The sequence below is a fragment of the Alosa sapidissima genome, chromosome 3 (genome assembly GCF_018492685.1).
Source record: "Alosa sapidissima isolate fAloSap1 chromosome 3, fAloSap1.pri, whole genome shotgun sequence".
NCBI classification, from domain to species: domain Eukaryota; kingdom Metazoa; phylum Chordata; class Actinopteri; order Clupeiformes; family Clupeidae; genus Alosa; species Alosa sapidissima.
The window spans coordinates 30948086-31198853 of NC_055959.1; the positions used below are offsets into that span (position 1 = coordinate 30948086).

Genomic DNA, 250768 nt, shown 5'->3' on the forward strand with positions numbered 1-250768 from the left:
TACAACACAAACTTAATTGAAAATGTAAATTGTATGCCACACTGCAATGTAATTTTGAGTCAGGATAATTGCATACCTTGAAGGAGCTGACCATTAGTTGAGGCAAGCATTCTCAGAAATCTCCTCTCTGTCTCCTCACAGATTCTAACGACACTCCTTGTTGGTTTGAACAACCCTCCTCTGTCCTTTAGTTTGAGAAATGGCAATGTTGCAGCAAGCGAAGTTGAGCCTAAAGCCTGACAGCATCTATCGCACATGATCTGGCCAGCTACCATCCTTCCCACATACCCAGCAATGTATAATATTGCAGCCGCTTTGTATTCGGATAGATCAGCCATGTTTGGTGAGTCACTGTAATCATGGTCCCTATCTTGGGGTTATCTCTCACACAGATCATATTTCCTGATGATGGCGACATTGGAAATGCTCACATCCTCGTTAGCGACTCTGCAAGTGTCGTCAAAAACTGAAAGAAGGTCTGTTGGATCTTGACGCTGGCAATTTCGAACCCCGCCACCGATGCTGCTCCTCAACAACAGCCGATTGTAGGCAGGTGTGAACTGTTGAACGTTGGGGTTGTTGTTGAAACCCCCAGCCGAACGTACAGCACCAAAGAACAACTCCAGGTGGTCCTGGCTCAGCTTGTATGTTAACAGGTATTTCAGTGGAGCCTGGTCTTTCTCCACCCACTCCTGGAAGATGCCCTTGGTGCTTTCGATCCCGGCCAAAAATCCCAGAAATCCTGTCTTTTGTCGGCTTTGGTACATCAACTCTCCACCTGGGGTTTTGAGGCCAGAGATGTACTTGAAGGCCTCAGTCAGAAATGGAGCCCAGCCCTCTTTATTAGAGACCCGAAGAGCAGACTTGTACCCCTTGGCAAAGGGATTCCTTGAGTTTAGAATGTCAAATAGATGGTCAAACATTCTGATGAATCGCACTGTTGGTGCAGATCCTGTGAACTGCTTGAGTTTAAGGACATTAGTGCAGAACTCTATAGCATCTGCCACACTTGAACTTAATGTCTGGGCAGCAAGATACACCTTCATTTTTTGCTGCTTCCACTGTATGTGTGCCCCTTTCATTTTATTGCCCAGCCTCAGCCCTTCCTTGTCCTGTAGCTTGTGTAGCTCCTCGATGAAGTGCCAATAGATCTTACTTCCATCTTGGTCCACCAGGATGCCTCCCTCAGCGAGGGTGTTTCTTACCAATTTCAACATGTGACAAATATCAAGTAGGACATACACCCTCTTGGTTGGATTGAGTGGGTGTGGAAAGGATGTTGGGTGGTTGGAGACGGGCACCAAGAGTCTCCATCATGGATAGGTGGCAGGAGGGGCCGTCACAGGTGAGAGAGATGACCTCTACACCAACATCTGTTAGTTTTTTTAATGCAGATGTTGACAAGATTTGCCTGTTCGGCACCACTTGAAGAAGTAGGCACATGGTACCTTCCAGGAGCCATTCACAGACACCACCATCAACACCAAAGCCTCTTTTGCTACCGGGGAAGAGTCATCGTCATCTGCTCCATTCCCAAAGTCTACAAAGCCACGGTAGCGAGTCCCATCCCAGGACACATGTGCCTTGATAGCCATCTCATCTAACATAAGCGAGCAAATAACTTTACTTCCCAAATGTTCTTCTTCCTTCACTTTGGCAGCAAGGGCTATGCAGGCTGGCTCTGTAAAATCAGGTTCTGCTGGAATTTTGCTGTACCAGCGCCTAATTTGGGATTGATGTGGAAGGGCCAGATAAAAGGTTTTCCTTACAAATTCATATGCTTTTGATGAGTAAAACTAGTGTTAAAGCAAATGATTTTAAATTTGGGTGGTATTTTTTTCCTTTTTGAGTTTTTGTTGAGACGCGCTTCACCAGCTCCAGTGACGCGTCAGTGAATGAATTTGTAATCATCTCGTCACACTTTGTTGAAATAAGCTCTTTCTTACGAAGGTGCTTCACCACTATGTAGTGATTTTACTTTAGCATTTAATCGTCGATTTCTTTGTTGGTAGTTTTTGATTTGTTTCTCCAGTTTTTTTACACTCTGTTTGGTCTGGTCTAGTTCTGCCTTCAGCTCTTTTACAGACTGGGAGATGTGGTACTGGTGGTCAATAAGGACATTGGTGTAGCTGCTGGTACTCGCTACAGGACCGCTCATGGGATGGACATCATCAGGAGCTGACGGTTCATGGCTGGTAACTCTAGCAGTTGGGGCTTTACGTTCTTTTGTTGTCTAGAAAAGGGAGTAGTACAGTAAACTAGATATACATATTTGTGCCCCTAAGTTTTCCTAATCTCTTAATAAAGGACTTGAAATAGAAGGCTTTACAACCCAACCACCTCCCAACGAAACAATCACTTTTGAAATGCATCATGTCCACTTGATTTGCCTGTAAGCTATATAGGTATATGTATTGTGCCTGGTATGGAGGAAGATGGGACCTGTCTAATTGTATGATATCACATTCTTCTAATCTTTGCACTCCTTTCTATTAACCTTGTGAATTCCTTTCTAATGTTATCAGGTCAACAAGATGTTTTCAAGTACCCAATACATTCTGCAGTGAAGAAGCTGAGATCATGGTGAGTAGGATTTCCCTGTTTTGATTTTGCTTTTTTTTTTTCATCATTACGTTATTTCCCTATTTGTTTAATCCCTCCATTTTCCAAGCAACAACTATCTTAAATGGCTGGCTTGGTGAATTCAAATCCTGCAGATATTCTTCTGTGCCATGGTAATGTGGCTTTGGTGTGGTAGGGACAAATTTGGGTATGGCATTGCACCCATGTAATTGACCATCTGGCCAGTACTACACTGTATTTGACTGTTTTTGCCTCATTAAATCTTTGGCAACCCATTTATTCTTGAGTGTCTCTTATTTGTTCGGCATGTATGTATTCTATAATATAAATGCATCTATCTACAGTTGCCATGTGTAATACCTTCCTGAGGTGTTTGGGGAACTGCTTAAATCGGGTTGGAATTGCACCACTTCTCAATGTAACTTTCTGCCCGGTCCTGTCCATGTCCATCTCTTTGAAATGATCAGAGCAGATCCTGGAATGGACACTTGGAGTCCAGTTTTGTCTGTGAAGCTTTGCCAGCCACTTTGCTTTGTTTTCAAGATGAGTTGGGAATCTAAATGTGATATTTGCAGGGAACAGGTTGAGCAAATGTCAATGTGGAGATAACAAGGTAGGTGTGAAATAACTGAATGCCAATATAATGCCAGTAGCCTACACAGTAAGTACTTGATTAGTGGGGCTTGTTCACAAGTTGCTGTTATCTTTACACGTTTGATACAGGGCAAGCAGGGCTTCACATAATACAAAATAAGTGGTAGACTACTGTATGCTAACGGCTAATTCCAGGTACTTACGAGTGAAAAGTACGGGGAAATTTACTTTTTATTCCCGACTCTTCATCCTCACTGCCGCCACTATCTCTCCTATGCCCTTTAAGTGATTTGCGTTTTTTACGCTTATTACAGCCAAAGGCACAACACTGCGTCCCATTCACCATCCAGCAGCAGTGTGTGATGTTTAGCCTAGGCTGAGTGTAATCTTAGGTAAGGTCATGTCATGTATGAGAATTAATATTGCCTGGCAATACTACATTGAAATGGCTTTGGCCATGTCTCCAGGCATTTTGGTGTTAACGTTAGTTTGCTTTGCATGTGAACATGACGTGACTTGCGATGTATGACACGAAGCAGTAGCCTAACATTCCCTTGCACTAAAATTAGTATTACAAATAATTTAGATATTAAAATCATTTAGCAAATTATAGCCTAATGATATATAAAAAAAAAAAGTCGAGTCCTTGACGAGTCATCTCGAGTGCGAATGCACGAGTCAGAGTCCAAGTTCAAGTCATTCAGTGCTCAAGTCCAAATCAAGTCACGAGTCTCTAAATTTAGCTAATCGGACTCGAGTACTACAACACTGCTAGGCATGGTCTAGGTTGGTTCGTCCCGTTAATGCGGACTGAACCATAACCATAAAAACCCTAGCCAACCACCATCAACCTAGGCACAGTCCGCCACAACCACAAAACAAATGAGCCAGTTAGCTTACCTTAGCTTACGCACCATGTTGCCACCATATTACCACAATAAAATATCCAAATACTCTTAACCAACCTAGGCATAGTCTACAACAGAGCAGTCTTTATGGGCAAGTAGGCTTCTTTAACAAGTGCTTATGCCCCGTTGATGCGGAATAAGCAAAGCCAGTAGCCTGAATGCCCAACCAAAGAGTAAAAAAAGCAACAAACATCAGCTAAATCCATGCCCAGTTGATGTAGGCTCTAGGTATGTCAGGATCCTGCCTGGATGGAGAGACTTTGTGCCACCCTGGTGGCCATTTTGTCTAGTGTCCTGTGTGTGCCTGGTTCCCCATGTGCTTTGTGTTTACCTGCCTGTCACCTGTGTTTGTCTCCGCTCCATCTCCTTATTTGGTCTGTGCTTCCTGTCTTGTTAGTTTTCCCTCAGTTTCTGCTTCCACACCTGTTCCTCGTTATTGTCTCATTGGTCTCGTCCAGTCCTCTGTCTTTCTGTTAATTGGTCTGTGTATTTTTACCCCCGTTTCTGTCCTTTGTTGGATTGTCTCTCTGTTCAGCATGTCAAAGTCCTGTCTGCCTGTAAGGTTGTAATTGTAAGTTCGTAATTAGCAAATAAATGTGTTTGCTTGACGATTCCGCCTGTACTGAGTCCTGCGCTTGGGTCCTATTTTGAAAATCCTGACAGTACGATCCGGCCATGAATGGACCCAGCAGACTCTGATTTCTCTAATGGAGTGCAAGGTACGGAAGCTACTGAAGGTCCGCCGTCGGGGCTGTGACCTCCAGTATTTAGTCGACTGGGAGGGCTATGGTCCTGAGAAAAGGTGCTGGGTTTTTTACTTAAGGCATTAAGATCAATTTCCAAAAGATGATTTAGTCAACTTTAGCAGAGTTGCTAATAATTCTGGAGGGTACTGTATGTTATTGCATTGCATGTACATGCAATGGACTGTTATCCCTGTGCTTCTTTGTCTTATTACAGTGCATGGAAATTCACTGTTCTGTTATCCGAAGTCTTTTTATTAGTACAGTGCATGAAAATGCACTGTTGTGTTCTTCTTTTTTTTATTATTATTCTCCTAACCAAAATTTCTGCGTCTAATTCAGCTTCAACTGTTTAACATAGAAACTTTGTTCAAACTTGTAATGTAAAAACACCTAAGAAATTAATTTTTTGTTTTTTGTAAACTTTATACTTTTTATGATATTAAAGGTGCCCTGCCACACAACCATTTTTACTTGTATTGTATGTATGTTAGGTCCATATGTGTTTGTGCTATGTCGTAAATGTGAAAATAAACCGCTACCTCCTCTGTCAGCTCTAGCCACTGAAAAGAAATAAGCAGAGAAATTAGGCCAATTGCAAAAGCTCTTCAGATTGACTTGGAATTGATGAGCTCATTACTATTCATGAGCTTGCCCAGTTGAGACCGTGTCCACAAAATTTGTTTAGCTCTGTGACAGTTTTTGTAGGCCTATGCAAGGATGGCTAAATGTCAACGGACTTGTGCGCTATGCACGAATAGAACTTCAACAATGCATTTTGCCTAAGAACCCAGACTTGAGGTTCAATTGGCTTCAGTTTTTCTTTGCAAAAAGGTTGCTGTTGAAGCCTGGAGCAGTAGGCTACCATTGCAGCAGTCTACGACCAGTGCCCGTAAGTAAAATGTTATTGTCAACTCAAGGAAGTGCTATGTTTTACAGGTTTAATGAACTCGCTAGCCTAGCAGGTTTTATTTACAGTATGCACATTTGGACAATGCTAGCCAAGCTAAGTTCATACCATGAAGCTGAAATTAGTTGATAACGGCTGTCATGTTATGGACGAAACCTACAAGCTGTTAGCCAATCAGTCAAGCAGCTTAGCTCGTTGAATATTAATGAGAACTGGCGCAAATCGAGCTGAGTCTTCATGCAGGCTTTTAATACCACGCTAGAATGGCTTGAAACAACCGTGTTTTCCACAAAAAATGTTAGAGTCCAGAGAGAACTTCAGACATTACCACAAAGAAATATGTGTGGCAGGGCATCTTTAACATAAAACTAGAAAAGCATTTCCTAAAGGAAATACAGTGCATGCGAAGTTGGTTGCTAAGTTGACATTTTGGAAGCAGTTGCTAGGTTGTTGCTAAGATCCCTAAAATTATTGTTAAGATGTTGCTAGGGTAAACATACACAACACTATGCTATAAAAAGTGCTTGCTAGGGTAATCATGCTGGTTACTAAGTTGGTTGTTAGGTTGACATTTTGGAAGCAGTTGTTAGGTTGTTGCTAGGGTACTTGAGGTGGTTGCCAGGGTGTTGCTAGGGTAATTATAGTTGTTACTATGCTATAAAAAGTGGTTGCTAGGGCAATCATGTTGGTTGCTAGGGTGTCATCATGGCAGTGGTTGCTAGGTTTTTGCTAGGGTACTTAAGGTGGTTGCTAGGGTAATTATAGTGTTTACTATGCAATAACAAGTGGTTGCTAGGTTGGTTGCTAGGGTACTTGATATGGTTGCTAGGGAAATTATAGTGGTTGCTATGCTATAAAAAGTGTTATTTTAAAAATAGTTAAAGTTATTGAAATTGACCGAAATAGAGAGAGGAAGTAAGAGAAAGAAAAAGAAGTGAAATAAAGTGGGGATGAGAAGTGAGCTATCCAGTTCAATGGAGAGAGACAAAATCTCTTACACCAATATGAACCAGATGCTGGTTCTGGGCTGGTGCTTATGCCAGTTCGGTGCTGGTTCCATTCGTCAGATTATCTAAGAACCAGTCGATTTGCCACAGGCTGTGAGCCAGCGTAGGGCTACGTCTTGTAAGTCACTGTATGCACCTCCGTTGTCTTATGGCTCCTACACACAGTTGCGTTATTTATTTATTTATTTATTTATTTTTTATTTAAAGAGGAATGCCTCTTGAGATGTGGCATCTCATTTTCGAGAGGGTCCTCAATGACTTCATTCCGTCAACGCATGCCAGTGGGTGTTCCCGACGGTAGCTATGCAAATGACTTGAAGTATAACCGTAATTTGATTGGTTGGTGCCGTCTGTCAGCACCAGCTGAACTTCTCAACGCGAGCTACGGGAGAAACGCGACGCAACGGACCCACAATTCAGTTCGGCAATGGATGGCGTGAGCCCATGTAAAGTGAATGGGATGCGTCTCCAGCAACGCAACACACGCAGCTGTGTGTAGGAGCCGTTAGCAACGCGTCATGAAGTCATCAATCATAATAAACAATGGAGGACTACATACCAATACTTTTGCTCCTGGCTTTACAAATTCATACCGGAATTCGGAGACGCGCTTTGACAACTCTTCGTGACCACTATGGACAGCGAATACGTTCAAGAAGAAAGGTTATTTATCTTGCATGTTTTGACTGTTATTATTATAACATAGTGGTGGGACACAGTTGTGCCGGCTTTCACCCCTACACAGTTTGTTCGAAACTTTCGAGTGTCCCGGGAGTCATTTCAATACATATGCCATCAGGTCAGGCATCTCATGGTTAAAATGAACACCAATTACCGTATGTCTGTTCCAGTGAGAAAACGTGTAGCAATTGCTCTCTGGAAGCTGGCTACCGCTGGCATTGAGTATAGGTCCATTGACCACCTTTTTGGGGTAGGTATAAGCACAGTGTTTAACTGTGTTCAGGATTTCTGTGACTCTGTTATAAGGGTCTTGCTCACTAAACATATCACCACTCCAGATGCTGCTAAGCTGGTTGAAATGGCCACCTTCTTCAATAACCGCTGGAGAATGCCACAGTGTGTTGGTGCAATAGATGGAAGCCACATCCCAATCATTGCACCCGAGGAGTATCCCCGTGACTATTTTAACAGGAAAGGGTGGCACTCGATTATATTGCAAGGAGTTGTGGACGGCAGAAGACTGTTTTTGGATGTGTGTGTGGGATATGTGGGAGTGTGCAAGAGTGCTAAGACAATCACATTTGTGGGGGCACGCTTAGGGAATTACTTGGACAAAACAAAAAGATAATCTCTGGCATTAATGTTGGACACTACCTCATCGGTGACCCCGCTTTCCCAATGCAGAATTGGCTTATGAAGCACTTCTCCGACACTGGAAGACTGTCACCTGAACAACGCACCTACAATTACAGATTGAGCAGTGCGCGTTCGGCTGTAGAGATGGCTTTTGGAAGGTTAAAGGGGCGTTGGAGATGTCTCCTCAAAAAAAACGACTGCAAGCTGGAGCTCAGCAAGAAAATGACCTTGACCTGCTGTGTGCTTCATAATATTTGTGAAGAGCATGGTGACAGATACATTGAGGATCGCAGAGACAGGCAGCCTTGGCCTACTGGTTAGCGCTTCTGACTTTTTACCGGAGGGTTGCCACGGCTGAAGTGCCCTTGACAGTCCCTCCAGGAATTTGCGATGTTGCGATTGCAACAATTAACGCAAATTCAGCAAATCCTCGTGAATTCTGGGCGACCTTGCAATTTTGTCCAAACACCGCAACTTTTTCGCAAATTTGACCAATCATGGTTTCCCCGTGAAATTTCACCTACCACGCGCAGAATATTGAGTCAGATGCCATGCCACACTCACCTCTGCAGACACCTGAGACTGCCCTATAACTTGTTTGTTCACTCCTCTGCTGTTTTGATGACAATAAATAGAAGGCTAATGTTAATGATCTGCTTTACTTGAATCTCTCAACTAACCTACCTAGACTATGAAAGTAAGTTAATTAAGGCCTACTTGGTTTACCGACATTTCAGTAGGCTACAGTATGCAACCCATTTGGCAAACGTTTACACCTGTCCTTTTAGCTCGTGTCATGTTTGCTAGCTTGTGGGCTCAGTTTGTGTAGTGCTACCAAAATCATAGAAATTAATAACATTTCAAGACATTTACCTCTTCTGTGATCCAAGAATGATTTCATTCACAGTTATTTTTTTAACATTTATTTTAAATAATGACATAGACAACATCCCGAATTCCATCCACTTATCGTAATGCACTATGCAAAAAGTTCCACTCGTAGCCGAACACAGTGAGATGCAAGCCTTCCAATCCACTTAGAAATGTAATTACGCTACTCTCTCGTCCTTAAAGTGGCAGGCGGTCAATTAGACTTACACACCACCAATGTAGCCTAATAACATTAAAGAAAAGTGTAGTCTAATAGTTTAAATCAATATGAAATTACTAGGTACTTAGTTGGCTATTAGTAATTATGCAAGTCACAGAATATGAATTATTAAAAATATATGAACTTAATATGAATTACAACATATATGAATGTATTTAAAAACATGACATGATGCCATCTCTTTAGGAGGCTGTCTTTTTTGGACAGTTCTACGAAAGGTTACTGCTTTGTAGTCTAGTCGTGATCCCCATAGGCCCAATAGTAAACCCAGAAATGTTGAGTACCCTAAAGTTTTATTGCAGAAATGTCATCTATAGGCCTAGTGGGTGGAATTCAACTTGGTTGCCTAAAGTTGCACTTTGGGCAATTAAGGCGAGCCAGTACAGGTGAATAGGGTAAAAAAAAATAATAGAGATCACCATGAAACTTTCTGAGTTGATTACTTATGTTAGGATGAGAAAAAAATGTATTGCATGTTTTTTATATTTTAATGTTTACATATGCAAATGAGGCCCTATCTCATTAAAAATGCTCTAATTTGCATACACACAAAAGCAGATAGTGTGATAAAGCCAGGCTCAAAATTGTTTTTCCAAGGTAAACACCTATACAATTATTGTACACATAATAATTTATGTGTACAATTACTTGGGTCATGTTAACCCATTCCATATGCACACATGTGCATAAACAGATACACATGCACACACATACATTCACAGTAATCAAACGTATGACCAGGGCTCTACAGTGCGCCCATTTCACTCGCACATGCGAGTAAAAATGATGCCGTGCGAGTGCAAAAAAATATTTAGGCGCACTGGTGCGAATGACTTCTAACCATGTCAGTGTTTGTCTGGTGCAAACCATAGAAGAAAGTTTGAAGAAATTAGTGCTTCTATCCACCGAATTCATCGGATATAGGAGGAACAGGATGAGATTCTGAGAATGCAGTGACGTATTGGCTGCAATATGCCAAATATAGCTGTAGCGAACTGGCACAAAAGTAGCCTCGCGTAAAACTCCCATTTTATTCAAAGGTAGAACGCTACTGACAACTCCAGGCTTCCATGCATGCTTGTTTGTTTACACCGAATACAAGCTGAAGTGCAAAACGAAAGTAGGCCTAACGTTTGCCTACTGCCCCCATCAATGCAGATATTTCAAATAAAAAATAAAAGGAAAAAAAAAAATATACATCCTTGATAGCCCATGTTGGGTTTTGTGGAAGAGAAAATGGACTGTTTTAGTAGTAGTATTAGGCAGTATGCAGTCAGATAGGTCACCATGGGCATATTTGGCATATTAGCTACAGATGGATTCACAAATAAATAAATTAGCCTACATTTGGCAGGATACTTGATATACAGGCTAAATGCAAATATGGCAATGTATTATAATATTTTACATTAACAAAATGTAGGAAAATAGAACAGACTGAAAATAAAGTAGGCACTGATCTTTAAAATCCTGTTTCCTGTAGCCTAAATGTTGTCAGTCATTCTTAATATTTGCAATTGGTGCACTGGCATGTTTAACTGTTAGCTGTAGTGTAATGTTAGATTATGTGTAAGTTAAGTACAGAACTGACTCACAAGTGCTTCTGGAAAAAAATGTTAGTGTAGAGCCCTGCGTATGACACATACTCACACAGTGGACATATGTACGCATGCATGCACGTGCACACACGCAGGCGCACGCACACACACACACACACACATAAACATGTACACGCACACATGCACACAATTCAAGAATTTCTCAGAATTATGAACAGGCAAGATAGGGGTGGGGCTGTATAAAATGTATTTTACATGTGAAATCTATGAACTTATCATGTTTTGGTACTTGTTGTCTAGCAGATACCAGTGAGAATTGAGTGTGCATAATGCAATTCAGTGAGACAGTTAGAATCATATATGGCTTTCAGCGTGACTTATTTTTGTGGAAAAAATGTGCTGGACTGGCCGGCGGTCATACATCTAGTTTAGTCTTCTTTCTCTCGACTTTAGGCTAGCGCATGCATTATCATGGCCCTATAATGGGGCAAAGACAGGCGGGATATCCGACGCTCCTTTTACAGTAAACCACTTCACAACAAACGTTCAAATAACCCCCAGAGTTCAGTGTCCATCAGTCCCAACATTAAGAAACATAATCGAAAAGTCCAAGCGTGAATTGTGTGTGTTTTGGTTTTGAAAGAGACTGGAGAAGGGCCGTATGTCTCACAGCAACTGCGATAACCTTGGCTATCCTTACCTCCAAATATCCACATCTAATGAGGGTCGGCGACTATCCAATACCCAATACTTTTTGCAAAACCCTCGATATACATATTGTTGGAAAACTTAGTTTATGGCCGTTCGTGTGAGTACAATAACTTAATTTTGTACATTTTACCAAAACGACTGGTTTCGCCTTGCAGGGTCACATTTCATTCGTTGTCTTCATCTTTTTTTTTCATTCAAAACAATTTGTAGGTATCCATACTCAAGTCTAATTACCACCAGAGACAAATAATCATCCCCTAGGTTAAATCCTCTCTCTTTCTCCAAAATCTCTTCCTCTGAGATGCACACGCTATAGGCTATAATTTAGGCTACCTTAGGCTAATCCTGTTGCCCCTGCTATTTATCAATGTAGCCTTTTATTGTTTTTTTGCCATGAATCGTCTGAGCTGTGATGAAATCGTGTGTTGTTTAAAGTTGGGACGATTACTGTAGGCCTATAGGCTACTGCCCATATTGGAATAAAAAAAAATAAAGGCCCACCCTAGGCCTAGGCTAGTTTAAAATCCTGGCTACGCGACTGTTAATGACCTCATGTCGGAATGGCAGGACGTTTGAAAAAAAGGTCAAGTGTCGCTACACCGACAATGGAAAAAAAATTTGTTGCAGTAGTGGGACGCTTGAAAATTAATGTTAATGCCGCCACTTCGACAATTAGACACCAATGTCTAAGTAGCGGCATGTCGGAATAGCAGCATGTAACCCTGTAGTTCGATGGAATGAGACATAAGAAACTACAAATTTGACTTGCATCTGATATCGCAATACATCGTACTTTCATAAATCGTGCAACATATTCTACCTTGTCTGTGGACATCGTTATTTGCAAAGCCGGTGCTGGATAAACAAATAGCGTGCGTGCGACAGAGGGAAAGTTCTTTGGTTTTGCTTTAACCAATAAAAAAGAAATGCACGGACCACCTACACTCTAAAAAATACTGGGTTATTTTCTCAACCCAAACACTGGGTTGAGGTGGTTAGGTGAGTTTGTGGGGTTGTTTTTACTCATGTTGGGTTATTTTCTGTAACCCAGCTTGTTGAGTTGATAGTGCCCCTTCTCTCCCCCACCTGACGTGGAGTACACAACACTACTGCATAGTTATTTGAGAGTTCGAAAAAAAATCGTTATTCTTCCAACCATCCAGTCCAGCAGCTGTCAACATGCAATGGAAATCAGGCGATTTCGGAAGGTATGTATCTGCTTTTAACCTTTTTTTAATGTTTTTTTTGTCTATACTCATTTTAAAAGTCCACCCAGAGACATATCTTTCGTGATATGAATGGATATTCTGCCTGTCAATTTCGTTCAGCCTCAAGCAGGTTAACAATTGTTTCATTCATGCTAACTAACGTTAGCTAACATTGACTTCCCGACAAACACAGGACGTCCCCCGGACCTTATGCCGACATTCACGACGTCCCCGATTGGTCCCGAACGTCATGTTCTCTAGCGGACGTTCCGGTGACCTTATTGACGTCTGGTTTGGTTATTGCGTGACGTCACACATGGCAGCGGAGTTGAGAGTGCGACAAGCCGAGATGGGCTATGAGACATACGTTCACACTCGGTATCATGTTTCAATACACTTTAGGTCAATATCACACCGGAATTCTCATTTAATTCTGCCTGCTGGTAAAGGCATGTGCAATGAACTCCTTGAGGAGGCTGCAGCTAAAAAAATAGCTCAGGTACCGCTTTCTGCAAGCACTGTCCATAGGCGAATTGATGATATCTCAGAGGATATTGAGGCACAGTTGTTAGAGAGGGTGAATGGGTCACTGTGGTACGCTATCCAAGTTGGTTGGTTGCAGGTCACTGGCCAGAGTGTTTGAGTTGCGAGAGCCGCTGCAGAGATTTCTTACAGAAAAAAAGTCACCGTTAGCTGCATATTTTAGTGATGAGGGCTGGGTGTCAAAACTCGCTTACCTGTGTGACATATTCGGGTTGCTTAATGACCTCAACCTGTCACTGCAGGGGAGAATGACGACTGTCTTTAAACTGGCAGATAAAGTCGCTGCATTTAAAGCCAAGCTTGATTTGTGGGTACGACGAGTGGATCGGGGTGTATTTAATATGTTCCAATTAAAACGTCCCATAGATATGCCCATTAAAACGTTGTATTAGTTTATTAAGAAAATGACACTGTAGATGTGAAAGCAGCACATCCTAGCCCGGTATAAATGTCCATGTCTACTCATCATTAGTGTAATGCATTTGGAGGACGTGATTTCATACATGCGTGAAAATATGAGGTGAGTGAAGTTGATTGTGTAGTTGTAGATCAAGTCTAGCCTGGCTAGCACCACCACTTCTCAATGAGACGTGGTCTGGGAACCAAACGTTAATTTTCTCGTATTTGAAAAAAATGCCCAGATCCGTTTATTGGGTGCCACGGATGTCTATCAAATGCGTCTGTGCATAGCTCATCATCGTCTTGCTTTCCCCTTTGTTCTGTGATTGGTCCCCTATCTCAGGCGAAAATTTGCTCCATGGTCTCCAGGTTGCCAAATAATCCATTAATCTGGACAGACAAATTTATTTACAGCAACAGCAAAACGATGGCCAAATAAGTAAACATAGCAGATGAATAGGCTAGGCTAGTATTCTCCTGGTACAGTGGCCATTGAACCACAACCTGATAAACAATTAGTTGAAATAATAAAATAAACACATAGGCTACTCACCAGTTCAGAAGTTAACTTTCAGTTCCCCGGTCCCATACTAAGCGGGGAACATAGGTACGCTCCCACGGTAATCCACCCAAACATTCCGAGCCTCCAGGTGTAGGCTAACTTCTCCGGGTTACCGGTATCGTTGACATTGCTTTGACACAGCTGTGCGCACCGGTTTCACGCGGGTCATCATTGCCCTTGGACATTTTCAGCTGGTTGGAAATTGGACTAATTTAACATAATTTTTTATTCCTTTTTAAGTGTATTATTATTATTGGTTTATTTGTTTTATTGTGTCTTGGTGTCACGGGTACGTTGGCGACTACGCCGTAGTCGGCAAGATCCGTCCGGCATCTTCATTTTTTAAGCGACCTTGGGTGTCTTGAAAGGCACTTTATAAAAAATTATATAAATAATTAAAATATTAATAAAAAGTATTATTATTATTAGATGTCAACAAGCAGGGAGATAATGAAGATCAGTAGTTCTACTCAAACTACTTGTGCACGTAGGCTATGGAAGATTGTTAATTAGGGATGCACAATATATCGGCGGCCGATATATTATTAGCCGATAAGTGAAAAAATGAAAATATTATTATCGGTCTGATAACAGAATTCTGGCCGATAATTTGCGCTGATATTTTTTAAGATTTAAATTTAGGCCTACGTAAGGTCCGTCTGGCTACACTGAGCTAGCCTACTTGAGCTTGGTTGGCTATACTTTTTCCTCAATATAATGTCAGCGGTGTGAATGTATTTCACCACTCTAACAAAATCTGTGCATCTCAAAATCCTCTCATGAATGATCCGCCATTTAACCTTAACAGAGCGGAGCTCAGGCCTATCTAGAGCCGTCTTGTGCTGGGGCCTGTACTACGAAGGGAGCTTAACCTACCCAGATGTAACCCAGGGTTACTTTGTTAAACCAGGGTTGACAAAACCTGGTTATCTTAAGTGGTGTTAATCGGTACTACGACGCTGATTATGAAGTTGATTTGTTGAGCCGGGGTTAACCTAATTGGAGTTTGTGCGCGTTCACATAAAAGGGGCGGGTTGCAGTGCAAGACACCACTTTCAATGATGACGCGATCACCTTATTTTACGGATGAGGAATGCACAATTATTATGCCAAGTTATGAGGAATTAAAACCCACTCTACGACAAAAATCAAATACGTTGGCAGTGAACAAAGCAAGGCTGTTGGCAACGTATTGCAGATCGGGTAGCCTAAATGCCTAAAAGTAAAGTTTTATTCCCACATGTTCTTCAAATATGTGTTACGGAGGATTAGTAGCTTATTTTGAGTTCATAGAAAGGCCTACAGATGCAACCCAATTCAGACGTGGGCATATAGATTACAGTAATAAGGATAATTGAATGTTTAAGTGGCCCCCATTGACTGATTTAGTGTATGCCTAATCCTGTGAACATTTCAGATGCAACACCATTGCCAAACGCATATGGCAGCAGGTGAAAATGAAACACAAAAACATTATTCAGAATAGTAGGTTTATATAGTTATAGCTAGCATTAATATTTCTTAATGGAGGAAGGCCGATTATGGAGGGGGTTGAGGGAGTCATTCGGTCGGATTCTGGTGCTGTGGAAATGTGTAGCCTTTATGTGCAGGGTACAGTAATATGACATTCAATTCAACAAGTTTGTTAAAATGATGATTTTTATTTATTAGGCCTACTGTAGGCTATGTCCGATTTATTTTAGGCTATTCTTGCTCAGATGTTCAGCACACTGTAGGCCTATGTCTGATTTATTTTCGGACATACAGTATTCTTGCATCACCGATTAAATACATGAATGTCCACGTACGGGCATTGCTATGAGACGTCTTCCTAGATCATCTGACAAAGATAACGAATTCCCTCGGCTGACAATCTATATCTTCATAGAGAATATCGTCCGGGTAGGCTATATATATTTTCTGGCGGTCTCTAAAACCCCTCGTCCTGCGAAGAGAGTCCCTCACGATTTGCGCTCCAGTGTCGTATGGATCATCCAGGTACGCCGACATGTCTCGGGAGAAATCGTTAGTGGAGGGGTGGTACTTATAAAGGGTGTGGTTAACGGAAACCTCGGGTTAACAAAGAACATAACCTGGTCGGAGCAGGTTTGAGATGCAGCATAAATTGCCATGGCAGCATACATCGGTTAAAACCTATCCACCTTTCGTAGTACGGGTTAATCGGGAAGTTACACCACACGTGATCAAGTTACTCTCGAAGTTACCCAGATAAGCCAGAAACCCCGCTTCGTAGTACAGACCCCAGGTTGTGCGCAACAGAGTAGACGGACATAGGATACAGTCTGAGGAGTTGCAGCTTTATTCAGTTACCCGCAGTTGAAACTAAACATAAGTTTCCCTCACAAACTCTGATTTGGTCGCTATACTGTAGCTCAGTGGTCCCCAAACTTCTTCTTCCGAGGGCCAGCTCACTATGCCTGGCTCCAAGAGAGGGCCAGAGACTCGGAGTAGTTCTATATCAGTAACCATAAATAGCTTAGTGCTGTGAACAGCAGTCTACCTTAGTTGAATATTCTATTACATTTAGTCATAGGCTATTGCAATTTAATACCATTGTTAGCTGTGTTTATATTGTCATCATGCCATATTAGTGTAAAATTAAATAATACTAATAAAAAAACGTTTGCATTCCCAAAAGTAGTTTTAAGTTTTATTAAAAAATGTATGAACTCTGAATTCTGTGTCTTTGCATACACAGCTCAAGTTGTGAATATCCTACAAATAATTTAAAGTTCTCAAACTATGAGAATTTTATGAAGTGCTGAAGTTGTCTGAAATGACCACCATTCTAACTTTCAGTCACCTGATGAGAACTTTGTGAACTCTTTGTATGAACATTTGAACGAGTGAATAAAAAATAGAAATAATTATCCCAGAAAGTCCCAGAAATATGACTTGAATAGAAGTTAGTTAGTTATTAACAATTAATTGATAATTTTTAAAAATACTTTGAGCACTGATGCAGTCAGCATAGGCCTCTTACATTGTTTGCAGGTAGGCCTACATTTCATTCCGTTTTCGATGGCAAACGCAAAACAGCGCCAAAACAACCACCAGTGGACAAAAAGAGTATTACATGTGTACTGTTAAAGGGGTGGTTCAGGATTTTGGACATAGGACCTCATTTCCAAGTAAGCAAGTGTGAGATTTATCAGTGACCGTTTTCAACACGTTTCATCCAGTCCTTCTAATTGCAGAGTTCGCAGGTGCTAGGCTAGCGCAAGTCAACGGTATGTGCTAGCCTGCCACTAAAAACAGTCTTACCCACTCCAAAGTACACCCAAGGCAAATAAATTATAACGCCAGACTATCGATGTAAATGTCTGTATTGATAGTTTTATTTCTAACATTATTCTATCCTTGCATTTCAACGATCGCATTACATTTTGAGGGACTAGTGTCTTAGCAGCGGCGGAATTATACTTGCTCCAGTTAGTAGTACTGCGCCAAAAAGTAAACAGTAAAGCGCACTCCAATGGGGATACCTAGTAGTAGCCTTGGTAATATCAGTCCTCCGCTGAGATGCAAAATGACTACTACCAACTTCAGGGAACAAAGTATAACTATTGCAACGCGATGCGAGGGTAGTTGTATTTCTTACACTATTCTATCAACACAGACATTTACATCGATTGTCTGGAATTTGCCTCGAGTGTCCTTTGGAGTAGGTAAGACTGTTTTTAGTGGCAGGCTAGCACATACCGTTGACTTGCGCTAGCCTAGCACCTGCGAACTCTGCAATTAGAAGGACTGGATGAAACGTGTTGAAAACGGTCTCCACTGATAAATATCACACTTGCTTACTTGGAAATGAGGTCCTATGTCCAAAATCCTGAACCACCCCTTTAAGACTCGCCATAGAGAATGAATGGGGGAAATTGCGGAGGTTTTAGTTTGACGATGTTGTACTCCCGTGCGGGCCGGATGATATATACTACGGACATGTTTTGGGGGGCCACCCAAAATGAGGTGGCGGGCCGTATCCGACCCGCGGGCCGTAGTTTGGGGACCACTGCTGTATCTTATTCCAAGCTGAGCCGTTTATGAGCGTTTAGTCCTAAATGAAAACGATTCAAACTCTCTAGCCACTCACTCGCAATTCACTGACGTCAGGTTCACTTAAAGGAGCCACACATAATGTAGGGCTAGGCTACTATTATGTTGTTGACTGCCGTACTATTGAGGACTATTATGAGTTCTGTCCATCATTTGGTGGTAGGTAAAATTACTGCAATAAAATTATTCTTATTAAATGCTTTCCCCAAATCACTTTTCACAATTTTTTTTCAAGAGTAATATTTTCGGTTATCGTATCGGTATCGGCCACAACAAACCAATAAATATCAGTTATCGTTATCGACCCTAAAATTCCATATCGGTGCATCTCTATTATATTGGTTTTGTCACATCATTTGAAACAAGTGAAATCAATTTTGAGTGGTTGTGTTTAATCAATGACATGTGTATGTCTATTTCTTTTTCATTTTTGCCACTTGTGTTTACCTGGATGAATGTGCATTAGAGTGCAGAATGTGTTTTGAGAATGAGAATGTGTTCAAAGTTTTGCAAAAAATTGTAAGTGAGATCTGCAAATTGTGTTTTAGGCTACCATGTGACATGGTTTAAGGTATTGACAACAGACTGACCAATTAGCTTAATGAGTTCAAGCAACTGAGAACTTTCTTCAGCCAATGGGTTTTAGTGTTTTAGCAAATGAGAAAAACTGTAAATGATAAGTCGAACACCTTAAGTAGCCTAAAATAAAAGGCCTATAATTTACAGCATTTTTGTGTGTTGTGTGTAGAAACATTTTCTAAAGAAATGCTGTTTGAGCTATAAATGGTGCATTGACACTAGAGCATTGAGTCTTTACTTTTTCATAATTCCCTTTTGCCAGCTCTTTTACAAGCCTTGTTTGTTTGAGCTACATTGATAGCACAATATTAACAATAATAAGCACAATATTAAGTTGTTATATGCAGCTTACATTGCTTTGGAAATTGAAGTGTGTGACATGTTGCTTTACATTTCTGTTTACAGTTAAGTGAATTATGAGCCTGGTAACAAGCTATCTGAATAGAATGAGTTTCAGTCGGCTTGGCATATCGTGCTTTATGTAAATGGTTGGAAAACGAATTATTGAAGATTCACCAATTCCATTCCACAAAGGCAAAGTAGAAGACTAGTCCTTATATTCTTGTCCACGTTCCAAATCACATTGATTGCAGCCTATGTTAAAGAACCCTCTCATCGAGTGGTGTAAAAGTGTCATTAGTGCAGTAGGCTTCCTCGCAAATCGCAACCTCCTGTTGCCTCCTCTTTGTTGTCTTCATGGTTTTCTTTTAAAAGTTTATTTTATTGAAAGGAAGATACACAATGACAAGCCAGCTGGAATCTGTCACCCTAGTCTCCCTCCTGCGCGCGCAAGATGCGTTCCCAATTAAGTGAAGTAGCCTAATCTGCTACTACGTGGTGGAAAATGAGAGAACCCAAAAAGTATCATCCTTGCTGTAACATGGGGTTAGTGCATTTTGACATAAACGTTACCGAGGAAGAGTGAAACGCACTTTGCCGTAAAGCTACTATGTATTGGCTAATTTGGGTGCCCCTTCTGTCCTTTGGTGCCCTAGGCTACGTGATGCACGTGGTAGGAGCGGCGGCACTGTTTATTAATCATGGTCAAAATGTGCATTAAAAAGATGGATGGAAATCTTTCTGTGAAGCCGACCGTTACATGTAGCTACCATTAACGCAGAACCATCACGACTGTGAAGCTTGTGCATGCAGCTATGTCTGGGAGGAGTTTGGTCAACATGTGGGAGTTCCATGTTCCTATATCCAATCTCTATATCAAAACCTTCAGTATTTCACCGGGCTGCAGGGTATCGCAAGGACTCGGGGGATTTCGGGTAAGTTAGACTTGACGCTGTCTAAAGTCCTGATGTTTTATATCGAGCATAAAACATTTGGGATCTCTTAATGAAAGTTATAGACTATGTTTGCAGATTAAAATGGAACAAACGACGAAAATGTAAAATATTTTTGATATCTTGTTCACTGTAACGAAAAACGTTTTATCGGCTAAGCATTGGGATAAAACAATATTCTTTTCCCAGTGCACTTGATATTTTTTTCTGAGAAACTCCTAATAGCCTATCTTGAGTTAGTCTCGCATCCATGGAGGTCCAAATTTCAGTGAGAACTGAAGTCCTGTAGTAGTCTAAAGTAATGTAGTAGTCTTTTTTTTAACTAGTTTTCCGTAAATTAAATTATTAGGTTGATATGTTGCATCAATAGCATAGATAGTCAAGGCCTATAGGCCTAAGAAGTAGGATTTTATCAGTAGGCTATAGCCTAACCATGTTCAAGACGTGTGAATGAATCATTGCTCAATTGCTATTCAATTGAATTGTGATATCTCTGGTGATTCCCACCTAAATTGTTGTTTCACCAATGGAACAGCTGTGTTTGATAGGCCTGCAGTAGGGTAGATTTTTAAAGTATAAGTGCAGTATATTTAGAAAGCCTAACACACACCCTTCTTGCCCTGTAATTTTACAGGCATAGACCCTCTTCATGTGGTTTGCCCACTAGGGTGTGTCCAACGCTAGTGATTTTAAGAAGTAGGCCTCGGCTAAATGTGCATCTCTACAGCATGACCTGGTAGAAGTGTTTCCATATGGGCTGTAACCTATTCCAAAAGCATTTAAAGTTCTTCATGATTTGCATTTCTGTATCTGTGTTGTAGGTGTTTCTATCAAAATAACTTTACACAGCATGTTTACACATCATTTATTTTTTTATGTTCATGTATGTTCCAATCAGTTAATGTTAACATTGGCTGAGACACATTTTACTTCTTTCAAAAAAGGTAGTTCCACCACGCTTCTGGTGAACCTTCTCCCTCTCCACATTTTACTTTTTTTTTTAATTTGTGCTCACAATTCAGAATAAGTTTAACATAAGGACACACATTTGACAGGTGCAATAATTGCTCAGACAAGATTCAGTTATGTGACTGTTGACTATAACAAAGCAACAGCACAACAGATGTTATAGATACACACAACACCTCCTGCAAATGTGATGACTTCCAATAATGGATGAAATTACCCGCACACACACACACACACACACACACACACACACACAAAGAGAGAGAGAAAGATCCTCTGTCTCCAGTGATTTCAAAACATTGTGGCGTAGAATTCTCCCAGATTTAGATCTATCAGTACTTCTTTTAGCCTAAAGATTCTTTGTGAATACAGGCCCTGCTCACTGATAGATTGTTTTCTTATCGAGTTAAAATATTTGCCTGATTTGATTTGAAGACACTCAATAGCAATGAATTATCTGTTGGTTACCTTTTGAAGAGCATAAAGACTTAAGTTAGGTCTATGTTTAATGTGACCTAACTCTTTTTCTTCCATGCCAGTTGAGGTGTGGCAGGTTTTAGTGTGGTTAGTTGTATTTTTAAACTATCTTAAACTCTGTATTTTAAGTTTCTGTGAGGAAAATAACACTACCATTTCCAGTAATATGTCATTAGGAGTATGCAGAACTGTGCATGCTAACAGCACCACATCATTTGCTTTTGCTTTTTGATTATGAAGGATCTGAGTGGGTTTTAAATAGCAGACAGGGCAAAAGAGATGTTTTAGCTGGTACAAGACCAGCCATGGGAATGTTTGCTTCACAGTAAAAACACCTCAAAATAGAAATACTTTCATAGCATTCAAATCCCATGACTTTAATTTATATTAGTGGTTGAGATTAGTGGACAGGCTAAGGCAGAAAATTAAAACAGGAATCCACACATTAAGCAAAAATGTATGTAAACAAATATTTACCTCTATATAATAACCCCCCATATGGACTATTCCTAAATCACTACTGTTTGTGGAGGTATAGGAGTCCAACAACAATTATTGTACCCTCACAATGACCTAGCCATTGAATGTTCACTTTTGTATCTGGTTTACTGTATGGGTATATTGGTGTTTTGATGTCATATTTCCTTCATCAGAATGGTTAATATATACTATGCTTAAAGCAGATGCTTTTGTCCAAATCGATAAACTGTATACTGTCATACAACCATTGATTTCCAAAGGTGTTAGGTACCCATCTAGTTGTAAAATGATAGTGGCTAGACTAACACGTGCGCCCCAAATGTCTTGAGTTAAAAAACAAGAGAAGGCACTATACATAATGATAAACTTGCCAAAAATAATGGGGCACCTCTAGTGCAGGCCGCTTACCGGGGCCTAATAACAAACATGCTAAAACATTAGGGATTTCGCACCTTGCTCAGGCTGTAAATGTTTAGGCTACATTTTTATTTTTGGAACTAATGTTTTTTGGTATGAATTAGGCCACATATGACTCTGACGCAGCAGAAAACATTTGCAAATGAATCTGATGCCCCAGGCTCAGCTGTAGGGCACTGTGTCATGGTGTTAATCAGGGCCGGTTCTGGAGGGGTAGCAATGGGAGCAACCACACCAGGCCCGGTCAGGAGGGGGGCCCAGAAAATAATTAAATAAACGCTTTCTGTGCTGATTATGCATTAAGTGCATTCATTGCTAATTGTGTCTCACTTACCAGCGTAAAGAGTTGTTGTTTGTTGCTTCTGGCAGTTTCCCTATTGGCTGATAATGATTTCTAAAAAATGTATCAAAAGTTCCCCTTCCCCCGTGGGGAGTAGTAGGCTAGGTCTATGTTAGCCCATCTGCAATATCAAGATGTGAGATCAAGAGATTCTGTTCTTGGTAGGCTCTTGTGGAAAAATGTCTGTAAACAAATTTGGTAGCCAGAAAAAAAAGAAGAGAGTTGGAATGCAAAGTGTTGGTGATGAGGGGGGCCCGGTGCGCAATGTTGCTCCACGGCCCAAAATACCGTACACAGCAAATTTGAAATCGGAATTTTAACACTGATAGATTTAAATCTAACACTATATGGGTGTATATATGGGGACCACCACAAAAGTGTTAAATTAACACTTCTGTAAGTGTCAGAAGTTACAACACTAACAAGGTGTTACCATTTTACACTGAGAGAGTTACACAGAAACACCAGGTTGGAGTATTTTTAACACCAGAGGACTGTTAATTCCTTCTTGAAAACAACTCCAAAAGTGTTGCTATTTAACTTAAGCCCAGTGTTAAACTGACACTAGTATAGTGATGATTGCATGTTTATTACTTTATTGCCAAATAATGATTCTTGTTTTAATCTCTAGAAGAGTAAAGGAGGTGTTGTATACAGTTATATACACACAATAGGTTTTAGAATTGCTGTTAAACTGAATAAAAAAACAACATTCAGATGCACTTAATGTAAAAATGTACTACATTTATTTATTAAACAGCAAAACATTCTTCAGTTCATTACAAAATGCAACAGTCAGGCACTATATAAAACGACAAAATCACAGCTGTATGATATCTAAAGTTCAAACGGTTTGTAATGCTGCAAATCATCTTTTTTAACAATATAAAAATGATGAAGTTCTTTAAACCTCAAAAGCGTAAAGATGCTCGACATAAACAGTCTCCATATCCATGAGAATAAAATGTATGTTGTGTTTTTGTAGAATTATTGGCACCAGTTATTGCCATGCAGTGTCCCATAAACGTAACACCTATGCATCATTCATCAACTTTGCTTGCAATGCCTTTACTTTTGGGCTCTCTTTGGTGGTCTGCAGGAATGTAAAAAAGTTGCTTAGAGATTTGTTGCAACTCAAACTGAAAACAAAATGAACCTTGAAAAGCTTGTCGAATGCTGCCAGAGAGGTGTTTCCTTGGCATGGAATGGGCTTCTTATCCATGGCTATGTAGAAACTGTTGATGGCTCGCTTGGAGGTTCCCAAAGCTAGCAGATATGGCTGCCGATGTTCATCTTCATTCAAGTGCTCATCAAGACTCTGGCATGACTGGAGGAAACATAAGAGAAAGGATTATAATCGAGTCCTCATCTTTCTACCAGATGACAGGTGACAGGATGTGCATCAGCAGGAGTAAAGTGGATATATCACTGTCCCAGCCTGGGTTAGGATGGGGTTTGGAGGAGAGTCATAAAATAACTATTTAATTATTCAGATTGAATAGTCATGCATAAAAAAGGTATTTTGACAACTTAACTTCAAATTAATATCCAGAAATACCGGTAATTTCCTAAAATGGCAACTAAAATGTTAAACTCCATTACTCCATACAATTACCTTGTAAGTTGTCTACAGACAAGTCCATTTGTCCCTGGCAGACTGCAATAGGTGTTGCAGCAATGGTGTTGGTAGCTTGTAGTGCAGGTCTTTCTTTTATCAGCTTGGGTTTGTATGAGGGCCATCTTTCCAGATGTCTTGCAGATGTTTCAGATCCAACGAGAAGGCTGAAGTCTTGAAGAACCTGAAACATTAAAGAACACACAGTACAACTTAAAATGGGGCGAAAAGCAGAACACTGTTGAAATTGACAACCTTGTCAGCAATTACACACACACACACACACACACACACACATCCGTTAGGCTAGATTAAATCTCAGGGATAGGCGACTCTAGCAAAGAGGGAAAATGCAACACATTCATGTACATTTGCAAAAATAAACAAAAGCTCCACAATTTCTTCTGTGCCTTTGCAAGGCAACCGTATAAAACCCCAAACCAAGCAAAATACCTTTATCAGAATCATGGATGACTAAGCACATGTCCTTGGTAACCAGATCTGGAAACACATCAGCATCCACTTCCGTTCCTCAGTCACTGTCAAGGTTTTGTCTTCATTTATGGAGAACTTTGCCCAGACTACAAGATAAATAAATAAATATATTAGTATTATCCAAAATATACTGTGGTAGAGCACATACTACATAGAAATCAGCATTGACATTTCTCTGCCCAACTCCAATATTGTTTGCCTAGAAGCATTTACAACAAACACTATCAATTTAAAAAAAGTCAATGTTAGTACACATATAAATACCATACGATGCAAATCATTTTGTGATTCAATGGAACACTAATGTGAAAATTTTAAAATGAATGGACGTCGTTGTCGTTCTTTCCGCATGGATGGATGGATTCTGCATAAAGTTACATTTATGAACAAACAGACGGCGAAATTGGGAAATGAAAAACGGCTGTCTTTTCCCCCTTTTAAGGAGCTGTGCAGACACTCGCTCACATTCTGTTTTTGTAGAGACAGTCGTGAAACGTAGCCTACTATGCTGCACATCTAGGACAGTAACGTTAGATAATTTCAGCTAACATCATCCCCTTCAGTCAACCATTTCACTTTAAATCATGTTGTCACCTCGTAGTCGTATGATAACGTTTGCCTACCTGAGGCTTACTCGCTAGTAGGCTAGCATGGTACTATCAGAGAATGTCTAATAAACGTAAACGGGCTCTGGTAACGTTACTATCAAACTTACCCCATGATGAATATTATCCAAGCGGCTCACATATCCTGACAATCATCGCATCCACTTAAATATCTGTTGATGGAAAAGGCAAACAATCACATTCTTCATTTTAGGTAACTTTGTTCGCTAGCTAAATTATCTATCTTAGCTACTAGCAACTACGTCGGTAACGTTGACGTTAGCTGACTGACCATGTGAATGTCATTTCAATGAATGAATGTAACTGGTTAGCTAACGTTACCTAGTTTAGCACACCATAACGTTACAGCTAATAACGTTAGCAGCCTGTAAGCTTAACCAACAAGGATAGTGATGTAGATGTATTAGATTAAACGTAGGTAGACATCGCAAAATCAAATAAATAAATAAAACAAGGACAACACATTACACCACACTAAGTCAAACACACATAATGTAATTTAGTGTTATCAGCTAAAAGTTTGGACAATGTCTCACTCAATGCTAAGGTAGCTATACAGTACGTTGACAACGGGCGGGAAAGCAACTTCTAAGTCTACAGTTTCATAAAGAAGGTCTGAGAGTGCAACACAACGTCTAATATACATATTTTATCAACGAATGCCAAAAATAGATTAATTTAATAACTTACCACACAGAATTGTCCACAGCTTGAAGAGAAGTCTGCTATCCTGCAGGGGGGTTTGAGAAATGGCGGACTGCGCTGGAAGTTTGAGCAATTTGCAAAATATCCCGGATGGAACTTGTTACACCCAATTGGTGTTTATTAATCGGAACGCCGCAAATTAACACTGGCTTTTGTATCATATCTACACCAAAAGTGTTGAGAGTTTAACATCTATCACTGCAACAGTGTTTATTTGTCATAACACCAGAAATATAACACCCGTGAATTTGCTGTGTAGGACAGGCCCTGGTCTGAAACCACCTGGCCAAGCAAATGTGTCAGAAATTGACTGTCTCACACACACACACATACACATACACACAATAACATTGACCTGCCTGTACATTGCAAACATAGGAAAGATCTGCACACACACACAAGCATGCGCGCACACACACAGATACACAGGCTGAATTTACACAGCATTTACATACCTCGCTAGCCTGGCCGGCCATCCTATATCATTGAAATGTATAGTCTGGAATCGAACCATTCACCTCGCTTAATCCAAGGGGCGGGCAGAGAATTGTCTTTCAAACTGCCTAGGCATGCAATAGGCCAGCGCTACGAACATATCCGTATCCGGTCGGCAAAACGGCAAATACATCCTTCTTCGAAAGGAATGACTTAAGTGCATTGTGTTGCTCAACTTTCAAAGAAAAGCACAAGTCCAACTCCTCCAAAGTTGACGCCAACGCCGATTCAAACAACCGCTCTTCGTTCGCCATAGCCACCTTCCTTGTTGTTCACCGTTGCAGGACTGTCGTTATCCTGTTAAGCCCGCCTTAAGACTCTCTAACAAAATAGAGCGCTGTGATTGGATGACGTCGACGGCGTCAGCCAATAGAAATCCCTATGGTTTGATACTAGACGTACAGGCTGAGCAAATTAATTTGCCGCCGCTAGGGTGCGTCTAGATTTCTAGGCTAATACCTCGCCATATAAACAGGAAATGTGTGATAAATTTGTCATGCATTGATTGACATGGGTCAAACCTCACAGATTGTTCATTATGTAAGAACCAGCGTTTTTGCATTGTGACATATTGTTCCCTCGTTTGTTGCTTTAAAGTGTACTGACAGAAGTACACCATCTGAGACACAGTGTCGGTCTTGACTCGGTCTCGGCTGCATTTAAAAATCAATGGTCTCGGTCGCGACTTGGTCATGACCCTTTAAAGACTTGGTCTCGACTCGGTCTTGACCTATGCGGTCTTGTCATAAGCGGGGGGGGGGGGGGAGTGCGGTCGCTCTGGGCCCACGGCTGTCACGACCACAAAGGGGGCCCACCTTTGGCCAAATTTATCTTGCTGAATTGTTGTATTTAACTATGCTTATTTGTCCGGATTTCTGGGGAAAATTAAAAAAAGAAATGCTACTAAAGATGCTGCTGGTCCGTAGCCATGGGTGCACAATGGGTCATGCCCTATACGCTGCAAATTAAACAGCCCGCAACAGGCACTCTCCCTCTCACGCTACACTGTTGCGTTTTAAAAGCGAAAGTTATGATAGCCTACGCTATGTTGTAAACACACGAAACACCACTTAATAGAGACAAGAAGATAGGCTAGGTCGACAGGACATAGCCTACCTCTGTCACAAACACTGTTAGTGTCAGCGGAGTTACTGCCTCGGTGTGTTGCCAAAATCTTGTAAAAAAAAAAAAAAGAAAGCCTAGCATGCATGAACAGTCTTCTTTCAATCCGTCCCCATCACTACTGTCTACCACAGCCACTTTTGATTTCGAAACTATAGCATCATCCCCTCTCATCGCTGATTGGCCTGACCTTTTTGGGGTCAGAGGGAAAAGTGAATTATGGTGTTCCAGACTAGTATCTCCCTGAAAGGAGATATTGGTGGGTGTGGCCAGGCTAGTATTTTCATTACTATCACTTGAATCACTCCATCTCTTTAGTTTTCTAATTATAATCAGTTATGTCAAATAAGTGGCACCCCTGTAGGCCTACTATTTTTAATCTTAGCAGAAACATATCAGACACACTTTTGCATACAAATTCATAACAAATATAAATTTACACAATACAAATGCTGATTGAGCAAATATGTTTAAGTATCTTATTTAATTGTGAAAATGAGGGTAGAAACCTTTTGCAACCCACTGTATGAATACAAAGAAAGAATGTGTAACAGTTTTGAAAGGAATTGAAAGGTGAAAGTTGTGGCATTTTACAGGAAATCCAGTAACCCACACTGCTGCTGAGAAGGGCTATACTGAAGAAGTCAAGCAGGATACCGTTAATATGATACCTGACAAAGACCTAATTAACAATGATGCCAGTCACAGGAGCAAGTCAGGCTGTCCTGTTCACACACCTTCAGTGACTGGCAATGGGAAATGTACAACACATGGAAAACATGGAGATGACACCAAGGTCAAGATGCCTGAAGGGAAGTGCAAACCACTACCTCTAGAGTGGTGGAAGACTTTTATTGCACTCACCTATGCTGTGTTCAACCTGGTTTTAACCACTGTCATGATCACAATTGTGCATGAGAGGGTCCCTTCCAAAGAGAGCAGCCCCCCTTTACCAGACAAATTTTTTGACTATATTGACCGTGTGAAGTGGGCCTTTATGGTGACAGAAGTGAATGGGATCATTCTTACATGTATTTGGTTTGTACAGTTGACATTTCATAAATACAGGTAGGTGTCTTCTCTTTGGCTTCATATTTTTAATACTTTTTTAAATAGTTGAATAAGGATTCCTGACCCACATTTATTTTCTCTTTTATACAGGGCCATTGTGGCCAGGAGGTTTTTCTTCATCATGGGCACTTTGTATTTGTACCGCTGCATTACCATGTACATCACTACCTTGCCTGTACCAGGAATGCATATGACCTGTGCTCCTAAGGTACTGCAAATGTGTGTTGCTGTGTTCGTCATACTGTGTCTATTCAATTATATTGCCTCTCTGTTGAGGAATATTTGATGTTCTTTAGAAGCTGTAAATGTGTTTTCACATTTGTCTTTATACAGTAGCTCAGCATAGCCATATTTCAGTCAAAATGTGCTATTTTTGTTTCCAGTATTGTGAAGACATGATCTTAAACATTGGTTGATGTAACCACTCAACTTTGTTGTGCAGAAATGCAGAAAACACTTACTAATTTCTTTTCTACCCAAGCTACATGATGACTCCCAGGCGAAGTTGCAGCGCATTCTACAACTTATTTCTGGGGGTGGCCTGTCACTCACTGGTTCACACCTCTTGTGTGGGGATTTTCTCTACAGTGGCCACACAGTCATGCTTACTCTGAGCTACCTTTTTATCAAGGAGTGTAAGTCAAAATTTGGTTCATTTGGTTTTGTTCTAAAACCCTTACAGTATCACTACAGTCATCTTTTGGTGTACTGCTGTAGTCTGAAGTTGGAATCATAAAATCTAATTGCTGTTTTCCAATCCATATATGCCAGATATTTGGTCAGATACAAAATTCTCATTCATAGCAGCAGTATCAAATCATAGTCATGTAATATTGCACTAAAGTTGTAACAACTACCATTGTTGAAAAAACCTACTTTTCTCACTCTAGACTCACCACGTTCCTTCTGGTGGTACCACCTGATGTGTTGGCTTCTGAGTGCTGTGGGTGTGGTGTGTATACTTGTAGCTCATGAACACTACAGTGTGGACGTGGTTGTAGCATACTTCATCACTTCCCGGCTTTTCTACTGGTACCATACTATGGCCAATGTACAGGTATCATTTCCTCCTGTTTCTAACATTGATATTTTCACCCACCCAGTTTAGCAAGTTTAGAAGCAGACCATCATGCCTTTCATTTAATTTCAATGCAATGGATCCACAGAAACAGCAGGGGAAATGGCATTTAATACCTATATATGTATCTAACCACACATGGAAACTCCTATACAGTGCATGCATTGCAAAGTGCGTTGTTCAATTTTTTGTAATGCAACACAAGCACAAGTGCCATGTCATGTGTTTTCGATGGGGGCGAAGGTGTGGCCAGTTATGATTTTATTGCCTTTATCTTCTCTAGTCAAGGTCCAATCATATTCTAACTTAGCACACACTATTAGCACCACATTGTTTGGAAGCCTTGAACGTTTGTGAATCTGAAAAAAAAAAATCAGAATTGTATGGAATTTCTTTTTGAGAAAAATATTGCATACAATTCTTATTAACATGTTTCCATTATTTCGCCACCACTTCTGTCGATATCCTATGCAGGGGCGCCTGCAGGAATTAATGCTATGGTACGCACACCCATCACCCCCCCGCAAAAAACAATCACACGTGGACAATATTTGTCCGTTTTAGCCCCGTGCATTGGTCAGCAAAAAAGTAGCCTACATAGCATAACAACATCCAACATCCATATGCAATAATACAACAACGTCTACAATTACCTATTCATTTGGACAACTTGATACAGGCTAAAATTACCTTGTTTTGTTCTAGCGTACCATGACGTCTGGCTTTAAACAGCTGTAATGCAGTCTAACATTCTGACAAGCACACCAATTGCCTACCTTGTTCTTGCCCATCTGGAATAACTCCTCTAGCTTTGCTGCCTCCATACTTTCTGTTTTTGTTGTTTGAACTTGTGATATCCATGATGAGTATTGAGTGAGTGAATTAGCTCAACATTGTGTGCTGATAACCATATCTAGATAGCCGAGTTAAAGAAAACAACAAGTAGCCTAGTTGCGTGCCTGCGTGCGTATTCTGTCTCCTGCTAAAACAAAATGTGTGTGCGTTAATTTCAATAACGTTTTCACTAAGTTACGTAATAGAAAATTGTAAATAGCCTGATGGCATGCAGCTAATGGGATACTGTGCATAGTTGGGAAGGTATGGTGGGCCAATTGGGTGTAAATACACATTACACACACACACACAAGGGAAATTTTCTATCGTTGTTGAGTAGCTTGATGGTACGCACAGTCCGTACGGACGTACACCTGCAGGCGCGCCTGATCCTATGCATATGCTTGATTTACGTGGGTAGAACTAAATGGCCAGCATGATTTCTGCGTGTTTCCCGCGTGTAGTGTTTGTTGCCCAAATATTTAATTTAACATATTGATGAATAAACCAACAGGCTCATGGTAACGAGTTTAACTTGTTTAGGAAAATCTAGAAGTTTATTTCAGCTCTGTTTTATGCAAAACACAAACATGCAAAATGGAATCGGCCTACCACATCTGTCATAAGACCAAAAATAAAAGAAAACTGCGACAAGGTATCGATCTTAACCAAGGTGTGGGATAACCTGACTCTCGCCAGATGAATTTCGTTCCGCCTAGCTCCACTCATCCATCTGGGATCAATCCATTGAAGTGTTGCTTCAGAAGGCTGGGCCTAATCAAAAAATGCTTGCATATGATTGGATAAGCCACTTGTCTGTCATCTATTGACGTGCTACTTCAACCACTCACATCGAAGCCAACCCGTGACGCTGATAACAGTCTCACAGACGCTTCTACGCTATGTCACATCTATGAAACTCCCGCCCTGCGTCCTGATTGGCTCTACCATAAAATCTGGTGCAGAAATCACTCTCAACGGAAGAGGTCCCAGATGGATGTGAGTGAAGCTAGGCGGAGCTAAGCGGAACGAAATTCATCTGGCAGGAGTCAGGTTAGGTGTGGGAACCCTAGGAAGCAAATACAATTAGGTGGAAGTCTGTCCAAAAAAACAAAACAAAGAAAGAGGTCTATAGCGAAAGGCACATTAAATTCACAGCTGAAGATGCACTGTCACGAGATGTAAGCAGCAACTCCTCTGCAGGATAAATATCCTTAGGATTTTTATTCAGTCATTCAAACATTTTTGGAGTAAGTGTTGCTTTTTTTAGGCTATGTTTTCGATGGTAACACCTTGTCAGTCAACAGTGAAAGTAATTAACTGTTTTGTTGTCGTTTTGTTGCTGTTTTGTTGACTATGAGACCAAGGTGAAGTAAGTTTCACTTTGCCTATGAGTTCAAATAATAGACGAGTGCAGATGCATGTATGCTATACTCTGCTGGTCACAAACAGGTTTTAGTAAAGCAAGGTTTAGTGGAATCCCTGTTTCATACAGTCTTGCGTGCAAGCAGATTGTTTCAAATGCACCACCGATGTACTGTTTGAAGTTGCGCTGCTTGCTGTTAAAGCGAATGACAGATGTCATGCTCACACCCATGACTGATTAAGAAACATTAGAACAGCCCTTTTGGGCACAGCACCCGGCATTTGATCACCTAATTGCGCCATTTAAAATAGCATAGCCTGGAAAAAAAGAAATCTTACCCAAATAGTGTTCGAATGACTGAATAAAAATCCTAAGGATAGTTATTCATCCTGAAAATGAGTCGTTGCCTGAGTCGTTAGGGCTGCTTGCGTCTTGTGACAGTGCGTCTTCACCGTTTTTATTGGTCAGTGGCGTAATGATTTTTAGTGGGTGTAAGATAGCGATTTTTAGATCAAGCGCCAGACCACGATATGAATAAGACTTTGCGCCACGTTGCCCCAGGTGCACGATAAGCCCGAATTGTGGTATACTTATACCTGCCATTATTTGTCATTTCCCACTCAAGGTACCATTCACAAAAACAGCAATTCTAACAGCCATTTTCTTAATTCGGCCCTGTTATTCATTTAAGAAAAAAGGTAAAATCAAAATTTACTGCAGGAACCATTGCTTGAGATGACCTGAAGTGTTAGGCCTACCCGTAATGTACTGTTATCCTTTTTACCTGTTTTCGTTTGTCATGTTGTGTAAACAATATTTCTGTTTGATTTCTGCATCCTTGTTCTTTCACCTTCAGATATAATTATTTTCTTTGCCATTTCTAGGCTCTGAGGTCTTCACCAAACAACTATCTCACCCACACATGGTGGAATCCGGTGTTTAACTTTTTTGAGAGGAATGTGCAGACCCAAGTGCCTTGTTGCTTCTGTTCTCCCATCACCTGTCCTCCTACTTGTTTAAACAATCATTGTAAGAAGTATTCTGCAGTCCAGAGTATCTCTGAGGATTGAACAACCCATGTGAACAGCATGACATTTACATACAAAATTAAGTTAACATTGACAAATGTCCTTTTCTGACAAAAGCCTTTCTGACAAAAGTACCTTAGCTGTGGTTACCATCTGGCTTTCATCAATCATTGATTGCAAAAGAAATAATGCAAAAGTCTAGGATTTATCTTGGCCTCAAGCAGGTTAGTGATATAATTTTATCACTATACAGCTTGAAGGAAACTAATAAACAAAACAAAATATCAATTAAACAGACAGTAGGTCTATGTATTAGATAAACTACTAAATTTCAGTTTTATAGTTTAAGTAGCTTTCATGCTTTGTTTTCAACCCAATTAACATATTGGTAGACCTATTTGCCCAATAATAATATCTCGTTTGCTTATCACTTGTTATTACAAAAGTATGGTATCTAAAAAACAATCCTTACTCTGTACCTAATAAAATATACATGTAATTTTAATTCTTAAACATATTGTTCCGGTCTTTGATTATGATTGCCTAAACCACATTTGAAGTTGTTGTAACACACTCTGCAAACTTACACCTGCGACAGCATTCCATTAGTGTTACAGGCAGGCTACACCAGGCATGAATCATTCCATTTGTGGAGCGTATGCTGCAACAATTAGCTTCCTCTATAATCAATAGAACTGGCTATTGGCTGATGTTTTATCCTGCGTCTCACATATGTCTTGGGGGTCAGTGGTGCCTTGCTCATGGGCACAATGGTGGCAGCCAGTACTTGAACCCACAACTTGTCTGGCTACGGCATATTAGCCCAGTTCCTTAGCCACTACACTACCACCAACCTTTTTTTATTTTATTTTTATGCTCTGTTACTATGCCAAACAAAACTCAAGCGCTGCTCCTGTGTTGTTAGGCAACCATTATTGCTGAAGACCTACTTTGTTTGGCATAAGAATGGTGATTTATATCAATAAATTTTTACATTTTTGATTCTGCATTTTATGAGGTTTATGTAGTTAGTATATGTAAGTAATCTTTTTTGAAAAGCCAAGCCTGGCGAGGCTGTAGGTTAGTAATTTTAGAACAAATTAACAGTTTAGAACAAGCGTCATGCATAAAATCACTGTGCTTATTGCTTAAAATCTACTTATTTAGAAACCATTTGTAATATTCAGATAGAAATGCACAATCAATTACTGTATTTCGTAGATGTCTTTCAGGTCTGATTTTGTATTTTGTTATAATTCTGTTTTGATTCTGTGAATTTAAATATCTCTGTCATACTGTCCTTCTGTATACCTGAAATGTTCCAAGTAAATGCTATATACAATGACTACCTGACAAGCAGTCAAAATGACTTTAATTGTTCATATTTTAATATGCACAATACAGAGGTCCTTTACCATTGGAATGGAGTAGTTAATCAGCCAGTAATCTATTTATATGTACTTGTGCATAGTTTGGTTCACTGTGACCTGTGTTTATCATGTAATCACTGAATATTATTTTTGTATTTTAAAAAGTGGTACACATGAAATAATGGCGTTGTCAGCTATTTTTTAGGCTGTGTCTATTCATACAATCCCAATTCCAAAAAAGTTGGGACACTGTGTAAAATGCGCATAAAAACAGAATGTGATTATCTGCAAATCTTGTAAACCCATATTTAGCTGCAAAAAGGATATAGACAACATATTAAATGAAAGTGACAAATTTGACAATTTCATGGATAATATCTTTTTGAATATCAGCAACACATTTCAAAAAATTTGGGATGGGGCATCTACAGACGGGAAATCTTGTGTAATGATGAAAACAACAAAAGGAAGAAAATGTCTCAACTAATTGTGTTAACTAGCACCATGATTGGATATAGAAAAGCATCTCAGAGGCAGAGTCTCTCAGAAGTGTAGATGCCAAGGCATTCATCATTTGTGAACCTGTGTAGGCAAACATAAGACAAATACTCCTCAACGTGAAATTACGAAGAACATGGGGATTTCATTATATAGTGCATAACATCATTAGCCTGGATGCCAGCCGAATTTAGCTCCGCCCACAACATTTGAGGTCAGAAGTTCGGTCTGGACTTGTTCCATTGTGGAGCAACTATTCTTGAACCAGAGCTGTTCAGACCAATCAAATTGGGGTTTGTACGATGATGGACAGATGAGCAACAGTGCCTCGTCTGTTACGTTATCTGAGCACGCTTCGGTTGATTCTGTTTGCAACAAAAATCACTGTGGCTAGAAGCTAGACAGATGGCTTCTAAGACCCCGTTTACACATACAGTGGGAGAAATGCATATATTTCCATGCAGTTTGGCCTTTCATTTACACAAATACAGAGGTTTTATTACTGAAAACTATTATTTCTGAACTCCGGCCAGTGGATAGGCCTATGTGGGAAAACTCCAGTTTCACTTTTGCATGTAGGCCTAATCAAGGGAAAACAACATTTTTTGCATTGTGACATGTTATGTTGCATTGTTCCCTCGTTTGTTTGAAATCTCTGATTGGCCACCTGTTTGTTTGAGGGATTTGCGACACCCTTCCCCAGCTGTTTTTAGCATCGGTGTGAACGGAATTATTTTTAAAAACGAAGGAGGGGAAACATCAGTTTTCTACCATGTTACATATTTCGTGGTCATAGATTTTTCTACCGGGTGTTGACAGCGCAATAACTAAAAACAAAAATGACAGAAAATAATGTTATTTGTTAAGGCAATGTTAAGGCAAGAAGGATGGTTCGGGTGTTCTTCCTACAGCTCACGGTAAGCTATTTCGTTGCTCTGATTGTAGGTCTATCCAATTGAGCGCAGAGGCATTTCCCCCCCTGTATCCGTTGAAACACACCCCATAATCTCGTCCCAATGGAGCAGTATCAGACTCAAATTCTGAGAAATTCTGGCTATAACAACATTAAAATAGTCAGAGAATCCAGAGAAATCTTTGAAAACAAGGAAAAGGGCTGAAAAGCAATATGGCCATGGTATTTTAGGTCTAAGATGGCACTTCGTTGAAACCAGACCTGTTTCTGTAAAGAAAATCATTGTATGGGCTCAGAGAAATTTCCAGTAACCACTGTCTATGAACACAGTTTAATGCTCCATCCACAAATGCTAGTTAAAAGCATACAAATCATATTCAGACATGATACAGATATGCCACCATCTTATCTGGGCCCAAACTCATTTAAGATGGACCGATGTAAAGTGGAAAACGGCCCTGTGGTTAGACCAATCAAAATGTGTAATTCTTTTTTGTAAATCATGGACTCTCCATTCTCAGGGCTAAAGAGGAGAGGGGCTATCCAATTAGTGCACAGTTCAAAAGCTAGCGTGATGGTATGGTGGTGCATTAGTGCCTATGGCCAGAGACTTTCTTATGAGGAGACAGCACTCAAAAAATCCTAGAAATGTCAGTTGTCTATCACACCCGTTCTGCAGCAAAACGTCGACATGTGAATACCTTGAGCCAATCATGTGCTGTGTTGTGAAGACATCGTGCCAATCATGTGTTGTGATCTCAGCGCTGGAGCAAGATTGGTGTCGTGAAGCCTTGCACGCGCGCATTTCTGCCGAAATGATGGAGGGACTTGCCTAAAAGGACTTTGCTATGGCATGGGCATCTTGCTAATCTGGCACATCATGATGTATACAGGTTTTGAGCAACATATATTGCCATCCAGACAATGTCTTCTTCAGGAAGACCCTGAATATTTCAGGAAAACAAACTTAATTCTGCATACAGTGCATCCGGAAAGTTTTCAGACCCTTTAAAGTTTTCCACATTTTGTTATGTCTCAGACATCTCATCTTAAAATGGATTCAATTATTTTTTTTCCTCATCCCAGGTATTTGGAGTGTTTTGTAAATTTATAAAAAATAAAAGACTGAAATATTCCATTTACATAAGTATTCAGACCCTTTGTTATGACACTTGCCATTGAGCTCTGGTGCATCCTACTTCTATCAATGGTCCTTGAGATGATTCTACAGCTTGATTGGAGTCCACCTGTGCCTAAATGAATTCACTGGACATTATTAAGGCACATATCTCTTTATATAAAGTCTACAAGTACAAACTGCCAAAAAAAAAAAAACTCACAGAAAAAGAAGGGTTCATGGTCTGCCAGAGTAACCTTTGTCTTCTTCTTCATCAGTGAGTTTTTTTTGCCATTTTGCAAACGGAGTGCATTAATTTACCACCATCTGCTGGACTGACCTGTGATGGCAAGTGTAACCTGTACCCTCATTCTAGCTGCCGGGTGAATAAGATGAATTGGAGTGAAACTCCAATTTTTAAAAAACAATAACATGATTAAAATCCATGAAATTCCGGTTATATACATATCTTGCGGTAACTAGTTTGAGGTTAGGATGTGGAGCTACAGTAAGCCACAAAATTATGGGAAATGTCAAGTATGTTATCGTCAATTCTGTGTTAATTCTGTATTAATTCTGCATAGATTAATGAGAACAGAGTTGGCAATGACTAACAGTTATATGTGTATAGTGTTATCTCTGTTTGTTTACGATTTTGCTCTTAAAATGATGACTAAATATGTATTTTTGTTTTAAATGTATATCAGAAGTTGTGTTACAGCTAATATTTTGTGTATTATATATATTGTAAAATTGATATAGGTTAAAGCTACCTTTTTCTAAAGAAAATTTGCACCTCTTGAAAACTTGCCAGTGGAATGTGTTGTTTTTTTATTTCAGGACAAAAAGGTGCAATCAAGGCCGTAGCCAGGATCCCCCCCCCCCCCCCCCCCATTTTGCCAACAACCATATATTTGTTCAAATTATAACATGTTTTGTTTATAACTTGAACCAACACACTTTTCCACAATATTATTATTTTTAGATGCACCTGTATATCTGAGCCTTTTCCCAAATTGGCTTTGGATATTTATACTGGACCCTGCTCCATCTGTTATTAAGAATGAGCTGCTTCTCCTCATCAGAGTAGCAAATGTTGCATAATTTGCAGGGTCATAGGCTGCAGATCTTGTAGGCTATCTGACACAGTGAGCGTCACATCTTGACTCTCACTTAGAGGGCTCTTCCTATCATTTCCCTCTTCTCTTTCTTCTCAACTGCCTGATTTCTATCCCCCGTCTCCTGTGTTGGATTTCTTAAAACAACAAGTCTCTAAATTACTGAACAATAATATAATTGTGCCATGAGATAATATCCTTCACAACATTATCCATCCTATATAACATTGATATAGCTTCGTTTTCAATGCAGGTTAGCTAACTGCATCTCCACTGAATTTCAACGACATTTTCATTATTTAGCATCTCATTGGTAGCCCTATTCGCCTTATTCACCCGGCGGCCAGAACGAGGCTAAAGGGTACACTTGCCATTACACCTCAGTCCAGCAGATGGTGCTAATGCACTCCGTTTGCAAACTGGCAAAAAAAAGCTCACTGATTAAAGAAGAAGGGTTCACTGGCCTGTTCTTCTTCTTCAGTGAACAATTAGGATGATGAGGCACACCTACCCGCTAAGCTCCACCCCCTAAAAGACAGACATGAAAGCGAAGCAGACAGGCACAGGCAGATTGTGGTGGTAATGCACTCCATTTGTAAACTGCCAAAAAAAACTCACTGATAAAGAACAACAGGCCAGTGAACCCTTCTTCTTTTCCTGTGAGCTTTTTTTGGCAGTTTGCAAACGGAGTGCATTACCACCACCATCTGCTGGACTGAGGTGTAATGGCAAGTGTACCCTTTAGCCTCGTTCTGGCCGCCGGGTTGAATAAGGCCTAATGAATCTCTACCTTTCTTATATAGTGTGCTGAAACAGACAAGAACTGCCAGAGAGACCTCTGCTGTAGTCAATGCTGAAGGTGTAAAATGGTGTTTCCACTGTCTGATTGAATTGGTGTTATTTTAATGGCCAAAAAATGAGCTTTTCCTTCAAAAAAAGGAAATTTCTAAATGTCCCTAAACTTTTGAACAGTAGTGGAGGCTTTATATATATGGTCAACATTCATAAAAGAAAAAATAATTCTCAGGTCTTTTGGAGCCTTGATGATTTTATTCTTGATTGATTGAACTATGTAAATAACTCTATATTTTTAAAATTATGGAAAGTCGTCACTCTTAGTTCAGAAAGAATGTTTGGCACAAGGGCACTCATATGCATTTGCCAAACAGCACTTCAGCACCACTGTAGTTAGATTTGTTCTCAAGCACAAAATGACAAAATCCACCAATCCTCTAGATGGCATCACTACCTTACTTTTTAAAAGTTAAAAGTCATGTTTATGGCAGCAATGGGGTAATACAAGGAAGACACTGAGAAAGGAGATACTGAGAAAATACATGAATTAGAATAAGTTCTAAAACTTAGAAAGGTTAAGTTACTCTTGGATGCTTAATTAACTCTTTGCAAAAACATGGTCAGTGTCAAATGAATCTGTCAGAAAACCTAATTCTGTCAAATTTAGTCTATAACCCTCTCATATGCAATGGCACAAATTATATATGAACTACCTCAACTATTATTTTGGGTAACTTTATATTACTGGGCTTACTGAGGTCTAAATATTGGAAAGTAAAGACAGATATAAACATAACAGTGCCTAATATGAAGTGCTTTGCCCCCCCCCCCCCCCCCAACAGGCATACACCCCCCCTTCCCCCCAACACACACCCTCATACCACTACATCATACCCCCCAAACACGCACACCATATATACCCACACAACCACCCCCCACCCTGCCATACACACACACACCATTGTATCACCCCCCCCCCCCCCCTCCACCCCCAAACACACAACATACCCACTCCCCACACACACAGGTAGCCCCCCCCCCCCCCCCACTATTTCATCACCCCCCCCACACACACACAAACCATACTCTCCCATACACACACACAATATACCTTTTCAATTAGCCTACTATTACTACTTTTAATTTATTATTTAAAGTTGAGCTGGCTCTTAATCACAATCATTTAATTACTTATAATTCCTTTTATGACTACATGACAATAAACTACTTGAACTTGAACTTGAGCTTTACCGGTGAAGACAAAATGCATTCCAAAAACCCAGATAGAGGCCAGTGGACCACTATCGGCCCATTTGGGGCAGGTCTGGAGGCCCACTAACATTTTGTGCATCAGTTTACAAGCGGTCCAATGGATTTGCCCACCTTTTTGCCACTTGCTGTCAATACACTTAATTATTTATTCATTTATACACCTACATTGATTTGAATAGCATTTAGTTTATTCTCTAAATATAGGTTATATTCCCTAGCCTGGATGCCAGCTGAACTTAGCCCCGCCCACAACATTTGAGGTCGGGAAGTTCGGTCTGGACTTGTTCCGTTGTGGAGCAACTATGTCCGAACCAGAGCGTTTCGGATCAGAAGAACTCTTGAACGGTTTTGTTCAGAGCTGAAAATTTAACCGTGTTTGACAGAGGACAGATGTAGGTTGCTAGTGACAAAATATTAGCTTTCAGTATGGTATGATGTCTTTGTAGGCCTAAATGACGTTTAATTACAAAGTGTTTAATTCATCCCGGTTCTCCCTAACAAAAACGCTGCTAGAACATAGACATTTTTAGATTTCACCATCGCGTCTATTGTAGAAGATATTGACAGTGCAATAACTTTAAAAAAACGACCAGAAAACAATGTTAAGGCAATTGTGGAGAAGGATGGTTTGGGGGTTCTTCCTACAGGATTCACTCTGTATCGGTTGAAACATGCCCCATAATCACATCCCAATGGAGCAGTATCTTATACTTATATCTTATACTTATATTCTGACTAGAATTTGAGTATGACGACATCAGGCTAGCAATTCACCAGTTAGACCCAGAGAAAGTGACATTGTGCATGAGTGTAAACTCTCACAGGACACTCGCATGCGATGGGAATAGATGGAATAGTGCACAACAGGAGAGGTATAGAAAATACATTATTATGATTGTTTTTAGTCCAATTCCATACACAATTACTTTTGAGGGCATGGTGAAAGGTAATGGTTACAAACAACTCATAAATCCCACTCATGAAAAGCAACAATTAATAATTCATTTGCTGCAGATTTGCAATGAGATTTAATATTAGGCTAGGCCCAGGCCTACTGTTCATTTGCTGCAAATTTGCCACTTGATTGATGTGTGGAGAGAAGAACTTTAAATAAAGCCTGGGCTACTAAGTTGCGTTATCGTCTTGCTACAGCTTAGCCTAATAAAAACAAAAAATCATCAGATAGGTAACTGGTATAGCTAATATAGAATTTTCTTTTGTAGGCTGAACCCTTCTGTAGCCTATTTCTGCGTTCCTTGGTTAAATATGACATTTTGCATCAGGAGCTGTTATTAAGATCGTACACACTTTACATCAAACTCAAGGGAGGGATCAGCCAGAGAGAGTATGTGGTTTGCCGAAGGATGAACGTCAGTTTTCTTTAGTTTAGGGCAGGTTCGGACCGTTTGTCCAACCCCTCTCTCTTTTGTTCCTGAACAGTCAAGTGGTTCAGGCGTTTGATGAAGTTCATTACAAAAACGGCAACTGAAGAAACGTGTATTCGTGTGCGTGTGTATACAGGCCTTTATTAATGGCCCATTCGAGCACCGAACAACTTTGAAACAAGGAACCGAACTGTCCCCTCACGAAGATGCGAATGGATTTGTCAAGGTGGTCCACCAGGTGGAGAACGAAAAGATGGTGTTTACATCCTACTGCAACCACTATCATTTTTCTTCTGCACGCCTCAATAGTGACAGCAGGTAAGATGTGTCAAATAACTATTAGACGTGCTTTGTTCGTATCCTATCTTTACCGTTTTTTGTAGGCTATGTCACTTCTCTACGACAGCAGGCTTACCTCTATCTGTACGCTACTGACAACAAACGATGGTTACTTTTCACGTTGTCTTCCAGTTTGTCCAGGGCAAGCTGCTCTGCGAGTGATAGCCTACTGATTGCAGCTTTTTGCCTCTGAACGCAACAATAGAATAAAACACGTGCCACCTTGCACTGAAACTCTCTGTTTCAGTCTCACATAGCCTACTAAATGAATGAGCAGACAATGAGTAGTAGATAGCGATCAACAGTCCCCTCCCAGCCCTATAAAATAATGTCAGTGTGCGATTGTCCGAGACAGCTGAAAATATAGCCAATAGGCTAATTAATTAGGTTTCCAACTTCTTGCTATCTGATTCAACCAAACGAAATTCTTTCATCCTGCCCTCACTGCGAAATAACCTCGTTATAAAAATCGCATAGCAATTAAAGGGGCATGTGTAGCCTATGGATTCGAGTTATTACCAAAAAAAAAATCTAATCAATCAATTCTAAAACTAAGGCAACCAATGGAGGGCCTTAAGAACCAGTGTGATGGGCCCTCATTCTGGTCTGCATTTTGTATCTGGAAATTATGCTGAACAAAAATACATTCGTTTTCACTCCCATTTCTTGTGGGTTTAAGTAAAAGATCTAAGACTTCCTTTAAGCACATTAAAGGTCTTCACAAATGTGGTTGGCTATTAAGGACAGTAGGCCTACCTGTAGTCACAACCGCTCTGGTGGATATCCCTGCAGTCAGCATGCCGGTTGCATGCAAAACTGCTTCAAAACACTGTGGCACAACTCTTGGGTGATAACACTGCACATTTTAGAGTAGTGTTTTATTGTGACTATTCCAAAAGACATTGATTCATAAATTAATTAAAAAAATAACAACGGAAAGAAAGTGTTTAAAAGGCTATTAGAGCTTTCTTTGTATAACTACTGGTCAGGAGGCCCAAAAAGTTTTAGTTTTGTTCCGTTGCTCCATAGAATTAACTGCCAAACCTATTGTCACTCATTTATATGGTTCAGTATTCTGTTCATGCTTATAGAACAGTAGTATGTTTGGATGAGGCAGAATGAAGAATACCCTGAAAGGTGCACCATGTTTAAAGTGAAGCATGGCCATGGTCAGGTGATGCTCTAGGTCTATCCGAGAGCAAAGCACATTCACGGTGGGAAAAACAACGTAATCACGGGGGCGGTCCTTGTTATTCCCAGGTGGCATGAACGGACCATTATCTTAGGAGCTGTCATTTTTCCTTAGTAAGAGTAGGTCTGAGAGGCTTTGTGAATAAGTTTTAAGAGAAAACTCCTAGCTAAAATCTTTTATAGTGCGATTTAGGAGTAGGCTACTCCTAGTGGTAAGATAAAATGCTTTGTGAATACGGTAGATCCAGTAAGTGTCCTATAGGCCACTGTAGGAAGCCAATGAAGAGTTACTAAGAGAGGAGTTATATGTGTCCGGTGGTTGATTAAAGACCAGGGGCCGTATTGACAAAGAATTTTAAGGCTAAAAGTAGCTCTTAACTGGTGAATTAAGGAGAAACTCCTAAAAATAATGGGCATGACACTAACTCTAGGACTCCTATTTTTTTTTGACTAAGGGTAATTCAGGAAGCATTTTTTTAAAAGTATATTTCTTTGGGCTTGTTATGCCTTTAATCAGACAGGATAGTGGAGAATGACAGGAAGTGAGTGGGAGAGAGTCGGGGTGGGATCCGGAAAAGACCACAGGGCGGGAATCGAACCTGGGTCGCCGGCGTAGGGTGCAGGTGCCCCAGCCAGTCGCGCCACAGCTGGGGCCACGGAGCATTTTAGCCCTAAAAGTAGCACCAAAGTCTGGGACAGCTTAGAAGAAGTCGAGAGGACTCCTAACTCACTAAGACCTATTCACAAACAATCCTAAGCTGCTTTTTGTGGCATTTCACGTCGCAATGTTTTGAATGCAGCTACAAGAGCTCTCATTTTCATTGTAAATCAAATTAAATTTGTTTTTCCTCTTTGCAACCATTTCGTTCGAAAATACTAAATTCTTTAATACTTCAAAATAACATTTGATAAATTAACCTTACATTTTTTTGTAGCCATAGGTGTGTAGATTTTAACAAAATATAGTTTGGTTCTTACCGGGGCTTTTACTGCCTGAAATATCCATGTATCCGGAATTGTGTACCATGCTCAGAGTTTAGTGCTGGGCTTGTGGGTGCCTATTCCCAACCTTTCTCACAGCACATCAACGGTTAGCCCGAGAATTCTCGTCGCAATTCAAAATTCCACTGGAGCTCCAAGCGGATGCCGGACGGAGCGGCGTAGTCGCCAGCGTACCCGTGACACCAAGACATACAAGACAGACAACAAACAAATTAATAAATAAAATAAATAAAAATTAAAAAATAAAACTAGATGTACCGCATAGCGGTACAAAATATGACCGCCGCTCATTCCTGTACATCCGTTCCGCGAAAATAAATCACACTTCAATTTGTCTCCATATTTTACTCCATCCCCCACTCTTGAAACTTTTGTGTATGCTTGTTTGGCATGCCTGAGTGTGTGTGTGTGCGGCTGCACAGAAAGTAGCCTACTGGTACTGAAAAGGTGAATAGATTGTAGAATAGCCAAAGAAGATGTAGCATTGTTAAAAAACCTTTAAAATCTCTAAACAATCACAAGTAGGGCAGTTCATCACAGTTCATCCATTGCAACGGGATTGATGAAAGGTCACTTACACTTGTAGGCTACATTGTATTTGGGAAAAGCAAAAGGTATCAGCATAATGTTATTTATTTATTTATTTATAAACAAAAACATCTCTGTCAGTTCCATGCCGTTTTTAACAGCTATCAAAAACAAAGGTAATTTTTGGATGGATGGAGTTTTTGTGAATGTTTCTTCTTCTACATAAGATTTTAGTCATCTTTAGTTCATGTAATACTTTATTGTCAATGCACAAATTAAGTAACAGTAGTCTGAAACGTTATTGTTAATGCACAAATTAAGTAACAGTAGTCTGAAACGAAATGCTGTTTTACATCTAACCAGTGGTGCAAATAACTGACATGTCCAAATGGGCCTTGATGAAATGCGTCGCTAGACTGTTCATACACATTTTAACGGGCCAAAGTTGAAGAGCTGTTGTCCGTTATTGTTCGTGCAAATATAGGCTGATTCATGTTCCCTTGCATTGTGTAACTGAGGTCCATGGCTAGTCTGGCTTTCACCAGACCAAGCTCAATCTTTTAAGAAATCAAAAAATAAATAGCGGGCAGATCAGGCTGCCTAGTCCATAGACACCCGATATTGTTTAATTTTCCGATTGAGATATCCACGCTCTGGCTATTCTAAATGCAAAAATGCATCAGGGAGTTATGACAAAACTGTAACTAACAAACTAGATCCTAATAGAAAGCTGTTAGCCTCCCTAAGCTACAGGTAGGCTTATAAGGAGGGCCTATTTACAACATAAATTGTCAATAGGCTATGCTGGCGACACAAATAAAATCTCCTTTGGAAACCAATGGCTTACGCCTTACAGTATCAAGCGGACTTAAACTGCCATATCGTGGCGAAAAGTTGTAATAAAATTCACGCAGCTCGGAATCATTCGCGCTTTCCTTGAGTCAAGGAAAGCGCGAATGAAGTAGCCACTTCTAAATGGGACCCACTACACAGTAGCTTAAGGTGTGTTGCTAAAGCAGCCATAATGAAATGAAGGTGTCATTGTTTGGATACTTCACACACACGTGCTTTTTAATTTCACAGACTACAACTACCAAGCTGGAATCAAAGCACATCGATTCCCCTCTCACACCCTGCACGCACTTAAAACAAAATAAACAGGCGTCTTAGTCTCACGCATGTATAGGCAAAACTGTATCAGACCGGTATAACGTTGGTAAATCTTCCATTGCACAGAATGATTTTTGTAGCACGTGCAACAAATGACAGTCGAAAGATACAATTACAGTGCTGCTATCAATTTGCTTGGTATAACCGCATTTATAGTTTTCTACAAATGCAATCAATCAAATTGGCCTCCATCACTCAACCAACGCTAACGGTAACATTACCTAGGTCCTTATTGATATTATAAGATTAACGTACCTGCAGTAAAAACCAAGCATGTCCGATAAACATCCTCAGATTTATTTCGGCTTCAAGAAGAAATGGGAATTACATTTCATGTGAACATAGTCCTATCCTTATTAGACATTCTCTGCGGTAAACTACAGTCCTTGTAGGAAACGTCCATTGTTTTTCCAACCCACTTTTAACTTCCAACAAAATTACGTCTCACTGCAACGATGCGCCATCTAGTGGACAAACGACTACTTATCGCCAATACTGGAAATGCAGCCATGATGATGATGATGAATATTTATTTTGGCTTTCTTTTAATCCTACTGAATTTGTAATTATGTATCGGCCGTTCTAATACCGATAGTATGTGGGTGCCTGTGTGTGTGAGCATGTATGTGTGCACCGCCATCTACAGGCCAATGAGTGTACAGTCACTAAATGTACACATACCTAATTTTTTTAGACCCCCCCCCCCATGGATGAAATTCTATGAAACTTGGCATACCCCCAGAGAATGCCAGGTCAATCATACACATAAAATTTGGTGCAGTTCTGAACATCTTAACTGAAGATAGGGGCGATTAAAGCAGAACAATATTGCATTTTCATTTTTTACTGGGGGGGTGCAAATCACAAATGAGTGATTATGGGCCAGGTTGATGTGGGCCCTTGAGACCAACATACCATAAAAAATTCTTCATCCTCAGTGCCACGGTTCAGGTAGTTATTTAGGAAAAACTGCTTTTTTTGCGGTTCGGGGGGCCCAGCACGGGGGGGGGAGTGGCCCCTGGGGACGAAACTAAATTTTTCCGTAAAAGTCTAGTGGGGCTACATACCCACCAAATTTCATGTGCCCCGGTGGTTCGGTGTCCCGGGTATCGTTGACCAAAAATTCAGGAAGTAGATGAGGGAAAAAAAAAAAAAAAAAAAACTTTGACAATCCCTATATGACCGCTTTGCTGGCGGCGGTCATAATTAGTCCAATTTCCAACCGGCTGAAAATGTCCAAGGGCAATGATGACTCGCGTGAAACTACGCACAGCTGTGTCTCCACAACCGATGCATGCAACGCCAACAAAGTTCTTTACACTCACTGGCAGTCTGGAGATAACGTGAACGTTAGGCCTTGTTATAGTCTGGATATCACTGGAAGCATAACAATCCGAAGTCATGGGCGATCTTGTAGATCAACAACTCGGTGGACTTTTAACAGCGACCATTTGTTGGTCCACAATGCAGAGTTCTTCAACGTTAACGTTAACGTTAGTCTGCTCAATCCAGACTCCAGGCAGTTGGCATGGCAGCTCACTGGTCAGAAACAGCTCAGCGGCCTCAGCAGATCTTTCTCAGAGTAGCTCCAGCTGCTGTCCCGAGAAAATCCCCTCGACCAGACAGTGAAGTGCAGCACCGGCTCACAGATGGATGGGAAGGATGTAAGAGGCCCAGGGCAAAAGCTAGCCATAGCAAGCTCCCAATGGACAGACGTTAACAACATCAGCCGACTTGAAAGCAGTAAAAAGGACTAAGAGAATAACACGAAAACTATACTCAAAAATAACGTAAATAAAGAGAGAAAACATTTAACTAGACAAATCAATACAAAAAATAAACGTGACATTACATAAAATTACGAACATTACATAAAAACAAACAAAAACATGATGCCAGACGGAGCGGCGTGTCTCGCCAGCGTCCCCGTAACCTAGCAACCTAGTGACTTTGTCTTACTCTTTATTCATTTAGGCTATTTCATCATCTTCCTTCCTTCGCAGTACTTGTGTAGCGCACACATTCTCACCAGCAAAGACCTGTCATCTGTCACCCATCATCGTAGGGGAGGTTTTTGGCATCATTCCCGCGTTATAATCATCAGCCAATCAAGGTGGTTACTTCAATCAAGCTTGTGCATGAGTAATGACGTCAATCATAGCAAAGGAGCTCTTGTCATCTTATCTTAGGAGTTGTCATTTTTCCTTACTAAGAGTAGGTCTGAGCGGCTTTGTGAATATGTTTTAAGATAAAACTCCTAGCTAAAAACTTTAAGTGTGATTTAGGAGTAGCCCAGGCTACTCCTAGTGATAAAATGCTTTAATACAGGCCCAGAAGTGACTCAATTGTAATGATCTCACTACACAAGCAGGCAGGCCACCTAAAAGTGAATTACAACAGTCCAGTTTGGAGATGGCCTGTACAAGAAGTTGTGTGGGGTCTTGTGTCAGATAAGGTCTGATCTTCCTAATGTTGTATAGGACAAACGACATGAGTCCTCAGGTGGGAAAATTGAGTATCGTCCGCACAGTAGTGAAATCCATGATCTCGCCCAAAAAGTGGCGTAAACAGAGAAAAGTAGGTGAGGTCATGTTCACATTCATGGCACAATTCAAACGGGACTAGAAAATAATTATTTTCTTACATTCACTTGCATTGCCGATTTTGCCGAGTGGCGTAAACAGAGAAAAGTAGGTGAGGTCATGTTCACATTCATGGCACAATTCAAACGGGACTAGAAAATAATTATTTTCTTACATTCACTTGCATTGACGATTTTTCAATCTAGAGGTCCACTGGGGGTTTAGCGGATGGGCGGGACTTACCAGCTCTATAGAGTGTCCCAGTGACGACACTTCCGTTTGCCTCCATGGGACCTATCTTTCAAAAAATTTTGAACACCAGTCTATGGCGAAAAATAAATTATTTTCTGGTCCCGGTTGACTTGTGCCTTGAATTACCCATATGATGTTTGTCAATTTTAAAGACAAATTTTCATGTAAAGACATTTGCAGTTTGTTTCGTAACTATTGAATTACAACATTGTGAAAGATCGTAATTCCGACGACTACAAACCCATCAGTCGCGCTAGTGACGTTAGCTCATTCACAGCCACACTAGATTGTACAAGCATACCAGCAACTGGTCTTAATTGGGCTTTCCTTGCCGATGAAAATACCATGAGTCAGAGGATTAAACACATCAGGTAAGTTGTATTCGTCCATAGACTGTACATTAGATACTGTTAAGTGACATAGCAGGCAGCAAGATGCAACCGTTAACTAGCATAACAGCTAATCTTATCGTTTCATTACGTTGGTGACGTACATCGTTCTAGACGAGAGATGTAGTCCACTGAGCGGATTCGCACAAAACCAACATAACTTTTGAAGTCTATCGAACAACAGTACTTTCTTGACGTGAAAAATTATCTTTTAAATTCACACACATCATATGTGAAATTCGTGGCACAATTCAAACTGGACCAAAAAATAATTGTTATCTCTCCATTAACTCCCGTTCATATTTTTTTGAAAGATAGGTCCCTTGTAGCGGAAGTAAAACGGAAGTCACTGGGACACTCTATAATGTTGAAAAAGTGAACTAATCAATCAATCAAACGCTGCCCGCCGACGTCACTGCTAAACTTTGACAAGCGCGACAGCGCAATGGGTTTTAGGAGGGTTTAGGACCGTCAATGCTAGGCCTATATCATATTATACATAAGCCTAACATGTGAAGTAAGCTACTTTTCTATGCTGATTGCTGGCAGTTGGCTAGGCCTACTTAATGTTGTTAGCCTACGGCTGTAACGTATGGAACAGGGACGTGTTTAAGAGGGAGGGAGAAAGAGAGGTGCTTATTTTAGGTTACATTTTCGCTATATATCAAGATTAAACTTAGACAAGAAAATGTTTCACTTTGCCATTTCACACATTTTAACCTAATATGGCGTTAACTAAAAAGCATAATAGATTCAAAGCCAACTCTTAACATGCCTCAAATTTGACGTTAGGTTTCTAACACGACTAACTTCTGACGGATGAACATTAACGTGGTGGTGGTTATGTCGCTATTTTGCACACTTGCAGACTGCTGTTCATTTATCCTTTGAGTTGTCAGATACATCATCTGTGAAGCCAAACATTATTTGGTTTTGGTATAAATGTAGAGCCTTCCATATTTGCAAGTTGGCCTACCTCAGTCTGTCTCATTTGATCTGGCACTCGCTGTCGGTCTGTCGCGTTACTTGGTAACAATGTCAGGTTCGCTCGCGTGACGCATGCAACAGCACCTAAGCAGATTTTCTAAAATCGTAACGTTAACTCCTTAATATCTATGAAAAAAATAAAAAGTCAAGTCATTTCAAGTCATTTGTCTCAAGTCTAAGTCAAGTCTCAAGTCATGAATAGCAAGTCAAAGTCAAGTCGAGTCTTTTATACATGTTGATCAAGCAAGTCTCAAGTCCTAAAAAATGTGACTCGAGTCTGCCCGCCGGCCCACAGTTGCAAGGGTGGTTTTTCCGCTCACAGGCGCTAGGGGGAAGCGAGACGGCCACCATTTAACCCGAAAAAAGTCATATAACCATTCCAATGACTCTGAAGCGGTTAAATGAAGGTAAATGAAGCAAAAAAACTTGCATATTAAGCTAAAAAACCTGCATAATGTGCCTTTAAAGGGATATTCCACCATTTGGGGAATTAAACTCATTTTCCACCTCCACTTGAGTTAAACAATTGATTTTTACCTTTCTCAAGTTCATCCAGCCGTTCTCTCAGTCTGGCGATACTACTTTTACTACTGCTCCAGCCTAGCATAGACCATTGAATCGGATTAGACCATTAGCATCTTGCCTGCTAGCACCACGTTTAAAAGTGACTAAGATTTCCGGTAATTTTTCTATTTAAAACTTGTCTCTTCTCAAGTTAGAAAGTGTATTAAGACTAATAGAAAATGAAACGTGGAGATTTTCTAGGCTGATTTGACATGGAACTATACTCTCATTCAGGTGTAATCACAGACCAAGTACTGTGTTCATTTTAGGACATACTCAAATCTCAGACTCATGTGTCAGACTCAAACAAAAGATGAAAAGGCATCACGTCACAGGCGTGCATCAGCGTCGGAGTAGCCTAAAAGTCACTCAGTCTCAGAAAAACCTCAGACAAACTGTATTACGTCTCGGAAAAAATGGCCTCGGACCAAAAGTCGTCAGCCTCAGAAAATCCTCTGCCAACTCTATGAAAGTCAAGTGTCAGACCAAAAAGTGTCATGTCTCGGAAAATCTCCGTCAGCTGAAACTGCTTCAAACCAAATGGCCTCGGCAACAGAAAAACCGCTGTCAGCATCAGACAAAACTTTGTCAGAAAAAAAGTTGTCCGAAAAAAAGTGATAAAAAAGAGATAACGTTGCCCAGATGAGGGAGCTGTTGACTAGCTTTCTGAATTAGCTAAAGTAGATAGCTAATTATGCTAAAGTTTATTTTAAGGCATATAGTGATCATGTGGGAAAAAAATCCATTTTGTTTTATTATAGTGTTACATTTTCCATCCCATAAAATGGTTATACCTGTCCTATAGCATCTATGATTAAATGTTTTAAGACAATGAAGCTAATTAAAATATGTAATACCTCATGAGTTTACCTTAGGGTGACCAGATTTGTCGGAACTAAAACCGGGACACTTTGTGCGTGACCGCGTTTAACGTGAACATGCGGCAGCTCAAACAGACACAGACATGTTTTCTTTAAGGCCTTTAAGGCCAGACATGTTTTCTTTAAGGCCAGGGGGTTCGGTGGTGTCACCCCCGAGAAAATTTATTAAATATTGTTATGTAAACGCACAAGTTCTGCGCACTTTCAGTGAGAGAAAAAGGACCTGTACTATGCCGAAACACAAGTGCAAAGTCATTTGTTTGTCTCCTAAACATTGCTCACACGTTATCCAGACATGCATGAAAACATTTAACTCAACGTCATTTTGAGAATGATGACTTGGTCTTCAACATTGTCATAGCGTAGCCTGACCGCAAAAACGAGACAGATATGAAGAGGCATTGCAAGAATGCTTATGGATACATTGTAACGTTGGTTGCAAAGATTATACAGACTGCTATTGACTGACACACGCACGCACACACACATTATCGAAATCATACGCCGGACGCTTTAGTCTTTCTACATGGGTTTAGTTAATGATCGGGCTATAATAAGACCATGTCGGATATGTAAACTCTGACAACCGGGACACTTTAATAGTGGTTGGTGTAAACTGGGACATTTTAGCGTCCCGACAGGCTTTTGTCAGGACTCGGGACACGCATCTCAAAATCGGGACTGTCCTGACATTGTCCCTGGGTTCGTTTGTATTCACATAGCAGCATTTAGATCAAAAGAAATGATATAACAATCCCATGTGAGATTAAACTTTTGTCAATAAACAACCCCACGCATGATTAAATTGTTCCCTGATTGGTCACATTTGACAGCTGAGGACACCATCCCGAAGTCGCCTAACACTTAACAAAATGTAACTTATTATAAGAGCTCCATATGTCCGTGCATGTCCAAAGTCAAAGGCTACTCTCCCACTCTCCCACTCTCCCGTTCTCGCACGTAACACCGCTAAAGTTAGCCTTAGACGAACATTAGACGATTCGCTTGAAATTCAAAACATAGGCTAGCTAGATCTCTACTGTGTTAAAAGTCAAATAAACTTGTAATCTTGTAGTTGTCCCGTAGTTCCGATTCAACTAGCCAGGTGTGAAAACAACCTAAGTCTTGTTACGCGGTTTCTAAGCTAGACATTTTTTTGTCACATACCTCAAACACAACAACAATCTGCTAGCTGTCTGTCCTTAAATACGCTGTAAAAAAACGGTGGTCCCTGTGGACAAGAACTACAACAGCCTGAACAAAAACAGCCTGGTCCAGCCTGGACCATGAAACATAAGAAATTGTTCCAGCCAATCACTGACAAGATGATAGTTTCAGTTGCATGGGAGGAAGGGGCAAGGTTCAATAGCTCTCTTGTTTTGTTTGAAGTATCAACAGAAGGGATGTCACCCAACTGTGCTTAGAGAACCTTTAATAACTAGGTTAAATCAATTTGCTCATTTAACACAATGGGTAAGACCGGAGCTACAGTATGTGGAATTCTGTTTGATTTGAGTGGTTCTGAATACAGCCACACAGCACTTTTCCACTTACTTGCACTGTATTTAATACCGCAGCCACACGTGGTACAATTTGGTTTTACAAGAGCTGGGCTGGCACTAGCTGGTTTGCATGCTGACTTCAGTGGATATCTGTACAACATAATGTCAAAACGGTTGTTTCTTTGTATTCTTTCAAGATCAATCCTGGAAGATCCTTTATATGCAAATATTGCACCTTTAAACACCTGTAAAGGCATTGATGAGTCTGCTCAATATTCCCACATACAATACAAGAGCTTAGCTTGTTGACAAACTTTGCATTTTGCCCACCCTTAAAAATAGGGCCCAATGTCTCAAAAGCATCATGATAAAGAGATGAAAGCCACGTCAATCTAACATTGCAGCAAAAAGCAGAGGAATTATAAACTTTGGCAGAATCTGGCAAGAGTTTGGTAGTCTGGCATTTTGGCAGAAACAATCCTCTGTGCGTCTCAGTTGAACAGTTGGGGGAGATCAGCCTGCCACTGAAGGTGTTCTTCAGCTCAACAAGCCTATCAGTTAGAGTAGAAGTGTTGTTTAGAATACTCAGCTTGTCAAGCATTCACCTTTCTGCCATCGCCTCATTTTAATCCAGCTAAATTGCACCTCAAATGACAGAATTGGCTTTCCTATCAAACTTGTTCAGTCAGCTCAAGCTCAAGTACTTTAATTGCAATTTGTCCAAGTGCAAGTGCATTGGAATTCTTGGGGGGGGGGTCTCACACTCACATAATATAAAAGAACAATATAAAAACACAGTATAAAACAATATAATATAAAAGAACAATATAAAAACACAGTATAAAACAATATAATATAAAAGATTTTCATGATAGCATAATAAAATACAAAGAGGGTAATAGCGTAATAGACTAATAGCGGAGTAACGTGCAATCATAGTGCACAATGAAAGGCTTCAGATTATAGGTAATGTAGATATAACATATGGAACATTGTGTGTGTGTGGGAGGGTGCTGTCTGTGATCACTCTGTCAGGGATTTTAGACTGGGAAATGTGTACCTCACTCCAGCCTGGATGTCCTCGGCCAGCTGTCTGACAGCTGTTGGGGAAAAAAACTGTTGTGGAACCTCTTTCTATTGGTTCTGATGCTCTCTGGTTAGTAGTGCCTTCGTTGGTGTTTAGGGAGCGAGTATCTGGGGTGATGTTGCTCTTTTAGAATGGCCTGCAGTTTGTTCCTGCTGCACAGTGTGAAGAGAGTGTCTATGGAGGGGAGCTGTGTGCCAATAATCCTCTGTGCCATTTTAATAATCTGCTAAAGGGCCTTTTTATCCTTCACTGTAGTGTTTACGTATCATACAGTGATGTCTCTGGTGAGGATACTCTCCACTAGACCTCTGTAGGCCTGTCCAAGAAGCCGTCAACTCAAGCCAGCTTTCTTTAGTGACCAGGGGCCTCATGTACAAAGACTTGCATTGAATTCCTACTAAAACATCACGTGCGCGAAAATCTGGAAAGTAGCGGATGCACAAAAAAATTCAGATGTATGAAACTGTGCGTACGCAGCAATCTGCACAACTTTTCTTTGTACATCCCAATTAACATGAAATTAAGGCCTGACATAAACGAGCATTACACTCCACCCTCCCTCCTCCGTCAATCACACTCATTTTAATGTGCTAACTAGAAGGCCACTCGAGAGCACAGACCTCCGCGAAGACAAAATGGCCTATCCCGCAATATTAATAAGAATGAAAACTCATTTGTGGATCCATCCGTACTCGAACCTGCTCCAAAATGTAATAATTGAAATCATCAAATTAAAAAAAAAGTTTATTTCCAGCGAATGTGAGGTAGAAGTGCTCTTAGCCAACGAAATGGCAAGAATCTTACGTCTTTATCATCTGTAATTAATAACAAAAAAACAGTAGTGGCAGAGCGTGGCAGTGGCTACTAGGTTCAGAGACCGTGACAGATTCATTGGTCAGTCTGCAAGTAGGTGAGAGGGTTTGCATAACAGGGTTTGGTGGCCATTTGGACCATTACAAAAGAACTGCATTCATTAATAAAGTCATTAAATCAAGATAGATTGAGAAAATTCAAGATACTTTATTGATCCCCAAGGGGAAATTCAATCGTGTCCAAATAAGAGACCACACATCGCGCACCCAAAGTAAAATAAACAAAGTTGATCCAGGCCACCTTGACAACATTACGATTTCTTGATCATATTCCTATAATTTGCACAAGTGTGACAACAATAATGTGAATGCTTACTCGAGGAAAGTCAAAGTAGCCCATGCAGTCAATTACACAGGCTATAGCAGTGGTGTAGTCTACGTGATACGCAGGACTACACAGTATTCACCTTATTCAGCCCCGCCCATTTTTGTTAATTCCACGTTGTCTTTAAACTTCCGGTCGGCTAGCTACGTCTAGTTAGCTTCATTGGGATAACACGGCAGAAGAGGATAGAGAGGCTAACTTACAGAACAGCCGCTTCAAAGTCAGTTTTTTCCTAACTTCAGATAGGAAAGCTGTATAACAGAAATGTCTTAAGTCACCAAAATCCTAAATAAACGTTCCTAACTTTAGGATGACCCATAATATATGATGCCAGTCATCTCGATAGAGCTCTGCTATCTCAATGTATCGCAATGGATGTACTGCTCAATCGGAAGTTCGGAGACAATGTGGGCAAAGCTAGCGCCCCCATGTTTGCGCGCAGAATAAGGTGAATACCCACTTAAAAAGCATCACCATCTCAGTATCCTCACTTAAAATAGGCAAGGATAGGTATTAACATTTGGGGTTGATCACAGTATACCCACTACAGTTAACTATACTACATATCAGTATACCCACTACAGCTAACTACACTACACCACTGGGCTATAGCTATTCACTTGGATGATCCTTTCCCATATATGTATATTTTTGAATGAAAACTATTGGAGATATGAAGTGAAAACACCTGGCCAATGGCATGGGCAAATGCGTGACGCTGACCCCATTCATCACAGGTTTCGAGGAAAGCTTTTCAAAATCTGAAATGTTTGATAAGCCATTCATCAACAATTGTGGAACTAAATATAAGGCTGTTTCTACATAGGTTTCACATTCACTTTTAATTCTTGAAATCCTCTGATAAGACTACAGTTGACATTATAGCTGTAGGCTGTTGCATAGCTTAGTAGTATTTGCACATGTTGCATGCCCATTTATCTAGAAACATAGGCCTACTTCGAATAAGTGTGTGTGCAAATAAAGGCCTAGACTCGTGATCAACTAATGTTGTTGCGCTGCCTTGCCTCTACGTGTCGCCAACTGGCGATACACATTGGAAATGTGCATACACCACACATATAGTTGGCGTGGAGAAACCCGGGAGGAACCCGCATTCTCATGCTCATTTACTCTTGATACATCCGACCGAGAGCTGGCGTACACAACATTTTTGTGCGTACGGAAGCTTTGTACATGAGTCCCCTGATGAAGTAGAGTGGTTGCAAAGCCTTCTTGACAGTGGTTGATGGTTTGCTGATCAGTGCAGGTTGTTGGAGATATCAACACGGTCCACTTCCTTGCCCTTAATCCACAGAGGTTGCAGAGGGGTAGCTAGGATTAGCTCCGTGATCTTATCAATGTTAAGGATCAGGCTGATGTTTAAGGGCTGTGTGGAGACAGAGGTCCACAACACCACCTACCAATCTCGGTAATCAAAGGTGTAATGGAGTGCATTGTGGCAAGTGGTATAGGTTTTTAAGGCCTTCACCTGTACACAGAAGCTGACTAAGCTGCACCCAACTTGCACCCAAAGACATAGTTCACACATCAATAACCTTAACCCAATAAGGCACTCAGGCTCGTAAACTAAAACAGTAGGAGACATGGTTCCATAAAAGAAATCAAGCTTTTATTAACACCATGTACACAGACAATATATACACACACGTCAAACTAACACATGTACATGTACACACGCACATGTGTGTGCACAAGTACACTAAGACAGGAGAGAAAGGGGGATAGGGTACAGGGCTGAGGCTTACTGGTGAGAGTTCAGCGAGTCTCCAGGGGGTCACTCACTCACACATGCTTTATCACTCATCAACACAACGGCAAAACAAACTCACAGCCAGTGAAAGGAAGTAGACATGGTACACAAGGGGTATCTCACCACTACAAGGGTCACTGCACCTCCACCTTGGGCCCTCAGCTCCTAAGAAACTGAGGAAGGAGACACTGGGTTAGTGGGGCCACACTCACACACAGATGCAGCCAAAATGGTAACAAACACAAAATACAGTACTTGCTGGCCCCAGCACTAGATATCAATAGCTATAAAAAGGATTCTGGCTATTTCAATTTCAATTTAATTGTACTTATAGAGCGCCAAATCATTACACATGTCTCATGGCGCTTTACAGAGTGTTAGACAATCAGAGAAAAAAAAAGAAAAGAAAAGAAGGCTCATGGGTAAGAGGGGCGAGGAAAAACTCCCTAGAAATGGAGATACTGTACATATAGGAGAAAACCTCGAGCAGATCCACGACTCAAGGGCCTGACCCATCTGCCTAGGGTCAGATACAGGACAGTAAGGTCTGTATACATGACAAATGCATACGTTAGTCAGGTGTGGAGAATAGGACATGGTGTTTAAAGCCACCTGAGGTGAATGTTACAAGAGGTGGGATGGTTACATATCCGATATGATAATGCATTAATCCTAATTTAGTGTCAGAAAGAAATGGAATTGTCCAGGGGATTAGGATTTGTCATATGGCAAGTGGTGGGCCGGCAGTACGGGCCAGGAATCCGGGCAAAGTTGTCATAGCGCAGGTGGTGGGTCGCTAGGCTGTACGGACCAGGAATCCAGGTAGGGGGACAGTAATAGGCGATGATAGGGCAGTCGTAGGGATTGGACTTCAGGTGAGATGAGGGCCAAGCACACGGATGGCTGATGACTGGTGATGGTATACCTCACAAGTGAGGTAAGGGGGAAGAAAGAGAAATGTAGAGTGGGTTAGTATTACTGAAAATCAAAATGGCTAATGTCAATAAGTAAATCAGTGGTACTATATATTGTTGCAGTATACCATAGTGAGAATAGGCAAGAGAGGGAGAGTTGAGAGAGAGAGAGAAGGGGAGAGAAGAGAGGGGGGGGGGTTGTATGGCGTGACACATGAAAAGTCAATGACAGCACTATGCTATAGCAGCATAACTAAGGCATGGTGAAGGGTAGTCAACACCAGCGCAGGTATGGTCAGTGACCACCATCGCACGCAACCATCACCACTACCACGACCACCATCGTGCCAGTCACATGAGGACACAGCAGGGTGGTCCATTCCAAAAATCCCTGAGGTGGGTGAAGTTGCACCATACCTAACTATGGGAGGCAGTAAAGAGGTGTTTTAAATCTAAACTTAAAAATAGGGAGGGTGTCTGCTAATCGAATTGAGGGAGAGAGATTATTCCAGAGGAGGGGTGCGCGATAGCAGAAAGCTCTGCCTCCTACTGTAGTTTTTGAGATTCTTGGAATAACAAGAAGTATTCTGTGATTGTAGCGGTCTGGATGGGTTATATGGGACTAGGAGATCTTTAATATATTCTGGTGCCCGGCCATTTATGGCTTTGTATGTTAGAAGTAATATTTTGAAGTCAATGCGACTTTTAACAGGCATCCAGTGTAGGGATGGGTCATACAAAAGCATAGAGCAAACAGAAAATACAATAACATTAACCAATATTCTCACGGCAGGGCTGCAAACACTGATTAGGGCCTCCTGTCAGTGGTACAATGAAAGCAAATGTAAATACAAATTAAACAATAACAAAATCAATTGCAATGGGCCAAACACTGTCACACTGGGGATCTGCAGCACATTTTATTATAACACACTTTACATTGACAAGGAATCTATTAGTGCTACAGAATGAAAAAATAATGCAGTTAAAACAATAAAAGAAAAGAAAAACACATTTGGAAGATAAATGATGCGGTGGTAGTGTAGCTGGGCTAGCGTGCAGTAGCCTGAAAGTTGTCGGTTCAATAATATAGTTGACATACATACAGTATGTAAGTCACGTTGGGCTACAGTGTCTGCTAAATGAATAAATATAAATTTAAATTTAAAAAATATTTTTAAAAAAGGCAGCGGTGAAAATCAGAAGCTGGTCAAAATAATTAAAAATCATCATAAAAAAAGTTTTAAGACCACATTTTAACCCTTAAACAGGCAAGAGTGAAAAAATAGTAGTAAAAAATAATTTTATGTTACATTCTGTCTCATTTGCAAGGAAAACATTTCCACATTCATTTTTGAAATATTTTGGATATTTTGGATTTTATGAGTTGTATCTCCTGGGATACGTTGCCCTATTAAGGTACAAAAAAAACAAAATAGTGAACTTTTCCATTTCTCATTTGATACATATAACTGATAAAATCTTGCTTTCCTTGATCATTTATGTCATAAATACTATTTTTTAAATGGATTTCATATTATTTTTATCAAATTCTACTATATAGTATGGAGATGACATCTCATTGGATGTTCTGAATTTACGGGCTTTTGCTGTTGACGGGTGCTTAAGTACACACAAAGTTATTAAATGAGATAACTTGACAATTTGTCAGTATTTGTGTACATTCATCTGGCTTTTCTTTTTGATCTACCAAAATGGCAGCAAAATAAAGCCTGTACATACTCAAACAGTGTTATGCTATGTGTATAACAAGGGAACTTTGCAGGGAGCCATCCAGACCTTAACAGTCACAGCCCACTGAGGTTCCGGAAGTAACAATCTAATTCACATTCTCCTTTGAGAACTGGATTATAAGTCATACAAGTGTAACCATCCAATGTAGACTTAAAACCTTTTTTATACAGTCTAAGGTTAAAATCAGCTACGGCATGATCAACCAATTATATTATATAGAACTTCACAGGTCTATGTGTGGCCATCCAGTGAAATCTGTTTTGCTTACCTTGAAGTGGAAATGGCTTAATGTAAACTGTGGATTAAGTCATCTTGTCTTACAGTCAAAATTAAGTGTTTAAAACTATCATTAGGTTGGCAAACATTGGAAAATGCATTATTCGCAATAGCTGATCATGGGATTAGTAGTTCCTTCGATTGGAAATTAAATGTATACATACTGTATACATATGTATAATATAATGTATTTTTGTTGTTTTTCCATTAGTTTTTGTTTTGCACAAAATTAAATGTTGCACGATCACGATGGGGAATGGGGAACTTATATCCAGTACCTGACTCCTTAGGGAGGTAGGTGGTGACTGTTGAGTTCTATAAGGGACTGCTCATTGGTTAAGCGGGTTGGCCTGCTCACTTCAGTAAATATGGCCAAATGTCCCTCAATTTAAACACTGTCACCTAAATTTCTTTGCTTTTTTAGTTTGATATGGATTTCAAAGGTGAGATGGTGGTCAAATCTAACACCAAGATTGGTGATTGATGGGGAAAGGGGAAATGTTGTGACCAGAGAAGGTACTGCTGGCACTGTCAATGTTTTTGAGGTGGTAAAAAGCTGATTTAGTTATTGCTTTCATGTGACTGTTGATATTTAGATCACTGTCAATTAATACACCAAAAGATTTTTAACAGTATCCTGTTGAGCCCTTTTGTGTCAAGGAGAGTGGCAAGTCTTTCCTTCTTTTTTTACCAAATTAAACTACTTCAGTTTTTTCTTTTTTCAGCTGAAGAAAATTTTGAGACATCAAGTTGTTGATTTGGTGTTCAGGATGCAGATGACTTGGGGAAAGAAACTCCTTCTCAACTACTCCTCTTTTCTAATTTAGCCATGTGTGAACATATTGGTTTAAACCAGTGGTCCCCAAACTACGGCCCGCAACCTCATTTTGGGTGGCCCCCCAAAACATGTCCGTGGTATATAGCATAGGAGTACGACATCGTCAAACTATAACCTCCGTAATTTCCCCCATTCATTCTCTATGGCGTGTCTTAACAGTACACATGTAATACTCTTTTTGTCCACTGCTAGTTGTTTTGGCGCTGTTTCGCGTTTGCCATAGAAAACGGAATGAAGTAGGCCTACCTGCAAACAATGCAAGAGGCCTATGCTGACTGCAGAAGTATTCTAAAAGTTTATCAATTAATTGTTAATAACTAACTTAATTCTATTCAAGTCATATTTCTGGGATAATTATTTCTATTTTTTATTCACTCGTTCAAATGTTCATACAGAGTTCACAAAGTTCTCATCAGGTTCACAAAGTTCTCACCAGCACTTCATAAAACTCTCATAGTTTGAGAACTTTAAATTATTTGTAGGATATTGCTTGTTCACAACTTGAGCTGTGTATGCAAAGACACAGAGTTCAGAGTTCAAAATATACTTTTGGGACTCCCTGCTAACACTTTTGGGAATGCTAAAGTCTTTTTATTAGTATTATTTCATTTGAGCTACATTTTACACTGATTATAGCATGATTGGTAAGGTAGACTGCTGTTCTTCACAGCACTAAGCTATTTATGGTTACTGATGTACTCCGAGTCTCTGGCCCTCTCTTAGAGCCAGTCATAGTGAGCTGGCCCTCGGAAGAAAAAGTTTGGGGACCACTGGTTTAAACAGTCCACAATCAAGGGTGTTCTCCGAGTTTACATGTAGCACTGACTGACCTTAGGCCTTAGTCAGCCATACTTTCTGATTTGGAAAGACATGGGTAGGTTTCCTCTTCTCCCTTCCCTTTAGTTTTGCGCATTTATGTGAGAGTATCCCAATTCTCTTTTGGATCTCTTTTTTGCTAAGGGGAAGCTGTTGTTCTTGATTATTTAATGAAATAGAGGTCGGGATTGTGTCGTAAAATCGCTAAGAATTGTGGGAATCACGGTAATGGCGGCTACTGTACAGATCAATGGGGTAGGTACTGTACAAGTCAATGGGGTAGGTAAGACTTATGTCAAATAGACCTCTTTAACATGTAATCACACATGTTGTCCAACATGGAAATGATCTCTATGGATATATAACTATGTCTGTTTTACCCAGTGGATGTAAAACAACTTAATACGAGTGTTTGCACGGGCAGTAGTAAGTTACAGCTTCAGATAGCATAGCTGTGTGTGTGTGGAATGTTAGTAAACCCCAATTACTCCCCAATGCCTCACGAGCAGTACTGGCATGAAAGCTAGCAGCCTGGGCTCCCAATCCGAGGTGCTGCTGTTTCTGGGAATGAAAACATTCTACTCATTACTGCGACTTGCAGTTACAAGTAAATTGATCATGACTTCTGAACCAAAGGTGATAAATTGATTTTGTTTTTTTCTCAAAGGAAAACACAAAGTTGTCTATCTCTCATACACTATATCTGTAATATAAATTAGGTAAATAATAAGATTTATCTTGACAAAAAGATATTTTTGTGGTACAGTTTTGTTTAAAAACAAGGTGTGTTACACTCAAACTTATTAACTATGATGTATAACATTTTAAAGGACTAGTTCTCCTGATTACAATGGTATATTATCTCTGCCATGTAGCATGGCCACACAATAATCCTTTTGTGTCACGAGGGCACGGAATGTTTTGTGTGGTTTGCAAAGGGGTAATAAATGTATCATAACAAAACAAACAAAACAACAAAAGGTGACTTATTTTTTAAAAAATGATGTGTGTTTTCCCTAAACTTATTAATTATATTTATGCCATTTGTAAGGGCTGTCTCCTGATTAGAATGGTGGGTATATTGTATCTCTGTCATGTAGCATAACCACACAATAAGCCTTTTTGTGCCATAACGGTAGGTTTCCACACAGCGAAACACTGTGTGAATTTCAGCCAGTAAAATGTTGCCTCAGGGGTGTGGACGGCCAAAACCGTTAACCGTTTGACTGCAGTGTCTAGCCAGTGGTGGCAAGCGAGCTAATTGGGCTATCAGCTAGTTCAAAAGTTTAAGTATTTAATGAAGATATACAGGGGACTTTATGCCTCGGTTAAGTTGATGTTGCCTATAAACAATTCATGTTCATAGAAACAACAATGTCACTAAGACATAATATACCTGTGTTGCAGCATGTAGCCTAGCTGCCTGGCTAGGCTTACAATGAAATGCAATGTCCGGAAATGCTAGCGATTGGCCTGTCGGCTACCTGAAAAGTTTGAGTGTTTAAACTAACATTTACAGTGACAGAAATTTACATTTACAGAAATACCCAACATACACTGCTCACCACGGAAAAACAAGCACACTGAGAGACTCATTAATGAAAAACTTTGCCATTAATAAGGATTCTAAAATTAAAAATGATAATTGTTTTATGTTGCATTCACTCTTGTGGCCATATATTGAAGGTCCTATTTTTCACAGGGAAGTTTTCAAAAATCGCTATTTTGGAAAAGTTAACAGCATATCATTATGGCCGATTTGTATGAAAGTCACGCATTTTACATATTACCATGTCTGATGCCCCGCGAAATGGCAGCGTACCATGTCCAAAATGTAATTTATGTCCAGCTTATTATTCGCTTAACTTTTTTTACCACTCGTCTGATATCAATGCTTCATACAGGCTACTGCTGTTGACTCCTCGCATCTACTACAGGTAGCGATTAGGCTACTTCTGATGTCAAGTAACGACCATTTAGGATATGTTGTAAAATATCGAAGTTGTGGGACATTTACATAGCTTAAAGTGTATGTTTATTTTGTCGCCCTAAAGACCTCCATGTTGGTTTCGGAAATCAGTCCTACAGTTCAGCTAATGCATTATCAGACCACTTTTGGTCTTGACCCTGGTCAGTTCAGCATTGAGCTTCTTGATGTGGGTAGCAATACTGTAATTTCCTGTCTATTACCCAAGTGACTTACATGTCAACTATAGGGATTACATTGTCCCTGGAGCAACTTGGGGTTAACTGCCTTGCTCAAGGGAACAACTGTGAAAGCCAGGATTTGAACCCACAACTTTCAGGCTACTGTCCGCTAGCCCACTACACTACCAGCTATGACGTTACACAACGGCGTGAGGTTGGATGGGTGATAGCTGTTTGGAGTTAGGAACTAGGTTGGGAAAACTAAATATAAAATAAGTAAAAAAAATATGTGTACATGTTTTGGTATTCAGTAGGTCTAAATGACAAGGCTAAATGCAGTGGTAAGGATGACAATGTTTTGACAAATGTTAAAGACAATTATGTACTAACAAATGGTGTCCTATATTCCCACAGCTGGACCAGTGGATGTGCTCAAGTTGTTTGACTTTCACAACACTCCAGATGGAGTGACAAAAGTACCAGGGTTTTGCACCCTCCGAAGAGGATCCAAACCAGACATTGCTTTCAGAGTGGACAAAGAGGCCCAGCTCAGCACTCCCACCAAGCACTTTTTCCCAGGTGATAATCCTTCAACACATACATATTAGACTAACGTTTTTCTCAAATATACATTTTACGCATTAGTCAAACTCCTTGATATAACATTTTATTTACATTTATCAATTTATCAGACCCTTTTATCCAAAGCGACTTACATATGTCAATTATATTACAGTATAAGGGCCAAGTATTCTTGTGTATTGATGTACTTCCCTAGCCTGGGAAAACCAAGGTGAACCTATCACCTTGCAAATTTGAATTTGCTCTGCAGGTCAGTCTGGCAAGGAGGCCATTGACACCCATTTCCAATGTTCCAAAAACCCAGGCCCCAATCACAATCACTTATCCAGCATTGTCAGGCTTTACTGTATATGACCGATAGAGCAGTGCATTCAACACAACCAGTGGCTGCACTGATGGCGACAGGGTAAAACCGATATGGATGTGTATTTTCTTTTGTAATTAAGTAAACAATTATATTTAAATCCCTAATTTATAAAAAAGATTTGATTGCAGCACTTCTCAAACAATTTGGTGAGAGTTAAATTCACCAATTTAAGTTTCATTTCACTGCTGATTATGCCCCTGGAAGTTGTAAGTCAATGAAGCCTTTCCAGACCCACTGTCAATCTCAACCGAGATATGCAGTCTGATGTCCTGTGAAAGAGAGAGTGAGGAATTTATCTAAATAAATTTTAAGTGGATATGAAGAAAAAGATTGAATGTGTTTTTTTAAAATGTATTATGTCTTGTGTTATAGCCCTAAATTGTGATACGTTGTGCATATCTTTCAGGAGAGGAGTTTCCCCAGGACTTCTCCATTCTCATGACCATCAAGCCTAATGCTGGGGTGCAGTCTTTCTTGCTCTCAATTTACAATGAACATGGCATTCAGCAGATGGGTGTGGAAGTTGGGCGCTCCCCAGTTTTCCTGTATGAAGACCAGCATGGGAAACCTGCAGCTGAGGATTACCCCTTATTCCGTGGAATCAACTTGGCTGATGGAAAGTAAGTAGTGCTACATATTTTTTTTATTAGATTGATTATTTATGGATATCATTTAAATCAAATGACTGAATTGTTCAACTTATGTATATCCAAAAAAAAACCTTTTTGATGAAATGTCAAAAATGCCTATGCTGTGTGTTGTGCAGATATCCACTAAAGTTAGTATACAAACCAGCTAGCGTCACTCTCTTGTAAAACCATGTTGGATCAGGTGTGCTGCTGTGTTAAATACAATGCAAGGTAATGGAAGAGTGCCATGTGGCTGTGCTCAAGACAACTCAAATCCTGTAGATTTCCTCATAGCTTCTTTTTTTACGTGCAGGATTGGAACCAATAGCAATACCAAATCCAGAATTGAAATTGTTAAAGGGACTTTAAAGGGGAATTCTGACAATTTCAAATTGATCTCCGTTTCTCGAGGTCACCCAGTACTGTCGGTACGAAAAAAAATGAAAACACCTGGTTTAACCTAGCTCAATTGCTGCATCCAACAGCTAAAGCTGCCAGGTGGACGATGTGCTCTAGTTCGTAATTTGTTTCGCACTCTGGCCTGTTTTCCTCGATGTTCCTTCCTCCAGCATCTCCGTGATTGCTCGTTGTTTGGATTCAAATCCGGGAGAATCTCTCTCGGCCAACTTGAACAATCAGGTAAAATCACAGGAAGATGGTATAAAGTGTTGGATTTCGATGTTAAGAAGTACACTGAAGTCGTAGGTTATAGATCCATATGTTTGAGAAATAAAAGCGCACAAAAGTCCAGTATAAATAAGTATAATGCACAGTCTATGTGGAACGGTCACAAACAAAGATTCATTTGGCAACTTCGAACCCACAGGTGGCGTTATGAAAGGATCGTTGTTCGGTCTTATCTTTGCAAGTCAGCACTATTGCTGCCAAGGGTACAAACCTTTCACTGTAACACAAGTTCAGAGGTTTACACCGTTCCGATGACGTCTTTATCTCGGCAGCTGCCAGGCCAAGCATGCTTTTTTCAAACAGGCTTTGCCCATCTACAGTAAGACACAAAGCAACAAAGAGAGACATAGGGATACAGAGCGCACATTGGGGGAATTCTGGTAGAATAGCTTCAGTATATATATAAGTTAAACTTGTTATTTAAAATGTTATAAAAGTATGTTAGTTAGGAATAACTTCAGTGTGTTACTTGAATATGGTTGAGGTAATATAAATACATGCTTTACAGTTTCAAACTCGTTCTTTCCTCATGATGTCTACAAACCATAGTGATAAATTTATACCACACCGCGATGAAAAATTTGGGTGCACCTAAATTTTGTGCTGGTGCACCTATATAAAAAAGTTAGGCTGGAGCCCTGCAAGTTTGTTGTTCTAAGAATGACATTTGTTTAACTTTTTTTTTTGCAATATTCATGTTTAATGTGAACTAAAGACCACTTCGTTTTTAACCATATCCTTTCAGATGGCACCGTGTAGCCCTCAGTGTGGAGAAGAATATTGTGACCATGATTGTAGACTGCAAAAAGAAGATATCCAAAGCCCTGGACAGAAGTGACCATGCCATTATCAGTACAGATGGAATTGTGGTGTTCGGCACCAGAATCCTTGATGACAATGTGTATGAGGTAAGAGAGATTAAGACACTTATTGGGCTCTATTTTAGATATCGGAAACGCTTGGTCAGAGACACAAAGTTTAGGGCATCCGTTGCCTACTGGTTAGGGAATCGGACTTGTGACCAAAGGGTGGCCGGTTCAATCCCTGACATCCGAAACAGCTCTCCCACATCCACATCCACATCCACGGATGAGGTGCCCTTGAGCAAGGCACCTAACCCCCAACTGCTCCCCGGGTTCCATATTAAGGGCTGCCCACTGCTCCGGATGTGTAGGTGTACTCCTACTGTGTGTGGGATCCCAGCCCACTGCTCCCGGATGTGTAGGTGTACTCCTACTGTGTGTGGGATCCCAGCTCACTGCTCCGGATGTGTAGGTGTACTCCTACTGTGTGTGGGATCCCAGCTCACAGTGTGTGTGTGTATGAATTGGGTAAAATGCAGAGAACAAATTTCAACAACCCCCCCCCCCCCCTTTCTTAATCAGTCATGGGTGTGTTTTAAGCGTAACATTTTGTATACTAATGAGAGTGACATCTGTCCTTTTAACAGCAAGCAACATGCATCTGTATTTTGACAGTCAGTGCATTTGAAGGAATCTGCTTGTACACGACATTGTGTATACAACCAGTGCTCGAAGTGGGCCGGAACAGTACCTGCACTAGGATTTTGTGCTCTTGAAAAGCATATTTATCTAAAAGTAATTGTGAAAGATATTACTATTTATTTGTTCTTTTATGTTAAACATGTGTTCCTTTTCATGGTTTTGACATGAAAATCAAAAAATATATATATTGTTAGGAAACTTTTAAAATATGCTGTTCTGTAACTCCGTTACCGTAACTACGTTACCATGAAAGGCAGTATTTTTCCCCTCCCTCCCTGGCATTAAGCCCAAAAATTAATTTCCAAAAAGAAAGCGTTTCGGTCAATTGATTTAGTATTTCGTTTGCTGGACTTAGTAATGATGACAGTGATAGTGAAGGAGTCAATAGTGGTGAAATAGGAGAGCTGAGGGCCCAGAGAAGAAGAGAGAGAGATAGCATTGGGGTTGAAGGAGTGGTAAATTTGGCTAATTTTGTCTTCAAAGAAGTGTAAGAAGACCTGGCACTGCTCAGGGGCCTTAGTGACAGGCAGTGACAGGGGGTTTGAGGAGTTTGTCCACAGTCCTAAATAGGGTTTTTTGGCCTGGACATGGAGGAGGTTATGAGTGATGAGTAGTACATTTGTAAGGCCAGTTTTCTTATATAGCCGTTCAAGACAGTGGCCAGCGGCCTTTAGTTGCCTGAGCTCAGGGGTGAACCAGGGGCATGTACGGTTTGCTGGTACAAGCCTAGTCCTGACAGGGGCAAAGCTATCAAGCAGGCTGGTTAGGGTGCCATTGTACATAGCAACCAAGTTATCCGTGGACAAGAGCTCGTCAAGGTCAAATAGTGAAGCATGTAAACTGCATTGTTTGTTTATTCAGAATAAAATGGATCGCAAATGGATCTAAATGAAGAAGCGTAAGCCACTTACAACGTAGGCTAAAATGGCCTTATGTCTCTGCAGCAAAAATCAACGCATTTCTCTGTGAGGGCTTGCCTCGCCCTCAGGGGTAGCCTATGCTTGGAGAAGTAACAAAATAGGACATTGAAGGCTGACTATCATCCCTTCTGCCATGGCAAGCCTGCTTCATGTGTCTGTTCATCGCCGAAGTCTCGTTTTTTAGCTGTCAAAGGCAAGCAGCATGCCGCACTTAATGCACTCGACAAAGCCGACACATGTTGTCACTGCCCACGACTTGTTTAAAATGGTTCCATACCTTCGAGTTTCCTCCAAACAAGTTAATTCTCCTGTTTTTATTTTTTTCATTACATCTTCAAGCTCCATGTTGCACGTAAGCTACACAATACAGCACAGCTGGCCCGGTGTGATGCGTGCGAGTGGAGGGGATGCTGTGCATGACACGTGTTGCATTTTGTAACTTTGTAGCCTAACTTGTGCAACTTTGTACACATTTGTTACTTAGGCCTACTTTGCTAAAATATATAATATTTCTGATTATGGCATAGCTTTCTACTCACCCAATTAGGCTAATAAAGTAATGATTAAAATAAAAAAATAAAAAAACACAAATGCTTGATCAAGGGCCCGGCCCGAGGACAGTGGTGGGAAATATCGGCCTCGGGAAGAGAATCTCTATCTTGAAACCAGACTGGTTTGGATCAAGAAGGTTGTTCTGTGAGAGGATCGGGCAGATAATCTAAACCCGATGCTTTACTAAAACCTAGCAGAGTATAGCCTACACACATTTGCAGTCGTCTGTTATTTGAACTCATTGGCAAAGTGAAACTAACTTCACCGTGGTGTCAGTCAACGACAAAACAGTTATACACAGTTAATTACTTTCCCTATTGACTGACAATGGGTTACCTTTGAAAACATAGCCTGGAAAAAGCCACATTTACCCCAAAAATGTTCGAATGACTGAATAAAAAACATTTATCCTGCAGAGGAGTTGCTGCTTACATCTCATGACAGTGCGTCTTCAGCTGTGCTTCATATTTGCCTCTCGCCCCTCGCCTAATCACTTTTATCCGTCATTACCAATTTGCAAATGATGGTGAATAACTACTCATTGTGAGATGTATTTTGTAATATCTTTATTCTAACTAGAAATGCAATTCCGAGGAATTGCACGAGGGGATGCAATCTGCTGGTTAGGGTGTTGGTGGGGCTGTTAAGCTTGATGCTAGCTGGTTGGTAGGGTAATTGTGATACCTGCAAAGGTGCTTTTGGAGTAACCAAATTTGAATCTTGTGTGACATGACATTCTTGAGATATCACACTCAAGGTGTTTTTGACCTTGACATTTGACCTTCAACCTCCAACATCAACTCACTTCATCTTTGTCCATAAAAACACTCGTACCAAATTTGAAGCATGTACGTCAAGCCGTTCTGGAGATATAATGCTGAATGCATGAGATATGGCTGGGACTTTTATTTTAACAGGATGTGTAGTTCAGGTAGAGCTAGATTGTATGCTTAGAAGCTGAGACAGTTGGAGTCCTCACAGGTGACACCTGTGCCAGTGTTCTGATTAGCCTGGGAACTGCTCTGAGAACTACTTAACGAGCGCAGCTGGCTCTATTATGACATAACAGCCCCCATTTAAGTCTATGGGGGAAAAAATACACTTTTAATTACAAATATCTCAAAAAGTATAAACTTCTCAAAAATGAAAAACGGATAGGACGGTAAGGCCTTGGAAGATCTACGAAACGGTGATGCATCCCCTCTAATTATGTTTCCCATTGTAATTGTGTAATTTGTAATGTTTTGCATGGATGTGCGCTGGTGCGCGATGTGGATGTGGATGAGAGAAGCAGGGTGCGTTGTGGACCCACCCATACACACCTGGGGGGCGTTCGTACAACCTAGGGGGGGGGGGGGGGGGGGGGGGTGGCGCTGGGAACGTGAGTTTTCTTTATTTATTTTTTTATTTTAAACTTTCATGGTTTTCACATATTTTTGGTGCAAAAATAGGCTACCTGAAATAAATAGGCTATTTTCATTCATGGGTTTCTAACCCCTCTACCGTCCCAGCTACATTTTACTGTTTATCTATGCTCAGTGGTCATACAGTGCAGTTCGGGCCTGCACACGCCCGGACTCACGTTCCCCAGCCCCAGCTATCGTCATCTATATAGTAACGCCGATAAACATAACCCAAGTTTGCGGCTTAACAGTTCAATAACCAATAAAAATGTACACAATTCACTGTGACGTCTTCATCTTTAATAAAACAACACAAACGAACATGGCGGATAGCAAGAAAAAGTGCCGACAGTACAATGCAAATTACATCAATTTTTACATGTTTTTTTTTACCCAACCAGTCTCCTATTGCTTCTAACAGTGGGCTAAATCTGCTTATAATAAAATAGGCTCATAGGGACATTTTCTTATAATTCCAGAAGAAACCAAAACAGCACAGAAATGGGCTCGTTTTTTTATTTAAGCAATATAGCATGAGTGTGAGTGGCCTATAGCCTACCCAGGGGTGCTGTTTTTTAAAACAAATTTTTATTGTGTGTGTGTGTGTGTGTGTGTGTGTGTGTGTGGGGGGGGGGGGGGGGGGGGGGGGGGGCGCCAGAGGATTAAAGTAAGGTCAGGGGGGCGTTTGCTCAAAAAAGGTTGAGAACCACTGGCCTAAGGCATGGTCTAAAACTCTTTTTAACTGAGTTGATGGTGGTGGATCCTAAGCCACTGCTCAGGAAGGTTGGAGATCTTCTCCTGGACGTGGATGGCTGTTCTATTGCCCCATCCCCTGAAGTCTGCAACCTGGGCGTCATCCTGAACCCTACCCTGTCTTTCCAATCCCAAACTAAAAACATCACAAAATCTGCATTCTATCACTTGATAATCTCAAGACTACGATCCTCACTATCCGACTCGATAACCGAAACCCTCATCCACTGCTTCATCTCCACCCATCTGGACTACTGCAATGCCATACTCACAGGTCTCCCCTCCAAGGCCCTGGACAGGCTGCAATATGTACAGACCATAGCTGCCAGGGTCTTAACCGTTTGACCAAAACCTGATTGACGCAAAGTGCGTCAAAAAACACACCCTTTCTTCTCTGGTACATTGCTTCGGAACTGTTCATTGCAGCAAGATGACACCGTTATTGCGTGACAGAGCAGAAGTGGGGCTTTCCAATGAGACTACGCACTTGTCTGTACGATCAAGTATGAAAATAAATTTTAAAAATCATGAAATTAAATGAAATTGAATCATATTTACAGTCTCTCTGCGTTCACCTGCGCACCCATTACTCTCGTCTGAATTACTTGCGAACCCGTGATCGCATAGATATGGCAAGCATGTCAGATAAAAGAGGAGACACGGCGCTATCCATTGGTACCAAGTATATCGATCCTTCTGGGTTATAAAGACAGACGAAGTGACTGCAAAATAATAACGTCATGTCTAAAAACCAACGCTGCACACCCATTACTCCACGCATGTCAGATGAAAGAGGAGACACAGAGCTATCATTTGATACCAAGTAGATCTTTCTGGGTTATAAAACAGACGAAGTGACAGCAAAATAATAACTTCATATAGCTCGACTTACCCTACGTTTTTGTGTGTTTTTGTGGCAAAGCACATTTATAATCCAACGCTATCATGTGTTTCTCTATGGCAAAGCATGTTCATAATCCGGTTTTGAGATCCTAACAAATTCCTGCATGGCATTCAATTCAAGGCTCACATTGCATCCCAATTTGTTCAACAAAGAAACACCTTTTTTGCCTTTACTTTGTTCATGGCACTGCAGTAAAAAGTTGTTGTAGAGAATCATCATGAGTGCACACACAGGCTAACATGCAAACTCAGGTCAAGTCAGGTCAGATCAGTTCGTGTCACAGATATGGAGCGCAGAAAGGTCATCGGGCTAAACAGATGACGACAGCGCTGCAACGCTGAAGTCCGGAATCAGTCAATTAACATTGATCGTAGTGTTATCCAGTTGCATCAAAGTCGGGAATCAGTCAGTAAACATTGGTCATAGTGTTCTCCAATTGCGTGCAGGGATATTTTCAAATGCATGCATGCCTCCAGAGTTGGGCCATTTTCATTACTCTTAGCCAGATACTTAATCTTTCGGATTTGGGTCTGGATTTCCCGGCTAGCTAAACAGTAACCATAGCAGAATCAATTCAGACACCTGCATGTATGATGTAATATTATGGCCTAACAATGTTAAATGATAATGGGTAAAACTTTATTTGGGTCGGTATATAAGCCCAGTAGAGTTGATGTGGCCTATTTAAAAGTTAAAAAGCTTTTGTTAAATTGGCTGCCTATTACCAGATGGCCTGGGTCGCTTTCAGCATAGGCCTTAGGCTAGGCTACGATATATGGCTTTCGGCCTCAAACCTACGGCCAAATTATAGCCGCAGGGATATCGTTTACCAACCCTGCTCCCATTGGTGTCCTGGGGAGTTTCTGTTTGTATACTTGAAATATGGATGATATCAGGTGCGTAAGAGACGTTTACATATTTTGTGTAGCCTAGCCTACTGTTGGAAACGATAGGCTACGACCAAAATGGAGGATCTTCGACAGGAAGTTCCTAACCTAGTGGGTGGGAATTTTTTAGATGGGGGTGGGTAGTCAGCGTCCTATATGGCTCTGGGGATAGTAACATTAACATTTCCCTTATTGTGACATCTCAATAAGAGAGATTTCTGACTAGCTCATAGAAGCGCACAGTTTCTGACATCAACCTCTCTCAACTAACCCACAAAAACTCAACACACGGTCTTGTTTCGCACCTTGAGTGTTTGCAGAAGCATCGGAGACCCAAATGGAAGTACAAAAGCACAGAAAAAGTGAGTTAATATGGCCCCTTTAAAGTATTGGTGTTTCATTTGCCGTGTGTCTCTTATCTTTTTGCTGTCCACGATGGCGCCGTCATGTGACCAAAGTCATGTGGCTGCAAAAGGTCAATGAATTTAAAGCGTAACCATTTAGACATCCAATGCATGATTGAACAAACTGATTTCAAGGAACAGTGGTGATAGAAATGTTATTGTAACCAGTCAAATAAGATTGAATAACATTTAAATAAGCTACTATGCAAAATATAATAAGTATTATGCAAATAATAATAATATCTAAATCAAAAGTTATATTCATGCTTATATGGACAACTGTGAAGCTAGGCCTATAAGACATGTGTTACAATATAACATGTTAGTAGTATTATGACTACTACTGAACCTTCAAAATGTCAACTTTCTCATTATTTGGTCCTTGAAGTCTGCATGTTACAGACCACTGTAATGAAAAGGTACAGGTGTGCTTTTCGACAACTTTTTTTTATTTTTTTTAATGAAAATTGATCAACAAAGAATATTATATGCCTTTGTTATTTGTTCATAAACCATTTTAAATTTCAAATATCCTAGGAAATATTACTATACAGTATGCACACATCATAGATTGCAACTAAATGCAATTTTAATAAAAAGTAAAACTAATTTTATTAACCAACCAATGTTGAAGATGACTTAAAATGTGAAAGATCTCAGGATTATTAAAGTGCCAGAATCTGGCCTCTACTCTATATGGTTTATACATATATTCAAATGTAATTTGTTTTTTATACTTTACATTTTAATGTCATCATTTGTTTTGTGTTCTGCTCATGGCTTTGAATAATCTCTAAGTAACCTGCCAGACAGGCATTCCACCTAAGCCCACTGTACAGCATAAAAGAAGAAGAAGAAGAAGGAGAAGGAGGAGGAGGGGGAAAACAGATTTATGACACTAAGTTTCCACTCAGGCTCCCAGTGCAGCTATGCTTATATTATTCCAGTAGTCTTAGACTTGCCAGGCATGCCCTAAAAGTGATTCTGTCAGATATACAGAAGCATTTTAGGGATTTATTGAAGAGAGAACAAATGAGCCCTATGTGCAGACAGTTTTGGCGTTTGATTATTATATTATTTCCTGTTGTTTATACTGTTATTTATGAATAAGCATTCACACAGACACACACACACACACACACACACACACAAATATGTGATAAAAATTCCATTCAGTAAAGGGTACTGTAATCCTATTTGCAAAGCCTGTTAATGGTTTTATCAAAGGAATGTTATGATCCCAGCATATGCATTTTGCTGACTAGTTGGCATTTTTAATGGCAGTAGTCAGTTCCTGGTAAGAAACTGCCTGGAATAAGATCATGCACAGAATTGTCGGCTTTAGGTAGGAGTGGGAGCAGGGCTCTTATTTCCTCCTCCAACTTTTAATGGAAAACAGACGGAGCATAAGACATTTCACATGAGCTGTGGATATGGTTATTTTTCTTGCCATTCCTCATCAGTTAGACCACCACAGTGCAACAAAAATCTGAATGACTTTCCCGAATGAGCACAAAGTACCAGAATTGCCCTCAAGAAGAGAGTACATAAACAGCTTCTTATTTAATGCCGACAAACTGATTTTATTAATTTGATTTTCCCTTTGTTGCACTTTGTTACACTGTGAGTTTATTACAGTACCAGATGGTAGTTGGTATGTTTTAATAGTCTGCGATATATAGCTTTTTTCTTCTTCCCCCAAAATTAAAATATTACATTTATGTATTTAACATTATATTCATTCTATTCCAATTCCAAAAAAGCCCTGTGGAAAATGTAAATAAAAACAGAATTTAATTGAGAATAATTCAAAAACAACATATCTGTTTTTTTGGAAAATATACAGCTCTGGAAAAAAATAAGAGACTGTAATGATCAGTTTCTCTGATCAAAAGAAATGATCCGTTTCTCTGATGTAACTACTGTATTTATAGGTATGTGTTTGAGTAAACAGTTTTGTTTCATTCTATCAACTACTGACAACATTTCTCCCAAATTCCAAATAATTGTCCTTGACAATGGCCAAATGGTCAAAATAACAAAAATAACAAAAAAGATGATTTGATTGTCAATCACAGCTTTCATGCGTCTTGGCATGCTCTCTACCAGTCTTTCACATTGGTGTTGGGTGACTTCATGGCATTCCTGGCGCAGAAATTCATGCGTCCTTCGCAAAGACGAATATGCCTGATTCTAGCCTTGCTGAAGCACCCCCAGATCATCACCGATCCGCCACCAAATTTCACAGTGGGTGCGAGACACTGTGGCTTGTAGGCCTCTCCGGGTCTCCATATAATGATTAGACAATCAGGTGCTGGGCAAAGCTGAAAACTGGACTCATCAGAGAAGATGACGTTACTCCAGGCCTCTATGGTCCAATCCTTATGGTCTTTTGCAAACCTCAGCCTGGCTCTTCTTTGGTTCTCATTGATGAATGTTTTTTTTCTAGCTTTACACGACACGAGCCCTACCTATAGGAGCCTGTTTTGAAGACCCTTTCAACAATAAAAACAAAAACAATGCTTGAACGTTCTATTTGGGCCCCAATCTACTTCCTCTGCATTAAGATAACATATGGAATGTTAAAACGGAAGCCTTGTGGGGCCAACTATGATGCTGATAATGGAACTCTCTTGAAAGGGTCCATAGGAGCCTGTTTTGAGCCGTTCTCACCGTGCACTTCCCCCAGCTGCCATTTGCCATTCTTTTTTCTTTTAGGTCACCTGATGTCATCCTGCTGAGTGACATTTGAATGTGTTGACGGTCATCCCGGCCTGTAGCTTTGTTGTCCCCAATGTCTACTGCTTGACCTTTGACCTTGTTCTTATGAACCGCCGTCTTACAAATGTTCTTATGAACCGCCGTCTTGCAAATGTTAAGGATTGAAGCAACCGCTCACTGTATCCCTTTGCCAGTGAAGCCAGAATTGAACCCTTCTTTTACTCACTCAAAAGTTTTCTTTTCAACCCTTTTGGCATGGTCAATAGTTATTTTTTGATTCCAATTACTTTTGAGGTACTACTAGCACTGTTTTTGCCATCCGGCTGGTCCTATTGCAAGAGGATAGTGATGACCTCAGCAGTGGTTTTTTTATACTTTTCCTCATGAAATAAGATTTGGTTCAGGTAATCACCTAATCAGTACCTCATTAAGTAGAATGAGGTGTGCTTGTGTTGGAATTCAGCAGACACTGGAATGGAATGGCTGTCATACATGTAGAGATGCTGATTTCGGGGAAAAATTGTAGTGGTCTCTTAATTTTTTCTAGAGCTCTATGTTAATTTTGTACCATAGGCACAAATGCACCTTCATACCATCATGCTGGATTTTGAACTGTGCTGGCTTTTGAACTGTGCAGTAGATGGTGGCTTTTGAACTGTGCACTAATAACAATTTGGATATGTTCCCTCTCCTCTTTTGCCTGGAGGATGTAGAGTCCATGATTTCTAAAAAGAATTAAAGTGTAACTCTGGAGTAAAAACAATCTAGGGTCTATTTACGGTAGTTAACAACTTCATACTTTTGACAAAAAGTTAGCAAAATTATGTTAATTGGTGTAGTTTTTAGCAAGAACGTTTATTTGCTTTAGCACTGAATGGGCTTACAGTGATGCTAACTGGGCAAGGTGCCACGTCGCTATTTTATACCACTAACAATGCTCAAAATATAATTACACTTTCTACAGAGAGTTTCTACAGACAAAAACTTGTAAACTTTGAAAGTACAGAGAGGTATTAAGACCTGTATCTGTAGGAAGAACTTTCCATGCCTTCATGGTCTGGTATCGTCAAATCAACGGGCACGTTTGATTGTTTGAATCCGCGCTGCGCAGATCTGGCTAAACGTAAGGCATGTTTGTATTGAAAGATTCAGCAAAGAATCTGCGCATCTCTGCCAGATCGAGCGTGCCTGCTGATTTGACGATACCGAAACAGGAAGCCATGGAATTTTCTATGTTCTTTTCATTTTCGAAAGTTGAGGGTGACACATCCCCTCTGTCCACCATTTCTGACTACAATTGAGTATGACGACGTCAGGCTAGACAAAATACCAATATTCCTTGTAATTTCACTCGTAATATTTTCTTATGTTTTTTGCTTTATTTGCCCACACAGGTTTTCACAGATAGATGAATGTCTCGGCACCTTTACTTCTGAGAAACTCACCTATATGAGTTGCTCTGTTTACCAATCATGGTGACAGTTAAACCAATTAGTTGTCAAATGTTCCTCCTTCCGTTGTGTTTATCATTACACTTGCAAAATAAAGCCTTAGGTAGGACAGTTGATTTTGCACCTGAAGTTGTACTTAACTTATAAGGTGAATTTTCATGTTCATGTTATGTTCATGTTATGTCATGTCATTTATGTCAACACTATCGGCCAAATGTAGCAATCTTTGTAAACTACTACAAACCTGTAGTGGCACAATTTTTTTTTTCTGTCAGGCTTTTCATTGTACACACAGATCATCCTCATCATAATTCAGAATGTGTGTCAAAAATAAGGTCATGTGCACATGAACATGCTTTAATGTAAACAAAATGTGGGGTAACTTGAGAAATATTGTTTATGGTTCATTACTTTCCAAGATACAGGTGATGGCTCGACATAGCTGTCTTAATAAGTAAGTAGTGGTGGCTCAAATCAGCACAAAGTCACTGTTTGGCAAGCCACTAGTAAATCTCAAGTCTTGCTGAAGTCTTAGTCAAGTCGCAAGTCAAGAGTTGTCCCAAGCAAGTCCAAGTCAAGTCTTACCAAGGCCAAGTCGAGTCCAAGTCCTTATTTTGAGTCCTAAACAAGTCACTGTTGTATTACTGTATGCAACCGCATATTGTCATCAATCATGCTTTCTATATATTATTCTTATGAATGTATCATACTATATTATATTTATAACATTTATATTTATATTGAAAAGTTTTACACTGAACACTTAAAATCAGGTATATTAATACCCTTTTTTTGCTTTCTATCTATATTCTATACGCTTCTGTCACTCGCTTCTGTCAAGTGTCATTCGGTTTTTGTCATGACAAGTTAGAGTTAGGGTTAGGGTTAGTGTTAAGGTTATGACAGTGTCATGTCACTCTTATGTAGAAACCTAATAAAAGTGTTACCTTTTATTGTAGTGCATAGCAATAGACTAAATGTTTTGACTTCTGTGTCTTTGTCAGAGTCCATGGGAGACAAAAGCAGGAGTGCCCTATAAGATTAAATGGCACTTTGAGACTTTGTGTAAAAGTACGCATTGTTTTCCTGCTTTTTTAAAAACAATAATTCAGTTTCATGTATAGAAAGAGATTGGCGTGATTTCAGGGCATATGCACCTAAAGTTTATTATTTTTTGCCATGTCTCACAATTCAACAAATCAGTGTTTTAGTAAATCTGTCAGTTCACCTACTAAACCAGTTAATTTGTTAGTTGGTATAGAGATGCAATATTCTGAGGTAACTTTGGTAAGTTTCAGGAATGTTTTTTTTTCAGATTATCCAAGTGCTAAATAATTTGTATTAGCACTAGTATTATTTACAGACAATTTCTTTTCACTGAAGATTACCAAAACCCACATTCACCAAAAGTGGCTCCCAAATTGATGATTTAGGATTCACTCCTCAACAGGTTAATGTCATTAGACCCTTTTACTGGGGCACGTACACCACTTTTGAACTGCTGCGCCCCAGTAAATAAGCAATTACTTGGATAGTCCACCCACAGAGACTTAACAGATCATCTGTAAAGATTCAGGTTCAGTAGGTGAAATTATTGTTGAACAGTTACTGAACATCACCTTAACCAAATTGAACCCCTAACCTTAACCTTGACCATAATGAAGAAACCGAGTGCCAACAGATACAGTACATAGTTGGTAATCTGGGCATTTATAGACAGTCTGTGGGTGGACCATTCAAGTAGAGTTTGACACACTGTCAATGTCAGTGTTTGACACAATTGAGCAGGAAATCTTAGAAGAAATTAAAGATTTTGAAATTAGAGAAATAGAGATATTCTAGAGAAAGCATTCGGGGTGTGTGGAAGTGTAAATAAAAAGTGTGGTGGGATTTAAAAGATACCAGATGTCTATTAGGCTCATAGAGACTGTACTGTGCGCACTAATGGATTTGCCAGTTACCAGTAGAGGTTATGATGCTATTGTCCAAAATCTGTTCTGATGATGTCCCCGCCCAAAGATTCTCACTCAAGTCTGTGTTTTATGCCAGCACAGGAGGCAGGGTCATCCCTGTTGGGCACATAGATGTGTATAGACCCTTTCAACAATAAAAACAAAAACAATGCTTGAACGTTCTATTTGGGCCCCAATCTACTTCCTCTGCATTAAGATAACATATGGAATGTTAAAACGGAAGCCTTGTGGGGCCAACTATGATGCTGATAATGGAACTCTCTTGAAAGGGTCTATAGCCTATTTCTACCCGATGCCCCTGTATCTCTGCTAAAAGGAGGATGACCCAACTATTTCTATGTACACTTAAATGGTAAATGGCCAGTAAAAATAATCATCATGCCGCTACTTTTAGATGTAGCTAATGCGGCCAAGCCAATTCATGTAAAGTGTATTTGCTACGTTCTTCTGATAGATGACTCTTGAATGTAGACAATATCAGGTTTTTTTAAGTTGTTATTTTGTTTTGCTTTCTTTTACCTTACACATTCCATCTGATGAACATCTTTCTCATTTGACATGTATCACAGGGATACGAGACCTATATGTTAAGTAAGAAGCAAATACAGTGTTTCCCACATAACTTACAGTAATTCTATTTGTGGTGGTAGGCTTGCAGAATTAACTTGAATGCAACAGTTTTTAACAAATTAGCACAGCATGGTTATGATGCTAACCAGATTTAAGTATAATTTAGTACAACCTGGAAAAATCATTGTGTGGTGGTCAGTGTTGATATTGTGGTGGGCCGCCACAAATAAGTCAATGGATGGGAAACACTGAAATATAAAAGGAAATATACCATTTACTAACTAAATATTCTTTAAAAGTTAGTATAGGTCTGATTCAGATAATTATTGAATAATATATTTAAACCTAAATGACAAATCAGTACAGATATTCATCATGGCTGTTGTTCACCAAGTTCCTTTTTCTTTTCTTTTTTTTGTCATGTGACTGTTGTGATTAAGACATAATATACATTTCTCACCTTTAGGGTGACATTCAACAACTACTGGTTGTGACTGACCCCAAAGCAGCATATGACTACTGTGAACACTTTAGTCCAGACTGCGATACTCCCCACTGGAACATACCACAAGCACAGGAACCTGAAGAGGAGGTGAGTATAGAACATAAAAGAACATTATTTATTTGGAATTTGGATTTACTTGAAACTTTTGAGAATATACAGTACTAGTTCAAAAGTTGTGTTTAAGTTATACACTGCTTCTTTATGTAAATTCTTGCCTAACCCTAACTATTTGTAAGTTTCTTTTTTTTACTTTTCTATCACGTGCATTCAAGAGATCTGTAACTCAAGCACATCTCTGCAATTCCAATTCAGGGTTGCATGTGTCCCTTTTGGAATTTCAACCTTTCCAGCAAGCCTTGCATTTTTCCAGAAGTATTTCACCAAATAGCTGATGAGCTCACCCTGGAAATGTTTTTCTTCTTCTCCGTCTCACTAAGTTGGGGCCCATTCTGGAAGAGTTCTTTTCACTAATGATTTTTCCAGATTTTGTCTCAAGTTGATCACTAAAACACCTGAATGGATCTTTAATCTAAAATTAAACTTTCATCTTTAATGAATCTAACAATGAAGAGTTTGAACTGTAAAGTGTTAACTGTAAGTGTAAAGAGTCTATTGTTTGTTTCTATATGTTGGTACTGAAATGGGGACATTATTAAGCACTACTGTGTTACACAGAACTGATGTACTTAAGCAGATGTATCCTCCCGATCTGGCTTCTCGGATTGCAGCAACCATTTTGTGTCTGTGGTACATTGTGTTACTAATGCGGATAGAAGTCAAAACATACAAAGCAAATGTGAGGTGACCGCAGTAATTCACAACTATATTCTGCCTGTTATAGATTTTATTGTATTGTACTATATGCGATGCAGGTGTACATACTGGGACAAATCCATTGTAAACGTAATATGGCAAATCCATTTGAGTGTTAACTTTCAGCTATTCTTTTTTTACATTTTTTTATAGCCATTCTGAAATTTACATCCCTCTCACCTAATAATTGTCTAGTCATTTTGTGACGGAATTGTAATTGTGGAGACAAGTAATATTTTGCTAAATATGTCAATAATTATATGAAATTGCTGAAAGTGGGTTGATCTGCGACTGCCATCAATTAACAATAACGTTATGATGCTACCATCAAATTTTGTTATCTGGAATGTCACACTGCACTGCGTACAGGGCCTACAAGAAATTAGTCAATATTTCTTGATTTGCCTGATTTGCCTTGATTTCCTGATTCAGATCAGAAATGGTTAGTTGTCCATTCCTGAACATCATGCACGAGAGTTGGCTACACTCTGGTGCATACAGAGTGTAGTAGAATACTATTTACATGATCACAAGGAACCATGGTAATACACATAGGCCTTCCCAAAAGGAAGCAAGCAGAGCAAACAAATGTTGCATGCTTGTGTTTTTAAATGAAAAAAAAAGTACTATTTAGGCCTAATTAACTTTTACAATATCTGAACTTATTTTCTTTTCTTATTGTATGTGTAACGGTACCCAACTGGTAAGTACCTGTGCAGTATGTACAATAGATAAACCTCCCTCCGACGCCTTAAGAGAGCTCGACACCCATTCCTTTTCTGATAGTGGCTGATATGCTGCTCAGCATTGCTCACCAGTTCAGACTTAAGCTACTGTACGTTCACACTTAACTTTTCTGCAGCTATCAGCGTCTGTGTCTGATTAGTGTTTGTATTTTTTGCAGTCTCTAGTGCATTTTGTATCTAGTGCATTTTGCAACTTTGGTCAGTGTTTTTCCAACAAAAAAGATGTGAACCTTTTAGGTGAACCCTGTTAGGTGAATTGTGCTGTATAAACAAAAATGTTATTTAACTCTGTATCAAAAAAATCTTATCACACATGGTTTAACATTAGATTGTATGCACCGGCCTTCCCTGTGATAGTCCACTAACTGTCTAATGTAACTCTTTATTCATAGTATACCACAGACTACACAGAATACTATGACTATGGGGAATCTGACCTAACCGAAATTCAACATCCAACAGCAGAGTCCAGCACAGATGCAAAGGTAAATTAATAAAAAAAAAACAGTAAGGAACTTAGAAGGGCCACAAAGACACTACATCATTTCAGCATGTGAACTGTATTCAGAGTTCTAGCACCAGACAATGTGATGATACCGTCACACATGAACTAATGCTATTTTAATTACTAGATAGCCTTTTTACCATTTGCATGATCTTACACACGAACATGGGTGGGTCAGTGCACAGACAGGAAAGTTCTCAGTAATTCTATTCCTTTAAAGTCAAACTATTTCCATGAAACTTCTTAAAACATTGAAAATAATTTAATTCATTAAATGAAACATCTATCAATTGCCTCTAAATGTTAAGCCATGTAAATTTAATTAATTAAATGAAACCTCATGAGATGAAAGCAATTATGATTAGGCTAGGGCTTTCAGCATTAATATGTTAATCGCAATGTGATTAAGGATTAAACATAACACATCATTTTTTTTAGAGCATTAATCGTGTGCCGCCAAAGATTTTTTATTTTACACTTTTATTTTTATTTTTATGTCACTTGTTCTGTTACCAACGATCCTATTTGGCTGCTACTATTTTGACCCTTTGATGCACCGTTTCTTGTCCTCAAACTGCCACAGACATTTCCTAGTAGGCTTTTTTGCCCATAGACAATAATAGAAATGACCAGAGCCACCCCATAGACTTCGATAGGGACAAGTTATGTCAATTTAAAACCCTTTACTGGGTGAAGCCTTATTGTACTGCGCATCCTCAGTGTCAGTTGAGTGACTGAAACACAGTAACTCATCTGGTAGCCGCGCTAAGAACATTGATAACGTGCAGACTGATCCGAGTTCAAGGGCAACTTTTGGTAGGTGATTTGTTCCTACATAATGCCAACCAAACAAAACATAACTTAATTGTTTGTGTCCCCTCAATGGGGGACTTTCCCTTAGACTGCCTTTAGTTTGTTATCCAGAAAATACGGTTACTTCTCTCATGTGCGACTGAAAGTTGCATGCTCATGACATCATTTTAGCATTGGTTTTCAAAAAAAAAGATGTTGTATTTATCTGGAAATAGGAATGGTTCATATAAAGGCTTAAAACGCTTCAGATGTAAAGTTATTCGCTGTCAAAGTGACGCCAAAATGAATGGGGGTCAATGGAATGCTAACTCCAGGTGAAGCCTTATTAGCCTCAGAGCTTCCTATAGGGGTACGCCTTCCGAACGTTTGCTTGCCCCCTTGGCCTACTCCTCCTGTAGTCATGGAGATAATAAACACCAAAGTAGTTCTGAACTCCCGGTCAGCTGAATGGTGCTTTAAGCGCTGCGGACACCTGAAGGGCCTATCACATTACACACGACATGCGCTATGAAATGCATTATAGTCAATGGCTTGCGTGCGCAAGAACTGGTCTGCATTTTGCCGCTTTGCCGCTCTTGCGCGTGCCGCGGTCAAAGTTCAGTCAGGTTGAACTTTGACCGCGGCGCACTAAGTCATTGGTATTTTGCGCTTATTTTCAACTGAACTCAATGATGGCCTATAATGAATATAGGCTATATGGAGTATTTTTTGTTTGCTATGCCCTTTATAATGTGTGTACATTTTGTACATGCACTTCTGCTGTAGCATTTAATTCAGTTCATATCTGAAGAATATATTTTGTTGCCACAGGCCCACTGCACATCTTTTGAAATTTGATTGGAAATAATCAAATACATCTTAAAGTTAAGTTCATAAAGTAACTTTCTTTGCTATCGTTTAATTTCCCAATCAAGATACACTGGTAAGAATTGCTTTACATTGTTAAAACGGACTTCTGGAAAGTTCAGAAATGCAAAATAATATAATTTTAATAATGTGATAAAATATGTAATTAATCGCGATTAACTACAGAAATTCAGTGATCAATCATAATTGTAAAAAAATATATATATTGTTTGACAGCCCTAATTATGATCCATCTTGAATAGGTAAGGGATAGTGGACGACATGCCGTTTGGTTCACAGAAGTAAAGTACATTCAAGGTGTTGCTGAGGTGTGTGTGCATTTCTTTCTGTGAACCTAACACCTTGGAGTCCATTATCCCACTTATACCACTGTTGCCACTTGCGTTGTGTTAGTTTGCTGTTATAATTTAAACATTTTAATCGCTAAAACTGTCTTGTTCGTAGAACTACTTCTTTCCGCCACATATCCACTAATTTCTCAACTTGCAGGACCAACTGCCGCTACTAGTTCTAAATTGATGGTTGCTATGGCTAAAGGCCAGTCGTTAGTTCCATCTCTCTGTTATAAAGCAGGCTTATCCCAGGATTCTGATGAACCTTTACTTTGAAAAATTGCTATTTTACTTAGCCTACTGCCATGTTACTAGCTAAAAGTCACCTCCGTCATATGCTACAATGTTACTATGTTCTGAACATCACTATTTTACATCTCTGATGCAACATGACATTTCATTTAAACTTCACACCGAGTTTGGCGATACAAGGGTCATTCTATAATTCAGGGCACATTTCCCATCGCCATGATAAAGATTTAGTTATTTTCAAAAAAAATAATCTTTATGGAATACATTTTGAACAATTATACTAATAAAACACCCTTTCACCAACGATGCTTTAGATTTATTTTAGACCTAATTTATCCACAAAATATTAACTAAATTACTTCTACACCCCATGTTATTGACTGTCTCCGACTACAGATTCATGCATTCAACTTGACAAGATTCTAGTTTTATACATATCATGCAGTAACTAGTTTGAGGTTAGGATGTGGAGCTAAGCCACAAAATGATGGGAAATGTTATCCTCAACTCTGTTAATTCTGTGTTAATTCTGCATAGCATTTAATGAGAGTGTCAACTCTGTTAATTTAAGATTTTGCTCTTAAAATGATGACTAAATATGTTTGTTTTGTTTCAAATGTATATCAGAAGATGTGTTACAACTAATATTTTTACCACATGATTTCTTTTTTAAAATGATATATGTAAAAGCTACCTTTTTTTTGAAAATGTGCACCTCTTGGAAGCTTGCCAGTGGAATGTGTTGTTTTTTTTTATTTCAGGACAAAAAGTAGCAATTTTAGAGACAAAAATTCTCTTAAGGAAGGCATAATTTAAAAATGTATCATATTTGCTAAATATGTATAATTTACCGAGTTTGTCTCTAACAGAGTTGACAGATTTTTTTCTGTTATTACACATTTTTTTCAAATAAATACTTGAAGTCTTACAGGTTTATTCCTTACTAAGAGTAGGTCTGAGCAGCTTTGTAAATAGGTTTTAAGAGAAAACTCCTAGCTAAAAACTTTTAGTGCGATTTAGGAGTACTCCCAGCGGTAAGATAAAATGCTTCGTGAATACGGCCCCAGGTCCATATAGATTATTTCTCAAATAAACCAGTTAAACAGTATTAGGAGATAGAATGTATAACATTCACACCCAATTTCTGTCATAGCAGAAATTACCAGAAGGATTTTTGATTTTCGAAAGCGTTTGCCCGTCACAGCCAAACAAAATTGGCGGCATAGTAGGATCATATCTCAGGAACACTTTCACATATCGAAACCAAACTGGGTACATAGACTTGGGTCCCCATCCTGAGGACATACAATACATTTGGTGACCTTTGGCCTCTAGGGGGCGCTAGAGTTACAGGAAGTTAGCTCATATCTAAGCACTTTCATTTATCAAAACAAAACTTGGTACAGGGACTCGGGACTCCATTGTGAGGGCACACATATCATTTGGTCCCCTTTGACCTAGGGGTCGTTGCAATTAGCATGTACTAACATGTGTTTTGGCATTTCAGATGTATGTTAATGCACGTAACCTTTGACCTGTACGCCTGATTTTGAAAAATGAGGCACTGTTAGAATTCTTGGATCAAGCCAGGTTTAACTTAGCATATTCCACTGTCTGCTCACCTTGGTGACTGCACCAGAGCAAGCACACTTTCGCAGTTACTCCGGAAATGCATTCTAGTTTTATTTAAGAGCCAATAGTTCCTTTTGTGAGGATTAATACATTGGTAACTAAATTGTGTGATGTTACATTGTGCACTTTTAGTAGATCATATTGTCACTGCCTTTTATAGTTTTACAGTTGTTGTTGTATTAAATGTTTTTGTTTCCCTATTGTCATATTTGTAACAACGAAGATACAGGAGCAACCAGGAACGACTGATATGGATTATTACACTGATAATGAATTTGCTTATGATACATTACCTGGTTCTGAATCTCCAACTAAAACAACCACACCCAATAAGGTAATGCTCTCAATTGTGTATATGTATATTACTGTTTGTATACTTGAGACAGAATCTTATCACATGATGGTATTGATAGCATTGATGGCATTGATGATCAGATCATACAATCATGCAGTGAGTATTATAAGAACTGAAATAAGTGGCTTACCTTAAATCAGTAAATAATGCATTCCTTCAGCTCAGTTTCTAAATAAATACAATTGCCTCTAAATAAGCATACATGGTTGAGGATAGGCATGATACATTTAGAAGGATAAACTAAGTGCATGTGAAATTTATGTCTAAGGGTTATCATTAACAGCTAAATGTAAGAGAAAAAAAGAGAACGCTGAAATTTGACTTTCACATAAACATTCTAGTTATTCTTACATTTATTTAAATATTAAGACTTAAAAGTGAGGTCCACAACCCTGGTGAAAGCTAATGTCTGGAATTATACTAACTCTCCCATCCTGCAATTCGGCCTGTTATTTACTGGCTGTATTAGCCTTTGTGCACAATCACATAATTTTGTTCTAGGGTTTGTTTGTATAATTATTGCTAATTCTTCAGTATTGCATTTACCATTATTCTTGTGTTTTTGTATGGATTGTGTAAACTACTGGATGCCTAAATTCCCTTTGTGAACCATAAAGTGCTAATATGGTCTAATTAATATATCTATATATCCATCTGTCCATCTATCTATCTATCTAGCTATCTATCTATCTATCTGTCTATCTGTCTGCCTGTCTGTCTGTCTGTCTGTCTGTCTGTCTACCTACCTGATCTAATCTATCAATTATTAAGATGCTTTGGGGGAATTAAACTGCATTGTATCACAAACAAGCAAATGCAGACGTGTACACAAAGAAACAAAGGAAATAGATACACATTTACTGACAGTGATGTTCATGATGTTTTTCAGCACCAGAGTACAGACTATAAGGAGGAAGTTGTTGACGACTACATTACAGGACTGGATGAAGTTTTGGTAGAAAATCCCACAGTCACTCAGACCATGACTGTGAAGCATGCTCAGTCTAAAGGCACACAGGATTCTACCACCTATGACTTTAAAGAGTATGACCTTAATGAATATGACTCAAACGATCTGGAGAGTGTTGACACATACCAGTATGGAGTATATGATGAGCATGAAGCATATGAGAAGAAGACTGACATGTCCCCAGATGAGAGTGAATTTGGACATGGAGTCCCTGCTGAAACAGAGAGGGCTGTGAGTGTGGAAGATGTACAAACATGAACCATTTTAGTTATACTTTTCACAAGCTTTGCAATCCCTTATTAATATCTTACAAATAAGGACACCCCCATGTATTTCTGTTTTGAGCTCACACTTCAACTTGATTTATAATTTCTGAAGAAAGAAACTACTGATAGACTGGAGTGAATGATAAAAGTTTTTAAAATTGCAATGGATGGGGTGAACTGGAAAAAGGTATGAGTATTGTGGGCCAAGCCTGAGGTCACACCAGTGGACCTGTGTGGATATGTACTCATAAAGCGTTTTTCCACCGACAGCGAACCCGTTTTGGAACGGTTCTGTTCAGAATTCTTTGAACCTTGGTGCTATCTAGTGAACAAGCCCCATTTCCACCAGTTTTGAACTGAACCAAGGGTGCGTCATCAACAATGGGTGTTGCATGCAAAACAAAAGTTAATGAGATGCATGAACGGGAGAATGATATGACAGCTGTCCCGTAACAATGGTAGGAATTAGCTGTGTAAAATGCTAGTTAATGTCTGCAGACTCCTCCTAGTCGACTAGTTTTGTTTTCTCATGGCAACAGTTGATAAGGAGGGAAAACGCATGGTTTAAGCCTTCTCCCCTCTGAACGGTAAAGTGACACGCCCACCCTAGTTCGCAGGTGTGCCACGTTCCAAACCGTGTTTTGTTTGGTCGAAATGCTCTGACCGGTTCAAATGTTGGTTCGCGAACGGGAACGGAACTGGTTCTCTGTCGGTGGAAAAAGGCTAATAGAAGCATCCATACAGATCGACTCCACAATCCATGCCTTAGCTAGTTGTGGGTCCATTATCAAAAGATTCACTTTTATAGCAGATGTCAGAATATGTAGTTGGTTGATGTTAGTACAAGTTAAATAAAAATGTTTTATTTTTATTTTTCACTGTCTGTGTATAAGCAGTTGTTTTCATTGTATACTTTACTTCACTGTATATACAGGATTGTACTATCTTTACTTTAACTAAACCTTAGGTTGGGAGTAGAGGTGGTGGAGAAAAGGGAGAGAAGGGGGAACCAGCTGTGATTGAGCCAGTAAGTGTTATGATTATTGTTGTTGTTGTTATTATTATTATTTCGGGGCAGCCGTGGCCTACTGGTTAGGGCTTCGGGCTTGCAACCGAAGGGTTGCCAGTTTGATCCCCCGACCAGTAGGAAAAATGTGGGCGGGGAAAGAGGTTAAGCACTGCCCACATCCACGGCTGAAGTGCCCTTGAGCAAGGCACCTAACCCCTCACTGCTGCCCGAGCACCGCTGTAGCAGGCTGCTCACTGCGCCGGGTTAGTGTGTGCTTCACCTCACTGTGTGTTCACTGTGTGCTGTGTGTGTTTCACTAATTCACGGATTGGGATAAATCCAGAGACCAAATTTCCCTCACGGGATCAAAAGAGTATATATTATTATTATTATTATTGTTATTATTGATATTTTTCACGCCCCCACATCCTGTAACCAATTAAGTTTCTTTTGGCACACCATAAATTGAATATCAGTATTGGTATATTTTGGCATCTGAATAGCACACTGGATAAAGCATTTGTTCTACTAAATGTATAATCCCACCAAAAGCTTTACAGAAACTCTGATTGATGCATGTCTCTGGGGTTTATACTGTCGTCTGGATTTCTATTGATTTTACTTTTATTGTGTTTCTGAATGCCATTGTTTTTATATTATCACCATTTCTTCTAGGGAATGCTTATAGAGGGAGCCCCCGGGCCTGCAGGCCCCGCTGTGAGTATCACCCTCTCTCAAATGCCTTTCACAGATGGTGGAAAGTTAGGGGAAAGAATGTCTTTATGGAAAGTGCTGCAGTTTTGGCCCAGTAAAATGAAAGGCAGATATTCCCTCCTTCCTCTCTTGCTTGATGCATGACTGTTTGGTGTCTCATGTGGTTCTATATTTTTAGGGTCTCCCTGGAACCCCAGGCTTGCAAGGACCTCCAGGCCCCCATGGAGATCATGGGAACAGGGTAGGTAAACTTAACTGACTGTGTGCAATGTAATTGCATTTCAGTATTGCTTGAACACTGAGACTGAAGCAGGATTTTACATTTGTTTTGCAATCGCAAATCATCATTAATGTATGCACAACAATTAGTGCATTTCTCAAAACAATTAGTGCAAACTGCACCACGTAGTGGATTTCCTGCAAACTGCACATCTTGCTCGAAATGCTTGTATGTCTCAAAAGCAAGTAGTTATGCCAGTAAAACTGTCAGCGCAGTCAGCATGACAGTTCCTCATGCCATTGTTTATGAACAAGATATTCAAACAGCTTTGTTATGTCAATATGACAGTTTACTCTGCAAATAATTTCTAATGAAAAATGCACAACATGACATTAGATATTGTGATGTAAGTACAAAACGGCTGATATTTGTACACAATCAGTTGTGTACTAAAGAATTTGCTCTTATGATGTGCACAAGTGATAAAATGGAGATTGTATGGAGAAAAAGCAGTGTTGAGATTTGAGATTCAATATTTGGCATTGATTTGGTGCTTTATAACCCAGTGCTAAAGGTAATTACTCTAAAAACTTGACTCAAAGACCCAATACAAAAGAACTAAACAACAGCTAAGACATAGCAACACACACACAACATACCAGTTAAAGCACACCCAAACCGCTAACACCTGTGTCTTTGTTCTGTGAGTTTTATCAATAGTTGTTGTCTGCATCATTCATCCTGATGTTTCCTTTCTTTCTATGAAATTACATATGATTTGTGTGTTTGTAGAGACAAAATCCAGTCCTTTAATTCCTCTGACCACTCATCTGCCAGATCAGTGCGGACTTCCACCAGCTGCGGAAAAGCACTAGGTGGCAGTATTTCAGAAGCTGTGAAAGAGTGCAGTAGTGAGTTCAGGCCTACTGTTATGGCACAGGAACAGCTCACACATGGGACCAATTTTGATGCAAACTGCAAGAGTTGCAGTGGGCTATAGAGAAGTGTATGAGATGCTTGCTAAAGAGTCCCCTCCTTCAAAAAGTGGAAAGAACATTTAAATCACATCCTGGTCAGAGCCAAGATTTGCTTTCCTAATCATAAAGGAATCAAGAAATGTTATGTCATCTATATGTCATAATTATAAGTATAAAACCTTCAAAAAATGTTTCCCTGGACAGAGACTTGCCTTGACCTGAAGCATAGTTTTATGGAGTATTATTATTATTTAGTGGGGCAATATAATATTAGGTTTAATTATTGTTACTAAAGAAAGCTCTAGAAATGATTACATTTAAGGGCAAAAACAAATCAGACAGAAAGACCCAGCAGTAAGACTCAAGCAAAATGACTCAAGGAGAATGAATTTGACTAATTAATTCTTTAAGCTATATAATTAAGTTAAAGGCGTTACATAACACGAATATATAGCAATGTAAGAGTCTTTGGTACAGTGTTGTCCTCGGTTCAGCTTTAAATACAATAAAATATACTCTCAGATCCTGATAGATTGATTCCAGGGGCAGGGATGTATTGATTCCCTTGGCACTTCTAACAACAATTGCCTACCCATTAGATATGGAGACAGCAGGAAAGAATAGTCAAGTAGTAGACAAAATGTACACATGAAAAGTGTATCCCTTGGCCATCTGGGCTGTCAGGGCTCCTGGATGCTATGCACGGCCTACTTCCTCCTACCTTTTTTTTTCTTACTTTATTTCCATGTTGAATCCAGATACCCTACAGTATGTAGCTGTAGATCTCCCACTGTTCACATTTTGTACAGCAGTAAAACCGCTCACTATTAGCAACAGGACAAATGGATCTCACACAGCTGAGTAAGAGTTATACTTAAAGGTAGAATCTGTGATTGTTAATATTTGAGCTCAATAACCATCTCATCTAATTGCATCTCTCACCCTTGTGGTCCTGAGGCAATATGTTGTTCAGACAGAATAGTCCATGGCTTGGTCTAAGCCACTTTGTTTCCCATTTACTGAACCAGTTCTGTGCACAAGCACTGGAATTTATTTGAGTGCACACACTGGCCTTCATTTATCAACTGTGCGTAGAAACCAGCACAGATCTGAGCGCAGGAATTATCTTACGACAGGGCTCACGAGTGATTTATTAAACGTAGACATGGAGGTGCATAATACATCCAATAGAGAAACATTTCTGATCTCGAGATAGCCACAGTGACGTTGGAAGTCCAGCTGAACCTTAACCAGAGAATACACAAAGTTATAATTATTCCTAAAATGATACACTGAGCTGCAGTCAGAAAGCTGTGTTGCTCCGCGCTGGTAAAGCCCTCAACTGACCACAAAGACACATTCTAAGAATATGGAGTGCAGAGCTGGCTCGACAGCATGTAGATAATGATATGATTGTACTGTACATATAATACCAATAGAGTTACAAGCCATTGCAAGTTAATTGTGCATATTACAAATAACCAATTACTTATTAAGATCTTCAATAACTTATCATTAACTTATTCAATGTTATTCATACTGTTTTACTAACTCATAATGTCACTGTTCTATGTCAAATATGAACGCCTACAAAATTAGGTTGGATACAAATGTCCAAAGTGCTTTTGGCTCCAACACTGATTAACTGGACATTAATAATACAATCCACAGTACAATCTGCACACAGTCAAATTACATAAAATTCATCATACATGACACAATCATGTACCATGACAACTTTGTGTGTCCTGCCTTACTAATATTAACCTGCAAAAACAAAGTATAATTTGGTGACACCTAAAGGCAGGTTTGTTTATTGTGGGGGTCATATTACACACCAATATGCTGCATGTTTAGATTTTTAGTGTGTGTGTTTGTGTGTTTGCATGAACATTTTGGACTACATGCATATTGAGACCCATTGTCCATGTCTATATTGTTAAAAGATACCTGTTGTGGCCTGTCCAACAGGAAACGCTTAATCCAGTGTTGGATGTACCTGAAGGTCTGAGAGGTGGTGCAACAGTTTATCAATGTTCACGGTGTTAAAAGCAGAAGAGAAATCCATGAATAAAATCCTGGTGTTTGGGTGTGCTGAGTCCAGGTTTTTGGTGACAATGTCTAAAAGTGTGAGGCTTGCATCCTCGACACCACGTTTTGCCTTATAGGCAAACTGATGTGGGTCCAGTTTGTCTGATACCATGCTTGATAGGTGATCACAGACTACCCTCTCCATGCATTTACACAACACAGATTTTAACGCCACTGGTCTGTAATCCTTCAGGTCCCTAGGTGATGCTCCATCCCCTTGTCTTGTAGACATAGGCTAGAGTATTTGTAAAAACAATGAAAGATATCAAAATTTGGATTTCTCAATGCACACTGCCTATCCTGGCACTGACCCCACCGCACACCACTGAGTGGGACACTATTACTGCTACAGCAACCAAGAACATCAATAATTAATATTAACAATTAGTATTATTTTTATTGTTGTTGTTGGGGTCCAAGCAGAGGGTGAAATCCCTGGAACTTTGAACCTTTACATTGCAAGGTATTGGCACAGGCATGTCCTGAGAGTGAAACGCGCCAACTGCAGTGGGCCCTATGGACAGAATTTTCCAAAATTATGACGTGCATCTACAGAATGTGGTAACGATGCAACATGTGAATGTGAACATGTTCTTGAATTTCCCCTAGGGATCAATAAAGTATCTATCTATCTATCTATCTATCTATCTATCGATCTATCTATCTATCTATGTGAAGATTTGATCCGTTACAGAGGATATTGGCACAAGCTTGTATTGGGTGCTTTTGATTGCCCATTTTTGAACCAAATGAAACTTTAGGAGACGTGAGCAAATGTTATTGCACTGTCAATATAATGTACAACAGACGTGATAGCGATATATAAATGTCTCACTTATCTAGTGACAGGCTTTTTGTTGTAAACAAAATCAACCGAAGCACGTTTAGGTGATGTAATTCACTAGGCACCATTGCTCAGCTGTCTTTCATTGTATAAAGCCCAGAAGTTTGCGAACTGCTCAGGTTTGTGCATAGTTGCTTCTCAACGGAACCTGTCTAGACTGAATTTCCCGACCTCAAATTTTGTGGGCAGGGTTAAGTTCAGACTGGCTTCCAGGCTAGATGTCTCATGTTCTCCTGTGTGTGAGGGTATGAAGGATTCAAGGAACAGCTATGTTTCTAAGGCAGTCTCAATGTGTGTCTTTAGGTAGAGGGTAAGTTATTTATGTATTCTTTAATGAACTTATGTAGTGAATATATTTTGGAATAGGTGCACTGCAATTGAACCTGCAAATTGTTCCCTTTATACATATAGGATCAAAAGTGTTATTGTAAGTAAATATACATTAAACAGATGGGACAAGAAAAAAATAGTCTGTTTTGACACTCCTGAGCTGTTATTTGTGTTTGTGTCTCTACCGTCATTCTCATTGTCTTTAGGGTCTTGCTGGGCGACCTGGTCTTCCAGGTGCAGATGGGATTCCTGGGCCTCCCGGGACGGTCTTGATGCTTCCGGTAAACCTCTCTCAACTCAATGTTGATGTGCTTGCAAATATACCTAATTCCAAAATCAATATATCTTTGGTTATTAATTGTTTTGCTTCATCATGTAGTTTAGAGGCAAGCATCTGGTTCAGTTATAACGTATTGTTTGTCCACCTCATATTTTAATTTATTTCACAGTTCAGGGGTTGGAAAGCGGGATTGAGATTAGTGTTGGGGGAGGGGTGTATTGTAGAGAAGCCACTACAAAAAACTGTGGATGGACCTCAAAACCATCCATGTGGTGCTGTCTTTTGTCCCTCACCATCTACCTAATCCTCAACCACCTCCTCTGGAACACCTTTTACAGCAGGTGTGAACAGCAGGACTTATCCTGGTTGTTTTCAGGGTTGTACAGCAGGTGTGAAGAGGCATATGCCTTTCTACAAATGCAAATTAATGTGAACATGCTAATGGGGGGTTAGAATCTGAACTAGAGTTCCATCCACCATTCCGGTCACCTGAGGAATGGTGGATTCATGGGGGAACTCATGGAGTGCATTAACCCCTGAAGCACAGCCTTGGGAACTTGATTTGCTGGGGTGCTAATTGGAGCATGCTGTTGGCTACCATTTGCATCCAGCTACTAGGGGTGGCACAGTTCACAAAACCCACGGTTCAGTACGTATCATAGTTTTAGGGTCATGGTTTTCGGTTCTGTACGGATCTTGTTGTTATTTTCTTCTTTTAATCTTTAACACTTCAGAAATATCATACTTCAGCATAAGCTTAATTATCCACCATTTAGTCTATAGTATTAAAAATAGGGTAACACTTTATATTAAGACACGCATATTCAGCATTAATTAGCTGCTTACTAACATGTATATTAGTAGCATACTAGCCATTTGTTAGTCATTATAAGTCACTAATTATTATTAATACCTTATTCTGCAAGACCTTATTCTACCCTTACTAGACCCTTAATTAAGAATTCCTCCTATGTAAGTTCCTAATTACCCCTTATTCATAGTTATTAAGTAATTTGATGCATATGAATTATGACCTAAATATGCATGGTTTAGCATGGGGCTTGTAAAGTGGTAGTACCACAAGAACAGTTCACCCCTAATTCACCCCAACACAAAACCACAAGTGTTAATAGTGTACAAATAACTCATAATTAAGTCTTTGTAATGCAGAATATGTTCCCTATTCTAAAGTTGGGTTTTTGTTCCCATTTAATTCACAATTAATTTGGCACTTATTAACCCCCATGTGTTATTAACCCCCATGTGTTATTAACCCCCATGTCCCCCTAATCCCCCTAAACTAAAGTTGCCTCCTATTCACACTTTTTAAGTGTATTGCAGCGCACACAAGGAGAAGAAGAAGAAGCAGACAGCCAAGTTAGCACAAATACAAAAAACAGTTTTAGACCAAACTTTAGAATAGGGAACATATTCTGCATTACAAAGACTTAATTATGAGTTATTTGTACACTATATGTACTTGTGGTTTAGTGTCTAGTTCCATTTGAAAAGAGCATCTTTGATAAGTATTATTAGAGGTGAAAACTGTTCTTGTGGTACTACCACTTTACAAGCCCCATACTGAGCCATGCATATTTAGGTCATAATTCATATGCAACAACTATGAATAAGGGCAAGACCTTATTCTACCCTTACTAGACCCTTAATGAAGAATTTCCCCTATGTAAGCTCCTAATTACCCCTTATTCATAGTTATTAAATAGGTTGCACATTCGTTTGACCTGGTGTGTGGTCTCCTCTGATTCTGTGGTGATGCTGGTCTCCCCTGATTGTCGTGGTCAGAGTCATCTTGTCTTAGTAGAAAGGTGGACTCATCCAACGTTGTCTGGCGAAAACACACCTGCTGCAATATCTTTTTCTTCAACTTTTTCATTTTCCCCTTTAGCACCTGAGAAGTGTTGCCTGTAAAGTTCCCGAGAAGTGACGAGACCTGGCGAGACTGCTACCTAGTGATAAACTCATGAAAATAAATGGCCTGGTTTTGACCTGACGTGCATGCGTCACTGATTCAACCCAAAGTGGCAACCATCAAAAGGCAGTTATGATAAAATGTCCAGATAAAATGTCCAGATTGTGCGTTTTCATGAGTTTTCGATTGTCATCTATTTCAGTTCTATTCATCATAGAGTTCCCAAAGTCGCACATAAGGAGTGGCTATTTTCGTAATTAAAAAAAAAAAGCTAAAAACGCAATATTGCATTTTTGGCACTCAACGCATGGGAACAAAAAACACAATATTGCGTTTTTACCACTCAAAGTGTTAATATAACGATAAGATAGTGATTTTTGGATCATGTGCAAGACCACACCTGTTTCGTTAATTGACACACCCCAGGGCGCAATGTTTAATTAAAGTGAAGCGCATAGCGAAAAATGAATCACTGCATTGGGTGTAAGATAAGAACAAGCCTTGCATCGTGCTTTGCTCCGGGTGTACGATAGGAGTTAAATAAGATATTTTTTTCTTAAATTGTCCGCTCCTGTTATCACAGAGCTTATAACCCATTTTAATCTTTCCATTCTGATGGGTATATTTCCTAGAGCCTGGAAACTGGTGCATGTGGCACCTTTACACAAATGGGTGATAGAGATTATTGATAGTGACAGATTTAATTTTTTGCAGTGTAATGTCAAATTACCATTGTATCCTGTGATAAAGTGGGTTTGTCATCATTAGCAGGACGTACAAATAATTTATTAATCTACAAAGGCATTGTTGAGAAGCTACCATGCTATGTTTCAAATATGCTTGTTTGGAATTCTGGTCCCTATCAGACCAGATCAAATGACTGTTTGATGCTCAAGGTTCCTCATATTCATTCTAAGGTGGGAATGTCAATCTTTTGCTATAATGCCCCTACTTCCTAGAATAATCTCCAATGCACTGTAAAAAATAACTCTCTGCTTTCGTATTGTCCATTCAGATCTGTAGTCACAAATCCTCCTACATCAGTTTTGACCTGTTTTAATTAATTTTTTATTAGTTTTATTAGTTTTTAAAAAAAAATTAAGATTGTTTCTCCCCCCTCTATAATTTTTTGTATTGTATTGCTTATTTTATTTTGGTTTATTTTTAGGCTTACATTTCACCACAGCTATTGTCTACTATTTCTTTGGTTGTTTTATTGTCATTGAAATCTCATCTTCACTGAAAATGAGGAGGATAAAAAAGAATGAATGAATGAATGTTTTGCAGCCACAGTTTGCTCTGAAATTTATGCTCTTGTGATAAAAAAAGGTTTGTGCCCTTGCATAAAAGAACCTGTGTTGTCTCCCAATTAAATTAGTATCAATGTGTAAATTGTGACCAATATTACCATTAGCCTTGTTGTGTAAATTATGACCAATATTACCATTAGCCTTGTTGTGTAGGAAATCCCTGGGAATGAATAAGGGAACTGTTAGCTAAAATATAAAAAAAATCATGTATTACACAGATTAATAAGTGTGTGTAGGTAAGGGTGTTTTATTTCTGTATTTTTATTTAATTTAATTTATACTTTTTATTATTTTTACTTTTTCTACTTTATTTATTTTACTCTTTTATTTAATTTATATTTATTGATCGACTGAAGAAGCTGACTAAAGAAGCTGACTGAAGAAGCTGACTGAAGAAGCGCCGCAGGAGGAGAAGAGGGAAAGGGCCGGGATCTTGGTCAGATTGAGGAAAAGACAACATCGTCCTCCCCTTCCTAGCATTCTCCTTGCCAACGTCCAACCACTGGAAAACAGACTGCCGTTTCAATGGGATATCAAGAACTGCAATGTCTTTGTTTTCACTGACACAGACTGTCATTGTACTGGAGGGACTTTCCATTCATCGACAGGACAGAACAACTGAGTCGGGCAAGTACAGAGGAGGTGGAGTTTGCATTCTGGTTAACAAATGCTGGTGTGTGGATTTGCAAGCGACATCGACAGGGTGCTCTCCTGACATCGAACATCTCAAGGTCAAATGCAGGCTTTCTATCTACCCAGGGAATTCTCAGAAGTCTTTTTCATCGCATCACATTCCACCACATGCTAACACCACACAGGCGCTGGACGACCTATATGAAATCATCGATTGGCACGAAACTCTGCATCCGGAGGCTGCATTCATGGTAGCTGGTGACTTCAATAAAGCCAACCTCAAGAAAGTTCTACCGAAGTACCCTCAACATGTGAGCTTTCCAACTCGAGGTGAAAACATTCTGGATCACGCCTACACACCATACAATCATGCCTACAAAACCCACCCCCGCCCAGCCTTAGGCAAATTGGATTACTCCTCAGTCCTGCTACTGCCAGCCTATAGACAGAGGTTGAAATGATCAATCAGATGCGGTCCTGCGTGACTGTTTCCACACAACAGACAAGGTAGTTTTTGTAGGACTGTTGCTGATAACATCAATGATTACACTATAGTACACTATAGACCCTTTCAAGAGAGTTCCATTATCAGCATCATAGTTGGCCCCACAAGGCTTCCGTTGTTATCTTAATGCAGAGGAAGTAGATTGGGAACCAAATAGAACGTTCAAGCATTGTTTTTGTTTTTATTGTTGAAAGGGTCCATAGATTACACTAGTATGTAGCGGGCTACATATGAAGAGTTCAGATGCAAAACCATGATGCAGATGCATTGATAACATTGTACCGAGGGTGATTGTATGAACTTTTCCTAATCAGAAGCCATGGTTGAACAGAGAGGTCTGTTCAGCAATCCGAGCTCGGACAGCTGCCTTCCATTCTGGAAACCCAAGTGAGTACAGTAAAGCACGTTATGAACTGAGGAAATCAATTAAAAGGGCTAAGCGACAGTACAGGGAAAAGGTGGCATCATACTACAGTGACTCTAACACCAGGGACATGTGGAGTGGGCTAAGCACAATTGCAGACTATAGAGGAAAGGGCTACAGAACAAAGGAGGTGTCTGCTTCTCTTCAGAGGAGCTGAACTCCTTCTATGCCTGCTTTGAAAATGACGTCAGGTCAGAGTCTCTGTTAAAGCGAGATTCCTGCCCATTTCAGTTATCTGAAAGAGCTCTAGGACCTGAACAGCCCAGGTCATGTGCATCTGAACTGGCAGAGGTCTTCATGGACATTTTTAATCTCTCCCTGTCTCAGTCTGTTATCCCTGCATGTTTCAAGAGGACCACCATCATTCCAGTCCCTATGAAATCAACAGTGAGCTGCCTTAATGATTATCCCCCAGTTGCTCTCACCTCTGCTGTCATGAAGTGCTTTGAGCGGTTAGTTAAAGATCATATTACATCCTCCCTGTCTTCTACATTAGACAGACTCCAATTTGCCTATAGGTCAAACAGGTCCACAGACGATGCAATAGCATTTGCTTTGAACACTGCTCTCTCTCACCTGGATAAGAAAAACACCTATGTACGGATGCTCTTCATCAACTACAGATCTGCTTTTACTGTAACACCATAGTTCCATCCAGGCTTATCATGAAACTGAGAGACTTGAACATCAGTTTCTCCCTGTGCAGTTGGATCTTTGACTTCCTGACTGACAGGACATACAGTAGGCGGTACGGCTGGGTAACAACCATCTCCTCCACTCTAACACTTAGCACTGATGCCCTGCTGTATTGAGTCTTATTATAGAGCAGAGGTGGCAACCCTGACATCTTTGTGCCAGGACAACAACTTGCTGCTCAACATCCAAAAAATCAAGGAGCTGATAATGGACTACAGCAGAAGGAGGAAGAGGAGCACACACCCATTTACATTGGGGGCACAGCAGTGAAGAGTCAGCTGCTTCAGATTACTTGGAACTAACATCAGTGAGGATCTGAGCTGGTCACACTATATAGGTATGGTCACAAAGACAGCAAGATAGCAGCTCTACTTTCTTTGGTGGCTGCGGAAGTTTGGTATGGACGTTGAAATACTGACCAACCGCTGTACCGTTGGGAGTATCCTGACTGGCAACATCACAGCATTGTATGGTAACATGATCGCAAAGCTCTGCAATGGGTGGTCAGGTCAGCGCAGCGCACTATAAGGACTTAGAGCAAGAGTTATCAAATATTCAGGACCTTTACAACCAGTGCTGCAGGAGAAAAACCAAGCGGATCCTTGCTGACCCCAGTCATCCCAGCCACACTCTTCACCCTCCTACTATCTGGTAGAAGGCACAAGAGCATGTGGACCTGTACCAGCAGATACACAGACAGTTTCTATCCACAAGCCATCAGGATGCAGAACTGTCCTACTCTTCCTCATACCTAATCTCATCAACCTCAGGATGCAGAACTGTCCTACTCTTCCTCATACCTAATCTCATCAACCTCACACCTCATCAGGGTTTTTCTTCTTTTTTTTCCCTCTTTTTTGCACATCATCATCATTACACCATACACATCATACACATCATTACAACATACCCCCCTCACACACACACACACACACACACACACATGCACACACTTACAAAGCAAAGACACGTATACACACTCACAGAATCACACACTCTCACTGTAACACACACACACACACACACATACAAACACAGGTACTCCCTCTTCTCACACACACACACACACACACACACACACACACACACAGTAAACACACGCACACACTTACAACGCAAAAACACACATACACACTAACAGAATCACACACTCTCACTGTAACACACACACACACACACACACACACACAGGTACCCCCTCCTCACACACACACACACACACACACACACACACACACCACACAGCGAAAAACACACACACTCAGGAACAAACACACACCATTACAGCCCCCCCCCCCCCACACACACACACACACACTCAGGAACAAACACACACACACATAATCACACACTTTTACTGTAACACACACACACATCATTACAGCCCCCTCCCGCAACACGCACACACACAAACACTAAATTACATCCCACCACACACACATACACACCGGTACCCCCTGCTCACACACACACACACCATTACAGCCCCCCCCCCCCCCCCACGCCATTACACCATATCCCCCTCACACACACACACACTTTTACGCTTATGCTCCCATCCTTTTACACAAAACTCTCACGTTCCCCTGACCCTCCTATGAATGCATATGCATGAGACGGAAAAGCGCAATTTGACATTCTCAGCTCCTGCGACAGGCAGTCTGCGCTTTTACATTGTGTGCAGGTAACAGTGTGCGATATTGCGGCCTGTTTTTACATACTGTACCTCGCCATTTTTTTACATGCAAGTTGCGAAACAAATACACCTGAAGTGGGTGCAAAAGTATTAGTACATCTGGCCCTCAATGTTTTAGAAAGGAATGAACCCTGAGTACTTTTAGGTCATGGTCTTATTTGCATAATACCTGTCCTGTCTATTTTATACATTTGTGTCTAATGAGGACTCTTTACTGCAAACCAGATTTATCTATGGGTACAAACAAAGTAACCTGAACCTGAATATACATACATACACAAGTGTATGCAAAACATTTGAAAGCCACAGCTTTGTAATTACAAAGAAACAGATGGAAAATGTACACTAGTGACCAGCAGGTGAAGGCAGCCATTCTTTTGAACCATCCTATACTGTTAGCTGTGGAGTAGGACATGAGAGGCTGTAGAGCTGTCAAATTGAAATGGAAGGATATATATATATATTTTCATTCTTATCTTTTCAGTTTCGTGCTGGTGGAAATGCTGCTAAAGGTCCTGTTATTACTGCCCAAGAGGCACAAGCACAAGCAATTTTATCCCAGGCCAGGGTGAGTCAGTGCCCTTACATTTGGAGATGTAGCTTTTAATTTTCATTAAATAAGATGCATATCAGACATAGAATGCAATAGAAATGTATCAGTATTGTGATGAAAGAAAAAAGTACAGTAGTTTTATTCTTTAATAGGCCAGTGACATGAATGTATTACGATAAAAATAATCATAAACTTAAACTCTTGACTAACAGACTATCTAAACTGAGCATGACTGTTGCATAAACCTATGGCTCAATTAAATATACTGTAAGGGTTGATATGATTTATTCACATTTTACAAAGCGTCCCAACAATGTGAAGAATACATTTGAAATCTAACTGTACTTTAGCACAAATGAATGAAAACATTACACTAACATAGTTTTACATTCTTAAACCACTTTTTCATGTTAGTCACAGTAAAGGTACACATTTTTCATGTAGTAAAGATGACATTCTTTTTTTACTACAGCTTACCATGAGAGGCGCTCCTGGACCACTTGGTCTCACAGGAAGACCCGGACCAGTGGTAAGTTATAAACCTTTCAACTTTTTTCCAAATATGATCCTGACCTACAGTACTTCTTAAAATGTCTAAATAGGTCCTAATATGGCTCTTATCTTCTGGATGGCACTGGGAAATCCTATCTCCAGATCATTACACTTTTAAGATTTATTTTGTGGATAATCTCTATATACCAGTCCAGTAATCTCAATAAATGTGCAAATAGATTAATGAAGTTCCCAGGTTCAAAGCATGTTTGGCTTGCTTTTGTCTTCAGGGTGGCCCAGGGGCCCCAGGGCGAAAAGGTGACCCTGGACTTTCTGGACCCCAGGTACAGCAGGATGATCCATAAAGTATCAAAAATATGTTTAGGACTATTGCTGTTTCTGAGAAGAGTGAGTTTAATTTATAGTAAATACCATGGACGTCGCTAGACCTTTTTTACTGGGAGACATGCCACAGTATTGAACTGTTGTTTCCCAGTAAATAAGTTCAGGTTTTTAACTAACTCCTATTGCTACTCCTATTGTTGTTGTTGTTGTTGTTGTTGTTGTATTAGATTGATTACACATCTACAAATGATTGATCTACAAATTATTGTGTATGCTAAACATAACATTATTATTATGTTTAAATTTAAAGGGACCCAGAGGTATCCAAGGTCCTACTGGCATGCCTGGGAAAGCAGGAAAAAGAGTAAGTTCAAAACAATTTTACATTCTGGACCCCTGGAATGTTTCATGTTTTTAGTTGTTTATTTTAATATACTGTATATTCTACTTTTCTGAGGTTTCCTTTTTTTAGTTTTACATGGATGCCTAAAAAGGTCGGAAAAGTTGAAGGCTGTGTTCCAACACCTTGTCGAGTATGAATATGGTTGTGTAATTCTTTTTTAATAATATAATTATTAGCCTGGCGGGCCATCCTATATCATTGAAATGTATAGTCTGGAATCGAACCATTCACCTCGCTTAATCCAAGGGGCGGGCAGAGAATTGTCTTTCAAACTGCCTAGGCATGCAATAGGCCAGCGCTACGACCATATCCGTATCCGGTCGGCAAAACGGCAAATACATCCTTCTTCGAAAGGAATGACTTTCTGAAGTGCATTGTGTTGCTCAACTTTCAAAGAAAAGCACAAGTCCAACTCCTCCAAAGTTGACGCCAACGCCGATTCAAACAACCGCTCTTCGTTCGCCATAGCCACCTTCCTTGTTGTTCACCATCGCAGGACTGTCGTTATCCTGTTAAGCCCGCCTTAAGACTCTCTAACAAAATAGAGCGCTGTGATTGGATGAAGTCCACGGCGTCAGCCAATAGAAATCCCTATGGTTTGATACTAGACGTACAGGCTGAGCAAATTAATTGCTCAGCAATTAAACCTTACGAGGTTTAAACGGCCCTCCACTTCGCGTCGGGGCCGTTTTACAACCTCGTCCGTGCATTAACTTCAATGAACAGACCACCGTGGAGTCCATTATCCCGCTTATTCCACTGTTGCCACTTGCGTTGTCGTCCATTATCCCTTACATAATTATGTCTCCTGGCAGATGACCCCATAGTCTCAGTATTGCTTTCAGCTTGTTTCTGAGCTTGTATATCAAATTCCCACAGAGATTTCACATTCAGATAAATCTCACTAAGACATTACTCTTGGCAATTCAGGCCAATCCTTCCATCTATCACAACATAAAATCATAGTGGTCAGAGACCAAGAGTGACTACAGAAACGTCACCCTCCATCCACCTTAACTACATGTAGGCTTACACTCCTTGCTTTGGTTAAAATATCAATGGTCGTAACATCCTCCAGAATCACTGACAGCATCTAATACTGGATAAGGATAGTCTGCTTCAACCTCCTGCAATTGGTCCAAAAGTCAGAACCAGACCCTCGCATATCAAATACTGGCATCACAAGCTATTTTCATTGTTCGGTTGCCACAGCACCGAAATCTGTTTGCAGTGCTTGTTGCGGTTTCAAATTAGAGCCCGCATGTATGTATTGTGCCTACTGGTGGAGTTAAGAATGAAAAGTGTATTATCTATCAGTCCTTGCACAACTTTATGTCCAAATGGATATAGGAAATAATGATAATTTAGATGAAATTATAGTGATTAGAGACATACTATTAAATTAGAGTTAAGAGACTTAATTTAATTTCATTCTGATATCTAATGTTGTTACAATTGTTGTCCATATTAAAGGGTCGTGGAGGGGCTGATGGAGCCCGAGGTGTACCTGGAGAGTCAGGGGCCAAGGTATTTCCTTTATGCTTTCAAAATTACCCCAAAATACCATGTTTACAAAGAAAGTTTAGACAAATGACATACTTTCATTCATATACTGTATGTATGAATGTACTCAAATCATGCACCTTCTCTTGCCATTAATATTGTTTGAATCTGACAGGGTGATCGTGGATTTGATGGACTACCCGGGCTTCCTGGTAACAAGGGACATAGGGTAAGGGGTTGGACAATTTAGTTTAAATGTTTGATTGTGTGGGATATACAATTCTAAATCAACACATTTAAATAATTTATTATTATTATATTATATTATATTATATTATATTATATTATATTCTTATTTATTGCTTCGGACTTGTTACCGGAGGGTTGTCGGTTCGAACCCCGACCAGTAGGCATGGCTGAAGTGCCCTTGAGCAAGGCACCTAACCCCTCACTGCTCCCCGAGCGCCGCTGTTGTTGCAGGCAGCTCACTGCGCCGGGATTAGTGTGTGCTTAACCTCACTGTATGCTGAGTGTGTTTCACTAATTCACGGATGGATGCAGAGACCAAATTTCCCTCATGGGATCAAAAGAGTATATATACTTATAAGTATAAATACCATATCATTGGGATGCACATAAGAACTACTGAGTTGTTACTTGTGACTTTTATTTTGTCAGTAGACTTTTAACAAGGTACAATGGGCCTCATATACAGGAGGCAATAAGAACAAATGTCCTCTTATACTGTATTTTTATTCTTATCCATGTTTTGTTTTATTCATTTTGTTAGTACCTTGATTGATTTTTTCATCAGTGTATTCTTTTTTGCTTTTCTCTTAGAAAAGCTAAAAACTGTTTTAGTGGTTGAGAGCTCTCTTATCAGAATAACAAAAGAAACTTCAACAAAAGAAATTTCATGGTTCACAAATTGTTTTTTTTTCAATTGCAAGGAAGCACGTTTCAAAGTTGAGGATCTAAAAAAAACATGAATAAAACGCCCACTGAATCTGATGAAATTACACATGCAAGACACACAAACATGCATTCACATGGTGTGAACGGAAGTTGGGACTAAACTTGCTTTGGCCATGTGTCAGAATATTTGCACAGCTATGTCCTCATTTAGTATTTTGGGGTGTGTTGCTTTTGCTAATAACAATTCAGTGCATCATGGTACCAACATTTGTTTAATCTGGCCCATTGTTTTTTTTTAATATGTCATATATATACCAGTTATATTTCTGTTGATTAAGTGTTCACATAATGTAGTCAAAACATTTTAGATGTTTTACTTATTACAATAGTGCAACACTGTTGAGAAGCCACAGTGATGCTAGACTCACTGACACAATAATCCATTGACATTAAGCTAATAGCTTACTTATCAGTGATTTTCAAATCTTCAAAAGCAAGCCAAGAATAGCAGTATCATCCAAAATTAAGCAGGAACTGATGACCACACCCGTTTTCATCTCTGACAGGGTGAATCAGGTCCAACTGGCCCACCTGGTCCTCCAGGAGAGGATGGTCCCAGAGTGAGTGTCTGTTGCTTTTCCCCCTGTTCCTAATCTAATGAGTTTGGTTTATGTTTAAACCTTAATCTTCACACCATACAATGTTATCTACAGGGAGAGGATGGAGAGGTGGGGCAGAGAGGAGTGCAAGGAGAGAGCGTAAGTATTTTGGATTTTAACATTCTCAAGCATTTTCAGAATGTTCATCAGCCATTTTATTTCATCATTCAAACAATTAGTTAAGTCATGTGTTCTTAAGCTTAATGTGTTCTTTATATGTTTATTTATTAATGTGTTCTTTATATCTTAATGTGTTCTTTATATGTTTTGTATTTATATAGGGTCCTAGAGGATTGTTGGGTCCTAGAGGATCTGCAGGTCCACTTGGACAGCGGGTTTGTCAGATGTTATGGTGCTTTATGTCACTTCTGTATCTAGGTTTATTTGTGTCAATGTCCTTACCTGAAGTTTTGATGTCCTGTTTCAGGGTCTTCCAGGACTAGATGGTCAACCTGGACCCAAAGGAAATATGGTATAATTTATAAGCAGAATAATCACAACCTGAAAACCACACAATAAATATACATTTAGATGGGATTCATGTAAAACATGAATTAAAAAAAATATTCAGCAGTATTGTGATCCAAGTCAAGATATTACCAACTAGAATATATATTTTGCGTAATTATAGTTTATGGGTTGTGATATTATTTTTAATGTCAGCACATGAGGGAACCACTATTTACCATTTCATTAACACAAGAACACATGTCACCATTGTTGTCATCTATATGGTCATTATACTTTTTAGTGGTTGGATAGTGCACATCTCCATAAATTGTGTGATAGTGAAAAGGTAGTCTAATGTAAGACGTTGAAATGAATTCCTCCGCTGTGCATTGGGGTCCTGTTTGTAAATGGACTGCATTTATACAGTGCTTTACAGTTTCATGCCTCACATTCACCCATTCACAATCATACACCGATGGCAGAGGCTGCCATGCAAAGGGCCAACCATTATGTATTATGTGTCAGGGTTAGGGTTAGGGTTATGTGTCTTACTCAAGGACACTTTGATTCAGGAGGAAAGGCTTGAATCGGCAGCCTTCCGGTTGCTGGACAAATCCTCTACCTCCTGAGCCACTGCCTGTGTTTGTCACTTGGAATTTATTTTCCAATACTGGCTGGCGGACTATACATTTAAAACACCTGTAAAACACCATTATGTATTATAAAACACCCTGTAAGGCCGTACGTTCCAGTGATATTAAAACAGCTAAGGGGGAATGTTCAGCATGATGCGAAGCAGTGCTGTTCTAAAATCAATGCATTCTACAGCCTCACAGGGCTTATTGCTTTAATCATTATTTAATCTATACAACAGTAATAGATCAATGTCATGAAAAAGGAGAGATAAAGTAAACAACGGGGATTTCCACTTGCACAGGAATATCTGAATTTTCAAGTATAAAATAGTTACCTGTAATTTCACAACTGATTAACCGATTTTGCAAAATTTCATCAGTTGTGAGGTTAGTACACGGGGCAGGCTATTCATGGGAATGCATTTATTTTTTTCATTCTTTTTTATGATTAAAGCAAAACCTGATTCTGATCCATTGGGCTAGTGGGCACTGTGGTTAATACACAGCTATGTTTAATACATGGATTTCTTTGTCTTATTTATTTCTTTGTCTTAATTACAATATATAAAACACTGTCCTGCTTTTTACACACAATGTGGCTAATACACGGGAAATTACTGTAGTTGTTATATTTAAGTTGTATTTAACCTGATTAAATAAAAATAAAAATCTTTTCTAGGGTGTACAAGGAGAGCCAGGATCTGCTGGTCAGCAGGGTATACCTGGTCCACAAGTATGTTTGAATTGCTTGTTTTCTTTATTTTTCCTTCTGTCATTTTTCTCTGAGAGAGGGCTCCGTTTGTTATATTAATTGTTACTTTAGCAGCATTGCTGTGCTGAGCTGAGCCAAGTTCTCTGTATTCAGAAAGAAAATGGTTAAATAACATTGTGGATGCATGGCCTTATGTAGCATTATTTATCACCACAGTCTCAAACATGTAGACATATTTACATTTTATTTACAAATAATTAAATTAATAAGTTCTATGTGATCTTTTAGGGACTGCCAGGCCCACAAGGCCCTATTGGTCCACCTGGTGAGAAAGTAAGTAGACCCTGTGAAACCTCTAAATCATAGCTGTCGTTTATTATTGCAAAGAGCTTCTTTTCCAGCCACTGAAATAAGTGATGTAGCAGATTCCATGGGTTGTCATGCTTTTGGACCAGAGTACTGCTGAGTGAAGTGAAACCATAAACTCAGACAGTGAGAGAGAGAGAGACAGAGAGACAGACAGGGGTTCTCACATTTTTTGCAGGCAGCAACCCCACCCCGAAATCTTTTTTACTGTATTTCAACACCCCCTTCCACCACTGACAGATAGATCATCATCATTTATCTGAGGTTTTTATTCAATGCAACTTCAAAATGACCTACAGCTCTGGAAAAAATGAAGAGACCTCTGCAAAATGATCAGTTTCTGTAATGTTACTATTTATAGGTATGTGTTTAAGTAAAAAGAACAGTTTTGTTTTAATTTATCAACTACTGACAACATTTCTCCCGAATAAACATTTTGGGTAACGCTTTAGATTAACATGTGCTTATTAGGTAATAACAGTGCATAATAAGCAGTTAACAATTCATTACTAACAGTTAGTTAACTGTTGTTATTCTTTAATAACATTAAGTAACTGTTAACATGCAGCTTGTAAGTGTTAACAAGCAGCTTGTTAATACTTGTTAATGGTGTATAAGACAAAGACCTTTCTTACCTATTTGTAGTACATTTTGCAGCCCCCCAATCTAAAGCGAGGACCATGTAGCCTATAGTTCCACAAGCCCAACCTTCTATCTCTATATATATCTATCTATCTAGCTCGGTTAAGCTGTGAGAAATGCACCTTCAAAATTGGTGCAGTGAGCAGCAAAAAAACAAAAAAGATGTAGGGCCCTATCTTAGCAATCTGAAACGTCTAGTCAGAGGCGCAATGTTTAAAGACATTAAAGGCGTGGACATCAAGTGACATTCACTAATTTAATGGTGTGATTTTGTGATCAAACGCTGGCCACTGGGCTCAAAGGGTTGTTCTTATGTTTCTTAATCAGTCATGGGTGTGTTTTGGGTGCAATCATCACTGATCCTCCTGTGGCTTGTAGTCTCCTCCAGGTCTCCGTCTAACCATTAGACAACCAGGTGTTGGGCAAAGTTGAAAATTGAAAAAGAGTCATCAGAGAAGATGACCTTACTTCAGTCCTCTATGGTCCAACCCTTATGGTATTTTGCAAATCACAGCCTGGCTCTTCTTTGATTTTCATTGATGAAGGGCTTTTTTTTAGCTTTACACGACTTGAGCCCAGCCCCTAGGAGCCCGTTTCGAACCGTTCTCACCGTGCAGTTCCCCCCAGCGATTTACCATTCTTTTTGTAGCTCACTTGGTGTTCGTACAGTTGCTGAGTGACATTCAAATGAGTTGACAGTAATCCCGGTCAGTGGAGAGTCATTTTCACCCTCTGTCGTACTGTAGCTTTGTTGTACCCAATGTCTGCTGCTTGTTCTTATGAACCGCCGTCTTAGGTACTACAAGCTCTGTTTTTTTTCCATTCAGCTGGTCCTATTGCAAGAGGATAGTGATGACCACAGCAGTGTTTTTATTATTTTCCTTGTTAAATAAGATTTGGTTCAAATGATCATCTAATCAGTACCTCATTAGGTAGAATGAGGTGTGATTGTGTTGGAATTCAACAGTCACTGGAATGGAATGGGTGTCATACATGTAGAAATGCTGATTTGTGGTGCAGTGGTCTCTTTTTTTCCCAGAGTAGATAGATAGATAGATAGATAGACAGACAGACAGATAGACAGACAGACAAACAGATGCTTCACAGTATCCAGCAGACATATTTCCATCAGACTGAGGGCAGCCCCCTGCTCGAGAGCATCATAGAGAAGATCGAACAGAGGGATATCTAGGGATCAGTGTTGTGCGGTCTGCCCGAAATGAAGCGGTCGCCCGCGGATGACCGCGGTCACCCGCGGTTATGAGTCATGAACAAAATATTTGAATGATATTCGGGTCATTTGCGGGCGGGTCAGTTAAAAATAATTAAATATATATTTTCTACAAATAGGCCTACTTAAAATATCACGAGAAGGCTAGCATCAATACAGTAAAGTCAACAGTAAAGAAGCTGAAGACGCGAGTTAAAATAAGAAAGACACCCCTTCAGGAAAAGCGATATAGGCTATGGGAAATATTGGGAAAAGTTCTTAAAGAAGATGACAGTAGTACAAGTTATGGTCTATAGACCTACTTCTTGCGAAGCCATTTAAAAGTATGACAGCCAAAACGGGCAGCCTGCAGGAATAAATGTTATGGCACAGACTACACAGCCATATCTACCGGTATGTATAGGTTCGCGCATGCATAAAAGTTACCTTAGTTCGTTGTGTTTGTGACTTTAAACAGTGGATGTGCTTTAGTAAAGCTTTGTGCTTCATTCAGCATTATAAACCAGTTCTTACGCTAATGTTTTGACCAGCAATGTATCTCTCTTGCCTACCTTGCCTCACCATTTCTGTTTTCGAAAGAAAGATGTACAGTATGTCCATGGCCTTCAAATCTTATCCTAGTGTTCTAATCCTTGGTGGTTGCGTGCGTGCTTGCGCTCTTATTCTCATCCTCTCTCCTGCGCTAACATTATGTCCTGCATGCCTACTGCGTGTAGGTGTAGTTCTACTGCATAAAGTTTCGCAAATAAATTAGTTTGTTTTACAGAAATGGCCTACTGTCACACTGCATGCAGGCTATAACCAAAAGCACACATTTTGTAAATAAGCGTGTCGGATCGCGGGTCGGGTATAATTTTGTCCTAATTAATATTCGTGGTCCGAGTTGCGGTCGGGTTGATTAAAATATCGGGCGACCGCGAGCCGCTTGTGACCAAACCCGCGCAACACTGCTAGGGATAGCTCTCTATCATAGGTGTATTGTCCATTGAGTACTAAAGTTAATACTGACCCAATTGAGTATGTGGGTGACTAAGAAAAATTCAATACATGATGACAGAGACAGAGACTGCAAAGACTACAGAGACAGAGGCTGTGTCTCAAACCACATACTTCTGTCAGTACACTGCTGTCAGTACACTAGGCGCTTACTTGCATTGTGCCCACATCTCAATGGTTAGTATTGTCCCAATAGCTGCGCTATATACTGTACTTAAACTAAGTATTTGAAGCAAGTAGGCGGTTTAAGATAGCCAGAGACTGCAGATGAAATCGCTTGAAGACACTGCTACAAGACATAACGCTCGATCACAGATGACATCCTGGAACTGATGCCAGAAGAGTCAGCGAAATCGTATACGATTTCAAGACCTTAACATTTTTTGTCAGATTCAGCAAAAAATCTCCTTACAATCCACTAGTTGTCCATCCTGTAATAGGCGTATACACTGTAAAAAAACAAACAGTATCTGTAGGCAGCCCACTACAGGCAGCCTGTCCCCCAAACAAAAACGAAACACTGTGTGGAGTTTCTCTGAGAATACTGAAGTGAGGGGTGAGCTACCTCTCTGGTGTGTTTTGTTTGTTCCTTGATTATAATATAATGCATGTTGTTTTGGTCAAAATGCATCTGCTATGAAAAATAAATATAAACAAAGGCTACGTCATGCACAATCGCTGGCTACACCTTTAAGAAGTGAAAAGTACTAAGGAATAGTTGACTACCCCCTGATCAGCAAGAAGATTGGGAGAGAAATGACGTTGAAATGTCCACTAAACATGTGAATCTGAACAAAGACAGACTGTGATGCAAATACAGTCTGTGATCCAAACATCCCTCTGATCACTGTGCCCCTCCACATGTTATGTTACCACTTTGAGTTGGAGATTCAGGTAGAAGTAGCTGGAGCCTATTGTAATTGGTCTTTGGCTGTGAGGCAGCCATCAGCACAAAGCTCACTTAATTATTCATGTGGGTGCCAGATAAGCATAAGGGGTGCTAGATATCTGCTAAAATGGGCCATAATGGGCTAGTAAAATAGCATCTGTGCATGTTTTGACAGACCAAAGTTACTATGCATACAGAGCAAGGTAAAATACTTTCATTCAAATACAAACATTCTATGACATCTTCAAAGTAAGATGTACTGTTTGTCATCCTTTATAACAAAATTGTGTCTGTGCAAGTATACATGTAAACTATGCAGTTGTCTCGTGTCAACCCAATAAAACTGTTTTACTTAAGTTTGACACATGTATATTTTATGTAGGGTCCTAATGGTCAACAAGGATTGCAAGGATTGGCTGGTGCAGATGGCCCCCCTGTGAGTATTGTTTTAATGGTCTATATCGAAATATAGGCTACACCCATGGGTTTATAAATCATTTCTTAAAATACCAGATGTTTTGATGTTAAAATGAAACCAAGAAAAAATATGTCTATTGACTTTGAGGTAAAAGGAAATGTAAGATATTTAGGACAAAACAATAATAACTAGAATTACACAAGAGAGCATACCTCTGTAACAGATCCTCCTCCAAAATTAATCAACAGACAGGGCTGAAAGCACAAACACAAACAAAGAGTTGAATGTGCATTAATTTGTAGATTTTTCTTCTATTTTATACTCAGCGTGTTTGTTATAATCTTAGACTAATATTGTCCTGTTAGTTTTGTTTAGTGGAAAATTCGTTATTTGCAATAGCGGCAATATTTGCCGCTCATATACTGTAGGCTATTGTACGGTGACCGGGAAGTGCAAAACAAATTTACATTTGTGGGTGCAAATTTACTAGGGCTGTCAAGTGATTAAAAAATGTATCTAATTAATTACATACTCTGTGATTAATCAATTTAAATGAATCACATTCATCCTTTTTTTCTATGAACGTATTTTAAAAAAATAAATCAAATTGTAGCAGATGATTGAATAGCCAAACTATCATTATAGACTTAAAAGCAATCATATGCAGTTTCAGGTAGCCTATTTTTAATTTACTTTGCCATTGTGAATAGCCTAGGCCTACTTCTCATGGCTTGTTCAAAAATGTACACAATGAAAATGCTTTTGTTGTGGAGGCGAAGGACTAACAACAGGCAAAACCTATCTCCAAAGAGCTATATCTACTGACATTATGGTAATGTTTCACGATTCTCACGAGAGGTTTTTAACATGGCACAGTAAATGCAAATGACTGAAGTTTCCATTTACTGTTGACATGTGCAGTACCCTAACACCGAGGTAATGCAGACGATTTAGTGAGGGAGTTCGTCGGTTAGTTAGTTAGTCGGTCATATGTAGCCTATATCAAGTAGTTTGCAAAGTTAACTTTGACGAGGGGTGTGCTAACTCGTACCTCCGGGTTGCTTTACATGGAGGTGATCCTTCAGACTTGACGAACTCTGCTCCAATGGTAGCCTATGGAAATTCCTTACTGCAGAAATCGCAGAGAACTGTCAACAGTTCCATCTGGGTGTTGTTTTTTAATTTTTTAAATGTAGGCTAAATGTTTAATTCACTGTAAATTTGCACCCACAGACGTAAATTTGTTTTGCACTTCCCAGCCACCGTACTATTGTCCTCTTTGGTGAAACTAGTCCCAATCCCAATGTGACAAAGTGGGACAGTCATAGCCATGCTAAACATTGCACTAAAAAAACAAAAATAAATATTTTTTGCTATTCGCTTTTTATGCATAGGCTATAGATAATCATTTTTATTGTTATTGTTCAGCACACACAAATTGAACGCTCAAGCGTTGGTTATTAACAAAGCAGACTTGCTCCCTCCTATGAATTGCTGTACTAATGTGGGGGGGGGGGGTCTAGTTTTAACTTTAGATGGGGTGGGATAGGGGGAAAATAATGACTGTACATTTTTATGACTTTATGGATCTGTACTGTATACTGTACTATACCATTTTATTGCGTCATCTACCTTCCCAGGGTATACGGGTGGAAACTAGCAATTTGCTACAACCCAGCAGACATCTAATGTTTTTTTGTGTGCTGTCCATGTTAATAGTGGAGTTTCTAATGAGTGATCTTATGAACCATTGTTTAGTTTTAGTGCATTTCCCGAATATGCTTGTTTGCTACTCTTTGTACATGATGCTCTTGGTGCCTTTAAAAAGAAAGCATTTCATTATCTTCACAATTTCTCTCAGTTAGTGTAAGACTATGCTTCAACTAAGGTGCTTTTTGATTTGGAGCTGTGGCCATCTGGCCTTGCAAGACAGAACAGTGGGTCATCCAACTGGAACAGAGCAGGCAGAGACAGGAGCTGCGGTGAAACAAACTTACTCAAATCTTCACCATGCTGGGCAGAGGCTGCCAGGGGACTCGAGCTGGCTTTTCCTGAGGCAAGGGAGAGAGAGAGAGAGAGAAAAAAAAAGCCAATGTTAGTGAGAAGTGCAGTCCCTGCCACTGATCTAGCCACCCAGTCCTCTTTGTTGTGACTCTCACTCTGTATTCAGGTCCTTGCTCCTGTTCTAGCCGTCGTAGTTTCACTTCACTTCACAAAAAAAGGGGTTTCTAAGTTCAGTAAAAATGCAAACAAAAAAAAGGTCACTTAGTAGATGTCTGGTCTCCACTCTTCAGTAGCTCAAGCCAGTCTGCCTGGAGTTTGTCCTGCTGAGTATAAAAAGGCTAGCCTAGAAATCTAGACGCACCCTAGCGGCAGCAAATGTAATTTGCAGCCAGGGTAGTAGCAACTCGCCGTTCGCTTGCGAGCTCAAAAAATTAAACTTCGATCAGGCCTATCACATCTTGTATAGAGTCAGTGGGCGGGCTTATTATAATGATAGCAGAGTTAAGACGGTTCCATGTGAATTCCCTTCTACTTGAAAAACTAAGAATATGGATGCTGCTGCTGGTGAGCAGCGTGACACGAGTTAACCTTTTTTTAAGTTGCCAAAAGTTTGATCAAAACTCAAAAGTTTGAGTTGTAGCGCTATCCTATTGCGTGCAGAGGGAATTTGAAAGACAACTGTTTATCCCGTCCCTCGGATTGAGCACTGTGAATGGTGAGTTCCCAGACCCTACATCTTGATGTGGGTCTGGTTCATCAGGCTATAAAAAGGCCGCTAATTCCCTGATTAACCCAGTAGACCTGGTTAGAGGCAATCAGAGACACCTGGGTTATGTCGCAACCAATAATAATGGGGAGAAAGAACAAGGAATTATGCAATTAATACAAACATTTATTGGATTTAAAAAAAAAAATGAACATGTGAAATGTAAATAAATGAACTACTTTTATTTCACTAGTTTGATCTCTTAGTATTGTTTTATTGTGAACTGATTTTTCTTTTTTTCACATAGGGACATCCTGGAAAAGAAGGTCCTCATGGAGAAAAAGGAGGGATTGTAAGGGATATACTTTGTGTTTGTATTTTGTGAGTTTCATTGTGAACGTGAAACAAGCTGAAACTTGTCTTTTTATATCAGATCATGTCAGATGACCATATTTTTCATTTAATCAGATTTCATGATTTAAAGTATGAGGAGATTGAAGGAAAGATCGGAAAGGAGAAATGTATTGCAGTAGTAAGTGTATGTATGAGCATGTGTATGTGTTGGTAGATAATGTTGGTGATGATGGGGCAGAAATAGCTGAAATTGTGAGAGTGGATTACTGTGTGTCCTTGTTTGACACTGCAGAAGTGCATGTTCCTGCTTAGGTGTGTTCTAAGAATGGGTGTTGTGTTGTCAGTCAACCTTTGTGTTATCAGTCAACCTTTCCATACAGTTATCATGATGGCTATGTTGACAATTCAGATCTAAAGATCCAACAGTATTAGGCCCACTGAACAATACATGTGTGAGATTTTTTCTCCATAATGAATGATACAAAGATTGTTTACCATACCAGCTTGCATCAGTTACCTTTAGTGTCGCAAACAAGCACCAACTTCAGCTTTTTTTTGTCATTGTTGACTTCCTACCATTAATTCATATGTAAATCTACTGTTAAATAATTAAGATGGTTAGGACTAAGCCATCTAAACTTAATCAGTGGACATTTTTGAAAATGCTATATAATATATTATATTTCCTGTATTTTACTGCAGGTGTGTTGAGAACCTAAAATATTATCTGTGTAAAATCAGTCCACAATTACAGTCTCTAAAAGTTGTAGTCTAACCCTAGGTTATGGGGCAGTTCATCTGTACTTCATACACAGATAGCTATTCCACGCTGCTATGATGTATTTTCATACTGAGTGTCAGCATACTTCTTCCTGTTTTGTGACATTAACTTGACAGAGCAATACTGCCACCTGTTGGAGTAGTAAATTGTTTTCTTTGTTTCCAGTTTACAAAGTAACTCATGAAGCTAGAATGACATGTACAGGACAGTCAGTACTCATTTCACTGCTTTTTGGAGGTTGAAAAAAGGCATCTAGCATAACAGTTAGATGGTGCTCTTCTGATAGGGTAAATACAGACATAATGTTATTGTGTTTATAGGGTCACCCTGGTCCTCAAGGTTCTATTGGCTATCCAGGGCCTCGTGGAGTTAAGGTAAGATGACTTATTTAATTTAGCTGTTTACCTTCCAAACTCTATAGAGTGCAGCTTGACTAATGTATAATTCTATGTCAAAAAAGGGAGCAGAGGGTGTGCGTGGCATGAAAGGTGGCAAAGGAGAACAGGTAAGAAGGCAATGTGCAACTTTACCCCTTAAGCTACATGCTATCTTAGACAAAGAATTGTAATTTACAATTGTGTGCTTTGGTAAGGCAGTTTGTCAGATACACATATTTCTGTGGGTTTGTACAATCCAAGTTTGCTTGTAATTACAATAATGATACATATTTCTGTTAGGTATGTGAATCCTACATTACAATGATCAGATATTTAGTTTGAGTGAAACATAGCCAAAAAGTTTCACCAGTTAATTTCTAAAAGCACTTTACTTACTGACTGATACTCATTCAGCCTGTCAGGTAGAGGTTAGAGGCAGTGAAGAGTCCAGATGTTAAATAAACTAAATGAACTCATGAGCAGTTGTTTTTTAGGGGGAGGATGGTTTCCCTGGGTTCAAAGGTGACATGGGTCTTAGCGGTGAGAAGGTAAGTGTAACTTTTGTATAAAATTACATATTACATGTATTTAATATGATATACATTCTGTTAATTGCCATATGCATTAACATGTACATTATGCACATTAAAGTATAATGTGAAGGTGAAATTAAATGTTTTCACTTGATCCTCTCCAAGAAAGCCATAGCTTTATGTCCTATTAGAACACAGTGTTTGGGTAGAAACACCAGAAATACTACATGTTTGAGGTGATAATGTGGCAATGACACAAAGTGGAGAGCATTATTGTCTGCTACCCGAATGAGGATAAGTCCACTGTCCAGCTTATACCACATTTGCTACAAATGATGTCATTTTGCAGGTACATGTATGCTTTCCATGCTTTCATCTTTAAAAGAAAGATATATCCTATATATCCTAGCCAACTGTTGAGCCTTAGTTTTCACTGTGATCTTTCAGCCAAATGTAGTTTACTGGTACTAAAATGTATTTCAAACATATGCAGTATGTTGTCACTCTCAGTACTTTCGACAGTCCGCTAATTTGTAATTGTGTCGCAAACAAAGTTTGCAAGTCTGGAGATATGTTGTTGCCTTAAGTGAATCCAGCAGCATCTGCGATTCACTTTGGATCTCCTCCACTGTGTCAAAGCTTGAACGCCATCTTGAGGAAATAAAAAGCAGTCACAGTAGCCAAATCCATGGAGTAGGGAGGTGGGGATCAACAATCATGTTGAAAACGTGTGCATTTTCCACATGATGTGAGCCAATATGGAGTACCCAAAGGCCAGTGCACCACTCAAGTCATGTGCGCCAAATGTTTTCCCTCAGATGCCTCAGAACATTACAGTAGAACTCTGCTTTGCTTTGGAAGACCCATAAAGGACCTGAACGTTTTGATTTCACTTGTTATGGTCAAACATTGGAATGAAAGTGTTTCATAGGTGTCCAAATACCAACAATTACTTGATATTCACACACTGATATTCACAGTCCCACAAAGGAAATAAACCAAACTGTGAGTGCATTCTGGTCATGTCTTGCATGCTGCCTCTGTATTATTTCTGGATGTAATTTGCAGGGAGAACTGGGTGTTGTTGGGCTCAGAGGAGAAGATGGCCCTGAGGGACCAAAGGGTAAAGCAGGACCCAGTGGAGAACCTGGTCCAGTAGGCCTAGCTGGAGAAAAGGTCTCACCATATTATATATTACTATACTATATTACATTGTATAGGCTTTGTTCACTAGTTTCTATGACTGTTCCTTTAGATTCTTTTTGTGAATTGGTCTGCAAATATTGAATAAGTGCTGTCTGTTCGACAACCCCATCTCCAAAAAAGTTGGGATGAGATAAAAACAGAATGCTATGATTTGCAAAGCATGTAAACCCTATTTTTTATTGAGAATAGTGCAAAGATGTTGTTGAAATAGAGAATATTTTGGAAAATTTTGAATTTGATGCCAGCAACACATCTAAAAAAAGTTCAGACAGGGGCATGTTTACCACTCTGATCAGTCTATAAACATTTGGGAACTGAGGAGATCAGTTGCTGGACTTGAATGAAATGTTGTCCCATTTTTGCCTGATAATTGTGCATGAGACAGAAAACTGGCTAGGTGCCTGCCTAGATGAAATAATTGACAGAGACACCATTCTGGAGATTAAGGGCCCTATTTTAGCGATATAAAATGCATGGTCACTAGCAAATAGCTTAATTAAATTTAGGGGTTTGTCCAGTCTACATTGTGGGTGGTTTTGTTATCAAACGTCGGGCAAATAGCGCAACAAGACTGTTCCTGTGCTTCTTAATCAGTCATGGGTGTGTTTTGGGCGTAACAACATTTAAACCAATGAGAATAACTGTCATTCCCATTCATGATCTGTCATTCCCTTTAACAACAAGCAGTGCAACTTCAAACAGAGCATCGGTATTTTGATAGTCAGCGGCGCATTTGAAGGAATCTTCTTGCATGCGAGACCGTATGGAACAGGTATTCCACTAAACCATGCTTTACTAAAACCTAGCACAGTATAGCCAACACGCATCTGCACTCGTCTATTATTTGAAGTCATTGACAAAGTGATTACCTTCGAGAACATAGCCTGAAAAAGCAACACTTACCCCAAGAATGTTTGAATGACTGAATAAAAAACTTAAGGACATTTATCCTGCAGAGGAGTTGCTGCTTACGTCTCGTGACTGTGCGTCTTCAGCTGTGATTCATATGCGCTTTTCTATAGACCAGGTTTGTCTTGGTCAGTGGCATAATGTTTTTTAGATAGTGTAAGATAGCAATTTTTAGATAATGCGTCAGACCACACCTTAGGTCGTTTATTGCCACATCCCTGAGTGCATTGTTCAATAAAAGAGACGAGCATGGCACAAAACTCGAGTGTAAGATAGGAATAAACTTTGCGCCGGGATAATAATCCGCTTTGTGCCAGGGTTTGTGCTGCGAAAATAGGGCCCTAAGTGTCCTACACTAAAGAAGCTTGAGGCACATGGTGACAGTCTACTAAAAATGATTCAATCAAACAAATACAATGTCAAATTCATAGATGGAAGATAGGTTCTAAGGCAGCAGTTTCCAAAGTTTTTCCCCCACGTACCACCACCTACATCCTGGCTCGCGTACCCCCACCATCCAACACATAAAAACGTAACACATTTTATTGATGCATTCCAGGCATCATATTTAATTAGCTGCCTTACATGATAACAAATAATGAAATCAAAATGTGCAACTGGTCTATGAGCTCTCACACTAAAAAACAGTGTGGAGAACAACATTATGAAACACAAAGAACAAAGAGAACATAGGCTTAAGACCTTTTGGGGCAGCCGTGGCCCACTGGTTAGCACTCTGGACTTGTAACCGGAGGGTTGCCGGTTCGAGCCCCGACCAGTGGGACGCGGCTGAAGTGCCCTTGAGCAAGGCACCTAACCCCTCACTGCTCCCCGAGCGCCGCTGATGTAGCAGGCAGCTCACTGCGCCGGGATTAGTGTGTGCTTCACCTCACTGTGTGTTCACTGTGTGCTGTTTGTGTTTCACTAATTCACCGATTGGGTTAAATGCAGAGACCAAATTTCCCTCACGGGATCAAAAAAGTATATATACTTATACTATACATACTTATACTTAAGATAAAAAAAAAACATTTTTAACACCTTTCCGACATTGCCCTTTTCATCTCGCCCTTGCGTACCACCGGTGGTACACGTACCACAGTTTGGGAATCCCTGTTCTAAGGGAAACTGCATCAGGATTAGGCTACTATTACCAGGTCCAAGTAGCAATGCATTGTGCAAACAAAACAATGCTAAAAATGTATTACCAGGAATCAAATGGTCGATAAAACCACTGTTCTTTGTGATGAAAGTGTCACTGGCCCTTCCACCGAACAGTTTTAACACAAACATCACATTAAATTGGGGGCTATACAGTATGGGACTTTGTAGGCGTTATGATGTTTGTGGTTGCCGTACGTTTGTGATTGTTTTCTTAAGTTCATTGGCCTTTGAACAAATATTTGAGTACAGTATATGATGCATGTGGCTTTGGGATAATTTTGTCTGAAACTCTTAGGCCTTATTCTATTCAGTGTGTCTCTAGGCAACCAAGCAATCACCTTTTCCCTCATAAACTTTACAAATATTTGTCTCCAGAATGTAAAGATTTCAAAGGCTGTGCTCCTGCTTATTCCAAACCATTTACCTAAGTCTGTGAACATCAAATCAAGACAGAGCCTCATTAGAACAAGCAACAGTTGTTCAGGGACAGCTAACACTGATGGTGCAGGATCAGTTTGTGTCGCACAGTCTTTTGTTGACTTCTTAAAACTGTAGTTGTGGTCTGCAGTATCTGGACACTGGATGCCAAATCACACTTCTGCAGAGGCATATTTTCCAAATTACTGACATTCACCTCTACATCAGATTCAGTAACTTCAGGTTCAGCACATGTGTCCTCTTGTAAGGGCTGAAGACATCTTTTTTGGGAGGGGCTCTTCCACATGATATTAACCCCTGAGAAAATACAACAAATAAGAAAAGGAAATTAACTTACATGTAGGCTATAAATCAAGACAACAACAAATTTAAACCAAAAACAATCATGAACATTTACACAACATCCAAATATCGAAGTGATTTCTAAATATTATTGAAAAAATGAATAAAACCTATGGTAAAATGGAATAAAACTTACATTATATATATGTCCCATATGTAACACTGGGTATGGGTGTTCTTTCATTGGTTTACCATCCAGGAAATGTATTCCACACACCTAGAGAGTGGGGGCAGGGGAGGGGGGGGGGGGGGGGGGGGCAGGGGAGGGGGGGGGATAATGAGGAAGAATACTAAACATTACTAACTTAACAATGCTGCCCAAAATATTGTTCATTACATTACTGTGTCGGAGGAAAACGCACTAAGATCTTTCCAAATAACTGATGTGATGTTTCACGGTTAACGTTACGAAAGAAGAAAAACAAGCCTGCTACTAACATGGAGTCCGGGGGCAGGCGACCCCATCATACTGTACGTTTTTATATGTGTAATGCCGACCAAATCATGTTGACTTGATGGTCATTAGGTTGCCCTAACCTTAGTTAAAGCAAATAATTTCTCAATAATGGCATTTAGTTGATAGAGATAATTATTCTGGCGACCACTGCAGTTCCTAGCACACACTAACGTTACAATTTTGCTTTTATGTAAAATATTTGGTAACGTGGTCTTAGCTTTTACTGTCAGTGTGTCTTAGCCCACTAACATACCTAGCTAACTTAGATCACGGCCATTTAATATTGTTTTCCGGTCCTGTCCCTTGATTTCTCTGAATATTTTAATGTTATGCACTATAGAAATCCCCAAATTCTTCGCAATTTCACATTGAGGGGTATTATTCTTATATTGTTGCATTATTTGCCCACACAGGTTTTCCCAGGATAATGAATACCTTTGCATCTTTACTTCTGAGAGACTCTGTGTTAGGACTTGCAGGCAAGGACCCAAATGCAGACCAGAAACTTGCGTAGTTCAGTTTTAATGTTGCAGCCAGACAGCAACAGAGCAAAGCACAAGAGATACAGTCCAAACACAAAAAGTTCCAAAAAGGGCAAAGCACAAAAGATCCAGGATGAGTATCCAAAACGCAGGCAAAAACAGGCAGAGTATTCACAGAAGACCAGAAATACAGCTCTGGCAGACACAGCTTTATCCTCACCAAAATCAGTTACAACCAGACAAAGAACAGAAAATAAACTGAACTTTAAATACTAGGCGGTCTAAACAAAGGAGACAGATCATTGGGTGAGGACAAACACGGGACAGGAGAAATCAATACAGATAATAAGCAGACTGATGAACAGCACAGGTGTGGGCAGAAAGTGGCGGGAAAAAACAGGGAGTGGCAAATTGGAGGTGGGATTCAGGCCACAACAAAGGCACATGGCATCAAAACATAAGATTGTCCGACAATACACAACCAGTCCAGCAGGGCGGCCAGAGTCCCTCAGTACTAAGTACTGACACTCTGCCTTTCTGGGATGCCCTTTTATACCTAATCATGGTGACAATCTAATTAGTTGTTAAATGTTCCTCATTGTGTTTTCTTTAGCATTACACAACTTTTCCAGCTTTGTGTTGCCCCGGTCCCAACTGTTTCGAGGCAGGTTGCTGGCATCAAATTCAAAATGAGTTCATATTTTCCATGAAAAGTCAAGATAGTCAGTTTCAACAGTTGATATGTTCCCTCTGTCGTTTTGCAACTAAATATGGGTTTACGAGATTTGCTGAGCATTACATTTTGTGCTCGATTTTACACAGCATCCCAATATATAGTAACTAAATAGAAACATTTATAAATATGTAAATATTATAACATATGTAAACAACGAACACTTAGAAAACATTTATTGAACATTGACTGCAATGTTTTTTGTATTTATTTTGTTTTCTGTTCCTTTTAGGGCAAACTAGGTGTTCCAGGGTTACCTGGCTACCCTGGAAGACAGGGCTCAAAGGTATGTGACGGTTTCTCTGATGGTCTGAAAATTGTAATTTATGTGACTGTGATCGCAGAGCTGTGAACAAGAAAGTGCTCTGAAAAAAAGTAATGAGTAATGTTAATTTGTCTTATTCACGCTGAAAAGCGTACAAAATGCTGCAACGTGTTCAAAGCCTAGTAGCCTAGAATAAAGAAAAGTGCACAGGTTGAAAAACTTTTCTCCTGCATATGATGAGGGTGCTGCGTGCTGATCTTTAGCCTAAATTGCCAGGTTGCTAGCAGTGGAACATAGCAGAGGGGGCGACAATTTAATAAGGTAAAATCTGAATCTCACCAGGTCATCGAATCAGGGGACCCGAAGTGCGTTCCTAATGTCCTAATATCCTAACGTTTAAATGCACACCTAACAGACGCCATCATATTCAATAGGTAGTCCGATTTCTGTATAATAGCCTGTAATAATAATATGTTTATGTAACTAGAAAGCCTAATTGCTTAATTGTAGGCGTTTTTTCTGTCAGGCCTGGTTGCAATTCCGCAAAATGATATTATTTTTCTGTGCGGTCCAGTAGCGCTGGAAAGTAGCCGCGTCGAGCTCCCCCACATTGAATATGTCGCCCCCATGTTCATAGACTGTGTGCCATTTTCGACTGTGTGCTACTTTCGCAGAAGCCCCTGGCTGCATCGTGCTGATCGGGTCACGAGTCAAAGGGTTCACTCCAAATTATTGCCTAGGTGTAGGTGATCATAAATAAAGCAAGATTAGCAAGATTCCTAGAACCACACATATGACAAGTTAAAAAAAATAAGTTGTATAATTTTCATACATTTTTCGGAACTAGTCAATATTTAAATCAATGCTTGGTGACACTGTCGGAAAAAAATGTTTGACTTTGTGTGTGTCCATTTGCATAACTTAAACTACTGATCCAATTTGCTTCAGACTTTCAGACAAGATAGAGGGTCATCATATCTCAGTCCTCCTACATGACTTGAAATTTGGTTTCACTTTCTTTACCATTGTGAGATAGGGGTGAGGGTCTGCTGTGACCTGACTGCTGGTGTTATTATTGTAATGCCGAATGCACTGGCCTAAAGTGACTGTTGATTGTGCAGATGAAATAACATCAAAATGCCAGCTAGATATTAACTTATCTGGAAAAAGTAACCTAGACATGTCATGGCACTGACTTTGCCCATTGCAAGGGCACTTCATAGTTCTGCAGTGCTATCCAAGAGGGCACTTCATGATTTGTTTTTCTTCCATCAGAAAAGCACCTGTAAGAAATGTATCCCATTGTAAGGGCACCAGAGGTGGACATCCTGGGTTCAGAAAATAAAAAAATCCTGCCAAGTATTTGATCCAACCATTTAGTAAACCACCTCATCCTAATTAGCAGCCAGGTAGATCAGATAATTAGTGATATCACCTGTGTTAAATGCACAGGTAGAAAAAATATATGCCTGGACTTTTACTTTCTGGAACCGGGATGTCCACCTCTGGTAAAGGGCAGCAAGGAAGTGTCCTAATGGATGCCCCTGCAGTAGAAAATATGTGGTAGGGGCACCTGCATTCTGTACTGGAAATGACACCCTTTGGAACATTGTCAGCATAGGGGCAGCATAGAAGGCACTCCACAATACACGTCCACAATACACGTATAGATCATTTTAAGGGGCACCATATAGTGTGTTGGATTACATTTACAACACCAGAAGGGCACTCATTAAGACACGTTCTCCAAACTTATTGTTTGAAGTGGCACTCAACAGGGCACTGAAACATTTTTCTCATGTAAAGGCCAGCCAATAAGACACTTTTGCCCCTACCTCGGAGCCCGCCATTGTATTGTACTATCACAGAAATATTGAAAAATGCATGTACCAGTAACACATCTTTTCATTTAAAGGGTTCCACTGGTTTTCCTGGATTTGCCGGATCCAATGGAGATAAGGGAGCCAGGGTAAGACAATAACTGGCAGAATTTGAAACATGAAGAGAGAGAGCTTTTTTCAGATCTTTGCAACATTTAGTGAAATTATCCTCACATTTTTATTAGCTACATCTTATGTCACTCCACATTTATAGCATTCAGTTATAGGTCAATCTTATACAAAGCTCATTTCTTCACTTCCATAGGGTGTTGCTGGCAAGTCTGGTCCAAGAGGTCAACGTGGTCCAACGGTACCAAATTTAGTTTGGAATTTCTGTTACATTAAAATCTTTCAGTACATTGTTTTGGAATAAGCACATCTATTGAGATACCAAGTGTATTATTTCAGTGTGTGTGTTTTGTGTGTGTGTGTGTGTGTGTGTGTGTGTGTGTGTGTGTGTGTGTGTGTGTGTGTGTGTGTGTGGTACCCAGGGTCCACGGGGTGGAAGAGGGGCAAGAGGGCCAACAGGAAAGCCAGGTGCAAAGGTAAGAAAAATATGTAAATGTAAATCAGGTTTATTAGCCATGTATACTTGCATATAAAAGGAATTTCTGCTCTGCATTTTACCTATATATATGTACGGTGTGTATAAATTGTACTGTATGGGCTCTATCTTGCACGTAGCACGTCTTGTACACTGGTGCTTGTGTCATTTTGCATTGGACGCACAGCGGAATTTTCACTCCACAGACGCACCTTGTTAAATTAGGAAATTAACTTGCGCTCTCGGGGGCGGTTCAGCTAAAAGAGGAGGCGTGTTCCGGCGCAAATGTTCCCTGGTGCTATTTTGCAGATTCAGAAAACAATTCAGCCACAGATCAGGAAAAACCTACTCTAAAGTCAGTGGCGCGTTATTCAGATGATATTTTAAGGGCGCATGCATGACCACAGGGGCGCCTGCTGGAATGAATGAATGCTGTGCACCCATCTACAGACACCCCCGTGCACGCACCGAAACATTCAAAGCATTGATAATATTTGTCCGTTTCCAGGTTTCGTTTGTGAATTGGTCACCTAAAAAGTAGCCTATATAGTACAGCATCCACATGCAATATCTTTACAACATTGCCTAACGACCTATTCATTTGGACAACTTTATACAGCCCTATGAAGGCTAAAGTTACCTTTAGTTTTCTCCCAATTTACGGTTGTTTATGGCTTTAAACATCGTGTTAGCTTTAACATCAGCCTATAATCATTATTCCAGCTGTAACGCTAATATTTTGACAAGCACCACAATTTTGCCTACCTTGCCCATCTGAAATAACTCCTAAGCTTTGCTGCCTCCATCCTTTGCTCCCTCCATCCTTTCATTGTTTTCAAAAATGTTTTATATCCATGATGGCCTCGAAGTCTTGAGTTAGTGAATTGGCTTAAATCAGCTTATTGTGTGCTGATAACAACAGCAACCATAGATAGTAAAAGAAAGTAGCAAGTAGCTACAATTTCTGTAATTGCTGCGTTCGTGCGTTGTTATTCCCTCTCCTGCTCAAACAAAAGTTGTGTGTGCATTAAGTTGATTTTGATAACGTGTTTACAAACTTTACTTTATCAAAAATATTGTAAATAGCCTACTGTCATGCAGTTAATGGGATACTGTGCAGAGTTGGGAAGTTATGGTAGGTCAACTTGGTGTGAATACATATAGAGGAAATTGCCTCTCGTTGTTGAGTTGCCTGATGGTACAGTAAGCACAGTGCGTACGGCCATACACCTGCTTGGCCATAATGTAGCGTGTGCACAAGCACATACACTTTGCTCCTTTCATCTACACTGTACATGGACACAGCAGTTCCCATTTCTGCAAATGATTCCACAAAGCTACTTGCGTTTTGCGTTTGATACTTGCATTTCAGATTGTTAAAATAGAGCCCTATGTATTTGTTAACCAATGGGTGTGGGAGGGAGTGAACTTGTCCGATGTCAGTGAGACCTTACTTTTACATTCCCTTGGTGTGGTTTTGCATTTACTTGCAATACTTTAATCTTTACCAGGGAATGCATAGCTAATTGCAAGGGAATTGAAAAAGAAAAGAAAAAAATATGAGGGAACGCAAAAGTATTGTGAGGTAATGGGAAGCTCTTGCAAGGGAATGCAAAAGTAGTTAAAAAATATATATTTCCATGATTTTGCATGTCCCTTCTAGAGGTTAAGGCTATGTTCAGACTTGGCTTCTCTTTCTGATAAGATAAGTTGTGCAGACCGCTTTTTCAGTTCTTAAAAAATCGTCCGCTGTGCGTCGGGGTCCGGTTCGCCCTGTCGGGACTTATTTTCCCAATAATAACCGCCGTTCTATACATTATCCGTTACATATACACATTTAATGGTATACATATAAAGATTTTTTCAAATTTGGGCTTTCAGTCCCACAGTCATCCTGATTGATGATTTGTTTTTCTTAGGGTTCCTCAGGGAATGATGGCCCTCCTGGTGGTTTGGGAGACAGAGTGAGTGACAACACATTTTTATTTTATGCATTTCTATTATTTATTTACATTTTATTTGATGAGAAAGCTCCAAAACAAAGCATGAAACTGATGCACTGGACGTTTACAGCAATTGCTACAACTCAAGAGGATACATTACATACCCTTCTCTTCTCTATGCTTCCAATAACCTGAAAGTGGATTAGACCAGATAGCCTACAACTCCCTTTTAGCTATAGCTCTTCTTGGTCTTGGAGGTGTTAAGTTGGAGATGGTTTGATCTACACCCTTTTACAAAGTCATCCATCAGGCTCATGTACTCCCCCATCAATCCTTAATACACAATTGCAGTAACAAGGATGTCACGCCACTTCCTCCTTGATTTTGAAAATTGAAGCAGGTATCCTCAAGTACTACAAGTACCTAAAACAGGCATATTTTTTTCTATGTATCATATACATCCAAAAATCTAATGAATTAACCAAATCAGACATTTGCTGTGATGATAGGTGTTAGAGGTGTTGAGATTCATGATAAAAATAACTCACTTTGTAGTGGTGTTAGATAGTCTTTGAGCCCTCAGAAACATGTAGCTGAAGAGTGCACATGTAAGTCAAACACATGTAAATGGTGTTAAAAAACTAACTCAGATTTTGCAACACATGGACATCACAGACTTCAGTCAATGAAGAATATGCATAAATATTTCTTATGCATATGGAGAATCATGCCCATGGTGTTTTGGAGTGGAATGAATCACACAAAAAAACTACATCAGATCTGCAAGAACATTGACTTAATTTACACTGTGAGCTATTTTTTCTTTCTTTTTAGGGTCTACAAGGTCCTCAAGGACCAGTCGGAGTCTCAGGTCCTAAAGGCCCTAGTGTAAGGCTGTTTTTGCATTTGATTTTACTGTGTGATTACTCACACTTCTTCTTCTCCCACTGGTTTTTGTTCAGTTTATATTATTTAATCGATCATGTCTTCAGGAACGTGCTGCTTTTATTTGCCATTAACACTTTAAATTGATTAATACGTGTGTTATTATGACGCAGTGCGGCTAACTCTCTATGTGACACACACATTTTATTAAAAATAAAAAAGTAAAAACAAGGCGTAATTGCAGGTATCTCTGTCTGACATGTTCAAAACTACACAAAATTGGAGTGTAGGATCATTATAACACCCTCTGAATGCATTCCAAGTTTCGTGGAATTCTGTTTATGGGGACCATACAATAAATTAATATATGTGTACATTTAGTGATTGTACACCAGTCGGCCTTTAGATGGCCGGACACAGTTTTCTGTGAATATCTCGAGAACCGTAAGGCCTAGGATGACCAAACACACATAAACATACACACACACACACACACACATGCACATAAACACACACACACACACATGCACAGCATTCAAGCACATACACACTCACAAGCGAACACACACATACACACACAGTATTCATGCACATGCACACACACACACAGGCACACACACACGTACGCACGCACACACACACACACACACACACAGAAAGGCTAGGCATTCAAGGACATGGGTAGATGGAGGAGAAATCAAAAATAATAAATAAAAAGTTCAAATTGACAAGCATGATTTATTTTTGTGAAGAGAATGTGCAGGACTGAGCGGCAGTCATATTTTGTATGACAACAAAGAAAATTAAGGGAAAAAATGTAATCTCTTTGTTTATTTTGTCATTTTCATCAAATATGAGAACTGCTTTGATAACAGACAAGATACATTTGTAGCTTTACCTGCAAGATTATACAGGCATGCCCTCAAACATAATACTATGTACTGCACCTGAGTTTAGAAAACTAAGTACTAATTACTAAGTACCTTGAACCTTGGCTCAAATGAACTCTGGACTCTAAAGTGGTTACTCAAAGGAACTTTAATGAAAGTATACATCTCAAACTGAGGATACACAAATATGCGTTAGCATCCAAAAATATTTCTCTCATCAATACCATTACATCATAACATTGTTTTCATATTTCCACAGGGACCTCCTGGTAAAGATGGACTACCTGGTCACCCTGGACAGAGAGGAGAGACGGTAAAGTAAAAGCAAAGGTGGAAAAGTCCAGCTTCAGAAAGTAAGTCCTACCACATATCTCTGCCAACCATTCACTTAAACCATCTGATTCTAATTATCACAACTCTTCAGCCAGGGAGAGCAGCAAATTGGTGAGATCAACTGTGTTAAGTGTACACAGGTAGAACCAATACATGGTTGGACTTTACTTTCTGAAGCTGGACTTTTCCACAGTGAAATATCCAACAGTCTTAAAATAATCTTAAAAATGCCATACAATGTTTAATCTAGGAGTTACTAAGATCATTTTATTATTCCCCAAGGGCTTCCAAGGGAAAACTGGACCACCTGGACCCGGTGGTGTCATCGGCCCCCAGGTAACTACATTGTAAAAACCCTCTTACACCTGGCGCATCGTGGCACCAAGACCAATGCAAGCCCTTGTTCCTGTCTTAAACCCAACGCAGTAATATTTTTTTTGCCAAGAGCAGGAGTTCACAAGTTGTCAAATGAACTCTGCACACCCACCGGTGTGTCAATGAAAAAAATAGGTGTGATCAGCAGAGGCGGACAGAGTACACAGCTTCATTACTTCAGTAAAAGTACAGATACCCTTTGCTAAATTTTACTCAAGTACAAGTAAAAGTACAACAGTCAGATGTCTACTTAAGTAAAAGTACTGAAGTACTTGTTTTTAAAAGTACTTGAGTATGAAGAGTACAAGAGTAGCCTACATTTTCTAAATATTGCATTACTACAGCCACAGTGCTTACATTTATGTACAGAATCGTCCTACATGGTGTTGCCAGGGATGGGCAGTATTTCTAATACATGTATTTAAAATACGTACAGTATTTCAAATACAAAATGCTATTTTGTAATTGAAACACTTGAAGCGAAAACTATCATTTTAACTTGTTCAGAAAATTTAAATAGTCTGGCGAGGTGGGGCCATTCCCGGGATGGACCTGCTGCGTCTTCTTCCATTGTTTCGTCCATAGTTTCGTCTCTTATCTAAATCTGACCATGGAGTTGACTTTGGCGGAAAGCTGAAGGGGATTGCTAATAGGCTGTCCCAATCAGTGGCGCCTGCACAATCCAATCACGTTTGAGAGGGAAACAACAAATTGAGGGTTTCCGAGATTTTTCTTTTTTCCTTTTTTTTTAGAAGAAGTAACGGGTACTCACGGTTATAGATAGAAATGTAGTGGAGTAAAGAGTACAATATTTGCCTCTCAAATGTACTTGAGTAAAGTCATGAGTACTCCCCAAAAATGATACACGAGTAAAGTACAGATCCCTCAAAATTGTACTCAAGTACTGTACTCAAGTAAATGTACTCCGTTACTGTCCGGCTCTGGTGATCAGGCACATGATCAAAAATTGCATTTTTAAGGCTACTAAAAATGATAAAGCCAATGATCAAGAAAAACTTTGTCTAAAGTGGAAGGCGCATGTAATCCACAGTTATTTTGAAGGCACGCTGTCACAAAATGTAACAATTGGCGAAACCTTAGCAATGAGTGCCAGGCAACAGACTGGTGTTCTTGAAAGAATGTTCTTAGGATTTTATTCAGTTATTCAAATATTATTGGGGTAAGTGTTGCTTTTTTCAGGCTATGTTTTTCAATTGTAACCCCTTGTCAGTCAACAGTGAAAGTAAATAACTAAGTGTAAGACTTAATTTTGTTGTTGCCTATGACTTTGTGTCAGAATACCAATATGCAGGCGAGTCGTTGCCTGGGACTCATCACTAAGGGCTGTTTACATTTCATGACGGGGCGCCCTCAAAATAGCTGTGCTTCTATGCGCTTTTTGCTTTAGATCAGGGTTTTCTTGGTCAGTGGCGTAATGATTTTTAGTGGGTGTAATGCGCCTGACCACACCTATTTTTTTTAATTGACTCACCCGTGTGGGGCAATGTTCAATTGAACTGGAGTGCATGACAAAAGATCCATCACTGCCTTGGGTGTAAGATAGAAATAAGACATGTGTCGCTCTCTGTGTGAGATAGGGCCCAAGAACAACCCCATTTAAACTATGCCTCTGGCATGAGATGATTTTTAAGGCTGTTAAAAAGCGAAAGTGAATTCAGCCCTAAACGTTTATGACTCCAGACTTTGTGTTTAGATTGTTAAAATAGGGCCTTATATGTTATGGATAAAAATTGATTGAAACAGCTTTCAATGTAACCATAAACCAACTTGTGCTTTCAGGGTTCCACTGGAGAGACAGGGCCTGTTGGTGAAAGGGGGCATCCTGGATCTCCTGGACCTCCAGGTGAACACGGTCTACCAGGGGCAGCTGGAAAAGAGGGTGGAAAGGTACAACATATAACTTAATTTGTACACCAATCCATCACTATATCTTAAAAACAGTTATTACACACAGTTGATAAAATGCCAATACCAAGCTTTAATCCTGGAGCAATAGATAGATTGATTGTTTTATATAGTCAGATGCAAGTCATTGGGCATTAAACAGTAGTACTTAATAGTATAATGAAGATGGTCGCCAGTGGGGGGACTTGCTCATAAGGACTTTGATACGAGAAGCACTTCTAGACTGACAAATCAGTGGGAAAATGAACTTAGATACAGCCAGGCAGATCCAGACTAGGGAAATAAAGCTGGATGAGCTCATGGATAAAAAGATCTGCTAAATTCCACTCACTTTTTATTTACTGTAGAATTTCTACCAATCAACATGTTTCTCTAGGAGCATGAAAAGAAGGGATGTTGTTGTAGTAGTTGTTTATCGTGCTCAAGCCTATGCCCCTAGGCAAATTCTGTAAAAACTAAAAAGGAATTGCTCTCAATTTCTTTGATAGGTTTTCTGTATGGTGAGGAGGGATAGTTTTTCGCTAACTGCAGATATCATTTCAGGTTCTACCATTTTTGGGGGAAATGTTCCTGTTTTCGAAATGGGCTCTGTCCAAGGTTTTATCTATTCAATGTATTTATCTATTAAAAATCTATTCATTTTTTTATTATTTTTTTACCTCAGGGAGATCCAGGTCCTCACGGAGGAAGTGGGAAGGTTGGACCTTCTGGACTGAAAGGATTCTCTGGGCAGAGGGGCCTTTCCGGTGCAGGAGTAAGATCTACTTAAACTAACACCTTTTTACAATCATATTAAAATTGTGATTAACAGCAATGAAAGCTTTAAGTGAATGCCATTTAGGCGAAGTAATGTGCCACTGTATTCTGTGTTTCGTTCCTTAATTTTCCGTAGGGAATAGCTGGTTTGAAGGGAGGCGAAGGTCCACAAGGTCCATCTGGCGTTGTTGTAAGCATTCATGATTTCTAAATGAGCAATGATTTCTAAACAATTAAGGTTTGACATCATTTCACACCACAAAAAGAGTTGTTACACATATTCTGTGAATCATTCATAGTACCTCAGAATGAGGATGGATTTAATATTTTGGCTATCAGGAAAATGCAGAACATGATCCTCCACCTTAACCATGAATTAGATTTTGTAAAACATGTATCAGACTTCAGATCATTGGTTTCTACGCATCAAATTAACCTGTAAATCAAGTGCATTACTCAAACAAAACATGTGCTAGGTCTATTTATAAAGACATAACAGGTGTTGAAATTCATGATTTTAAAATACACTGTTGAAGAGAAGGTACATCAAATTGCATGATCAAGCAGCAACATTCTATTCTAAACAATGAAGCCAGCACGGAAGTTCAAAAACCTGCAGTACATCAGTTGTCCACCAGGGGTTTCAAGAGTGAGCTAATGGGCCCTATCATGACAGTCAAAAGCGCATCTTCACTCGTCAAAAGCTTATTCAAATTTAGTAGGATGTCCAGTCCTAATCCCAACGAAATTGGGAGGGGTTTCGTTATCAAACGTCTAGCGCATGGCGCAACAAGGTGTTCCTAGGTTTTTTAATCAGTCATATGGGTGTGTTTGGGGCGTAACATCATTTAAACCAATGAGAATGACATATGTCATTCCCTTTAACGGCGCAAAGCGCGATGTCAAATAAATAATTTGGTGAGGAACAGCAGAGAATGTGAATGATAATTATGGCTAGAAAGTTTGTTCATTCAGGAGTCTACACAATTGTAGTGGTTGATGGCCTCACAGTGAAGTAGTAATTGCTGGATGCACTGCATGCCAGTGAACTTTAGAGTATGCAAACAATATTCATGGCCATCTTCTTGGCAAGTGCCGTGTGATTTTTTTCTTCTCTATTAATCAATATCACAGTTTAACTTTTGCTATTTCAAGATGACATAGAATGGAAAACTGTTTTTATTTGACTTTGATGAATAAGAAGAGTTCAGCCTTCATTTCAAAAACCTAAATTATTTGTTCATTTTATAGCAAGACTTCATCAGCTTGTTTTTCAGAACAGTTTCCAGCAAGTTCCCATTCAAAAGTCTCTTGCATTGAAGTACAGTTATCCTAATAGAACCCAAATTTGGTTCATAGAGAGAATTGTAGATAAACCTTATTGGATGAAACATCATGGTACATGAAACATCATGGTATCTTGGTGATCTGAAACGGATGGTCAGAGGCGCAAAGCTTAAAGACATTAAGGGCGTGTCCAGTCCACATTCGGCGCATTTGAAGGAATCTGCTTACACGCCAGACCTTGTATGGAACACAGAGATTCCACTAAACCTTGCTTTACTAAAACTTGTTTGTGTCTAGCAGAGTATAGCCTACATGCATCTGCACTCGCCTATTATATTGAACTCATAGACAAAGTGAAACTAACTTCACCATGGTTTCATAGTCAACGACAAAACAGTTCTACCCAGTTATTTATTTTCACAAGGGGTTACCGAAAATATAGCCTGAAAAAAGTAACACTTACATAGACTATGTCAATTATATTACAAGGGTCAATGTCCCTGTACGCTACCACAAACCTAAAAGGGAGGCCTTGCACTCTGCTCTGGATAATATGGGCATCGATCCCGCTACCTCTCGCATACAAACTGTTCTAAGCCAATCAGTGTCTGTTAAATAAATTAATTGGGATATACACCATGTGGCTAGAAAAACAACATATAAAAAAAGCTCTTTTTTGTGAATTTCCACTGTCTCTACTTAAAGGAACCATATCTAAGATTGTGGCCAAAACTGGTACTGCAATCACTTTCAAATTACTGTAGAGTGGTATCTCCTCCCCCTCCCCCTGACTCGAGGTTGACAACCCGGATGCTGAAACACTACTGACTTTGTGATTAGTAGATAGGTGGAGGGTGGCGCATCAGGCCAAAACACAACATGACATGACAAGACAAAACACAACATCAGTTGAGGGCTGCAACCTCACTTTTTAAATGACAATATCCTGGCCGGACTACTGTTATCAGTGATAAAAGTATTTGAAATGAACATGATTTCTTAATGTCTAGTGTCATATCAGGGCCATGTTATGATTAATTGAAATACATTTCTTATGGTTCCTTTAAATATGAAATATTAAATATATGCAACTTTCAGATGGGCTTATAGTTCACATACAATTTTTTATTTGAATTTTTTTCAAAAACAGGGATTACTGGGCGAACGAGGGGCAGCTGGTCCAGGAGGGCCCATTGGCCTCACAGGGCGTACAGGCCCTCAAGGACCGCCAGGTCCAGCTGGAGAAAAGGGTGGGCCAGTAAGTTCACCTGCTCTGATGACTGCATAATTAATGTGTTGCCTGTGAATGGTAACCATGGTAACCATTAGCAACTCATCCGTTGGTGAACTACTTACTGTACTACTAACAGTTCTTCCAATGTCAGAAATTTAAACATGGTATGTTTTACTTTGATAAGGGTGAGAAAGGTCCTATTGGCCCTGCAGGACGCGATGGAATACAGGGTCCAGTTGGTCTGCCAGGACCTGCTGGCCCTCAAGGACCACCTGGAGAAGATGGAGACAGGGTGATGTTTCTTATTTAGTATTATGAAATAAATATGGAAAGACCTACAATGTAACTAAATAATTGTATTCCATTGTGAGAAAAAAGGTCATTAATCATGCATACTTTTTTTGTCCTGTGCCAGGGAGAGGTTGGTGGACCAGGTCAAAAAGGAGGCAAGGGGGAAAAGGGAGAGCATGTGAGTGTTTATTTTTGTTAATTATTCTACCTTTTTAAACCGGGAGACTAGTATGGGAAGAGGGAACAGGGGGAACATTGCCTGTGCTGGGTGCATGCCATGTTAATTTCATTAATCAAGGAATCACTTTAACATTCCCAGATGAAATAGATCAGCTCTTACAGTAATGGACTTATTCAATTGGTACTAGCACCTGTTGCTAGCTCACCACTTGACAGATCATGAGTGGTGTTTAATCACTGCACAGGTACACACTGCACTAGATCTTCAGGTTTCTGTAACATTAAGGCACTTGATATTGGAATAGGGCATTTTTCCCTCATTACAGAAACGTTTAGACAGAGAAATTACTCAAGACAATATGTTGAGTTTTTGGGAGGCTAGTCCTGTAGCTAGCTGTAGAACAGGGAACATCATGAGGATGGTTAGGAGGTGCCTCTACTAGGGTTGCCAACCGTTCCGTAAAATACGAAATCGTCCCGTATTTGCAAGGAAAAAGATGTGTTCCGTATTGAACTGATACGGAACGCATTTTGTTCCGTATTATTGAGAATCAACTCGTGCAAATCCATGACAGATCAGTATTATAAGTTAGACTATGAACCAAAAATACACAATTTGTATGAAATAAAGGGAAACTTTGCTGCTGTCATTTATCCCTCTCAGTTAGTCTGTCATCACTATCCCAACAGAGAATGCACTTTTCGTTTGAGCCACTGCGAGTCACGTAGCGTGAGATGACATGTCTTGTCATCAGTTTTACAGTGCATCTTTGCAAGATAAACAAATAGGCTAGCCTACTTGCTGCAGAATAGCCAAAAAAAAGCCAGAAATAAAATAAGGCTTCACCAAATTCAGAGCTTCTGGAGCTGCTTGTGATGTTCAATATATTTTTTTCTATGACAGCATATCCGCCAGTTCAGTTTTCAGAGTTATTTGGTTTAAGTATAATAGGCTACAAACAGTTATTTCTTTATCAAGTGTTTTTGCATCGAAATGATTCTTGTTTTGCACCATTTTAGTAAATAATAGCTCACAATTTTGTAAAATGATGCACTATTTAGTACAATAATACATACATAATTTCAATACCCCCCCCCCCCCCACACACACACACACTAACTGAAGTGGATTATCGAAACCCCCCCCCCCCCCCCCGTTCCGTATTTTCATTTCAGAAAGTTGGCAACCCTAGCCTCTACCCAACTATGATCACCATATTAAAAGTACAGCAAGTCAATGAATGGTAGCAGCAACACAATCTATTACATTAGGGGTTCATATTAGATGCTGACAAGATTTACTAGAAAGGAGTGAAAGTAAGAATAAATACTGAATATATTATTACATGGAAGAAGTTGTTAATGTTAAAGATTTTTAAGATAACGTCTATAGCGGTGCATTGAATCTGGAGGGGCGAAATTTGTACAAATCATCTGGAAGGGCAAATAACACTAACAAGCATTGGGATGTTTTATTACGTTGTGCCTGCCAGTGGTTGGCAGTCGAGTGAGAGAAGGGTAAGCAAGATGCCCTCTGGCAGAGAGATCGCTCAGGACTTGAGACTGGTCTCGAAACTCTGTGAGGGATCTGCCACTGCCAGAAGTCCAGTGAGCTGCTGCTGAGCTCTCTTGCTAGCTGCCTTTCCAGTCAGTCACTCTGTCTCAAATGGCGTACTCCTGCACTTACAATACAATACCTAATTTGAGTGTGTGAGGGCGTTCACACTGAAAATTACAACAACATGAAGTGTACTGCTAGTCCCCTGATGGTGCACTCATAACGGCTAAAAATCTGAGTGTGGAATACTTAACGGACGGCATCTTGGCTACATAGCGGAAGGGGAGAGAGCATTTTCAAACTTGTGGAAGTCGCTGTTGAGAAAGCTGACACAGCAGCAGTGGAGAACACACTTTACAGAGGTATAAGCAAGTTATAACATATACTGTTCATGTTTTGATACAGTAAGACCATGTCACTGTTGAATAAAGGACACCAATAAATGTATATTTAAATGTTGCAATCGTCATTTCCGTTAAGTGTTGGTGTTCAATATGAGACGACACTATTTTGTTAAAATGAACGCACTCCGCCAGTAAGCACAAGGTGCACAAAGGTCACTGCATGGTAGTCATGGAAGTGGAAGGCATGGGCTTGATCAAGTCCACTAATAAAGTAAACTTTTGGTTATGGGATGGTTATGGGATTTTGCAGATGCCTTTGTCAAAAGCGACACACAAATACAAAAACAACATAATATTAAAATGTAACAGGGAACAGAACTTAAGAAGAATAATAGTGGTTTTGTAAGCCCACTAATAAAATCCTTAAGTTATACCATCGGTGATCAACACTGTCCTCACGTCATTCATGTCAGATGTTTAGCAAATAGCCAAACATGCTAAGCAACTTGGCTACAAACAACTGTTAATTGTTTTACCTATTTAGACACACACAGTGTAATTACCTGCAAAAAATAACTTAAAAGTAGAAGTAATAACATGGGTAACAAGTAATAATAACATAAAAATACCTTGTTTTTACCTTAGTTGATCCAGCAGTTTCTCTTTCGGGTGACGTGAAGATGTGCTTCCCCCTGTTTCTCCTCCAGCTGAAGGAGATAACTCTTGATTTTTCTTTCACTTAGTAAAAGAAATTTGTGCCACAACCAACCAATCATATCTCCAGAAAGCCTATCATGTCACATTTATGAGGTCGGTTGGCCTAAATGTCATCGGTACTGGGGTACTACAGAAAATAGAATGGCCTGTCTGCAGAGCATGAGAGATCTGTCACTATCAGAAGTCCATCAAGCAAGTTGACTTTCCAGTATCTGATGTCAAAGATTGCTCAGGATTTCAGACTGACCTGTGCTTTCAAAGCTCTCCAGACGGCCAGAATAGCTACCTGGTTGGTCCGTTCAAGGACTCCATGCTGTGCACTATATACACTAGACTAGAGAGTCACCATCATTGCCCATGAACATTCAACGAAAATGTATGATCACTTCAGCCACAGACATTTTCTTTGCTTTAAGCCCTGAAATGGTCTGTAAAGCACTTTCAGTTGCATTTGTGCTCTTTACTTACTTACTACTTGTTTTTTTAGGGTCCTCCTGGCTCAGCAGGTCTCCTTGGTGTAGTTGGAGCACCGGGTCCAGCTGTGAGTATGCAGTATGAAAGCTACAGTTTTACTTGTTACAGTATTTTGGTGAATGACAAATAATAATAAAAAAAATGGTGCAGCTCATTTTTCTTTTATTATTTACTTAGATGAGTTGCGGTAAATGGCAGTCATTTTTAATGTGGGGAACATTATGGAGGACTCATGACTCGAGAATGTGATAAAATGAAGGACTATGGACATATTGGTGGAATGCTAGCAAATAGTAGATACCCATGATATTTATCATTGATCATATGTATTCCAGGGTAGTGATGGCGAACCCGGACCAAGGGGTCAGCAGGGCATGTTTGGCCAGAAAGGAGATGAAGGATCACGAGGATTTCCGGGCCTTCCAGGTCCTGTCGGATTACAGGTAACAGTCCTAATTTACATGTTTATTCTGTACTGAATTATGTAAGGAATAATGTATAGAACGCCGGTCATTATCGGAAAATAAGTCCCGACAGGGCGAACAGGACTTGTTTCTTCAGTTCTTGTTTCGTCCTGAAGGGACTTATTTTCCGATAATGACCGGCGTTCTATACATTATCCCGCTTATTATACGGCTACTTGCCAAAACGAAAAAATAAACACGTATTGTCTCTTTACATTTATTTGCTACTGTTTCGTCGTGGCTTTTGCTGAGAAGCAAATAGTTCGCAACACACGCTGAACTTGAATCAAACATTCTTTAGAACACAGCTGACCAACCATATGCTTTCACTTTTGAATGAAGTTCCATCGCACGAAGTGACCGGACTACTTGCGTAGTGATATGAAAGACTTAAATCAGAAGCACAAAACCCATTGCCATTGACAGCTGTAATTATATGTTTGCAGCGGTAATTACATGAAAATAATTTACCGTAGAACGTTGAGAAATCCCATTCAAGTCAATGGAGCGTTCTACTAGCATTGTGAAGAGCCGTATAATAAACAGACATATATTACACACACCTGCTGTACACACATCCTCATATGCATTTGTATACCCACAAGTGTTTCCATTAAAAATGTACATATATACATGACTTCGCTGTAATTGGCCTCCATCTTTAGGCATCTTTCTGGTGTATAGCAAGATTGCTGATTGCTATGGCTCCATCTTATTGATTTAGATTGATATGGGTGCTCACATGGTGGGGGCATAACAAATTAGAGCAGTTGTGTGGAAACCATGCACTTTTCTAATTGGCCCATGTTCTATGACCATTTCCTTTCTACTGTATGGCCATTACAGTCAGGGAACGGAACAGACCACTTAGAAAAACCTTGTACATCCCCTAGTCACAATGAAATAAATTATTTTGAAAGCCAACAAGAAAATATGGTTTCCTGTGGCGTGACTTCTCTAACTGGGATATGCAAGCTGTCATGGTTTTGTCATGGTTGACAAGCTTACACTCACTTCAAAAGAGTGAGCCCCAGGACTACTTTCCATTGAAAAAGTAATGAATGTGCTTGCTGTCTTACTGAAAAAAAAAAAGACAAAACGATCAGACAGGCCACCTGTTCCACAGTCAGACAGTAAAACAATGTCATCACTACTACCACCTAGACCAGGGGTCTCCAACCTTTTAGGGAATGAGGGCTACTGTACCTCAAATGATATAGAGAGCTACTCATTTCAAACAAACAGACCCTCACCCCTTTTTGCGAGGGTAATCCTCCTAAATAATATGTGTTTTTTACATTTAAATGATCAATATTATGTAGGCCTATAAGCCTTTATATATTAAACAACTGTATTGTTATCTGATACTTCAATATCGATATAACCCTACCAACATTTACTGTCTATGCGTGCAAGCAGCGTGTATGCGCTCCACTTCCGTTCTTGTTTAAAGAATGAATGGGAAAGGGATCCAGAGCCAAAGGCTAAAATTTAACCCAGCTACAATTTGTAAGGTATCACCAATATCAAGTTAATGTTAGAGATTAATGGCTACATCCATTCTTAAAATGGTTCTGGTCTACAGTGAAATATCTATTAAAAACTTCACAATGGAGGATGTTTTTAGAGCGTGATCTACAGGCGACTTGTTGCCTATTGTTAGAAGGTGCGCTGCAGGCGTCTCATAGGCGTCTCGCGGGCACCGTGTTGGAGACCCCTGACGTAGACACAGTTTTACTAAACTGTAACATTTGTTATAATTGACCAAAAGAGAAGAAACTGTTATGCACTTTAAACCATCCACATGTCTCAATACAATTCAATAGTTAATGTCTAACTGCTTTTTGAAGCAGGTATTCAATAATTTGAAAAAAACATCCCGTGAAATATTACCATGTTTTCTCGATCTGTTATGTTAAATATTTTATTAACCATATTTGATATATGCATGGTCACTGTAATCATTATAGGGTCTACCTGGGCCACCAGGAGAAAAGGGAGAGAATGGGGACGTTGGTCCAATGGTAAGATTGTGGTGTCAGTAATTTAACAATTGTAATTTAACAATTTTATGTTCAGTAAGATAGTCTTATACATTGTTAGTGTTCCTTCAGTTTTTTTTTCATTCATCTGTTCTTCTGTATTGTGATTTTTACTAGGGTCCACCAGGTCCACCTGGTCCAAGAGGTCCCCAGGGTCCCAGCGGAGCTGATGTATGTGTTGCTGTTTGTCTCACATGTCATACCATTTTGCTCACATTGTTTTTTTTTTAAATGTTATTATTGGCCTTACATTGGTTGCACGTTATTAAGCAATGCACCTTCACAGGGTGCACCTGGACCCCAAGGAGGTATTGGTCCAATGGGGGGCAATGGAGAGAAGGTGTGTACTGTCATATTTACTTGCAGAGTAATTCATATGAGGAAAGTATATTATTTTTAACTGGAAGCAAAATACAGTGTAGTAAACTAATTTGCTTGCAAACTGGTTTCCTTGATTATGGACTTTTTTTCTGCTCCTTAAAGGGAAATTCAAAACAACCTGGGGTCTATTTGCGGTTGATAATGGGTTCAAAATTATGTTTTGAGCTAGACCGCTGTTTGCTTTAGCAACAAAATGGTTTTTACATGGCATAAACATAAACATGGCATGTCAAAATAAATCGCTATTTTCAAACCAGTGATACATTTTAAAATAGCCTTACACTTGGATGGTAGTGTCCATAGGGTTCTTACTGATAATCTGAAGTATTGCAAACTTTGTAAAATGTACAGAGAGGCTTTACAAGGAGGGTTTCGAAAGGCAACACATTGCCTTACTTCTGTTCCGGTAGCGTCAAATCAGTGGGTGTGTTCAACTTCTTCCAGCATTGTGCAGATCTGGCTGAATGTGATGTATGTTTGTATTGTAAGATTCAGTCATATCTGCGTAGTCTGTTGAGAATAAGATGGACTATCTCAGCAAGGATAAGTTTCCAGAGAGACATCAGGGACTGCAACATATGCTTTGTGGAGACATGGCTAATTCCACTTGTACCGGACTGTGCAGTCACTCTAGCGGAGTTCTCTTCTGTTACCTGGACCGATAGGATGGAGGAGTCTGGCAAGTCCAAAGGCAGAGGAGTCTGCCTCATGACGAACAACAAGTGGTGTGACCCAAAGACCGTTACTGTTCTCTCTGGGGCCTACTAAGGGCCTTCCTAAAAGGAATAGGTAGCACTGGATAGTATATGCATTGTATTTAGTGCAAGAATGATTCTGAAATGGGCACACTGTAGAGCCCTGGATTTTTGTGTAGACACAACAGTTGATTCATATGTTCAGGGTTGCTTGATTGTATTGGGTTGCTTAATTGTATGCACATTTCTATTTGGTGCAAGAATTATTCTGACATGCCGAAATAGTCAATCAAAACGATCAAACTTCAAAGTGGCTTTGTGCTGACAGTTAAGTAAAAAATCAGTAAATAAAACAGTTTTAACAAACTTAAAAGTGGCCATTGACAGCAAAGATTTAACACATTTTTAGATTTTTGTGCAGAAACAACAATTCACATGTCCACATGTTCAGATTTCAAAGCCCTTCTTTGAGCTGTAATGATATCTCTAGCAGTAGAGAATACCCTTTCTGTGGCTACCCTTGTACCTGCCTGGTGCTTCCTCCACCAACTGAGTGGATCCTCATTAAGAGCTAATGGCTTTGTATTTCTTGATTTCATCTAGTGCCTGCTTATGTAGTGACATAGGTGAGTTCTGTGGAAGAAGAAGAAGCAGTTTTTTCCTTTTCTTGTTCTGGTACATCGTTCTGGGTCTTCTGTAAACAAAATATAAAATTACATTATAAACAAGCCCACATGACATTAATACACAAGGTTAGTCACAGCTATAAACTGTAGTAGAACTACTTTTGTATCACACAGGAAAACAGATTTGCATAAATTAAATGATTCTTACCTGAGAATGGGTAATTACCCAAGAAGGGTAATGCTTTAAAGCATGAATCTAGTGCAGAAGCCATGCACAGAAAGGATCTGTCGCTCATGTATCGCTTCCTAAGATCCCCACACAGCGTTTCTAACATATCACAAGCACTGTTCCATCTCGTAGTTACATCTGTCACATGCTTGTGTTCAGGGAGGTTAAGTAGCTTTTGCTTTTCATTCAAAGCATGGCTTGCAACTGTGCTTTTCCTGAAAAATGCCACAGTGCTGCGAATTCTTCCCAGTAGACGAGAAACAGTGGGCAACTTGAGTGCACGTTAAGCGGCCAAATTCAAACAGTGAGCAAACTTTGCCAACTGGGCCGCGATTGCCATATTGGAGGCATTATCTGTCACCAACACAGGATCCTTGTCAAGCAACCCCCATTCATCCACCACGTCTTGTAGCAAGTCTGCAATGTTCGACCCCGTGTGTCTCTGGAACATAGCTCTGGTCTGTAGAACATGCGAGACCATCTCCCAGTTTGGAGAAATATGATGACATATTTGCATATGGCTGGGTTGCTCTCGATGTATAGACATCACATGTAATGGCAACTCTGTTAGCAAAGAAGATTGCTTGGTAACGTTTTTGTTCACTTCTGCATTCAACTGAATACTCAGCTTTCTCCCCAACCGATCACAGGTAGTCAGGTGTGCTAATGCTAATGCTTTATTCCACTTACTCTAGGTATAGGAATGAAGGGATGAACCCATTAAAATGTTGGTGCTAATATGATATTTATGCTTATGTACATCTTTCTTTAACAGAGATGCTGCATTTTTCAAATTTTTCCTTGATTTCTAAGTATAGGAATAATGCATGAATCTTTGTAAATGATCTGTCACCCTGTCCAATGCCCCATCCCTTTCCTAAGTTCTGTTGAAATCAGTAGTTGTTGAGTAATCCTGTTTCAGTGCTAATTCTTTACCACTGCCTCCAGGGAGAGACTGGTGAAGCTGGAAACCCTGGACCTTCTGGAGAGACTGGAATACCAGTATGTGGATACTTATCTAAATATGGTCTAGAACACGGGTGGGCAAACATTTTGGCTCAGTGGCCACATTAGGTTTTTAAAAAAGGACAGGCAGGGCACAAGTAGAATAGACAAAAAAAAATAAACTAGCAAAGGCCTAAATTATATGTGAAATCTATTTCTTAAAGAATAAAGGGAAACATACTGTATTACCATTAAGTGTTTGATTCTATTTTAATAACAACAGTGCTGCTGAACACCCTTTTTTGGCCAGTGCATCAAAGTTTGGTATCATTTAGTTCATAGGACAGAGCTCAAAGTGTTCATCAGTGAGCTGGGCTCTGTGGCGTGCTTTGTTGATCAGGCCGGGCCAGATTAAACTGCATAACGGATTGCATGTGGCCTGTGGGCCTTAATTTACCAACCTTTGATCTAGAAAGTCATCAAAAATGAGTGAGCCAAGGAAGGGATAACCATGGCAGACTATTTGTTGCCACAAAAGAATTCTGGGGAAATTTCAGTTAAAGAGTGATCAATTATTTGTTTCAGGTTAACGCTACGTCTTGCTAGTTGGATTGACCATCCTGTCAATGTCCTCCTTCTCTAGTGTATAGCGTTAAGCACAGCCGCCTTGTAGAAGCCACTGTCAAAATGGTATTATCACTAATTGCTGTGGAGTATTTATTCATTACATTCTTAAATAAAATTCAGAAGAAAATCATTAATGTTTTATATTGGTTAAGGTATTTGATTGCTTAGTTTTATTTTATTGAGCATTGAGTGGCAGTTGAGTTTAAATAAAATGTAACAGCAATTTCTGACATTTGCAGGGGCTCAGGGGTGAAATAGGAGAGAAAGGAGAAGCAGGTGCACCCGGACCTGCTGGACCCCCCGGTTTGCGGGGACCATCAGGAGATGATGGTCCAAAAGGAAATGCTGTGTGTAAATTTCAACCATAACCCAATCTCAATTTATTCTTCATGTGTAATTCTTATTACTAAGTGCTATTTATGTTTGCAATTCATTCCACACAGGGTCCTTCTGGCTTCCCTGGAGATCCAGGTCCCCCTGGGGAACCTGGTGTTGCTGTAAGTTTTACAATTTTTAAACAAAATTAAACTTTTTTTCCATTAAAGTTTACTATAGTTGCAATGCATGGTACACTAATGACTGCCTATGTGGTGTTCCACATAAAAAACTCTCATTAAATCTCTCAACTTGTTTACAAACATTGGAGTAGCTAAATTTAAGTCTACATGCTGTGCAATTTACAAAGCATGGTTTGAGTTAAGCAGCAAGTGTGGCTTACAAATAAATTAAACCTTTTGCACTGAATTTATTCTACTACTATTACTACTACTACTACTACTACTGCTACTACTACTACTACCACTACTACTAATAATAATGACAATAATAATAATAATAATAATAATAGTCTTAAAATAACTTCACGGTGATTGCATACGTGTAGCCACGGGCGGGCCTGGATGGGCCTAGGCCCGTCTACTTGACAGTCTTGTCCCATTAGAGGGCTTTTCTTAATTTACGTTCTCCATCTAAAAAAGACGCGCAAGTCAACACTCCGCTGAGAGCTCAAGAATCAGTCAAATCGCGAACAGCCGGCAACTCCGTTCGTCAGGTGTGATGAAATGCGTTCATATTCCACTTTTTATGTCATAAACGTAGCATGCCTATGGAAAGGCTTTGCAGTAGGATTGTCCTATGGTCAATGTGATGCTTCAATTTGTGTTTTAATGCGACGCACCGATGCTGGGTTCATGCAGTTTTGCGCAAGTTTAAAATGTTTAGCCGACTGTAATTTATTGCGTAATTTTACTCTTTTGTCTACATTTTCCACTTTTCATGTCATGAATGTAACATGCCTATGATAAGGCTTTGCAGTTGTCCAATATGGTCAATCTATTGCCTCAATTGTGTTCCATGTGACGCACCGAAGCTACATTCATGCATTGTTTTGCTCCAGTTGAAAATGTTTCTGCGTAATTTGTCAGCTGTGATCAAGTGCGTTCAATAAATTCCACTTTTCTGTCATAAATATAACATGCCTATGATTAACATTTGTATGGTGTAGGCCTATCTATTCTAGGCCTACACCATACAACTTCACACCGGGCTCGGATGCGACACTGTGCCAATGGGCCCTATACCCTCATCATTTACCGTGGCACTTAAATGCATTGTTTTCGTTACAATTTTCTCACCTGGTGCGCGTTCCCCGTCGCCATAGATGGCACACACACGCTTAAAATGATTATTTGATGGTCATGTTTAACATAGCCTTATAGCTTGACATTATTTCTATACCTGAGATTAGCCTACCTCAGGGGCATCACCAAGAGTTGAAAACATTTAAAGCTTATCCTAAAAGTTAGCGGGGGTCTGGGGGTGTTACCCCCGGAAAAAATGTGTAAGTACTGTTAAATAAATGCACGATTTCTGCGCACTTTTAGTCAGTGAATATGGCCTTCACTATGCCTAAAACAGCCACGTCAGTGGCACGCTGAGGTCCTTTTCATCTGCTGATACAGTAACATGCTACACAATGCTATACAACACTGCTATCCTGCTCCTTTCCTGGATCAATAGTGGAGGGATAATCGGGAGAGACAGGAGTATTCCCGGTGGGCCGGTGGCGTTTTGGGGCCGGGCCCAGGCTGATTAACCTGACTTTCGCCAGATGAATTTCGTTCCGCTTAACTCCGCTTAGCTTCACTCACATCCATCTGGGACCTCTTCCGTTGAGAGTGATTTCTGCACCAGATTTTATGGTAGAGCCAATCAGGATGCAGGGCGGGAGTTTCATAGATGTGACATAGCGTAGAAGCGACTGTGAGACTGTTATCAGCGTCACAGGTTGGCTTCGATGTGAGTGGTTGAAGTAGCACGTCAATAGATGACGGACAAGTGGCTTATTCAATCATATGCAAGCATTTTTTGATTAGGCCCAGCCTTCTGAAGCAACACTCCAATGGATTGTTCCCAGATGGATGAGTGGAGCTAGGCGGAACGAAATTCATCTGGGGAGAGTCAGGTTACAGGCTGATAACTCTTAGCTAAAAAGCGCATGATATGCTATTTGAATTTTCTTTGCTATGCCCTGCACTGTGCAACTCCTTTCGTTTTCAGGATGTTTATTACATCCATAACCATAAGTCTTTCTTCAGTGATTAGCAAGCTACCAGAAGCCTACAATCATATGAGACCTGTGCGCGCTCTCTCTCCCGTGCGCATGAAAACTGTGCACGTGTTGTAGATTTGTTTCAGCCTTTCTACCTGATTTCCATTGATATTTAGGGTGTATATCAACTGTATTGACTGGAATGACTGAAGAATTTGTGATATTGTTTGGCATGTTAATATGTTTCTGATTGGTTCATAAACTTCCACAGCAACAAAGAGGAATTACTAAAGAATTTGTGGTATTGGTTGGTAGTTTGTATCAAAAATACTTGTTGGTGCCCTCATCAAGGGTTTTGCATTTTTGCTGATTTGATCATAAACAGCTACAGCAACGAAGAGGATTAACCAAAGAATTTGTTGGTATTTGTTAGTAGAGAACCCATCATGAGTGTGGAAAGGGGTGAGTCTGGGAGGCTAGATACCATTGTTGAGCTTTCTGGAGGTGTCGTGGGACTAATTCAGTGAAACACCGGAGGAGGATCAATATAAGACTAATGCTATAGTGGTGTCAGTCAGTGCAGTAGGTTATCTGTGTGCAAGCTGTAGCCTCATAAGGTAAAAACCTAGGCCTTAATGAACAAACTTTCTCTATCAATTCAGTGAACAAAGACTATGTTTAAAAGAATGTTCAAAATTATTGTTTTTACAGGGACTGGATGGTTTGTCAGGAGACAAGGGAGATGATGGAGAAGCAGGCCAACCTGTGAGTTATCTTTAATGATGTTTATAATCCATCAGAAATATTGCATTATGCAGAACCATGTCATATGAAGTATGGGAGCATTATACTTTTCTAGTCTAAAAATGGATACTGTAACAATTATTTTTTTTAGTCACTGGAATTAAAATATTAAGATGTTTCAACTAATTTTAGGGACCCCCTGGTCCATCGGGTGAAGCTGGTCCCCCAGGGACTCCAGGCAAAAGGGTAAGTGCATAAAACAATGGTCAGAGAAAACCCATTTATACTTCTAAAATAATTGTAGGAAGCCATAACCACACTCAAACACTGTAAATGTAATGCTTTATTTGCTATACCCTTATGTCACGTGAACATTTTCTGCATGAAAAGGAGGCTTTGATGGTAAATCCGCTGTCACACTACATTCACTTAGTGTCTGCTTTGACTGTCTCAGAATAGGACATAGCCTCAATTCAGTATGTCACAATTGTACCATGGTGGACATTCATAAAAAGTCCTACGATTTATTCAAAGTTTATCACAGACACTGTTTGATGATGCATCCATAACTTACAGAACAAGATAACATGGGACATTAAATAATGGCTTTCCCAATAGTTAGACATTTTGTTGGTCCTTGTAGGTCTACAAATGATATAGGATTTTTTTTTAAATGTCTTACTTTGTTTAAAAGAAGGAAATGACTGGGTAAACATCATGCAAGGTTAGCAGGTGTGACAACTATCTGTCCTGTTGTTATGAAGATGAGGTAAATGGTGCTTCAAGATGCATAGCAGAAAAGGTCGGGTATAGAAATAGGGGTATAAAAAATTATTTAAAGAAAAACTATAATATCTAATAAAAATAGAAAACTCCTACTGAACTGAACTAGACCAACTGACCAATAGCTACAACTGAGAAGGTACTGCAGCCCAAGGGAGAAATAAGCAGCTTGTATGAAACCATGTTGATGAAAGCCAGAATCAAGTTATATTTGATGTTTGCTAGAAGCATTAGAGAAACATATTTTGCCTGAAAGTAAAGCTTCACATCCTTACTATAAAATATTGTAATGGCACCATCTTGGAACTATTGAGTTTTGGAGCTGTACAAGAGTCTCCTTTGTGTGTGAAGGTGATTAATTTACATTGTTTTGCTCCATAGGGGCCTGCAGGACCTGCGGGTAAACTGGGAAAGCAAGGAGAGAAGGGATCAAAGGTATTTTTATCCAGAGCATCTCTATGCATTTAATTACTTTTCATTACTGGAGTTAATCTCAATTTTACCACTTATTTAAGGTGCTCTAAGCGAGGCCGCACGTTTTTTAGGCCAATACATTTTATGTCACTTACTGTAAACATCACCTAACCAACCGCTAGCTGTCTGTGTCCTGAATACACTGTAAAAAAACACGATCTCTGTGGACAGCCCAGGCTCAAAAAACGGCAACAAAAACAACCTGGGCAAACCTAACCCATCCTGCATGCAGCCTTTTAGCCACTATTGGCTCCCAGGCTTTAAAAATAGAAATTAATCAAATGTGTTTTACAATTTTTAAAAAAAATAATATTATAATAGTAAAATATTTGTACAACTAGGGTAAGCTTTATGACATCTTTACGTTAGGGCCTATTAACTTGTGAAAATATGTAGCCTGTAGCCTGTGCCGTATAAAATGTGTAAAAAGACATATGTTCATTTGAACGTGTCACATGTGACATCCTTGTGTCCCTTTAAATCTGCCGTGGCTTGAGTGGGCAAGCAAGTGATGGTGTCAAACTCCCCAAAACGTTGTGGAGTAAAACAGGTCAATTTAATAATTATTTAAATGTTTGGACAGATTTGTTTGCCTTCACCACCACTTCGACTGAATTACCGGCGGGATGTCTTACCTGCAGCGAGAGGACATGCAAAATAAAGGCTACAGATATCCATGCGGGCAAAGTGCATATATCCATGCAGGCAAATGCCATGCCATGCAACATTGTGAAAGTTAAAGTTGCCCAGTGATTTAGAAATTTTCCCTTGCTACATTTCGCTAACTTGGATGAAAATCGGGTTTGTAGTTTTGTGTGATCCTCAGCGAAACAAGGAAATCAAAATGGAACATTGCATTTGGACACTGAGCAAAAATGTCAAGGTCATTCATTACATGCTTACATAGCCAGCAGCAAGATCCGTATAAGAATTGTATTGTTATGATTATTATTACGATTGTTAGCCTGTTATATTGTAGAGCAACAGTCTGAGCAAGGTAAAAGGGAATTTGGAATGAGAACCATCAGGGGCAGAGTGGGGCACTAAAATCCACCGGGAAAATTCTGACGGCATTTTTGTCATTTTTTTATTTGTGATGAAAGTTCTGTAACGCCTGAATAAGACAAAAATGAATTAAGATAAAAAATTAAGGCTAGCCTACACAAAAATCAGCATGGGAGAGATGAGTGTGCAGGGTAACCATGAATGACATATAGACAGTGAGCTAGTGGTATAAATATTGGTTGGACTTCCCAAAGATTAAAGTGTAGATCTCGGAGATTTTCGTGGAAAATTCTTAATGCATCTATCAGGTCGATGGCCGCGTACGACTCACGGCCGCAATAAAAGCTCTATGGGCCGGCCCGCACCGCGCAGACTCATCAGCCGGCCGATGTTTTTGGGCGAATTTTAGTTGAGATTTAATATGAGCTTTGCCACTCACCCACAGAGCTTTGACTGGTGAAGAACTCTAAGTAATTATGCAGATCATAAAATACTATAAATTAACAAAATATTTAACGTTTATGAATTCAAAATATGAAATAAAAACATATCACAAGCCATAATTTTCCGTGTGTGTGGAGGGTCGGGCAGAGACTATTATCACCATTGATGTGAATGATCACACAGTATTAAATATTACTGATGGCGTCAAGGTGGTGGGGGCCCCTAATCAAATCAGTACGGTCATTCTTTAATTAATTAAAGTTAGGCGCACCAGTGCAACCAATGCAAAAATGTAGTCTGGAGCCCTGATTTATATATTTTTCGGATGCGTTTATCCAAAGCGACTTACAACAATAGAATAACATTTAAGCTATTAACATTTAGCATTTTACAGTTTAAGCTAAAGAGCTACAGTTGTAGCATTAGCATAACATTTAAGTTATTGACATTTATGCAATTTTACATTTAAGACATAACATTTCAGGTACAGTGCAGAAGAGACTAGGAATTGCCACGGCATCTGTCAATACTAGTACTAGATGATAGGCGTGCCTACATACAAGTATAGTAGGAGGAGAAATGGTAGATGAGGAGGTAGAGGAGAGGAGGGGGAAGTGGAGAGGAAGGAGGTAAAGGGAAGAGTGTAGTAAGTGTGTATTAGGTGTGTGAGTTTGTCAGAAGCGTTAGGAGAGAAGGTTTTCTTGAAATGTGAAACTAGTAGCACCAATTGGCTGGACTGCTGTTGATTTAGGTCAGTCACTTAAAAGGGTGGGGGGCATTTATGTAACCACTTATTTTTAATTAGTTAAAGGAGCGATTTGTAGGAATGTTACCGAAACCAAAACACCCAGACGCGAGCCTCTTCTGGGTTGCCAGATGTAATGCAGACTTAGCTAACGTTAGTTGACCTGCAGCTGCTTTAACGTTTCTCCAACCATGACCCAGCTACACATTACGGAAACAGTGAAAACAAAAAATAGCTCTCTAACCAACACATTTAACCTTTAAGTTAGCGATGCAGAAGTTTAGCCTAGGCTACCTGTCGTGGAGAAATATGGCTATTATAGAATTAATTGTTCAAAACAAACAAACTTTCCAAGAGATTCCGCCTTGTAACTCATTTTTTTCACGGGTTTTACGGGTTATAGGAATATTGTCAAATAAGCCATCGCTTCAATTCATCGTGTTTCCTTACTCTCTGACGACATATGGTGATAATTTTTGTAATGGTTACAATTTATTTTCCATTATTTCCTACATATTGGTCCTTTAACATTTGTAGAAATCTGCTTTAACTTTGACATTAAAGAGAGGGTTTTTTGTGAATTATTGTAAAAAGGGCAAAAATGATTTTCTGCATGTCTGCCTAAGCTCTTTCAGGGCATAGCGTCACAAAGGCCAACCGTTCCACCACTTGTTTCAATGAAAAAAATAGGGAGGGAAAATAACAATAACACATAAACAACATTATTTTTTGTCTGTTAAGGGTGAAGCTGGTCCTGAGGGACACGTTGGAAAAATAGGCCCAGTTGGTCCCCAGGGCCCACCAGGGAAGCCTGGTGCAGAGGGCCTTCGCGGTATCCCTGGCTCTGTGGTAAGAAAAGAAGCCGTCTTCACCACTTTAACTAAAATTCAAATAGATGGTGAGTGTCATGAAAGTATACCATTTCCAGGGTGAACAAGGACTCCCTGGTGCTTCTGGTAAAGATGGACCCCCAGGACCAATGGTAAGGTTCCTGTCTTGTAAGTTACTTTCAAGTGGTTAAATATCACTTCAATCATATTTCATACTTTTTCCATCCTCTTGTTCCATCAAGGGCCCCCCTGGCCTCCCCGGTTTGCGAGGTGATCCAGGTTTAAAAGGAGAAAAGGTAAAATGCAATGCTCTTTTGTAAAGAACTGACAATGTTCCCTGCAATATCATACCATTACATTTCATAGGTACTTTTCAAACACAGCTAATATCACAGCATATGATGTTCCCACCCATATACACAACAATGGTTTAAGCAAGGGATAATTTACAGACCTACGAACATTGGGAAGGCTAATTCATGTGAATAGAACTTTCTGCAGCACTGAAAAAGCCGTATGATAATATAAATCCCGGCAGGGCAAACAGGACCCCGATGCAATTACATTATCCCACTTATTATTGTATGGCTACTTGCCAAAATGTCAAAAAAAAAAAATGTACATTGTGTCTTTTAAAATAATTGTGTTACTGCTTCATGGCTTCCGCTGAGAAACAAATAGTTTGCCACACAAATACAACTTGAAAGTTTAAGATATTGCATAGCAACGTGTTGCTTGCTGACTTTCACATTCAATGAATTTCCATTGCGATGAGTGAATGGACTACTCGCAGAATGATATAAAAGGTATGGAAACCTGTTGCCATTGACAGCGGTCATTAGACAAACTCTGTTGCAGTTTTGGCAACAATCGCTAGATAACACTGCTGTCATGCTTTTGCCATTTTGGACTGATCATGCCACTATGGCCGTTGACTTCAATCACAACATGCCAATGTAATTCAGCGAGATTGGTCACTATATTGCACTCAATTTTGAATTGTTCACATTTAAACATTATAGGTCAAACATGTTCTAAATGCCTTTTTTATATCTTATCCGATACCGCATGGCGCAGTCCACCTTACAGTGATCACAGAATGCATAGTTTACCCACCTCTTATTTTACCACTACACCCCTGGCACTGAGGGGCGTGGTTGCCCAGGCCGTCATACAAGCTAGGACCGCCACTGTTCATTCTAAAAACAATACCAAATAGATTTTTTGATCTTAATATATATTAATATATTTGTGGGGCAGCCGTGGTCTACTGGTTAGGACTTCGGACTTGTAACCAGAGGGTCGCCTGTTTGAACCCCGACCAGTAGGAACGGCTGAAGTGCCCTTGAGCAAGGCACCTAACCCCTCACTGCTCACTGAGCGCCGCTGTAGCAGGCAGCTCACTGCGTTGGGATTAGTGTGTGCTTCACCTCACTGTGTGTTCACTGTGTGCTGAGTGTGTTTCACTAATTCACAGATTGGGATAAACGCAGAGACCAAATTTCCCTCACGGGATCAAAAGAGTATATACTGTATACTATACTATATATAAGAATAATAACACTTGGTTAGATTTTAGTTTTTGCAGTGTACCTAGCTCGAGTTGCTACAGCCAGCAGCTAACGTAGCCAGGCAGCTACAGAGCTACACTCCCAGGGCATGTCCGTGAGCTCCCATGTACATGCCCACAGAGTGTAGCACTGTAGCTGCGTGGCTGTGATGTTAGCTGCTGGCTGTAGCAACTTGAGCTAGGTAAAACCGAACTGTTTTAGTTTTTTCGCACTGACAGTACTTGTTGACCTCGAGAAATGAAGATCTATGTGAAAACTCGCCGAATTTCTCCTTTTCTCATTTCTGTTCCTCTCGTCAAATCATTTGACTTAATTTAAGAAGAGTTTGACTTATTTTAAGACGTTTCATCCTAAAAATAAGCACATTTGTCTGCCAGTGCGCTTAGCAAATTTGTCTTAAAAATAAGCACATTTGTCTGCCAGTGCATTGAGCAAATTTGTGTTGATAAGACTCCTTAAAATAACTCAAAGCCTTTTTTTAAGCAAATTTGGGTCCTAAAAACGAACAAATTTGTCTGGCAGTATGTTGAGTAAATTTGTCTTAATAAGACTCCTTAAAATAAGTCAAAAATGTCTTAAATACAAAAAACAATACCAAATAGATTTTTTTTTATCTTAATAAGATTAATAACACTTGGTTAGATTTTATTTTTTGCAGTGTAACACTTGGTTAGATTTTACTTTTTGTAGTGTAGACTACAGGGTTAATCCTCCTGGATCCATAAACCTTGGGACCAGCTTCTTAGATTCAACCCCGTGGTGCAGGTCGCAGGTGGAGAGCCAGACCCTCTTGCCTGATATTGCTGCTTGGACGAACACATCAGAGCTAGACATACTCCGCCAAACTGGTCTGCAGCAGGCTTGTGCAAAATTCCAGAATTGAATTGAAACTGGCTCTTTAATTCCAATTCAATTCTTGAATTTCACTTGCATTTCAATTGAGGTAGCAAACAGGAAGCAGAATTGCAATTCGAATTGTGCTCAACCCTGGTCTGCAGTGCTGAACTTCAGGGAGATGTTTAGGGATAGGCAAGGGATAAAGAAGACCTTGAGATCTCAAGGGAACTTTACACTGAGAATACTGTAGACTAGGCAGGCTGTTGAAAAGTTTGGCTTCAGGTTCTGCTAGCTGCTAGACTACTCAAACTCAAAAGAACTCACAGTAATGAGGTTCCTGTGGCTCACACAAACCCATGGAGCAGTGAAGGGAGCGGTCTATTTATTTGACTATTGAGTTCAAATATCAACAATCTTAATCCAGTATTGTTAACCCTACATTGTTATGCTTGTAGTGGATAAATATTTGCATAAAATAGCTATGTGCTATAAACAATATGATTACCAACATATACCTTCACTGTGCTTGGTCTTGTGCTTGGCTATCACAACCCAATTTATTTTACAGTTCAGAACATTATAGTTTTAAGGTACATCTTTGTTAGATTTATCAGCAAAGCATACCTTTAACTTTGTTATCCAAGGAGCATTTTCTCACTATAACTTATAGTGTTATATTCTGCTCTTGTACATACAAAAGCTCTAGCCACATGTTACCTTCGGAGCTCTGTCCACTAACCTATGTTTTTTTACTGTAAATGAGAGATAGGGTGTAATAGAGCCGCATTTTATGTGGCTGTTGGCATTGCACACCATTATTACAGAAACAGACTCCTGGTTGTTTGTTAGTCAATTCAGTCATATTAAGCCAGAGTCATTTGATTATTTCTGGATCTCCAGGGTCATCCAGGTCTGATTGGGTTGATCGGTCCTCCTGGAGAGCATGGCGAGAAGGGAGACCGTGGTTTACCTGGTGCACAAGGGGCAGGAGGAGCAAAAGGAGAGGCTGTAAGTAATTATAGCAAAACCAGAAGATAAGACAACCTGTCATAATTGTGAGATAATCTTCTAAGGAATAGTTAATACCTGTGCTGCAGTATCTAATAAGCAGGGGTGCACTGATACCACTATCTATCTCAAATTAAGCACTACCCAAAACGTGATATTTTTCACTAATGTCCAAACTCTGCATTAGGTTAGCACAGTATTACATAGTTAATGTTCATTAAATCTGAGGATACTGTATTTTTTTGCATAAACTACATATTTTACCGGGGTATAGATTTATTGATTGATGTGTTTCACAGGGTCTCGGTGGAACTTCTGGTCCCATTGGCCCTCCTGGTCCTCCTGGTATTTCTGTAAGATGTTCTGTATTCCAACATTGCAGATACCATTATGTGTCAAGGCAGTTACATCAACACAGATATGAGACCATGTGGCATTATTAATGCATTACAATTCAGCTATATTAAGTACAGTATTTTGTGGTTGCTATTGAAACAATACTTTATACATGTATTTTTTTTAAGTTGTCAGCTTGTGAAAGTATTATAGTATTGTTCACAGAGGCTAGATCTTAACTTTCAAAAGTAGAACTCACTCAATATTTTCTTTATATTTAGGGACCAGCAGGAGCTAAGGGATCAAAAGGATCAGCTGTAAGTGACATAATTTAATTTGATGGGATTCTGTTGATATTAAGATCAACCTCTGTCTCTAGAGGGATGATATCACACTGCTTTCTTTCAGGGTGCTGTTGGTCAGAAGGGAGAGCCAGGCATGATTGGACCCCCTGGTCCTCCGGTAAATAACACTTTTTAAAATTATAATGCAAATACTGTAGGTTGTGGTATAAGGTTTAACTCACCAACCAGTATGGTTCATTTGATAAAACTCTATATTAACATAAACCGTGATGATGATGATTGCCTCTAATGTCAGGTATTTATTTTTTAAAGGGTCCTGCTGCGGATGTTATTCAGCCCCTACCCATACAATCTGCAGGAAAGACTAGAAGATCCTCTGATGTTCAGGGGGATGGAGAGGCTGCAGGCCTGATGGACTATGGTCTTGAGGGGCAGGAGGGCTTGGAGAATGTATTTGAATCCCTTAAGAACCTCAAACAGAATGTTGAGCACATTAAATTCCCATTGGGTACCCAGGACCACCCAGCAAGGACCTGTAAAGACTTACAACTTAGCCAGCCAGACTTTCCTGATGGTATGATATTGAAAATAAATAAAAAATTGGACTTTTGAATTATGGACATTCTGTAGACCCAACTGTGTATAGACTGTATATGGGGACAACAGCTTAAATGTTTTATTTGTAAGGAGATTTCTGTTCTTGCCAAACTAGAACATCCTACTGAAACCAGCAACAGTAGAAAAATAAGGCTGGTATATGCAGCAAATTGTAGACAGTTTGCGATTTGAATTTGCACTGCAGGCCAGTCTGGCAAGGAGGCCATTGACACCCATTTCCAATTTTCCAAAAACCCAGGAACCAATCACAATCACTTATCCAGAATGAGGTGGGGTTTAAGTGATGAATGATTACAGATAGAGCAGTGTATTCAACGCAACCAATGGCTGAGCCGACGGCAACAGGGTTAAACACACATGGACGTGTGTTTTCTTTGTAATTGAGAAACAACTGCATTCAAAAACCTTTCTTTACAAGAAATATTTGATTGCTGCACTTCTGAAACGATTTTGTAAGAATTTAATGCACCAATTTAAATTTAATTTCACTGCTGGTTTATTGCCCTTGATGATATTTGAGAAGTGGTCTGGTGTTAACCAGGTTACAATTTAATGGCTAATAAAAAAAAAAACAGTTTAATCATTTTCACCTTTACAGACATGTGGACGGTTTCCACTGTAATAGCTTATTAGACATTTAATAAAGTGGAACAGATGTTTCCACAGACAACAAGGGATCCATGGTCATCTTAATTACAGGGTTTTTTGATAGCACAGGGGAAAAAAGACTACCACAACACCAGGGAGCTCCTTGGATTTCTCTTGGACAGATAGAACAATAGACAATAGAAATCCCCAGTTGGTATTGCCAAATATGAATATTTTTAGCTTGTTAGTCTGAAAAGCATCAGTTTTATGACGGGATTGGCAAAACAAGCAAACAGAGTGCAACATTCATAGCCTGACGAGCCAGACCCACATTAAAATGTAGGGTCTGGGCACTCACCGTTCGCAGTGCTCAGTCCGAGGGGCGGGATAATCAGTTGTCTTTCAAATTCCCTCTGCACACAATAGGACAGCGCTGAGTCCCATGCGTTTTCCCACCAGCGGAGCTAGTTGGCTAGTTCAAACTTTTGCCATCTTAAAACAAGCTTAACTCGTGTCACACTGTTGGCCAACAGCAACATCCATCTTCTTTGTTTTCAAGTAGCAGGGAATTCAAGCCAAACCGTTGCAACTCTGCCATCAATCATTATGTTAAGCCCGCCTAATGACTCTATACACAATTTGATTGGCCTGATAGAAGTTTAATTTTTCGAGCTCACAAGCCAACGGAGAGTTGCTTGACTAGCCCTGGAAGCAAATGTAATTTGCTGCCGCTAGGGTGCATCTAGATTTCTAGGCTACAACATTCACAAAGTCTGGTGAGAAATGTCCAATAATCCCTTGCATTTGTGATAAATGATGTCCATGGATCCCAAAGACCTGTGAAATAAGAGTGTTAAGTAGAGATGTATGTATGTAACCGGAGGGTTGTTGGTACGAACCCCGACCAGTAGGCACGGCTGAAGTGCCCTTGAGCAAGGCACCTAACCCCTCACTGCTCCCCGAGCGCCGCTGTTGTTGCAGGCAGCTCACTGCGCCGGGATTAGTGTGTGCTTCACCTCACTGTGTGTTCACTGTGTGCTGAGTGTGTTTCACTAATTCACGGATTGGGATAAATGCAGAGACCAAATTTCCCTCACGGGATCAAAAGAGTATATATACTTATACTTACTAAATTATTTCATTTTGAGAAATACCAAGTGTACTTTTAACATTTAAGGCATGCTTCTGTAAAGGACATTCCATGACTTATTACCTTTTTCTGTATACAGGTGAATACTGGATTGATCCAAACATGGGATGCACAGGAGATTCCTTCAAGGTATATTGTAACTTCACAGCAGGTGGTGAAACTTGCATCTATCCCGACAGGAAGTCCACAGGGGTAAGTGTCACTTAATAAAATTTCCATGATAGAAATTCCCTTAATCTTCTGCAGTCATTTTTCTATTATAATAAATAATTGAGCTTTAAAGACATAGTAACCTGTACAACAGTTTGCCCATTTTAAAAAGCTATTGGTTCTGGTATCATTTTCAAATTATTGTTCATATTGCCAATTGAAGAACACCCCTGTCATTCCACATGTCCATTTGATTGGATGTTGAGCTCAAATTTTAACAGCCTCTTGTGGAATGGAAAAACAGAATCATAGACAGGACTTTTAACATAAAAAATAGGAAATCTGGCAGGTGCATACCCCATTTGGGTCTATGTGCCCACAGACACCCAGGTTCAATTCTACCACCCACTCATTTCCTATCAACTTCTACTATTCTATTATATTCAGACAGTTAGGTTGAACTATTCATTAATTTCTGGATGAGGGGCATTTAATGAGTCATCACGAGTGGCTATATCACAGGACATCCCCACTTAGGTGCTCAACTCGCTTTTTTCATTGAATCGTCTGATGTGAACATTCCATTCATTCAAAACAAGAGAGCAGAAATTTCATAATGAAACATTTGAGTGAGGAAATGAAGTAAATACAGTGTAACCTGAATGTTCAATTTAGATGTAATGACAAGTAAGTAGGCTATGTGCACAAGCAAATACTCTCTTCCGGTAGTTCTGCTCTGCTTGTGATCCAGGCTCACGGTCGACTGCAATTATCTGTCTGTTTGTGGAATTTTCTGAAAGTGTTGCTGCACTGCAGAAACGTGTTGAAGTTTACATGGCAAAAATAATCCAATGCGCCTATCTCATGCTGATCACTGTGGGACTCTGTATACTATGCCAAACACTATCTGCGGATATAGAGGCTCAACTACTTGTTACCTATACCCGAGTTACCTATTCCCGAGATGCACTGCTAGCACAGACAGCCAGACCAATTCCTATGAATCTGCCCGAATGTGTGAGGCTGCGGCTGAGTATGGCAGCGTCTGCGTCGAAATGGGAATGCCTTTGCTTACCCACAATGATACTATGCGATGCAAGATCACTTCGAGCCATGATAGAGAACTGCAGGTTAATATCAGGGCATGCTTAGAGAACCGCACCCCAAGTGTGATGGTATTCACAGAAACTTGGCTACACCAAACCTCCTTGATTAATATAAAGGATTCTCTCTCATTTGAGCAGAGATGAGTGAACTAGCCGGAGCTAGAACTAGAGATGGTCTGGCTGTGTATGTGAGTGTGCACCAGTCAATAGTTTGGGAGACAATCTGCTGCCCTAATGTTAAGACCTTGCTGCAGCCCATATTGCAGACTGTGCACGTCAAGAACGGGTGCCCCTGTTTTTAATTTTGGTGACTTTAATTTTTGCAAATTCTAACTGCCTTGGTTCAAACAATATGTAAAGTAACATTTTAGGATATCCAGTGTATTTCCCAGCCAGTGATCTATCTTGCGCGTACTGTAGTGCTCTAGAATATTTGACAATACTCTCCACTTAATCCTGACATATAAAACCATGCTGAATTGTAGTAAGCCACAGGTGAAAACAGTGACTGTGGTCTGATGATGGAATACAACCAAGCTTAAAGGATGCTTCCTATGCACAGATTGGAATGTTGTTAACATTACTATACATGGATGTAGGCCCAGTTTATACTGTGTTGCTTGAACTTAGTTCCTAGCCTAGGGAAGAGTGCATATACTGGGCTAGGCTTAAACAGGGCTAAACCTGGAACTTGAGCTCTAGAAACAAGCCCTGTTGCTTATACATCACAATAAATACTGATGGCCCACAGTATAAACTGGGCTATTGATGTGACAACAGATAGGGCTGGGTAAAAAGTGGTACAAAACTCTGGGGGCCTTATCTCGGCGATCTAAAATGCATGGTCACTGGCAAATAGCTTAGGGGTTTGTCCAGTACAACGTTATCAAATGTCTGGCGCCTGGTGCAAAAAGGCGGTTCCTATGTTTCTTAATCAGTAATGGGTGTGTTTTGGGCGTAACATCCTTTAAACCAATGAAAATGACATCTGTCATTCCCTTTAACAGCAAGCAGCGCAACTTCAAACAGCGCATCAGTATTTTGATAGTCAGCGGCGCATTTGAAGGAATGTGCTTACATGCGAGACCACATGGAACACAACCTATTGGCAAACTTTTACATCTTGAGAGAGTTCCTTCTAGGTAAATATCCTGTTAGCTCACGCGTCATCATTAATGTACAGTAGTCTACTCACCAAAATCATGGAAATAAACCTTGCAGTCACTTTATCTCTTCTATGACCCCAGAAAGATTTCCTTTGATTTGTTAGTTTTTTGAACATTTATTTTATCTAATGACATAAAAAACATAATAAATTGCATCCATATATCCTTGGACTATGCACAACTATTTTCATCTAAAACTGCCTAAACCGCCTAACACCGTGAGAATGAAAGCTAATTACTTTCACGTTTTTCTTAAAGTGACAGGCACTCAATTAGGCCTACACACCACCACTGTAATGAAATTAAAGACAAGTGTAATAGTTAAAAAATCAATATGAAGTATTCAAATTACTAAATATTTTTTAGCTATTAGTAATTATGCAGATCATAAAATAGGCTGCTATAAGTTAACAAAATATATAAAGTTTATGAATTCCAAAATATTACTGATGACGTCAAGGTGGTGGGGGCCCCAAATCCAATCAATACTGTCATTCCCGGACCATGCTCTAACAACAGCTCAGACACAGAATGTATATGGAGAGAGATAAAAAGGTGACCTTAAAATTGTGGCGGCGCAATACAAAATTTGGGTACACCTAAAGTTTGTGCTGGTGCACCTAAATAAAAAAGTTAGGCGCACCAGTGCAATCAATGCAAACATTTAGTCTAGAGCCCTGTATATATATATATATATATATATATATATATATATATATATATATATATATATATTTGTAATCAGTCTGCTCTTTCTGTCCAGATTGTTGTATACGTTTTGCATGGTCAAATAACTGTATATATGGGCAAATTGAAAATTTTAACTAACATTCAATCAGAAAAATCAAGAATTCAACAAAGCTGTGGCATAAGGTATTCTAACAATAGCTTTAAGAGGTTACTTTTTTGTAAGTAAATAATAAATATGTGAATTATATGTGTTATATATGTGATGTTCATCATTCCATGTCAATGTACTTTTTTTTGTTTCTGAAACAGGCTAGAATTTCTTCTTGGCCAAAAGAATCTCCAGGATCATGGTTCAGCGAATTTAAGCGTGGAAAAATTGTAAGCATACATGAATTTGTTTTTGTCCTTGCATACATCACGTACATTTTCCCTCTCAAGATTCATCATTAAAATGTACCATTTAAAATGCTACCTTATCAGATATAACACTGGACCTTTATTTTGATAGACTTTATTTCATGTCAGTCATTGCCATGGACATAGACAATATTTATGTGACAGGTCATTTTAGCTGTAAACGAAATTAGGCTACAACCCTGAATATTTAAAGTAGGACATTGATTCACTTAATTTGAGACAAAATGGGACAGAAACCCCAGTGTTCACTGAATTGTTACCACGTGAGAGAAAATGCCACATGGAAACAAAGCACCCCATCAAACACAAACCTGTTGACTACTTTGAAAGGTGACATCAGGAGTTGAAGACTTCAAAAATGTAATGCCAAACGCAAAGTGGCGCATATTTTATAGAGATTAAAGGCGTGGCCAGTTCATATTCACTAATTTAATGGCGTGATTTTGTGATCAAATGCTGGCCGCGAAAGGGTTGTTCTTATGTTTCTTGATCAGTCATGGGTATGTTTTGGGCGTAACATCCTTTAAACCAATGAGAATCTTATTTGTCCTTCCCTCTAACAGCAAGCAGCGCAACTTCAAACAGCGCATCAATATTTTGATAGTCAGTGGTGCATTTGAAGGAATCTGCTTGCACGTGAGACCATATGGATCAGGGATTCCACTAAACCTTGCTTTACTAGATAGACATAGACATTCAGTGCCGCCGCTTCCACCATGCACATCACGCACTGTGCGTAGGGCACCAAATGATAGAGGGGGCACCCACATTTAGCCACATTTACTGCAAACTGCGTTTCACTTTTCCTTGATAACGTGCACTACGTTACATGCAAGGATGATACTTCTTGGGTGCTCTTAATCTCCACCACGTAGCAGATCTAACTTTACTTAGGCCACTCCACTTAATTGGGAACACATCTTGTGCGCGCAGGACGGAGAAAAAGAGAGTGGCAGATAATCTGGACATACACAATGACAAGCCAGCTGGAATCTTCCAGCTGGCATGTCATTGTGTAGGCCTATCTCCTTTTAATAAACTTTTAAAAGGAAATCACGAAGGCAACAAAGACGAGGCTACAGGAGGTTGTGATTTGTGAGGTTATGTGGTTCCCATTACTGACCATTTTTAAACTCAGATTGGTGGGAGGGCTCTTTAACATAGGCTGCAGTCAATGTGATTTGAAACATGGACAAGCATATAAAGACTACTTTGCTTTTGTAAAATGGATTTGGTGAGTCTTCAATAGTTCATTTTCCAAGCATTTACATGAAGCACATGATATGCTGAGCCGACTGAAACGCATTCCATTCAAATAGCTAGGTGACTAGGTCTACTATGGCTCATAATCAGGGGAGTTTTTTTTTTATATGGACAGTATGGGCAGCTGACCAGGGCGGCATCTTGCCGAGGGCGGCATCATTTGTGATCGCAAAAAAAAAGAAAAAACTTGGAGCTCTAATCCTGTACGTAGGCCTACATTTTTTCACGGCTTTGTTCGTAAAATCATTCAATATTACAACAATAAAAATAGCTTGTGTGTTTGTGTATTGTCTTGATTGACATGCTATACGCAGTAGGCATGCTAGAGGGTAATTGCAGCCCGGTAAACTCGGGTGCTCCGCCTCCTCCTCATGTTTGATGTCAACAAATAATGTTAAGCTTATTAACTGATTTTGCCTACTAAATGACATGAGTAGTCTGAAATGTCACACATCAGAACCTGGGCTTATTGCTATACTTTTAGCCTACAGTTCAGCGTTCAAATAAATAGCAGCGTGTTTAAAAAAAGTAAATAAAGGATGGATTCGCAGATTGTGGTCAGAGAATTGAACTGATGTCCAGCAATCTTGCTGGCCATGTGAACTATCCAGTGTAATTTAATTTTTGATTTTTGTTTGTCACTGACAGTGAAAAATACCAGGAATTGGAGCAGAAAGTACTAAAGTTACTAAAATCTGTTTGTGTCTAGCAGAGTATAGCCAGTGTTGGGAAGGTTACTTTCAAAACGTATTCCGTTACAGAATACAGAATACATGCCCAAAAATGTAATTTGTAACGTATTCCGTTACGTTAGTATTCTGAATACTTGGATTACTTCCGCTTTGAATTGCATTTTATAAGTGTAGGAATGCGGCCATCAAATCCTGCTGACTAAACAGGCCTATTCTGGTGTGTTCTTCTGTTCCAAATGGCTGAAGTGTAGGCCCACATAGGAGAATGTAAAGTCAACTAAGCTACCTGATACAACTATAAAATAGCAAGGTGACCACTAAAACTACAACAGGCGACTAGGCTAATTAAAACAAACAAAAAAAATAGGCTACTGGCGTAGCCAGAAAGGTGTGCCTGTGAGATTTTTCGGTGGCATCAACCCAGTACAAGTGAGGGGCGCATATGACAGGTGGATCGCAGCTATTTTAAGTTAGAATAAAAAACTTAGAATGCAGTGCCTATTTTAGAGATGGGTTTTATTGTAGGTCTAAATCAACACGTGAACTAGGCTTTGTTTATTGATTAGCAAACTGTGTAACCGATTGGCTGAAGTAGCCTGAGCTATTAATATTTGGGAAAATATCATTGAACAGACATCAGGAACCACGATCAGTGAGGAACAGGAGTTACCTCCATTTACTCCTAATTTGCTGTGCAAACAGTCATTTCAGGGTCTCCGATGACGCGTCCATAATGCGCGCTGGCTGCGTTTTGACGGGTGCAATGTGAGGCTAGTGCAATACGGCGGGGCTGGCATTTATACATGGAAACAATTTCATCATAGATTGCTTTCAGGAGCTTCTGGGTTGCCTTAATTTATTTAGAGAGTGAATAAACTTATGAAACGGAGAAGTATCGTCATGTAATCTATTGATTTCATATTACTTTCTCTATTGACTGACGAGGGGTTACTTACTTCAATAATGTTCGTATGACTAAATAAAAATCCTAAGGATATTTATATTTATTTTAAAGTAGGCTAAAATAAATGATATGTCGGGGGTGAAAATTAAGTGTGTGGATGTATGTTGGACATGTTGGTCATATGTAAGTGAGTAGAAGTGGTTTGCAGTGCTGTGTGTCAAAAAGATGTCTATGAACGGTGGGAGAGAGAGAGAGTGATACAAGGGATGCCGATGATTTATAGGTCTTCTCCGGCACCAGGTGAGGCCAATCTCCCTTAATTGGTCTCCCCACTGCAGGCCAGCAACCTGCCCATGTGGCCACCACGGAAAACAGCAGACGGCCCGTAGGGGGAGCAGAGGGGCGTCACAGTGTAATATAACGATTTTTGGATCATGTCCCAGACCACACACCTTATGTTGTTAATTGCCACACCCCTGGGCACAAGGTTTAATAAAAGTGGAGCACATGGCGAAAAATTCCTCACTTTACATTACGTTACATTTGGTTGCCGCTTTTTAACCAAAGCGACTCACAACACGGTAAACAGTTTAAAGGTAGAGTACGATAAGCACAAGTTAGTGCAGCAGTGAGTGCTATTTTCATACAGTCAAGTGTCAGTTCTAATCAGGTGAAAAGTGCTAGAATTAGTAAGGCTAGTGGTAAGTAGTGCTACTAGAGGAGATATTCTCTGAAGAGCTGGGTCTTTAGGAGTTGTTTGAAGATGGAGAGGGATGTCCCTGCTCTAGGTACTGGTAGGGTGTTCCACGAGGAACAACAGATGAGAAAAGTTTGGATTGGTCTGAGCGTACGATTGATTGGTGGCAGAGCTAGATGTCGATCGACTTTATTGAGTGTAAGATAAGAATAAGTCTTGCGTCACGCTTTGCGCCACCTTGCACCAGGTGCACAATAGGCCCCTAAGTTTGTAACTAAATGAGTGTTGATACACCTCTGTGATAGGGTAATTGATGTACCCTATCCTCTATAATTAACCAATGCACTTGTGTGTGGTAGGGGTAAATGGTATATAATTTCTGTACAGAGCCATTACTGACGCTGTCTGCATCAAACCGTCACCAGCACCATTAAAGCTCGGTTAAACTATTCCTGTCCTCCGGTCCTTCCATGGGTTCAGTCTTTTGAAGTGGCCCAAAACTTGCTATTTATTCTGAGGTCCTGCTCCATGAGCACCGTTGGGCTAGAGTGTGAGAGATATCCACTTCATTGAAATGAAAAACTGAATTAATTATTAAATTATTGTGAGATTATTTGACTTTAGAGTTTCCAGTATCATCTCAACATACCCAGAAATGTTGAATATTTAAGTGTATTTATGAAGTACACATAAGTATACTTTGATACATAGTGCTATAAAACACCATAAAACATTTGTATCCTCTCTTATTCTATCCTCTCTTATTTTATAGCTGTCCTATGTGGATGTGACGGAGAACACCATCAATTTGGTTCAGATGAATTTCCTAAAACTTCTAAGTTCATCTGCTCGACAGAACTTTACCTATATGTGCCACCAGTCAGTTGCATGGTATGATGCTAAAACTGATAGCTATGACAAGGCTGTCAGATTCCTTGGCTCCAATGATGAAGAGATGTCCTATGACAACAATCCCTTCATCAAGACCCTCTCTGATGGCTGCTCGGTAATCTTACACAAGACATCCACACAGCAATATAACATCCATACCCCCCCCCCCCCCCATTAATGCACAAATAGGCTGACACCAGACATAATTTCACTGCATTTCTTACTTCCAGTAACTATATGCATGTGACAATAAACTTCCTTGTATCCTTGTATCCTTGTATACTACAACGTCACATTACTTGTACTTACTAAAACTCACTTGAGCTATTCAAAAATGTTGATGCACTACTCTCTTTCCTCTTTCAGCTTCGACAAGGGTACTCTAAGACAGTAATGGAGATAAACACCCCACGAATTGATCAAGTACCAATTATTGACATCATGCTGAATGACTTTGGGGATCCTAACCAGCGATTTGGGTTTGAAGTGGGGCCTGTCTGTTTTCTTGGCTAAAAAGTACCATGTCATCTCACCATGCTGTACAGGAAGACAAACCATTACCACCTACAACATGTATGATTTGTATTTTTGAGGAATCCAATAGAGAGAGTGTGCTGATGTATTATTTTTATTATTGTTTTATTGTAGTTTTTTTTAATGTGGAAAGTACATTGCCCTTGTAGGGCAACTTAAAGAAAGGGTGATGGAGTACCCTCACTTCAAAGAGCAATGAACAATTTGATACACATCAAAACCCTTTCATATGTTTTTGTCCAGCCTTTTTCCCTTGGTAAGGTGATCTGCATGTAAAAGGTGCTATTAAAAAAACAAATGTTTTTTTTTTTTTGCAGAAGAGGCATAGAGGATTTGAAAAGAGGGTTTAGACTTGTGCATGTTTGTTTGTTTGTTTATTTTGACATATATTTGTCATATTGTTGTTTTTAATGGCCATGGAAAACAGAGTAGCCCAAAGCCAGTTAATCTACTTTTACAAAACATCTGTAAATATTAGATACGTTCAGCAAGAAATTAATATGGAGGATTGGGAATAATTCATCTACAAAGTTGTTTATTAACCATGATAAATGCCATCTGATGAAACAGAACATGAAGTATTTGTGATGAAAAATGCATAATTATTAAAATGTGATTTTGAACAATGCCATAATGACTTTTAAATCAATGAAATTACTGAAGTAGTTAATAGTAAGCATAGTCATTCAGGCTTTTCAGTAGAGCTAAGTGTTGTCACAGAGGCATGTTCAAAAACGTCATAGCAGCAATAAAAAAAATCAAACCTGAAAAATTAGACATTTCCACTGAAACACTTGTGCTGGGGTAATTCACCTTATTCATCCGGCTGCCATAACGAGGCTGAGGGGTACACTTGCCATTACACCTCAGTCCAGCAGATGGTGGTAATGCACTCCGTTTGCAAACTGCCAAAGAAAAAGCTCACTGAAAAAGAAGGGTTCATTCAAAGATGGTTGATTACGAAGATACTTCCAGAGAGGCCATTTCCTGTCCCTGGAAATGTATGCAAATAGGGTAGCAGTAGTGGTGCCCTTGAGCAAAGCACTTAGCCCTTAATTGCTCTGTGGACTGTGGCCCTTGTAGATGACATGCAAGTCGCTATGGATAAAATAGTACAGTACATCTAGTTTATAAAACTAGATGTACTGCATAGTGATACAAAACAGGATTGCTGCTCAGTCCTGCATATTCTCGCCACAACAATAAATCACGCTCGTCAATTTGTCTCCATCACCTACTCCATCCCCTACTCTTGCAACTTATGTATATGTAAATGATCATGTGCATGTGTGTGTTTGCATTTGTGTATAGTGTGCTTCTGTGTGTGTGTGTGTGTTGGGGGGGTAATGGGGGGTGTGTGTGTTTATGTGTGTGTGCATGCCTGTGTGTGTGTTTATGTGTGTGCATGCGTGTGTGTTCCTGTGTGCCTGCGTGTGAGTGTACAGTATGTGTGTGTGCATGTGGGTGTGTTTATGTGTGTGTGTGGGGGTGCATGCGTGCATGTGAGTGTGTGCGTGCCTGTGTGTGTCCATGCATGTGTGTGTGACCGTGCATGCATCTGTGTGTGCGTACATGTGTGTGAGTGCATGTGTGTTTATCTGTGTGTGCATGCGTTTGAGTGTGTGTGTTTGTTTATTTGTGTGCGGGTGTGTTTATGTGGGTATGCGCATGCTTGTTTATGTGTGTGTTTGCGTGCATGTGTGTGTGTGTGTGTGAGAGAGAGAGAGTGTGACAGTCCTGCCTTGTAGAAATGTAGGAAGTACATTTCACTGAACAAAGAAGAGAATATCTATAGTCTGTACGTTAAGGCTTTGTAAAATGTCTGTGTGTGCAATGATTCACAACAGAAGGATTTTTAAAACAGCTTTTAATTACTATTTTCTAACATTACATTTTACATTGACAGATATTAGCGATGCAGAGATTAGCAATGATATTTAGCTTATTTGAACTACTTCATATTAATACTTGTTTGTTAACAAGGCAGACATAAATAATAAATGACAAGGTTTCTAAAGTTATGGTGAGTTACAATGTGGTGTACACCAAATGAAAAGAAAAACACTGTGTCACTGGACTTAGGGGATATCTGGGTCTGAGAGGGTTGGTTTAATCTTCCTTCTAGCCAAGATATCCGGGACATCTGAAGATGGCCTGAAAAAGGCAAATTTATATGGTGACTGGTGGCTTTCTGTATTACATTTACACATTATATTAAATCTTCTGAGTAACTACCCCAATTATTTGTACACACACAATTTATAATAGCCAAATAATGTAACAAGTCCTCTACCAGGAAAACTGTTTGAAAATGGAATATCTCATTCCCATCACCTCTTTGTTGCGTTTCCTGGTGAAATTGCACTGCAAAAAATCAAATCTAACCAAGTCATCTTATATTAGCATAAAATGTTTTAGTTGGTATTGTTTTAGTGTTAAGTGAGTCTTTTTATACTAAAAACAAGACCAGCTAGAATGTTTCATCTTAATATAAGATTAATAACACTTTGTTAGATAAGCAGTTTTTGCAGTGTAGTAGCTGTGTCTGATAAATGCTTTTGACATTTGCTCAGCGCAAACAAACTGAGAGTTGTATAAGAGGATTTTCTGCTTGATTTTGCCAATACAATATCAAGGAAGCATTTCTTGTGGCTTATGAATAGGCTATCTGAAGTGGGGAATAAAGCATTGGTTCTCAAAGTGGGGTCCGGGGACCCCCAGGGGTCACAGCACATTGTCAGGGGGTCCCTGACAAAGTTTGCTACAAAATATAAAATTGTCTTATACTACAGCCTATGGCCAAAAATGCTACAGTATCAGTATTTGCCCAATTGATCTGCTGATACGTTACATCAATACGTCAAAACACTTTACTATTAATTAACCGCCAACAAAATGAAAGTTATGTGAAGCAAACACTATGTGTTCAACACAATAGGCCTACATTTGACAAACAAACAACAATCCTTTAAAAAAAATCCTACATACTGTCAAAGTTTGCTAACATGACTATTGTGGTATTAGCACTCTATGTTTTTAAAACACATATAACATAAGCATCTAACAGAAAAAAGGCTATACAGCTACATGATTAACTTTTATGTTATGATTAAGTTTTATGTGTAGCGATTATGAGGGGTCCTTTTTCCACTCTATGAGGGGTCCCCGGCCCACACAAGTTTGAGAACCCCTGGAATAAAGGATATGAAGTACTATGAATTGATGTGAAAAAAATCTATATATATTAGACAGTTGGTCTGGTGGCTAAGGAACTGGGCAATCAAGTAGCCAGAAAAGTTAAAGCTTCACCCCAAGTTGCTCTGGGGAAACTGGCCCTTGTAAGAATGCTGTTAAGTTGTAAGTTTCTTTGGGTAAAGGTGTCAGCCAGAAAATTAAGTACATTTATAGTCTCATTTCAAGGTTAATTTGACCTATTTTGTTAATATGTTATATTTGATAGAAATCTAACAGATGTATTTCTTCAGAAGGACCTTCGAGGTCCCATGGTTTGCCTTACCCATCTTCAGGTAATGCATCAGGAACTGTCCCAGAATCTACACAGGTTCCTATCCTGCTCTTGGAGCGTTCCAGATTTAACTGGCTTTGTGTACCTTTGGGGGGTAAAGAAATACAAGATAACTGCAAGCAGCAATGTGGGTGCATAGTCTAGCAGGGTGGTTTTGCTATGGAAACATCATGGAGTTATGTCACAGCAAGTTTCATAGCAATACGATTTAGGGCTGTCAAACTATTTTTGATTACTCGCTGAATTTCTATAGTTAATCACATACTTTTCAGTTAAATTAACAATTTAAAGCAATTCTTATCAGTGTATTCATATTTCAAATCAAATTTCAAAAGATGTGCAGTGGGCCAGAGGCAACACAAGGTAGGCATATTCTTCATAAATATAGCTGTTATATTTCTAAACTGAAATAAATGTTAGCCTAAAGCAGAAGTGCATGCTCAAAATGTACAGACATTATAAAGGGCATAACAAACAAAAATACTCCATATATTCATTATCTTTGAGTTCATTTGAAAATAAGGAACTTTTCATATTAAGACATATGAGCAAATGCATGTGCAAAATGTAGCCTAGGCCTACAGCACATTTCAATGAATGACATGACAAACAGGAAAAGCCTAGTTCGTATCTCCATTCAGGCGCAGCTCGTTCATTTGGGCAGGAGGGGCAGAGCCCTACTAAAGATTCATCCACTAGAAAAAAGATCCACAAAATATTTTTTTTTTAAATAAAATGTTGTTTGTTTATTATTGTAATCAGTGAGCAAAGTACTCAATCATGTTACATTTTTGTATGATTTGCAAAGATTTCGAAAAAAGCGCAAAGATCTCGTTGATCATATCCGTGGTTGTTGTAGGCCTACTGTAACGTTACATTTCATTTCTGGTAGGGCAGTAGAAGTCACTGCCCTGAAGAAATTGAACAGCGCCTGCTGTTTGTCTATGTAAATCTGTCAACCGATAATGGAAGTCAGAGTTCCTGTGTTCACTTGTTAATCTAATTGTTGGCATTGTTACAGTGTGTTGTTCTTCAATCAATCTGATGTTTAAAAACCGAGGTCCGCTTTCACTCCCCCTCTCTCCTTTTGCATTGTGATGTCACAATTGGAGCCTATTATCCCCCAACATTCTATAACAACAACCAGCATTCCACACGTGACTACATTTAATAATCAGAAGGCCTACCTCCCGTGTCCTAGTTTGCCCATTTACGTGTATGTTTCACTTAATATTAATTTATATACAAACCTAGACGGTGGACACGCAAGCACCTACTCCATAAGGGTATCATCTTCATACCAAAAATGACATTGTACAGTGACTCATCCCCCTCCCACACACACAGAATATTTACCTTTTTAATGAATAGCCTACTTTTAATTTACTCTTTAAAGTTGAGCTGGCTCTTGAACACAAGAATTTCGTTACTTATAATTCCTTTTATGAGTACATGACAATAAACAACTTGAACTTGACTATGAGAGCTGTGTAAGGCTGCATGAAGCTCCAAATCCATTTTGATTTCGCAACGAATTCTCTGTCTAACGTTAATTTGTTTCCCTCTTGAGTTTTCCCCCCCAAAGTAGTTCTCCACTGATCTGAGCTGATTACCTTGTAGCTTTTATTTGTCTCGAATCTCAAAATTTGAAACTTCACTGGATATGAGTAAAATAACATGATATAATTAAGAAGGCTAACCATAGGCTAATAATGCATGAACAAAACAGTGTTTTGACCGCAATTGGTAATATTTTGGGATTCCATTCCCCAGATTTCGCTCATAGCCTAGCCATAGACAATAAAAGAAAGAGCCTAGTCTAAAAATGAACAAAATCTCTGTGGACCGCTCTTAGTGTGCGTCTACCTGCCGGTGACCTGGAACTATGCCAATTTTTTTTTTCTAAACTCGTTTCTAACCCATGACTGAGCCAGCTGGGGTTTTTTTTAAGTAAAATGCGCCATTCAGCCAACTGGGAGTTCAGAACTGCGTTGGTGTTTATTATCTCCATGGCTATAGGAGGAGGACCATGCAGAAGCCTACTAGTTATTTCAACGTGTCTTGGCAGGGACAGGTATCAAAGGTGTGCCTCAGGGATCAGTATTAGGGCCCCTGCTTTTCTCTATTTACACCACTTCCTTAGGTGAGACCATTCACTTTCATGGATTTGACTATCACTGCTATGTGGACGACACTCAACTTTACCTATCTTTCCCACCTGATGACTAGTGTTTTTTCCATAGGATTTCTGCATGCCTTAAGGATATTTCAGTCTGGATGAAAGATCAGCACCTTCTCTCAAAAACTGAGCTTCCCCAACAGATTAACATCCAGCTCGACTCATCTTCACTGGCCCCAACTACATCGGCACATAACTTGGGCGTTGTCATTGATAACTGACTTAACTTCTCTGAGCATGTAACTTCAATTGCAAAATCATGTCGGTTTATCCTTTACAACATTAGGAAGATCAGACCTTATCAATTCAAATTCAAATGCTGGCATATTGTGTGGTAAACCTTTGTCAATGGAGCGTCACATTTACAATTAAACTAAACAGATGTGAACGGCAGGCTGAACACATATGCAACAGAAGGAGGTTGCTACGTTAACTCCAGCTGCAAAGTCAGCCATCTTCACCAGCTAACACGATAATCCAGTTACTGTACAACAACAGTATGACAATTACGGGAAGATAATTGCACAGATTTTCGTTATTAGAAAATATTACTCAAGTTATTACTCGAAAATAGGCTATGTCAATCACTGGAGGTATTTTAATATTATGTTTTGCAGGCTCACCTGCCTGCACGCAAGCACATATACACACACACAGGCACCACACGGTGTCGCCCGCACGTCAACACTACACTACTGTTTGTGCACTTCTTTCATAATTATCATAATCATAATTTAATTATGGTCTAGTTCAAAATGTGGACTGTCGGCATATCTTTTGCACTTTGGCCAAAAAAGTTGGGTAGCCAGACTTCCTCCAGTTAGTGTGAGCGTATTACACAGCTTGTTTAAATTGGTTGTAAAATTATTTGCAAAATAAAATTGTTGGAAGCTATTTTATGCGTTTGGTTCGTGTACGATCATTTTTCTCAAAAAACGATAATTTTGAGGTTTTGGTACGATACTTCAACATTTCTAGCAACACTGAGCCAGACCCACATTAAAATATAGGGTCTGGGCACTCACCGTTGGCAGTGCTCAGTCCGAGGGGCAGGATAATCGGTTGTCTGCACGCAATAAGACAGCGCTATGAGTCCCATTCGTTTTCCCACCAGCAGAGCTAGTTGGCTACTTCAAACTTTTGCCAACTTAAAAAAAAAAAGTTAACCCGTGTCACGTTGTTCGCCAACAGCAACATCCGGCATCATCTTTGTTTTTAAGTAGCAGGGAATTAAAGCCAAACCGTTGCAACTCTGCCATCAATCATTATGTTAAGCCCGCCTAACATCTCAATACACGATGTGATTGGCCCTATCGAAGTTTAATTTTTCCAGCTCGCAAGCAAACGGAGAGTTGCTATTATTACTGTTCAAATTACATTTGCTGCCGCTAGGATGCATCTAGATTTCTAGGCTAGTGCAAGAGTGCATTAGGCTACAATTTAAACATCGCTATTTTCCTCTTGTTTCTGTTTCACAAACTCCACTATAGTAAAGGCACATTATCGTTAGTTCTCTCTTCTTTGCCTATTACGCAAAAGCCTCTTGTTATATTCATTTCACATTCTTACAACATAGCCACAACACAACACCAATACCCTTGGCACAGACACAAGGGCTCCTGCAGGAATAAATGTTATTCCCCCCCTCCCCGCAATGAAACGTTTGTGCACTGGTCAGCTAATAATGTAGCCTACAAAGTAGCCTAGGCTACTTTATGCACACCTAACTACAGACTATATTAATTTGGTCAACTTTATACAGCCTTAAAAAGGCTAAATTTACCTTTGGTTTACTTTAATTTTAAATTGTGTATGAAAGTGTGCCTGTTTTAACATCAGTAAAGCATACTTATGAATCATTCAGCATGATAATTCAGCTTCTGTGATGCTAACGTTTTGACATCCATAAAAATGTACCTTCTTGCCCATCTGAAATAACTTCTCTAGCTTTGCTGCCTCCACCTTGAGTTAGTGAATTAGCTTAACATTGTTTGCTGGTAACCAGCAACAACTGTTCACTGTGTGAACTCTCTCCTGCGCAAACAAAATGTGTGCGTTCCAAGTAGCCTAGTGCATAATTTTGCTTCATAAAGTCAAACAAATGCATTTGGTTATTTGACAGAAAAATATAAATACCCTACTGGCCTGCAGTTTATGGGCTACAGTACAGAGTTGGGAAGTTATGGTAGGCCAACTTGGAGTGAATATACACACGGGAAATTATTTCTCTAGTAGCTGATGGTAGGCTACACACAGTGCATACGGCAATACACCTGCAGGCGCCACAGACAAGCATAAGTTTATCTCCAGAAGAAAATGTGGATTTCCCAAATAAAGAAATCTCAACTAATACAATATAACGACTTGAGTTATTTGCACTATTTAGGCTATGTTATCGGAATTGACATCCCCGGTGTTATGGAGCCATTTGTCTGCAGCGCAATGTAGCCTACAACATCTCTTTAGAAAATTAATCCAGCCACACCCATTTCCATCATTCACATTTTCCCGCCATTTTCACAAAACTCAAAAGCGAAACTAATCCATCTCCTCCTGTTCATTGATCCATCCATTTGTTCCGATTCCCACAGAATTCAGTAGGCTACACATCATTTACAGACCTAGCCTAACAGATTGACATTTTTGCAATTTTTGATTTGTCGCCTGGTTTCAAAATTAAGTGTCAATCAACTTTTGGGGTGTGGCTTATAATGAAAACAGCCGCCAGACCAGACACTACATTTTCACAATAGGTCCCAAATCAATACATGATCTCACAAAACAAAAAATTATCCATTTCTGATCGTAGGGGGCACATAACAAGCAAATTTACATTTTTTCTCATATCTCTAGAACCGTATGAAATTTTTGACATATTATTCTTTCCACTTGATCCTTTAGTTTAGAGTTCCCGCATCTAATGAATTCAGCCACACCCCTTTCCATCACACACATTTTCCTGCCATTTTCACAGAACTCAAAACACAAAACTCATCTTCAAACAACTTCTTCAGTGACACCCCAAAACACTATTGCGCAGACAGCACACACAGTAGGACTCTCACAAGTAGCAAAGAACAGGCATGACATATGTACTAAGCCTAATGTTCATAGCCTACATCTTGCAACAAACATAAAAACAGTGTAACAATCTAATCTTAAATAATTACTATTATTTCTGTGTGTGGTTTATAGCCTACTGGGGATTCTTACATGCAGATGTCAAAGTTTTTTATTTTCATATTGAAGAGCATCTTAAGAGCAGAGCACACACGTTCACACTACGGACATGTTCGGGAAACAGTCAGAAAAATCAAACAAATCATCTTAGATGAATCTTAGAAAACCCTTGTAAGTGCATGTATCTATCGTTATTGGGGAACCGGGCCCAGACCACTCATTTATCTTGTTAATCGAGTTTTCCCGATGTTCTTAACCAACAAGGGTTTCAGGAAATGGTCCGAAAACCTTAAGACGTTCGTTAAGATGGACTCCGTGAACTACTTAGACATACGACATAGACATTGGGAAACTGTCACTGTCAAATCGAAAGGCTGGTTTTCCAACTGCGGGCCGCTGCCAGCTTTGCTAGGTGCATGATTCTCCCTATGGCAAGTTTTTTACCATCAAAATGACTGTGAAGCTGTTATATTAAGGTAAAAAACGTGCATAGTGCTGTTTTAACTGAAAAACGACCCACCTTCTCGTCTGATGGTTTCCACTGCTTGTTCAAGGACTGGATTTGAAGGCATTGGGTGTACTCTGAAGTTGCCTGGTGGTGTAAGATTACATTGTGCTATTAGTAACTATTACGTGTAAAATTATTTGATATTAAGTATGAACAACTTCATGTACAAAGTGAGTATTTTCTTGGTCATGCAAAGCAGTGTTTCCCCTACGATTACTTTTTTATATATAGTTTTGAAGACAGGAGAAATGTTAAAATAATATTTACAAAAAATCTCCACAGGCTACTAAACAAAGTCAGTGATTTGTAGCCAGAGATGATAGAGTCTGTGGGGGCCCTAAGCAAAAAATCCTAGGGGGCCTTACCGACCAGTGTTCATCACCAATAATAATCTGACACCAACGAAAAATTTATTAAATAAAACCTTTTTTTATTCCAAATGTTCCAAACATGAAAAACCTAAAGAATAAAATAATAATAATAATAATAATAATAATAAATAAAAATAGCTTAGATTGCAACACTTGAGTTTGCTTTTTTCCTTTCCTTTTTTCTGTTTTACAGTTTTTTTCTACACTTTAAATTTGTTCTCTGACCTGTGAAATATTTCAGTGCTATGGTAATTTGACAAGATACCTCAAACAAGGACATTTCCAATTGTACACATTTTAAATAAGAAATGATTGATAATGTGATAATTATTGGCTTCTAATTGGCTTAACTGATTGGATGGTATTAATGTGACAACCTGGTTTTATTTTTTTTATTTTTACTTTATTTTTGTATTTACATTAGACATCCGGTTGTTATGTAGCATAGTCATATTGTACATCATTTGAAAGCTTGGACTCTTGGGAATCAATACCTGACAATCTTTTTCATGTAAAATATGTGTAGTGCTTTACATTGTCAGATTAATCTAACTATGTCTCACTTAAATTTAATCCAAAAATGCCCTCCTCCTCCTCCGGTGCTTCCCTACATTCTAGCTGCAGTGTATATCCTTAGCAATATTCTAGATATAGCATATTGGGTCTTAAAATATTCACAGGAATCCATAGAAATTGAATAATCATGTTATTTTATCCAATATTAGTTGTGCAGATGTATAGTCCATCTTATACACACCAATTGAATTGAAATAGAAATTGCAAAGATTTATATTTTTGTGTAATTATTCCATATTTAGTGTAGTCATTCCATATCAAAACCCCTGAAGTACAATTCAAATACAAGCATGAAACTTCACAGTGTTACCTTTCATTTGAGATCAAGATTATGCTTCTACACAAAGGGGTTCATAGACAGTAAGCATTTCATTGTCAGTATGCATTTTGGATAACCAAAAGTCCTATGGAGAGTTTCCATGGGGCATTTTACAAAACGCATGAGCATACTTTGGCAAATAATGGTCTAAAGTACTCATATTTTCATTCTATATTGATCTACTTTTGAACACAGCTTCACAAGACCTGGTGCTAGGTCTCAGTTGTGTTTCTAACTCATATCAAGTGACCTAGAGGGCTGAAATGTGGTGATTTCAGAGATGCTTGTTATCCGGCAGAAAAAAACAATATTCTAGTCTCTGTAACTCTGTCTCAGTACATTACACAGTTCTTTTGATTGTTTTGGTATTGAGAATTAAGTTGTTAAATTTCTAAATAAGTCATCCATTTGGATTGTTTGTCTTTGAGTTATTGTCACTGATTCATATGATACATTTTTAAGGTGGGTATTTGGTATTTTATTTGGAAATACATTTTGATGTATTTGTGCCCATCCCTGTAACCACTGAGCTAAAATCCCAGGCTTCCAACTCAGCCGTTAGAAGCGTTCCTAAGGTTAGGGGTGTGAGGATTTACACGCGCAACTAGCATGCTAGCTCAGTTCGCCTCCTCACTCCTATGATCCACTGTAACCGAGGTCGTAATTCGTCCGCCGCTCACAGCCCTCGAACCCGCCACCTCAACACACACCGGCATGAGAAATGAATGCTCTAACCACTGAGCTAAAAGCCCAGACTTCCAACTCAGTGGTTAGAAGCATTCTTAAGGTTAGGGGTGTGATTAGCATGCTAGCTTAGTTCGCCTCCGTTACACTAGCAGGATCAAGTGTGTTCTGGTGTTCTTTCTCATATTTGTTTAAGCACCTAGGCTATATGTAAATCGATATTGTAAAAAAAAAATATTTTAAAAATGGACTGTCAGAATAATTTGGCTGGGCCAAATAATGCCAGCTTTGGCCGCCTGTTGCCAACCCATGTCGTAGTAGATTATATCTTAAACTTGAGGTGTTTTAGTGATATTTTAATTCCATGTCAACTGAGCCGACAGGGAGGTTTTTTTTTTTTTTTTAAAGTAGCCTAAATCGCCCATTCAGCCAACCGAGTTCAGAACTGCGTTGGTGTTTATTATCTTCATGACTACAGGAGGAAGGAAGACAGAAGCCTAGCCTACTAGGAAGTGTCTGTGTTAGTTTGAGGACAAGAAACGGTGCATCAAAGAGTCAAAATATTAGCAGCCAAAGAGAATCGTTGATAACAGAACAAGTGACGGTGTAAAATTTGTGTTATTAAACCCATCGACAACACTACGGCAAATGTAAAAATACATTAAGCTAATCGTAATAATTATTTTAGCCACAAGCACTTTGCGATGGAGCATATACAGTGTGTAAAAATTGTATTTGGGGCTTTCTGCTATATGAGAGCTATCACTCTACTAGTATTTCAAGTCATTATCATGGGAAATATAGCTAATGTTCAGATATGCGTCACATTATAATGCCATTGTATAACAATCCTCATAGTAATAGGTATATTTTAAACTTTTCAAATGTATTTATTTGTTGCTTCTATTTTTCCTTCCAACTTGCTGAGGCCCCCCTGGCACCCCCTCGCGGCCCCCACTTTGAAAACCACTGCCCTATGAATCAACCATTACTTTGTACCTAATTAAGCTCCCCATAAATACCCCCTAGAAAACCCCATAAGTGCTATGTCCAGTAAAGTGCTTCGTGCAATAATTGATAAATCTAATAGAGGTAGCCTAAGGTTGTTGGAGTGTTACACGTTATGCTTGGTCCTTAGCCTAATCGCATCGCGATTAACGCGTTATGGCTGACAGCCCTAATGTTAACCATCTCCTTGCTTAGTTAGTTGTAACTGTCGCTAGCTAGCTCAAGTTTATCATCATATAGATGTAACAGACCATGTTCAATCGTTCTGCCAATTAACATTAGCCTATATAACTTCATTGAGTCAATGCCAAACTCCGATGTTGATCCGTCATCACTTTGCACCCTCGATTGACGTTTAGGCCTACCACAGTAGACTAAATATGTGCGGACTCTTTGAACTCTCTTGAACACAGATCCGCTGTTTATAAGGCCATACATGTACAGATGTAGCCTACTGTACAACAGGAGCACACAAAATCACTCAATCATTCAATCTCTATGGAGGAATTGTATTAACTATGCAAAGCAGTTTATATTGCAAAAGACTTTAATTTTAGTTAAATGTACTCAAGTTTTCATTACACATCACTTAATTGTTTTAAAGCAGTGGTTCTCAAACTTTTTCTGTCATTCCCCATTTTGGAGGTGGGGAATTTTCCAGCCCCACCTGACCCTATCAACCGGACAAAATGGTAACGTTAAGATATTGGATCAGATGTTATTTTAATTCATGTCGGCCTGTTTATGACATGATTGTGTGGTTATCTTGTTTTAAATCTATGATCTTCCTTGTTAAAAAAGAAAGGCATTGTTAATCTATTCCCCACTAGTGGGGCCTGCCCCACACTTTGAGAACCAATGGTTTTTAAGGAACCACTGTCCTCAATTTATTTAGGTAAACTCAACTTATCCGGGCTTACAGCAGATATGTAAAAGTATGTACAAATTTGGAAATTATTTGTATTATACAATAATTTGGTGTAAATCATTTCTATAATTACAAATCATCGTTTACAGCTTTGAATAGTGACACACACAATACTTTCAAGACTATATTAATCCCATAGATGTGGCATGAATAGGGTACTAATGGTCCATTGAGTGTTGCATCGTTTTGTACTGAGAACGGTTATTGGAGTGTTTACTTGTTTATAAATGTGGCAATGTTACTGACAGATGAGGTATCAGAGATGAAAATGTCATGTCCTGAAAAGGGGTGTGTTGAACAACTAATAGAGTTATGTGTGAGAGAACTACTTAGACTCAACATTAACATCGCTCTTCAATATTTCCCACTTCACTGCCAACACACACATTTCTCACTAAATTCATTTCTAACAAGCATCAGTTATTTGCCCCCATATATTAGGCCAGTAGCCTTTCTATGTTAACATTAAGTTTCTTCAATAAACCACATGTAATTTTCATCAGCATTGCTCTTAATAATGTAATGCAGTGGTGTGCTTCTGTTGAATGTATGTAAGGGAAACACTGCAAATTATACAACTAGATTTGTATTCATGAGACATATCTTACCCACAGTGGGGAGGATGTGGTGAAAGTTAAACCAAGCTCTTATGAAAGGGTAAACTGAAATAAGGAGCCCTGGAAGGAAAAGGTTACTATTAGAACTATGTTCATCATTCAGACACCAATGCTACACCAAATAAAAGAAAGGTGATCAAATGCAAAGGCAAAGTTGTCCCTCAGCTGTATTTGGAACCAGGAAGTGGGGAAAAAAAACGTAAATACGGTGTAAATAATGGTGGACACATCCACACTTACACACACTGGAAAAAATCCTGGTATCCTGGTATTTAAAATATCAGCCGCTAAACAGATGATGGTGGTATCAGAGGGCTCTCCTGCAGAATGCCAGCTCTACCGCCAAGCTGACAGTGGTCCGGTGGCGTGATGAGTAGTTTTTGAAATCACTGTATTATCTCTCTACTTCTCTTATCTCTCTACTCCCTGGGCCATTCCATGTCAAACCTGTTCAAACCTTTTTTATATCAAGAATGGGTCCTAAAACCAATGCCTGTAAAATAGTTCTATTCAAATCCTACGTCTTCATGTTATTTTCAGCCCTTGAAATTACATCAGGTTTACAGTCTGAAAATCACATTAACTTGTAAGCAATGTTTGGGTATTAATATGAAAAGTATTATTCAACAGCTGCCCAAACTTTGTAGGGTGGAAGACAAACATGTTCTGAACCATTAAAAGTTTGTACAGCGTGCTCATTGATTTTCTACAAGGCCCTAGATTTGGAAAAGAAGTGCATAAAGAGTGATATTAAGAGTAGTATAAATGTGTTTTTGTTTGCATTTGGTATCAATCATTATTGGTTTCTTTCTATAATGTATTAATGTTGTACCAATAATTGAGCTCTCCACATATAATGGTCTTGAAGATTTTAAGGATTAAACACAGGGAAGTTGTGTTTTTCTGTCATCTTCATAGACATATGCCATTATGGTCTGTTTTACTTTCCATCTAAACAAGCATGCTACATGAAGATATGGGATTGTGGAGAGCACCAAGTTGTCTACTGAATAAGCATGTCAACGACAAGCAAGTCAAACCTTTACATGAAAAACACTTAATATTAAAAAAATTAAACCGCTAATGAAATTAACTTTTAACGATCAAAAACGTTTATCGCCTGTAACTATGTAATAAAAGGACATAACAGGAAGATATTTGGCTGATAGAAGGAGGTTAACATGCTCTTTGTTTGTGATCAAAGGAAGTCTGTCATCATTACACTCAAAGAAAACTGGAATGTTTCATTCGTCCGGCGTTTCAATTGTCCTGGCTTATCCTAATGTTCATTTTACATACTAAACTGCCGTTATTCAACTATGACAAGGTAAACTCGGTCTTAAATTCTATGACTCCTTGAATGTATTTGTAACATTTATACATGTGACCCCGCCCCCTCCCAAAGAAGAAATTAATTAATTTGATAATACAAATGTAAGTAAGTGTGTTAAACAAAAATATAAGCAAATAAGCCAATAATGTGCTTTGTATTACAACATAAGACCAAAATAAAACGCTGTATTAGGTTTATTATCACAAACTGAAGGCTACTATATCCCGCCACAGTTTATCATAGTTGGCCACCATAGTTACTGTATGCTAAATGCAGAATAAGCACTTGTAGTGTTAATAATATACAATCCACTGTTCCATTACATTTAACACAGCTACATGATAGCGGTCATTGGAATAGTCACTCCCATGTACCCATCTAGAATAACGTTAGATCATGGTTCCAGGGTGCTTGCATTTTAGATGTTTCATGCATCACCATGAATGTCAACAAGTCTGTCAGCTACATGAATTTGCACCAAAGCAAAGAGGAGATGTTTATCCGGTGACCTACTTAATTATAAAGGTATGAGACTGCCTTTCGTATGGCTTACGGTGCAGTCATCTGCCTGTATTTTCAGTTTTTAAGAGCAGACGTTTCACAAATGCCTTGCTTTAAGAGAAATGTTCAACACTGTTTCACTGGTATTGTCATACCAGAATAATTGTCTTTTGTTCATTTATCAGTGCTCTTTGGGGATCACTGCCACTGTGGAGCTTAGATTACAGCGTTGGATCAAATGTTAACCTGAGGTCTGTGTCAGATGGAATCTCATGGAAAGAGCAGTCCTACTCACTTCAAATTATAGCCCTGCTCATGTTCAATAAATATGTTTTCTTCATACAAGAAAAAAGTCAGAAAAAAAGGGAATGCAATCTTCCCAAAAGAAAGATTTTGATTCTCATGAACAGTAGAAGTTACCATCAAAACTTCCACAATAAGCACTCACACCAGGTTGCCCATATGTTTATGGACATATAATGTAGCAAGCTTGTGCAAAATTCCAGAATTAAATTGAAACAGGCTCTTAAATTCCAATTCAATTCTTGAATTTTACTTGCATTTCAATTGAGGTAGCAAACAGTAAGCAGAATTGCAATTCGAATTGTGCACAACCCTGTAATGTAGATGTCCCAATAGGCTCTAAAAATCATGAAAACTGCTGAACTTACCCAGGCCACCTGCACCCAGGAAGATGCCTCCTACAGCATCAGCATCACAATCTTTAGAGACGCCAATAATGATGCACCCTGCCACAATGCTGAGCAGGGCAGAGCCCACCCGTAGGCCATGGTACTCCCCAATGCTGACCGCGTTCATCCAGCAGGTGGAACCCCCACCTGCTTGGGTTCCAAAAACACACAAATGTCCACACCAGAGAAAGCACAGACTAAATGGTCTGCAATGACTGTCACTCCAGGTCCTCTGAGTTTCATAAACAAATATAGACTACCACTCTCACTCTCACTGACACAGGAACACAAACTACAGGCTCAGAGCCTTCTCAAGATTGGTCATGCATCTTTAAACACAAGGGCTCCTGTTTCCCACTTAATTCATCATGTTGTACAGTGCTCAAATTCAAGCTTGATTTCACCTAATCATGCTAATCAGTTAGAAATGCACACTGAAGAGCTATAGAACATGCACAGCAAACCTCTGATGTCTTTACAACCATCTTTGCTGTTACTCCAGAAGAACAGCGCATAGTCCAAATAAATTAGGTACAGACTCATAGAACCCCTCAGAGAAGTGGTGGGCCTGGTTTAGTTTTCTAAAACTAAACTCATTTCAGAATAGCAGGTCTAGCAATATATAGCAATTCATAAATATTCATTCAGAAGACATGCATTGTAAGTTTTGTAAACCTGGATATCTAACTAGTGAAAAAATACTCTTACTTCTGTGGCATTCTCCTATCTGCGTGCCAAAGTAAATTACACGTACACTTTATTTTTCCAACAACCAAAATGTATTGGCCCTCTTTGTCTATACAAAGTCTTCATGGGATTTAATTGGGGGCCAAGCAGCGAAGCTGCAAAGCCACCCATTGTGTTTCTACCTTTTCTTATTATTGGGGGCCAAGCTACGAAGCCCCATTGTGTTTGTCTCTTTTCTTATTTTGGGGGGCCAAGCTGAGAAGCCTCAATGTGTTTCTTTTCTTATTGGGGGCAAGCAGCGAAGCTGTTAAGCCCCATTGTGTTTCTATCTTTTCTTATTAATGGGGGCCAAGCATCAAAGCTGCGAAGGCCTCCTTTGTGTTTCTTCCACAATAATCACCCACTTTAATAACTTTGTTAAAACTTTACGGTAAGGGTACATGAATATTCATGAATTTATGCATGAATTAATTCATCATTTACGTATTACTTCATTCCTTAATATCTCATGAATCATTAGGAATTTACATGAGTTTATAGTCTGTCATTCATGACCTCGTACATGAACAACACATCAACTAAAGCATTAAGTATGGTGAGCACATCATTATGATTTATGATTTATTAAGAATGATCATGATTTCTTTTTCTGCCAGAAATGTTGTCATCACTACTCAAATTCTGATTTGAACACAACTTGTGCAGTTCTCTAAACACATGCCATTGTTCACACCTTAGTTGAGGGGCCACAAACATGATGAACTCATGAGTAATTAACCTGACATACTGTACATGTAATCATGATGATCATGCTTAAGAAATCATAAATCATGGATGGACCCACCGTACCTAATGCTTTAGTTGATGTGTTGTTCATGCATGAGGTCATTAATGAGAGACTATGAACTCATGTAAATTCCTGATGATTCATAAGATATAAAGGAATGCATAAATCATGAATTAATTCATGCATGAATTCATGATAATTAATTTACCCTTACCGTAAAGTGTTACCAAATCTGGAATAACATCCATTATAATCAACCATATTGGAGCTTACCGACTCAGTTTTAACTTGACGTGAAGTCATAATCCCATAGCCTTCTTCGTTCGAATCTGTCCATTTCTTTCCAACTTGACCGAAGTCATCCATACATTTGCACAGACGTCTGCACTATTTCCTGTCTCTTGATTCGTTTGTAATGGAGGCTGGTATTGTTTTGCCAGTCTCTCTACTGTATTTGAAACTGCAGGCAGGGCCTAAATTTCAGCGCGGGATTGCGAGTATAGCACATCATTTATTCAAGTCCCGCAACTCTAGCCATCATAATGCAAGAAACACATTTTACAGCGCTGTCTGATAACGTTAACCTATGTACGTAAGTCTTGACTCTTTGTAAACAAAACGTCAAAGCAAAAGTGAAATTCTTTGTTCGCTTGTCATGACACACCATTTTACTGTAGGCCTTCGCTATTCAGTTCACCATGCTTACGTTTTCAAAAGCAAAGACTGGTTTGTGTTCTCTCTGGATTTAAATGGCATTCAGAAGGTCAATGAGAAAGCCCACATTCCACATTTTCATATCAACTTAACAGGCCCCAGAAACAGCCTATTCTAAAAGGGATTGAATAATGTGTAAACTGAGAGGAATTTTGCGCAAACAGCTTCAGTGACATGTTTTGTACAACCCATAGATCATTGCCTCCCATAAGATGACGAATCAAAAAGAATAGGTCTAAAGAATTTAAACAAAAAATCCCCCCAAACATGTCCTGTTTGTTTTACTTAGAACTTTGGGACATAGGAACAATATAAAAGACAGGAACAGGTACAGGTTTAAAATATGAAAAATAAAAATATATTTGGTTTAATTAGTAATAAATAAATAATAATGTAATATTCTGTTGTAATGATTAATATTTAGGCTAGGCCTATATTTATTCTCCTGGAAGTAGGCCTACATATTTTAAAACACATAGCCTATGCCTTTTATATTGTTTGTCCATGTTTCTAGTTTAATTTACTTAATTAACACATTTAGTAAATTGTGCTTTAATGGTGTCCCTTGACAGGCATGTTCCTCATCTCATCTTAGGCTAGGGAACAACCTAACAAGACTGCTACATTCAAATTTGGCAGTTATTTTGAATTTAGGACAGGGTCTGTGGTTTCCTAAGTTAGGAAATTCCTAAGTAAGGATGGTTCTGCAATGGCCAAATTTCTATCTTAAGGCATAGGATTTTTCCTCAATGTAGTTAGGTAGGAAACATACTTCTGTAATACCAGAAATCTTACATGCCATTCTAAACTGAGATAAGATAGGATTTCAGCTAGGAGTTAGCCACTTTCTATATTGAGTCCCCAGATAATCAGTGATATCACCTGTGTTAATTGCATAGGTAGAAGGAATACATGGCATGCCTTTTTCTTTCCTGGGTTTGTCCACCTCTGCTAACTTAACTCTTACTGCAAATTTACACTGCAAGCAAGCAAGAGTGAAACATAAATTTATCAATTTACACTTCCTCGTCTCCATTTTGTCCATATATATCCATGTGTACGCTTCACATATGCTCCAAAAATAAAAGTAAAGCATGTATGCTTTCCTCTACTCTTCAGGCCATAACGCATGCATAAAGCACTGCTTATGTAAATTAATACAGGTGGGCCTAGTTTGTCCTGAGTTTGTTAACCCCGAGTTGGGGGGAAACTCCGGTTTTCCCATTCCATTCCAGTAGGAGACCTAACTCAAATTTTGGGTCTGTTAACACAGTAACTGACTCTGTGAACATTAAACTTTAAATTCATTAACAAATCCAGTGTTTCTCCATATATCCTCCCCCCTACTGAGCTGTTATTGCACACATGACATGAGTTGTCATTTTTCTCGTCTATCAGTCCAATGCAAGGGCCAATGAATTTGCATAGGCTACAGCCAGGGCGGATTTTAAGATACAAAATATTAACCTTAATCAAACGCCAAGAAGCCTATTCCACCACTTTTTTTTTTTCACCCAGGCTAAAGCTAATTGCCCATTAAAAGTAGCCTAATTTAAAATGAATCTACTGTATTAAACGCATTGCCAGGTGCAGCAACATAGTAGGTTAAAAAATATAAATGTATGAAAATAGTAGGCTAGGCTAACCTTAGTAAGCTAAAGTTTTTGGTGGCTTGTGCCATAAAAAATACTTTGTGCTGTTAAGGTCATTTTTAAGTCACTGGTCGGGAAATATAGCGTAGGGTTCAGAGGTGGGCACATCAAAAACTATTTTGTTACAAACTACAAATACTAGCTCATAAAAAGTAACAAAATAAAATACAAAATACTGATGTGAAAAATGTATTTAATTAAAATACAAGTAATTACACATTTGAAAATACAAAAATACCCACACAATAATCATGGTATACCAACTTTTAAAAGAAACTACAAGGCATATTATTGAAAACGTATCCCCAAGAGACAAGAAAAAATATGTTCGGATTGGCTGGCAGGAGCCTATTAATTCTGTACATTGGCGCTCCTATGAAGTAGATTTGGTAAAAAAAATTTTTATCACCGTCTCATATCAATGTAAACGATGATTGAACTGACAACAAGCAGGCTTCGCAACAGTGGAAAGTGATAAAGTGAAATGAAATGAAAGTAGTACAACAAATTTCACAGGTGGGCCTCTTTTTAAACTGAACAGCATTTCCCTTTTTGTGCTATTAATGCATGCTTGTTGCCTACATACATGGCAACATGGGGGACAAACAAAATAACATCCTGTAAGGTGTCCCAATATACGGAATTAATTAACTTGGTGGAGAAAACTCCACTGTGTTTCGCATTGGGGAGGTCTTTGCCTCCATCTCCTCCATTATTTCTGCATAGCAGGCATATGTTATCCCAAATCCTCATGTCAAAGTTAAGTGGTTTTAATACTGTCCTGTAGTGAGAGTGAACATCAGCTATAGGTACTCAAGATCATCGGGTCAAAGATCATGGTCATATGGGGTCCATGTCCTAATGTTCTCCCAGTAACATATCTATATCATTTTCAAATGTTAGTCTTGTAGCACTTGACACACCTGAGAATTCAAGCTCCCGAAGTTAGTTTATTTTTAATTTTTTTTTTTTTGTTCTAAGAGGATGATAAAACAGAAAAGACAGATCTAATGCTTTTATGTTTTCTACATGGTGACATAAGAGTGACACACACAAACAAAAAAATGTGGGTGTCCTTGCAAAGGGGTGATAAAGTTGACTTTTCTTTTCCTTTTTTCCAACTTCAGACATGTCCAGAGGTGATTGTAAAAGAGAAAAGTCGGATCTAACACTTTTAAGTTGGTCACAATGTGGCATACCACTGCAAGAATGAATGGGTTTACATTTCATGCTGTTGTTCCAAAAGGGTAATAAAATTGGCATTTTTATTGGCAAATCGTTATTAAGGTCAACTTGGTAGCTGAATATAGTGAATTGCCCAAGGGATATCACCGGGCACCCTCCCCATTTTGATTGAGTAACCCCTAGGCAACAAGAAACAGCAAAGAAACTTTAACCGACAAAACCAAGTTAACCAAGATTCTGGCCTTAGGCTCCCGGACTATGATAAGCATAGCCTATTGTCATGTTATAGGTAGTATATTTAACTGAGTGATGAAAATGTTGTTTATTTGCTTATTACGCTAAAGTAATTAAATACGTATTTCAAATACATCTGGCAGGGTTAGACAAGTCAAATTTAAGACCTTTTTAAGACATTTTAAAACCATAAAGATTGACCTACATGACGCATTACCAAAAAAAATATTCAAATAAAAGAAGCATTAACTAAATCCTAACAAAAAGTCCTGTGTTCTTGAGAAACTTAAATACAGATCTCCAGGCAGACGGCATAGAGAAGGAGAGTAAACCCTCAAGAGAGAACCTGGCCTGCCCCAGTTCTCTAACCTCTTCTAGTAATATACCTCTTTCTATGCTGTACGCTGGGAAAACTAATAAAACATGTTGAACTGTCTCTATTTCCCTGCAGTTATCACAATGGCCTGTGGCATGCTTGCCAATAACATGAAGATGATGGTTCAGCCTAGTGTGGCCTATCCTAAGCCTTGTTATTATTTGCTCTTCTTTTCGGCTCCAGCTGCACTGTCTTCTGGTGGGCACCTGTTTTTGTATAGTGCGAAGGAAGCTACCCTTACTCTCCCTGTCCCACTGCCCCTGCCATTCGCTTATCATTTTAGTTACTATGATATGCTTCACTTCTGCTTTACTGAGTGGAATGTTAATCTGAATCTCAGAATTTAAAGCATCTTTAGCAAGCTGGTCTACAACCTCATTCCCTTCAATACCTGAATGAGATGGAACCCATACAAAATTAACTAAAATATCTTGCTGATGCAGTCTAAAAAGACTTTGAAGAACATCATACAGTAGGTCAGGCCTGCACACTGACTTGCCGTGCAGAATACTAGTCAATGCTGACAATGAATCAGAGCAAATAACATTACACCGGGTCTTAACCTCTTCAATCCATTCTAGTGCAAGGCAGATTGCAAATAGCTCTACTGAATAAACTGCAAGGTGGTCAGAGTGTCTCTTCTGAATTTCTTTCTTATACTTTGGGATAAACACTGCAGCTGCAGTCTTCCCTGTAGCAGGGTCTTTAGAACCATCTGTAAAAATTTGAACCCCATCAGAATATTTGGTGCGTATATGCACATTAGTGAGATGTTTCACATCCCTTTCCTCCTCAACCTCATCACGCATTTTGACTAAAACGATATCCACTGTAGGCATAACAAAAAACCAGGGAGGGATAGGTGGCAGTGGAACCACAGAACTATGAGACAACTTAGTTAGTCCAAGTTTTCCAGCTTGGCTATTCCCAATCCACCCAAAACTATTAAAGTTTGCTTTGCCGTGTTCCCAACACTGAGTCAGAATATGCTTAGTAGGGTGATCCTCTTTATGGCCTTGCAAATTCATCCAGTACACCATGGCCAACTGCTGACACCTCAAAACCAAGGGCATTTCCCCTGATTCTACCTGGAGAGTGGAGACTGATGAGGTCCTATATGCGCCACTGCACACGCGTAAGGCCTGTGCTTGAATTACATCAAGTTTCATCAAATGTGTCTTTGCCACTGACCTATACGCAATGCACGTTTAATCCAAAGTAGATCTGATAAGTGCAATATATACATGTTTTAACGACATCATCGTGGCACCCCAGTCGCTCCCCACTAGGCACCTGAGTATATTTACTGCCTTTTGTACACTTAACAACAACAACTCTCTGAATATGGTCTCTGAAAGTCAGCTTACAGTCCATCCAAACCCCTAAGAACCTCACTACCTCAACTTGTTTGAGTGGCTGTCCATACAGAGTAATATGTACAGGGGGAACAATTCTTCTTTTGGTAAAGCAAATAACCTGTGTCTTTTCCACTGAGAAACGGAATCCCCACTTAATGCCCCAATTCTCTACAATACTAACTGCTGCCTGGAGTTTCTGACTAATATGAAGTGAATTTCACCCCCTGGTCCACAGTGCTCCATCATCTGCATACAAAGATCTTCCAATATTAACGTCTATGTCTGAGAAAATGTCATTAATCATGATACTGAACAGCAGAGGGCTGCATACACTGCCCTGAGGGACACCATTATCCACATGATAAATATTAGAATTTGATTGTCCACCCTGCACCTCAATGGTTCTGTTTAACAGAAAGTCCATGACCCAATTAGTCTGCCACTTATTCCCACTGCTTTTAACTTAATAAGGAGCCCCTCACGCCATAGCATATCATATGCTTTTTCTATGTCAAAGAAAACAGCATTAACCTGCTCTTTATTTGCTTGGGCTTTCCTTATAGTGTCTTCCAGACACAGCACAGGGTCCATAGTCATCCTTCCCCTACGGAACCCACTCTGACATGAGCTGATTAAGCCTCTCTTTTCAACAATATAAGTTACCCTATCTGTGACCATTCGCTCCATTATCTTACATAGATTAGAGGTTAAAGCAATAGGCCTGTAGCTAGACGCCTCACTCTTTTCCTTACCTGGTTTCAGAATTGGTACCACAGCAGAATGCTTCCAAACAGATGGAATATTCCCTGTCTCCCATATCATATTGAAAAGTTGCAGAAGTACCATTTGCGCTTGAGGACATAGTTTCTCCACCATGATGTAACAAATTTCATCCTTACCTGAGACCTAACTCCGCTCAGCACCCGCTTTAACTCAAACATAGAAAATGGCACATCAAAAGAATTATCTACATCAAGCTTCTTCTCTAAAACATTGGGATGCACCCTTACCATTTCTTCTCTAGCCTCAGGAGACACATTATTCACACTGTGAATTCTAACAAATACTTTTGCCATCGCTTCTGCTTTATCTTTATCTGTTCTCATAATTTCCTCATTAAACTGGATAGCCGGTAAAGAAAACTCCCTCCTAATTCCTCCCATTCTCCTCATCATCCCCCACACATCATTGATTGAGGTATCTCTTCCAATAGTGTCACAAAAACGTCTTTGCCTTCCTTATAACCCTCCTGACCATAGCTTGAGCTCTTCAACCAGGTCAGCAAAAGAGAAAGTTGATTTGACCTTTTTAAAAGCATTATTTCTTACCTGTATTGCTTCCCTACACTTATCTGTCCACCAAGGTACCATTTTACACTGCCAACAACTTGTTTTCCCGATGAAATGAAAGGCCGAAGAGTGCAATATCTCCTAAATATCACCAGTAATCCTGCTGTTAACACCATTGACATTTCCATACTGTTCTACATTAAAACTCATCAGTCTAGCACTACAATTCATACTAAAGTCATCCCATTTAGCTTTTTTAAAGTCCCATCTATGGAAGGTTACATCTTCAATGTGGACTGTCCCCACTCCAATTTCACACAGTATAAGGTAATGATCACTACCAATACAATCATCCTGTATGACATTCCATTTAGAACATCTAGCAAACTGCGCAGAGACCAAGGTAAGATCTATAAATGTCTCCCGGCCACTTGAAACGTCAATTCTTGTACCCCTCCCATCGTTAAGGCAAATAAGGTCTCTTTCCTCTAGCACTTCCTCCACTACCTTACCATTACTATTGGTTTCTGTACTCCCCCACAGTGTGCTATACGCATTAAAGTCTCCACACCAAATCATCTTATGGGACACATCACCCAGGAACTCATCAAGAACATCTTTGTTTAATGCTTCACAAAAGTTGTAATAGTTAACCACCAGAAAGTTGGAATTACCTATTCATACCTCAATGATTATCCCCTCCACTTACCTTAATAGTTCTGTAGCCCAGTCCCTGCATGACAAATACAGCCACCCCTCCACCAGGGCCCTTCTCCCTATCCCTGCGCACCGATACATACCCTTGCAGCACAAAGTCCAAATGAGGCCTAAGCCACATCTCTTGCACACATATTACATTAGGCCTGGCATCCAAATCTTCCACAAACTTCTTAAATTCCTGCCCATTAGAGCAGAGACTTCTAGCATTCCACTGTAAGATGCTGAAAACCATTAAGAACTTCCACATGGTGCTGGCTGTGATGCTGATTGAACACCTTGTTGAATATTTAAAATTCTGCTTATTTCTTCAAATGAAACTTCCGCCCCTACAGAAAAATGCCTTCGTGCAGCCTTAACGATGATTTTAATCTTCTCACTTTTCTTTTCTGTCAATGCAGTACAATTTATGACTTCAGCGAGAAATGCCAAGAATTTCACGCTATCCACTTGTATCCTTTCCTTACCTGTGGGCCTAGAGGTTTCCTTGCTACGCTGATATGAAACGTTATGACTTTGCCCCTGGGGTCCTGTTTCAGCTTTCCTTTTCCCATCCACTTTCTGAATAGCCTCTGCATAAGTAAGTTTCTCCTCTACCTTTACTCTTTGTACCTCAGCCGCTCTTTTGTGTGCTTGGCACCCCTTGTATGCAGCGCTATGTGATCCTCCGCAATTGCAGCATTTGACGCTAACGCATTCCTGACATTGGCCGTACTCATGATCTTCTCCTCCGCATTTGCCACATCGCTTTTTCCCCCCTACAAATGGCTGCCACGTGCCCAAACTTCTGGCATTTAAAATATCGCAGTGGCGGTGGGATGTATGGACGAACTTGAAAGCTCATATACCCAACTCTAATCCTAATTGGCAGTAGCCTACCTTCTCATCAAAAAACAACAGAATGGAAAGACCGTCCTTTTTAACTTGTTCTCGGGTGTACATCAGCCTTCTACATTTGACCACATTTGCTCCGGACACATTTCTCAAAATATCCTCGCACGACAAGTCTGTTGACACTCCTGTTACCACTCCAAGCTGTAGTTTTTTACGCTCCCATTCAATACATTTAATTTTCTTTCCTTCCATCTCATTCATAACTTATCCCGCTGTGTAATGTTGGAACACTCAATGATTAAGCTACCATCCCTTAATGGTGTAACCCTTACTGTCCCTACAGCTTCATTAAGCGCTTTAGTTATTTTCAGGGGGTTGATAGAACTAGGGGAATCGAACTGTACTTTTACCTTCAAGTCGATTTGCCTTGCCACTCGCTTTGCATCGCTATCTTTATCTGACTGTGTGAACATCATCATGACCTCGTTTGTTGTCTTTCTTCTTTCCATTCGTTTTTACCTGCCGTTCCTGTTTTGAATTTCCCTCGTCTACTGCTTCCATCTCTACCATAGAATCTACATCACTTCCAAGAAAACTACCATCACTTCCCTCCGTCTCCACTCCATTACCCTCATCCAAGAGCTCGCCATTTGCGCCACTACTCTCTCCCTTTTCCCAAGGAGACCGACTCCGCTCCCGATGGTCTGTGCTGCGACGAAACATCCCACCGTTTCACCCCATAGATAACTCCTACCGTTAATGCCATACAATTTTAAAGTTTATTTTAAATGTTAGATTTGTTAAGACCCCGCGGGAACTCTGGACAAGGAGTTTGTTCAACCTCGTTTTTGGAATACCCCCTGGTGCTCACAAGCACTCTATAATCTTTGATCTTGTAGAGTAGCCTACACAGGCACAGCCAGACATCCAATGGCTGAACAGAGGCAGCAAACATCAATAACAGCATGCACTGGCTGAAAATGAGGGAAGACTAATTAGCCTCTTGAATGGAAGGGTGTGCCCTTTAATTAGGAGTAGGCTAAGTGTGATTGGGTACATTCAGATGCAGGCAGCAGCTTACATGAATGGCTTAAAGCCATACATGCTGGACTTAACCATGCATTGCTTTAAGGCAGTGCTGTAAGCGCAAACCTAAGGATGAATGCCCCTAATATCATCAACACTCTGGTGAAGCAGGACAATGTGTTGCACCTGTGATAGGCTAGTTGTTGGAGTAAGCGTCACATTAAAAGGTGAGAAGCATCTAAGTACAAATACTTTATTGTGCTACTTAAACAGCAGTTTCAGGTATCGTATCACAGGAGTATTTTTTCCAGCAACTTTTTACTTTCACTCCCTGACATTTTTTAGACATCTGTAGGCTACTTTCTACGCTACATGTTCAAAACATGTTTGTTACTTTCCTTTTAAAGTATTTGAGGGAATTATTAGTTGTAGTTATCAGTTATTTTCATTTTGCCTCGTTGTAGCCTACTTTCCAGACATAAAGACTGATATCAGCCATCGCGCAGGGCCATCACTCAAAGGGACTAGGGGTGCCAAAACAATGGTTAGGCTATTATACAATGGAAAACATTGCCTTCATTTATCTTTTACATCACACTCTTGACCACAATAACCTATTATTACATGGACAGGAATGTGTAGGCTATCCTTATCTCCAGAGGCCTTTCACAGACCGGCGTCACGCAATCCGGCATAATATTCTTTGGTCACCACTAGTCTGAGATTTACGGCTCCCATTGACTCCCATTCATCCCAAAAACCTGCTCAAACTAACGCCAGTGAATTTTGACAGCAACCATTTCACTTTAATAATAAATTACATTTTTGTTCTATATATATATATATATATATATATATATATATAGCAAGAATAACAGAAATCTGCTGGAGCAATGTGGAGAAATGTTGTGAAAATGTCAGTTCCTAAAACAAGATTTTCGAGTGTGCAATTTACATGGCCACCAGGTGGAGCCATTTCACTGCACTTCGGGCCTTTGTTAGTGCAGTAGGCTACAATGGCGGCATCTGGTGCCCATGACATATTTATTGTCCAAATGACTTACTGTCTTTTTGCAGCTTCAGTGGCATTGCCCACATATCCATTAACATTTAAAATCCTAAAAATAACAATTGTTTTGTGAAAAGTATCTCAGAAGGTTTGAATAGTAAAAAAGTGCCTGATCAAACTGCAGCTACGGATGAGATAATACTACATTCACTGATATGACGATATACAGTATGGAATTATTTCACTTTGTTTTGTCACAGTCATCTCATTTGAATTTCAGACACTGTTGTCTGCTTCTCGTTTCTCTTCACATTAACCACCGCTTGCTGATGTTTGTGTCCTTGTAAATATTAATTTATGGTGGATTTCCAGTGTTTAAGTATTTTCTTGCAGGAAGTGCAAAACAATTTTTCTTCACTTAAAGCACCATAGCCTGATGTCATACTCAATTCTAGTCAGAATTTGAAGCCTGATACTGCTCCATTGGGACACGATTATTAAGGGGCTTGTTTCAACCAATAGGCTACCTACAGGGGGAAAATACCTCTGCACTCAATTGGATAGACCAACTAATCAGAGTAACAAAATGACTTACGGTGAGCTTTAAGAACACCCGAACCATTCTTCTTCTCCACAAATGCTTGTGCCTAATATTGTTTTCTGGTCGTTTTTAAAGTTATTGCGCTGTCAATGTCTTATACAACACCCGATGATTTTGATTTGATTTGCCGACTCAGGCAAGCGCGCCGGAAGCACCGGTGCCCACTTTTCGGGGATAAAAAAAAGGGCAGTTGTTGATCACAACACCGACACGGCATCGCGCAGTGGTTCCCAAATGGGGGTACTTGAAGGCACTCCAGGGGATACGTGAGATGTTAACCCTTTCGAAGCCGATTGACGCAAAGTGCGTCAAAAAACACACGCTTTCTTCTGTTACATTGCTCTGCAACTGTTCATAGCAGCGAGAAGCCTTTATTGCGTGACAGCAGAAGTGGGGCTTTCCAACGAGATAACGCACTTGTCTGTACGTTAAAGTATGAAGATAAAAAAAAATCATGAAATTAAATCAAATTGCATCATATTTACAGTCTCTGCGTTCACCTGCGCACCCATTACTCTCGTTTGAATTACTCGCAAACCCGTGAACCCGTGAACATAGATATGGCACGCATGTCACATGAAAGAGGAGACACAGAAAGTACATTCTTCTGGGTTATAAAACAGACGAAGTGACGGCAAAATAATAACTTCATATAGCTCGACTTACCTCACGTTTTTCTCTGTTTTTGTGGCAAAGCAGGTTTATAATCCAACGCTATTGTGTGTTTCTCTATGGCAAAGAATGTTCATAATCCGGTTTTGAGATCCTAGCAAATTCCTGCATGGCATTCAATTCAAGGCTCACATTGCATCCCAATTTGTTCGACAAAGAAACACCTTTTTTCCCTTTACTTTGTTCATGGCAATGCAGTAAAAAGTTGCAGAGAATCATGAGTGCAGACAGGCGCACACAGGCTTACACGTAAACTCGAGTCAGATCAGTTCGTGTTACAGATATGGAGCGCAGAAAGGTCGTTTTTAATCACTAATTAATGTATAACATGATTACAGTCAAACACAAAGGGAACAGGCACAGTTGGGTAACTAATTCTAGTGTCGTTTTCTTACGGGGATAAACAGTGACAGGTTACCGGGGGACCTTTTACGATAACCTTCAAAATGTAAGTAGGTTACGTGCAGATCTTTTCATCACAGTCATTGACAAGGCTTGGCTGCGTGCACAGGACAGAAAATGGAGATTGTGATCATTATTATTGTAGGCTATAGACTACCTCCTTTATTCCTTGAATGGAAATTCAGGTTATGCTGGTGTGTCTGTGTCTGTCAATATCAGGCGCAGTTTAGCAGATTATTCATTTAGAACTTGTAGCCTAGACTAAATCACTCTGTGCGTAAAACGACGCTATACTTGCAGTCCAATCAGCTTGAATGAAACCACCCGAAATCACTACACAGCACCTAACATAATGAGAATTTTTGTTAGTCTAATAATAATTTTTTAAAAAGTCTATCTTATATCGTAATATCCCACGTGAAAACGTGCGTGAATAGTTGGCCTCTGGAATTGTCAAAATTGTTTTGGGAAACCCAGCCCGAAACCAGCTTTTTTTTTTGCACCCCCACTTTCAAACTCGTTCCGGCGCCGCTGGGTACAGGGATCGCTGCTCCACAAGTCCATACCAAAGTCGGGACCACTGACTCATCTCTGTGTAAGCTACTCCTCAACGCAGCTGACGTTGGTGGTAGGCTATTGAGCGAACCTTCTCGAAACGCGCATAAAAAGAGTTAAACTCATCAGTCAGAAAAGAGTCAGTGAGAGGCCTACCAGAAGTGATGGATTTGCTGTCGAAGTCGCTGATGGTCTTTAATCCCTGCCATAAGCGTCGGGGGTCATTCAGTTGGATGTGAGACTCGATCTCTGTATCGCAGTTTGGCAGCCACTTCTCGACGGAGAGCATAGCACGCCACTTCATAGTCACCCATATCCCCTGACTTGAACCCCGCGTTATATGCAGCCGTGCGTGTATTCACCGCAGTCCGGGTCGATTTATCTACCCAAGGTTTCTGGTTAGAAAAGGTCTTTATTTGACAATGTGTTGCTTCCTCAGCCAGCATGGGCTACTTATGAAACTCGTTGTTTCCGCGAACTCACTGACATCAGCAGAGCTCTCCCAGAACATGTTCCAGTCAACTGCGTGTAGCTCATCCTGAAGCGCAGCTAGTGATGTGTCTGACCAGCGCTTCACCACCCGACACTTCAGGGGTTCTTGTATGAGCCTTTGTTTATATTCCGGTAGAAGGAATATAACGGCATGGTCCGAGAGCTCTGTTCTAGAATCTTTGGTCCGAACATGGCAACAAATTATGATTCCTTTTATGAGTAGGCTAGCCTACATGACAAAAAACTAGGCTTGTGCTCTTTTCCTGAGTCTATTCCGAACTCCAGCGGGTTTTCCTGTTTTTTCTTCCGTCGCCCTGGAGGTGCATTCGCACCTGCATTCACTTTACCATGAACCCCTACGGCTTCGCGAAGTATTTTAGGTGGCCATGAAACAGTTGGTAAAAGTTCACCAAATAGGTGAATATAATGACAGCCGATGACCAAAAGTGTTCTACTGTCATAGCCTACTGTAGCCTACGTTATCAATGCAGTAGATAATTGTTAAAATCATAGGGCCTACTTGAATTTGTCCACAGTGTTAAAAATAACTAACTGTATAATTTCATTAGGCTAATTATGAGTTGTAGCCTATTTAATTATACTTGGCTACATATGTTCATTGTGCATTAGGCCTACCAGTTTTATATAGATATAAAAATTCTACAATGTAGATTTTTTTTTACAGGTTATCACATTTATATAGGCCTATATATAATGTATGTATATGTATGAAGAGTTTGGTTCCAAAACATCTCATATCTCCACTATATCTCTTTTAAAAACATTAATACTGTAAGTCATGTTGTTTAAAGGTGCCATGTGTAAGAATTGAGGTAAAAATATCTAAAAAATGAGCTACACGCATGAAAAGAATAAGAAGAAATAAGGGCGATGATGTCATTAAAAAAATGACAAGGTATAGTGCTGCAGAGATATCAACCTGAATTAGCATGCTAAATTACTAGCCACAGCCCGACAGGTGTCATAATACCAGTTTCGGCCATGGGAGGCAGTATGCGGGCAATATAACCACCAGCCAAACTGCAATACACGTTTCTCGGTTGTTACTCTAGGGTAGACCAACTCACTTTCTGGAGGTATACTGCCCCCATCTTTTATGGAATGTGGAGTATGAATTTATTTTTTGGCGGACATTACACATGGCACCTTTAATTGTGTATTTCAGGTATCATTAAAATTGCAGTTGTTTTGTTGAGTAAAGATAAATGAAATAACAATACCAGTACAGTTCTACTGAAATTACTTGGAAAGCACTCCTGGTAAAGTTGAGTAAAAATGTTAGTTCATAATGGAACTTGTTAAAAAGGCAAGCCCTGATGAAGGCCTAGATGTAGGCCAAAACATGTTGGCATTGTTTTAGTTCCACTATGAACTAGCATTTTTATTAAAGCGGTTTTATTCCTAAGAAGAGTGCCTTGGTGTCCCACCTGTTTTTTGAGAATTTTGTTTTTTGCCAAAGAGCACCTTCTATTTACAAATATATTTTTTACACCATCTTGAATGCCGCAGCCCTCCAGACCAAGTATCTTGGTCTCAATGAAAACGATGAGGAAAAATTGTGAAGGGAAGCACATAGGCCTACAGTATATTCTGAGCAACAAAAATACCTCAAAAACAAATATTATTTTCTATCAAAAGGACCTATACCACCGTCACTGTCACTCCTTTATTTGACACTTTGTAAAGCCTCCTTTGCCGATAAAATGGTTTGTGCTTCTCCTATGATATCCTATAACGTTGAAGAATACAAAACAAGGTATTTGAGATTACCCAACAACCACATGACGTTAGAGGACGTTCTGGGGATGTTCCTAGAACATCCTCTTACAGTTGTTGTAATGTAACCTCCAGCAGACCTTTAGGGAATGTTCCCTGACAGTTATATTAAGGATGCATTTTTTTTATCCTTTAAGGAACATTCCCATGTGTGGTTGCTGGGCAGCTGTGACCTTCTGTTATCTATGTTTGACCCATAGACTGTATACTGTACAGTCCATCATGGTTTGACCAAAGATATTTTTGCTAAAGATTCTAGAGCCCTACACTTCACTCTAAGATGTTTGCTTTTAGCTTTATCAACCATCTCTGGTTCGACCACGGGTTCAAAGCACAAGAGCTGCTCGGATTTGGATGCGGAGAATGGATATAACAGGCAATAAATTGGTATAATGTTGCAAACAAACTTTGGTCTGGTTCGGTTTCACAAACATTGTTTCTAGGCGAACCAAACTGCATGGGAATTGAGCAGACAGCTCCCTCAGGTGTTTCTTCCGGCTATTTCAAGCTATTTCGTTGTAGGCTACACAGTGGAGTGACCGTTTTGAGGGGTGATCTTGGCTCCTTGTGTGCATTTGTGACTTTTGGCAAATTGTGGAGTTTGGAAACAAATTGGTGACTGCAGCTAGAAAAAAATCTGATTTACTCAGCCATTACATTTGTCCATGTTTCACGTTATTAGGACCAATCGTGCATTTCATTTATTTAGGAAGTGAAATGTACCTAGTTTTACCAACGATCCAGTGATCTTAACTCCCATAATGCTCTACAACTAGACCGTTGGACCTGTTTGTTTCAGGCTTTCTTACCAGCAGGACCGCACCAGAGTTCATTAGATCCTGCGGACCGAGACTACCTCTTTTTGGAGGTCTCGGACCGATCAATTTGGTGCGCACCTGAGTGCAATTGTTGCATTCCGACCAACACAAACGGACCGAAACAAGGGCTCAAACGCACTTGAGTTCGATTAAAATGAACTAAAGGCTGTCTGTGTGAAAAGGCCCTTAATTTCATGCAACAGCTTACACCAAAGGGGGAAGGGTCTGGAGGGCTGCGGCATTCAAGATGGTGTAAAAAATATATTTGTAAATAGAAGGTGCTCTTTGGCAAAAAACGAAATTCTCAAAAAACAGGTGGGACACCAAGGCACTCTTCTTAGGAATAAAACCACTTTAATAAAAATGCTAGTTCACAGTGAAACTAAAACAATGCCAACATGTTTTGGCCTACATCTAGGCCTTCATCAGGGCTTGCCTTTTTAACAAGTTCCATTATGAACTAACATTTTTATTAAAGTGGTTTTATACCTAAGAAGAGTGCCTTAGTGTCCCACCTGTTTTTGAGCCCTTAATTTCATGTTGAGGTTACACATCATAATTTAGCTTTATTTGCTTCCCAGCATACATTGCAAGAGTTAGTCAGTTGCCTCATGATTGTGGTTGTGTTTACTGAACCAGACTAATAGTTTAAAAGGTGTCTAAGCCCCCAACGTTGTCTTCAAAGCAGCGCTGTCTGAAATGTGCTAGGGTTAGGCATGGGTTAAGGTTAGGGTTAAGTCAAAGTTCTTTTAGGCAAGTCCCTCCACTTGGCCATATTTCAACGCTTTTTGGGCACTTATCGGGCATCTATTTCGACAGAAATGTGCGTGCGCAAAGCTTCATGACACCAATAAACTCTTTATTCAGGAAACCATAATCTCTTTATTGTAATATTTTGAGAAGTCATTTTTGGTTCCATCAGCTGTAAGCCATAATCATCACGATTACAACAAAAAATGGCTTGACATAATTCACTTTATACAGTATCTAATGAATCTAAATATATGAAAATCCACTTTTTGAACTAAATTAGGGAGTAAAAATAACTTTTCCAAAATATTCTACTTTTTTGAGACCCACAGTCTGTTGCGGTTGAAAGAAGGAACTCCTAAAGCGCCTGTTTGAGGGCAGTAGCAGTAGGGTAGTAGTGTTATTGTTTAATGTAGGCTAAATTGCTTTGGCCAACTTGTTCGTTCCCCTCTGCATGGAGTTGTCCTCCATCTTAGGCTACCAACAGCTCAGTTGCATGGTCAGTCATCATATTTTGAGGGTTCTAAAAGATGACCACATATTACACTGAATCCTTTTCGTTGAAAAATGAAGTTATCATGCAGCCACTTTGTCAGCAGCATGAGCACTGACAGTGATGGTCCATTTCTGATGTCAGATTATTATTTGCACTAGACTCTTCTCACTTATACTTTTACTCTTATACTTATACTTTACTCATATGAAGTAGTATTAATCAATATGAGAACCCTGTCCCCCTTGGCCAGTTGCACCCTGCTTACAACAATGAGGGTCCATCAATGACATTGCATACAGTAGGCATATTGCTATTTGCAAGAGACACATTTGTAAGACACCCTGATCCCCAAAGGGATGCAGGGTGTAGCCTATGTTTTCTTTACCCCCTCACTCCTTATTCTCCTTGTCCCTGCTATATACTGCCGGCTCTCTGTCCCTCTCTGTATGGCTGTCCTCTGAGTGTTATTTATCATGGGGCTGATGTATATTAGGATTCTTTGTCATAAATGCATCTAATGGATTTTGTTTAAGTTGTTTTGATATGTCTGCTCTGCTCTTGACATTGATTATCACAATAATCTCATTAATACAGCACTTCTGTATATTCACTTCCTCGAAACCCCAAGACTAGTAACCACAGGGTATGCACATACACAGCAAAAGAGGACCAATAGCCTAGGCAGTTACGGTGTGTTTCCATTGCAGAGATTTCTTTTTTTTTTTTTTTAACTCAAATGAGAGCCACCGAAAACCAGTCAGTTCAGTGTGTTTGTGTTTGGACCATGAGAGAGATGCAAAAAAAGTCTGGCCATCACAGAAACCGGGCAAATAGATCACTGAAGATGCCAGTTTAAACACTCAAACTGAGGACAACCACTAGCATTTTTAGATGTTAAATTTCATTGAAAGCCTAGCAAGGCAGCTAGGATATATCTAATGTTAGCACGAAAACCATGAAGGTCGTGACCTTATTGTTTTTATGAGTCAATGAAGACCCCTGTTTACTTTATTTAGAAGTCAAACCTTTGAGCTGATAGCCTAACTAGCTCGCTTGTCTCCGCTGCCAGCCATTACAGCTAAACTGCTTGCTGTTTCTACGTCCACGCCCATGAGGTGAGATTTGGTAGGGTGAAATTTGCACTGTGTTTTGCTGTGTGACCGATACCACATAGGAGAACACTTAAACAACTTAATTACAATACACATTCTGTCTGTAATGCGATGCTGCTGCTGCCATTCTCGTCTTTACACATGTATGTTTCCCATTAATAATGATAAATATGTCTCTTGTAGGCTACAACATGAGTTTGTTTAGAAAAAAAGTTATTTCTACTGCTTGGGAGAGAGTACATCGCCTTAGATCTTGGGGGGAGAGAGAGCTGTAGAAAAGTAGCCTACTGTCCTCACCTCATAATTTGATTACAGCCAAGACAATGTTGGGTTTCTGCCACGAGTATACATACAGCATATTTTGTTCCACTTTGATAACATACAATATTTCTTATGACACAGCCTAGCCTCTTTAGACTTTCAAATGTCAGTAAAAGGTATCAGTTATGCAATGTCGATGGTATTAGTATTCATGTCAAAATAACAATTAAAACATATTTTCTCTGTCTCTTTTGGCTGAAAACTTGCTTGCCTCTTGCGTGAAAAATAGGTGCCTTAAGCCATGCCTGCAGTGCACAGGCTCTAACCTGCTAACATGGACACCGAAATGAAAACAGACAGATAACATTAGCTGCCATGCACATGCCACGCATCCGATATGAATCGGGCGTGAGACATTAAAAAATATTAGGCCTACGGTCCTCATTACGGGTGTCTGAAATTATATTACATTCTTCCTGGCATGATGTCTGACTTTTTTTACCTCTTTGCACCTTGCTGGTTGTAAAGACAGTAAGGGAGAAGAGTATTTTTGTTATTTCTGTAATTATTGGAGAATGCCACCCTTAAACTTTACCTCATCAAAAAATTACGTTGTTACCAAGCTGTTCCTCTACCCTCCCTGAAAATGTATCTGGTGAAAATACAAAGTCTCGATTAGGATCACACAAGAATGTGATGCAGTGGTGCATGCTGCTGACATAAACAAAAGTCTGGTCTTGAGAGTCCATCCAAGCAGCAATGCATTCACAGCTGTGTCCATGGAAACTAATGAAATGATGACCAGTCTTCTGTCTTCCCCTGAGCTCAGTCTGCATTCTTAACATTAGACAAATTGGTTTCTCATGGTAATGTGGAAAAAACTTTAGGCTCAGAGTAACCAAATTTATCCAGGACAGAACACCCTATTGTTATAAGAATAACACTATATCGTTTTTCTGTCTGTTTTGGAGTTCATGTCTTCTAGCCGTTGTCACAGCAAGATAATTGCAATCTTGACACCTAACAGAAAGTGTGTCCTGTCATAGCAAGCAGTAACCAGTTCCACTTACACATTCAAATGAATGAGGTTTAATTTAGTATTAGTATCCTTGTTTAAATGGTTGTAGTAAAGTCATTTTTTAAAATGACATTTAAATACAAGATATCCAACGGAAGAGGATTTTTCAGGAAAGGCTCTAACAGCCGCGGGGGGGGGGGGGGGGGGGGGGGCTTATGCCTTTAGTTATACAGAACAGTTGAGAGAGTGATGGGAAGCGAGAGATGAGGTGGGATCGGAATATGATCCGGGCAGGACTCGACCCCGGGTCCCCGTGGGCACATCGACCCGAATATGGTCACCAATTGCGCCACAGTGTTGCAGTTATTCATCCCATCTTTTATTTTGTTATATCATTTATATATCATATAATTTCAAAAGCAATGGGAAAACTGAAACCTTTCCTGAACTCAAATGAGCTACTATAACCCTTTTAGTCAGGCTTCAAAGCCCAAAGTTTTTCAAAGCCATAGCACTGAAACAACTTTGTTAAAGGTTAGTTGACAAAGAATTTGTTACTCACATTATATTTAGGTGATAAGGCTATCCTGATTTTATTAAATCTTAGCGGTGCCTTTGATACTGTGGATCACAACATACTTTTGGTTCACCTTGAACAATGGGTTGGCATTTAAGGTACAGCCCTACATTGGTACAGCTCTTATATTAAGAATAGGACATTTCCAGTGGCTCAGTTTTCCTCCTCTGTTTGTATGCTCCTGTAACAGAGGTCGGTTCAACCGCCGCTCACGGCCCTCGAACCCGCCACCTAAACACACACCGTCATGGGAGTCGAACGCTCTAACCACTGAGCTAAAAGCCCAGGCTTCCAACTCCGCAGTTAGAAGGGTTCTTAAAGTTAGGGGTGTGAGGATTTACACACGCAACTAGCATGCTAGCTCAGTTCGCCTCCATTACACTCCCACTTTGGTGATTTTATCAGAAAATATAGCAGCTCCTTCCATTTCCATGCTGATGACTCTCAGCTGTATCTCCCACTAAAATAGGGACTCCCTACAGCCTCCTCTGGAATGTCTTGAGGATATCAAAGGCTGATGGGCAAATAACTTCTTCTGGATAAACAGCGACAAAACGGAAGTTATCATTTTTGTCTCCCTCAAATCTAGAAGCGCTGTTGTTGACAAGCTAGGTCACCTCACCAAATAAGTTAAGTCTTGAATACTTAAAACCAGGATGTTATTCTTGTCTCAGAGCTTTGTCTTGACAAAATAATCAGTTTGTTTTAAAATGGCTATAATCAGTTATGACTTATTGCTAAATTAAAATATTTTCTGTTTTATCATCTGGAAAAAGTCATCCACACCATTATTACATCACATCTGGATTATTATAATTATCTGTAAAACTTCTGACTGGTACTAGGATGCGGAGGAGCATATCACTCCAGTCATGGCCTCTCTGCATTGGCTCCCTGTTCATTTCAAGATTTCACTGTTTGACTTTCACTCCATTAGGGGACCCCGGGCCCACAAAAGTTTGAGAACCCCTGGTATAAACAATTGAGGAATGGACACATATTCAGACGTTATGGCCACCAAAGGTTGGGAGTCACAACTTTCTTTCGCCTCTTCGTACCATGCTAGTAAACACGGTTTCTGTAAAATGAACTGAACGATTGAATTGTGGAGAATCTAACTGATCTAATGGTGTATACAGCATGTCCATATTGGGGCATGTCACTTTAAAGTTTGTCAAAAGCATGAGTAATCTGGCTATGACGACATCTCTATCTCTGCCCTTGACAGTTGAATTGAATGAATAGTTTTCATGCCTCTCTGGTCCCCCTCCCTTTGTCATACTGGTAGAAACGGATGTGACCACTCTAGAGGCCTTGAGTCTATTCGATCTGGAAAACCAGTGAAACCTGTTTTACTGGAATGCAGTGAAACCGACTGGGGCACTTTGAGAGTGTGGGTGGGTATGGCTCACCCAGAGACTGCTGGTTCCCTGCTGTGAGACTCCTTGGTCTTTGTGGCATCACATTGCGGTGGTTGTATGTTTTATACCAACTGAACATTATCTGTGCCCAACCAAACAAAGAACCTTTTCATTGTTTAATTCCAATTATGGACAAGTAGGCGTAAAAGAGCAGCCCTTACAACCACTCTAGCAGCCAGTGTCCAACCAGATCAACAAACAACATCCAATCACAACAGTGGGGTGGGTGGGTCCAGAAACACTAAAATCAGGGTGTGCCCCAGAAACTAAATGGGTGTTGGCTCCAATCTGTGTTCATCCGCTTCTCTTAAATCAAGGTGGTAGCGTGTCCCTCCCTGGTCTGTCGTAACACAACTTAGCCTTTCAGTGTTACACCTATTTCTGAACCACACAGTACACATTTTTGAGGAGCAAGATTGCAAGGATTTACACACTCATTCATTTGTTTTTACAGCCACAATTTCCTCTGTCTTCATGTGAGTTGGGGTGAGTGGCAAAGTGGAACTCTGTTCAGGTACCTGTGGAAAAGGTTGGGAACATAGTAAGAGATCTAACAGGTGAGTTTTCAGCAAGAACAGTACCTAACATTGGTCACTTATCTTTTACGCTCCCCATTTCACATTTAAACCGTTGTTTTTTCTTAGCATGTCTTCAATTTATCTTCTTTCAGTGTTTCGGGAAAGGCTTTATTTAATACATTGACCTCTATACTGTACATTAATTGTGTCCAGATTTCTAATCTTCATTCCACTAGTTGAACCTGTTTTGCTGTCACAATGTTAAATGTTGCTTATTACACGGCTCTTCACAATGCAAGTAGAACGCTCCATTGACTTAATGGGATTTCCCAAAGTTCTAGCGGTCATTATTTTCAACTAGAGGACCTCTGAAAAAAATAATGACCGCTGTCAATGGCAACGGAGTTTGTGCTTCTAATTCAGGTCTTTCATATCACTCCGCAACTACTGGAAATTCATTCAAAAGTGAAAAGCAGACGGTTGATCAGCTGTGTCCTAAAGAATGTTTGATTTGAACATGTTTGATGAGAATGTTTGATTTGATTTGAAGTTCAGCGTGTGTTGTTGCAAACTATTTGTTTCTCAGCAAAAGCCACAATGAACGGTGACAAATAGGCTATAGCCTAGGCAATGTAGGCTAAAGAGTCATATCGTGGGGAGTTTATTGTTTCGTTTTGGCAAATAGCCATGTAATAAGCATGATAATGTATAGAACGCCGGTCATTATTGGGGAAATAAGTCCCTTCAGGGCGGAACAAGACCGGTTTGCCCTGTCGGGACTTATTTTCCCAATAATGACAGATGTTCTATACATTATCCCTTACCTAATGTTTATGCAAGATTTATAGACCAGCCTTGGAAAAGATGTTACTATTCACAATTTTAATGCATTAACTTAGAAATACTCCAATTGGCTGTCCAATTTTGAAATCCTCTGACTCTTTATAGCTAAGGTTCACATTGGTCATCTAAGGATGTATGTTTTTCACTCCTCCTTTGGTCAAACCTGCCAGTAAAGGTGGTTCCAGGCACAATGTTTCCCTTGTAGACATACGACTTTCATTTGTAAAATTGAAGTTATTAGGGAAATGTTTTTTTCCTTAGTGTGAGGAAGTATTATGCATACATTTTCATCTAGAACCAAATACTTTTTAATAAAGCGAAATGTTTAAGTTATGATTCTCACACTTGAGAAGTCTTTCAGTTTCATGCTAGCCCATTCTAGTATGATCATCCCTTATCACCTGAACATTCTGTGGTTCAACATTGTCATCATGATAATCTGAGTAGAAGCATATTCTACATACCTTTTCATCTGTTTTCTCGGGTTGTGTTGAATCCATGCTCTTACTCCTTCTTGAAGACTGTGCTCAACCAGTTTTTCCTATGAATGCATCTGGAATTGCCCATTTTCAAACATCATTTTCAACCATATTTAAATTTTTCCAGATATCCATCCAAAAACAAAAGATGATCCAAGAGGTGATGGCAAATATCTTGCAGTTCAATGATTATCTGCTCAAAAGAACGGGTAAGGGACCCATTATTCTTCTAACATGTTATGTTATTGTGCTTGGTTGTGTTCTTGTCAGTCTTCAGAAGGGAATTCTTGCTATTTGATATTTTGATGCTAAAGATATACTACTTAATGCCCAGATCATCGTGTCCGAGACTATCCTTTGATGCAGAGCCCCATCCAGATGACCCTTATCTTATTGGGTTACATATTCTTTGTTCTCTACGCCGGGCCACGCTTTATGGCAAACCGTAAGCCTCTTCATCTCAAGACAGCCATGATTGTATATAACTTCGGCATGGTGGCTTTCAATGCCTATATTGTATATGAGGTGAGTGGCGGAGTGGTGATGTTTTCACAGAAAAACATGAACATTTAATTTTTTGTATTTGGATATTTGCATTTTGAAATTGTATTGATTGACGTCACATGCTTCTTTCTATCTAATAGTTTTTGATGTCTGGCTGGGGAACTACATTTACCTGGAGATGCGACATTTGTGACTTATCCAGCAGTCCTCAAGCCCTTAGAGTAAGTATAAGGTCATCTGCCCTCAAGCTAATTGATAAGTCATCCACACTGATTTAAAACCAAAGTCCTTTTAGGTAAGTCCCTCCACTCGGCGGCCTTATTACATTTTGCTTTTTGGGCACTTATCGGGCATCAGAAATGCGCAAGCGCAAAATGCGCAACCCCATCCTTTTTTTTATGGAAGATTTTTTGAGTGCTGTGTCTCCTCATTAGAAAGTCTCTGGTATAACCACAACTAGTTGCATGTTCTCTTCTTTTATACCCCGCATCTCTATGATTATGTTTACTTTAAGAGGTTATTTTCTCCCACACAACTGCTTGCACATGGGACCGTATGGAACAGGTATTCCACTAAACCATGCTTTACTAAAACCTAGCAGAGTATAGCCTACACACATCTGCACTCGTCTGTTATTTGAACTCCTAGGCAAAGTGAAAATAATAAAATAGGGCCCAAAAGATTTAGGTCATTTTACTCAAATGAGGCATCATAAAGACTGCTTGTATGCCATTAATGAATGCAGCAAGAAAATAAGCATAGATGGTTCCAATCCCACATTAAATGCATAGAAGTGAACACAAGATTTTATGCTTGGAGACTTGTGTGGAAATCCTGTGCCTTGATTAACCTGACTCGATGACACACTCATGCTCTTAAAGGCCTCCATTGTGACAACTTAATACAACATAAAGTGGAGCAGCCTCGGCCTACTGGTTAGCGCTTCGGACTTGTAACCGGAGGGTTGCCGGTTCGAACCCCGACCAGTAGTAACAGCTGAAATGCCCTTGAGCAAGGCACCTAACCCCTCACTGCTCCCCGAGCGCCGCTGTAGCAGGCAGCTCACTGCGTCAGGATTAGTGTGTGTGCTACACCTCACTGTGTGCTGAGTGTGTTTCACTAATTCATGGATTGGGATAAATGCAGAGACCAAATTTCTCTCACAGGATCAAAAGAGTATATATACTATAGCCTATTATAGTATATATAAAGTATATCTTCATTCCCATTACAAATTTGGCAAGGTTATTTATGTAAGGGATAATGGATGGCGTTCGATTCATTCACATGTTCAATGCATGTTCGAGGTTGTAATATGGCCCTGACGAGCAGGTCAACCATGGTCTCAACCAAGTAGTTCTGACATGTTACTGTAGGAATCAAAATTTGTTTTCTGGACTGATCTCATGAAGACACTTTTTTGGAAGTTGGCATTTTTCAAGTCGGGTCTTCCAAGTTCATGGTTGTGAAAGCAGCATAAGATACCATCATTGGAAAGGCAGTGGACAACAGTGCAGCTTTATGTAGAAAACAAAATGAGGAGTTTAAAAGCAACTGAGAATTGTATGTGTACTTTCCTATATGATCTGCGAAAACAAACAGTCTTCAAAACTTGTGGAACTGCAACTGTAGTTGTGTAGCTGTAACATAATCATGTTTATTTGAGATAAAATGGCCGCTCAATCAAAACCAAATCTGATGAATTCAGTATTACAGGAAAGATGTTAAATTCCTTGTGCTATTGCTTGGGGACCCCGGTGGCCAATCAAAAACTAAGCCAAATAAATACTATGCAACATGCCACAGGATACAACACCTACGCACAATTGTCTTGAGACAGCCGCAACAGGTGTCACTGATTGTACCCAGGACCCATGAGAGCAGTTCTGTCAGACAAACATGCCTGATTATCTACATTAGAATTACCCATGAAAATGAGATCTACAATTTCTTTCAAGTTATTTAACAGAGGAGCAGCCAGACACCTATACGTGAGAAGACTAACCCTAAAACTTATGGTCCATGATTCTGTGAAACACATCAGAGATGAGTTATTTTCAGAGGTTCATTGATTCTCTGTGCATTGTACATTTCCTCTCAAAGCACAGAACAAGCGAGTGCTTCTCATGGCTCTCCGAGAAAGCTATCTAACCTTGCATGGTCAAACTCTTTGGAGACAACTACAGATCTTCCCATGAGAGGGTCAGATACTGGGGCATTTACTGTATGATAAAAAAAAAATGGATCCAAAAAAGTTGGCGTGTTCCTTTAGATTCAATTGACGTGTCACAGAAGAGAATCTGCACAAATTACTCTCCACGATTTTCAAGCTGAAGGAGAATTCGGTGCCACAAACCATATTCTCTCAGACAATGTAAATTGAATGAATGCCTCAATGTTGAACAGCCCATTGTTCATCTCTGTGCAATGGACCAAGGACTGGTTCCTCTCCCTGCCTCCTGCAGATGAGCACTCCACAGAAAAGCAGAAAAAGACGACAACAAATCATCAAAGCTTCAGACTGGTTTCTTAGTCTAACAAGTTGGTATACACCAAGTTTGAAGTTTAGTTACTACGCTTGTGTATTGTGTTTTGTATAATTACAGCCTCTATGTCTAGATGGGACAAAACATGAATACCAACTTTTCAACCCCCCGGTCATCAGTCATTTCAATATTCCAGTTCTGCAAAATGGCTGCAAACTCTACTTATTTAACTGCCTGTTTGGTTATACCATATTTTGTCTCAGATGTTCAAGTAGTCTTTCTTTCTTTTCAGCTGGTTCGAGTGTGTTGGCTGTTTTACTTTTCAAAATACATTGAGTTAATGGACACGGTAAGTGACCCTTTTTACAATTTCAATTGATATACAGTACTGTGCAAAAGTCTTGACACCATTAAATTTGCTGTTTTTGCTAAATTATGATGATAAACGGGGGAAGCTGGTAACCGATCCGGTTGGTCCTGGTTCTGGCTCTGATGCATTGTTATCAGAAGTGGGAAATAGATGAATTCCACCTTAGACCTTATTGAAAAGCTACAGCTGGAAGAGCTCATTGCTGTGCTTAAAGGTGCAGTCAAAGTCTGCTTTATTGTCAATTTCTTCACATGTCAAGACATAAAAAGAGATCGAAATTACATTTCCCACTATCCCACGGTGGAGACAAGACATATTTTACCAATTAGGTCCACAGAGAAACATAACATTCAAGTAAACAATATAAAAAGTAAAAATAAGAAGGCACATACAATGAAGAAAATAAGAGCAGCAAAATTTGAGTTGAAAATGTGCAATTGTGCATACAGTAGACAGTCAGTATAGTAGTAGTCAGGGATTTTACACAATTTTTAAGCCCATAACATTTTCTGTCACATTCAGCAATCATCTTCTCAGGTCTGCTAGCTGCCCATTCCGTGAGTACACCGTTAAAACAACCCGGTTTCTGTAGGCAGGCTCCGTAAACTGGAAACAAAGTGGGGGCAGCCTGTCTCCCAAACAAAACGAAATCCTGCATGGAATTTTTTTCTGGGAATACTGAAGAAGGGTTGAGCTACCTCTCTGACGTGTTTCGTTTGGTCCTTGGTTAAAATATTATGTATTTGACTCAAAAGCGTCTGTGTTTATTTGTATTTAAGTTTATTAGCAAGATCCTTGAGGCAGAGTTTTGAATGAATTGAAACCGGTGGAGTAGCTTATATGGGATGGCAGACAGGATGGAGTTGCAGTAGTCAATGTGGGATGTAACATAAGAGTTGACCAGGACTTCTGCACTGTGCTGACTGAGGGCTTGGCGTAGTCGTGCAATGTTTAGTAGGTGGAAAAAGGCCCCATGAGAGAACTGTTGATGAAGGAGAGCATACTGTCTAGTACACTGAGATTCTTGACCTGAGTTGAGTGTTCATCTTTGTGAGAGCAGATTTAGTTCCAACAACAATACCTCAGTCTTATTACTGTTCAGCTTCAAATCGTTTTTAGTCATCCACAAGTTTACATCATTGAGAAAGGGGATGACAACGATGTGCTGGGAGGGAGAGAGACAGTAGGCTTTTCCCGGGCTGATAGTCAATAGTCAACCAAAGCAGTCGACCTTAACCCTAGCCAATTGGTTAATTTTTTTCATACTGACACTGGGCTGGCCCAATAACGGCTCTTATCAGGTCCCACCCCTCCCACTTTGGCTTGGAGGTTGGTGAGTTTGTCAGTTAATAACAAATAGCGTAACAGTAATGTTATTGGAAAGTTACCTTTTTCGGCCTGTGCTCTATATTCGCCCTTTTACATGTATGTCACTTAACTCCTAAAGAAATGCAAGCACTCACCCCATAAGGGTATCTCAATTATCTCTGTACCAAAAATTACATTGTATAGGGACTTGAAGAGCTGTAAACAGTGTTGTAAGGCTATGTGTACAAAACCGCTTTGTGCTGTAGTGGAATTTTGAATTTGCAACAGGAATTATCGGGCTAACCGTTGATGTGCCCAGTGAGTGAGTGGGTGGAAATAGGGTGCCCAGCACAAAACTCTGAGCATGGTCAACATGCTATATGGATATTTCAGGCAGTAAAAGCTCCTGTTAAGAGCCAGACCAGATTTTGTTCAAATCTACACACTTATGGCTACTGAAAAATAAGGTTCATCAAACATTATTTTGAAGTATTCAAAAAACATCTTTGTTTTCAAATTTTCGAATGAAAGGGGTGGAAATTAGTAGTTTTACGATACATTATTATTGTGATATAACATTAAATTTATGTTTATGCAACTGAAAGCTTTACATAAGACATTGAAAGACATCAAAGTGAAATGAGTTCATGTAGCTGCACTGTACTGAAATTAATCTGCTATGTAGATGGTATACTGCAAAAAGTAATTTCCTGCAAGGAGCAACAAAGTTTTCAAATGTTGCGCTATGTTTACATTTTCTATTTGTGGTCAGAAGTATTATGTATTTCAGCATTTCCAAGTTCTCATTCAATAATGTTTATTTCAATTCTATTAGTGAACAGAAACAATAAATCTGACATTTTATCCAACAGGTATTTTTTGTGTTGCGGAAGAAACATAGCCAGATTACATTTCTACATATTTTCCATCACTCTTTCATGCCATGGACCTGGTGGTGGGGCATCACACTAACACCTGGTAGGTTTTATGAATGGTCTGAATGAAAATAGCTGAGCACACACACACAGAGTGTATATCCATCTTTATGTATTGCACTGAAAAGAAATGTGCTCTATAGCACTACAATTTTGATAATCATACTTTCCTATATCTATGTTAATGTAAGCTTACATTTTAGTACTGTGAGATTTCAATTTTTCCTTGAGTAGTTTGTTATCTCTTGTTAGTATTTTTTATTAGAATGATGGCAGTTTTATTTGATCATAGCAGAAGCTAGTGAATTATCAATATAATTTATCTAATATTCCTAGCCTGACGAGCCAGACCCACATTAAAATGTAGGGTCTGGGCACTCACCGTTCGCAGTGCTCAGTCCGAGTGGCGGGATAATCGGTTGTCTTTCAAATTCCCTCTGCACGCAATAGGACAGCGGCAGCGCTATGAGTCCCATGCGTTTCCAACCAGCGGAGCTAATTGGCTAGTTCAAACGTTTGCCAACTTAATAAAAGCTTAACTCGTGTCACACTGTTCGCCAGCAGCAACATCCATCTTATTTGTTTTCAAGTAGCAGGGAATTCAAGCCAAACCGTTGCAACTCTGCCATCAATCATTATGTTAAGCCCACCTAACGACTCTATACACGATTTTATTGGCCTGATTAAGTTTCGATTTCTGGAGCTCACAAGCCAACGGAGAGTTGCTAGACTAGCCCTGGCAGCCGCTAGGGGCGCGTCTAGATTTCTAGGCTATAATATTCCCAGATCAATAATTAATTTCTCTCAGTTAATGCGTGTATTTTTTTTTTTTTTTTTGGGGGGGGGGGGGGTGGCATACACTTTCATTCAATTTCCACATTAGAAATCAAATATGCCTCATCTAACTTCTGCATGCAACATGGAAAACATATTTTAGACCTTTTAGGACATTTCAACTTCATTTCTTGCTAATTTGGCAATAGTGTAACATGTAAAATTAATAGCAGGTTTAAAAGATTAAATATGTTTTTATGTCTACATCATGTTGACAGTGTCCGTACTCCCTATGCTGCAAGTATTCTAAAGTGAAACTATGATTAAACACATCAGTGTTTGTCTATTACTCTTGTAATTGTTACAAATCTATCTTTTTGGTAAAAAATCTTGTTTTTGGTAAAAAAAAAAAAAAAAAAAACTGTCTCAAAGATAATTGAGATTAATTCTGTCTCTTCTGTGTAGCTTCGGGAATGGGTACATTTCATGCCATGGTGAATGCTGTTGTCCATGTCATCATGTACTCGTACTATGGATTATCTGCTGCTGGGCCTCAGTTCCAGCGGTACCTTTGGTGGAAGAAATATATGACTGCCATCCAATTAGTGAGTATCAAACCAGGACTGAGGAGATGATCATGAACTGCTACACATTTCTTGCATTCTGTATTTTCTTTTCTAATTCTTCGTTCAATCGTGTTTTCTCTTCTCCTTAGATGCAGTTTGTCCTGGTTTCAGTCCACATATCTCAGTACTATTTCATGGAAAAATGTGACTTCCAAGTCCCCATTTTCATCCATCTTATTTGGATCTATGGTACCTTGTTCTTCATTCTTTTCTCCAACTTCTGGTTCCAGTCCTATATCAAGGGCAACAGACTCCCTGTCCGGAACCAAGAAAAGCAAACAATGAATGGTATTATAAGTGGTGGAGAAGCAATTGCAACCTCATGTGATAAACAACTAGAAAATGGTTCCACACACCAATTAAATGGATTTGCCCACCAAGGGAAAGTGAAAGAAGTGTAAAAAGGACCTGATAAAGCTTCAAAGTTTCCAATAGCCCAAGTCTTGTATTTCTAAATAAGTGTCAAAATTGTTCCTTTTTACATGCACCTTATGCACAAGAGATGAAATGACGTAATTTGGCAGTTGATTCCTGTTCTTACATTGTATTTATTAACTGGTCTGGGGCTATCTATTGACACTGTCTTCATCTCATGTATGAATCTCACTGTTGCTAAATGTGTGTACAGTTCCATCAAAAATGTTTGTTTTCGTTTATAATTAAATGCTGAAAAGCTAAAATTTTGTTCAGTCAGTTTTGTTCTGCCACTGCCAATACCACAGGCATTTTACCCATTGCAGACCTTTCATCTTCTCTTTGATATCAACATTCCTCTTATCCAAGGGGATCCCATGGTAAACATGGCAGTAGATGGATTGCCATTACCATTTGGCATAGGTGCTGCTGCAGTAAATATCCTAATATAGCATACTGTCACCACGTTGCTAATGATATAAAGAATGTGAATTATAAAGACTATTAGTAAATGTTATGTAGTCATTCATTTCAAATGACTGAATTAATGCAGGTATTATTTAGCAATTCACAAGTGAATATTATCTAGTTCTGTTCAGAAGCAGTTAACCCATTGAAATCTGTTGCATTGTCGCTGAAGCACAACAGAATGAGATCAGGTTTGTCCTGAATATCAAATACAATCTTGGCACCACATTATTTCACAGTACCCCAGAGGTGTCATTGCGAGATATTTTTTGTATACAGTTAAGCTTTATGAACCCATGCTAAAGTTGACTAAAAGGAGGAATTAAAAATCCCCTTTTGAAAATGTATCTTAATGCCTTAGCATTTATCCCAATCCGTGAATTAGTGAAACACACTCAGCACACAGTGAACACAGTGAGGTGAGGTGACACACTAATCCTGGCACAGTGAGCTGCCTGCAACAACAGCGGCGCTCGGGGAGCAGTGAGGGGTTAGGTGCCTTGCTCAAGGACACTTCAGCCATGCCTACTGGTCAGGGTTCGAACCGGCAACCCTACGGTTACAAGTCCGAAGCACTAACCAGTAGGCCACATTGAGAGATTATTTTATGGAAAGTACCCCATGCCAATCGTGAGATATGATATGGTGAAGGGTATGTGATGTGGGGCTATTTTAATTCCAAAGGCCAAGGAAATAAATTATACTTTTATAATTATACTGCCATCTTTAACTTTACTGTACATTTTCCTAGGCCTATATAGTAGTAGTAGTTTTAACTGTCTTAACTATTATTAACTATCTTCTTTTTATCTACAATCATATTCAGTTTTATCATTACTATTATTTTTTTGTATTTTTTATTTATTTTTTTGTCATTTATATTTTGTTTTATTACTGTGAGCACCTTGAGTCAATTGCATTACGTTTAAGTGTGCTATATACATAATGTGACTTGACTTTTTTTAATACTTTATTATGTTCATTTCATTTCGTCACTTGAAAGCAATCAAACATCTTATTTCCATTTCATAAACACATTTCTTTTTGTATGTGTATACATGCATTTTCCCTTTAGTCCTGTGAAAAAGGGGGGGGGGGGGGAACTATTCCTTTTGACAAGTTACTGTACCTTGTATGCATTATGCACTAATAGAAAGCATTATCCTTAATTAACAGAGAAAAAATGTCTACTGTATATATTGAACAATAAATAAAGTAAAAAGAAGAGAACATTTCACTGGCTTTGATGCCTTTATATTAGTATTGGCTTATCTTCAGAGGTATTCTTTCATTTAATTTAAGCTCCTCAACTTTTATTATTAAACAGTTGCATGATTTCATCCAGTTTACTTAAATTAGGCCTAAAGGGGGCCCCATTTCTTTTTTCAAATAACTTTTCATTTTTGCCAATCTTATAGATTACCTTTTCCAGCTTTTCGTTATTTGTTTGAGTGCTGTTATTCAGTCCAGAAGAAATTACATTGTTCTTTTTCCAAGTTTTGGGGTTGTATACCCGGGAGTATGTTATGACTTTCTATAGACACCTCTTTTCTTAAAAAAGTACCTAATATTTCTCTTCATCTTCTCATTGAAATTCAGGTCTTCAAGTAGTGAGTTATTCATTCTCCAAGTTGTATCTCCTTTCTCTCTGTTCATATTGATATCAATTAATACTGTATGATCTGTGACTGATATGGGTAATATTTCACATTTGGAGACTTTTGCAATATCATTTTTAAACATAAAGACATAGTCCAATCTTGAAAAGATCTTAGAGTAGAAGGTAAAAGCTTTCTCTTGTGGGTGTAAACAGCGCCAGACATCTAATAATCCAATCTCAATATGAGCTTTCCTCAATGGAGTTGCCGCTTGCTCTGATTTATGTTTTATTCTACTTTGACTGTCTACTCTCTGATTCATCACCAAATTGAAATCTCTTGCCATTAACATTATGCCCTTTGCCTCCATCATTATCAGCGATAATAATCTTTTCAGAGGATCTACTCCTTTTCCTGGTCGGTTATAAACGTTAATCAATGTTAAAACCTGGGGGGTATTCCAGAAAGCAGGTTTACTGGCTTAACTGGGTATGTTAACCCAGAGTTAGCGGTAAACCTGGAATTTCAGTTCCAGAAAGCTCAACAATGATCAGGCTATGTAAGTAACTATTGTAACATAGGCTCTGAACTTAACCTGAACAAAACCTACCCCCTACCAGGTTATGTTCAATTATGTTTGGTTATTTCAGTGCATGTTCAATCAGGCCGCTATTTTTACACTTGGCACAAAATCATGTAATATTCATCCATGCAATTCACCGTGAGAGGGCGATAAGACCACGACATCACATGATAGGCCTAGCCTATCCATTCTTTTCCAAACGAGTTTTTCAAGAGCGCTAGAGTTTTTCAGCTGAATCCTAAATATAGGCTACTTGAAAAGCATTCTCCATCCCTACATTACGCATGGTGGATTAGAATAGAATAAAATAAATCTTTAATGTAGGCTAGCTAGCCTAGGCTACACCATAGTGGACATTTGTGTTTGGCTCACCAGACAGATGGACAAACAACATCTCAGACACATTGAAGATATAGCCTATATCTTCATAGCCTATAGAAAATTAATAAATAAGTTTAAATATAGCTGTACAGCTCAGCCGGGTATGCATGTTGTCACTAAGTTTGGTTAAGAATGCTGATGGCATTTGGGATAAAATATTTTTTTAATAGGCTACACACGCTCTCCGACTGGGAGTTTTTGTAGTGTTGGAGACGCAGAGCATATCGGCAAGCTGTCGGTTGGTGTGTAAAGTTTGCCTTGCGCTAAAGCAGTTCCTGCGCAACTTCATTCGTTTTCCTGGACACAAACCCACGAGGATCATTAAAGTGTAGTTTCACCAACTGGCAGGTCAGCATCACTTATTAAATTTTCCAAATGTGCACCGAAATGTGTCCAATAGGCTACCCATGCCTTCCGACATTCACCCTTCCGATGATGGAGCACAAAAGTTTAACTTCGCCCACAGCTGCAGAACCCGCGTTAAAATAGAAAATTACATTTGGGATTCTCAAAGAATTCTATGGCCCACTCAATCTGTGACAAGGTAGGCTAGTTTAAGAAAGCATCATTGAAAGCAGTATACAATACGTGATGTCCAGTGAATTATTTAATTGTGCTTTTGACATTAAATTGGTTATCTTAAACATACGCATTTACACGGTCAGTTAGGCTATTCTCTGCCAAGCAAGGCTTGGGACGCAGGACGCAGGTGCTTAAGTATTGCTCTTTTTTTTTGTTATTACAGTTCTCTCCTCCTCGTAAGCCTCGACTACTCCACCTCTGAAAAATACGGTGCTCTTCCTTTCGCCGGTTTCTCTCATGGTTTCGACTCTCAATAGATGATGCCTTTATAAGTTCGCCGAGAACGCGCACATCTCTAGATTATCTAACACAGGGTTGATTGAACTAACTGGTAACCGGTGTTTTGGAACCAACACCTCGGGTTTAGTCGCCACAGGTTCAGACAGTTTTATCTCAGTGTTTGTTAAACCTCCTTTCTGGAATACCCCTCAGGTCTCCTATTTCACCAATTACTACCACACATCTTCCTTATCTCTTTTTCTTTTTGAAACATAAGGTTATTTTTAACCAATTTGACATGCTTTATGATGGCTAGAGTTGCGGGTCTTGAATAAATATGCGCTATACCCGCAATCCCGGGCTGAAATTTTGCCCTAAAACGCTGGCGAACATGCGGGAATTTGGTGACTGTGTTTTTATTTTTCCTGTTATTCTCGGGATCTACTGGGCAAGTCCTAAACTAAGTCCTAGACGAATAGCTAGTTTGGAGGCGAGGATAGGTGAACTAGAGGAACGCATCCATACGATGGATCAGATTAGCAAACGGCTAGCGCCAGAACGCTCGGTAAGTCGCGTGGATGCACCAGCCGTAAGCACAGAAAGCGCAACCATGCCCCCTCGCAGCAAGGGGATAGCTCTTGGGTGACTGTTAGGGGATCTAGATCCAAACAGAGGAAGCCCACTGCTAACCACCAACCTCTTCACGTTTCTAATAGATTCTCCCCTTTAGCTAGCCTTGAGAAACCTGCTGCTCTGGTCATTGGCGCTTATACTAGGCTATATAAAACGTGATGCTAGCGACTCCATCGGTTATAGAAAAATCGATATCTGGGGCCAGAGCTAATGACATTGAATCAAATTTGAAAGTGCTGGCTAATGCTAAGCGTAAATACTCATCCACACCGGCACTAACGATGTCCGCTTGCGTCAATCGGAGGTCACCAAACAAAACTTTATCTCTGTGTGCAGGTTTGCGCAACAGATGTATGACTCTGTAACTTTCTCTGGACCCATACCCATTAGAAGAGGCGATGAAATGCTCAGCAGAATTTCAGACTTCAACCATTGGCTGTCAAAGTGGTGTGCCGATAACAATGTGGGCTTCATAGATAATTTTAGCTCCTTTTTGGGGAAACCTGGACTGTTGAAAAGAGACGGTATCCATTTTACACTGGAGGGTACTGTTCTCCTTTCAAGTAACATGGACCATCACTTAACCGAGGCTAGTTCCTGACGAACCAGAGATTAGTCCAGGAAGCAGAGATAATGCCTTACACAGATTCCATCAAGATACCATCCCACAGTCACCCAGGCATACAGAGCTTACAGGGCCAAATAGAGAGGGTGTCTATACCAAAATAGTAGTATAGTATATATATACTTTTTTGATCCCGTGAGGGAAATTTGGTCTCTGCATTTAACCCAATCGGTGAATTAGTGAAGCACACACTAATCCCGGCGCAGTGAGTTGTCTGCTTCAATGCCGGCGCTCGGGGAGCAGTGAGGGGTTAGGTGCCTTGCTCAAGGGCACTTCAACCGCGGCCCACTGGTCGGGGCTCGAACCGGCAACCCTCCGGTTACGAGTCCAGAGTGCTAGCCAGTGGGCCACAGCTGCCCCCAAAACTGTCAACTCGTGCTCAACCCACTAGGGGAATTAATCATAGCAATCTTATTATGATAAAAACATCTTCGGTTAAGCAAACCCCTCCAAAAACGCAACTTAAGCTTGCTTTACTTAATATCTGATCACTGTCAAATAAGATCCCCTTGGTTAATGAAATTATTACTGACAATAGAATCGAACAACAATGTTGGTGGTATTTTTTTGTAGCTCAGCTTTGGGGAGGGGGGTTAATAGCGGGAGGGGATAAATTAAATAAATATAAATAAATAAGTACAGTTGCAAATCTTCAGGAGTTCAGGAGTCTAATTGCTGAAGGGTAGAAACTGTTGTTGAAGTACGTCGCTCCTGTCTTCAGAGATCTATAGCGTCTTCCAGAGGGCAGAAGTTGGAAGAGATCATGGCTCGGATGTGAGGCGTCCCTGATGATCTTGGATGCTCGGTTCAAGCTGCGTTCAGCATAGAGTGGACTGATGGAAGGTCACAACCAGTGATATTGGAGGCTTTGGTGACAACTCTCTCTAATTTCCTCTTGGTGCGACTGTCAGAGCTCCCATACCAGATGGTGATTGAAGATGTGATGATGCTTTCAATGATGGCTTTGTAGAAGAGCAGCAAAAGGGTTTTGTTGACATGAAACTTTTTCAGTTGTCTTAGGAAATAAAGTCTCTGATTCACCTTTTTGATAAGGTGGGTGGTGTTAATGTCCCATTTCAACTGTTCACCTATAATAGACGGGGCTTTGGTGTTAGGCCACCTTCTCATGTCTACAACCATTTCTTTGGTTTTTGAGGCGTTAAGATGGAGCTTATTTTCAGTACACCAGTCCGTAGCCCATTTCACCTCCTTGTGGTACTGGGACTTGTCATTGTCACTAATGAGGCCTATGATGGTGGTGTCATCTGCATACTTCAATACTTTGACAGAGTGATGGTGAGATCTCATGTCATTAGTGTAGATGGAGAACAGAAGAGGAGATGACACAGCTTTGTGGCGCTCCAGTGTTGAGGGTCAGAGGGCATGATGTATTGTTAACCTTGACTGATTGAATTCTATTCCTCAGGAAGTCCAGTATCCAGTGACACAGAGCTGAGTTGATGTTCATGGCTTGTAACCTAGAGAAGAGGATGAGTGGATCAATTGTGTTAAAGGCAGAGCTAAAGTCAATGAACATCATGCGTGCATAGGTGTTGCTTGACTCCAGGTGTTGCAGTACAGTAGAGTGAACTCCTAGGTTGATGGCATCTTCCACAGATCTGTTAGACCAGGGGTCCCCAACCTTTTATGTACCATGGACCGGTTTGATTCCCATTTTTTTTTCACGGACCGGGGGTCGGGGGTTCCATATGTGTTGTGCATGCATTACTTGAAAAGAACTAGCTCCAGTTAACAGTGAAGGTAACAAACTCTTAAACATGTGAAAAACGTGAACTTGAAGAAGTGAAAATTAAACAATATGAACTATGAAAAACTTGAAGCTACATCTATTAAGTGTGAACATGCTTCACAAAATATGGGAACAAATGGAACTAAACGTGCATTACGAATATAATCAGTGGGAGCCCTGTGCTTGTTTCCCTGCAACAAGAAGGTTCCATCAGGGGGTGATGGAAGACAGTGACAACCTCAGTGTGTTTGAAATGTCCAGTCGATTGCGCAATTTGGTCTTAGTTGCAGTCATTGCAGAAAACCCAGCCTCGCATAGATACGTGGTGGGAAATGGTAGCAACGTTTTCAGCGCTTTTACGGCTATCTCGGGATATTCTGCTTTGGTTTTGATCCAAAAACCCGCCAGAGAGGTTTCCTCATACACACTCTTAAGACCACCGTCATTTGCAATTTCGATCAACTGCTCCTCCTCCTGCGCTGACAAGTTATGACTATTCGGCATATTGACAAATGGGTTGCGGACCCACTCATTGGTTTGCCGTGGATCTTTGGAGGATGGGAAGTAGCCTAACGCTCAAACTAATTTGAAAGTGCAACAAGGTGATCGCGCACCAGCTGCGAGAGAAAGGGCCCTGCCTCAGTCTCTCCCAAAACCCCCACTACTGTTTGGAACATATCAAATACACCCCGTCCCCATTCGTCCCCACAAATCAAGCTTGGCTTTAAATGCAGCGACTTTATCTGCCAGTTTAAAGACAGTCGTCATTCTCCCCTGGAGTGACAGGTTGAGGTCATTAAGCAACCCGAATATGCCACACAGGTAAGCGAGTTTTGGCACCTAGTCCTCATCACTAAAATGTGCAGCGGTGACTTTTTTTCTGTAAGAAATCTCTGCAGCGGCTCTCGAACACTCTGACCAGTGACCTGCTAAAGATGCTTGTTTTTTGTTGCTCATTCTAGCAGTTTAGCTAACTTTGTGTGACACTACCATTCGCCAAGAACTGATCAAGTGAAGTGAGCTGACCTGAGGCTGCGCAGCGCTGAAGGCAATATGTAAAGTGTTGAAGGCAGGACAGACAGACGTAAGAAAATAGACCTTGCAAAATGGTCATGGCCATGCGTGCAATCAAACAACTGCATATAGGCCTAAGCCATGTAAAAACGTGACATTATTGCGAATTAAATTGAGTTTAGTTTGCATGCATTTTTTTTAAAACTCATGTCGTAGGCTACGGCCCGGTTAGGAATGTCCCACGGCCCGGTACTGGGCCGCAGCCCGGTGGTTGGGGGCCGCTGATGTTAGACTGGTAAGCAGTCTATTGAAATTGGTCATCTCCTTCAGACTTTTCCAGACTGACCTGGGGTTGTTGGTGGCCAGTTGATGCTCCAGTTTCAACGCATAATCAGCTTTAGCTTTTCTGATAGCAGAACGAAGTTCATACTTGGCAGTCTTATACTCCTCCTTGTCACCTTTCTTAAATGCAGAACTTTTTTTTCTGCAAAGTGCAGCAACCTCTTTGGTGAACCAGGGTTTACCATTGCCATATGTCTTGATGCATTTGGTCCCAATGCAGTCATCAACGCAAAACCGGACGTATGACGTCACAGCCTCTGTGTACTCGTCTAGGCTGACACACGTGTGTTTAAAGAGGTCCCAGTTGGTCAATCATATAGAAGTAATGTGCCTCACTGAAACCTGGCTTAAACCAGATGAATATCTTCCATTAAATGAGTCTACACCTCCCTCCCATTTGAACTACCATGTACCACGCCACACTGACAGGGGAGGTGGAGTAGCTACAATTTATCACTGTAGTACGGTACATTTTAGGACATCCTCAGCTGTCAGACTCGATGAAAAGGCATCAGGTATCAGGAAAACTGCTGTTAAGTTTATGGAATTACACAGTCATGTCTCAGACATCAGATGAAAAGGACTCCGGTCTCAGGAAAAGCGGAGTCAGACGAAAAGTTCTCAGATGAAAAGTTATCAGAGTCAGGTTTCAGACATCAGATGAAAAGGAGTCAGCTCTCAGAAAACAACTATTTCGTAGCATATTATATCACAAATAAGTTTGCTTGTTGTACCAGTTAACAGAAATAGCTGTTTTCCTGAAACCTGACTATAACTTTTCGTCTGACTCCACTTCTTCTGACAGGGGTTTTCCTGAGACCTGACTCTGATAACTTTTCATCTGAGAACTTTTTGTCTGACTCCCCTTTTTCTGACAGCGGTTTTCCTGAGACCTGACTCCTTTTTATCTGATGTCTGAAACCTGACTCTGATAACTTTTCATCTGAGAACTTTTCGTCTGACTAGGAGAAAAAGGCCCGGGAGAAAAAGGAAGGCTGGCCCATTGACCCCATTCGAGCGGAAATTAATTGATGTTCTACAAGAGTCGAGTGGCTGTGGTTCCGCCACCACCACCGTCACAACCGCCATCTTCCACAGATGAGGACGAGTTGTTTCTTCTCAGCCTGCTGCCAGCCATGAGAAGGCTATCAGTTGTGAAAAAGGAAGAATTAAAATTCAATATACACATGCTTGTGTTTAAAGCTACTCGTGATGAGATATCTTTTTCTTTTTTTTTTTAGGTATATTTTTGGGCTTTTTATGCCTTTAATCAGATAGGACAGTGGAGAACGACAGGAAGTGAGTGGGAGAGAGAGTCGGGGTGGGATCCGGAAAGGGCCACGGGGCGGGAATCGAACCTGGGTCGCCGGCGTAGGGTGCAGGTGCCCCAGCCAGTTGCGCCACAGCTGGGGCCGTGATGAGATATCTTAAATAAATACTAAAAGGCCTAGTTCTGAATGGCTGTTGTTTGTGTGTTTTCACAGAAGTGTGTTTTTTTGTTATACGAGGTTTGTGCAATAAATTAGTAAACCGTTTTGCTGGTGTCCATGGTTGTTTTATTAGTCAGACGTTATCTGTCATTATCCTAATGAAATCTTTATTGGTCAAAACAAAAGGACAACATTACAGGTATTACTAGTGTATGCATTAAATGACATATGCAACTTGAAACTTTGCTTACAATATACTGTATGTGTAATGCTTATGTAACTTTGCTTTTGAGCAGTGTGGGTGGCTCTTAAAAGAGCCTTTGGGTTATCCAGCTGCTGGGTTGGGTTACACCTCCCCCTGCCAGGGAACAGCACCCTCTTGGCTGAAGTAAGAGGAGAAGGTTCCTCTCAATCAGATGGCCTCTCGTGTGGCGTTGTTAGTTGCCATCCTAGCAACCCCTCGAAGACTGCCATCACCAACATCCTCTTGTCTGTGGACACACGTGGATGCCCTCTGTGGTCGCCTCAGGGTCGTGACACGCAGGTAGTTGACCACCCTCTGTTCTCTGGGGACATTTCTGCCAGGAAAAGGGCGCAGCAAATCTCGGCGGAGGGGGAAGGCCTAATCTCCCACAAACACAAAAGGCATTGGTCCGCAGTGCTCAGAGTTAGACCCCTGGATCACAGAATCTTCTGGGTGGTCCAGGGTGCCGTCTCGGAGGCCCTCACCAAATGCAGAGTTGAAGAGGGATCCACCGTCACTCGTCCTGCCATGACCACCTACGTCAACTACCCTGAAGAGGTAGTTGGCATCTACCACTGCCAAGAGGACGATTGAATATGTGCCCTTGTAATTAAAGAACAGTGAGCCAGAGTTGTCTGGAGACTATGACCACATGCTTGCCATCCACAGCACCAACGCAGTTAGGGAAATTCCAGCGATAGCTGAATCCTTCCGCGATGGCACGCCAGTGGATGGCACCGGCATGAAGTCTGGCAGCAGGGCATCCCAGATGGCATCCGAAACCTCTCCCACCACTCTAGCCACAGTGCAGTGGCCTACCCTGTAGGCAAAGGCTATCATCCGGAAGGAACTCCCATGTACAAGATACCTGTGAGAAGCATTCAATTACATGTTATTTCAAATGCCTTGCACTATTTGCATTATAAACTAAAACAATATTGCCAATCAATTTATATGGGCTATTCATAGTCTAACCATAGCGTAATTACATTATTATGTCAATGAAGATTGAAATAGCCTACCGTAGACATATAGCCAGGCGCTGAGCAGGACAAATGGCCTGGCGAAATTGGGTGTTCCTCTTCGTTATTCGAGGTCCCACTCGAGCCAAGAGGTCATCAAATTGTCGCACAGACATCCGAAAGTACTGGTGAAACAGTACTTAATTCACGCGGATCTCTTGGATCAGGTTGTGGTATTCGCCCTGTTGCTGCCGGGCACGACGGATCGGGTCAACCCAGTTGCTTCAGCGGTGTTTTCTCCTCAAATACAGCGCAGCAACAACAATAATCCTCTGCCTTCTGTTCATGATTACTGAAATATCACACAAAACCCCAGTACATCTATTTATACACCTGAGGAGTCCCTCCAAAATTCAATATCCAAGCGGGAAGAATTTCGGTTGGTTTAGAATGATAAGGGACTGTTCGTTATTTATAAAAGGGGCCACCGGAGGGGTTTTGAGTGCTTCAGTCAAAAGTTGCATGACCCTCCCTTGCCTGTAAAAAGTTTTTCAATGACCCTCCAGCAGAATTTCAAATAAAGACATGACCCTCCCCGGCCAATTTTCGATGTCTTCCGCCCGCGCTCCTTTGTGCTATGAAAGCATACTGATAGGCTAATGTTCTTAAATCAACCTCTGCTTTCTGATCTTACACATCACACTCCACCAAGATGGTGGCCATTTCAGTAGATTTACTCACTAACATTGTTGTGGAAACACAATAAGCATGGAAACTAAATGCACATTTCCTGCATAACTGCATTAGCCTACTTGAAATAAGTTACTCCTCTAGTAAATAGTATTCACATGAAATAAAACAATAAAACATTGAGACCATTCAACAAAGCACACTGGGTAATAACAAATTCAACACATGAACTGGTTGCTATGGACTCGTCTCTAGGCTTCCTCAGTCATTGTAAAGCTGCCGAAGCTGAACATTATCCAAAACTCCATTTCTCAGACGAGCGTCAATTTGGGAGCTTGCATGCTACCACTCCTTCCTTCTCAAATGACTTGAAAAGGTTGTTTGCACAATTTCACAAATAATCACAGGGACCGAAACATACCTAACATGTCAACTTTTTCCGAGTTTATTACATATTTTAACTTTTCCCCCGCTGTCTTGCCGTTTTAATATTTTATCCCATATTAATACTCTCATAACATTAGTCCTGCCATCTGGCCTGTCTCTGTGTTGTCCTGTTGTTACCCCCTTGCCCTTCCAGCGAAACAGATGTCTTCAAATCATTGTTTTGCTTGCTTGAATGTGAACTTAGAGTGATGTTAACCTATTTAAGTTAACGGCGTGGTTGTCGTGAGAGCACGATTCTTGGGCGCTTACAGTGTTCGGCCGTATGTCTACGTGCGCACCTGCCTACCATCAGGCTACTCAGCTACGAGTAGACAAAGCATTTCCCCTGTTTGTATATTCACTCCAAGTTGGCTTACCATAACTTACCAACTCTACACTGTAGACCATAAACTGGCTATTTATATGAAATAACCAAATGTATTTGTTCAACTTTATGAAGCAGAATTACGCACTGCTACTTGGAACGTAACACATTTTTGTTTGCGCAGGAGAGAGAATGACAGGATTAACAAATTGCACTTGTTGCTGGTTACCAATAAATACTAAATATTTTTTTGAAAACAACAAAAACAGAAAGGATGGAGACAGCAAAGCTAGAGATGGGCAGGAACAAGGTCAATTGGTAGAAATGCTTGCCAAAACGTTAGGAGCTGGATGTGTGGATGAATGAAGCACAAGTATGCTTTACTATGTTAAGCATACATACTGTTAAAGTTAGGCTACATGGTAAACTAAAAGTAAACCAAAGGTACATTTAGCCTTTTTAGGACTATATAAAGTTGACCAAATGAATATAGGCTGTTAGGCGTGAATAAAGTAGGCCTAGGCTACTTTGTTGCTCCAACCCTTCTAACGTTAATGGGGATGAATGTTGACATTTTCCCGTATTTTGGGTGAGAAACCCAGGGAATCTCCCTTATTTTCAATGTTCAATGTTGACAGCTATGGAATGAAAGAGAACGTTATATGGCGACAGAAATCAACAATCAAACAGGCCACTTTGGTTTTTTGCTGTTTTCATGAATACAAAAGTTGGGTGACCCCCCCCGATCAAAAAAAAAAAAAAGGGTGACCCTCCCCTCAACAAAGAATAAAAAGACATGACCCTCCCCTATTTTCCTCTGGTGGCCCCTTCAATACATAACGATCAGTCCCTAAATAAGAAGCTATTGACAAAATATAAAAAACACGATCTTGGTGACTTCAACCAACAAAGATTTATGTTGGTTTTTAAGATAGCATTGCATATTTAATGAAAATATGTTAAACTTCTTTGCATTGGTTAATATAGGCTACCTCTTATACCTTGGATGTTTTTGTGTGTGTGTAGCCTACGATTTTTGATAAAATAAAATGTTAAATTTGCTTGTAGCCCATTGGTTACATATAGTATAGCCGAAATACATGGATAAGCGATGCCGGAATTGAACAGTTTAAACTACATGCCCACAAGCGGCAACTGATTTCAGCCAATACACGCCCACAAGCGGCGACCGCGAGATGGGCAAGGTGCCTGCAAGCGTCTACGCGCCGCAATAATGGACACGTACCGTTAGACCCAGGGGGTCAAGAGCGTGCAGATTAGCTTCGGCATGTTAGCATACGCCATTTTCAAATATGGCGCTGCATGGACCAGCTCCATGCACGAAAATCCGTGTTGGGCACGAGCTCTCATGCGCGTACATGTTGGTGGGCGGGTACCTATCCGGCGGCTACAGCCAAACGTTATTCAGTGCGTATTTCTTGAGGATCCTATGAGAAGACGTGCATATTATGGTTGTTTATCCATCATATGACAAATAAAAAAATAAAGAAAATTGTATTGATCTTGTTTCATTGTTGTTTGTCCCGAACAAACATAGCCTAAACATGATTAAAAACAATAAATTACACAACAGCGGCATAAAGACCTTGTCTCGTTACACCATGGGTCTCCAACACGTTGCTCTCAACCTATAGCCGCCCCCTTAGTTTGGAGCTTGCCAGAGGCTGAAGCACTAGGCTACTACATTTAAACACAATTATTGGCGCGAGGCATTCCAGCCTACGAATTTAATAAAAAGTAAACCATGCATAATTAAAAAAAAAACTAAATTTAGGCTACTTCGCTATGCAATAAGGTTTCCATTAGAGCACAGCGCACGTTCAATGAATGAAGGAAAGGCCTTGTCTCGCAATAAACAGCTGGAAATCCCAACACTTTTCCAACTACACGAAACTTTACAGTAATCATCAAATACCCTCTAGATTTAAATGCCCATCAGTCTCAACATTTAACTATATAATAAAAGTCAAAAAGTAAATTAAATCCCATACCAAAACCGAAAATCGTCTGCGTTTGATAGCCTGGTATGCCGCTCCAAACAAAACGCATGTCTCACAATAACGTACAATGTAAGAAATAAGGTCTGCCTCGAATAAGCCTACCTCAAATAAATACCTGTGCTTTGCAGCCTAAGTAAATATCAGACCCTGGACATAATTTAGGATTTACGGAAAGTATGCAATCATACGATGTTGGACGCCTGGCGATGCTGTGGCCGTCTACTGTGCCTCTGACACCGCTGCCTCATTTGGATGGTAACTCCACAGGTGAGCGCGAAGATTGGATGTCGTGGATGCGTAAGTAAACGTTTTTTTGCTGAGTCAACAGACAACATTCTCTTTAACCGTTACTTTACCATCTGCGGTGTACAACTCAAAGTAAAGACACCACATTTTAGACGAGTTGGGGACGTAATTGTCCGCTCAGGCTGACCGTTCTGTGCGTTATCTTCAATACTATCTTCAATAATATTGAATATCTTCAATATTATATTCAAAACAGGGTGGCTATTGAGGGCTCTGGCTCCAGTCATTATTGTGGCTACTGGCTATTATTGGCTTGATTTGGTCATGGGCCAACACTAGAATATGTTTAGAGCACCTGCTATGAGATGGCAAACAATAAAATAAAAAACAAACTAATCATAGACTGTAAAAATGCGCTACATTTGGCACTAAACGGTTCAACTCCTACTCAAGCGAGTAGGACGCATTTCACACTGCTCCTGCTTCACCTATCCTTTTAGCAATTTCCACTTTTTCATTCTTTTATTTCATTTACAAGCTAGTTTAGCAAAGACAGTGAAACCAGTACATTTAAATCTGAAACTTTAGTGGTTAGTTTTTTACTTTAAATGAGCCAGCCAAGTCAACGAGCAAAAACTGAACGGCAATTCACCTTGAAGTTGGATTAAAACAAAATGCGCTCCTCCGGCCAGAGACCCAGGAGATCATGCCGAAAATGTACTGAGCTAGAACAGAGGATTTCTACTTTGGAATCAAAGATGCATGCCCTTCCATCAACGACAGATGAACTACGAGAGGCATCTCATGAAGTGAGTACAGCAACTACTGGAAATGCAGAGAATGTAACCCAGCAGTCTAATATCACTGCTAATAGAGCAGATGAATGCATCGACCTCACAAAGGGAAATGTGAGTACAGAGCCTTGGCACAGGCAAGGTTCCAGACCAAAAAACAAAAAACGTAATACAAGAACTGTAATTACCTCAACACCAGTAAATTCAGATGTTAACTTCAGGCCTCGTATCAGAAATACAGACAGATCAGCAAACTACTACAGGGCTTGTGGTCCTAAGGGAAGCCCACAGCCCCTAACACTATGGAACAGATTTGAATGCCTCCGGGACGTGAGAGAGGAATTTCCCAGGGAACAGACCCAAAGCAGGCAGCGATCAAACCACAACAATAGAAAGATGGGCACAGACAAGAAGCAGCACTCGACCCCTATTCATCCCACAACCCTCGTTCTAGGCGACTTTGCTGTGAGACATATAAATGGGGAAAGGATGATTGTATGTTGTTTCCCAAATGCTTCAGTGTCTGACACAAAAAACAAGCTTGCAGAACTGGTGTCAAAATATGCAACTATCAAGCGCATCATTGTGCATGTTGGAGCAAATTACATCTACAGAGAACAGCTGTATGTCAAAGAAGATTTCAAGGAACTTTTCTCGGCCCTATATGAGCTTGGAATACAAATTTTCATCAGTGGCCCACTCCCAGCAGAGGGAAGCTTTGTATTTTCCAGACTATTCAGTTTAAACACCTGGCTCGCAAAAACATGCTTTTCAGTTGGGATGAATTTTATTGACAATTTTAACCTTTTTTGGAATCGCAGGGAATACTTCAGACCAAATAGCACAGAGCTGAGTTGGACTGGGGCCAAGATCTTAACCGAATACTATCACCTCTCTCTCCTGCACCCAACATTTTTTCTGCCAACCTTGAGCCGAGCCTCTGATAAGCGCTCAGTGGCCATACAGACGGAACAAGCGGATGACATCAACAACTCAGCTAAACCAAAACACTCTGCACAGGCTGAAACAGAGATATGCCCAACCTCCCCTGCTATGGGGCCCTCTGATAACCACCCGCTAGCCTCCACTGAAATGCAGACCTTGGAGAAACATAAACAACCAGCTCAACAATGCCAAGCCATGTCCACTGGACAAGATAAGATGGGTGCTGCTAAAATGACTCAAAGTCAATCACTGGCGTCAAACTCCCTGGAATCTCAGCAACCAAATGGATGTGATGAGCATGAGGAGATAGCACCTATCAAAGCTGCTGAGAGGATATCAGAAAGGAAGGGTCATGTTGTAACACCAGTACCAATACCCCTCCCCACCTCCGTCGTCTCATTGTCACCACAAAGACACAACAACATGGAATACACTACTGGAATACATGCTGAAAGCGGAGCATCTGCAACAAACTTCCCAGAACCTCAGCAGGCAGATGGAGACTCTGGATCAATTTTCAACCCCAACCTCCTTGATTTCCCATCACCACCCACACCCAATCACGTCCCCACCCAATCAAACTCCCCAGGCCACACAAACCCCCCTAATCTCCCATCCCTACCCCTTCATCCCACCACCCACTCAAACTCCACAGGATCCCCTGAATACCCATCACCATCCCCACCCAAGCACATGATGTTCCCTGCAAGAATGGAGAGACTGCTACCAGTAGCCATGCAGAGTTTTACTAGCCCAAGATCATTAGCACCAAAGAAGCGAAGGGCACCTCCACCCCCTCGCCCTCCCCCTCCCCGTTTAGAAGGATCTCTTAAGCAGCAGCAACCTCTTAGTTCATTTTCTCAGCCGGCATATAGCATGGAATGTGCAGTGGAAAATACAGATGGCAGCAGCAGGGGACAATTATATGATGACTGTATTGCATGATATTCTCAGGGTCCCTGCAATATAAATGGTACTGACAGTAGTTTTGAGAACATGCCGGGACCCAGTAAGCCCATGACATTCTCTATTCCTGTATTGACAAGAAATAGAACACAAATGCATTGAGCTTATAGGGTAAACCAGTCCAATCTCCTACCCGTACCACATCAACCTCAGATTTCCCCCATGGATCATATTTCCCCAACACTTAAACTAGCAAAACTAGCACTCCTAAATATCAGATCTCTTTCAAACAAATCATTCTTAATTCATGATCTAATTTGCACACACAACCTTGATTTTTTACTTTTAACTGAGACATGGTTAGATCAAGCAAACAGTGCTGCTACTCTCATCGAATCAGCTCCCCCAAACTTCAGTTTCTTGAGTGCTACCAGAGCAAATAAAAGAGGTGGGGGGATAGCCACAATTTTCAAGACGTCTTTTCAGTGCAATCAGTCGTCATTCGGTGACTTTACTTCATTTGAATATCTGTGTGCATGCATTAAGTCTTCTCCTCAGATTTTATTACTGACAATTTACAGGCCTCCAAAACATTCAGCTAAAGTTTTTCTTGAAGAGCTAGGTGAACTGCTATCAGTTGTTTGCATAGAGTATGACTGTCTTATTATATCAGGGGATCTAAACTTGCATGTGGATAATCCTGAAAACAATTATGCCAAGGAATTCATTGCACTAATCGATACTTTCTCCCTAACACAGCATGTACAGGGGCCAACACACTCTCTTGGCCATACCCTCGACCTTGTTATCACAAAGGGTCTCGATGTCTCTACAGCTGTTAAAGACCTGGCCTTATCTGATCATTTTTGCGTGTTCTTTGATGTGTCTATGTCCCCACACACTCAAAACACAGCTATGGTGGTAAAAAGGAGAATCATAAATGATCAGACAAGTGCTCTCTTTGAGCAAGCACTTTCACTAAAGTCAAGTCAACTGTCAGACTCTGAAGACTTATTTGATCACTTTAATGCAAAAATGGCAAACATTATGGATGACATTGCTCCATTACAATTCAAGAAAGTTAAGGACAAACAGAAAGCACCATGGAGGCAAAATCCAGCAGTTAAACTTCTAAAAAGAGAGTGTAGGAAGACTGAAAGAAAATGGCGTAAATACAAACTTCAGATCCACTATGAAATCCATAAAGAGATGCTCCGCACATATAACTCTGAAATATACAAAGCAAGACAGTCTTTCTTTTCTAACATTATCAATAGAAGTTCAAATAACACTCGTATTCTATTTTCAACTGTTGATAAGTTAACAAATCCCCCCTCACAATTAGCGCCTGAACTTCTCTCAACTAATAAATGCAATGAGTTTTCATCTTTTTTTAAAGGTAAAATTGACAAAATCAGACTCAACATATCTGCTCAATTACAAATTCAACAACCTGAACTTCCAGCAACAAACAGAGGGAAACTAAACTTGATGTCAGAGTTCAGCTTGATAGACTACGAAACACTTGAAAAAACGGTACAGAATCTCAGCCCTTCCACATGTGTCTTAGACACTCTGCCTACCAATTTCTTCAGAACTGTTTTTCACCTCATAGCGGCGGATGTCCTTCAAATTGTAAATGTATCATTGCTGTCTGGCACTTTTCCTAAGTCACTGAAAACAGCTGTTGTAAAGCCACTTCTCAAGAAGAATAACCTGGATGCCTCCATGCTAAACAATTACAGGCCCATATCCAATCTACCTTTTATTGGCAAAATTATTGAAAAAGTAGTCTTTAATCAATTAACCACCTTCCTAACATCAAATGGGTATTTTGATTACTTTCAGTCTGGTTTTCGGGCAAATCACAGCACTGAAACAGCTCTCATTAAAGTTTCCAATGACATATGCCTCAACACAGATTCAGGTAAAACATCAGTCCTAGTGCTACTGGACCTTAGTGCAGCATTTGACACTGTTGATCACAATATTTTACTACACAGACTAGAACACTGGGTTGGATTTACAGGCATAGTTATCAGCTGGCTAAAATCATATCTACAAGAAAGGAGCTTCTTTGTTGCCATCGGAAACTGTACCTCAACACCAACGTCCTTGACCTGTGGTGTTCCCCAGGGGTCGATCTTGGGGCCACTATTATTCAACCTCTATATGCTCCCACTTGGACAAATCATTCAAAATAATTTGATTTCATATCATAGCTATGCAGATGACACACAAATTTACTTAGCTCTATCACCAAACAACTATGGTCCTCTTGAATCTATGTGTCAGTGTATAGAACAGATCACCACCTGCATGTCTCAAAAATGTTTTCAGCTGAACAAAGAAAAAACTGTAATTATATTTGGTAAAAAGGTGGAAAGAGTTAGGGTTGCTACTCTCCTTGACACAAAAGGGTTGAAGGCAAAGTATACTGTTAAAAATCTTGGTGTATTAATTGACAGTGATCTAAAATTCAACAGCCACATGAAAGCGATAACTAAATCAGCTTTTTACCACCTCAAAAAATGGCCAAACTCAGAGGGCTGATGTCAAAACATGACTTAGAAAAACTCATTCATGCATTTATCTCCAGCAGGGTTGATTACTGCAATGGACTGTTCACAGGCCTTCCTAAAAAGACTATTAAACAGCTTCAGGTGATACAAAATGCAGCAGCTAGGACTCTAACAAAAACTAAAAGAACTGACCACATTACTCCAATTCTTAAGTCCTTGCACTGGCTTCCAGTAAGTCACAGAATTGACTTTAAAGCACTATTGCTTGTTTATAAATCAGTAAATGGAGCAGGACCTAAATACTTGTCAGACATGCTTCAGCAGTACACACCTTCTCGTCCTCTCAGGTCCCAGGTGAAAAACCTGCTAGTAAAACCTACAGTTAGAACTAAACATGGTGAAGCAGCTTTTAGCTGCTATGCGGCTCAGCTGTGGAACCAACTTTCGGATGACATTAAAAAGGCCCCAACTGTAGCCAGTTTTAAATCTAGACTTAAGACCAAACTGTTCTCAGACGCTTTCTGCTAACTGTGCCGAGTTACAAATTCTGAATCTGCCTCGATAATTATTCTACTTTGTCTTTTATTACTTTTTTTACTACTTTTGCCTTTGTTTTTGCTTACTAATTATTCTTTATTTTTAAATGATTTTACCTTGTGTTTTATGTTTTCTTTTTATTATGATCTTTACCTTTTAACTATTCTTTGACTATATTGCCCTTCTATGCTTTTATTTGTTATTATCGTTTGGTTTTGTTTATGTAAAGCACATTGAATGACCTCTGTGTATGAAATGTGCTATATAAATAAACTTGACTTGACTAAAAACCAAATAGTTTATTTATAGTTCGACTACGGATATTTCACGTAATGTTCGAATGCATATTTGCAGCAGGACAGCAGGCAGACCGCTCTTAGTTAGAGCCGCTGTGTTATCCAATGAAATTAAGTTGCGCTTCAGGGTGACTCCACTCGGACTCCATGCGCGTTCCTGAGTAACTTTTTCTTCTTCTTGTTATGAGGCAAGGACTTTATGTGCATTATCGCCACCCTCTTACTGGAGGACGACTCTCTTTTTACAGAATATCCAGTAAAAATCGACGTTGGTCCATGCGTCATTTCCAGCTTTGTAACTTGGCGCATGGTCAGAGCCGACTGGCGCTGGATCCGAACCCCAGTGTTCAAGATGGCGTTGACTATGAATTGGCCGGATTTACTAGCCTAGCCTCCACCATTTATTTGTATGGACGGCGGGACTTAGTCACTCTCCAGTTATATATAATACTTCCATGGTCAGACCGACCCTGGCAAATTTGTGACGTCTTCGTAATTGATTTGGCCGCCATATTGGATTTAATCAAAAACACTAAAATGTTTGCAAAGGTCACACATTTCATCTGATCTTCACCAAAATTGGCACAGTCCATCATCTGACCATGCCTAATAAAAGTTGTGCTTTTTGTAGCCATATGTAAAACCGTTCGACAGTAACAGCCAATCGAAATCGACGGCGAAGCCACCAAACAGGAAGTGAACTTATATCTCAGCAAGGTTTTCTCGTATCAAGACTAAACAAGAAATTGTTTACATTTACATTTTGACCACTGTGTGGCGCTATAATCACAGGAAGTAGGCTCATATCTCAGCAATGCTTACACATATCGAAACCAAACTTGGTACATGGACTTGAAACCCCATCCTGAGGACGCACAATACATTTATTGACCTTCGACCACTAGGGGGGCGCTAGAGATACAGGAAATTAGCTCATATCTCAGCAACGCCTTTACATATCGAAGCCACATCCAATGGACTGTTGAGTTTTGAACACTAATGTTAGAAAATATCTCACGAAGCAATCTGACGATGTTCATGATATTTGCTGAGTGCTTTGAGAGAGTCTGCCCATTAAATAACGTTATATATCTGATCTGGGTAGTTTTGTCAATATTTAGGATGTGTGTTCCGGCGTTCTCATGAACACGAATATCTCTGTTGATTAACCAGACATAGATAAACCAACACAGCCCACACAACAGTAAACATGACCGCTGGAACCGGCATGTTCCTGAATGAAAATAGTAGAAGGCTACTACCGCTAGACACGCCGACGCTGCGCTGACACGTTCGCTAAGCTAATTTGCATATAGTGGTGTTCCAATTCATAGGGAAAGATCTTCACCTCCCACTTCCGAGGGGTGAAGGGTCGAGGGGACTTTACTGTCGAGGGCAATCATACCAAGTGGAAGTTTTAAGGGGGGGAGAAATGGGACGGGCCCTTACTCTTTTCATTATATTAATTAAGAAAATAAGGATGAACAAAAACATGAGTTATATCTTTATTTTATGAAATCAGCAATCAAACCTATTCCCTATTATTAGCTAATACATGTACTATCTCGCAGTCTGAAGCAGGTTAAGGGCCAATCTCATTTCTCTGTTTTACCCCTTCCCCTTAGTCTTGCGCGTTCACATGAGAGAAAGGGCTATCCCAATTCTCTTTTGGATCAAGGGGTAGGGCTAAGGGAAGGAGTAGATACCCCTTAAAACCAAGCATTTTCGCAAGCTTACTTGAAACCGAGGGGTACCCAACATACACCGCTCACACCGGAAAAACAAGCACACCGAGAGATTCATTGATATGAAATGTTGCCATTAATAAGGATTATAAAATTAAAATGGTAATTGTTTTATCTTGCATTCAATCTTGTGACCATATATTGAAGGTCCTGTTCTTCATGAGGAAGTTTTCAAAAATCTTTAAAATTTTGCGAATGTTAACAGCACATCATTATTTGTGCGAATGTCTCGCATTTTACATATTTCCATGTCTGATACCCCGTGAATTGGCAGCATACCATGTCCGAAATGTAAAGTCCAACAGCAGCTAAATTCGCTGAACTTTTTTACCGCTCGTCTGAATGCTGCATACTGCTGCCGACTCCTCACATCTAGGCTATTACAGGTAGCAATTGCTTCTGATGTAAAGTAATGACCAATTGGTTATTATTGTAAAATATCAAAGGAGTTGTGGGATGTTTACATAGCAAACTGCATGTTTATTTTGTTCCCCATCCCTGTTTTATTCAACCGGACCAGGAGGTAGGCTACGAACGAACATAGGCACGATCTGCTTTTGTTGAAATAATTCCTGAACGGTTTTATTCAGAGCTGAAAATGCAATGATAGCCTATTTGACAGAAGACAGATGTAGGCCTAGGGTGCTAGTGACAAAATATTAGCTTTCAGTGTGGTACGATCTCTCTGTAAATTATGTTTAATTCAAGTGTTTCAATCATCCCAGCTCTCCCTTATGGTTGGCTAGTGGTGTCTCATTTCATCTCAAGGGGAATATTTTCACCCCTATATCTTGCCACTCGGTTTCGAGGGGCAAGGGCTAGGGGTAAGATGAAGGGATAGGGGAAGGGGTAAAACAGAGAAATGAGATTGGCCCTTATTGTCTTTGAAGTTTTTGCTTTGCTTCTGGGTGCTGGTTGCTCCCTCTCACCGCTTTCTGGTCAACATGGGAGGGACAAAAAGGAACAAGGGAGTGGAGCTCACGCCTGCCGCATCCCAGCATGGTATAGCCTCCGATCCGTTACTGAAATTAAGCCTCGTTGTCGTAGTATGTTCTCCGCTCATTCTGACTTGACTTGATTATTCATTCACAAAGAAAATTGGTGTCCTTGAAGGTTGGATATTTCCTCATTTTTTTTTTACTTAATGCCTTAATTAAAAAATGAGGAAAAATCCAACCTTTGAGGACACCAATTTTCTTTGTGAATAAATAATGTATCCAAAATAAATAAATAAATATTAATATAAAATAAATATTAAATAAGCATACACACCCATATGTTAAATTCCCATAGAGGCAGGCAGATTTTTCTTGCAGTTTTTCATGGATCCAGGATAGCCTACTATGAATCCTCATGAAGTTACCTTGTTCTTTGGAATTAAAATAGCCCCGTCATCACATACCCTTCACCATACCTAGAGAATGGCGTGGGGTACTTTCCATAAAATCATCTCTCAATGCAAATCAAACCAGCTATTATGCTAACAAATAAAACCACACCAATATCTAGGTATGAAGGATATGTAATGATGTGGGGCTATTTTAATTCAAAAGGACAATGAAACTTTAGCAGGATGCATAGTATCCTGGATCCATGAAATAACAGGCCTTTAAAAATATAAATCTGCATGCCTCTATGGGAATTTAACACGTGCATATTTATGCCCCCTGTATTTTAAGGAAGAACATTTATTTATTTACGATACATTATTCAAAAAGAAAATTGGTGTCCTTAATGGTTGGAGGTTTCCTCGTTTTTTTTTATTAAGGCATTAAGATTAATTTCCAAAAGATTTTTTATTCATCTTTTTAGTCAACTTTAGCATGGGTGTGTAAACTTCCGTGAATTCCGGCAACTTTTCAAATAGATCTCCGTTTCTTGAGGTCATCAAGTAGGCTACTGTTGGTATGGAGGGAAAAAAACACACAAATCGATTTTACCTTGCCAGGCAGCTACAGTGCTACACTCTGGGGCAGGGCTGTATGTTCATTTTTTGCCATGTAGCACTGGTGCCACAGAGGTTAAAAGATTTTCAAAGATTCACAAAATCTGTAGCATCAGTATAAAAAACAAATAGGGCAGTTTATCAATTGTGGTTGGGATCTAAGCCTACTGCAACTGGATTGATAAAAGGTCATTTAGTTGCAAACATCTCACCTGGCTATATAGTGTTTCAGAAGAGCAAAATCAATCAGCACGATGCGATAGTTTTTAAAAACCAAATTACATATCCCTGTTAGTTTCATGCAGTCTGACTTTTCAACAGGTATCAAGAAGAGGTCATGCCATTTTTTGTTAATTTTCCTGCTACATATGCATTGGACATCAGCTAATTTATTTTTGAATAACTCGGAACTGCAGCACAGACACCCTCATGGTGACGCCTCTCCATCTTTCTGACCACTTCTTCATCCAGTTCAACGTCAGCCTGACAGAACAGCCTCCGGCTCCTCAGCCGATGGTCACGTTCCGCCGCAACATCCGGAACCAGTCTCCAACGCACTTCTCCTCTGTGGTTGCCTCCGGTCTACCTCCACTCAACACCTTCTCCTCTCTGGAGGTTAATGAGGCCACAGACTCGCTCTGCTCCACACTGACCTCGTGTCTAGACGAGCTGTGCCCTCTTACCACAAGGCCAGCTCGATCCAAACACTCTCATCCATGGCTAAATGATACCCTCCGATCGCAGCGCACCAAACTCAGAGCCGCGGAGAGGAAATGGCACAAATCCAAACTAGCTGACAACCTCAAAAACTACCAGACACTCCTGACCTCCTTCTCAGCCAGCATCACTGCTGCTAAGACTGCTTTCTACAATGACAAAATCAACAGCGCTACAGACAATCGAAAACTTTTCTCAACCTTCAAATCGCTACTCAACCCTCAGCTGCCTCCTCCTCCATCCAGCCTTACTGCAGATACCCTCGCCTCATTTTTTACAAACAAAGTGGCGGCAATCAGCAGTCAATTCTCTACATGCCCACTCAACGCATCTGACTCAGATACCGCACTCCTACAACCTCTAGGGACTGCTGGAACATCTTTTTCAGCATTCACGCCTCTCTCCGAGAGTGAAGTATCTAGACTCCTGACATGCAGCCGTCCTACCACATGCTCGCTGGACCCTATACCTACGAGCCTACTTCAGTCCATCAGCCCGACCATCGCTCCAGTTATCACACATGTGATCAATGCCTCGCTAACCTCCGGCACATTTCCAACAGCGTTCAAAATGGCCCGGGTAACACCGTTACTTAAGAAAGCTTCTCTCAACGAGAACTACCGCCCTGTCTCACTCCTGCCTTTCCTATCCAAAGGCATTGAACGAGCAGTCTCCAAACAGGTCTCTGACTTCCTTTCACAGAAGAACCTTCTGGATCCAAATCAGTCTGGGTTCAAAAGCGGCCACTCTACCGAAACGGCTCTGTTGTCTGTAACAGAAGCCTTAAAAGAAGCCAGGGCGACCGCTCGGTCATCAGTACTCATTCTGCTTGACTTATCGGCTGCCTTTGACACGGTTAATCACCGCATCCTTCTCTCTATACTCGCTAACATGGGAATCTCCGGTTCTGCTCTCTCCTGGTTTGAATCCTACCTCACAGGACGCTCGTTTAACGTATCATGGCTTGGTCAGCTATCTGCACCTCATCATCTCACCACAGGGGTCCCCCAGGGCTCAGTGCTGGGCCCCCTTCTCTTTGCTATCTACACCACCTCCTTGGGACAGATTATCCGTTCGCATGGCTTCTCATACCACTGCTATGCAGACGACACACAGCTCTATCTGTCCTTTCCACCTGATGACCCCTTGGTTTCAGCACGGATCTCGGATTGCCTCTCAGACATAGCTACATGGATGAAGGCACACCACCTCCAGCTGAACCTCTCAAAGACTGAACTACTGGTCCTCCCAGCTAAACCTACCATACATCACGACATCAACATCAAATTTGACTCCCTGTCTGTTTCACCTACCAGGATTGCAAGAAATCTAGGAGTTGTTCTCGACAACCAACTAAACTTCTCAGATCATGTTGCCTCAGTTGCCCGGTCATGCCGTTTCGCACTCTACAACATACGGAAAATCAGGACTTACTTGACTCAAGATGCTACCCAACTTCTGGTTCAGGCAATAGTCATCTCACGACTCGACTACTGCAATGCCCTCCTGACAGGTCTCCCAGCCTGCGCAGTGAAACCACTTCAGATGATCCAGAACGCGGCGGCGCGCCTGGTCTACAACCAACCCAAAAGGGCACATGTTACCCCGCTGCTCATCCAGCTACACTGGCTACCTATGGCGGCCCGCATCAAATTCAAGGCTCTAACGCTTGCCTACAAAGTAGTCTCCGGTTCTGCTCCCACCTACTTGAATGCCCTCATACAGACATACGCTACCTCCAGACCGCTGCGCTCCTCAGACGAACGACGTCTAGCTCTACCACCGGTACGCTCAAGCCAATCCAAACTTTTCTCATCTGTTGTTCCTCGTTGGTGGAACACACTGCCAGCTCCTACAAGGGCAGAGACATCCTTCTCCATTTTCAGAAAACTCCTGAAGACCCAGCTCTTTAGGGAACATCTCCTCTCATAGCAACACTTACAACAAGTCTTACTGATCCTAGCACTCACCAGCCGTCTCAAACTGACAAGTAACTGTTAAAAACAGCACTCACTGATGCACTTATTCTTACTGTACTCTAATGTTTTTAAATTGTCCTAAAATTGTTGAGAACTGCTCTAAAACTTAAACTGTTTACTATGTTGTTAGTCGCTTTGGCTAAAAAGCGTCAGCCAAATGTAATGTAATGTAATGTAATGAATAAGTAGAAGATGTGCTGAATATTTTATTCTACTACCATTTTATTCATGTTCAGTTCATATCTCTGGGTTTTTAGATCAGAGCATATTCAACTTTGTCATTGGACGAGTGAAATACCAGTAACAAAATGCAGTTTTACATCTAACCAGTGGTTCAAATGAGTAGGCTAACTGACATGTCAAAAAGTGAATCCACGAAATGAGTCACTATACCATTCTATTCACATACAGTAGGTAGCCTACTGAAGATAGCTGAAGGTCTGTTAAAGCAGCCCTAATTAAAGTGTCATTAAGGTTTTTTCAGAACCGATAATGTTCTTGTAAAGGCTAATTAAGCACTACTAAGCAAGACGTGTTAAGTTGCGCATAAAGCATGAAGTGGGCTCAAATTTGACAGATAGAAACAAATGGTCCCTGTGGTTTTACATTTGAATGGTGTTGTGTGGATTCTAAGTTGTTTGTTTTAAACTGAACTAAAAATGCAAAGCATGATCAAGGTGATTGCCACAAACGTCTACCTCTGCTTGCCTAATCTGCATGCACCTCGGCTCAGTCAGAAGATACTTTCACTCTAAAAAATGCTGGGTTTCAACACAGCATTGGGTTATCTTAACCAAGCAAATTGGGTTACTAAATTTAACCCAACAACTGGGTTGAAATTTAACCAATATGTTGGGTTATGTTGACACAACTGTTTAGTTAAAGTTACGTAATGTTTGGGTTATTACGTAACCCTAACCCTAACCCAAATCCCAAAAAAACTACTGTTTGATTTTTAAAATACAACCAGTATTTGCTTGTACAAACTTTTTATAACTCAAAGTTTGTATTACTTACTTGAAAGTCACACCTTCTGTTAACACCTTTAGGCCTGATATAGACAGTCTATATGGCCATCAAAAGCCATGCAATGAAATAAAACAGTTCGACATAATTATTTATTTGATAGTTTTCTTTATTTTTGAATAGATAGCCTAGTATAAAATGCATGTGTTACCACCAAGAACCACCCAGTAAGTTACATGGCTATAATATGAGTCTACCCTGAATGATTTAATAAGATGTTGTTTGGCATGATTATTATTGTAAGTTACGTGTGTTGTGAAGAGACTACTTCGACTGTGTTATAGCTAACATTAGTTGACAAACGTTAGCCACGAAGCATAGCAGCTATTTAACTAGAAATGCAATTCCAAGGAATTACCAGTGCATGAAAATGCAAAAATTGTGATGTAAAATATCATGTATAGTTAAAATAGATAATACAGAGATGGTTACTACGGTGATGCTAGGATAGACATGGTGGTTGCATAGCTTAATAAAAGTTGATAGTTTAAAAGTAGACCGTTTAAAAGTTGAATGAGTAGACCGTTTAAAAGTTGAATGTAGATAGTTTAAAAGTTGTTGATAGACAGCTAGTTTAATAGATAGAAAGTTTAATGATAGTTTAAAAGTAGACCGTTTAAAAGTTGAATGTAAATAGTTTAAAAGTTGTTGACAGACTGATAGTTTAATGAATGTTGATATTCAAATAGTTGAATAGCTGTGTATAGGTAGATGATAACTGAACGTTGGAATGGCTCTAATGTTTGCTAGCAGTTATGCTAACAATTTTAACTATGCTAACAATGCTAAACATGTTACTTAGCTAACTTAGCTAATGTTTTCTAATAGTTTTGCTAACAATGCTAACCATGCTACTTAGCTAAGTTAGCTAATGTTTTCCAGCAGTTTTGCTAACAATGCTAACTAGCTACAGTGGGTAGGTCATAGTTGATGACAAGTAACAGTTACAATGGCTAAACAGTTAAAAAGTTCAGTAGTTTAAAGGGTTAAATTGTTTAACAGTCAATTATTGTAGTGAGGACTTTTATTTTGAAACAGTTTTTGGCAGAGGAAGCAGTTGAACAGGATGTGTAGTCTTAAGACAATGATAATAGGCTTGTTCGTCTTTATGCAGATCTGACTTGATGTGATGCATGCTGGGTTCAACACAATGCATACTGGGATGGACAAAATGCTTACTGGTTAGAAATCCTGTCCGACTTCTGTCAGCCGGGGAGGGACTTACCACCGTGACACCATGTCACATGACCTTAAAATATCGCGGGAGTCTTAGCCTGCAGACAGATCTTGCAGTTGCCTTCCACGATCTGAAACACGCCCTCATGACGTCATTTCAAAGACGTGATAGGGCCATTTGGGAGGAATCTCCTCTTGACGATTTTGACGGGTGTCTCATGCTGCGTTATGTTGGAATCATGGGCGTAGATTTAGGGTGGGACGCTAAGGACTAGTCCTAATCAAAATGTTAAGATGACAAAATTGTCCCCACCAATATTTTAGCGAACTTATTTGTACTGCTGATCATTCCGACAGCCAGCACGACAATACAAGAAACGTCAGGGTTAATTCCAAATTCATATTTCTAGATATTTTGGTGAAAGTAACTCAAAAGTAATACAATAGTAGTGTAATGCCTTACAATTCAGATACATATTATAATGTAACAAATTACTTTGAAAGTACAGTAATGAGTAATACATAATACGATTTTGAAGTAACTTGCCCAACACTGATGACAACCATCACTTTCTATGTATGTCTGTGTTTGTGTGTGTGTGCGTGTGTGTGTGGAGGGTCAATCAAATTCTATGATTGCCACTGATGTGAATGATCTCACAAATCACACAAACCAAATCAAGTTTAAAAAAATCGCAAAAGTATCGAAATTGAGATTCTTCACTTAGTATTGGTATTGAAACACTAATGTTGGTATTGTGACAACAGGAGTTGGGGATGTGTCCCCACCAAAGCTGAGACCAAACCTACGCCCTTGGTTGGAATATGCGAAAATTAACAGAAATCGAAGGGATACCTTCTTATATGTGATTTTTCTGCAACAATGGTAGGCTAGCCTACTGAAAACGTTTGCATATTCTGTTATTTTCTGCTGTTGGCTAAATAGACACACATATAGGGAAAACACTTGATTTTGAATTTATGTACAATGCAGGCCTGTTAACTGTATGACAACAGTGGTTTATTTAAACTACATCATAATAATTTATTTCGTCAGTCATCATGCTCATTTTAATGAGTAAGAATTAAAGTTCTGCTGTGTTTATTGCAAACAAAATTTTGCGATCCCGTTCCGTCTCCCGCGAGTCACGTCAGGCAGACTGTAGCCTGTCTCTCCGGGATGAGCTGCCCTCTGTTATAGCTCCTCCCGGCTAGCCTCTGAAGATCACGTTTAAGTAGAGAGCCAGACAAAGTCAGATTCAGTCAAACTCAAACAAGCCTATTGTATGCTTAAAGCCTGAGACTGGCAGTTGCTGCAGGTGGCCTGGCCACCTGGCCTAGGATTCTAATTGCTTAACGGCTCTATTGGGATGTCATCAGCCCAATGTTAAGTCTATGGGGAAATTTTGAGTAGTTTTTAATTAATAGTTTAAAAAGTATAAAAGTTACAAAGATGAAACGTACATAGCACTCATGTCCTAAGTAGACGTAACATAGTTTGAATGAAGTTTCTACGTTAAACGGTTGAAGCTGCATTAAATGCGTTAGTAGTAGAAGAAGCCTAAGAAGAACAGTACAGTGCATTTTCATGCATAATTAGCATAAAGTTACCAAGTCTGGTACTAACGTTACCTACCAGCTGTTGGTAGTTTGTTGTAAAAGTTCGTTTTGTTTCTGTTTTTATGAGTCTGTCTTTGTGTAGATTTAACATTAACAGTAGCTGATATTAGCTGGAATGAATGACACCTGTTAACCTGCTTGAAGCTGAATGAAATTGGCAGGCAGAATATTCCTTGATATCATGACGGGTATGTCTCTGGGTGGACTTTTAAAATCCGTCTGGATAAAAATAAATAAATAAATGCAGATACATACCTTCCGAAATCACCTGATTTCCTTTGCATGTTGACAGACTGGACGGTTGAAAGAATATGCCTGCCTATTTTTTTCCCTCGACCTTCAAATAACTATGCAGCTGTGTTGAAGTCACCTTGGTGCTGGGTAGTGTAGGCTACTCTCCACGTCAGGTGGGGGACAGGAGGGAGCACAGCCCTAAACTATCAACCCAGCAAGCTGGGTTACAGAAATGACCCAATATGAGTAAAAACAACCAAAAACCAAACAAAATAACAAAAACCAAACAGCCTCAACCCAGTGTTTGGGTTGAAAAAAATAACCCAGCATTTTTTATTCGCTTTAGGCTAAACATAGCCCATGTCTTGCTCGATTCGAAAAGAAAATTTGCAAGGTGTTGTTTGATTTGGAGTTGAGGATACTAGGCCTACAAACAAGTAGACATGCATTTTTTTACTTGCGTCGACTACAACTACCACGTTGAAATCAAAGTAGCCTGCATCGATTTACTGCCCACAGAAGTATAGCCTACACATGCACTTCAAACAAACAAGCATTTCACAAGGAGGCTACACTGGGCACATTACTGAAGCCCTCAGTTCACAACGTGCAAAATAGTAAAAGACTGGTATATTTTTTGTCAAATGTAGGCCTATGCGCCGCTATCACATCTGGTGTAGCCAGTTGCACTGATCACAGTGGAAGCTAATTGGTGTAGCCTCTGTCAGTCTCACATGCATGAATTGTATTGTATCCATGGAGGTATTATATATAACTGGAGAGTGACTAAGTCCCGCCCTCCATACAAATGAATGGTGGAGGCTAGGCTAGTAAATCCGGCCAATTCATAGTCAACGCCATCTTGAACACTGGGGTTCGGATCCAGCGCCAGTCGGCTCTGACCATGCGCCAAGTTACAAAGCTGGAAATGACGCATGGACCAACGTCGATTTTTATTGGATATTCTGTAAAAAGAGAGTCGTCCTCCAGTAAGAGGGTGGCGATAATGCACATAAAGTCCTTGCCTCATAACAAGAAGAAAAAGTTGGTCGGGAACGCGCATGGAGTCCAAGTGAAGTCGCCCTGAAGCGCAACTTAATTTCATTGGATAACAGCGGCTCTAACTAAGAGCGGTCTGCCTGCTGTCCTGCTGCAAAATGCAAATATGCATTCGAACATGACATGAAAAATCCGTAGTCGAACTATAAATAAACTATTCGGTTTTTAGTGCCAAGTGTAGCGCATTTTTACAGTCTTTGGTTTGTTTTTTATTTTATTGTTTGCCATCTCATAGCGGGTGCTCTAAACGTATTCTAGCGTTGGCCAAGCCAATAATAGCCAGTAGCCACAATAATGACTGGAGCCAGAGCCCTCAATAGCCACCCTGTTTTGAAAATAATATTGAAGATATTCAATATTATTGAAGATAGTATTGAAGATAACGCACAGAACAGTCAGCCTGAGCGGACAATTACGTCCCCAACTCGTCTAAAATGTGGTGTCTTTACTTTGAGTTGTACACCGCAGATGGTGAAGTAACCGTTAAAGAGAATGTTGTCTGCGGACTCAGCAAAAAAACAGTTTATTGCGCATCCACGACATCCAATCTTCGCGCTCACCTGTGGAGTTACCATCCAAATGAGGCAGCGGTGTCAGAGGCACAGTAGACGGCCAGAGCATCGCCAGGCGTCCAACATCGTATGATTGCATACTTTCCGTAAATCCTAAATTATGTCCGGCATCTGCTATTTACTTAGGCTGCGCAAAGCACAGGTATTTATTTGAGGTAGGCTTATTTGAGGCAGACCTTTTCTACGTTATTGAGACATGCGTTTTGTTTGGAGCGGCATACCAAGCTATCAAACGCAGACGATTTTCGGTTTTGGTATGAATTTACTTTTTGACTTTTATTATATAGTTAAATGTTGAGACTGATGGGCATTTAGATCTAGAGGGTATTTGATGATCACTGTAAAGTTTCGTGTAGTTGAAAAAGTGTTGGAATTTCCAGCTGTTTATTGCGAGACGAGGCCTTTCCTTCATTCATTGAACGTGCGCTGTGCTCTAATGGAAACCTTATTGCATAGCGAAGTAGCCTAAATTTAGTTTTTTTTTTATTATGCATGGTTTACTTTTTATTAAATTCGTAGGCTGGAAAGCCTCGCGGCAATGTTTAAATGTAGTAGCCTAGTGCTTCAGCCTCTGGCAAGCTATAAAGGGGGCGGCTATAGGTTGAGAGCAACGTGTTTGAGACCCATGGTGTAACGAGACAAGGTCTTTATGCCGCTGTTGTGTAATTTATTGTCTTTAATCATGTTTAGGCTATGTTTGTTCGGAACAAACAACAACGAAACAAGATCAATACAATTTTCTTTATTTGTCATATGATGGATAAACAACCACAATATGCACGTCTTCTCATAGGCTCCTCAAGAAATACGCACTGAATAACGTTTGGCTGTAGCCGCCGGATAGGTACCCGCCCACCAACATGTACGTGCATGAGAGCTCGTGCCCAACACGGATTTTCGTGCATGGAGCTGGTGTCACTCCCCGATGTGAGTCGCTACCGGATGTGAGTCGCGCATGCGTCACTTTGCTACTTTGCGACTACCAGTGCCGTTAGCCACAGAATAATGACATTAGCCTACACAGCAGTAATGTATTATTTAGCGTAAGGCATCACATTTTCACGGCATTATCTCTAATGTCAGTTCTAGATTAGAGGCTGAAGTAGACTGGTAGCGAGAGACTTCTGTAATATCAATACAAATTGACCTACATAACGAAGTTTGTTCACTGCTGGCAAGTAAGTAAGCAATCAAGCACAACAAAGGCTGTCACTTGAATGGCGTTTGCTAACGTTAGCAATCAAACAATCTTAGATAGCTAAAACGTTTTTGAAACAGAAAAGTGAATTATTTTATGGATTTCAGTCGGATCCCTTGCCGTTATGCCGTAAAACCTATCAATCTGAGCATGCGTGACTCACATCGTGGAGTGACACTGGTTCCAAATGCTCCATGCAGCGCCATATTTGAAAATGGCGTATGCTAACATGCCGAAGCTAATCTGCACGCTCTTGACCCCCTGATTGTATCGCACCAGTGCTACATTGGTAAATCATCCATTGCACAGACTGACTTTTTGTATTATGTATGAAAAATATGTTGCACTGTACAGTCCTGGAGGCATGTTCATGAATACTCAAAAAAATGGAAGGTGTAACTAAAAGAAACTTGTGACCACCAAAATGCTTGCATACACTACATTAATTTTAAA

The 250768-nt window shown here is 39.9% G+C and overlaps 4 protein-coding genes and 2 long non-coding RNA genes across 11 annotated transcripts; 3 read left to right on the forward strand and 3 right to left on the reverse strand.

The window, feature by feature from the left end:
* The first annotated feature begins 20057 nt into the window (after positions 1–20057).
* On the forward strand, positions 20058–34679 carry sgms2a (sphingomyelin synthase 2a). Of its 2 annotated transcripts, none has more exons than XM_042086667.1 (6): positions 20058–20085; positions 28441–28912; positions 29006–29123; positions 29397–29550; positions 29806–29972; positions 33078–34679. In XM_042086667.1, the coding sequence occupies exons 2-6, from the start codon at positions 28509–28511 to the stop codon at positions 33261–33263; spliced, it is 1029 nt and encodes a 342-aa protein (XP_041942601.1). In that variant the 5' UTR covers positions 20058–20085; positions 28441–28508; the 3' UTR covers positions 33264–34679. The 2 variants fall into 2 exon arrangements, with proteins under 2 accessions (XP_041942601.1, XP_041942600.1); XM_042086666.1 differs by lacking the exon at positions 20058–20085 and adding an exon at positions 25506–25715.
* Positions 23510–26488, reverse strand: LOC121705599. 2 transcript variants are annotated; one of them, XR_006030833.1, is made up of 5 exons: positions 26213–26488; positions 25612–25674; positions 24855–24982; positions 24402–24585; positions 23510–24113 (listed from the first exon to the last, which is right to left on the reverse strand). It is a non-coding gene; the product is annotated as an uncharacterized LOC121705599 (long non-coding RNA). The 2 variants fall into 2 exon arrangements; XR_006030834.1 differs by lacking the exon at positions 25612–25674.
* Positions 34680–41704: 7025 nt separating the features above from the next.
* Positions 41705–168661, forward strand: LOC121705589 (collagen alpha-1(XI) chain-like). Of its 2 annotated transcripts, none has more exons than XM_042086647.1 (67): positions 41705–42007; positions 64293–64457; positions 65234–65447; positions 66889–67051; positions 80653–80778; positions 82643–82735; positions 86875–86985; positions 87896–88207; positions 89210–89269; positions 89927–89968; positions 90144–90206; positions 94634–94708; positions 102386–102469; positions 102927–102983; positions 103237–103290; positions 103602–103655; positions 105168–105221; positions 105373–105426; positions 106679–106732; positions 106826–106870; positions 107053–107106; positions 107199–107243; positions 108536–108589; positions 108857–108901; positions 113075–113128; positions 116128–116172; positions 117276–117329; positions 117416–117460; positions 117827–117880; positions 118934–119041; positions 123829–123882; positions 125777–125830; positions 126007–126051; positions 126233–126286; positions 128205–128249; positions 129063–129116; positions 130263–130316; positions 130619–130672; positions 132512–132619; positions 133302–133391; positions 133530–133583; positions 135831–135938; positions 136099–136206; positions 136330–136383; positions 139492–139545; positions 139814–139921; positions 141913–141966; positions 142102–142155; positions 142271–142324; positions 144864–144917; positions 145727–145834; positions 145931–145984; positions 148750–148803; positions 148975–149028; positions 149947–150000; positions 152975–153082; positions 153162–153215; positions 153306–153359; positions 156372–156479; positions 156779–156832; positions 157097–157132; positions 157224–157277; positions 157433–157694; positions 159556–159668; positions 162898–162966; positions 167334–167567; positions 167819–168661. In XM_042086647.1, the coding sequence occupies exons 1-67, from the start codon at positions 41896–41898 to the stop codon at positions 167963–167965; spliced, it is 5481 nt and encodes a 1826-aa protein (XP_041942581.1). In that variant the 5' UTR covers positions 41705–41895; the 3' UTR covers positions 167966–168661. The 2 variants fall into 2 exon arrangements, with proteins under 2 accessions (XP_041942581.1, XP_041942582.1); XM_042086648.1 differs by having other exon boundaries at positions 86881–86985.
* A 1175-nt stretch (positions 168662–169836) lies between these two features.
* On the reverse strand, positions 169837–199093 carry kncn (kinocilin). 2 transcript variants are annotated; one of them, XM_042086675.1, is made up of 6 exons: positions 198663–199093; positions 184388–184555; positions 181874–181942; positions 177392–177463; positions 171504–171597; positions 169837–170140 (listed from the first exon to the last, which is right to left on the reverse strand). In XM_042086675.1, the coding sequence occupies exons 1-6, from the start codon at positions 198808–198810 to the stop codon at positions 170065–170067; spliced, it is 627 nt and encodes a 208-aa protein (XP_041942609.1). In that variant the 5' UTR covers positions 198811–199093; the 3' UTR covers positions 169837–170064. The 2 variants fall into 2 exon arrangements, with proteins under 2 accessions (XP_041942609.1, XP_041942608.1); XM_042086674.1 differs by having other exon boundaries at positions 184388–184558.
* On the forward strand, positions 195324–216771 carry elovl1a (ELOVL fatty acid elongase 1a). 2 transcript variants are annotated; one of them, XM_042086668.1, is made up of 9 exons: positions 195324–195494; positions 207703–207805; positions 209216–209297; positions 209423–209613; positions 209733–209813; positions 212371–212427; positions 214629–214734; positions 215931–216070; positions 216181–216771. In XM_042086668.1, exons 3-9 carry the CDS (start codon positions 209237–209239, stop codon positions 216490–216492), a joined length of 948 nt encoding a protein of 315 aa, XP_041942602.1. In that variant the 5' UTR covers positions 195324–195494; positions 207703–207805; positions 209216–209236; the 3' UTR covers positions 216493–216771. The 2 variants fall into 2 exon arrangements, with proteins under 2 accessions (XP_041942602.1, XP_041942603.1); XM_042086669.1 differs by lacking the exon at positions 195324–195494 and having other exon boundaries at positions 207593–207805.
* LOC121705602 lies at positions 202383–223968 on the reverse strand. The gene is made up of 3 exons (XR_006030839.1): positions 223959–223968; positions 223808–223812; positions 202383–202470 (listed from the first exon to the last, which is right to left on the reverse strand). It is a non-coding gene; the product is annotated as an uncharacterized LOC121705602 (long non-coding RNA).
* Between the last annotated feature and the right edge of the window lie 26800 nt (positions 223969–250768).

Coding starts and splice junctions, on each gene's coding strand:
- sgms2a (XM_042086667.1), top strand. CDS start 28,509: ATGATACCTGACAAAGACCTAATTAACAATGATGCCAGTCACAGGAGC. Junction 28,913..29,005: donor TTGACATTTCATAAATACAG/GTAGGTGTCTTC, acceptor TCTTTTATACAG/GGCCATTGTGGCCAGGAGGT. Junction 29,124..29,396: donor ATATGACCTGTGCTCCTAAG/GTACTGCAAATG, acceptor TTTCTACCCAAG/CTACATGATGACTCCCAGGC.
- LOC121705589 (XM_042086647.1), top strand. CDS start 41,896: ATGCGAATGGATTTGTCAAGGTGGTCCACCAGGTGGAGAACGAAAAGA. Junction 126,287..128,204: donor CAGGAAAGCCAGGTGCAAAG/GTAAGAAAAATA, acceptor TGTTTTTCTTAG/GGTTCCTCAGGGAATGATGG. Junction 150,001..152,974: donor AAGGAGAGAAGGGATCAAAG/GTATTTTTATCC, acceptor TTGTCTGTTAAG/GGTGAAGCTGGTCCTGAGGG.
- kncn (XM_042086674.1), bottom strand. CDS start 198,810: ATGAAGTGGCGTGCTATGCTCTCCGTCGAGAAGTGGCTGCCAAACTGC. Junction 184,559..198,662: donor CAGCAAATCCATCACTTCTG/GTAGGCCTCTCA, acceptor TTGGAACCCAAG/CAGGTGGGGGTTCCACCTGC. Junction 171,598..177,391: donor GGAAACCATCAGACGAGAAG/GTGGGTCGTTTT, acceptor TACCCCCCAAAG/GTACACAAAGCCAGTTAAAT.
- elovl1a (XM_042086668.1), top strand. CDS start 209,237: ATGATCCAAGAGGTGATGGCAAATATCTTGCAGTTCAATGATTATCTG. Junction 209,614..209,732: donor ATGCCTATATTGTATATGAG/GTGAGTGGCGGA, acceptor TCTATCTAATAG/TTTTTGATGTCTGGCTGGGG. Junction 212,428..214,628: donor ACATTGAGTTAATGGACACG/GTAAGTGACCCT, acceptor TTTATCCAACAG/GTATTTTTTGTGTTGCGGAA.